Below are 285,334 nucleotides of genomic sequence, written 5' to 3' on the forward strand. Positions count from 1 at the left end.
TTGTGTGCCAGGGGCTTGTTGAATCCTCCTCTTTGTGTGTGTCCCATCCGTTGCTTGTAGGGTGGGTGGGGTGGTTTTGGGTTCTTTTTTTTGTGTCCCAGGGGCTTGTTGAATTGTCCTCTTTGTGTGTGTCCCGTCCGGTGCCTGTGGGGGGGGGGGGGGGGGTGGCTTGCAGGTGGGTGCGAGCGGCTTCTTTTTTTTGTGTGCTAGTTTCGTGTGCAATGGGTTTTGTGCGGCGCTGTGCGGCGCCTGCGTTTGACTCCTTTTTTTCTGTGCTCACTCCCTTTTTCTGTGGTCGCGTCCGCCTCTCGCGGAGCCTCATTTCTTGGTGCGCCTGCGCAGTACGTCTTTTTGCGGCTACGGCCCATGGCCGGATGTCCCTGCGTCCATCCGGTTTAGTATTCTCGGTTAGTAATATGGATATCATGACTTGTTATTGTTTTAACTCTGCAATGTCAGGTCATTCTTGTCATTGTACATTTTTTCCTTTCTAAGGGTATCATCTATACTAATAAAAGGCAAAGCCCTCACTGACTGACTGACTGACTGACTGACTCACTCATCACTAATTCTCCAACTTCCCGTGTAGGTGGAAGGCTGAAATTTGGCAGGCTCATTCCTTACAGCTTACTTACAAAAGTTAGGCAGGTTTCATTTCGAAATTCAAAGTGTAACGGTCATAACTGGAACCTCTTTTTTGTCCATATACTGTAATGGACTGCAGCTCGCTGGCCGTGGGAGGCGGAGTTGCGTATCGCGTCATCACGCCTCCCACATAATCACGTGAACTGACTGTGAACGCAGTACGTACCCAAAGAGCCCTAATGAAAACATTCATTACACAATTGAGAAGGCAGCGAAACAATAAGAAGCGAAGCACGGTGTAAACCGTAAGTTTAAATTAAGTTTATAGAAACGCTCCCGCTGCCGTTTGCAATACCATATTCGCGAGATACAAGTTTAATGAGAAGACACGAGGTATAAACGAGATTTGGATCACTTTGTAACGGAGTTAAAATTGCTGTAGCGAGAAACTTTGAATTGCCGGGTCTTAGCTAACATTAAATAAAGCCGTGGACATCGCAAAATCACACAAGAGAGCGGCTCACGTGAACTGACTGAACGCAGCAGGAGTGATCACTTCGCTACTGCGGAAACAAAGCACGGTGTAAACTGTAAGTTTAAATTAAGTTTATAGAAATGCTCCCGCTGCCGTTTGCAATACCATATTTGTGAGATACAAGTTTAATGAGAAAACGCGACGTATAAACGAGACTTTGGATGACTTTGTAACGGAGTTAAAATTGCTGTAGCGAGAAACTTTTAAGTGCCAGGTCTTAGCTAACATTAAATAAAGCCGTGGACATTGCAACATCATACAAGAGAGCGGCTCACGTGAACTGACTGAACGCAGCACATCGGAAACAAAGCACCGTGTAAACCTAAAGTTTAAATTAAGTTCATAGACCTACAAAAGGTTGCCATTGATTTGAGGCAAGATTGCTTTTCTCCTGTACAACTATACGTTGCATTCTCAAGAGTGTGCTTGCACAGCTTGGTCATATTACAACCGGAGTGCTGAACTGACAACGTGGTATACAAAGAGAACTATAACAATCGTAATATGTATATATATATATATATATACTAATAAAAGGTAAAGCCCTCACTGACTCACTCACTCACTGACTGACTGACTGACTGACTGACTGACTGACTCATCACTAATTGTCCAACTTCCCGTGTAGGTGGAAGGCTGAAATTTGGCAGGCTCATTCCTTACAGCTTACTTACAAAAGTTAGGCAGGTTTCATTTCGAAATTCTACGCGTAATGGTCATAACTGGAACCTCTTTTTTGTCCATATACTGTAATGGAGGAGGGGGAGTCACGTATCGCGTCATCACGCCTCCTACGTAATCACGTGAACTGAAAACAAGGAAGAGATTTACAGCACGACTCAAACGTGGGAACGAAGGTAAATGACGTTAATTGTTGAGTGTCTTTTAATACTGTGTAAGCATACATGTTAACACATGTGCAATTAAACGTGTGCATTTACGGGGTGATTTCTCAGGCTTAAAAGCTCGCATTTTATTAAAAAGGTAAATGCAAACTGTTTTCATTTTAAAGGGCACAAACCACGTTGGATTTCAGCCGTTAAACGCGCAAAAACGTCGGTACACCAGATAAATAAGCACAACATATTATCAGTTGTATTGTATGCTTACAATACATATATAAATGTGTTAATTGTTAACTAATAGTATGGGATGGTGTTTTTCGACTCGTGCCTTGATTTAAACGATTCCATGTCTTAGTGGGTTTGCGTAGCTTATTGTCAATATCTTTACACCTGTTTTTAAGACTTATTGACTGAAACGGGCTTTCACAAAAAAAGTTAGGGCTTTGCTACAGGATACACCCTCCACAAGTTAAGGAAGTAAAAATAAAGGTATATATTTCTGTTTTATTTAAACCTTTTAAGTTCGTATGCATAGCCCCATTTGGCTGTTTTAGTTTTTTTTTTCTTTCTTCAGTAATATTTAATCTCATTAAAGAAAAACAACATATGCATTTTACTTTTTTTGTATCTCTTTAGTAATATTTTAGTGTAAAAGGATAACCAGTATTTAAACCTTTTATGTTACTTTATAATGTTATTTTACACAATGTTGAAAAATTAATAAGAAAGCTACATATTTTGGCAGCTGCTGCTTTAATTTTCAATGAAATGAAAAAAGCTCTCCAAGAGAAAACCTCAATGAAGAAGAAACAGTTTGCACTATCTAAAAAGGAGAAACCCTCATTGATAAAGGTTTGCTGCAGATGACTTAACTGAAAATAAATGAATAGTTCCTATGTGTATAATACATATTTATCTATTTGACTTATGCCTTTATTCCATCAACTTGCAACATCTGAGGTACAATTTGTTACATTACTTTTGTTTTTTGCAGCACAGGCAAGTGAAGTGACTTCCTCAGGGTCACACAGTGGTGTCAGTACCAGGATTTGAACTGACAAGCTCCAGGTTTGCTGAAATATTACTGAAGAAAGAAAAAAAATGAAAACGGGCAAATGGGGCTATGCATACAAATGTCCATCCATCCATTATCCAACCCACTATATCCTAAATACAGGAGCCAATCCCTGCCAACACAGGGCACAAGGCAGGAAACAAACCCCGGGCAAGGTGCCAGCCCACACACACCCACACACCACAGACAATTTAGAATCGCCAATGCACCTAACCTGCATGTCTTTGGACTGTGAGAGGAAACCGGAGAACCCGGAGGAAACCCAGACAGACACGGGGAGAACATTCAAACTCCACGCAGGGAAGCGAACCTGGGTCTCCTAACTGGCACCTTTCACTGCGCCACCATACCGCCCGCATACAAACTTAAAAGGTTTAAATAAAACAGAAATATATACCTTTATTTTTACTTCCTTAACTTGTGGAGGGTGTATCCTGTAGCAAAGCCCTAACTTTTTTCATGAAAGCCCCTTTCAGTCAATAAGCCTTAAAAACAGGTGTAAAGCTAAACTTGCAGCACCGCTATTCAATTACACTTGCCTAACGCCTCTCCTAAGGGGAGATACTGTGGGATCTGGGCATCCATCAAAGCACCAATCACAGGCCCAATTAGAAAGCGGGAAGCTGTGATTTGTCGTCTCCCTCCCATGTAACAATCACAGCCCATGTTACAACGCACTATGTATGTATGTGTATATGTATATATGTGTATGTGTGTGTGTATGTATGTGTGTATATGTATGTGTATATATATGTTGATATGTGTGTATATATATATATGTGGATGTGTATATGTATATATATATGTATATATATGTATATGTAGATATGTGTATATATAGATATGTATATATATGTATATATGTATATGTATATATATGTTTACATAACCTCTTTAACACACTACTTCTCCGCTGTGAAGCGCGGGTATTTTGCTAGTATATGATATATGAAGCAGGAGGATCGCAGGAATCATGGGGTAGAAGAGTCGGATTGGCTGGCCCAGCACTGTTCAGCCGTGGAATGGCCAATTGGAGTAGGCAGCTTGATGGCTGAGGTCTCCAGGACTCTAAACAAATCTAAATCATATTATGTGATATCATCTATTGTTAAATTCTGCTCCGTACTTGTAATATTTTTATTTTTATACTGTATTGAGGATTTGTTCTGTTCTGTGTATTGTATTGAGCCCCTTCTTTTTGACACCCACTGCACACCCAACCTACCTGGAAAGGGGTCTCTCTTTGTACTGCCTTTCCCAAGGTTTCTTCCATTTTTTCCCTTCAAGGGTTTTTTGGGAGTTTTTCCTTGTCTTCTTAGAGAGTCAAGACTGGGGGACTGTCAAGAGGCAGGGCCTGTTAAAGCCCATTGAGGCACTTCTTGTGTTATTTTGGGCTATACAAAAATAAATTGTATTGTATTGTATTGTATGAAGCCTAAAATGGATGAGTGATTTTCTGTCCTTCACTTTTTTCTCTTTAGTTTCTTTTCTATGTATTTTACTAAACTAAATAATGCGCAATGAATACACACAGGTGTCAATGGAAACATGCTAGATGGAGAACTTTGTCATTCGCATCTTATTGATAACTAGGGGGCTCCGCCCCCTGCTCGCTTCGCTCGCCAACCCCTGGCGTTGGGGCATGACAAAGAGTGAGATGTATGAATTAGATATAGAATAGTGTGCAGGTGTGGATGATGCATATAGAAAGCCAAAAATACAGTGTTTGGCACAGAGTAATGGTTTAGTGGAATATTTCTTTGTACACAACATTAGTAGTAAAGATGGTGTCCTGTCCTTGAATGAGTCTTCCTTGGCATGAAGCATTTATAACTTTAACGTCAGATGAACGTCGAACACGTGAGAAGGCAACATAAAGTTGTCCATGTCCAAAAACGGGCTCAGAGAGGTAGATGCCAACCTTGTCCATGGTTTGTCCTTGTGATTTGTTGATGGTCATGGCAAATGCAGGTTTAATGGGGAACTGTCTGCGTTTCAATGTAAAAGGTAATTCTAGGTCAGAACTCGTAAGGTCAATTCTAGGAATGAGAACAGTATTGTTAGCATGTGATCCTGTAACTGTATTGGTGAGGGTACAATGTTCTAGTTGTAATAACCAATTGTTATATTCAGGATCTTGAAATTGCATGTTTTGTACCAAGTGTATGTTTAGAAAGCAAAGCCAGTTGTTCGCGTAACATTTTTTGTTCCGCGGTTTTAGAAGCGCGCCGAGGTTAATTTTTTTGTTTGATGCGGGTTCGTGTTTGTGGTCCCGTTACTCGAGCCGTCTAGTTTTGTATCCGTGATCGTGAATTGATGACTTGTTTGATCTTTATCGTGAGGAATATGGATAAGTAATAAGTAGGATCTAAGTCACTTTTAATATGCGGACTGTTCGTTTCTTCGTATTATCACCAATCAGGTCTCGCGCCTGTATATGTATTGGAATTCGGTCTCGTGTTGTTTATATGACGTCGTCGCGTATTTTAAGGTGGACTGAATAGTAGCTGAGCGCACGGTATGTGGAGCAATAGCTAAGCACTGTCTAAAATCTACTCCTAATAAAAGTACCTTTACTCCAAATGGAATATTACTATTCATCAACGCAATGCCAATTGTCTGCGTATTTTAAGGTGGACTGAACAATAGCTGAGCGGATTTTAAGTGGAGTAATAGTTAAGCACTGTCTAAAATCTCCTCCTAATAAAAGTACCTTTCTCGCAAAGGGAATATTCTTATTCATCAACGTTTGTAGAAGTTTATCAATGGTGTTGAGTAAGTGACTGGATGCCATTGTACATTCATCTATAATTAATAGTGTGGCAAGATGGATGTCACGAGCATTGTTACTGTGAATTGTCATAGTGGATACCGATGTTTCTGTGATTGGGACCGGTATTTGGAATAAGGAGTGACATGTGTTTTTGGAGCCGAGACATTTTTTCTTCCGCGGTTTCATAAGCGCTTTGTAGGTGCCGACGTGATTTGTGCATATTTGCGTTCTTGATTTGTTTCAGGGTGCACTGTTCCAATGCGATGTAATATTTGTCCACATACGCGAAAGCAGTATGGGTCATTGCCTTTTGGTGACATGATATTTACTCCGGTAGATGCAAAATCAAATGAAGTATTGTAGGATGTAATGCAGATGAGCCGCCGTGTATTTTTTTTTTCATGCGGGTTCGTGTGTTTGGTTCCGTTATCCGAGCCGAATCGTTTTGTACCCGTGAGCGTGTATTCATGACTTGTTTGTTCCTCAGCATGCAAAATATGGATAAGTAATAAGGAGGATCGCACTCACTGTTAATATGGAGCCTTTTCTGCAGTTGAACGGTTAATAGTGCTTTATTGTAAGGAGATCCGCCTATGCTGCCTAGTATGAAGGTGTTGAGATGACGTATGTTTAATATGGACGGTTCCTTTAGAAATGGGGCTTTGGGTGTCACTTCTTATTGATGTTAGTGTGTTTGTGGGTCTGATTCGTCGTTGTTGTGAACGTTTCATGTGCCATGTCTCGTCTCTAATGGGCCTGGCGTGGCGGTCACGGCTTCTTTTTTTTGTTGCGTTAGGAGCTTGTTAAATCCTCCTGTTTGTGTGGGTCCCGTTTCGTGTGCATTGTGATTCGTGCGGCGCCGTGTGCTTTTTCGGTGTCTGAGCGGGAGGGGGTGGATTGGTGGTGCGCGAGCTTCTTCTTTCTTTTTGTGTGCCAGGGGCTTGTTGAATCCTCCTCTTTGTGTGTGTCCCGTCCGTTGCTTGTAGGGTGTGTGGGGTGGTTTTGGGTTCTTTTTTTTGTGTCCCAGGGGCTTGTTGAATTGTCCTCCTTGTGTGTGTCCCGTCCGGGGCCGTGTCGGGGGGGGGGGGGGGGGGTATGGGTGGCTTGCAGGTGGGCGCGAGCGGCTTCTTTTTTTTGTGTGCTAGTTTCGTGTGCAATGGGTTTTGTGCGGCGCTGTGCGTCGCCTGCGTTTGACTCCTTTTTTTCTGTGCTCACTCCCTTTTTCTGTGGTCGCGTCCGCCTCTCGCGGAGCCTCATTTCTTGGTGCGCCTGCGCAGTACGTCTTTTTGCGGCTACGGCCCATGGCCGGATGTCCCTGCGTCCATCCGGTTTAGCATTCTCGGTTAGTAATATGGATAAGGAGCCGTTAAAAACAGTGAATGTAGCTGTTTAATACTGAAATTAAGGGTTCAAAATCTTAACAAGCAGGACAGAAAAATAAAATTGAAAAATTGGCACTTGGGCAATAAGTACTTTATCAGCAGGAATTGATTCCTTAAACAAATGGGGTTGGAACAAAAACCTGCAGTCACTGTGGCCCTCCAAGACTGAGGTTGCTTACCACTGTTTTACAGCGATCAAAAAAGGAAACACGGATATCATGAAAAGAAAAAAAAAACATACAGGACAACAGCTTTGATTAGTTGCACCCATGATATTAAAATTTGGATGATGCATCATCTGCTCAGACTTAATAGTGCCAAGTGTGAAGTTCTCCTTGTAGGCTCTAAGGCTACACTTTCAAAATTTATAAATGATAACATGAGTATCGATGATGCATCTATTCCTTTATGCCCTCAAGTTTTTAACAGCACTCTATCTTTTCAATTTCACATTATCACTGCATCCCATGCTGTATTTTATCACTGTCATAATATCTCAAAACTTCATTCCTCATTGTCCTACTCTGCGGCACAGACACTAATTGATGCATTTGTCACTTCACAGCTTGGCTATTATAATGCTTTATTATCTTATATCTCGGCTAAACTCCTAAACAAGCTGCAGTTAGCTCAAATTCTACTGCAAACATGCTGAGCCAAACTAAGGCTCATAGTCACATTACACATATTCTACACAAACTTCATTGGCTTCCAGTTAAGTTCTGTGTTGATTTTTAGATTCTTTGTTTTCAGCACTGGCTCCTGCTTATTTAAAACATCTTCTTAAAGATAATATACCAGCCTGCTCAAAGAGCTCTTCTACTTCTGACCTTCTTCTTGTTCCTTCAGTCTGCTTATCTTTTATGGGAGGGTGGGCTTTTAGTTACACTGCTCCTCAGCCTTGGAACTCCCCATCTCATTATATTCTTTTTCTTTACTTAAAAAAAACCAATTTAAACTCACCTTTTCAGAGCCATTTATTTTATCCTTCTAAATTGTTCAGTTTTTATAGTATGTTTTGTACTCATTTATGGTTTTGTCTTGTAATTGTTCTTGAGTGTCTAGAAATGTAGAATTGTTATTAACATTATAACAAAGCAACATATCAAGAATTAAGAAAACTCAGACAGAAATAGAAATAAATGGCAATTTACTTGTAAATGATGATTTTTAACATTAGATTTGGTAAGTATGAAACATATTAGTAATATCATTATTATTGTTATTGTGATATTGGTGCTTGGTTGGCGCCGACCCGACACAGACTAAATAAACAAAAGATTTATTTTTTACTTGACCAGTGGGGCACATCTTCCCCGTGAACCCCACAGGTACAACACAGTCCTCAAAACACACACAAAGAAAAATCACCCCAAATCACACCCTTTGTCTTCCACTCCTCCCAGGGCAGCTTTGTCGTCCTCCTCCTCCCAACTCTGGCACCCTGAGTAGTGTCTACAGGCTCCTCTTATAGCCCACCCGGAAGTGCTGCAGGTGCTCGTTGAGCTACTTCTGGCTGCACTTCCAGATGTGGCTGTGCTCCCGCCCAGACGGGCTCGTTAAGCCATGCAGCTCTATGCAGCTCCCCCTGGCAGAGGCCACAGAGCCCAACCAAGATGAGCTCAGGTGTTTAATGAAAGTGGCCCTGACGCAACCCAGGGGGCTGCCAACAAAGGTTCCGAGGGATGTAGCATGGCTCCCATGGCTGCTCTCCCGGATCTAGTGACAAAGGGGCCTCTGCCACATTATATCTGCTTTGATGTTTGCCCCCCCTCCCCCCTCCTCGTGTTGTGATTTATCTCACAAGTGATCAAGGTGTTGTGAAGCCTTCTGAAACAGCCAGGAATGAAGGCCAGAATTCCACAAATACCAAGAGGAGGGACACCAAATGGCAACCTAACTACTACTTGAGTGGGTGATTTCAACCCTCAAGTCACGTTGCCTGTTTGTTTGTTTGGCAATCACGCAAAAGCAACTAAACTTCATTATCACCAAATTTTGCAAGTAGGTTGTTGTCAGCCCAACCTAAAACTAACTAAAACTGGGCTACATGGCATTTCAAAAATGTAACTGAGAAGAAGCAGCCCAAAAACTGTGCAGTATTTTGAAACATCTGAGTTGAAGTTCATGCACCGTAGAATGCCCAGGATGGGGTGGGCAGCCATTTGAATGAAGACACCAGGATTGTGTTGACCATGGACCTAGAGGTTTATTTTCTCCGGGAATGATTCTGACTTGAGTTTATGTTTTCCTTTCCACCAATGTCAACTGGTCAAAGTTCAATTTATTAATTGACAGTGTCAGTGCCATATGGGTTGGATGGGCCTCCCATCCAGGTGAGAGGAAGGAACCAGACCCAGGAGAGATAGCCGGAAGGGATGTACAGCCAGGACACTAGATGGCAGAAGCCCACCGTATTGGTGCCCATTTTGGACTCAGCAGGGAATGCTGGGAGATGTAGTCCGGCAACACATCCCTGCTGTGGACCATGGGTGCTGCAGGGAGATGAGTTCCCTAATAAGTGGGACTTCCATATGACCTGGAAGTACTTCCATCGGGCAGTGGCCCTGGCACCGGAAGTATTCCTGGTCCTTAAAAAAAGGGGCCGCACTCCCTTATCCAGGCGAGTTGGAGCTGGGAGGATGTAGAGCAACACTTGACTGGAGGAGGACAGTACGGTAAGAAGAAGAGGGGTATTGTGGAGAGAGAGAACCTGTATTTGTATGCTTTTTTTGTTACTTTGTGGAAGTGTGATGAATAAATACCCCTTTATTTGAACCTGGAACTCTTTGTGTGTTTGTGTTCGGAGTTTGGGGCTCGCTGATGCCCTTGTCCTATCACAACAGATAGGGCTCCATTTATCATCAGTTTCAAACTACTTTGTGTCTTTATGTATTAATTATGTGATTAGTAAAGTTTGTATTTGCATTTTACATAAATACTTGTCACAGTACTCTGTGCCTAGACTCAGTGACAAGTGCTATACAAAAATAAATTGAATTGAATACTGATGATAGAAGCTCAAATCTAGTTCCATTGAGAAACATGGATATAATGGGGTGAGGGTGGGTGGGGGGGGGACCAAAACCACATTATCATGCCAAAAGGATTCAGCCAATGGTGATCTATTTGGTGGATTCTTTAGGTTTGCCATTGCACAGAGTGAAGGCTATACTCCCTGTCAGTGGCTGAATGGAAATGATGGTTGTGGGTGTGGTGTGAAGGAAAACCAAAACAAACATCGTGGATCACTTAAAAACAGTGAAAACAGCTCTGTATACATAAAACTATAAATTTTGTATTTACATTATTGTTAATGCAATTTAAAATGTAGCCTTCCTGGAGTTTCAAGAGTTTTACTTAGGAATCGTAATGGGAGGGCCAACACCACAAAAAACACACATTTCTCCAAAACACCAGGTTGGATATTCATGAAATTTTGTATGTATGTTTCTAAACATAGAGAATTTGTATAGTTTCAAAAGTTTCATTTTGAAAAGTGCTTCAATAAAGGGAACAACACAAAAATTAGTAGTTTTGCCAGGCTTATATCCCATATCAAGGATTCAATTATTTAGTTCATTAAAGTGGGATTCAACCACTCTTAGAGAAAGCACACTAAACCAGAAAATATAAGGAAGTAGAATTCATGGTCCCAATCCATCAAGGAGTTACTGCAATTATATAATCCAATCATACACAAAAAGAACAGTTACTCGATTCATGATAGTTATTAGAGAGGTAGTGTAGATAATAAATGAAACTCAAGCATTTCAGCCAGCAATGTGTGGAAGTATAATTTTAGGGTAACATAGCATTCATCTTAAAGAAATAGCATAAAGGGATAAATGTGGGGAACCAAATAAAGGTCAAGTGAACAACAAAATGTACACTGAAATATAAGAATTGGTTTAGGAAAAATACTGAGATGGTCAAGTAAATAAAGAATGTACCAGAAGAAAGGTTGATGTAATATATAAAATGTACTGAAGGATGACTAAGAGATGACTAAGAAATCAGCAGATGTCCTATAAATGAGAATGGACAGTTGTTATATGCACAGAAATTTCAAGGGTGGTATCTCATCTCAAAAGGTAAAAGAAGGCCCAGAATATAATATAATAGACTTTTATTCTATATAAATCATTTCAGTGTAAACCAACAAACCAACCAGAGTAAAATGTATGCATTGATTGACAACGTATGTAAATTCAGCAGTTTATAAAATGAACCTTTATTCTTTGTTTCTCTGACCATTCTGATCATTCTGACCATGCTGTAACGGACTGCTTTTGAAGAATGTTCCTTCCAAGGCATTTTGCTGAGGAGTAATTAAAAGATACAATGAACAGCTTTTTCTCCTGCCTGATTACTGAATTGTCCTATTAGAGGATGTTTCTTTCTTTAATAAGATGTTAAATTTTGACCACAAGGGTCAACATTTAAAAACATAGTATTTGTTTTCTTACCTTAACCCATTATACAAAGTATACCCCGGCAACACCAGGTTCAATACAATTTTAAAAAACACAATTAGAAGGAGCTCCCCAGGTAAAATATGGTTATAACGTAAATCAACAAAGAAAGCATCACAAGAAAAATGAGAGTTCAGGATAAACAAATACATTTTTGTTAAAATTTCAAAGATGCCACTTGTCAGTTCAAGTTACTGTAGAGTATGGTGGAGCCATTACCATCCAGGGACTATTGGCATTTGGAAATTAAGCATCTAAAATTGAAGAAGAGCATCTTCAATCAAGATTTAAGCATTAAGAATTAAAAAGTTAGTTCCAGATGTACTTCAAATAAAGCTCATTGTGTCCTCTTTAAAATAAAAACTGCAGAAGAATAATCAGAAGCCACACATGAAAACAAAGAGATTGTATGACTTTCAAGAAATGCATTAAAGCATTTACAGACAGCCCAGCTTTATGTTCTAAGCTTTAACTTTATTTTATATGATATTGCGGCAGCTTAAAATAATTGTGCACAGAAGACAAGCAGTTTAATATTACATGCAGCAAAAACTGAAGATAAACAATGTTCTTGGTTTGAATTTGCAGTCAATTAAAAATGATAATAAGACAAAAACCTATTTTTACTGTAGGTTCTTTTAAAAATGTAACAAAGTGAACTCTGCCAAAAATCTATATATTCTTTATTTTGCATTAACAAATGTACTGTGTGATTTTGTGTTTGGCAACGAGACAACAGGATTCATTCATTTCATTAGTAATCCAGTTCAAATGCTTCAAGCTATAGTACCTAGTACCTTTCAGTTATTGAGTTTCTTATAAAAAGCGAACAATCAATACTCTGACAAACAAGCGTCTTCTACAATGTGCTGTTTTCCCTGACATGAACAAATGAAGCATAAATAATATACGTATTAGAACAATGATTCTTCTTTACATCAAATAAATCTTAACCGTAAATTATGAGATGTTATTTAGTTCAGATGTTATTTGTCTTCTTTGAATGAATACTCCATATAGCTTTCACGTATGTTTTTTCAATATACAGTTTTCAGACAGAAATTAGCTTTTCATTTGATGTTTAGGTGAACTATAGAAATTTCTTAAAAACTATGTTCAAAGACAATTGGAAAAGGCTAATGTTTTAAACACTATAACTAATAAACAGTGTAGCATAGATACACAGATTCATGCTGATTTCTCCCACCTCTATGGATTCCCGGTTACACTGTGTGTCTTGTGTGCCCATTTTCCTCCAGTTTCACACCTTTTCCCCTGCATGCTGATTCATCCCTTTTATTCCCAATATTTGTACTTTTTGAAATTAAGGACTCTAAAGTGGTATAATGCATTATGTATGTGTGGGTGTAGGTGTGAGCTTAGGTACTCTGATTAATATTCATGGCTTAAATCTTATGACTCCTTAATTGAAAAACCAAGTATGGAAAATGTATAGATGGACATAGGATTAACAGATGGGTAGTTTTATGTATTTTACTGTATTTTACACCTTCACAAACAAGGAGTATAAGTGAGGACTTGAGTTTAAAGCAGTGTTGGGGCAATAGACAAGATCCTAGTTAAAGTAGGTCTGCACCAGGTTTCTTCTTTAAGTCCTTACTTCTTTTGTCTGGTTATGGATATGTTGACTCATGGGATAAAAGACCACACCCCCTGGTGCATGCTTTTTACTGATGACATCATGTTCTGTAATACCAGAAAAGAGGAAGTGGAGAGGAAGCTGGAAGAATGGAGAAGGTCTTTGGAAGATAAAGGATTGGAGATAAACAGGAAGAAGACAGTTTTAATGATGATAGGGATTCAGAAGTTAGCCTGCAGGGAGGGCTATTAAAAAAACTGATTATCTTAAATATCTAGGATCAGTGGAAGCCCAAGATGGAAAATTAGATGCAAAGATAACTCATAGAATGCAGTGTGGATGGAACAATTGGAAGAAGGTATCTGGAGTATTGTGTGATCAAAGAATTAAGGCGAAGGTTAAAGGTGAGGGTTTTAAGACAGTGGTAAGATCAGTGATGAGGTATGAAGCTGAAGCATGGGCAATAAAGGGAGCGCAGAAGAAGACATTAGATGTGGCAGAAATAAGAATGATGAGAGGGGTTTGTGGAGTTACAAAATAGATAGATAGATAGATAGCTAGATAGCTAGATAGCTAGATAGATAGATAGATAGATAGATAGACAGACAGACAGACAGATAGATAGATACTTTATTAATCCCAATGGGAAATAGGACAGAAGAGACCATCAGAAGTACAACAAAAGCAGGAGAGATATCTAGGAAAGTACAGTTAGGTAGGCTGAAGTGGTATGGACATGTGATGAGGAGAGTCAATGAATAATGTGGGCAAAAGAGTGATGGGAATGCAAGCACAGGGGAATAGTAAGTGAGGAAGACCAAAGCAGAGGTCGAAGGATAAAGTAAAAGAAGATCTGAAGGAAAAGGGCTTGACTTGCGAAGAAGTGCAGGACCGAGCTGTTTGGAGAAGGTTGATCAACCACATCACCCCCACATAGAAGTGAGAAAAGATGAAGAGAAAGAAGAAACAAACAGAGGGTATATAAATTCTGTCTTTCAAGATAATGAAGATACATTTCCTATTAGTACACAATCAGATGCAAGAGAACATAGACAATAATGATTTTGATTGTTGTGCCAGAAACATAGGAAAGATTGTAGTTGAAATGTGATTTATAGAAAGTTTTCTAGCCTTTTATATGGTGAAAAAATAAAATCAGATGTTAAAAGAAGTGTCACATAAAAAATAGAGATCTAGAAGGCAAGAAAATGTGTTTTGCTCTCTGCTTTGCAATTAATTAGCAACATTCCTTTATGATCTATTTGAGTTTATTACAGGTTTCATGAATTCTGATTTGCATACACTCAGATCACTGAATGAGGCTAAGTACTTTCTTAAGGTGAATTGTGGTTAATGGGGGAGGCAAACTACTTTTGGACCATCACAACACTGTCCTCAGATGCTTTAAGAAATGGAATAGTGTTTAATTAAATGTCCAGTGTCAGAAAATAGTCTGAAAGTGACTACAGCATAGAATCAAGTTTCTCATTAATTATCTGTTTCTTTTAGTGGGTGAACTAACTACAAAGAGTAGAATCACATGGTCTTCAGCTCTCCAGCAGCTGCTCTAAATACTGCACATTCTTATAATGTGATGCTTGATAATCTTTTCAGTTGTGGTCAATACAAAGTCTAATTATCTTTTAATGCAGTAAGATTATATAAATGTAACAATTCTTGCTGGTTCTGTTTTTTTGTAATTTGTCACTTGCTTGCTCAGCACAATTAGTACTTGACTGGGACTTTTTCTTCCATAATATCTGCACCAATCAGTGTGTCATTGGGATCACAAATTAAATCATCCCTCTTCTCTCACTTTGCCCTAAAACTTTTTGATTTAATGACATTTTTTTCCTTCATAGCACTTAGTCTCTGTCTATTGAAATTTTTTGTGGTGCAAAGATAAATTGGTTTTTGCATAAAGTAAGTTCATTGTATAGTGTTTTAAATCGTGCTAAAGGACATATGACTTTATGTTTTCATTGTGTCTGCTTTTCTTTAATTTGTTCAAACCAACCAAATGTTCTGCAACAGATGCTTTGTTACTAGTCCTTAATTATAATTGTCTGTTTGGCTGTTTCCATATATTATGAAAAATATAAGGAACCTACAGGGACTCCTTAAGTGAGCTGCTATAATGTAGCTTGGCATTGCAAAGATCATATCATTAAATAAAAAAATAAATCCAAGAATTAGATTTACACTGACCAGTTTGTACATACAGCTACCAGATGCCAAAATGGTCCCCCATTTTCCTCTCCTTGAACAGCCTAAATTCTCCCAGTTATGGACACAATAATATGTGCAAATTTTCAGGTAGGTATATAGAAACAAATTTTCAATATGTCTGCCATTGTTAGCAATTTAGTTAGTTCTAATTTATCCCACAGATATTCTGAACTGGAATTACAGCTGGACTGACATCTGGTCACTAGGGAGTGATTAAACTGACTTCATTTTAACGCTTTTGAACCCATTTCTGGACTCACATAGACTAATAAAATGGAACATTATGCCATTTGCAGATAGCAATGCCATCCCAATAAAAGGATTGGCAATGTTCATATACCTCATGGCATTCAAATTTTGTTTTGTCCTTATCCAGGGAATCAGTGTGTTCCATGAAAACACATGCCACTTCATTAAAATGTTGCAACCAGTAGATATCGTTGACACCTAACATGATGAATCCATCAACTTCTGAGATTTTAACATATATTGGTTCTTCTGGTATTGAAAATCTGGGATTAATCAGAACACTCTGTGATTTCTTCAGTTCTCCAGCCTCTAGTGTTCATATTGTTCACTGAAATCATAACCTTACTGTTTTTCATTAACAATGAAAACTAACATAGGGAGTATGTGAAGCAAACTTTGTCCTGGTATGGTAATTGAATCCATAATGTTTGAGCTATAAAACTGCATGCCACAATACTTACAAAGCAGGCATAGCATCAAGTTCTTCAGAAAACATATCGTTTGCAATAGTGTCAAAACAGTGATTAGAATGTGACTCAAGGTCTTCATAAACATTATCTACTAACATTCCGTACGTTACCTAGGACATCATCAATAGTATTTTTTCTTTTTGTGATGATGAAATTTCCGTAGCACAAACTTCAAATCTTATTGCATGTCAACCGAACAATCCCCATGCACTTTCACAGAAGCTTATGTGTAGCAGAGTTTAAAGATAAACTGTCACACACCCAATTTATTTCTTGCCTTTTATGCACAGCTGTGACATGTAGTATAAATGACCAATCATAGACAACTATACATCACTGTAAGACTCTTAACCTCAGCTATCCAATGATAATGAGCCTTTCACTGTATGTGGCTTGATGTAGGTGGGATCTTTGATAAAAGCAGGTTCACTCAGCTGTGACGCACTGCTCGCCTCAGCATATTCATGTGCAAATCACGCATTTCACTAATGAAAGAGAGCAGACTACATGGAAACATATGATTTATTTGAAAGAAAACATCCTTGTTTATGTAAAAATACCATTATTGCCTTTGATTGACTTGTGGGTTTATTGCAACATACAACAACAACTTTGAAATATGGCGGTGTCCCTTGTGCATTAGTCGTTACACCATTGCACTGCTGATGTCAGACATTGCTAAAACTAACCCACACTTTACAAAAACTGAGGATGGCAGCTAGGCACCAGGCTCAAAAAATGGTAGCCCCAGAAATGTAGGTAAGAATACAAACAATATATTAGTACAATAATTCATATTACACTAAAAAAAATTTGAAATGAAGCAGAAAAGGTACAGCAAACCATACTGTCAATATTTTCATGTGAAAAGACAAGATCTAACTAGGATTCTTAGCAAAGGAAATTTTGAAGGATACATACTTTAACATTAATAATACTAACGTGATTGTTCCTGACATTTTTATTTATCCAATGCCTAACTATGGAACAAAGCAAACAAAATGGGGTCAAAAGATAATGTAAAACATTATTTTTTTAAAGCCTTCAGATAAAAAAGGACTGCAGAAATGTATTACTTTAGTATGAAAACCACAGACAAGACACCCAGAAGTCTTTGTTCACTTTACAAAAAGAGGTTGCCGCACCCACCACACGGCAAACCACCCGGATTGAGATCTGAGTGCAGCTGTGCAACACCTCAGCAGCACACTGAAACAGTGTCAGTTTTTTTAAGGTGGCTGGACTGCCAACTCTGCCAGCAGTTTTAGGACCTGCCTGCAGGGCAGAATTAAGGTTGACGTCATACCCAGGACAGAGCAATTGCAGGTTAAGGGCCTTGCTCACTGGCCAAATGGAGTGGAATCACTTTTGGCATTTAGGGGATTCGAACAGGCAACCTTCAGATTGCCAGCACAGATTCTTAGACTCAGAGCCATAACTTCACCCACTTTACAAAAGAGCACAAAATTTTTAAAGGCACCTTAGTTATAACAACAGAGATGTAGGAAAGGGATAAATAGTAATAATAAAAATGCAAGCAATAATTTCAATGTTATACATATCAAAATAAAATATTATTATGTTCAGATTAATATCTATACACATGGATTTAAAAAAGGTAACAATGACATCTAGGTGGTAGTTTCTGTAATGGTACTTTAAGCTGTAAGTTTTTAGTCAAAGCCTAATTATATCAGTGATACCTCCATGCAGACTTGTTATTGTGTTGTTATTGTCTCAAGAATTTCATCTTTCAGGTGACACCATTTTCAGATCAAGAGAATAACCCTCATAACTAAAGCAGCTTGGAGGCATTGCTGACAAACATCAGGTCAGAAAAGGAAACTTATGCAGAAATAGATTTTAATACAATTCTCTAGATTTTCCCACAGCATTTGGTCTAGTAATGATGTTTTTCAGAAACATGGTAGCATTAATGAAAAGTTATTTTTCACCTAACTTTATTTACCCATAAGATTCAAACATACAGAATGTTTTTCAAAAAGGAAATGTGAATTGGGGCACCATAAATGACAGAAGACTCATTGAAATGTAAAGATGTAATCTATTAACCTTTTTACTAAATCTGTAGCTGTAGGTAACATTTTAAGTGGTTGATCTATTAGACGTTATAAATTAATTATGAAATCAAGAGATTTCTGAATGGACAATGACCACAGCAGAAAGACAGGACAACAGTTTTTTGCCTTATATCTATTAATTTGAACACACCTATGCTTTTTTTTTTTTTACCTATGACTCAGTGTCTTTATTGATTACAGACAATTTCAAAAGACCTATGCATACTTAGCTTCAAAGTTCTAGTGCTTATTGGGGGTCTGGCATTCACAAAATTTTGACCCCAGATTGCAAACTGTTTCATTAACAAAAACAATTCCCACTCTGGGAAACAACAAGGAATTACTTTTTTAGCAAGTCCTAGCTATAGAGTACTGAAACAATATCATTTTTCTCTGGAATCATAGGTCAATTCATACTGTCAATCTGACATACTAGGGCATCTTCTTGAATATTACTGTCACCAGCCCTGTATGAAATAAAAACATTAAAAAAAAATGAAAATGATGTCAACCTTGCTTTTCTGACATTTAACTGTTCAGCTGTCCACAGACATGAAATGTTATGTTCTATAAAGATCTTCTAAAATGTGTATTCACTTCAGAAATATATATTTTTTCACAATTTATTCCAAACTTCTTTTATCACAGTTTCTTTTTTGGAAAGGAAAGCCAAGGTATATGGATTGTGTTAGAATCGTGGTGTCTTCGTTACAAAACAATATTCAATCTATTAGATGTTGTGACCTTGTAGGAATGTTGCATTAACCAACACTCCAACCCTTTAAATGTTTTTCCATTCCCCAGTAAGAGGAAATGACTTTAATAATAACTTCAAGCTTAGTCATTGGGAGTAAATACAAAATATTTCACTTGAAATTTCCAAAGTCTCTTCCTTAATTACCAGAAAGCTCTGGAAGTCATAAGAAAATTATAGCCACTATAACTCGAATCTTCTTTTAATCTAGGTTCAAGGTATCCTGCTGAAAGTGAACTGCAAAGCAGTGCTCTCTGTGATCTTAATAACCTCCACCATGGTCCAGACTCTCGGTCCCTCTTGGGTGTTGCTTTGTTATGATGTTTCTCCATCTTCCCAGGAAGGGGAGAAGAAAACACACTGAGTTACCTGGAGTTCTGAAATTTTCTCCTGTGGTTTTTCAGAAAGATGTAGATGCAAATTATGAGAATGCTTCAGTTTAATTTACAGACTTGTAACAAGAGGCTCAGGTATCTTAAAATCAATGCTTATTTAAAAAAAAATTATTTCGGAAGTGGGTGAATTTACAAATGTTTTTGTGCTTTAGCTGCCAAGTGTAGGACAAACTGGGTATTACCCATTCTGCTAGGCTTTAGTGGCACAAAAGGCCTGTCAAGAAAGCAGATACACATCCAGATTCAGCCTCATAATGGCTTCTTTGACATTCATTGGCAGAGCTCTTGCCCTCATTTTGAACAATGGCAATTAGAGCCTCCAAAAGTAGTCTGTAGGTAGAAGCAAGCCTAGGCATCTTAGGTCTGCACTGATGAAACAATGAAACCCACCTGAGTAATCACAAACACCGGTGATGCCAATTGTTCAAAACATTATGGTGCCCCACATGGAGGAACCATGTAGAAAAAGGGTTGTCATTTCTACATGTTGTGACCAAAATGTATGCAAATACCCATAAGTGAAAGTCTGCAATGTGCACTTTAATCACGTCTGAATTGTTTGATTTGTAATTTTAAACCATGGAGCAGAGAGTTAAAGCAAGGAAAAATGTCCTAAACATTATGAAGGGCACTGCATGTTTATTATGATTATTATTTTGTGGAATAATTTAGAAAACTATCAATGCATAACATAACAAATACCAAAAACAACATTATGTAATACAGTACTGTTGTTTGATTTGTCAGTTGATAAAATGAGTACAGACATTCATAATGAGCAGAGAGTTTATTAAAAGCTGTTTCCATTCATCCACATAAATGAAAAAAAAAAGAAAATTATTAACACTTTGTAAGTTTAAATGTTATTGTTGACTGTGAATGGAACACTGACAGAGAAGAAAAGCTAATTCTTTGTGGAGGTCCGGAAGTGAAATCTTTAATGGGTCAGTTACCCACTCAATAATGCCCACACGAAATGGTCTTCCATCAATGGGCTGAACATGAATTCCTTACGTAATTCTGTTTTGGTGTGTTTAATTAAGCGTAAACCTAATAAGTTACCAGCTGCTTCAGTGTCAAAAAATACTTTCTTCTCTATTTGTCAATGGTTATCCTTTAATGGCATTATGGTTGTCAAATGTTTATTATTTTTCTGAGGTCCTAGTCGTTTATTCATTATCAGAACTGACTAATAAACCCTGGCTTGTTCTCTGAAGCTTAGTGCAACAATGACTGAAATGGGTCACTTCACCTCAAAACTTGCATGACCATTTCTAACTCTTCCCTTATCATTCATCCTTATTGACACACTCTGTGACCATCTGCATATGGCTCCCACATTAAATTAAATTATCTGAAGTTAGAGTTAAGATTCATTTGTTTGTTTTCCAAACCTGATAATTCCAATTCAGCAGCACAGAAGGTCACAGCCTATCCTAGCAGTACTGAGCCCAAGGAAGGATGGGGAGGTGAGGTGCTGTTTGGTCTTAGCAGGGCCATCTTAACAGAATTATAGGCCCCTAGGCAAAGCAGTGCCCTTGGGCCCCTACCTATACAACCACTCTTAGGAATAAAAATGTAAATTGTCGATAAAATGAAACATACATTTATTTTATTGGAACTTCCAACAAAATAAGTGTTTAAACATTAAAAAACATGATGTATGGCAAAGATTAATCAACAAGTCACAACATACATAGATTAGCATGGGGCCCCGGGCAATTGCCCAGCGTGCCCATATGTTAAGACGGCCCTGGGTCTTAGTAGCTGAGAGGAAAAGAGGCTAAGAGGAGAAGACAGAGAGAGAAAGAAAGAGAGAGAACAGAAAGACAATTGTCAGTGCTTCGTGGGCAAGCGCTTGAGCCCACCCAAATTACTTACAAGGGACTTGTGCCAGGACAGGCTGCGGAATTTATTCGGCTTGTTTGATTTATTTATTCATTAGTTCTCTGTATTAGTTGATAAATAGGTCTATCTTTTTCATATTTGAGCTCTTTGTATTTATTCTGTGGTTATTCTGTGTGGGATGTTTGTTGCTACTATAGTATCCCATCTATCAAATAGTTATAATGTCTATTACAAATGCATGTGTTTTGTAAAGGGTGCTTTCATAAATGTAGGAATACTGAAGATAAATCATATAGCAAGGTTTCAACTACATTGCATTCGTTTATTTGCCAGAATCAATTTGTTGCTTATGTGTTTATGATCACACTTAATTTTCTGTAGTTATAGCATATATTTTGTACATTTTTGAGGCAACTTAATCTTAAAACAAAAAACTTACCTAGCTGAATGTTGTCAAAATAAGAAAAACATTTTTTGATGATACTATCACTCTCTTCATGCAGATATCATATTCTGGTTTTCAATTCTACTAACTATTCATAATAACCATGTTACAGATCATCTGAATGCCTTAAAAATGTTATTAGAAGAATAGAAGGAATAATGTAAATACTGTACTGGTAATGTCTGATGTTAATTAAATTGATGACATTAGAATCTCACTTTTTTGCATTTTGTTAAAGTAAACCTCCTTAATTGTTTTGAGTGGTATTGGAAGACCTAAGTTGTCATTACTTAAATCAAAGACGGATTATATATGAGACAATAATTCCCATTTAACTATTTTATGTAATAGTTAGTAAAGGAAAACAATGCAAATAAGTACTGTATAATGCTATTTTTTTTGCCTTATTAGTTCCATAAAATATCAACCAACCACAGACTGAACTAAGCAGGATGAATGGACATATTTCCACAAAAGGCACAAATTGGGCTTCCATAAGCCATCCCTTGACCACAAACTGGACTAAGCAGGTCTTACAATGGCTGATATTCACAAAACAAAAAACAGCTAAATGATTAATAGATAAATGTTTTTAAATACACATTATTGTATATATACCCATCCATTTGAGTCTACCTTTCTCCATTAAATGGTCTGGTGGAGTTTGAGTCTGCTCATTTAGCCTCTGATGTAAGCTAGAAACTCTACATGGCTGGCAATCCATTTCAAGGCACACTAGCACAACGTCACACAATAACACTTTGAGGGCCAGTTTAGTGTTTTCAAATAAAAAGAGCAAGTCTTGGTCATAAAACCAGAGTGTGTAGACAAATCCCAACAGTGAGAAAACATCAATGACAGCGTCAGGAATATTCACAGAGAAGTGGCAACTACTGCATCAGACTGCAGCACCCTGCACATTACATACAGATATCCATATATTACTATGTACAGATATATTTTATTTAAAGCTATAATTCTGTATGTACCGTGTGAAAAATGCATATTAAAAAACAGTCATAGCTTTTTTATACTTCAGGATTAGCCACTGTATCTGTTCATATCATTAAATGTAATTATTCAAAATGTCTCTGTCTTCGCCATTAATTCTTCATGTTCTATAAAGTAGGAAGTTATTTCAAACAGAAGTGCTATAAAGATGAATGATTCTGATTAAACTTGTTATTTATAAACACAATCTTTCTGTCATTCAGTGGACTTCCTATTGTTGTTGTAAACATATTGTTGATGCCTCTTTTTTAGCATTTAACCAGCAAAAACGATGTGTGTAACTATTAATCATTTATTTAAATTTAATGTGTGAAAGAATGCTTGTTACGTCAATCATAAAAATCAAAAATTGCTCATTTAGTTAAACTGATTTTGGACTTTAAACAGTAAACAAAAGTCATTGGTTTCCATAACACTTCTTCATGCTGGACTCCAATTCTCAGCTTGTTTGAATTATAATGCTTTATGGCCAAAATGTATTCTGCATAACAACATTGAAAATAAAAAAATGCTTTGTAGAATAAAGACTAAGTTGTTATAATGAGAATGTGAAATGGAGAATGGTGGTTTGATTAGGTAGAAGAAAATGACAGTGATTGCTGATATTGTGATACCATCAGGGTTCACTAGTTCTTCCAAGATGAAAAGTTTTCAAATATAAATGTGCAAAGTTGTGAGACTTCAAAGGATTTACACAATTTAAGCATCCCAGAAAACGATTCGACCACTTTCGGAGTGAATGCTGTCTGTGTATTGGCTTGTGAACCATGGACAAGATATTTAAAAAAGAAATTAACATTCAATCCAAAGGAAACTCGGCACAGTTATTATCACACGGTATATACTCATATGTATATATGGAAAGTATTATGATGGATTTTTCCATTTTAGTGTACAAAACAAAATAAAAGTATGCACATTTTTTCCTTGAACAATCACACCTTAATATTGCTAATATTATGTGCTGTACACATCAGATATGTATTCTTAAGAGTGGGCAGTCATAGAAACTTTCATTTGGAAGAAAATTAACTAAGCAACACTCAAATAATTAGGATATATAGGCCAAGTTCTTGCAAATAATGACAACCTAAAATTAAAATAAAAATAAAAATTGCAAAGTACTAACCAAAATATTATCTACAAATGATGTTTGATAGATAGATAAGAAATTCAAATCTAAGAAAAACTTTTTTGCCTGACTCTGCAGGGCTCTCCAGATTCAAAGACATTACTCTCCTACTAGAAACACCTGCTGGGTATCCAAACCGCTAGTTTAGAGACCTGCTTTGAATTGAGAGTGTGTTTTAAGTGCTAACTAATTATTTAGAATACTGATACTTATAGGATCCTTTTATAAAAGTTTCAGAATGATAACAAGAAAATTCAAACCAAAATAGCTGTAAGCTAAATTAGCCTTTTTGCAGGCATGCTTGACTGGTCCCAGCTTGTTTACTACACAGGGACTGAGAGTCTTGCTAGGCTTCAAGCTGGCAGTCTGATTAGAGATGCATTGGCAGTCAGGCATGTGTATTTTAAGTGAGTTCTCCAATCATATTGACTTTTTTACCTGCAGAAACTGAAGTTGGTTTAAATCAAAACATCCTGTTCTATTACTCTTTACTTCAGCTACTAAAAGTCTAAGGTTATCATGATGTTTTTCTTAGAATAATATGTTTCATCTTCTGAGCTTAACTTTTCTTGAAAAAATGATGTCTAAACTGCATTTTTGAATATTTTACAGAATCTGCATACTGTAATGAGCAAAAAGAAGAGAAATACTTTACTGGAATATTTATTGATTTGTAAATACTTGTGATTTCTAAGACTGATATTGTTGACTTTCAACCTCCTAATGTTCTCAACAATGATATAATGCTTGGCTTTCTTCTAGTCTACAGTCAAAATTTTACTAAAATCCTGCATATATTAATGGATGAATGTCTTAATTTTAAGAAGCAAGTAAATGCCATTGCTCATACGAGTTTTTATCAGCTGCGATCTTTGGCTAGGGTTAAACACTTTTTATCCCACAGTAATTTGAAGGTCATTCATGCTTTTATATCCTCAAGACTTGATAACTTCAATTCCTTATATTATGAAATTAATTAGAGAGCCCTTTCTCAACTGCTGCTAGGTTTCTCACTGGTACTCTCAAACATGAGCTCATTTTGCCAGTATTGGCAGTTCTACACTGGCTCCCCATTCACTATCGAACTGATTTTAAAATTTTAAAGTTAGTTTATACGGCTCTTAATGGATGTGCTCCTGCCTACATTGTTAATATTAGTACCCTTTACTCCCTCCTGTGCCCTTAGATCTGCCAACCAGCTCTTGCTTTCCACTCCGTTAAGTTAAAACTTAGTTTGCACTAAGTTAAAGCTGTGGGGTGATTGATCTTCCGCCAGTGTTTCTCTGAAATTATGGAACAACTTACCTCTTAGCGTAAGAACATCACCATCTCTGACTATGTTTAAGAGTATGCTAAAAACTCATTTTTATTCAATGTCATTTTCGAGTTAGTTTTATTATGTTTATTGCTATTATTCTTTTGTAGAGCACTTTGGCTCAACGGTGGTTGTTTTAAAATATGGTATATAAATAAATTGACATTGACATTTCTTGACTCCAGCACAACCAAGTTAAAGTTCCCCACCATTAGGTCCATGGGGAATGCTCAAAAACCACATAAATACACCCTTTATGCAGAAACAAGTTTCAAATCTCTTCACCTTGTTGTGTATGTGTGCATGTGACATTAACACTTGCAATGGTTCCATTACACAGATGATATCTCATTATCTCTCCTCCATCACTCAGTGTTTCTCCTTACTCAATGTAAACTCTTTACTCCTTCCTTTTGCACATAGTGCTCCTATCAAAATCACCCACAGCAATACTGCATTGTTGCCCAAATGCTATGGAGCTGGACTAGAAATCCACTAGACTCTCTCCATACAGGATCAAATCCCAAAGACTGTGAACTATTCTACTATAGCTCAATGATAATAGCAATGGACAAATGTTGTTAGGTTTCATTTATGTTCAGGAAACTTAAGCACTAGTTACAACAAAACAACATAAAGGAAGTGTGAAACAGGATGAGGACTATCACTGGCTACAAGCAGGGTGTAAAACATGGAGGGGAAAGGAACAAGAGCAGAGCTAATGAACCAAACCAGTTCTTCAACAGCTTTGACTCATTCTTGTTAGTCCAGCTGTTCCTCAACAACTGCTAGCCTCTGTGTACAAGCTGAGGAGGTTCTGGAATCCCAACTGCCATCTGCACCCTGCACAACCTACAATGACATCATACCTGTGGTCGCCAGCCCCCCTCCACTCTGTGGATTGTGTATTTCTGCTGATCAAGTGAGGAGACAGCTGGGAAAACTCTGCATAAACAAGGCACCAGGGCTGGATGGAATCAGAGCTGGGGTGTTAAAACATGTGCCAACCAGTTCTGCAGGGTCCATCAGTACCTGTCCTCTCTTTCCCTTAAAATAGTAGGAGGTTCCCCAGCTGTGGTAAACATCCTTTGTGGTCCCAGCACCAAAGAAAGGGCATTCCTGTGATGCCAAGGATTTCATACAGTTGCTCTTACTTCATATATCATGAAGACCTTTGAGTGGCTGGCCTTAAAGCAGATATGACTCCTGGTTTCAGAACATCTGGATTCTCTGTTGTGTGCCTATCAGGCACATATAGGTATAGAGGATGCTCTCATCTGCATACTCCACAGAGCCTACTCTCACTTGGGCAAATCTGGTGCCACAGTCAAGATAATGTTCTTTGATTTTTAACACCATTCTGCCTCATCAACTAGGGAAAAAACATAAGGCTTTGAATCTTGATGCTTCCACAATCTCCTAAATCATGGAGTACCAGACCAGCAGAGAGCAATTTGTGAGGCTGAGGGATTGTGTGTCAGAAATGGTGGTGTGCAATACTAGAGGACATCAGGGAACTGTCCTGTCTCCTTTCCTATTTACCGTCTACACAACACACTTCCAGCACACGACTAGTGCTTCCTGTCTACAGAAATTTTCAAATGATAGGCCGAACTAATAATGGAGATGAGTCAGAGTACAGTAAAGTCATGGAGGACTTTGTCTTGTGGCGCAGGGACAACAACCAGCAACTCAACATCAGCAAGACAAAAGAACCAGTGGTGGACTTCTGATGTGCCAAGAAGCCTCTGAGACAAGTCACCATTCAGTGGTGCAGAGGTACAAGTACCTGGGGGTTCACATAAACAACAAACTGGACTGGTCTGACAACACAGTGGCTCTGTACAAAAAGGGTCAGAGAAGACTGTACTAACTGTGTACTAAGAGTCTGTACTAAGGAGACTCAGGTCCTTTGATGTGTTCAGAAAGCTGCAGGAAATGTTCTACCAGTCCATAATAGCCAGTGTGGTGTTCTACACTGTGGTCTCCTGAGGAAGCATCCTGAACAAACCTATCAGGAAAGCTTTCTCCATCACAGGATGAACCCTGGACACACTGGGAACTATTGTGGAAAAGAGGATGATGGCAAAATGGGATGCTATCATGAAAAATCTTGGAACACTTTTAGCCACAGTCTCATTCCACTTTGATGTGCTAAGAAGTGCCTCTGGGGCTCTTTCTGCCCACTACTATCAGGCAATTCAATGCTTTCACTCTATGTACATGTTAAGTTTATTTATTTATTTATTGATTGATTGGATGCATTATCTCTCCTGTGAGTCTGCATTCTTGTTTATATGTTTCTGATGCTGTATGCATTTAAATTTTTCCATGGATTAATAAAGTCTATGTAATCTAATCTCTATGGTTATTCATTATGTAATTAGTAATTTGAAAAGCTGTAATTGTATTTGTATCTGTAATTTGTTGCTGCACTCTGAGCCTGAAGTGTGAAGAGCACTATACAAAAATAAGCTGAATTCAACTGAATTGAATATTACAAACCAAACAGTTCTGTAAAGGAGTACAAAGCACAGGGGTGCCAACTCAATGTAAACTACATATTCCCTGGGAGTAAGTAACTTAGTCTCTTTCAGTTTTACAATACTGTACTGTATATGAACTTTTCACTTGTAACTGAAGATCTCTTATGATAAATATTATTTAAATAAATAGTGTATTGAGTATTTTTGTCAAAATCATTGCAATGAGCTTTTATACTGTTAGAGACTTACATTAACCAAAAGTGGTGTTCATTTACAGAGCAATATAAGGGTGAAATTTGCTACATTTCTATTCACACAGCAATTAAATGGGAAACAAGATGAATGTCTTGTAGAGCATCACTTTGATGCACATATAACGTAGATGCCTTTTGTAATTTTATCTGCGGAGGGTTGTAATCTGCTTGTATCAAGTGAAAAACAGCAGTTTCCTGGATTAAAATCCTGTGCTGTTCTGTGGACCTGTGTAGGTTTTTACTTGGGTACTTCCCTGCCTCCCCTAGTTTCTATCAGCTCTGAACATTTCTGTTCTTATATATATTAGATGTTTTGATTTTATTACAGTTATGATTGTTTCAATTTGATACCGTATTTCTGTTTCGCTTGTTCAGTAACCGCCCTGTACTGCTGGTGCATGGTTTTAATAGCCCTATCTCATGTATAAAGCTCACTATATGTGTGTGTGTGTGTTTGTTGTTTATACAGTTTTATAGGGTCCAATCTTTACAAAAATTTTGCACACATATCCCACTTTGTTAGGAAAAAAAACTAGACTATTTTGGACCGTAAAAGTTTGACCCTGGGAGTTCCTTTATCCTTTTTACTACAGTGAGTATTAAGGATATTGTCTTTTCCCAGATGTTGAGCCCTGAAATGAATACATTTATTTTACTAAATAATTTAATTTAATTAGAAGTTAGATACTTCTGCCTTTAAATGACTTATTCAGGCAACAATGGGTACTGCTGATAGTATTAAAGAAAAATTGATTAATCTCTGGACAAATACAGTATATTTTTTGTGAAATTTCTTTTATAAATGAAAACATTATTTATCTTTATTGTATTCATGTAACACAATTGATAACAATCCCATACTTTGTATAAACAGGCTCTTCACTAAACCACTGTAACAAGCTAACCGATGAAAGATTACTATAAAACATAACAAGAGGTTTGTGAAAGAACTTCACAAGTTTCTTTGTTATTTTTACTCAAATGGCAACCAGCACAGATTTCTTCCAGGGAACGTGTACTGTCCAGTTGAGGTGAATATTTATTGTTAATTTTTTACATTTACAGTAATCCCTCCTCCATCGCGGGGGTTGCGTTCCAGAGCCACCCGCGAAATAAGAAAATCCGCGAAGTAGAAACCATATGTTTATATGGTTATTTTTATATTGTCATGCTTGGGTCACAGATTTGCGCAGAAACACAGGAGGTTGTAGAGAGACAGGAACGTTATTCAAACACTGCAAACAAACATTTGTCTCTTTTTCAAAAGTTTAAACTGTGCTCCATGACAAGACAGAGATGACAGTTCCGTCTCACAATTAAAAGAATGCAAACATATCTTCCTCTTCAAAGGAGTGCGTGTCAGGAGCAGTGACTGTCACAGAGATAGAGAGAAAAGCAAACAAATCAATAGGGCTGTTTGGCTTTTAAATATGCGAAGCACCGCGGCACAAAGCTGTTGAAGGCGGCAGCTCACACCCCCTCCGTCAGGAGCAGACAAAGAGAGAGAGAGAGAGAGAGATAGAGAGAGACAGAGTTTGTTTTTCAATCAAAAATCAATACGTGCCCTTCAAGCTTTTAAGTATGCGAAGCACCGTGCAGCATGTCGTTTCAGGAAGCAACTGCACAAAAGATAGCAACGTGAAGATAATCTTTCAGCACTTTTAGACGAGCGTCCGTATCGTCTAGGTGTGCGAACAGCCCCCCTGCTCAATCCCCCTACGTCAGGATCAGAGAAAGTCAGCGCAAGAGAGAGAGAGAAGTAAGCTGGGTAGCTTCTCAGCCATCTGCCAATAGCGTCCCTTGTATGAAATCAACTGGGCAAACCAACTGAGGAAGCATGTACCAGAAATTAAAAGACCCATTGTCCGCAGAAATCCGCGAACCAGCAAAAAATCCGCAATATATATTTAAATATGCTTACATATAAAATCCGCGAAGGAGTGAAGCCGTGAAAGGCGAAGCGCGATATAGCGAGGGATTACTGTATACCAAACATACTGTCAGAGGGCATGGCACTGAACACGTGGTCACTGATTTCCACAATCTCTGTGAAAACCTAGGGTTGCTTAGAAAAGGTAAAAGAATACTCAAAATAATAAAATTACAAAAATGTGAAATCTTCCTCTTTCTATAAGGTGTTTGATGATATTACTGTACTCAGAGAGAAACTGCTTGTTATATTGTTCTGATTAGTATATTATCTGAAAAACTTTATAAGCAAAGTTTACTTTCTAGGGTCCAGCTAGGATCAATCATGCAGACAGACAGACACAAATTAGAGGTTATGCCTGCATTAACTACTTTTTTGAATAAATAATATTTTTGATCCATACAAGTAATCTATTTAGAAAAAAAGATATTAAACATTTTATATATTGAAATTCTCCTGCATAAATGATTTAATAGAGCAATATCTGTATCAATGCTAATTATTCTAATCAACATGATACTTGAGAACCATACTCCTGCCAAACACAATTTCTGCTTTTATCACAAATGATTATTGACTTAGTCTTGGATAACGTGAAACTGGGTCACTGGGTCATTAGTAACAAACAAAACAGCTCCTTTACTGACCTACTTTTTAAGATATTGTTTAATGACTTTAGCTGTTAGGGCTGTCCATGTGTACTAGTATCATTTTCTATGAATGCAATGTACTGTAGTTTTTATAATTTATTATAATATGCCTTATTGGCTTGAGAAAAATACATATAATCTGAACATAAATTATCTTTATGTTCCTTGCACTTTAAATGGACAAAAATGTTACAAAAGAAATAACATTATAAATTAAAAGCAGATCTAAATCTCACTCAAATGAAAATAGTATCATAAAAGTGACCTACTTCTTATCTTTCCAGTGACTAAAAGTCTAGAAGTCAGGGACTATTCTTTTCAATGACAGAAAAGCAGAATGTCAAAATGGAAGTATCAAGATGTGAGAGGGAAGTCAGAATACCCAGATACAATTCAATACAGATAGAAGGCCAACATAGGCCATGATGGGGATAAGAATTCTACCAAGGACTCTGGTGCTTAGAGGTAGTAGCAAAGACTGAAGAAAGGAAATAAACAATGTTAAAACATTGTGGAAAACAACAGCATGCAAACAATGACAATAAAATGAGTGTTTACTGTGCTCATGACTGCCAATAGTTAGACACATATCAAGCTTCTCAATAAAAGCTATAATCAGTCAGGGTTAGGTGGTGGCAATGGGATGGCTGTATAAAATCAACAACTGCATCACTGTAAAAATGTTAGAAACCATATAGACATGTAAGTCTGTTTTATAATCATCTAGGACAAATCATTGGTGAATACACATGGTCACCATAATGTATCATTACATATTTTGTCTCAGTATTTATGACAATATGATGATGCAGGTAATGAGGATAAGGAGATGAAAGCTGATCTTTAAATGAAAACAAAGCTGTTTTTTCTTTATTTATTCCCTTAAAAAATAAGCAAGAACTTGTAATCAAAGCCCTCACCTAAATCATGCAATAAGTTATTTGCGTCCACAATTTTCAAATGCTATAGAGGAGATGACGACACATAAACTCGGATGCCACACCCCTAACCAGACATTTTTTTTATGGTTACAAAACCACAAAATGGCAGCATCACTGATAAAATCAAAATTGCTAGTCAAATAAAAACAAAACAAAAATAACAAACATACTTGCAGAGATGAATAATGGCAAATATTCCAATTAATAAACAATCCATATAGTTCATAAATACCAAATGGAAAAAAAATATTTGAAGAAAATATGTTCTTAACAGGGTCTGGAATATTTGCAAGAGAGCTCTTTTGGAAAATTTTGCGAGACCTAGAGGAACAACACTGTGGAAGCAGCAAACACTGTGTTTCTTTATTTTCTAAAATGTAGAGAGATGTGGCTCCTTATGTAGATTAAACATAAATAATTTTTACTAATAGGTTGACAACTCGTGTGAGGTAGGATTCCTTTCACAAGATGACCCTTGGCCATTCAGAATCTACCCACAGCATCTGAATTTGCACAGGGCTACTATAGTCTAATCTTCCATGTGAGGGGCCATATTGAGGAGTGAGGCCTAATTTCCCCATGGGTCTAACAGTTACACAATTTATATGTGGAGAAACAGCAGGGATCATGCTGTTAATACCTTATCCAAAGATCTTGCCTATACATTGTTCTCCTTTGTTGCTTAATGAATCTTAGCCTGAAGAGGTCTATTAATTTTTAAATTTTAAAACGTCTCACTTAACACTAGAATTACCAAAGCCTATGAAAAAACTCATAAACCCGGCCCATCTTAAATCCATTCACACCTCTCCATCAGCGTCTTTTGTTTTGTAAATGTGTCAATAATCACAAGCAACAAGCAGCCTACTATCCCATCCTCCCACCGGTGAAGAAACGGCAAAAAGCTCTCCCAGCTCAAGCCTTATTTATCTGGGAGTGAGATACCAGGAGCTGTATAGTGTAAATAATATATCGTTATTAGGAATTCATGTATTTCACGTGTGTTCTGTGTCTACAAAACTCTATGTAAGTGTAGCATGACAGAAAAGTTGAACAAATACCTAAAAGACAAACTTTTTTCATGTTTTAGTTCTAACAACAAAATGTTGACATGAAGTGTACAATGTGTGAAGACTGAAGTTTGAATGTCAAATAAGCACTTTCACAAAAGGTACAAGTATAACAAAACAAGTGCGCTTTTATTCAAGCCTCTAACTGAAGAAAAAGAAATCAGGTTAGGGAACTTCATTGTTATGACTGCTTTGGTAGTACAGCGGTAAGAACTACTGACTTGTAATCAAGAGGTTGCAGGTTCGAGCCTTGCCATGTCAAAAAATAAACGTTTTGAGTAGTAAGCTGCTCTTATTGTTACTATTAAACAATAAGAACATACATTTGATTTGAGTCTGTAACAGCCGGTGTAAATGTACGGTACTACGGTAAAGGTTAGCGTTTTTTTTATTCAGTCTTATTCTCTCAGTTGCGTTCACGCTTGCCCAGATCCGACACTTAGTTTTCAAATAAATGCGTGCTATAACAGGTGAACTCAGATGAGGAAGAGGGTTCTACATTGGAGAAAGAGAACAGAAGACCTCCCCTCCCCGCAAGAAATGTCCACTCACATATAAGAACAACGCAGCTGCACCAGGTGTAAAGGCGAAAGATGGCACCGTTTGGATGCAGCAAGAGGTCCGGCGTCATCCTGCCAGTCAGTCTGCCCCACATCTGTCCTTCAAAGAAAAAGCACTGTTTACAGAGCTCGCTAAGGTATCGTGCAAAGTCTAGTTTGTGATTATGTTTTGTGATGGCCTTTATATAAAAACATTTATATGTTACTTATATAAAAGTCAGATCGAATGTTATTTACCTTGATTTATTTACGTATCTTCCTACAATGTAAAGTCACAAGTAAACTGCAGAGATTCCTGTGTTTGATTGACATGGGCATGCTCACATATTACATGTGTACTGAAGTGACTTAATGTGCAAGTGGAAGCTCCACACAACTGTTGTTATAGTTTTGCTTTTGTCCAGAAACAGTTTCATAAGCTTTATGACCTTAGTCTCGGAAAGTCTTTCTCCCGTGGGGTGACAGGGATGTTTGCATTTTGTGTGTAAGGTGGACTAGAAGGATAATACAAGTAGGAAGGGATACCTACATAAAGATAAGTACGTGTTAGCTAGAGTGGATGCATACAATGTTTTTTCCAAGTTGCTCGGGCCAATGTTCCAGTAGTTGACAGGGATGCCTATGCCTTGTCAAAAAGAAATAGAACATGGCCACAAAGGGTTGCAGGGTGTTTCAAGACTTCTTGATTAAAAGGGGGCAGAACCTTGTCCCAAGGTAAAAAATAGGACCATCCTGCCCTCTTATAGTTGGGCACTTCCATGAGGCCAGTCTCAGCCCTTGAAATAGAAGCACACACCCATGAACTAGAAAGAGTTGAACTGTATGGTTCTTTATAGATCTGGCTGTTTAAAAGCAACAGAAGATCTTGAAGTTCAGACACTACACATTGATACAGCCTGGTGTCCCTACAGTGAAAATTGAGTTTTTCTATCCCAGAATTAATTGTGGGGCATGGTCAGAAGTGACCTCAAGATAAGGATATACAAAAGCAGCCTTTTTATCAGGGCTTGGGAGTGGAGCTAGTGGGGTTATTAGGAACAAATACTCAACTGATAGGAGAGAGTCAGAGGGTGTGTGAACAGAAGTGTTTAATTGCGATAGTCTAGTGGACTAGTGAGCCAGGGACAGGGGAAAACCCCAGGAAGGATGGTCCAGGGAGAATGTACTTTGTTTAATTAGTACTCTCCCTCTGTTTATTACCTTTCTGAATTATTATTTGGACAATAACCAATTTTTATTACTTTGTCAAGTTTCATCTGTATTGGGAAGCTCCATGGATACTCCCATCTGTATACTATTTAATTATTCTGCAAGCCTTCATTTAAAATTGTGTTATTTCATGTTGTGTGGCTTGTTTAGGGGTTCAACTCACCACTGTAATAAGGTATGCAAAAGATTCAGACCTCTTCACATCATTGCTTGCCCTGATTTAATACTAAATCTTCTAAATTAGAATACTTAAAAACTAGAGCGTAGAAGGAGGGCAACAAAGCTGCAGGTCTTCCAAATTGTATGAACAGAGAGTGTTGAAAAAGTTTTAAAAAGCTATCTTTATAGTCCACTCAGATTTCTATTTTAGATTTATTGATAACAACAGTAATAAACCTCATGTACTGTTCAGAACAGTGGCTAATCTAACAAATGGTAATTCTGAACTGCAATGCAAAATACCTAGAGACATTAGCACTGCAGACTTTATGAATCTTCTTTAATGAGAAAATTGACAGTATATGATCTTAGGCTTACAGTGCAAACTTAATACTGGATTAGCAAACCCTGTTGTGTCTCGGACACACCACTTTAATAATTTTAATTTGGTAACAGAAAAGAAAGGCATAACTTTAATTTTCAAAATGAAACCCACTACTTGTTCTTTAGACTCATTCCCAAAAAAAAGTTAAAAAGCCAATGCATGTTCTGGCAGCAATCATTCTTAGTATATCAATAGTTCATTACTGAATAATGAAGTTCCTCATGCATGTGGGAAGCAAATATGTTAGAATTTAATACACAATGGGAGGTCTTAAAATTGAAAATGCAACTTATGAGAAGGATTTAGAAGTCATAGTGGACTTGTCACCATCAACTTGCAGACAGTGTTCAGAAGCCATTAAGAAGGATAACAGAATGTTAGGTTAAATGGCCCGATGTGTGGAGTACAAGTCCAAGGAGGTTATGCTGAAGCTTTATGCAGAAGTTATGCAGAAGCTTTATAACAAACTGGTGAAGTCTGGTTTCCAGGCTACAAAAAGGACATAGCAGCACTAGAAAAAGTCCAGAGAAGAGAAACTAGGCTGATTCCACTGCTATAGAGGATGAGTTATGAGGAAAGATTAAAAGAGCTGAGCCTTTTCAGTTTAAGCAAAGGGGCATTAAGAGGTGATAAAAATGAAGGGAATTAGTAAAGTGGATCAAGACTGGAACTTTAACATGAGCTCATCAAGAAAATGGGAACACTGTTGGAAAGTTCTTAAAGGTAAATTTTCCACAAACATTAATGAGTTTTTTTTTTCACACAGAGAACCACAGACACATGGAATAAGTTGCCAAGTAGTGCGGTAGACAGTAGGACTTAAGGGACCTTCAAATGTTATGCTGTACTTGTTATTTTGGAAGAATTAAGTAGATAGGGCTGATGAGTTTTGCTGGGCTGAATGGCCTGTTCCCATTCAGACTGTTCTAATGTTATCTAAAAGTGTCAGTTATCAGACCATTTCCTGTGCTTAATAATTTTAGACTCATTTCAAATTTACCCTTTTCCACAAAAATACATGAAAACACTCAGCTTCAATCTCACCTTACATAATTTATCATAAAGTAGAAGAGAAATTCCAGAATTCCATTTATAGAAATGGAACTTACCCGTGTTGTAAACAACATTGTAATATCCTCTAATGAAGGAACTTCCACAATAGTTATGTGGTTAGATTAAAGTGCAGGATCTGATGCCATTGACCATTTTAGTTTATTTTACTACACAGGCTGGGAAATTATATTGAGTTCACAGGCACTGTGCTTGCCTGGTTTAGTTCTTATTTATAAAAAAATTCCAGTATGTACACAAATGAACTGACAGTACTCCATCATTATTCTCAGAAGTTAAACATGGTGTCCTGCAAGGCTCAGTATTGTGTATAAAGCATTCAGTACTGTATAAAGCAGGGGTGTCGAACTCCGGGCCTGGAGGGCCGCAGTGGCTGCAGGTTTTCATTCTAACCCTTTTCCTAATCAGTGAGTAGTTTTCACTGCTAATTAACTCCTTTTCCCTTCATTTCAATAGCCCTGTTTTTAAGGATTCAGTCCTCTGAATTGATTTGTTTCTTCATTAAATGGCAGCCAAACAGAAATGAGACGTGAAACGAGCCAACAGATGACCAGCTAAACTGGGATTTCAAACTCCAACCAATTTCACTCCAACCAGTCTCTTAATGAGAAGCTGATTCTTGCTGTTAATTAGGCCCCTTATTTAATTCAATGGCTTGTTGCTGCTCTCATTCTGCCACAGCAGACATTTCCAAATCTGTTGATTTTTCTGTTTTTTCTGTCAAATGGTGGCTTGTTTGATGTCTCATTATTGTTTGGCTACTAATTAAGGAAAAAGAAACAATTAAGGGGCCTGAGTCAAGTTAATTAAAACTAAAGCAAAAGAATTTAATTAGCAGTAAAAGAGGCTCAATAATGAAGAAGATGGTTAGAATGAAAACATACAGCCACTGCGGCCCTCGAGGACCATAGTTCGACACCTGTGGTATAAAGCCTTAAATGACCAAGGCCCTGCTTACTGATCTGAAAGTATCACTGCTTACAAACCAGAATGCATTTTAATGCTGCTCTACTTAAGATTCCAAGAATTTAAAAAAATAACAGTGGGAGATCGAGCTTTTAGCTACAGAGCCCAGAGGCTGTGGAATGATTTGCCTGCTAATAGAAGAGATGCCCCTTCAGTGTTAGCTTTAAAATCTAGGCTGAAGAGTTACTACTTTAGCCTGACTACCGTTACTGATTACCTCTACATACTGCATCTCTGTTTGTTAGTCATTTGTACAGAAATATAAGTAATACAGTATTTATAAAACCTTTACTGACCCTCCTCTATTCTGTTTCTTTTCTCTGTATCTGAATGTACTGCTCTACTGCCAGGCTGCTCTCTGGCATATGGAAAAGCCATCTCAGTTAAAGGAGCATTGAAATCATCGGACAGGAAAATTCTCTCACTAGATTGGATGGCACAGCACAGACTCTACTACAGTATGCCCATGAGAGGATAGGTAGACTGTTGGCCACAGTTTCCAGGACTCTGACTTTGTTTTTGACCTTCTCTTTTACAATTTTCACCTCCTCTTTTGACAACGGGCCATAGTTCATGAATTGATTAATGGACAGATATTGTTGGCTTCCATCTCTGTTAATTAGTTTCTACTATGTTTTCTGTGTGTTCTAACAAATCTGTATCTTTATGTGTACTTATTTTGTATTTTGTAATTAGTATATGCTTGTAATTTACCTGAGAATTTGTTCACAGCCCTTGGCTTTTGCACTCATTGAAGAGCACTATACAAACATAAAAATAGCATTGTATTTTATTTTATAGACACTCCTACCTAGTCTTCATAAGGAGCTGGACTCAAATTAAAATAAACTACAACTAAATCATTATTAATTCCTCCAACAATATATATCTCCCTCAACTATATCCAAATGCAGAAATAAATATGTTGCATTTTGTGATTCATTCCTTTCTAAAATGAAGCTGATACTGTTAATGGACATTCTCCTGTTAATATTGTCCTGTAAAATACTTTTTGGATGGTCCTTACTGATGATATTCAGTTTCAGTATTTTATAAAGCACACAGGGTACTGAATACAATCATTAAAAAGATTGGAAGTTATTGTACTTACATATCTGAGGAGCTGAGGTGTTCAAAAAGCTCTTTGTAAATAACTTTTGGCAAATGTAAAGCATTTTTCCTGGAACAAAATCAATGTTTGTGAATGATCATAATAAAAATGTCTTAAATTTTTGCCTGGCATAGAGAGATAGAATCCTTTATTAAATATATGAAAATTAACAAAACAGGCATTTATCTGGGGCATGGACCACATTTAAACTCGATTGAAAAATAAGGCGCTCTTTTTTCACATTTAGCTATTTGTGTCATTTAAAATCAGAAGAATGGTGTGCACAATGTAATCCCTGAAAAGAAAACTATTTAAAAGAAAATGAGACTTAGTATGAATTGTAATGCATTTATCTAAGAAGGCATTTTATTTTATTTTATTTTTAGGTTTAAAATAAAAACATTCAATTCAGTTTAAATCAGCTAACGTAAGAAACAATTTAAATTGGCATCTCCAAAATGGCACAATAATTAAAACAACGTTAAGAGATGACCCAGATGTCTGTTTGTGTGTTTTACATGGAAAGATCTAAAGCTTCACTACAAAGTATATTGACCCACAAAATTCAATATGAATGTCAAACTGAAGTTATAAAGGAAATAGCTCAACTAATATAAAAAAAATGTGTGTAGCTGCAGCCAAAGAAAAAGATAAAACAATCCTTTGAGAATCAGAAAAATGATGTGCTCTAAAGGAAATAGTAAACTTTTATTGAATTGCTGTGCTTTAGAAGAAACATATGTCATTCTTTGGAAGAAATCAGCAAGGTTCATTTCTAACTGAAAAACAGGTTTCATTTTGAGATATTACATATTAAATCTGTCTTTTAGTTTGCCATTGCCTAAATGTTTCAATCATGCACTTGAATTAGTACTCACTACCAAAATGAATATGAAACTCATCCAAGAAAACATGAATCTTTTAAACTAGATTTGGACTTTGAATCTTTAACTAATTGTTTTGTTTTATTTTTAACAATTAAGTACATTGCCCAACATTCACACTGTTACAATTTATTTAAATTAGTGCTAGTTTTTTTGAGTCATATCTATAACTTAGTTTAGCTGCTAATTTAGGTTTTTGGCATCATGACAGTTTAACAGAAAGAGTTTCCATGACTAGTACCTAAAAGTCATTAAGCCTATTTGTTTTCTACTATTTTTTTAGCAAAGTGATGTAATTGTTTGACATGCTGGAAAAAAAGTAAAAATTATTTACATAATCATATCTTGTAGTGAAAGTTATGCATTTTTGTTCAGAAATTTTCTTTCTCCAAAAATTGTGTGTACATTTTTAAGCATAGTGGCAAGATTTAGAATAGATATGCAACTTTCCACTAGAGCCTAACTTTTTTCAGTCACATATTAATTTATATTCTGGAAGGTGTTGTCACAACTGATTAGATTTTTCCATAAGGGAATAAGATTTAAAAAGGTTGTTGATTAGTGTTTGTGAGTAAGCCTTCAATTTCTTTCAAAGGACAGGGAAAGAGAGAAGTCAGGACTTTACAATCGCTACAAATGAAAAAGAAAAAAATTGACTCATTCTCAGGGACAAAACAAGTTAAAACCAAAAAGTTCAAACATCAAAAAAAATTGCATAATAAACTAGTTTTCTCATACTAGAAAAGTGTCTTCTATTAGAAACATAATTTAGTCATTTTATGAACATGGGGCTACCTCTTAAATAAAATGGCCCCTATGACAAGACATGATGTACAGTAACAGCATCTCACTCTGAAATGGTTACACCTGATGACATCCACCAACACACAACCACATAATGCTAAGATAATAAAGCATTAAAAAAATGATTAAGGTTTACGATATACAGTAAACATGAATGATGTGTTACAAATATTAAGAGGTTCTTTTGTATTTATTACATAGGATTTATCTTCTTTTTGACAGTCTATTTATAAATAATTCACTACAACACAACACATATAGAAAGAATATCTAGGTAGCAAAGATGAAAGACAAAAGATTTAAACATCATTAAATAAAATGCCATATGGTCATAAGTCAGTTTGAAATGGTTTTTTTTCACTAATCCAAAAAAGCAAACTAAACTGTAAGTGATTGGAGCAATGATAAAATGTACAGTAAGTACCGTATTTTTCGCACCATAAGACGCACTTTTTTTTCCCCAAAAGAAGCTATTATTGCGTCATAGACCATGATGTGTATTAACGGACAAAAGTCGACATCCAGGGGTAGAGGGCGACAAAACTCACTGTTACGTTACAGGCATTCCCTCTATGCTTGGAGGAATGTTAGACTCATTGACTCGGCATCTAATCCTTGCGTGTGTGTAAGTTGCGAAATGTAAACAAAGGCAAGATGGCATCGACATCTCACGAGGGAGCGAAGCGAGTGCAGAAAACAAATGTTTTGCGCATTATCACTGAGTCTGACTTTTGTTGAGAGTGATCAGGAGATCGAACAAGAGAGTGAGGCCCCAGCTGAGTGCATTCATGCAGCCGACGCACCTATGGAAAGGTTCATGTGAGAGGAATACCCAGACATTGATCCATGGGAGCCAAACTGGCTACCGGACTTCACAAGACAGTATGTCTTGCTGTTGGACTCGACAGATTACCAGCCGCTGGACTACTTCAGGCTGTTTTTTCCTGAAGCTGCCTTTCAGCTACTGTCAGACGAGACAAACAGGTATGCAGAGCAATTTTTTGAATCAAGGGCTGTGCTTGCACCGCATTCTCGTTTTTCAAACTGGAAACCCACAACAAAACATGAGATGAAGGGCGTTGTGGCATTACAAATATAGATGGGACTAGACTGGCGATATAATTTCAGGGAGCATTGGTCCAAACGTGCGTGATGATAGGTACGTGCTCCTGCAAAGTGATTGTGAGCAACTGAGCTTCAGAAATTCTGACACTAGCGATGAGGAGTTCTTGGGGTTTCCATAAAACTAGAAGAGTGCTTGAACCTTAAAGTCTCTCCTTATTTGTTAATGACAGTGATGATGTTTCTTAATACCGCTGTTGAATTTACATGGTTGAAGTATTATTCTGCTATATTTTATTAAACATATTATTACACCATTTGGTTCAGAATATTTTTTTTCTTGTTTTCCTCCTCTAAACCTAGGTGCGTCTAATGGTCAGGTGCGTCTTATGGAGCAAAAAATACGGTAATCTTTTCAGATATAAGCCTTTAGTAGAAAGCCTTTAGCCTTTAGGAAATTATTATATCCATGACATCTCTTCTTTAGATCATAAATGTGACATCAACATGTGTGACCTGTGACATGTAAAATAAATGGAAATAATAATGAAGGCACCAAGCACTTTGAATGTTATTTATGATATCCTGAATCCTGGCATTATGAGTGACTTCAAACTGTCAATTATATAATCATACAATTTCAAAATTTGTGACAGTTTATGTGCCTCATCATCATAAAGTAACAAGCTTGTATACAGAATAGCCACCAAACAGTAAATAGTAAAAATTCAGATTGACTCCGGTCCTCTAAGGCTCTTGTACAAAAATATTATGAAAGGTATAAAGCCTCAAAAAGGGCATCTGGAGGCAGCAACTAAATTTGGTAGTAACCTGTTTACAGTAATGTCAGTTATACTTTAGGAATAAACACAAATCTTCATCAGGTAGTGTTTCATCTATAAAACTCATTTTTACTGCTGGCTATATGCAGAAAATTACTTGATTCTTGTGTATAGTTCTCTTTTCATTGTCTAAAGTTGTTTAACTCATGAGGGTTCCTAAACTCTTTCCATAATAATAATATATTGGGGCCAGAATATATTTTGTTTCAAATTAGGCACGGTGCCAGTATTGGGCCTAATCACACCCACTTTACTCACTGCCCACCTTGTTTTGTAATTTAGTTTATTATTTTTTTACAAACTAAATTGAAGTCTATATTGCATTAATTAAAGTCTATATTGCATACGTGCCTTTTAATATATACCTGACATGACTAAAATATTGTAAAGCACACCAAGATGGGAGAGACTAACATATACACACGATGACAAATGGCTGGGGCCCTTACCTGGCCGCGACACCTCTATAGTGGATGGACTCGGGGAGAGAGCATGCACAGGACACTACCTTCCCCAGAGCGCTAGATGGCAACCCCCCAGTATTAAAGCAGTGCCTCGGAATCCCACAGGGCTTCATGTGAGCTGGAGTTCGTGACAGTTCTGTTGGGTTCCGTGGGTGCTACAGGAGCTGTAGAGCTCTACTATGTCGGGGTTCCGCCACACTCGGGAGTACTTCCAGATCATGCTGATGGGCCATCTGAAGTGCTCTAGGGTGCAGCAAACGCCTCACTTCATTCAAAGAGCATGAGTCTGGAGGAAGAGGACAAAGCTTGCCAGCAGAAGTGGAGGCGGAGGAGACAGAGAGAGGAAGAGATAGAGAAAAGTTGACAAGTGCCATGTGTGTTGCTGTGCTTTTGTACTGTGCTTACTGTGTGGGAAACCTGGAAAGCATTTCTTACACCAAAATAAAAGGCATGTGTGTGAAAGAACTTGTGTCTGCTTCTGTGTGTTTCAGGTTTGGGGAGCTGCTGCGTACCCTGCAGACCACAACACTTACATGCAGCTTGTAGAAGGAACAGGTTGAGCCCTTAGACAACTATGTATATTTATTGTTTTACTTTACAACAGACAAACTATGAAAACTCCCACATGGTTACAGGCCAGAAATGCAACCAAAACAACAAATATGCACATAAGCACCACAATAAGCTGTGCCTTATCTTGACTTGTCTCCTTTTAAAACACACTGGGATGCTTGTGGGCCGTGCTTATGGGCAGCCAATTTATCACAGTCTTTTCTGCTGCTTGAATCTTTAGGGCCCCTGACTGAGAGCTCCAGTGCATCCAGTAGTTCCCACTCCTGCATCAGTTTCTTGGGTGGGTGTTCCTCTTAATGCAGACTGTCCCATTGTCAGACTGCCAGGTAACAAACAGAACTTCAAAGCATTCCAAAGTCTGAATTTGCATAGAAAATTTCAGTAAAGCTCCAGTGCCAAGCGAAAACAACATTGCTAGCAACGCTGTTACTGAGCGTGCTGAAAGGTGCACGAAAACTCAGTTGGCCAATGTTGAAAGTAGGAGTATTCTGAAGCTAGCTAGGCCCCTCCCTATCATTTTTATTTGATTTATATAAATCATCAATTGTCAATTATTTTACTGGCTCACTTCAAAGGGGGACCCCTTCCAGACCTCAGTTCAGACATCAATAAACCAAGCCACTCTAAACTTCAAGGAGAAGGACCTTAATTTAATGGTCAAAAGGCTGCAAAAAGGACATAGCAGTGCTATAAAATTTCTAGAGAAGAGCCACTAAGCTGTTTGCAGGGTTATAGGAGATAAATTATGAGGAAATATTAAAAGAGCTGAGCCTTTCCAGTTTAAGCAAAAGCAGATTAAGAGGTGACATGATTAAGTGTTTAAAATTAGGAATGGAATTACAACAGTGGATTGAGACCAAAGGGACACAGTTGCAAACTTATTTAGGATAAATTTTACACAAACATTAAAATGTTTTTAATTGTACAGAGAACCATAGACACATGAAATAAGTTACCAAGTAGTATGGTAGGCAGTATGACTTTATGGACCTTCAGAACTTGACTTGATGTTATTCTGGAAGAATTAAGTGGATAGGATTGGCGAGCTATGTTGGGCTGAATGGCCTGTTCTCATCTAGATTGTTCTAATGCTCTGTTCTAATGTCAGTAAAGCGAGATGCTCCATGTCCTTGCTCCCCATGTTGTTTGCCCACCCAGTTGTTTCCAGGCAAACCCAGTTTGAATTTTCTGGGTTCACTGGTGGTTGAAGGATTGGCCAAGGCCATAGATTTGTCTAATACAGATAAGCCACCAAATCAATTGCATAAAATCTCCATGTTCCATTTTAGACAGTAAGACGAGCAGCTTTGTGGACTATGTTTTAGAAGTTAAGGTGCATAGCTTGATTACAGCATATTAAAAGACGTGGTATTTTGCAAAATAGGCAGTATTGTTGGTTGATGCTTAAACTTTGGGAGGTGTGGTTTCAAAAGTACAATATGTATTAACTTGCTTACAGGATGGCTTCTTCTTTATTCCATTCTTGCTCTTTGGATGTGCACTCATTTGCTCTCTTTCTCCACCACAGATGTGAAAAGGGGCTGTAAAGTGGCTTGTGGCATGTAGCTGATTCTGTCTGTTTCTGTTTGGTTTTTAGCTCTTTGGCCTCAACTCAACTAGTGAAAAATGAATGTTGGTAGAGTTGTAGGGTTAACTTTGCTGAGCAAAATACAATTTACGCAATGCATTATAGAGTATGTCTGTACTGTATATAAAGACTATATAGTTAACAATAATAAAAACAACATTTGGCTTACTTGTGAAAAATGTAGACTCACCCTGTACTGAAATATTGGTGCCATTACTGCTTCAAATACATAAGCTGTGTAAGGGATCTACTGTTATTAGCCTCTTAACTGTTGTCTTGTCTTAAAGAACACCAGAATATATTGTTACCTAATAAAAATATTTATTGTCTATTAACCAGCCTTATCTATTTGAAAGACTTTGACTCAAGACAAAAGCTAATACTCAAGAGTCACATTTTCTTGCAAAATAAAAATATGACAAAATTATCTGAGACTAAAGCATAAGTAGGTTTAGATTAAGGTGAGAACTGCTTTTAGTAAAGCAGAAATAGTCTTCATGTAAACAAAAAAGAAAAGTCTACACATACAATTGATCTTTAACTGTAGCCAGTTAGAGTGCTATAGTAATAAACACGTTATTAACTAGTAAGAAATGCTGTCATGTTACTTGAATCAATTGTTTCAAGGAATATGGATCAAAGTAAAAAACATTTATTTATTGTTGATATATGTAGTTCAATATCACAACATTAAGAATATACAAAATAAGAAAAATAATAAATATAAAATTTCAGTATTGAACAAGATGTGAAATGTATACATTGTTTATTTAATTTTCTCAAATGAACATGTATAGGGAAATTCATCTCAAAAATTACCATTTTCTACGTTTCTTCAGCCATGTTATTCAAATCTATGTGAAAATTCCTATGGTGCATTAATTTTACTCAAGCTGTAATCAGTTATGGTCTGCTTCCTAATCCGAAAAGAAAATATAACTTGAAAAACTTCTCTGTTATACCAAAAAATATGCTATTACCCCAAAATCTCTTTAATAATTTCCCCAGTATATTACAAGACATCACACCACCCATCCTTTTCCCTCCATTTTTATTAGGTAATTTGTAATTTCCTCATCTTTCTGCCTCCAATGCTCCACAGGCCTCCATGTTTCTGTTAGATGAAAACATTGTGATTGAGGTATAAAGTAAACTACGTCAAACTGTTTGGGATTTCACAATTCATCACTTAAAAATGCAAAACCCTTATTCAGCATTTCTCCAAGTAAGAAAAAACAGACAGAATGATGAAAAAAATATATGTCAATTGTACTGACAGTACAAAGCAACATTCTATGATGAAACCAGTATCCAAATTTTGTTATGTCTACAGAGATTATTTTCTTTCAACCATTTATTTGTCTATATATTATTAAACTTGTTTATTCCCATTCAGGAAATCCAAGAACATCACAGACAGGAAGCTGAAGCCCCCATTGGGAGTCACCCTTTGAATTGAAAACCCATATTTCCCCTCATTCATTAGTCAAAAGTCCTTTTCTTCAATTAAAAACAAGTCAATCTCATGAGGCTTTGGTTTCATGCTTATGAAGTACGCTTTTTATTCCAAATGGAAGTATTTAAAAATATTTTAGTAAAAAAGTATGTGTTTTGCCTGTTTTGAACATAAAACTGGATAACTGGACATTTTTTACATCATTTGTCCTAGCATAGCATTGGCCAAAAATTACACAACTGACATACTGATGAGGTAAATACAGGTGCTGGTTATAAAATTAGAATATCATGACAAAGTTGATTTATTTCAGGAATTCCATTCAAAAAGTGAAACTTGTATATTAGATTCATTCATTACACACAGACTGATGTATTTCAAATGTTTATTTTTTTTAATGTTGATGATTATAACTGACTGATAACTGATTATAACTGAAAGTCACATGACTTCTCACATGAAGAATCTTGTGAGTTGTGATGCTGTCTTCTGCATAAGTGGTCTGCTGTGTGCTCTGACATACAGCCTTCCATATGTCTCCATGGTGTTTTTTCCTGTTGGCGTTGTAATCATCAAATATAAATCACCTGCAGACAACAAGGGACTGTAAATGGTCAGATATTAATTTTAGCAAACAGTTGAGAACGAGCTGCTTTGTGATTGTCTGTTTATATTTTTGAGACTGTTGCAAATGTGTGGGAAAGTTATCTATATATCACACAGTGGTTACTACTGACCTAGAATGCCACAGTCTTATTTGTGTGAAATTTGTGACCCACACGATTGAAAAATAAACTTATTTTTTGATATTTGCCATGTATGTACGACTTAATATAATACAATTAAGATGTACCTTTCTGTCATCAGTGTTGTTTGGAATATCGCGATTCTTGTCATGGGGAAAGTTTTTTTTTTTTTTTTCAATTTTGTCTCCAAGACAGGCAAAAAAGACAGTTAACACAATCTTTCGACAAAAACTTCAGACTGCTGCCATGGATCCTATACTTGCTTTGGACTGTGCCACTTTAAATGTTCCTGTAGCTCTGCACCAACAGAAAAGCAGTAGCAGTGGCTGGAGCATTGGTAGCAGCTGAGAAAGGATCATCTTTTTGTAATGCGATAGCAGGAACTTGCTTCTGTATGTAGGACACTCAAAGAAAAACAAAAATTGCCTTTCAGAGAACTGAGGCCCATCCTGCCACAGGGTATCAAGTGACAGGTGCAGACTTGTAAGCTGTTCATCAGACAGAAGATGAGTCCTTGCTTTACTCTGTAGAGTTTGTTGGAAGTCTGAAGTTTGTTTCTTTTATGTTTTCTTTCAGCAATGGAATACTTGGAAGTGGAGTGCAGTGGGGGCGGCACGGTGGCGCAGTGGGTAGCGCTGCTGCCTCGCAGTTGGGAGATCTGGGGACCCGGGTTCACTTCCCGGGTCCTCCCTGCGTGGAGTTTGCATGTTCTCCCTGTGTCTGCATGGGTTTCCTCCGGGCGCTCCGGTTTCCTCCCACAGTCCAAAGACATGCAGGTTAGGTGGATTGGCGATTCTAAATTGGCCCTAGTGTGTGCTTGGTGTGTGGGTGTGTTTGTGTGTGTCCTGCGGTGGGTTGGCACCCTGCCCAGGATTGGTTCCCTGCCTTGTGCCCTGTGTTGGCTGGGATTGGCTCCAGCAGACCCCCGTGACCCTGTGTTCGGATTCAGCGGGTTGGACAATGGATGGATGGATGGATGGAGTGCAGTGGAAGTTCCTGATTACTCAGTTGACTTGGTCTGGCTTTGACATCAAGCTTACCAATAGTTACTGGTCTCTTTTACCTTGTGTCATATGAATGACTAAATTAACCTATTCACAATTAGTCTATATTCAAGTAACAATTCTTGAGTTTAATTTTTCCTGCAAAAACATGTACTGAGTCAAATCACCCTTCTCCAACTTCGTTCCTCAAACCAGAAAATTCAGAAATACAGGTCTAGTTATGCTTTTGCTTGAATAGATACAAATTGTGTTCATAATAATAAAAATAATAATAATAACAGTTAAAAGCTAACATTAAATTTAGTTTTTTTACACTTTCTACACTTCTCCTAAAGTAAATATATTTTTTTCTTTTTAAAAGACAGATAACATTTTGAGTTCAAATACTTCATTTTGATGACTAATATTTAAAGATAAATCAAGTGTGACTAAGAAATGTTTTCTTAATTGAAACATACATAATGTGTTTTGGTGGGTTATTCTGATAAGCCACAGAAAACAACACAAAAAAAGGTACCAGAATACCATCTTGTTTTTGTAAAATATTTTCTGACTATTTTTAATATTAATAAAAAAGACAGTACTGTATATCTTTAATGACAGGCATAATCTTAACTAGTAGAAGAGCAAAATCGTAATTACATACTGTACATATACTTGTGGACTGATGGCTTATGTCCAATTTATGACAGGAAACTATTACACTGGTTACCTGTGTCATTCAGAATTGACTTTAAAATTCTGCTTATGGTTTATAAAGCTTTAAATAATCTCGCCCCGTCTTATATATCGGAATGTCTAACACCTTATATTCCAAATCGCAACCTCAGATCCTCAACTGAGTGTCTCCTTAGAATTCCAAGAGCAAAACTTAAAAGAAGTGGCGAGGCGGCCTTCTGCTGTTATGCACCTAAAATCTGGAATAGCCTGCCAGTAGGAATTCGCCAGGCTAATACAGTGGAGCACTTTAAAAAACTACTGAAAACACATTACTTTAACATGGCCTTCTCATAACTTCACTGTAATTTAATCCTGACACTCTGTATATCCAATTCATTATAATAACTATTCATTCAAAATTTGTACTAACCCCTACTCTCTCTTCTGTTTTCTTTTCCGGTGTCCTATTGGTGGTGGCTTGTGCCACCACCATCTACCCAAAGCACCATGATGTTCCAACAATGATGGATGGATTAAAAGCCAGAAGTCTGTATAACCATCAGCATCAAGTGACTCCGTGAGAACCCTAACTACAAAGAGGACTATTTCATTTATGTTAGGTAGAATGCCCAAAGGGGACTGGGCGGTCTCGTGGCCTGGAACCCCTACAGATTTTATTTTTTTCTCCAGCCTTCTGGAGTTTTTTTTTGTTTTTTCTGTCCACCCTGGCCATCGGACCTTACTCCTTTCTATGTTAACTAATGTTGTCTTATTTTAATTTCTTATTTGTCTTTTATTCTTCTTTTCTTCATTATGTAAAGCACTTTGAGCTACTTTTTGTATGAAAATGTGCTATATAAATAAATGTTGTTGTTGTTGTATTATGTCTGCAAAAGTGAAAGCATTGTCAAACACTGAAACATGGTGGTATTATCTTTCCTTTCAATTTACTTTTTTCAGCTCTATGTTTGTTAATCTTACATCTCTGAAAATTTAGCACACCTCTCTTCCACAGTCAGTGCTTTCGTTTAAATGATTCATCCTGTTTGCTGATGCCTTTGTGGTCTGCTTTAGCAAAAATAATTACATGATGGCTGCATAACATCTTAGATAAAATGTTTCTTGGTGTCAATCATTTAAAAAGGCATAAGGTCAATATGTAATGTATCTCTAGAATATCTGATTTATTTTATTTATAAGAATATCACAAGACAGTCATTTTGAAAAGTAAATCACTTATCTATTCATATTCTTTTTTTAGAAAGATTATATGTAAGCAATGTTGTGAATTAAACTACTGTGCTTCCTGACACATTTTATATGCTGTAAAAGTGTTCAAATTAGAGGCTGACCTAGAAATAAAAGTGTTTAGAGAAGTCCAAAAGACAAATTTGAGGAATTATTAAATCACAATCAAAGGGGGGTGAACAAATAGATTATTAATAACTGTAGACTCACTATTAGCAGACACGGGCAGCCATTAAAATATGATCCTTAGGTTGAATTCAGGACAATTTATGTAATTGCCCTAGTAAGTATGGGGACCATTTCATTTTTAAATTTTATTTATTAATTTTATTGTAATCATTCCATACAAATAGATCAATTTATAACAAAAAAAAAAAAAAATGAAGACAAATCAAACCCCACCCCTGAGAAAGAGAGCTTAGCCAAAGGAGAATTGCTTCGGGCTTTTTAATAAGGCAACAATAAACAAAAGAAAGGAAGAAATATATATAGGTAAATAAAAAATGGAGAAGGAAAATAAATGCGGTAAAAGTTATTTCTCTTATTCTAAAATAATATTGATTAGATCCTGCCAGGTTTTGAAAAAATTCTGTACAGATCCTCTAACTGAGAATTTGATTTTTTCCAATTTCAAATAATATAAAACATCGGTTTCCCACTGACTTATCAGAGGAGAGTTAGGATACTTCCAATTTAACAAACTAAGTCTGCGTGCCAATAGTGTAGTGAATGCAATCACCGTTTGCTTGTCCTTCTCCACTTCAAGTCCGTCTGGAAGAACACCGAACACAGCTGTTAATGGGTTAGGAGGGATTGTAACCCCAAGGCTGTCTGAAAGGCACTTAAACATTTTGGTCCAAAATGATGTTAGTTTGGTGCAGGCCCAAAACATGTGACCCAGTGAGGCTGGAGCTTGGTTGCAGCGTTTGCAGGTTGGATCTTGCCCTGGAAACATTTTGGACAGTTTTAAGTGAGACAAATGAGCTTGATATATAATTTTGAGTTGGATAATTCTATGCTTTGTGCATATGGAGCTCGAGTGAATTCTCTGCTTTGCTACCTTCCACTCCTTTTCTGATATATTGATTAAGAGAGCTTCTTCCCAATGTTCTCTTGGGTCTTTGAAAGGTAGGGACTCTAATAAGATTTTATATAATGCGGAAATGGTGTTTAATTCCTCGAAACTGAGCAGCATTTTTTCCAGCATGGTGGAGGATACGAGGTGAGGAAAATCGGGCAGTTTCTGTTTAACAAAAGTGAAAGAAATGTGCAGCTTGGAGGTTGAATTTGGAACGTAATTGTTCAAAAGATGCAAAAATGTTGTCTATATATAGACCTCTGAGCATTTTAATCCCAAAAATTTTTCCAGGTATTAAAAACTGGATATGTTTGCGAGGGTTGAAAGAGGTGGTTCTCTTGCAGAGGTGCCACGGATAAAAGATTTTCCATCTTAAAATTCTTCCTACATTGGTTCCATATTCTGAGTGAGTAAAGCACAATTGGGTTATTAGTATATTTGCGATAACTTGCATTTATTGGAGCGCAGAGCAGGGAATGAATATAAAGAAGTACTACAGGATTTTACTTCTATTGCGAGCCAAGCCTGTGTATGTTCATTTTTTGTGTCCATGTTTTTATGGCTTATATGTTTGCTGACCAATAATAAAACTGAAAATTAGGTAAAGCCATGCCACCTTCTGCCTGAGGTCTTTGTAGGGATACGTGGGTGTTTTGAGTTCCAAATGAATGAGGTTATTTTTGAATCTAATTGCTTAAAAATTATTTATTGATATATATTGGAATGTTTTGAAATAAAAAAAGAAGTTTAGGAAGGATATTCATCTTAACAACATTAATTCTTCCAGCTAGAGTAAGATTAAGGGTTGACCATCTATGCAAGTCTTGCTTAATTTTTTCCATACAGACGGCAAAATTTTGTTGATAAAGACCTTTATGTTTACTTGTGATATTTACCCCTAGGTATTTAAACTGATCTGCTATGGTAATAGGTAGGGTGTCCAATCTAATATTATATGCTTGTGAATTTACTGGAAAGAGTATACTTTTATTCAGATTAATTCTGAGACCGGATATCTTTTGAAATTCTGTTAGTGCTGTTAGAACTGCAGGCACAGTGATTTCTGGGTCTGATATATATAAAACCATGTCATCTGCATATAGAGAAATTTTCTGTTCCAGTCCTTCTCTGATAATCCCCTTTATCTGATAAGAATTTCGACAGTGAAGCGCCATTGGTTCAATGGCGATTGCAAACAGCAGTGGTGACAAGGGACATCCTTGTCTGGTACCACGTTCTAGCTTAAAGTAGTCTAAGCAAATTTTATTAATACAAACTGAAGCTTCTGGATTGGTTTACAGTAGTTTGATCCATGCACAAATATTCGAGCCAAACCCAAATTTCTCCAATGTAGTGAAAAGGTAGTTCCATTCAATTGTATCAAATGCTTTTTCTGCGTCTAATGATAGTAATATCTCTGGGGTGTTTGATTTTGCTGGTGAATATATAACATTAAACAAGTGTCGGAGATTGGAAGATAGGTTTCGGCCTTTAATAAATCCAGTTTGATCCTGTGATATTACCGAGGGCAGCACTTTCTCCAACCTTCTAGCTAGAATTTTTGAGAGTATCTTAACATCATTATTCAGGAGTGAAATTGGTCTGTATGATGCACATTGTAACAAGTCCTTATTTTGTTTAGGAAAGACAGTGATTAATGCTTGACGAAATGTTTGAGGTAGTATTTGATTGTCTCTAGCTTCTGTAAATGTTGCCAATAAGAGGGGAGCTAGCTGAGTGGAGAATTTCTTATAAAATTCTACGGGGTAACCATCAGGGCCTGCTGATTCCCGCTTTGAAGTGACTTTATAGCGTCTAGTAATTCTGTTAGCATTAGAGGTTTATCCAGTTCCTCAGCACTTAAAGCATCTATTTGTGGTATCTGTAATGTATCCAGAAATGCATTAGATTGTGTGTTGTCTTCTTTGAACTCAGTAGAATATAAGGATTTATAATAATCTCTAAATGCGTGCATTATATTTTTATGGTCAATGATTTCTTCTCCATTTGTGTTGGTGATTACTGGTATTGCATTGCGAACTTCTTGTTTGCGAATTTGTTGAGCTAAAAGCTTATTAGCTTTTTCTCCGTGTTCATAGCAATGATGTCTTGACTTATAAATAAGTTGTTCAGTTTCTTTAGTTGTTAAGATGTTAAGTTCTGTATGCAGGGCCTGCCTTTTTCCTGTGAAGAGCTTCACTTGGACGCCTGGCTTGTTCTTCGTCTATTCTAGTAATTTCGCTTCATAGCTCTGACGCTTTCTTGTTTTCTTAATTTATATCAAATAATATATCAAAGATATCAAATAATCTGTCCTCTTAAGAAGGCCTTTAGAGTTTCCCAGAGTATTCCTGCAGAAACCTCTGTGGGTGTGTTTGTCTCTAAGAAGAAGCTGATTTGTTTGGATATAAATTCTGTGCAGTTCTCGTCTGCCAATAGAAGAGGGTTAAGACGCCATCTGCGAGGTGAGTGTGAGGGGCTTAATGATTTTAGCTCCAAGACTAGAGGGGCATGGTCGGAGATAACAATTATGTCGTATTTGCACAATTTAATTGTAGGCAGGAAATTATTATCTATAAAAAAATAATCAATTCTTGAGTAGCTATAATGCACTGGTGAGTAGAACGAATATGTTCTTGAGTTTGGGTTAAGAAACCTCCAGGGGTCTGATAAGTTGTGGTCATTTAAAAACTGTGTAATTGTCTTTGCAGTGTTAGATGTCGTCCTCCCTGTCACAGGAGTCCTATCTAAGAGTGGATTTAAAACACAATTAATGTCCCCAGCCATTATAATTTTATGAGTGTTCACATTGGGAATGGATGCAAATAGATTTTGCATGAATTCCTTATCATCGACATTGGGTGCATAAACTTTTATCAAAATCATTTTACTGTTAAATAAGTTGCCCATGACCATCACATATCTCCCTTCAGGGTCCGATATTACATCTGATGCTACAAATGCAACTGTTCTGTGTATGAGAATTCCCACCCCTCTAGTTTTCTTTATAAAGTTAGCAATGGAACATTTGGCCAGTCCAGTCTTTTTGTAGTCTGAACTAATCCTTGCTTAGTAAGTGGGTCTCCTGTAAAAATACTATTTTAGCGTTTAAGCCTGTTAGGTGAGAGCATACTTTCTTTCTCTTTAATTCATGATTCAGGCCTTTAACATTCCAGCTCACAAAGTTAACTGTCCCATCATGGAGGCATTGATTCTGAGTTTTTAATGTCATTTTATAGTCTTAACTGGTAGTGAGGCAGTTTTAATCTTAATTTCATAAAATTCCCCATGAGTTATTGCATTTCAGCCTATTGTTGCATTGATATTTATAGTTATAAGGATTAGAAGAATAGATTAGATATAGCCTGCTCTCCTTCTCTCCCCCCTTTATCCCCCCACCCCCCCATTTTGCCTCCCCACTTGAGGCTTGATCCCACTTCGCGATGTCCCGGTCCTCTGACAAACAAAGAGACAGAGCACGTCCAAAACAAAACAAACCCCACCCCGCAGCGGCGTTAGAGAATTAAAACAAAGGGATATCTATTGCAGCTGAATTCTAAATACTACTTGCCGAAAATATAATCATTAAGTCTTTAAGCTTAAAATAATCTTCAGCAATTTTAAGATATTAAGATAATAAAAGAAAGAACCCTGAGAATGATTTTAAAAAGTAGTCTAGGATAAACATAGTAAATCCTAATGTAATAGTATAATGTAATATTATAAATAGAAATAGCAATAAACCAAGACTATGATGTTAAACAGTCTACTTTAAGGTAAAAAAAAAAACCAACCCTACTTTAATTACTTCCACACTCACGTCTATAACTGTAATTAAGACATAAACATATAATGTCCAAGTAAAGAAAAGGATGTATGATTATAATACCAGTCTCTTTAAAAATGGATCCGACAGCAGGTGATAGGTCCTTCCCATGTCTTGACAGAATACGGCTCCTTATTAACTTTCATAAAAGTGTCGGAAACAGCTTCTTTAGTTCCTTTTCAGCTTCCTCCTTGCTTGGAAATACATAATATTGGTTTTGAACTTCCACTTTCAGTTTGGCGGGATACAACAGGCTGTATTTGATATCGGCTTTCTGCAGCAACTTTTTAATGTTAAAGTAGGCTGCACGTTTTGCAGCTGTTAATGGTGAGAAGTTGGGGAAAATACGAATAAGATTATTTTCAAATATAATCTCTTGCTTGTGTCTCAGAAGTGCCATCACATCAAGCTTACATTGTAATCGCTCGAAGCGCACAATAAAAGACCTAGATTTAAAGGTGCTTGACCTGTATGTGCGATAAACAATGTCGAGTTTAAAATCATCTCCAATTATTTTAGAGAGTAATTCTACTGCAAATTTCACTGGGTTTGAGCTTTCTCGTTTCTCAGGTATACCCTCAATTCTTATATTGTTTCTTCCACACCTATCTTCCAGGGCTGCCAGTCTGTCTCCCGAGTTTTTTGCATTTGGAATTCGCAGCTGTAGCTTTTTCATTGGCGTTAGACGCCAATTGTTCCGCTGTTTCAGCTCGAGCCGTGAATGCCTGCTTAACGTCATCCAGCTGATCTGTAACGTCATTAATCTGGTCGGCAAGCATTTTCAGTTTGGATCTATTTTCTTCGATGTGTTCCTCTAATTTTTTCAACATGCCTTTAAAGTTCACATCAACACGTTGAAATAGACACATTTCCCGGTCTTTGTTATCCTTCTTAAGCTCAATGTTAGACTTCTTAAGCTCATTCTTGTTATCCCTTTTAAGCTCATTTATGGCCGTAGCCATGGCAGTGGCCAGTGTAGCGATCATCTCTTTCAGTTCAGTTTTCAGTTCGAACAGTTCATTTCAGATTTCGTGCTCCGTGAGTGGAAATGCAGCTCCTGTTACAGCAGGTGCTGCGGGCTCGCAATGAGTAGATGAGAGCACATCCTGCAGGGCCTTTTCTAGTCTCGAATCATCCTCAGAAATCAGTGATTCATCGCGACCTGTATCACTTGCACTTTCGCTCCCATTTTCACTCTCGACTGGAGACGATACAATGGAGCAGGGTCCCAGGAAATCTGTGCATTCATCTGCCTGTTCCAGGTCAGTCTCTGAGAGGCCATACCTTGCACTCGGGCCGGATGTCTGTCCAGACTTTGATGCAGCTTTAAGTTTCTTTTCCGGTTCTTTCTGACTTTTCTTCTTATTACTCATGCTTGTATATTGTAGTGGAAGTTCCTTGGTTGGGTTAAATATAGGATACCTCTAAATAATATGAAATGCGTGGGAAAATAAAGCCACTGCTAGCGGAGCTCTGCTTCAGACATCCATCTCCTATAATGCATGAGACCAACTGTCCAGTCCAGTAAGGGGGACCATTTCAATACACTGCCCTCTGTTCTCTACCAAGGCAAAGAGCCTAGTCTGCATTTGTCAATGGGCAGCAAAGCCCAAGCTGCTCCTTTCAGAGTTTCTTCCATCTCACACATTTAATTCATAATGTGACCTCCCAGGAGATTTCCAATATCATCCCAATTGCCTTGTCCCCTTCTATACTCTTAAATGAACGAAAATAAGTACAAAATCTATGATTGTCATTCTTCAGCAATTAGTGCTTACCTCCACTGACTTTTAGCCTCATATGTCATCATGTGGGTTCTTTGTTCAGTTGACTCACTCAGGCCCTTACCTTATTTTGTGCCACTTACTCTAACTGTACTCTTTTGCTTGGTATTGCTCAAATTGACATAACTCCCTACTTATTAGTTGATAATACATTTTCCTTGAACCACTTCCTTTTTCATCACTTCCTATTGACATCAAGAGCCTTGAATGCCTGGTGACACAGCAAAAACCTGATTCTAACAGACCACAGACATCCCATGTGTTGGTATAAAATTAAGCCATATGAAGATTTTAATGTTCAAAACTCACAATACTAAAAAAAAATGCAAATTAAAATGTGAATTGTGTGAACTAACATTGATTAACTTGCCAGTAGTAAGAACAAATAGAAAACATTTTGACTTCATTTAAACTTTCAAACTTTGGATTATTTAATCGCGTTTTAAACTTGCTCTGTGTATATTTTTAATGACTGATTTTTAATTCTGCATCTTTACTGACTTTTACCTTGTATCTTTTAGATCAGTGATATGCAACATATGATGCTATGTGTGGTGTGGCTGAATGCCTGCAAGAGGAGAAAAAGCACAAGATTTATGGTGGGCACGTGTGTCATACTCATATCACAGGATGACACTCATGAATGTACTTAGTACTGCATACAAGTGACATTCGCAGAAGACTATATACAATAATAATAATAATTCTTTACATTTATACAGCACTTTTCTCTCTACTCAAAGCACTTTGTGCTCCAAGCAAGGAGGACCCAGAACGTGAACCCATGATCTCCTAACTGCGAGGCAGCAGCACTACCATTGCAGCACCCCTTCACCGCCCAGCATGAAGAATGAGGTGGTGGGGAATTAGAAACAATTGTGCTTATGAGAAATCATTAATTTGGTGGTCACAACTGTTATTGGTTGCGTTGCTGCAGAAACTATATACTGTAATTGACTTTTTTTCTTACAGGAATGTTCTTTTGTGTTAAAAACAATATAGATAATTTCATTTATATTTATTTTATATAATTTTAAATGTATGCAAGTTTTTGAGGACAGGACTGACAGATGATGAGGAAACCAGCACGAGCAGTGCTGTAAAAAACCTGAAGATTGTGAAGAGGCAGTACAATGAAGAATACATTTGATGTGGATTTTCATGGTTTGGGGAAGTAACAGTTCCAAATCCATTATGCATTAATTTGCAGAGAACAACTTTCTAACGAAACAATAATGTTAAGTAAACTGATTCGCCATCTAATATCAAAACATTCCAGTTACACCAACAAGGACAAACAATATTTTTTGCAGATTTTAAATCAAAATCTAAAGTTGAGGAAATTTATGAGATCGTCCATCACAGTTTCTGAAAACGATTTGAAAAATTAATTGCATGTCAGAAAAAAAAAAGATATCATTGGTGAAACACTTATTAAACCAGCATGCAAGGAAATCGTTCAATTAATGCTTGGGCCTAATGAAGTTAAGGAAGTGAGCAAAGTTTCATTGTCAGCTGGTACTGTTAAAACATGTATTGATGATATGTCAAGTGTTATTGTGGAAACACTGATTACAAAATTGAAAACAGCTGAGACATTTTCACTACAAAATGAAGAATCAGTAGATATTAAAAAATTGAGCACAAGTAATAAGTATTGTATGTTTCATTAATGAGGACTCATCACTTAACAAACATTATTTATTTTGCAAAGAGCTTCAAGGACAGACTACCAGTGAGATATTTCGAGCAACAGATGATTTCTTCACAACTTATGGCACCCTATGGAGTAAATGTGTTAGTGTTTGGACAAATGCCACTGTGGCAATGATGGTTAATAAAAAGGGGTTTGTCTCATGTGTAAAATGACAAAATCCGACTGTACAAATTACACATTGTTGCATACATCGGGAAACATTGATGGCCAAAAACTTGCCAGAGGATCTATTGCAAACAATGAACAAATGGGTCAACATCATAAACATCATTAAAACAAGAGCCTTAAATTCACAGATTATTGTAATGCTCTGTGCGGAAATGAGATTTGAACATCAATCCTTATTGTTTTACAATGAAATACTTTGGCTGTTCTGAGGCAAAGTTCTGGCAAGTTTATTTGAGCTGTGCCACACGGTTAGTCAATTTCTTTTAGATCAAAACATGCCTGAACTACACCAGCTCTTCTAAGATAATCACTGGATGGCCAAACTTGCATATATGGCTAACATTCATGCACCTGAATGAACTCAATAAAAAAATGTAAAGTCAGAATGATAATGTATTGACATGCTTTGAAAAATTGAACGGATTCAAACAGAAGTTTGAACCTTGGCAAACAGAGTTACGATGAGGATAACTAAAAATATACTAAAGGACCAGCCAGATTATGATTGAAAACAAGCAGATCATATTGGATTATATTTAGCTCAACAACGTTTAACATTGCTACAACGGAAATTTGAGAAATATTTTTTCACAATTAATACAGAGCAATACAATTGGATTCAAAATCTTTTTGCAACTAAGGCCGAAAATTCTACAGAAGCACTGTCCCTTCATATCTGAGATAAATTTCTTCAAAAATTAAAACTCATGAAGTTCCATTGGATGTTTCTAGATTGTGGTTAAGGAAGAATATTCTTGGATTTCCAACAAGGCTACTGCAGTTCTTCTCCCATTTTCTACAACGCAGCTTTGCAAACAAAGTTTTTTAGCTTTAGTTTTAATAAAAAATGATAAGTGCTTGTGGTTGTGTTTGAAGGACCTTAACCAAGAAATTCAAGTTGCTCTGTCAAATATCAAGCCGAATATAAAACTATTGTGGTCATTAAAACAAGCACAGGTATAACATTAATTGTAGTTAAAAGTTAATATTAGTTAATGTAAGTTTTAAGATAATGTTATTAGCTGTGATGTTACATTTATCAAATAAAAATAAATTCATTTAATTTCTTTATATGCACTTTGTAACTCCTATATTAGGGTTAGGATTAGGGTAGGGGATAAGGCCATTAGTGGCAAGTGCTGGTACACCTAATTCCCAATTTAAAAATTTTATTTTATTCTGTTCTAATCCACCTCCCACTAAAATGAAACAGATTTTTCAATGAATAAAATGATTTAAACTAGATAAATAAATAGAAAAATTAATAATATTAATACCAGTAAAATCAATTTTAATAAAATGAATAATTTTATAAAATCAATAAAACCGCCTATAAAGCACTAACCCTTAATAAATTCAACACACCCTAAAATAATAAATAAATATATAGATAGCTACTAAAAAAATCACTTTTCATGTAATCCCAATGGGACCCAGGTATTTAACGCTGTTATCCATCTTCATTCTGCTTTGAGTCTCCTAGTTGTGTTCCATTGTGCCTGCTGCTCCAGACCAAACATAACTGGTTTATGCCCGTCTATCCTAAAGTGCTGATATAGTGCTGTTTCCTTCCTCTGATTGCTGATAAGTCTGAGGTGCTGAACAAACCGATCCCTTAACGTGTTTTTGGTTTCTCCTGTATAGGTTAAACCACAGGTAGAACACTGAATAACATAAATGCAGTTTTTAAAGTTGATCTGAAAATTTTGAAAGATGGGTTTATCCACCTTTGCCAGTTTATTATAAATATTCTTTTTTTCGAGCTGTTCTATTTTTTGGGGTTTTTTGATGGGCATTTGGCATGAACCAGAATGTCTGAGATTTTTGTTTCTCCTGTAAGCGGCAATAAGTTGGTATTGTCGAAGTTGAAATGAGAAAGCAGGACACTCATGACTGTCCTCATGTGATAAGAGTAAGTGATGACAACTGGAATTTTGTGTTTCTGGCCAGTGCTGGTTAAGTGCTCCACCCGTGGGACCTCAGTTTGCAAATGATCATCACCCCCCCCCCAGCTCCATCCACTTACCCGGAGTCCCACCACCATCAATCCCTTGTTCCTCTATCCTCTGGAGATTCTGTAATTCTTGTTCGTCCTGTGTTAAATTAATGTGTTTTCCACCCCCCTCCCTATTTGGGCTCCCTCTACATTCTAACCTTCCTAAACTAGTCTGACTTTCTCAATTGGGTGGGGTTAGCTGATTATTTACTTTATTATAGATAGGGATTAGAGTCTTAGTATTGGGGGTTGTCAATTGGTGGGCCATTAAGGTTAGGGTTGCTTTTTGTTTGTTCGTCCTGATAAAAAAACTCCCAGATTTGATTTTTCATGGATTGTAAAATTACTAAAGGGTTGTAAAAATTTTACCTCTGGGCCCCTTCCTCTAAGTTTTTAAGGTCAGGGTTGGGCTGGGATCATATCCCTCAGTATGATCTGATTTTAAATTTAAATTCAGATCTAACACGATCGTAGGGAGTAAATTCTGATTAAGGGTATCAAAAAATATCTGTCTGAATGAACTTGTAATATAATTATGATTACTTTCTAAAGGGGAATGTTTAGAAATTAATCCTATATTAGGGTTAGGGTTAGAAAAGTATTGTGAGAAAAGTTTTCAGAGCATTGTTTAAGATCATTCCTTTAGAATCTTTAAAAAATAGAATGGTCAAATACTTTTTGTAATTAATTTAACCTGGGGTAATTAGGAACTGAATGGACAGTCTGAGAAAGGCAAACACTTATTGATTATTTTTATAATCATTGTTAATTCAAAGTGACGTTACACTAGGTCTTAAAGTTTGGTGTGCATGCTGAGAAAAGAAGAGAAGAGCAGAGTAAGTAGGAAAAAAGCAAGGAGACCAGAGAAGAAGGAGAACCTAAGGAAACTAGCACAGACCACTGTGGACTGAACAACAATCTACATCAACACTGCACTCAGACTTGAAAAGACTCCTCTTTTATCACCTTTATTTTGTGAATAAGTATTTTTTTAATAAGACTCTTTTCAAATATACTGTATTTCCTACTTTTGCTACCATAGGTTTAACTGTGGTTTTGCTAATTTTGTTTTAAAATAAAATTAATGTTATACTGTTTGATTAGGTCAAGGTATGTTGTTAAGAGCACCAGAGGCCTCATGTATAACTCCTTGCATAGAATTCACACTAAAACATGGCCTACGGACAAAACTAGAAATATGCATACGTACAAAAAAATTTAGACAAAACAATCAGATGCATGAAACTATGTAGAATTCACACTAAAACATGGCCTATGGACAAAACTAGAAATATGCGTACATACAAAATAATTCAGACAAAAAAAATCAGATGCATGAAACTATGTGTAAGCAAAGTTCTACGCACTTTCCATTTATTAATCCAAATCAACGTGAAATTTAACACACATGCACAAGACTACAGTCCCACTCCAACTCCTCCCAGTATTTCATGTACTTGAATATACAAATTAATATAAATAGCTCCTTCCTTTGTGTTTTTGCCATTGTCCCCATCTTATATATCGGAATGTCTGATGTCTTATATTCCAAATCGTAACCTCAGATCCTCAACTGTGTGTCTCCTTAGAATTCCAAGAGCAAAACTTAAAAGAAGTGGTGAGGCGGCCTTCTGCTGTTATGCACCTAAAATCTGGAATAGCCTGCCAATAGGAATTCGCCAGGCTAATACAGTGGAGCACTTTAGAAAACTACTGAAAACACATTACTTTAACATGGCCTTCTCATAACTTCACTGTAATTTAAATCCTGATACTCTGTATATCCAATTCATTATAATAACTATTCATGGTGGCTCTAAAATCTGTACTAACCACTACTTTCTCTTCTGTTTCCTTTTCCGGTGTCCTTTTGGTAGTGGCTTGCGCCACCACCATCTACTTAAAGAACCATGATGTTCCAACAATGATGGATGGATTAAAAGCCAGAAGTCTGTATGACCATCAGCATCAAGTGACTCCGTGAGAACCCTAACTACAAAGAGAACTATTTCATTTATGTTAGGTAGAATGTCCAGAGGGGACTGGGTGGTCTCGTGGCCTGGAACCCCTACAGATTTTATTTTGTTCTCCAGCGTTCTGGAGTTTTTTTTTGTTTTTTCTGTCCACCCTGGCCATCAGACCTTACTCCTATTCTATGTTAACTAATGTTGTCTTATTTTAATTTCTTATTTTGTCTTTTATTTTTCTTTTCTTGATTATGTAAAGCGCTTTGAGCTACTTTTTGTATGAAAATGTGCTATATAAATAAATGTTGTTGTTGTTCTAAATACACACTCTCTTCTAATTCTTCCATTTTCGATGTCTTCTAAGAAGGCTAAAGCAGACATGGTAGTTGGAATAGTTTGGTCATTATGTGCCCCATTATATTGTTACAGATTGATTAATTTCAAGTTCCTGAAATATGTAAACGATATGCAGTTAATTTTGGTATATTTGAAAAAGCATACATAATGAATGTAAATCTAAAAAAGAAAGTGAAACCACACAGAAACAGTAGCACTGCTTTGGTGCTGAGTGCCGCATAGAAGTGGGCATACACTCCATTTTTATAGGTACACACCATTTATACATGAGGCCCCTGGTGTGGGTGATATGCCATATCACCATATTAAACAAACGTATGGTCATCTTGTGCAGAGCTAGTAAGCCTCTTTGCCTGTGGCAGCTGTCCATGTGCAGGTAAGGCTGTACATGAGGAATGCTAAAATTATTAATGCCTATAAATAATATAGTTAACAGTAACTATAGCTTAGGCAATTAAAATAATGAACACGTGAATTTCCATGATAATATATTCACTTTATAATAATACGAGCATCTGGTATGGGTGATTGCCATATTCCCACAGGGGTTAGCAGCTGGTGTCAGACACCTCCAATTAAAGGCCAAGCAGTGAGCGGGCACCTGCTTTGGCTATTGGCACAGGTATAGGTTAACCATTTGGGCTGCTTGTGCTGTGTTAGTAAGTTGCTTTGCTTAAAGCAGCTCTCCACATGGAGATAAAGCTGTATACCTGTGATGCTATAAAGCAGCAGTATTAAGGCAAAAGTTTACAACAACACTACCCATAGCTAAGTAAAGCTCAGGAGTTCTTACTTCCTGTAATCCCAGTTCTAGCCATCTTCACCATTGGCAATAGGTGAATTTCTGGGCATAAGCAAGCTAAGAGACCACTTAGGTCTCTACAGCCAGTTGGGACCCCCCAAATCACACACAGAATAAGGATGAATTGGGATAGGGGCCCAAAATGTATTTAATGCTTAGAGCTCACAATAACTAGAAAAGGCCCTGCCAGAAAGATTGGGTTTACAAAGCAAGTCCAAGTTTTGTCCAGGGTTGAAGATACCAATATTGCTCCAAGATACTGGGACATACAAATAAGAGTACGTTACAATGCCCAAGTTTCTATTTAGACAGAAAGTGTAGCTATGTGAGGTAGGAAGAGGAAGAAACAACTACTTAGCCTGTGTGTCACAAAATTACACAAACAAGTTAAATTACTGAGTCATTGCCATTTTTTTCTCTTTTTAACATTCTCTTTGGTAGCATAGACTTAATAATAATTTTTAACATTTATATAGCGCTTTTCTCACTATCAAAGCACTTTCTGCTCTGATTCTTTCATAATGACAATAGAAGCCAATGCAACCCTGGCACTGACATTTTTACTGGAGCATTTCTTATTTAACCACTAACTGTTGGAGAGCTTTTGCAAATTATAATTAAATTTGGGGATTCGTCACCTTATCTAGAATGTAATTTCCACATGTCTGAGGTCACTCATTTTTAATTGTCTGATGTCTTCTTGTTACTGCTTAGGTTTCCTCATAAAATGGTCAGATGAGTATTCATCTTTTTTCTGAGAGAGAATGAATGAGAGGTGGAAATTCTTTGAGGCCAAATTTAAAAAAAAAAAAAACGAAGACTGATTGAAAACAGAGAACAGGGCAAGGCTTGTTCTGCAGAGAATGAAAATAAGAACAGAAAATATAAAAACAAATTAAATTCAAATGAAAAATCGTGAGAAATTCGTTTTTGTTTTATTACAGGGTTTTCCTTTTACAAAGTTCAGAAGATTCCAGAGTATGAGGTTCGACATTAAAGAGCATGGTTGCCAATGACATTACAGACCGCATGCATAGACACAGCACACAAAAAGGACGAGCAGAAATATGCCACCTAAATGGTAAAATGTCACAAACTGCATGACAGAGAGCATGACAAGGTCTTGATGACATTTTATGACATTCTATAGAAAAGAAATAAAACAAATGATGAACAACAATCACATAGATTATAGAAAGAGAATGGCTGCCAGATAAAGGCCAAATCATATTTAATATCAAAATTTAAAGTTAAGTAATATCCTATACAAAGCTTTCTCACTGAACAAATGAGAATCCTAAGGAAGGCTGGAGTTGTCACAGAAAGGCTCAATGGTAACACTTTAGTTTAGGTACTGCAAAATTGCATCTATTGTGTAACAAGACCCTAACATACACTTCTCTGTGTATTCATAACACTTACAAAGCATCAGTAAAGTGTTTATTCATCTCTCTAATGTCACCTACTAACAAAACTTCACTTTGCAGTGGTCTGAGGTGGCTTAAGTGAGACACATTTCTCTTGGTATTTCATATTTAGTAGAAGACCTGTGAATCCTTCATATTAATGAGTCATTTTACCATCATGTCAATATGCCACACTGCACAGAGATAACTAACAGATCTACTAATATTTTATAAGTGTTATGAAGACCAAAAGAAACCTTTGTTAAGGCTTGCTTTGCTTAAGGAAACAGTGCTTGCTTTCTGTCTATAACACGTCTTTTACAATTTACATCTTGGCAGTTTTTTTTTTGGAAAACCGTTTTTGATTTTAATCTAATACTTAGGTAATTAAGTCACATACTATGGAGATCCTTTTTAACTACAGTGGTCATGGCCCTGTTGCTGTCTCCTCACACTGGCTTTTGGAGGGTACATCTGTTATGGAAAAAACTTTCCTCTGTTTTCAAAGAAGTCATTCAAGGAGACCAGATGAGAATACAAAACAATTCTTTATTTGCACATCGATATGCATGTATGCCCATGTATAGCCCATGGAGTGAGCAATTAATTAAACAATGCGTACTGCTTTCATGCTTCTCTGTTACATTACCCCATCTAATATGTCACGTCATCTGACTCTTAGTATGCATAATATGCAGAACTTTATTATTCCATCCAATCAACAAGTCCCACCAGTATTTTCAGACTCCTGTAGACTCTTCCATTTACCTGAAATGCCATCTCGTTGAAAGGGGAATGCTACAGATTTTTTTATTGACTTAGTGCCACTTCATAGGAGGCGTCATTTGGCTTTCCCATTAGTTTACCCTCGTTTTCGAGTGGGGTGTTCGTTACTTATTTACCTCTTTTTTTAATTAAAATTTTATTGATTTTATTATAATCACTCCATACAAATAGATCAATTTTTACAAAAAATAGGATTGAAAACAAAGCAACCCCCACCCTTGAGAAAGAGAGCACGGCCAACGGAGTAAAACTTAAAGCTAGTAAAAATAAATAAATTGATGAGTTTAATAGGCGGAATAAAGATAAATGGAGTAGAAAAAGAAATGGGAAGAGAATCTACTTCCTCAGAGCTTTAAGAGCTTATTGTAAAATATTATTGATTAGATCCTGCCAGGTTTTGAAAAAGTTCTGCACAGATCCTCTAACTGAGAATTACATTTTTTCCAATTTCAAATAATATAAAGCATCAGTTACCCACTGACTTAAAAGAGGAGAGTTAGGATTCTTCCAGTTTAGCAAAATAAGTCTGCGTGCCAATAGTGTAGTGAAGGCAATCACAGTTTGTTTGTCCTTCTCCACTTTAAACCCATCTGGAAGGACACCAAACACAGCTGTTAGTGGGTTAGGAGGGATTGTGACACCAAGGCTGTCCGAAAGACACTTAAAAATTTTGGTCCAGAATGATGTTAATTTGGTGTAGACCCAAAATATGTGACCCAGTGAGGCTGGAACTTGATTGCAGCGTTCATAGGTTGGATCTTGCCCTGGAAACATTTTGGACAGTTTTAAGCGAGACAGATGTGCTCGATATATAATTTTGAGTTGAATAAGTGTATGCTTTGCGCATATGGAGCTTGAGTGGATTCTCTGCATTGCTACATTCCACTCCTTTTCTGATATGTTGAGTGAGAGATCCTTTTTCCCATTGTCCTCTTGGATCTTTGAAAGGGAGGGACTGTAAAATAATTTTATATACTGCAGAAATGCTGTCTGAGTCCTGGAAACTGAGCAATATTTTTTCCAGCATAGAGGAAGGTGTGAGATGAGGAAAATCAGGCAGGTTCTGTTTAACAATTTGAAGATAGTGAAAGAAATGTGTTGTGGAAAGTTAAATTTGGAATGTAATTGTTCCTAGGATGCAAAGATGTTGTCTATATAAAGATTTCTAAGCAATTTAATCCCAAGTGTTTTCAAGATATTAAAAACTGCATATGTTTGCGAGGGTTGAAAAAGATGGTTGTCATGCAGAGGTGCCACAGATAAAAGATTCTCCATCTTAAAATTCTTTCTACATTTGTTCCGTTTTCTGAGTGAGTGAAGTATTTACCTCATTTTAACCTTGAGAAATCAAGCTGATGGTTTCTCTAAAATGAAAACTGACCTCATGTGCTCAAGCTTTAAGCCACGTTTACTTAACCGTTTAGTTACCTTCAGTCCTTTTCCTTATGTTTTAATAATTAATTGTTACAACTTCATTTAAGTATATACTTGTAATGATTGTAAAGATTATATATTAACTAAAAATTCCATACTTCCTTGAGCCCATCTAACTCATGCTGACCCATAAGATGCCATCTTATACCTGAATGGCTAATTGAGTAACACATTGAAATATTATTGAGTTGTGTATGCACGGCTTTTATTATATACACTGTAACTAGCTGACGTAGCAGTGGTTGGATGATATTCACAAGTAATGTGTCATTAACTAAAACTAGACATACTTTGATTGCTTTGATATTTTTTGAAGCTCTTTGTAAAAACCGGGTCATGTGCAGTTCCTCTTGATGTTCATGCCTATTTCACTTTCATCTTTTAACTTGTTTAACTTGTTTTCAAACAAAAAGTGTGGCACAGGACTTTTTTTTTGATAATATACGTTGTTTCAAAGTCTGTTGCAGAGATTGACAACAAGTAACCAGATATGGACAACAACAATCTCGTATTGCTGTAATTACAGTATTAAAGATTGTGCTCAAAAGCACCAATGTTGAATCTAGGATGTGTTAAAAATAATTGGACATTTATGTTTATGCCCTGCATTACTGATAACTATTTTTTGTGCCAGGGGCAAACTTCAAGCTAGTGAATACAGATGTTATCCTGCCAGTCAACTACATGCTCTCTACTATCATGAAGCTGTAGTCATCCATCTCCATGTCCTATCATGCATAAAAGAAAGGTTAGTTCTTTTACAATCAGTGTGACTGTGAATAGCAATCATTGATATCCCAGATGGTCTCATGCTGCCTGAGGCACTTAGAGTTAAGAGCCAGAAGAATTACAAAGAGCTGTCATGGATGTATGCATTATGAACGCAGATAGCAGAAATGGCTACCTGTTTTTAAGCAACATATTCTGCTTCTAGTAGAGAATGGCTTTTTATGTTTTGAGAAAGAAGGAGGGGGAAGCTATTTTCATCATATGTCAAAAATGTTCAGCTTCCAAGCAACTCTGGGTTTGATGCAGTGCTTCTATTAAAGTATAGCTCATTTGATGACATTTGATTACAGTCAGCACAGTCATATATCAGAATATGCACTTTTATTCAATTTTAGGTCAAATATATATTTTTTATTATCTATATATCTACATAGTTTTTAACTGGCATTTTAAAACATCACTTATACAATTTTACCAAAAATAAATACTGGCTGACTTCCCATAAACCATATGAAAATTGATTGAACAAAAAACGGATGAAAATAAATGTTAAATAATAATGTTTGAATTTTTGTTGCAACTGAATTTTAATGTCACATCCACCACAGTGTTCATTACATCCACATACATTTCAACACCCTTTGAGATGCATGGTGACCTAAAAAACGTTATTTTCAAAGGCTGGCCTGCTTTAGTCATCCAGTGGGTTTCAGTAGTCTATATGAATAACTTCTATATCCATTTGGACTATTGTGATTATGGTATCATCAGGCTCTTTGCTACCAACAATGATTTTCTGCAGAATTAAGTTACATACAGTTTATATCCACAACAGAGTCTTGCTTTAAAGTGTGCATGTGTCCGAGTAATGTAAAAGTCAATGCAACAGTAGAAATAGAGGGTGAACACAATATATAAATGAAACACAAATAAAGAAAGTGGGACATAGGAATTGTATCAGAAAATATCATTGACAACTTGATAGAAGCCAGCTTTAAGACTCAGCAAGGTTAATTTTCACATGCTTATGGACAACTTAAGAAAATGAGTTCTTTTTCAGTCACTCTTGGAGATGACCTCATCAGACCTTCATCTAACGCAAGCAATCTTGGTTTCATTTTTGATTCCTCCCTTTCTTATTCCACTTACATAAACCACATTAATAAACCTTCTTACTTTCGCTTCTGTAACATATCCTGTGTTCACTCTTTCTTCTCTTTTTCTAATGCTGAGAAACTTGTCCTTGCTTTTATGACATCCCAGATCAATTGCTGTAACTCCCTACTGGCAGGTGCCCCTTCTAATCTTGTATCACATCTTCAGTTAATTCAAAACTCTGCTACAAGAGTCCTTACTAAAACCAGCAACAGCGAACACATAACACCCAGCCTGCTTTGCCTTCACTGGCTCTCTGTGTCTTACAGGATAGAATATAAATTCTATTAATAACCTAAAAAGCTTTAAATGGCCTTGCACTGGACTACATCAGTGACCTTTTCCATCACTATGCTCCTGTTCGCCCACTAAGGTCCTCTGATTCTGGCAAACTTGTTGTGCCCCACATTAACCTGCACTCTATGGGTGACAGGGCCTTCAGCTGTATAGCGCCCAGACTTTGGAATGTCCTCCTGAAATGAATTAGATCAGCTGACTCCATTCATTCTTTAAAAAACAACTTAAAACTTATCTGTTCAAGAAGACTTTTAAATTAACCTGACATTCTACCACTTCTTTCAGTTTACCTCTCTGTCCAGATGCTCAGGATAATTTGCATGCATGGGCGTGCGTGTGTGTGTGTATGTTATGTCACAAATTTTATTATTTGTTCATGATTTCTTTTAGTATTGAATTTAGTATTTTACTCTGGTTTATTTTTTTCTTACATGTATTCTAGTTATTGCTTTGCATATTCTCCATTTATCTGTTCTAGTGTTCTATGCAAAAAATTATTTGTATCCAATGTTATATATATCCTGCTGTTCTTCCTGTGACTCTGTGAAGTGCTTTGAGCATGGGAAAGGCACTATATAAATAAAATGTATTATTATTATTATGCTCTATTAAATAGTGTGTCTGATAAGTCATTTGGATATCACAACACAGACTCTAGCCAACAAAGCACAAATGTGTCAAAGAATGAATCATGGAGACATTTACTTGTAAACTAATTAGTTCATCATTCAGTTTATTGAAAATGCAACAGTATTCTTTCAGATATAATAATCAGTTATTTTAAAAGGTTGTATCTGGTACTGGCCATTGCTCTTCATAGAAATGGATGTTATTGAATCCTGAGTCATATAATTGCATTTTATTAAAAAATGAACAGAAAAAGTAAGGTACCATTTTATCTAAGAAAAGTAAATTTATTGAAAGCCTTTCCAAATGCTGTAAATGATTAACTTATTATGTATTCATTCATACTACTCAACTATAAAGGCATAAATAAGTATTTCATAAGATAACATTTTGAAAAAAGTGTACAATCCTCTTCAAGTTGCACTGAACAGAGATATTCTCAACAGCATCAGATACAAAGCAAGAGCCAACCCTGAAGGAAGTGCTGGTTTATGTGCAGGACCCACTCATGCACCCGCTTACATAGGGTCAATTAGGCAAAAGTGTGACCCACAACTACCCTAACATGCATGTATTTGACACGTGGGAGGAAGACAGCATTTCTCTACATTTTTGGTGTTGCTGTCCACTTGTTCACATGTGTCTCCACAACCCACCAGGGGAGTCCCACTTGGTGATTCAAGCGTGATCATTAGAGCAAGGGAATCAAGTGCACTCATCAGGGAGGCGATGGATCACTGCACAGCCCCTAGCGACTGACTTCCATTATAAAAAATAGCAACTCACAACCCAGTGGCTTAGAAACACTGTTAAAAAAGACAAAAAGTTAAAATGTTGTAAACCTTTATTAAAGGAACTGTATAGTACAATTAATATTTCTATCAAAAATATATATATATTTAGATATTTTGTATAACTTTGGTATATTAATCCTTAGGCAAAGTACTACCAAAATGAATTCTGTGAATTTACTTTAGTCATGCTTAAATAAAAACATTTCACAAGAATCTAAGTTATGCCTTGACCCTGCTTTTATAATTTTTTCACATCTGTTTTAGATTTTTAAACATCTTTCATAATGAAGTGTTTGTTACCTTTCTTGTGCAATAAACTATTAGATTTTGCATCTGATGTTGTGTAGTAATGTCAATACCAAACTTGCCACAGATATGACTAATATTTTTGTAATAATAATCTATTCTTTTATTTGCTTTTTGTAAGAGTATAAATGTGCAAAGCAAACATGAGAAAAAAAGGTTTTGTTTTTCTCTGAATTTTAAAACCTAAAGAAAACAGACTTCAAATAAAGTGTGACTATTAAAAAAGACACAGTTTTCATTTTACAGCAACAAATGAATTAAAGATATATTAGAATTCCTCATACTGATTAATTTTAGACATTCATTAAGGAGCTTGAGTTTGAAGAAATGAACTAATAATTAAAATTCTTCAAAAGGTAAAAGCTATATGGGACTCAACAATCAGAAAAACAATAAGGAGATAGGAAGCTTTTGCACCCTGTCACTTTGCATAAGTATTTTAAGAAAAACTGTGAGAGACAGAGGTTTGCTTACATGTACAGTATATGTATTAATAGATAAATGAATGACAGTAGTGATAACTGCAGTAATTCTGGAGTGTCTTCAAGCAGAACATTAATTGACTTTGTGAACACATAAAAAGTAACCTCACCAGGAAAACTGGATTTAAATGACAATAATAATAAAAATTAGTAGATTTCCAAAGATATTTGCTTTTTGTTCAGAAATTACCAGTTTTAGAACATATATGGGAAATGTACTGTATGTACTATATGGACGAATCAAGAAGCAATGTTGATTTTATTCTCAGTGGCTTATAGAGGGAATCTTTTTTAAAATTTGGGTTCATACTTACGCTTTGAAACTCAAATTGTCATAAACCAATGTGGAAACAAGTGATGAACTACCAGAATTTCATCATTATTTATCCAATTATGACTGCCATATGAATGAGAAACGTTAAACTTTTATAAGTGTCAAAAATACTCTGAACACAAGTATCAAGAATAATTTGATTCTAACTCAGGAGCAGCCATTCCTTTGCACTGATCTACAGTGCCCGATAGCACTGAAGCTAAAAAAAAAATTCAACAAACCAGTCCTACTCTTATAATTGGTTATAATTGTATTGGAGTACAATGTACTTAATAATAATAATAATAATAATAATAATAATGCATTTTTTTAATAGGCGCCTTTCTTAACACTCAAGGTCTCCTTACAATGAAATTAAACAACATTAATAAAATATAAGTAAGTAAGTATAGTCTTTGTGTGAAAAGTAGAGGAGATTGTAATAAATATTTATTGAATGGTTAGGCAGCTATTCTAGTAGTTAGAAGATGGTGAGGAGACTAGAGATGTAAATCTGCTAAATATATTACCCTTGTTTCTTTGTGATTTATAGGAGATCAGATATTATGTAATAGTAGATATATTAACTGTTAAACTTACTGTTTATATTGTCCTTTATTGTGAATATTTTAACATTTTGTGGGGTCCAAGTTATTTTCAAATTCCATAAAAAAATAAGGATTTTTTCAGCAACTCCAATAACTGCTTCTTGTCCTCAGTAACATGGCATAACACAAAGCTGGAACTTTATTCAGTGGCCACCCTTACTACAATAGCAACAACAACATTTATTTATATAGCAAATTTTCATAGAACAATGTAGCTCAAAGTGCTTTACAAGACGACAAAGAAAAAGTTACAAGAAAAGAAAAACAATATAAGGCAGTAATATTAAAGAATAGGTAACAACAAAACAAGGTATGGTCAAATGGCTGGGAGGAAAGAAAAAACAAATAAAAAAACTCTACTTTGGCTGGAGTAAAAACAAAATCTACAAGGGTTCCAAAGCCAAATGACCATCCAGCCCTCACGGGGCAGACTAACATAAATATTCCTAAATCAGTCCTCTTAGAAACACAGATGAGACACCCACACTCGTTCCATCATCTCAGGAGGCTGCATGGTGCCTTGATCATGTGGTGGTGGCACAGAAGAAGAAATACAGATTTTTACAATGAAAAATTGTACCATTGTTATACTGAGCACAGCAAAGAGAGCAGAATTGAAAGAGTGATAAGGTTTACTTTTCTTTTAGTAATACTAAGTATGTGTTGGCCGATTTCTCAGTACAGAGTGCAAGGTATGCAGTTTGTCCATTTTAGCTGAATCAGGAAAGGTAATTAATATGTTTCTCACCACATTAGATAGATAGATCGATCGATCGATCTTTATTTGTTACATGTGAACTCTAAAAACATAAACAGTTACAGTATTTTCCTGCATTTAAAAATAAACATTCCATACCTAATGGACATTGTTGAATGGTTTGTTGGTTTCCAAAATACATTTGACAGGTGATGATTTTACAAAGGCAAAAAGTACACAAACATGTTATCAAAAGCACCAACAATAATTTCTAATGTGAACTGACTTCATTATGGCTGTAAGGCTATTTCTGCCACCATGAATTGAACAAGGGGTTAGAAAAAAAATACATAATTACTAATAATAATAATTATTACTAATAATGTTATGCATTTACATGCATACATTGTGTTTTGTCAGACAAGTGTGTTTAGGGGGCTTCTTCAGTGTGCTGAATCAAACTGTAATACCATTCCAATATATGAGGTGGCATTGCCAGTAATGTTTTCTTCTTTTTTGCCTTTAGACATGAGGACATCGACTAGAAGACTCCCTCCCAGATGCTCTATCCTTCCAACATGGTTAGTATATAAAATCCTGCAATGCAAGAAATTATCATTCAGAACATGATCAATGACTGTGCTGTTGTGCGCAAAGGCCTGACTGAAGAAGTCACACTTGTTTTATCTTCTTTGTTTTAATTTATTTTGGCCCGGCCAGCCACACAATTAAATAGTGTTCAATGTAATATGCCCTAAATCTTTATCTTGTCCTATTCTCTTATATTACAGTGTATATACATTTTTAAAAAGAAAAGAAAAACAAATAAATGGCATTAACTTCCACATACCCACAGCTTCATGGATTAATAATTTTCCATGGCCAACAATATAGGAAATGTCAATTATTTCCACAACACCCAATTACTGGGCGAGCGCATAGTCAGGAACATAAAATCAGTTTTATCCCATTTGTGGAGAATGGCTCTGTGAATATGCTACACACATGAAAATGGAATTTGAGCTTGAATTTGTTCTTGTGTTTTCTAATAGTGGTTCAAACAGGCTTAACTAAAAATATTTCTGTATAAGATATGCTTTCATTTCTTTAAATTGTTCTTACCTTAATTGATTTAGGAGCTGGATTTAGGGATGTTGGACCATCTAGCCTCATTACATTTGTCAAAATTGTTCTCTGACTGAACTCTTACCTCTCACGCAGTACTGTATTTTACCTACAGTATCTTTATCCTGACATCTAAAAATTCAACAATTATATCATGAAGGTATTTCCACTAAAGTTCAGAGATCATACATATAGTTCAGTGGATGCAATTTTAGACTGAACAAAATGCATAAATGTACCTAATGCAGAATTGTTGTCTTAGAAGCTCACATTATTAAGCTTGTCTAGTCATTGCTGAAAGCACAATTAAACTTAATGCTTTGTGCAGTCAAAGAGTAAATGTCTGCATGAGGTACTTCAGTTAAAGAGATCATTATGAGGTACATAATGTGATAACTAATGCAATATTTATATTTCCACCTCACCAATACCACACAAAAGCGTGCCCTTTCTCATCTTCTGTTTGTCTGCCACTCTCAGCTGTTTTGTCAGGAAAGAATGTCCTCTGGATTCTATGAGATTCTCTGCACACTTTGCCCTAAAAAGACAAGGCATGGTTACCAGCTTTGAGTACTATAACCTTATTCTTGGCAAAATTTTGTTATATATAATATGGTGTTCTTATGGTCTGCAGTCTCCTGGAATATCAGCCTGAGTACAAAAGAAGCACAATGCCTGAACAAACTTATCAAGAAAGCCTGTTACACCACAGGGCAAACCAGGACACATTGGAAGCTATTGTGGAAAAGAGGATGATGGCAAAATAGGATGCCATCAAACATAATCCCCTCCATCCCCTGACCCCTCTAAGAAGTGCCCCCTTGTGCACTTTTAGCCACAATCTCATTCCATCACAGTGTGCTGGGGAGTACTATAAGCCCCTCAGAAAAAATCAGAAAAGATCTTTGCTATCAGGTAATTCAATACTTTCACCCAGTGTACTAGTTAAGTTTATTTTAATTGATTCATTTATCAATTGATTGAATGGATATATTATCTGTCCTATGAGTCTATATTCTTATAAGTTTCTGCTTCTGTATGCATTTGAAATTCCCCATGGGATTAATAACGTTTATCTAATCCAATCTAATGTGCAATATAAAATCAGATAGTGTCAAACAAATTAGACCAATGTACTTATTGAACTGAAGGAACAACGCGAAAAATAAAACAGAATTTTTAATGAAGTGCTCCTGCAAGGAACTGGAAAAAGACCAAAACAAACAGATTGCTTTGTTTTAGGCTTCAGTGATTTATAGAATCATTGTACAATGCTTGAACACAGGTCATTCAGAATTACTTTTTCTCTTCTACTCCACCTTGCTTGCCCTGCGTCATTCAAGCCAAACACCTTGTAAATGAAATCTTCCTCTGATTTGGCTTTCTCATCCCCAGCGAAGAGGTACACTTGTTTTTTAGAACAACGTGGCTCAGGCCTGACAAGAACAACGTGTCTTTGTAGTTTTTTGTGAGTGGTTTTATAGATAAAGAAAAAATTTATTGGGATGAAGCTTCACAAGCTGTTTGCTGTTGTTACATTTTGTTTGAGCAAAGAGCTGTTTTGATTTCCAAGCAAATAAAGTACAAAACCATTAACCACTCCCCAAAACTTACACTACAACAATGTTTACAATGAAGAAAAAAAGCAACACTGACAAATAACAAAAAACAAGGAAAGGATATCGGTGACATTGAAAATGAACAAATAGGGAGACTAAAAGAAGGTAAAGTAAAGAAGAGAATTGGCTGGAGTAAAGAAACATATATACCAAACTTTCAAAAAGTACTAAAAAGACCAAAAAAAACTTAAAAAATAGCAACTAATGCAGAAACCAACTGAATAAGCCAACAATCAGAATATCACAACTAAGTTAAATATATACAGGGAGATTCACTCAAAAGAGGCCCTGAATATTCTGTAATAACTCCCGCTAGGACGAAGCAATCAGAACAAAACAACGTGCAATGTGCTCTTCAGTATATGGAGCTTCGAACAAACCAGGATGCTCCTGTGTCGGAGCGATGAGGTAGGTGCCGGACAGCCGTCATGACATTTAACCTCCGTTTGCAACTTCTGGGATGGTGGTGTACAGTATTGAGCAGCATGTCTTCATAGTGCGAACCTATTGGGTCACCAATTCGATTAAGCGATGTCAGAATCAACTGGATGTTCGTGAGTTAATGGAGGATTACTTCCAGCAAGATGGAGCAACGTGTCACACATCGGCAAGGAGCATGGAAGAAATTAAGCCATTCTTCGGCAACAGGGTGATTTCAAAGAGGCTTTGGCCACCACGGTCACCGGATCTGACACCACCAGACTTCATCCTTTGGGTTATGGTCAACGGAAAAGTCTATCAGAACAATCCTCGCACTGTGAAAGATTTGAAGGAAAACAACCAACATGAAATTGCTGCAGTTCCCCCCGAGTCGCTTGCCAGGTTCAGGAACATGGAGTGCTGCGTTGAAATGTGTCTGGCAGAAAACGGAAACCACTTCCAGCATTACATGTGATGCAATCGATTACACATACGTCAAGGTACAGATTGCTTCATACTAACGGGAGTTACAGTACAACTGAATATTCGGGGCTTCTTTCGAATGAATCTCCCTGTATGTGCTTATTGAATTACTAAGAATCTACTCAGGAAGCCAACTGCAATGCCATAGCAAAAAGCTGAGGTGAGGGCACTTCATAAATCTCCCCCTGGTGAATGCTATTATGAACTGAGGCCTCCATGATTGCAAAATGAGTTTAAGGCCTCCAAAGTGTCTCACTGCAAACACAGTGAGCAAGAATAAACATTACCCTGGAAGAGTTTTTGCTTCCATGTCTCTTAGAAAGCAGTCGAAGACAGCAGGTACTAGAGACTGTGTTGCAATCCAGTGGGTCTGCTGTGAGCTGCAATAAAATATTCTTTTATAGATTTATTTTAGAGTTAAAAAAAATTAAGTCATGCCTTGTTTTGAACCTATTTCAAAACATACCGTAACCTAAGAAATTACTAAAGATACAACTTCATTTCAGGGAATTTATGAAGGTTACAGAGGGTAGAAAAGTGTCACTGTGGAGTTTGTATAAAAGGTCTTTCAGTGACTACTGAATACCTTCATAAAGCTAACATGTTCAAAATATTTTGCGTATCATTCAATACTGTAACTCTCCACAAAGAAGATATGTCACAGGATGTAAGCAGTGTAGGAAATGTAGATGACTTTTGTGCCATCTGAGGACTGAAAGTGAGTGTAGACGCAATTTTGTCACACATTTTAGATGAACTAATGGTTGGCTATTTAGCCTTCTTGTGTGTTATACTGAATAAACCAACGGGCATGTACTCCTTTACTAATTGATAAAACATTTATGTTGACATGATTTAAAATGCATGAATGGATAGAAGAAACAAATGAATGACTGGAGAAAAACCATTTTAACCATTATAATGGGTAACATCTCCAGTTTGTTTGACCCACAGCTATCCTTGCTAATTATATTTTGTACCACTAGGGACAAACCTTTGGTATTCATGCTTTACAGATCGTGATGGACAAAAATGGCAAAAGTAATACAACAACGCTCATTCTGTACCCTGACGTGCACTGTCTGAATTTAAGGTTTATGGACCTTTGATTTCATATGTTTGATTTCTATGCATGTCAGTGTGATAGTTGGCAGGTTGTATAGCTGAATGACATGGTTATTTTTTTTTGTCAATTTTTGTTTAATTATCTTTTCTCTTTTGTTCATATGCAGGCAAGCTGCCAAAGTTTCCAGAAACTCAAGTTGGAAAACCACATCACAATGTGATGGATGCAACCATTTTGTGCCACCTAATTCATTGTTATTATTGCTGTGTTTCCATAATTTTTTTCTCTAAGCTTTGCAAAATGTTTGATGTACCACCTAATTTTTTACTTTAATTTTAAAACACATGGAACTTAAGTATACTTATCGCATTTCTGTTTGAGCCTCGTTATATTTATTTATCATGTTGCTCAGAATTTCACTGCATTGAATTTTGCCATGTTGTAACTGTCAATGCTATTTTGACCACCTGATAGTATGACATGATAGTGGGTGCCCACATCAATTAACCTATACACTAGTTTTATATTAAATGCAAGTGATATCAAAGTAAAGCAGAATATGTGTAAAAATAAAAGAAAAATATTTTAAAAATAAAAGTTTTTTTAACTGATTCCCCTAGCACAATCTAACATTACGTTCATCATACAGGACTAGAGTAAAATATCCATGGCAATAAAAACAAACAGTATAACAATAATAGAATAAAAGCTGACAAGCTAAAAAGAACAAAACAATTATTAGGTCAACAGCATAAAGAAATTAGGCCTTACCTTTTTTTTTTTTGTTTTTTCTATCTCAAGGCAGAGTAGTTAAAAAGTAAGGCCTGTTCTGGTGGTAGATTATTTTGCCAAGCTTGTTAGTGCGTCAACCGACTGTTCGGTAGCAAACCTGTGCAGCTGGGTTTTCCCCCCTTATGATTTGCACCCTGGGTGAATGCCTAATTCTCTTTAATGGTGGTGCCAGCCCTGGGTAAGGCCTATTTCTAGGCTGACTAGTGAAGGTCCTGGTCTAGTTTGTGGGTCTTTTTTGGAGGCTTTCCATTCTTTTTGTGATGTTTATGTTCCCTTGTCACAACATATTAAATATTGAATACTATCAATTGTAAGGTTCACTATTATTTTCAAGATGATCTAGAAGTACAAGGAACTACCACATTTATGTACCTGATGCATACTGATGCTGTCGGCTCTCTGATTAAATGCCATTCTTGTATTCCTGAGTGGATAAATAGTAATTTCCTCAAGTTAAATGAGAAAAAACAGCCATTAATAAAAATGGAAATAATGACAGTCTTAGTAGACTTAGTAAACTTGATCTGTTACCAATTCAAGGTGAAAGTAAAGAATTTAGGTATAGCCATGGACTCGCCTAAACTATAAATTGCACATTACAGTAATCCCTCCTCCATCGCGGGGGTTGCGTTCCAGAGCCACCCGCGAAATAAGAAAATCTGTGAAGTAGAAACCATATGTTTATATGGTTATTTTTATATTGTCATGCTTGGGTCACAGATTTGCGCAGAAACACAGGAGGTTGTAGAGAGACAGGAACATTATTCAAACATTGCAAACAAACATTTGTCTCTTTTTCAAAAGTTTAAACTGTGCTCCATGACAAGACAGAGATGACAGTTCCGTCTCACAATTAAAAGAATGCAAACATATCTTCCTCTTCAACGGAGTGCGCGTCAGAGAGAGAAAAACAAACAAATCAATAGGGATGTTTTTTCTTTTAAGTATGTGAAGCACCGCCGGTACAAAGCTGTTGAAGGCGGCAGCTCACACCCCCTCTGTCAGCAGCAGGGAGAGAGAGAGAGAGAGAGAAAAACAAAGTCAAAAATCAATACGTGCCCTTTGAGCTTTTAAGTATGCGAAGCACCGTGCTTCAGGAAGCAGCTGCACACAGAAGGTAGCAACGTGAAGATAATCTTTCAGCATTTTTAGACAAGCGTCCCTATCGTCTTGGTGTGCGAACAGCCCCCCTGCTCACACCCCCCTACGTCAGCGCAAGAGAGAGAGAAAGTAAGTTGGGTAGCTTCTCAGCCATCTGCCAATAGCGTCCCTTGTATGAAATCAACTGGGCAAACCAACTGAGGAAGCATGTACCAGAAATTAAAAGACCCATTGTCCTCAGAAATCCGCAAACCAGCAAAAAATCCGCGATATATATTTAAATATGCTTACATATAAAATCCGCGATAGAGTGAAGCCGCGAAAGGCAAAGCGCGATATAGCGAGGGATCACTGTAATCAGATTACTAGCACTGCATTCATTTAAGTTCACTGCACAAGTTAGATTTCTTATAACATTGCAAGATGCTAATACCATGGAACATTTTAAAAATCATCTAAATATGCAACTTTTTTAGATTTGCTTTTTTATAATAGCATGTTGATTTGAATTGTAATGGATTATATACCTGTATGCATATAAATATATTCTTCATTAATTTTCTGTCATTATTAATCTCTACTTTTCTTTGCTTTCTTTGCCTGCTTTCTGTGGTGGTTTTGAGTTATCTCCACCTGATGAAAGTACTGTTCGGCTATCTGTGATGTTCAAATGAAAATAGATAGATACTCCAGCTGTTGAAGAGACCCGCTGCATTGAATCTTCTGGGATGAAGCTTTAAAAACAATTGGAACTACTCAATTACATTTATGTTAGGTAGAATAGCTCAGTGGAAGTTGGGAAGTATTTTGGCCTTTGGACCCCAGCAGATGTACTTTCCTTCTCCAGCATCTCACGACAGGAGTTTTATTTTGTTTTTGTTTTGTTTTTTATGTTCTCCCTGGCCATCTGATCACAGCATCAGACTTTACATAACAGACTTAAAAATGAAGGACTGCTATATCTATGACTTGTATATCTGTGTTATGTAAGTACATATTAATTTACTCTTATTTAGTAATTTTGGCATGCCATTTATTCATTCCTATTTTTACATAATTAATGTTATTGTTGTTATCACATCCAATTTTTAGAACATTTCTTACTTTGTCCCTTAGCATTCATAGTCAGTACATAATAGCGTATTTGGAGTTAGTCCATTCTTTGTAGTAGAAATGTAACAGGTGTCATATTGGTTTTCTGGAGACAAATCAGTTTTTAGTTATTTATGAGCTAGCATTTGTAGTCTTATTTGATCAAATTTCTAGTTAGATCTTCTCTCATTGTCATTAAACAGCTCATCAAGCAAAGCATTTCATGTACTAGAACAGAAACTTTAGATGTCCAGTGTTAACTCAGCTCTCTCTTCACCTGTTGTGAGATATTTCAGTATCAGATGATGTAAAGTTTATACATTTTTATATATATTTTGATCGAAGCATTTGATGATAAACCAAGTCTAGCATACTATTCAAACAAATTCTACCTTTAACCTATTATTTATCTTCTAGCCATTGCCCTAAAAGCACTTTCCTTTCAATGTAAATTGTTTCTGTAAATAAAACCACACACCATCAGCATTTACTGTACTGAACTAAATGTTTTTGTAAGTCACCTTAGCTACTCAGTTAGAAATCCTAAACATATCACTTTTACTCTTCTGTAATTTTCTTAGACACTTCCTATAAATATAGCTTAATTATCTTGTCTTGTTTCCAAGCAGCCTCTTTGTTCAAATCCGGTACTGCAGTCAATAGGTCAATGATCTTAAATGTGTACAGAATAAGTAATTGCATTATTGCATAATTGTGTGCTGCGAGGGACATAAGCTTCAAAAACATTCTTTTGGATATCAATAGTCCTGGCTCTAACCAAGGTCCACCTTGACCAAAATAAACATCAATCGAAGGAGGCAAATGCTAAGGTACTCTTTTTTCATCCAAATATTACCCCTCAACTACTTTTGTCTAAGATAATTGAATGTGACATCTAAATTGTTAAAGGCTTAATAAACCACAATTAAATGAGTCATAACTTTTAATATTGCCCATAATTGCTCCTCCAGCCCTATCCTCACCATAGGAGCAGCAATACCTTGGCCTTAAGCACTCAGTAATATCAGGTTGTTGTCCTGGCCACAAAAACATTTCTGTCAGGAATTCAAATGTGTAAGTACTTCTCTGGGACAGTTCTTCTCTGTTAACCATAAAGAGGAAATATCCACCCTGCCGCATTTCTTCCCTATAATGTCTTTGAAAAGAAAATAATAAATAAAAATTTCATCAATCAAAGTTTTTTTTTTTATATAAATGTATTCCTGACATGCTTATAATCAGAAACTGCTTATAAGTTAAAAATAAGTCCTGTCTCATGTACACATCACCTCTGCTTTAATAGCAGGGTAACAAAGTGAACAAGGAACTGCAAAATTAGGACTGATTCTATTTGTAATCCTATAAAACATTCATTAAAAATGTCCCTCATGACTAGAAAACTAACATACAAAAGATAATAAGCTCAAAATAATTCTAATGCAGTTAATCTAATAAATCTTAGTTCTTAAAAAAACATCCAATGCAACAAAGGCCTGAATAATCCTGAAATGATTCCAGGAACATACTATTTAATTCATTTGCCTTAAAGCAGTTGCCAACACAGTTGCCATTTCTCAACCAGCTGGAATGAAACAAACTGTTCACACTGGAGATTGTGGTCGAAATTTAACATCTTATTAAAGAAAGAAACATCTTCTAACAGGACAAATTAGTAATCAGACAGGAGAAAAGCTGTCCATGGCATCTTTTAATTACTCCTCGGCAAAATACTTTGGCGGGAGCATTCTTCAAAAGCACTCTGTTACAGCCTGGTCAGAATGATCAAAATGGTCAGAAAAACAAAGGACAGAGGTTCATTTTATAAACTGTTGAATTTACATACAGTGTCAATCAATGCAAACCTCCAAAAAAAGACAGTTGTTTAGCCACTAGGAGTGAGATGCCCATAGTAGTTTCTGTCTTCTTCCTGACATCTCTGCATTTCAATTTTTTTTCTGACCATTTCAATAGTTTCTAGGACCCCTTGCTGTTTACAGCACAGGATTACACAGCTAGTTTGTAATCTATTACTAGTGAAAACATTACATCTTGCCTGAAGAAGGGGCCTGAGTTGCCTCAAAAGCTTGCATATTGTAATCTTTTTAGTTACAGTAGCCAATAAAAGGTGTCATTTTGCTTGGCTTTTCTCTACATTCATAATGGCTAACACTGTACAACACCCTAGTACTAGTGAAAACAATATAGACTATTATAAAAATAATATAGGTTGAATGCATGTAATATTGAGTTATGCAGTTGAATTCATTTAATATATTACTCTTTATTATTATATAATACACATACAGATACTGCCTTGACTTTATCAAAATGGGAACGGGCTTTCTGTTTATTCATTATTTGTGCAAATCATTTCTGAGTTCTTTGTAGTACAGTACATGAGGACAGGAGCACACCAGGGTTGATCCTAGAAGGTTGTGAAGTGCAGCTTTATTTTCTTGTGCATTATATTACTATGAACAACTTTGCACTTCTTTAGTGTTAAGAGGTTCACTAACAAATTAAGAGCAATGGGGATGAATGGGATAATAAATGTGATATACTATTAATTCTTGTAATTTTCAATATTTAGTATAGCGTTTAATGTTTTACCATTTTTTAACAAACAAATCAGAATAATCTAATGATTGTGTAACTGGCAACAATGGTTTAGAGGTTTCTTTAAACTCTCTCTATATATTGTAAGGTTTCTAAATTCTTTTGGGACTCCCCCCAATGGGACAACACACCGAAGAGCAAAGAACTGTATAAAACAGTTTATGCATTGCCAGGGCAACCACAAGCTCCCAGCGCTGCAGCGGCTCGCTGTGAAACCAAATCCAAGCTAACCATTGCCACGCTATAAGTGCTTGTCGTCGATGGGTGATGCAAGGAGCATTATAAATGCCCTGAACAGTATTACTTGGCCACTAACCTGGCCATGACCCTGCCTGATTGCTGTGTTTGTGTACAGGAGAGTGGTAGATCCTGCTACAATAAATAACGTTGCTGTTCCTGTTTCATGCTGAATAAAGCTAGATTTGCTAAAGTACTGAGACTCAGCCTAGTGTTTTGGGGTGCAAGATAGTGACTTACAAGTCACAATATATATATAGAATATGGCATCACACTAATCTCCCTTTATTTAATATTAGGTTGTAGTTGAAGACCAAGAATTATTCAGTCTCAAAGATTTGCAATAATAAAAGAAATCAGTTAACAGTACTCCTGTAGTTAATAATTATTTAGGGGTCCACATTTCTTTGTAATAAGTAAAGCCATAAATCTTCTTGTCTAATTAGCTGCCCTCCCATTTGTGGCATTCTACAGTTATGTCATCTATATAACGCTGTCCTTGTACATTACCCAAAACAAAGCATAAATAAGTAAACCTTATTTTGTTTCGGAACAGAGTAATTTATTGACAAAGCTTAGAAAGCACCATGTTTCTAGTAGAAGCAGAAACCATCTGCAGTAGGTTGAATAAACACTGTGAGAGGTTGGATATAAAATCTCCTGCTGAACACTTTCAAGCACTGAGGCATTCCCATTCATCATAGAACAAACATCCATCCATCCATCCATCCATTTTCCAACCCGCTGAATCCGAACAGGGTCACGGGGGTCTGCCGGAGCCAATCCCAGCCAACACAGGGCACAAGGCAGGGAACCAATCCCGGGCAGGGTGCCAACCCACCGCAGGACACACACAAACACACCCACACACCAAGCACACACTAGGGCCAATTTAGAATCGCCAATCCACCTAACCTGCATGTCTTTGGATTGTGGGAGAAAATCGGAGCGCCCGGAGGAAACCCACGCAGACACGGGGAGAACATGCAAACTCCACGCAGGGAGGACCCGGGAATCGAACCCAGGTCCCCAGGTCTCCCAACTGCGAGGCAGCAGCGCTACCCACTGCGCCACCGTGCCACCCCATAGAACAAACAACAACCGTTAACTCTTTCAGTAAAACTAGAACAAAAAGAGACATGGTCTGAACTACAGATAGACAAAATAGAAAAGCATCTAAACTATCAAATAGTGAAAATCTGTCTTCTGAGAATAATTATACATAAAAGAAAACCGTAATATATTTTCTATGGCCTCGCAGTTAGGAGACCCGGGTTCGCTTCCCGGGTCCTCCCTGCGTGGAGTTTGCATGTTCTCCCCGTGTCTGCGTGGGTTTCCTCCGGGCGCTCCGGTTTCCTCCCACAGTCCAAAGACATGCAGGTTAGGTGGATTGGTGATTCTAAATTGGCCCTAGTGTGTGCTTGGTGTGTGGGTGTGTTTGTGTGTGTCCTGCGGTGGGTTGGCACCCTGCCCGGGATTGTTTCCTGCCTTGTGCCCTGTGTTGGCTGGGATTGGCTCCAGCAGACCCCCGTGACCCTGTGTTCGGATTCAGCAGGTTAGGAAATGGATGGATGGGTGGATATTTTCTATGTCATTATAAGTAAGAAATAAATTCTAGGCTGTTTTAATAAAGCAATTACTGAAATTAAAGCTTTACTTTTCTTCAGATAAAATAGAAATGGCCTGATTTGAGTTGTAAATGTATTTGGTTGAAAAACAGAGGTGGCGTAGCTAGTAGAAATAAAAACACATTTGATGGATTGAATGGTCTCCTCTCATTTCTAACATTTTTATGTTATTATTGTTAAAAGGCAGTTAGCATGAAAACTAAAATAAATGTTTTTGTTTCTTAAAAAAAGAATTGTCTGATTATTTCCTGTAGTAAAGAGGGCACAGTGAGGGTTACAGCTGATCTTGAGTTAATGAATATGAATTCCTTTAAATATTGTCACAATGAGTGACTGTTCTGACCAGTAGATAGAAAAAGAATGCCACAGTCATCCCATGTGTATTATCATGGGGTGAGTGTATGGATTGGCCTACTCTCATGCACCCTAAGCACCACATATGCACATACTTAGAAAGATTTGGTTATACTCTCACTTAAGCTCTGATTATGCCTGATTACTATCACTCCTCAGTACTCCACTTAGGGACTTACTAGCCTAGGCTTGAGCAGACCAAACGGCTGTCCATATGTGTCTCCGCGACATTGGAAGTTGATAAACTTTGATTACTGTGTATACTCGCGTTTTAAGTTCTCCCACAGATAAGTCAGGGCTTGATTTTACCGTATAATTTCCAGTATTTTATAATGTTGGTTGTATAAGTCGAAAGAGGAAAACTCACTCTATTGGTCCAAGAGATTATAATATGCTAACACCCACCTGAGAGACTAACCATGGAGCACATTGCCTTTTTTTTCTATGTATTATGCCTATGTGACCACACGGTAATACCCAAACTATTCCAAAGCGATGTTTGCACTGTTTTGTGTTTTTGTATCTCACAACCTCATACACCTTTATCGTAAGAGCATCCCTTATCTATGATGGAGTGTTCGATCAGAAGAAAATATGAAGCTGGTTTTAAATTAAATGTTGTTGAAGTGGCGAAAGAAACTGGTAACTGTGCTGCTGCAACAAAATTCAATGTGTCTCAGAAACTGGTGTGAGATTGGAGGAAGCAAGAAGATGTAAAAAAAAAATAAGTGTCACATTTTTGAACGGGCGTATAAGTTGGGGTCTGAGTTTATCATTGAATTTTCATGTTTCAAGACCTGACTTATACACACGTATATAGAGTACTGCTACCTACTGTAGATGTTACTCCCTATTGGAGGTGTCCCTCCTCAGCCACTAAACCTGTAAGAAAGCAGTGCCTATCTGCACCCACCAGATGCCCTGTATTAACCTCTAACAGTCAAGATGTACAGAAAACGTATAGAACTTTAAAACAGGGCAATATTCATTAAAATAGGAATAATAGCACTAAAACAAATAATGGCAGCATACAATATATCTGAAAATAAATGACAATGAATAATAGCAAAATCTGGATGTAAAGCCCTAAATACACTCTTTTTCCAAAATAATAAAATGTAAACAATATTTTTCATAACGATATGGAAGCTGAAGTGTAACATCAAAAGAAGCATCTTTAAAAGGGAGAGAGAATAGAAGAGAGAAAGACCTTGTCTTTCAACTGGCTCATCTTGACTCAGAGATCAAGCTAGTGCATGATATCTTCAAAGTTCTCTCTGTCTCTTTCTCTGAGCACCACATGAGGTTTCAGACCTAGTGATGGTTGCTTACTACTCTGCTAATGGACAACTTCTGCATTAATCATAAAAAATATGTGCAAGCACCTTATCTTGTCAGCTTTATTTACTTATACTGAGTTCAGTGCCCATGGAAAAGATATGTCCCACCAGGGGCCTCATGCATAACACTGTGCGTAGAATTCACACTAAAACATGGCATACGGACAAAAGCGTAAATGTTCGTACCCACAAAAAAATCCAGATGCATAAATCTGTGCGTTCGCCAACTTCCACGTTCTTCCGCTACATAAGTCCTGGTCATTAAAGTCATTTTGTCATTAAAGTAGAACATCATAAACTTCATGTTAAAATCGTTTAATTTACTAGTTTCTCAAATACCATCGTAAATAAAATAGCACGTTAAATGATTTGTTTTGTATGTGTTCTTCTATGTGCTCTATGTGTGCGAATCACTGCGTGCTTTATAAATGGGCTTTCTCTTCCTCCAACAGGACACAGAATCCATTACATTCATGATATTACAGCTCTCTAAATAATTTAAATACTGAGATGAATACTTGATATCCTGCGGTGGGTTGGCACCCTGCCTGGGATTGGTTTCTGCCTTGTGCCCTGTGTTGGCTGGGATTGGCTTCAGCAGACCCCCGTGACCCTGTGTTCGGATTCAGCGGGTTGGAAACTGGATGGATGGATACTTGATATCATTTTCATGATGATAGGAATTAAAGCATGTATTAAACATGGGAACATGGTGGCGCAATGATAGTGACGAGCTGGCGCCTCGTCCAGAGATTGTTCTTGCCTCACGCAAGATCCTTGCTGCACCATGCACTACCTTCAATGAAATAATTTATTGCAGCAGTACTGTCTCTTTCAAATGTACTAACCTCCTATTCCTGTCCTTCCTTTTCTTTCTCCAAGTACCCAATCGCCACACAATCAGCTCTGTAATAGATGTTAAGCCATCTGTAAGCTTAGAACACCGATTCTTCAAAACATTTAAGGAAAATTTAAATATCTTCGTAGTACATGTTTAATTATTCTATCCATCTATCCTTCCAGTGTTGCACCAGACCAAGCAAGAATACAGTGCGAGGCAGGAACAATCCCTGAATGGGCGCCAGCTCGTCGCTAATGCTGCGACACCGTGTCCTCACATGTTTAATTATTAAAAATATAGATTATTTAAATGATGTTAACATTTTATCTGTATAATGTAATAAACATGTTTTGCTGCATTTCATCTTAAAATGATATCGTCATCATATGTAAATACGCGCTAAAGTGACTCAGGTTGTGCAATATTATAACTGTATCACAAGTTTACAGTGAAGTAATTGTACTTATAAGTACAAACAGTTTTATAAGGAGCACTTGATGGACTGGTTGATCGCATTTATAGTTCTTGGGATGAAACTGTTTCTGAATCACGAGATCAGTACAAAAAAGGCTCTGAAGCGTTTGCCGTATGGGAGCAGTTCAAATAGGCAGCATGGCTGAGGCAGCGTGTGCTAGATGCTGTATATATCGATAATTCTCTTTCCGATTAGCTTCTGTAGAGTTGTGATTCCACAATCAGATACAGTGATACAAGTACTCTGAGTGGTGCAGTGAGAGTAATATGGAAAAAGATGATCTGCTGTGGCAACCCCTAACGGGAGCAGCTGGAAGAAGAAGAAGGAGAAGGTGCAGTGAGAGTAACAACGCTAAAGCAGCTATGGTATTTGGAATAGTTTGTCCATTCCATGGACCATTATATTGTTACAGGTTAAACATAATCAGATGCTTTAAACTAATAAACAATATGCGGTTAATTTCAAGCGTATATGATAAAGCCGCATCAGGGATGTGGATCTAAAAAAGAAAGGGAAACAACACTGGAAGAAAAGCACTGCTTTGACGCTGGGTGCTGCCAGTTTGCAAAACCGAGCGGAGAACTTGCGTACACCATGGTTTGAGCTAGCATGAAAATGTGCATGGCTTTACACCAAGTTTAGGTTTTATACATCGCGATTTGAGGGTGGAAACGGGCGTATGCAACATTTTTGTACGTATCCACTGTTTATACATGAGGCCCCAGGTGTTTGAGTCATAAATTGTTTGGTCATTCTTGTCTAAGGTTATTCTGTGAGTTATATAAAAAATGTAGACAAATACATAGAAGTATAAATATTAAATCAAAGTTGTTTTAATAATCTTTACTGTTGTTTTGGATCAATCCCTATTGATGCCTATTATCCATCCATCCATTTTCCAACCCGCTGAATCTGAACACAGGGTCACGGGGGTCTGCTGGAGCCAATCCCAGCCAACACAGGGCACAAGGCAGGAACCAATCCCAGGCAGGGTACCAACCCACCGCAGGACACACACACACACACGCACACACCAAGCACACACTAGGGCCAATTTAGAATCGCCAGTCCACCTAACCTGAATGTCTTTGGACTGTGGGAGGAAACCGGAGTGCCCGGAGGAAACCCACACAGACACGAGGAGAACATGCAAACTCCACGCAGGGAGGACCCGGGAAGCGAACCCGGGTGATGCCTATTATATATTATATATCAGTAATATTCTTACCTTCATTCTCTATAAAAACATGAGATCAGTAACATTAAACAACTCAGGGAAATATTAAAAAATGATCATTTTTTTGGTTGGAATATTCCTTTAATAATATTTGGGGGGGGGGGGGTAAAAAATTGAAGATCGTTGCAATAGAAATAATCAGATTTTTATTAAAAAATGTTTGAGAAATGCATGTTTTAAGATGGAGTATTCCTTTAAGGTCCTTTAAGGGTTCAGCTTGTAAATGGATCCATTTTTTTTCATTGGATTCTTTCCAATTCTTTCTTTGGATGGTTTGCCAATTTTTATTATTTATTTCTTTAAGCAGAAAATGTAATTCATATAACACAGTTTTATTTTTATTACACAACAAATTACTATAAAACACCACTTATTTTTATTAATCAAGTATATTAATTATAACTAGATTTCAATGTTATTTACATTTAACTAATAAAATTCTTGCAGTCTGCCATTACATCTCAGAAGCCTAATCTACAGCTCAGACAGTTACAAACTGTCCATTAACCATATCTTACCTCATTCCAGCATTGGGTTGTGAATTTGAATCAAAAGCTCTTGTGCCATTGTTGTCCAGCTGAAACTCAAGAAACATTTATTCATAGGTTCTTCTGGATGTCCCAGCCGAGGTTCTTTGGTGAGTAATATCTGAATGCTTTTCCAACTTTTTGGGACACAAAACCTCTTTCAGTAAAGTCCCCTTAGTTAACTTGTACTGGATCTGTCAACCTTGCCCTTAACCCATTTGGAAAAAAAAATCTTTGTCTTGGAAAGTGTGGCAGCAAAAAAATATATCTGCCTCCCAGTGGAAGACTCCAGATACAGCATGGTCTTCTTTACTATGAGGAAAAACAAGTTTTTAAACCTACTCTTCTTAGAACTATCAGCAGCAAGGATTAATAAAGCATCAAACCTTAATATTTCCAAATGGCAAAATATGATCAAGATAACTGAAAAACTATTTTTAAAACTAACTCAAGTTAAATAATTCCAAGTTGGCTGCATGGTGACGACTATCTTTCTCTAGTATCCCTTTTGTTACTAAAAATCACTTCCTAGTTAAAATATTAGGCAAATGTTTCTTTTATATAGGGCTTGCTAGGATTGGTGTATTGTTGGGTTCCTGCTTTTAAAGTACACCTTATTTCTTTTTTGTTTGATGTAGAATCTTTCTTATTGTGTTATCTGTTTCAAACTGTAACTTAATTACTGAATTGTATTTTTCATTTGTGAATAGATATTGTCACACACGTGCGCATGGGAGGCAGCTAAAGGGCTTGAGTCAGGGCAATTCCGAATCTGAATCTGAGTGCACTGACTCTTTTTCTCGCTTTCCTGCAGACCATTCACGGGAAGTTCCGCCTGGCCCCGTTGACGTCACTTCTGGGTCTGGACCTATAGAGGAAGGCCTTGCTGGCTCCGGCCCCCTTCATGTCACGTCCGGGCTTAAGCCTATGGCTGAAGACTTTTCTGATCCCGGCCCCTTTGACATCACTTCCTACCCTGACCTTTAAAAGCCTCCACCTTCTCCCTATTCTCTCAGTTCTGTTTTGGACTCCAGTTTGTGCACATCAGTGCTGTCATTTATTTGCAATTTGCAGCCAGGAAAATAATATACAGGTGGCTGCTCCAAACCTTGCTATGGCTCTTTGTAGAGTTTGTGACAACATTTTATGAAAAAACACAATGCCCCATTTCAGGACCAAGGGGAACTAGAGACAGTTTTGACAGTTTTTGTTGCAAGGCAGGAAACCTGGACAGGGTGCCAGCCCATCACAGAACAAACCCACACTCACTCATAACAAGTAAATGTAAGGTCAAGTCACATTACTGGACTTTTTCAATGATTTTCAGTCACAGCCTTCAATTACATAATCTTAGAGAGTTGAAGGCAGTTAACAGGCTTGTGTGACATCCATTTATGTAATGTTACACACACAGCAATTCACTCCAACTTGTTCACAAATTGCTCCAACAAAATTAAACAAGCTTGATTTTATCTTTAGTCGTAGTGCTGAGCTCGGTGTGCATGACAGCTTACAACCAATGAAACATTATCCCGAAGTGCAATGAATATAATGCAGTGACAAGGGATAAGGAAAGCGAGTGTTTTGGAATTTACAAAAAGAAGAGAGACTTGTCTGTCCAATGTCTTGTGTTTAACATACCACGATAGATTGGAAAATATTAAAAAGGGGTCAAAATTGCTGCTGAACTCTCCATACATGTTAACCCTTTGCACAACACCTGGTTTGTCAGGCAACATGCTACTGGTTGACATAAAAATGGGCGAGCAGGACTGTGCTAGAAAGTTAGCAAACAATCACTAACTTGGTTATTTTCAGTCATGTAAATTGACATGGTCTGGCAGTGGGATCAGCAACTGCATTGCGCAAGTCTGACATACAAAATAACTAGAAGTCACATAATATGACATCAGCTTCAGATTTACCAATCACATACATATTTTTACAACATATGAGGAAAAGTGAGCAGATATGGGTGAACATGAATATTGCACATAGACTGAGACAAGAATAGAATTTATTTAGCATATTGTTTCTTTATATAATTATTTTTTGGTTTTGTTAATAAAAATAATTGTCTTTAGTTTATTGTTGGTGTACAGGTTATTTCACATTGTGTATCTTTACACTCACTGGCTGCTTCTCCAATATTAACTGATTGCTGAAAAAATCTAAATAATTTATTTTACTATTGGTACATCTCTCACAGACTCAAGTGTTCTGTTAGTCTTCAGTTAACCTAGTCTCTGAAAAACATGTCCCACATGTGTTTTAAAATCCTTAAACCAGAATCTATTTTTATTTCTACTTGAGGCATTCCATGTATTTCTTCTTTTGTTAAAAAACTGTAGTGAATTATGAATTCTGCTAATTTGCTGTTTCCATTACATTTTCAATTATTTTTCTTTCATATCTCTAAGGCTTTAAAAATTTGTTTCATTATTTTAAATGGGAGTTGCTCAGAAAGAGTTTTTTTTTCTTTTCCTTGTAACATTAATGGTAATATTTGTTTCAGTTTCTATACTAAAATTTGAAATACCTGTTTAGAACTCGGGTTTCAGTTTCCAGTATTACTTTTTATCTTATGTGTTCAATATTTGTAAAATCTTCAGCAAAAATAATCTTTTAATTTAGTCTGTGTTTTCATTGTTCTTGTTAGAGGGGGTATATTTATTTTATTTATGAATTAGAGTATCCCAGATAACGACTTGATCTTTCAATAAAATTACAAGCCTTTTTTTAGGTTTTCCACCTTTCTAAAAAAAAAAAAGCTTTTATTCTGGTTTCCATTTATTTTTACAACACATGAGGGGACCTGACCTGGGGAAATAACTCAGTTACCCAGGTTCCATTGCAGTGAAGATGCTTAGGCCAGACATGGTCCATATGTCTGAAACAGCAGGACCATGTAGCTCTGTTGGAGTTGATAATTCTTTTGAACAGTGCTTCCCAAACCTGGTCCTGGGCACCACCTGTGGCTACAGGTTTTTCTTCCAACCAGATTCACAATAGGTGACAATAATTAATCTCATTTAGTTAGCTGGGGCTTCATGTATAAACGGTGCGTATGCACAAAAATGTTGCGAAAACCCGTTTCCACGCTCAAATTGTGATGTATAAAACCTAATCTTGGTGTAAAGCCATGCACATTTTCACGGTAGCTAAATGCTTGGCGTACACAAGTTCTCCGCTCAGTTTTGCAAACTGGCGGCACCCAGCGTCAAAGCAGTGCTACTGTTCCAGTGTGGTTTCCCTTTCTTTTTAGATCCACATCCCTGACCTGGCTTTATCAAATACACTGAAATTAACTGCATATTGTTTATTAGTTTAAGACATCTGATTGTAATTAACCTGTAACAATATAATGGTCCATGGAATGGCCAAACTATTCCAAATACCATAGCTGCTTTAACGTTGTTACTATCAGTGCAAGTATTTATCCCACTGTATCTGAGTGTGGAATCACAGTTCTACAGCAGCTGATTGGAAAGAGAATTGTCGAAAAAAGCATCGAGCACACGCTGCCTCAACCATGCGCAGTCTATTGAACTGCTCTCATATGACAAACGCTTCAGAGCCTTTCCTGTATGGACCTCGTGGTTCAGAAACCGTTTCATCCCAAGAATTATAAACGCACTCAATCAGTCCATCAAGTGCTCCTGGTAGAACTGTTTGTACTTAGAAGTACAATTACCTCACTGTAAACTTGTAATACAGTTATAATATTGCACAATCTGAGCCACTTTATAAAGCGCGTATTTACATATGATGACGATATCATTTTTAAGATGAAATGCAGCAAAATATGTTTATTACATTATACAGATAAAATGTTAACATCATTTAAATAATCTATATTGTTAATAATTTAACATGTGAGGAACATGGCAGACAGCGGTAGCAATGAGCTGGTGCCCCGTTCAGGGATTGTTCCTGCCTCTCTCTGTATGCTTGCTGGGACTGGCGCGACCGTGGATAGAATAATTAAACATTGTGACAAATAGAGGCTCTGTCGACCTCTTGAATCCTCAGACCAGACGTCAGACACCAGATAAAAGTCCAATAATAATATTTATTATTATAAATAAGTGCACAAAGTACCCTTCTCTCCACAATACTCAATAAATCAATAATCACTACAATAAACAATACTCAATCCTCCACTCCCAGACGCTTAGCCACCCTGCCTCCCAATTCAGCTCGCCGTCTGGGATCTCCCACAATCCTTTTATAGACCGTGACCTGGAAGTGTTTCTGTCCCTCAGTCCATGTGACTTTCTATCACTTCCAGGTCAGGTAAAAACTTCTTTTCTTCATCAGCCCGGAAGCACTTTATTTCTTTCAACCATGTGACTAGGATTTACTTCCGGGCTGTATGGAAAATAAACTTGTCTGTGTCTCCCTGCAGCGTCCCCTGGCGGCCCCGACGTTATCCAGCAGGGCTGTATATTAAAACTCTATAGTCCATGATGCGGCCTGGGGGTATTGGCCGGGATGAATGGCCGGCCATATCCCACAACATGTACTACGAAGATATTTCAATGTTTCTTAAATGTTTTGAAGAATCTGCGTTCTCAGCTTACAGATGGCTTTACATCTATTACAGAGCTGATTGTGTGGCGATTGGGTATCTGGAGAAAGAAAAGGAAGGACAGGAATCGGGTGTTAGTACATTTGAAAGAGACAGTACTGCTACAATAAATTATTTCATCAAAGTTTGTGCAAACATCTTGCATGAGGCAGGAACAATCTCTGGACAGGGCACCAGCTCGTCACTATCACTGTGCCATCGTGTTCCCATGTTTAATAACGTGCTTTAATTCCTATCTCTCTATTATAAAAAAAAATTATAAAAAAAATCCTGGGAGAGAATGACTAGGGAGACGAGACGTGAAGATCACGGAAGACACTTAAAAGACCCGCAAGACAAAAGAGATTGGCCAAGGAGCATCTCGCACAGACCTTAAACATGAGACTTTGTGCCAAAAGATTGACTCAGGGCCGTCTCGCGGGGACATAGAACATGAGATTCTTGCAAGACATGCCCTATTTAAAACCAATATCAAATAAGACCACGGGCAGCAAAACACTCAGTCGTGTCAAGGCTTTGAGCACACACAGATCCAGGGCTCTCAGCGCATATAAAGTGTATAAGAACAATACGTTATAGATGAAATGTCGACCACTAAGCGAAGAAGAAAGAGCAGTGCAGAGAAAAAAGACTCAAAATCGTTGGAGAGAAAAAAATGAAAAAAGGAAAAGAATAATTAGGTGCAAATTCAGAAAATAAGGAAAGTAATAATCAGTCCGGAACAAGTGGAATTGAAAAAAAGCACGTCCAATCGGGCTCAGAATTAAAAGACAAAGTATTACTTCATAAAGACGTTCAAAAATGTTGGTGCTATACATGTAGAGCAGGTTAGAGATTATGAAAGCAGTGGAGTTCGAAAGGCTCAAAAAAAATGATGGCACGATACACATGCAGAGAAAGATAAAGCATATGAAAGCAAGAAAATTCGATAGTATTGTAGTGTCCCTTCCAGGCTGAAGCCTTTTTTTTTTTGGAGTGACTGTTAGGTTTGATTGAGGGAGGGCAGAGTACAGCACGGAAGACTGACAGCGGGGTATTGATTGATGCGGTAAGGGGGGGGGGGTGTTTGGGGTTACGAAGTCGGCGTTCTTTTTCTTGATTGTTCAAGTAAAATCTTTTGTGAGACTTTACTATGTCTGTCTGTTTTTTTATTTACTTCTCTTTTCGAGCCAGACGCAAAGGTCACTACAGTATCAAAAAAAGATAGTAAAGATCGCATTAGCACAAACAAGAGGAAATTATTACTCAAAAAAAGGGAAAATAATCATCACGGACCAGGTGTAATTGAAAAAATAGCAGGACAAAGCGAGGTCAGAAATAGAAGACAAAGAGTAGAAAACAAAGTAAAACGTCATAAAGAGATTAAAAACAAACACATGCAGAGCAGGTTAGAGATAATGAAAACAGTGGAATTCAAAAGACTCAAAAAAAAATGTAGGTGCGAAACACATGCAGAGCAAGATACAGAATATGAAAGCAGAAAAAAACGACAGTGTCAAAAAAAAGAAAGTAAACATCGCATTAGTGCAAAAAAATAGAAATTATTACTCGGAGAAATAACTAAAAGGCGAATAGAGATCAAACCCTAAGTCACAGAATTTCAAAAACGGGATTTACCTCACATGCATTTATTGGTTACTTTGCAAAAAAAAAATTATTGCTGATGTACGTAGATCATTTTGTCTGTGCTGAAATTCCAAACAGAGAAACCTATCCTGAATTATGGTACAAAGTCATTAAACACATGTCTCACGGACCTCATTTAAAAGATTCAGCATGTTGGGACTCTAAAGATTCCAAATACTGTCTTTAAACAAATTCTGAAATAAAAGTGAAACTAATGAAATAGCAACAAATCTGCATTTTTTGTGCGTACGCACATTTCCGCTTTTGTCCGTACACCATGTTTTAGTGTGAATTATACACACGCGTTATGCATTTCTTGCAGATATAGCCCTCATTGAAGATTGACTCCTCCAAGCCATCCTCTAAAAAGTCCAACATCCAACAGGATTTGCATTGCACTGACCTCATTATTAAAATTTGAGTTTTGATTATAAAACTGCTCAACTTTCTTTTTTTAATTAAAATTCAATTATTTAACTTAATGGTAAAACAGAAAAAAAAATTAAACCAAAAAATTATATAGCCCTAACTTTTTGCACGAAAGCCCCTTTCAGTCAATAAGCCTTAAAAACAGGTATAAAGATATTGACAACAAGCAACGCAAACCCACCAAGACATGGAATCGTTTAAATCAAGGCGCTGTGCTACCTTATTCCAGATTGGTCCTAAAGCGTTCGTATTTTTCAAAGCAGTTCTGGTTTCCATCTGCATCTGTAGCTGAGTTGAAAAACACCATCCCATACTATTAGTTAACGATTAACACATTTCTATATGTATTGTAAGCATACAATACAACTGATAATACGTTGCGCTTATTTATCTGGTGTACCGACATTTTTGCGTGGTTTATGCCCTTCAGAATGAAAAAAGTTTGCATGTACCTTTTTAATAAAAGGCGAGCTTTTAAGCCTGAAAAATCACACCGTAAATGCACACGTTTAATTGCACATGTGTTAATATGTATGCTTACACAATATTAAAAGACACTCAACAATTAACGTCATTTACCTTCGTTCCCACGTTTGAGTCGTGCTGTAAATTCTTACTGTGAAATATAATTGACAAATAATTTGGTGAATGAACTTGTGAAGAAGGTGGAGCTGAAGTATTACGTCACTTCAGTAACGAAAATGTCGATGAGGGGGCGGGGGGAGTGTGAGGTTTGATGGAGAGCTGAAGGCGGATGATGGAGATAGGAGGGTGGATGGCGGAAAACGGACAGCGGAGAACTGAGAGCGGACGGTGGTGGAAGGAGGGAGGAGAGAGGAGAGAGGAGGGAGGAGGGGTGACTGGGGATTCCTCGCAGGGAGGAGGAATATTTTGTCGAAGGTAGTAGGAAGGATGGAGTTTTTTCGGAGGGAGGAGGATGTCCTAAAATGGATACTGTACTGGCATACATCTGTCACAGCTTAACACTAGCTGCCTGCTTATGTACCCCTGAGACCTACTGTTTACAGTCTTGAAGCCAGCAGCTGCCCATTTTTTCCACTAAGGAATCATTGTTTCTGTTACTTACTATGATACCAGTTATTTACTTACAGAGATGCCGATATATGCTACAGCTGCTTACTGCCCTGCCTTGCCAATGCTAGTTTCAATACAAATAACAAGTACAAGTAACAAGTAACTGTTCTAAATGCTCCCCCAAAAATTCAACTGCTTTTCTTCCCATGCGGGTGAAAAAAAAAAAAAGCAAAAAACCCTTCTTATGGGAAAAAAAGCTTAAAAAATTCCTGCACACATCTTATTAAGGCAACGAAAACATACGTTTTTAGGATTACAATGTATTTATTAATTAACTCACAACACAGAACACGAAAACTCTCAGCTGATTCTCCTTTGTTTGCAAGCAACAGGCCAGCATGTCCGTGAATATATCAACTTTCTGTACGGTAAGCAGTTACTGTGGACACAAAATACATCTCTTGTAATTAAAAAATTGGAATTAATTCCAAAAGGTTTTGTCTAGAGCATACTTTTGTTTTTTATTTTTAATGAATAGTATTCACTTATAATTATTACATAATTTTGGGAGTGAAGGGTTGCCACAAGGATGCCCGTCCTTATTAAAACACCTGAAAGAACAATCTAATAATTTCTAAAAAAAAATGTGAAGCTTTAAATATTTTTAAGTTTGCACCAAATAAGCATTGCTGTTCTTATGAGAGAAAATAATTGTAGAATATGTCAATGTACCTTATATAGTTAATTCAAACTGCATATTGTAAACATAAATATTAACAAAAAATAATCTCTGTATGGCTGTCTTGTTTGGATGAATTATATAAAGATAGGCAAAGTTCAAATTAGTTTGCATTTTGTAACAAACTAGCATCTCTTGATATTTAAATTTGGAGTTTTTTTTTAGTTTGTTGATGTATTTTTAATGCATAAATAAAATAATTTTGTTTTGTGTATACTGTACATTTTTCAGCCACAAATTTGCCTTACATTTTAAAATATAAGGCCAACTAATCTTGTTTTTGGATGGAGAAGTAGTTGTTTAAAGAGCACTTTTGTAAGCCTTCCACCTTCTACACTTAATTAGTGCTGTTGATGTGGTGAGCGACACCTTTATGCTGCTTTTACTCTTCCTAATTTAACTATTAACACCTAAGCAACAAAATGCTTTGGGTATAGTAAACAACTAAAATATATGACCTTTCTGTCCTACCATAAGTAAATTATTGAAGACTGTTTAAAGTATGATTCTAGGTGTCAGGTTTCACAGCTATTGTGTGATAATACTGTATATGATTTTTTGTATTACTTTTATTTTTACAATATTTTTGTCTAGTATATAGAAATCCTACAGTGTTCCAGTGAGACACACCATGCCACATCATCTCTTATGTCAGTCACTGAATTCTGTTCTATTCAAGATCCCAGTTGGTCTACTTGTAGTTTCTCTGAGAAGTACCTCTATTGCCTGGCAATACAATTGAAAAGGGCAGGCAGAGCTAAGCAGTGTAGCAGAAGTGTATTCATTTTCCCTTTTCTGTACAATGAAACACACAGTGCACCAATGAAGATTGGATAGATCTGAAATCTTATACAGAATTGTGCTTCATTATCACATCTCCTATTTACTTAGTGTTTTTTAGTTTGAACTTTACTATTCAAAGTCTTTGTTATTAAATGTGGCCTTAAAATGAAAATAAAAATAAAAATTCTCAGCAGAAGGAATTGAAAATTTAAAAAGATTCTTCATTAAATGATGAAATGTGGAAAAATAACTACTTCCAAAAAAGTGCTCATATTAGCACATGAGAACAACAGTTAATGATAAAAAGAAGATTAGAGAATATTGCAAGAATATTGCAAAAAAATGAGTGAGTCAACCCAACCAAATACTTTCATTATTTAAACAAAAAAGAATAACTGAGGAAGTCTAATGTATTTAGAACAGTAAGATAGAAAAAATTTAAAATGAAAATGTGAATACCTTCAATTTATATTTGTTCTGAAGGTTTCACTTTTGCTTAAGTTGTATATGTCTGGTGAGACTGGTGTAGAACTTCAGTTGCTGTATGCACAGTTCTCCAGTCTTAGTCATTGTAGCTTTTAACTCCTTCATAGTTTTCACATGTCTCTTGGTGGCCTACCCCACTAACCTTACAATTATACAATACAATTTATTTTTGTATAGTCCAAAATCACGGAGTGCTGCAATGGGCTTTAACAGGCCCTGTTTTTTGACAGTGCCCCAACCTCGACTCCCCCAAAAAAAACCCTTGAAGGGAAAAAATAGAAGAAATCTTGGGAAAGGCAATTCAGAGAGAGATCCCTTTCCAGGTAGGTTGGGCATGCAGTGGGTGTTGGAAAATGGGGGTAAATAAAATGCAATACCCAGAACAGAACACAAGTAATCCTCAATGCAACACAAAAGTACATTAAAAGTAGTACAAGAACAGAATAAAATGCAAGGGTAGATTATATCACATAACAGGATTATGATTTGTTCAGAGTCCTGGAGACCTTGGCCATCAAGCTGCCTCCCCCTACTGGCCTTTCCACAACTGAGTCAGTGTTGGGTCGGCCAGTCTGATGAAAGGACCCTTCTAAGGTTTAAGGTTTAAGGTTTAAGGTTTCTTTTTTTAGTCATGTTTACACAAGAAAACATGAAATTTGCCTTCTCAGTTGCAACTAATAACAGACAGAATTAAATAAAACAGACAAATAGAAACAAGAAAGGTTAAGGTAAGGCAGTTAGATAATACATATTTACACCAAAAAAAAGGTTACAGGATATATATCAAAACCTTAATCATTATCTCCGATATTTCTTATTGAAAAGTCGTATGGCACTAGGAAGAAAGGAGTTTCTGGAGCGATTTGTGTGGGTTTTCAAAACGACTATCCTTCCTGATTTACTGAACTTTAGTTCTACATGTAATGGATGTCTGTGATCAGTTGAGATGATTTCCAGTTTCTTTAACACTGCCCTGTGACACACACTAGTCAAATCATCTACATCAGCCCCAATAACTTTAGCTGCATACTTTGTAATCTGCTGGAGCTTTTTTGAGTTTTGGTTTGTCAGACTATTAAACCAGACAATGAAACAAAGTGATCACAGACTGGATCATACTGCGATAGAAGGACAACATGAGGTCCTTGTCTACTTTAAATAGTTTGAGTTTATGGAGGAGAAATAAGTGCTGGTTGCATTTAGAAAATAATTTTTTTGTATTTGTATTCCAGTTAAGATTGTTATCTAGGTAAGTTCCTAAGTATTTATGTTCAGTCACTATTTCTACCTCCTCTTCCAGAACTACAATAGGTGAACATACAGATTTCTGTCTCTTAAAATCAAATATCATTTCTTTGGTCTTTTTTACATTCAGAGTGAGAAAGTTTTTATTGCATCAGTTTACCATACAGTCCACTTGATTTAGATAGTGGCTTTCATCCTCCCCAGATATGCATCCTATGATCATGGTGTCATCCGCGTACTTGATAATGGAGCAGTGGTCATTGTTCTGTCTCAGGTCACTTGTGTACAGAGTAAACAGTATTGGTGATACGACACACCCCTGCGGACTTCCTGTGTTTGAATGAATGACTATTGAAAAAGTGTCCTGTACTTTAACTGTCTGTGAACGGTTTAAAAGAAAGTTCTGAATCCATAGTGTAATAAATGGGTTTACATTCATACTGTTCAATTTCCCAATCAGTAAATGAGGATGTATAGTATTGAACGCTGAAGAAAAATCCAAAAATAGTGCTCTGACATATGAACCAGGCTGATCAAGAAAGGTATAGATTTGATTTATGATAACAAGCAGAGCATCTTCCTTCTACCCGATGATTCCAGTGCTCCTCCATCACAGACGTTTTTCCTTAGGCAGGCCAACAACTTTTTATTAGGGCAGTGGCACCAAGTGTCGCCTTTGAGTACCAAGAAGAGAAACAGAATAGGTGAGTCTTAGTAACAACTTATCACTGTCCTATTACTTATGTTTTAGTGCTAATGACTAACAACAGAGATGCAGTCTGTATAGTTAATCAGCAGTTCCAGTCTGGGTATGCTAAACTGAGGTTGTGTCAAAAGCTGTGCTTAAGTGTCAGAGGATATCAGAATGCCATTTACAACACACATTAGTGCTGTTTCTGTACTATGACCAGTATGGAAACCAGACTGGAATTTCTCAAATGAATTGTGATACATAAGGTGTGACTGAAGCTAACTGGTGGCTACTTTTCAAGTATTTTAAGGAGTAAGGTTAAATTTGTTATTGGTCTATAATTATTAAGTATATGTGGGTCTATATCTGACTTTTTAAGTATTGGTTTGATGATTGACACTTTTAGGGCATCAGGTACTGTGCCATGCAATAATGAACTATTGATAATGCTAAGAATATGATGCTGAAAAAACATACATTGCACTTTTTACTAGTCTTGTTGGCACTGGATCTAGGGAAATAGTAGGTTTCATTTTAGAAATTAAAGTTAAGACTTCTTGTTATGTTACAGGATTCAAATTTCTATAGTGTGTACACCTTGAATGAATGGTGTGACAGAGTTTGCCAAGCCAGTATGCAGATTGCACTGTGATGCTGAGATCTTGGATCTTATATTTTAAATTTTCTCATTAAAGAAGTTCATAAAGTTTGCACTGCTAGGGTCTGTTGGTATTTTGAACTGTAGATCTGAAATCCCACTTGTTAAATTAACTACTGTTCTAAACAGTACACAAGGATTATTATTATTGTTATCTATTATTTCAGAATAAAACAAGCTCTAAGTGAGCTTTAAAGAGAGTTTTTATATTTTTAACATTCTGTCTCCTTCTTACACGGTCACTCACTTTTTATGGATGGCCTGTTCTACGTGCTTTTCAATCATCTTTTCACTCAGTTGTTTGGAGTGTTCTTTTGTCTTCATTGTGTAGGTTTGGCCACAATACTGACTCACAAGTTGGACCGTCCAGAAAAGGTACATTTATATTACAATCAACTGAAATCCCCTGACTACACACAGATTATCTTCAGCACCAGTAAAGTCACTTTCAGGTCACCATCCTCTGACCCTATACTTTTCGCTCTGGCCTCTTCTTAAAGGGTTACACCACCATCTTACTCCAGTCTGCATTTTGACTGGTCTGAAGTCTGAAAGGACATTGCTTGTTGTTTTTCCCTATTTGTTATTTTGTCATCAGTAATGCAGGGTTCACATTCAAAGAACTCTTCATATTCTCCTTGTGTTTTTCTTACAGTGGCATAGTCGGAAGATGAGACATGCTAGGATACGTAAAAAGAAGAATTTTACTATTGATCCCAATGACCTCAGTATGTCTGGTGTCATGTGTCATGGGCTTGAGTAGCAAGTATCAAATGCCATTGCAGGATGACAATTGAACTAGAGTAGGGTTAGGAACAGTTTATATTTTTTATGTTTTTATTTTTTAGTAATTAATAAAAATATTATTTTTTAGTAATTATTAAAAAGGATTTCCTTATGGACAGCTAATTGACAGTGTTGTAGGTGCCAACCCGACACAGACTGACACCAGAGGCACGAATAAAACTCAAGAAACTTTTATTCTTCTTCACCTGTGGGGCACATCTTCCCTGTGACCCACAAGCACAATGCAGTCCCAAGCACACCAAACAAAACCCACACAGTACTTCTTTGCACCACCACTCCTCACGGCAAGTGTAGTCCTCCTCCTCTCGACTCAAGCTCCTTGAGTGGTGGCTGCTGGCCCCTTATATAGTCCAGTTTTTGGAGTTAATTTTGGAGTGCTGCTAGTAATATACTACATATTCAGGTTATGTTTATCTTCAAGCCAGCTTACTGATGATGAGTGTGCATGACAGTGAATATGTACTGTGATCCTCTGCTCTTCCTATCAAAACCACCAAGATGGAAACAGTATGTTGGGTTAACCCTGGTGTGCGCGTGTGTGCATCAGTGTTGGCCCAGTAATGAACTGGTGTCCTGTCAAGAGCTGGTTCCTGCCTTGTGCCCAGTGTTGTAGTGGTTGAATCTGGTTCACCAACAATCTTGAATTAGATTAAATAGGCTTAAGGTTATTATGTTATGTTATACACTTTTTACCACTTTTAAAATAGTCTATTGTTTTATAGTCTAATGTTTTGGAACTACAGACTGGGATATCCTGCAGGGATCTCATAGTGAGAACATTGAGGAAGTTGTTGACTGCACTACTGACTACATCAACTTCTGTATGGACATTGTAGTTCCAGTAAGAACAGTACGCTGCTATGCTAACAACAAGCCATGGATTACAAGTGACATCAAGGGCCTTTTGAACCAGAAGAAAAGGGCTTTTAAAGACGGTGATCAGCATGAGCTCAAGCACGTGCAGAAGGAACTCCGAGTCCAGCTCAGGGCGGCGAAGGAGCAGTACAGGAGAAAGCTGGAGCAGAAGTTGCAGAATAACAGCATGAAGGAAGTGTGGGATGGGATGAAGATCATCACTGGCTGCATCTCGAAGCGGGGTACCACCATCGAGAGAGACGTGAAGAGAGCAAACCAAATGAACAACTTCTTTAACAGGTTTGACCACCCTAACCCACTCTCACACTCACCTCGGAGTATTGCACCCTCCACACATCCTTCTGCTGATACCAGCATAGGAAAGACATCCCCACCCATAATTACAACAGCGCAAGTGAGCAGAGAGCTGAGGAGACTTTGTGCCAGCAAAGCAGCGGGTCCAGATGGAGTATCGCCACGACTGCTGAAGGTCTGTGCATCGGAGCTGGGGGGTCCTCTACAGCGCATCTTCAACCTGAGCCTGGAACAGGGGAGAGTCCCGAGGCTTTGGAAAACATCTTGTATCACCCCAGTCCCAAAGGTATCACGTCCTAGTGAGCTGAATGACTTTCGGCCTGTTGCTCTGACATCACATGTGATGAAGACCATGGAGAGGCTGCTGCTTCACCACCTTAGGCCACAGGTTCAACACGCCCTTGACCCTCTGCAGTTTGCATATCAGGAGAAGGTGGGAGCAGAGGATGCCATCATCTATATGCTACACCGATCCCTCTCCCACTTGGACAGAGGCAGTGGTGCTGTAAGAATTATGTTTCTAGACTTCTCTAGCGCCTTCAACACAATCCAACCTCTGCTCCTTAGGGACAAGCTGACAGAGATGGGATTAGATTCATACCTAGTGGCATGGATCGTGGACTATCTTAAAGACAGACCTCAGTATGTACGTCTTGGGAACTGCACGTCTGACATTGTGGCCAGCAACACAGGAGCGCCACAGGGGACTGTACTTTCTCCGGTCCTGTTCAGCCTATATACATCGGACTTCCAATACAACTCGGAGTCCTGCCATGTGCAAAAGTTCGCTGATGACACTGCTATCGTGGGCTGCATCAGGAATGGGCTGGAGGAGGAGTATAGGGACCTAATCAATGACTTTGTTAAATGGTGCGACTCAAACCACCTACACCTGAACACCAGCAAAACCAAAGAGCTGGTGGTGGATTTTAGGAGGCCCAGACCCCTCATAGACCCAGTGATCATCAAAGGTGACTGTGTGCAGATGGTGCAGACCTATAAATATCTGGGAGTGCAGCTGGATGATAAATTAGACTGGACTACCAATACTGATGCGCTGTGCAAGAAAGGACAGAGCCGGTTATACTACCTTAGAAGGCTGGCGTCCTTCAACATCTGCAATAAGATGCTGCAGATGTTCTATCAAACAGTTGTGGCGAGCGCCCCTCTTCTACGCAGTGGTGTGCTGGGGAGGCAGCATTAAGAGGAAAGACGCCTCACGCTGGACAAACTGGTGAGGAAGGCAAGCTCTATTGTTGGCATGGAGCTGGACAGTTTAACATCTGTGGCAGAGCGAAGGGCGCTCAGCAGGCTCCTATCAATTATGGAGAATCCACTGCATCCACTTAATAGTATCATCTCCAGACAGAAGAGCAGCTTCAGCGACAGACTGCTGTCACTGTCCTGCTCCACTGACAGATTGAGGAGATCGTTCCTCCCCCAAACTATGCGACTGTTTAATTCCATCCGGGGGGGTAAACGTTAACATTTAACATTATATATAGTTATTGTCTGTTTTTCACCTGCATTATTATCATTCTTTAATATTATTTATTGTATCAGTATGCTGCTGCTGAAGAATGTGAATTTCCCATTGGGATTAATAAAGTATCTATCTATCTATCTATCTATCTGTCTATCTATCTATCTATCTATTGATTTACTCAGTTGCTCTGCACCTGCCGTTATTTGTCCCCTTTAACTGAGTGAAAAAAGAAATGTAATTCCTAAATATGTTGAGATAAATGTTCTTCTGATTGTACTGATTACATTTTTACATCTCTTTAGTCCATGAAAAATTGAATTAGAGCACTGGAAAATTCTTGATAAACAATGAAAAGGATTATTTTAATTAGACCAATGTATCCATCTATTTCAGAATCCACTTATTCCATTACATGATCATCAGAAGCCAGAACCTCTCCTGGATGTACTGTGTACAAGGTAGAAATCAGACCTGCATGCCAACATCCATCTTTGCTCATATTAGGTCAATTTAGAGAAACCAATTGACATAAGGATCTTTGAAATAAGGAAGCTAACTACAACACCCAGGTAAAAGTCCTTATGGACATGTTGTGATGATTCCAACTCCACAGATAGTTTCTAAACAAAGAAATGGCCCTGAGTTCCTGAAGCTGTAAGACAACAGTGATATCTTCTGCATTGCTGTGCCTCCATGGTAACAACACAAATCATTTTTAAGTATTGACCCACTACAGAAAATCTGTTGTGCCTACATCAATAAATCTTTCCCTGGGGCCAAGAACAAAAAACATGAACCATGTGTGCTCTGTATTATACATTAGAGGGCTGACTATGGCCTCTGTGACAAGGATCAAAAATGCTTATCTTGCTTTAGAGTCACTCTGCACCTAACCAATTCCATAAATGAAACCCACAATCTTGCAGGGAATGAAAAATGTGTGACTGTTGACCTACTCTTAGTTATTGCAGTGGGTTGCAATCTCTCTTTTTGTAGGCATGCTCTTATCACTGATCATGTTATAGAAAGCCTCAGATTTCTGTTGCAATTATACTCTTGTTTCATTGTTAACCCCCTTCCATAAAGCCATGGGCCTTGTCTTATTCGATCTCTGCTCATTGATCCAACCACACACTCAAAACCTGTAGCTGAGGATCCAAACAGTTGACAACCAAACAGAAAGTGGACAATGAGACCCACGTGTATCCAGACATAACTTCTCTGGGTATCAAGCCTCCCACCTGAAAAGAAAAAGAAAAGAAAACAATGTAAAGATTTTATGCTTTAGAATCACTAAGTATTTTTCATAACTGAAAAATATCTTTAAATGGTACCACTTGTTACAATCTATGTTGTAAGTCAATATATGAGTAAAGGTTAATGCATTAGTCAACACACAGACACACCGAAACTTTGCTTTTCACAAATCTCCCCACAATTTTATGTCACTTTTAAGGATTTCAAACAACGGATGGTATCAGACTGTCTTGGATACCAAATTAATCTGAGGATTTCAGTCTTCTACCCACGCCTCTACAAGAAAGGTGCTATATGAAAATACAATAAATTAAAATGAAATTTGCCCACATGCTCAAGATTCTGCATCGATCAGTAAACTTTGATTTTCAGTAAACTTCCTGAACCTCCACTTACACAATAGGAGCCAGAACTTAAGCATCCACAGCAGAGAAAAACAAAACAAAAGAAGAAGAACAAAGCACAAAAATAATATTAATAATTACAATATGGGATACATAGAAAGAAATTAATTAATGTAATTAATAAATGCATATTGAAATAGTTTGAAAACAGCAACAGACGATAAGATACTGTTGATATCTGTGCTTAAGGATCAGGTACACAAAAAAAATAAATATGAGTAACTACTCAAAAAATACCAGGGGGAAGAGGTGGGTGTTCAAATGCGATGTGCACATTAGTAGAAATGGAGCCTACAAGTAAATTAGTGTTTCCCAAAAACCTGATAAATATGTCATAAAAGCCGGTAATGTATACATGTTTATGTTTGATAGTTTCATTTTTTGTTGACAGTAAATTGACTCCAACCTACTATGATATTCATTGGAAATCAACAGTGCATATAATCACAAAAAGTAAACTGTTTAAAACAAGCTGCCCATAATTAAAACGGAAATTACTATACTGTATTTAAGTGAATAGATGGATAACAAAAATTTAAAATGCATTTTTAAATGTATACACAAGTCAAATCTCGTTATAGCGAATACCGAAGCAATGAAATTTTCTGAATAATGAATATTTTTTGTTGGGCCGAACAAACGTTTGCACATATCATGCTTAGCGAATTTTGTTTTAACGAAATGTAAATTTCAGTATAATTAACTTTTTTTTTTTTTTTTTACCAAAAATGGCCACTGAAGATAATAATAAGATTCAACAAATACTTAATACCACGCCTACACTTTCACTGAGTCAAGAACTCTGCAACAGCATGTCTCTTTCTTGTTAGACCAAAAGAAAGAGACAGTGTGTTGTGAAATATAATGTGTATATATATATATATACAGTGATCCCTCGCTATATCGCGCTTCGCCTTTCACGGCTTCACTCCATCGCGGATTTTCTATGTAAGCATATTTAAATATATATCGCGGATTTTTTGCTGGTTCGCGGATTTCTGCGGACAATGGGTCTTTTAATTTCTGGTACATGCTTCCTCAGTTGGTTTGCCCAGTTGATTTCATACAAGGGACGCTATTGGCAGATGGCTGAGAAGCTACCCAACTTACTTTTCTCTCTCTGTCTCTCTCTCTTGCGCTGACTTTCTCTGATCCTGACGTATGGGGATTGAGCAGGGAGGCTGTTCGCACACCTAGACGATACGGACACTCGTCTAAAATGCTGAAAGATTATCTTCACCTTGGCTACCTTCTGTGCAGCTGCTTCGTGAAGCGACATGCTGCCCTGTGCTTCGCATACTTAAAAGCACGAAGGGCACGTATTGATTTTTTTATCTGTCTCTCTCTCTCTCTCTCTCTCTCTCTCTGCTCCTGACGGAGGGGGTGTGAGCTGCCGCCTTCAACAGCTTTGTGCCGCGGTGCTTCGCATACTTAAAAGCAAACAGCCCAATTGATTTGTTTGCTCCTTTGAAGAGGAAGATATGTTTGCATTCTTTTAATTGTGAGACTGAACTGTCATCTCTGTCTTGTCATGGAGCACAGTTTAAACTTTTGAAAAAGAGACAAATGTTTGTTTGCAGTGTTTGAATAACGTTCCTGTCTCTCTACAACCTCCTGTGTTTCTGCGCAAATTTGTGACCCAAGCATGACAGTATAAAAATAACCATATAAACATATGGTTTCTACTTCGCAGATTTTCTTATTTCGCGGGTGGCTCTGGAACGCAACCCCCGCGATGGAGGGAGGGATTACTGTATAACCTTTATTTAAGAAAATGGTTTATTATGACAACTTTGTTATTGATCACCCATCTGGACCTTGAAAGAATGTGTTCGTCCACAAGGAAAGGCTGTTGCTGACAAGGTCAGATTTTTTTTTTGAAAGCAGGTCCAGATATGCTTGTCCCGCTGCTCTTTGTTGCTACAGCACTGGAGTGGATCATAATCTAGGCCTCCATAGGAATCGCTGAGTTCTCTTTTCAGCACAGTGGAGTCTGCAGTGCTGCTTCATCTGCTGTTGGTGTCCATAGCACTGTTTCTATTTGTTGTAGTTGGTTGTTGTTTTCTGCACACCTGTTAGAAGTGCTATGTCTTTTTTTTTGCATAGTGGCCAGAAATCTCACCAGCACACTCCAGAATCTTACCATAACATTTCTTTGTCTGACTGAAACAGTTCCAAATTCTGTGACAGTCAATACATTCATCCTCAAAGTAGAATCTCTTGGCAGTGGATGTATTGCTGAAGGTAATGTACATGTATGTATGTACTGTATTAAAATGATAACCATTGTGTCAGAATATTTTGATTATAAATGAGATCAATGGTATGTTGTAGTTTCGTGAGTATTTCTGTGTAAGTCAAATAGTTGACTCTTCAAATTCTATGTAAAATATGAAAGGAAAAAAAATCTATTTGATGACAATATAAAAATAACCATATAAACATATGGTTTCTACTTCGCGGATTTTCTTATTTCGCGGGTGGCTCTGGAACGCAACCCCCGCGATGGAGGAGGGATTACTGTATATATATATATAGGCCTATATATATATATATATAATATATATATATATTCAACACACCTTAAACTAGATTTTTAAAGGTAGTTAATAACTATTTCCAGTTACAGTTTCGGTAATTATTTTGTCAGTTTATCAAGACTAAGCGTGCAATTACTTATTCACGCGGTGCACTGGGTTTTGACAGATAAATATAAAAATGTATTATGCGTTCGCTCTGGTTCTTCTTCTTCTTCAGATATTAAGTGATCTGATCTGGTAACATGTCATTGAGAAATATCTGTTTCACAGCTCCTGATGACTGGGTTAAAATCCAAACCTGTTGCTTTCCTGCGTGCGTGGTTTCTGTTACATTCAAAGGCAAGTGTGTTATGTTTCTTCTCTGCCTAAAATTTGTCCACTGTAAATGTTTGCGTTTGTGTGCGTGAACGTGTCCTGGAATACGCTATCGCACCTCCGGGGATTGGTCCCTGCCTTCTTTCCAAAGATGGTGCTGAAAAAAACCAAAAAAAAAACTGGCGCCTCATTATAATTAAATTGGATCAAGCATTTGCAATGACCACTTTAGTGTTTAACTTGTATATTAAAATGTTTTTTTTAATTTTTAATATATCCTGAGGAATTCAATGTTCCCAGATTCATGCCAAGTTTATCGCTTGTTTTCGGCTTCACATTGCTGACAGACACCTCTCCACTGCCATCTGCTGGGAATTTCACAAACGTTCTCCAGACACATGCCGCACGTATGACCTTGAACAACAAGTACGACTTGTCACAATTGATATTCCGATCATACAAAGCGGTCAGGTTTCGCAGCAACTTTCCAATGGAGTCAAATTCAGGTTACTTTCCTGCACTTTCCAGGAAAATAAAACGGACCAACATTATACCGATTTTTTTTTCTCTATTTGAAACTTAAACTCACTGCTGCTCTGATACACTCGTGCTCGTCTAGCGAAATAACAGACTGTCACTGTGTAGACAACGATCGTACTCGGCTAGGTCTTTAAAGTGGATAAACCAAAGACATCGTAGAATAAAACTGGAAAGATACTGAAGCGTAATAGAATTCATTCAGCATTCTTTGGGACAAGTATATCTTCATTAGTCATTAGTCGTGTGTGCGTGTCCTGTGCGTGTGATGTTTGGAACCGCATTTACAACCCGGACTCTCTTCATTATAAAATGTGGCTACAACATGAACGTGATAGACGCAATCAAGATGTTAAAACACTTCAGTTACTTCAGTAGCGGCTGAGACATTCTTATTCGCCCGCTTATTTGCCTGCAATTTCATTCGCACACTTAATTGCCGATGTTTCTGTGACAACCTAATAAAAACATTCCGAAAGCAAACTCATGAATCCCACCTCGTGGTGTACAAATAGCTTTACACATCCAAATCTACAGTGTAAAACAAAATAATTAATATATCCGGTATTAACTGTCCGCTAAACATGCGACATTAGGTTCCAAATATTTTTAAATAATAGTAATATTTGCCTCATATGAATGTGCAGTCGTCGCGTGTGTAGTGGGGTGGTGGTTTACGGTTTAATGTCAAACAGACACAAGATAAATCACTGTATAAACACCATATTTAATTAAATCACCATATTTGTCTAGTTAACGCATTTGCTTTATTAATGTGTTAAACCTGCTTCGTTCCAAGCATCCACTACCTCATATTCGAACGCTCGTTTATAATCGTCGATTAACCTGCAAGTTTTCCAGGAATGCTGGAGGAAACTCACGCGCACCCGGGTAGCATAGCCTACAATGTTTGAGCGAAGGCAGACTTTAGGAACTGTTAGGCTGCAGCGCCGACCCCCATGCCTCTTTATTTATGAACGGACAGAACACAACTAGCACAAAAAGTGTCTGCACTAAAGTTTACTTTCCTAGTGCAGGAATCACAAATGAAGAAAAAACATTGTTTATCCAATTAAACAGATTGATATATGAGCGAAAGTATAATGGGATTATTTAAATGTTCTGTAAATAATTACACGTTCTTGTTTCAAGTTATTAAGTCAAACTAGGCACGATAAGAAACTGGAAAAATTACAAAATATTTGAAAATGTGGACGACTATACTTTATCCGTTTCTTTAATCGCCGCCACCCTCTATACTCCCACCTCCCGATACACAACTGTCCTTCGTCCCACTTCTTTCATTTCTGAATGAAGCAGTCATTGTAGTGTCACTACTTTTCCCCCCACCACACGTCCGATTTAGCTGAAGCTGTAACCCAATGAATAAATCAGCTATTGGGCTGCTCAAGTTAAACTGCTGTCAGTCATCTGAGCGCTTGTTCACCTCCAGCTACTGACTGGTTATGCAAACAAGATTTACAGAAAAAAAGTGGGCATGTGAGTACCTACGCCTGGTGAGCCAACCGATCGATAGCGGATATTAAACAGACTGGCGTGATAGATTTCTCATATCAGGGCGTTATTCTTACAAGTCGTTCGCTCCCGTAGGTCTTCGGATGGAAGTGCTACAACTACTGTCTGAAAAAAGAAAAAGAAGAGGACGAAGCGCGACCACTGTCGGCGCTGCAGACCCGTGTTGTGAGTGGCTCCCACCGTGTAGTACTTTCATGAGCCACGGAGGTTTTCGCGATGCTCTACAATGTTTCAGCGTTTGGGAACTTCACGGAGCAGGGGGGCGTCTCTCGACCAGCTTGGGCAGTGACGGCGCTAGCCAGCGTGCTGATCTTTACCACTGTAGTGGACATCCTGGGCAATCTGTTGGTCATTTTGTCTGTACTTAAGAACAGAAAACTACGGAATGCAGGTCAGTGACTGATACGTGGAATGTCTTAGTGGTCAGTTTCAAGTTTGAAACTCTGCTTGGACCAAGAGGATTTTTCAGATGCAATTCATAGTGGTGATTTGTATCAGAGTCAATATTTAAAGGTTGTGTGTAAAGTTTAGATAAGTTATTATTATTATTATTATTATCGTCATCATCATCTACCTTTGGATGCTTCCTTTTTTTCTATTCAGTATTTTGTTTTTTATTAGAGGAGAAATAGAAACAATACTTTTGTTTAATTTCATTTGTGATACCATAAATTGATTTTTAAATAAGTATCATTATAAGATATTGAGTAATATATCAGCTTCTTTTGAATACAATATCAAATTTAACTATACGAATTTATCGGGCAAGTAAATTAAAGTAGCAGAAGAACTTCCTGCACAAAGGTAAATAGAATGTCACCGCAATCGGATACTGAGCGCGGATTTCTAAACTACCGAGTTTAAGATTTATTATAGTTACCGAGTTTAAAGTCCTATCCTTATTGTTCGTTTCCGATCTTTAAAAAAGAGCATGCTTTACGGGAATACCGAATCGTCCTGTTTGATCTACCAATGAAAAGATCAGCTGAAGCACTTAAGAACTCTCACAAAGCAAAATGCCGAGTCTGCGCAGAATGAAGTGGCGCTTTTCTCAGCTAGAGGGTAACTCATTTCAAAGCGAACGGGAGTTGCTGTCACAAGAGATGTGTGTGGTATCTCTTTCGGTTAACGCTCCTCTAAAAGCTTAACTGCAATATAACATTTTTACAAGACGATCACGGTAAATAGAAGGAGGTACCTGGATAATGTAACAAGGGGAATATTATAACACTGAGACATGGTACACAGTTGAACAGTTAAAGTATAACAGCACTAACTGCCTTAAACCTGGCTTTCAATTGCCAGATATTCTTGAATTGAGCAGGAAAACCGTCAGCAAAAATGAAAAATCCTTTCAATGTAATGTAAATGTTCCAGGGAATTATTTCACTGAATATTAAATTAGGGTTTTTTTTGGCGCTGCCTCCTATAAAGAAATTTTTGCAAGACACATTATCTTAATCCTCTTCAAAAGATATTAAGTGTGGATACACAAGTTACTAACAAGAGTTAACACAACGTACAGTATAAAAAGTCTTTTAAGTGCCACTAGAGTGGATATAACGGGGCTGTGACAGCATGCACTAAAAGGTAGCCTACAGATCGATATAAAATGTAAAACGCAACAAACCAAGAATGAATGTGTTACCTTTTAATTGTGTACCTTAAATTAAAATATACGTGCACATTACATGTGCATTTTTAGATTTCGACTATCAAGTAGTTAGTTTTAGATGGAATCCGTTTATGCAATATGTGTGCATTCCCCAGATTTCAAGTCTCGGGTCTCTTATAAAGACGAAAGTCTAATATTTTTGTATTGACTGTAAATAAGAAGAATATAATCATGCTGCTTAAAGGAAAGTTGGTCCAAACTGAGGATAAACCCATCGGAAATCGTGAAGGACTTCCGTCTAAAAGAGTAGCTTTAGGCAAAACTCGTCCGCAGTGAGAATTACACGCTATTGGTCGACCGATTTCTTAGTGTGGGTTGCATAACGCGTCACAACAGACCGTGTTTTGTTTTTGGCGGTAGAACATTGCACTGGAGATCTTGTGACTGAATATGGGGTTGCATGAGATAAAAGTTGTTTTGTGTTGTCTAGTCTTTGGCGTGGGCGTTTGTGTTAATAAAAAGTATCTCACTGAAAGGCAGGGTCAGCTGAAAAAGCAAGAGAGTACTATATACTGCCTTAGATAGTATCTATCTATCTATCTATCTATCTATCTATCTATCTATCTATCTATCTATCTATCTATCTATCTATCTATCTATCTATCTATCTATCTATCTATCTATCTATCACTGTTTTGCATAGGAAGTTTTAAAGGCAACGCTCTCTGAATTTCTGTAGTTCTATCTGTAGTATACTGTTGTAAAAATGTAAAAAGTGAACACTTTCCACATGGCGTATTTGTAGTATTCTACATGTTTTTTCTTAGCATATTTTTATTATTCTGTACATTTTCAGAACTGACACAAAATCAAAGTCGCATAGGAAGTCTGAAAGGCAACGCTCTCTGAATTTCTGTAGTTCTATCTGTAGTATACTGTTGTAAAAATGTAAAAAGTGAACACTTTCCGCATGGCGTATTTGTAGTATTCTACATTGTTTTTTCTTAGCATATTTTTTATTATTCTGTACATTTTAAGAACTGACACAAAATCAAAGTCATGTATTATGCCACATGATGTTTTTTGCATTACACTCAAAAAATTAAATTTCAGGTAGTGTAACCAGATTGTGGAAGCGTTTTGAAAATATCATGTAAATTCCCATCACAAAATTTCACTTCAAGATTGCAGTGATTCTTATACAGTGTCTGGACTAAAGAGTGTAAGGAACATAGTAATGTCTTATTTGTGAAATATAAATATCCACAAGTTAAGATTTAAGTCTGTACATTTTTATTCTTGACAAACGTATAAATAGGAGATATATTGAAGAAAGTTTTTAAATGATGCCTTAATATTTAATGACAATAAACAGTAAGCAAAATTAGTTCTCAGAGCAGACCTCTCATGTTGTCCTCATTAATAATCAGAACAGTATAATATTTTAACTCCCCTAAACCAATTTAGAATCATATGGAAATATTAAAAATTATAGTGACTGTCATTATACTTTGCAGCTGTGTAGTGCTTAGCAAGGAATTAAAGCCATGTAGTTCTTTAGTAGTTTAGGAGTCTGTCTTATAAATTTGCTAACATTCATGATGAGTTACATGGCTACATACTGCTTCCCACAAAGCCCAATATTTGTGACAGACTCAAACAAAGGTAACTGTAGAGGAGACCTTAACTCCGTTGTTCTCACTGAAAGTCTGCATTTTTATTTCTCAACATACAGAAATAAAAGTGATTTAATCATGAAATGTCATCAGTGAGAAAAAATCTAATTTTTTTCAGGGAAAAACTCCAAACATAAAGTATGAGTGTTGCTTCACTTTACTGTACTTTGCCCCTCATTAGCCAATGTGTTATATTAAATAATAGTGTAGGTACCATCAATATGATTTACAAGGTGTTATGTTTACATGCATTATTACTTCAGAAAACTGGGTTAGAATCCCAGGTTTGACTGGACTTTGTATATATATATTATATATATATATATATTAAATATATATATATATATATATATATATATTGTGACAGATAGAGGCTTTGTCCACCTCTTGAACCCTCAGGTACCACTCTGAACACCAGGTAAAAGTATAGTATTTATTTTACTAATATATCGTGCACAAAGCACTCTCCACACCACACTCATAAACACAATACTTCTCTCTATAAATCAATACCTCCTCGCCCAGACACTTCGCCACCCTACCTCCCAGCTCAGCTCAGTGTACTGGGCTTCCCACAGTCCTTTTATATCCCCTGACCCGGAAGTGGTTCCTGGCCAAACCCACGTCCATTTCCTTCCAGGTCAGGGTAAACTGTCCTCTTCACCCCGGGAGTACGTTGTTTCTTCCGGTCACGTGATGATGACGCACTCCCGGGTTATAGGGCACACAAGAGCCCACTAGCCCCCCTACAGCGACTCCCGGTGGCCCCCAAGGTATCAAGCAGGGCTGTGTATATAAACTACAAAGTCCATGAGGCCCTGCTGGAACTCGGGGCACCATCATGCTGTCCGGAGGGCTCCTCCTAGCGGCCTGGGGGGTGGCGACCGGAGTCTGTAGCCGGTCGTCCATCACAATATATATATATATATATATATATATATATTTGGTTTTCTTTTGAGCATTGTGAAGATGTATCTGCTAAGTTAATTGGTAAGTCATTATGAGTGCCAAAATGATTGTGAGTGCCTATTTATTGTATGCCCTGATATATACTGATGTACTTTCCAAGACCGGTTTCTGGGTTGTGACTGATTATGCCATAGGAACTCCTATCCAGACAAAACCCTAAACCTGGATTAAGCCAGTTTAGTAAATGGGAGAATAATGTAATATAAACTTATAATAAACTGAGCAAGCTGTAAAAATGAATAGATGTACACACATTTTTTTTACGGTTATTCAAATATGTGGTGCTAAATATGTGTGTCAATGTTAATTTGTCTATAGCAATACCTATGACTGGTTTCTGTGTGGCACTCATTGCTGCTAGGATTAGTTTTATTTCCTTGTCACTTTGGCCATTGGTAGATATGTTGAATCTGATAAACATATATTGCTTAGTTATAATTTGCTTGCTATATTTGTTAGATACTTTGTTAATACAGAGGGATCCATAAAACACAGCTCTCTAACCACATGGTCATAAACTTTATACATTTATAAGGTTACTCACCATTTTCTTAACTAAAATAGTATTAGCAAGCAGGTACAGCTTTTATTCTAGAAGAAAAGTAAATTAACTGGCAAAAAATAAATGAGTCAATTATCCTTTAAATTATAAGGAATGAGTCATTCAAAAAATTTTTTTTTCATGAAAAAGTTTTGACTTTTTTACTTGTGCGGAACAAACAGATATCGTCTGGCACAGCCTGTTAATACAGTTGCTTCTGTAGTATTTGGCATGAGGTTCTTCATACATATTCTGGTTCCATTACACTATTTAATTACTTCAAGAACATGCAGTAGTACTAAAAATCATGTTGTGGGATGGCATATCATGTTGTTCCAAAGAGCTGAGAGTCTCCGCTGATTATAATATAGCTTGCTGGGTATCAATAACAGTGTCAACCCCCTTGTATGTTATGGCATCTCCGGGCAGCTGACTTTGTATTTGGACTACTAATGCTGACATTTTTAGATCCCAGAACTGTTTCTTCGCAGTGTTATTTATGGTTTATTCAGTTGTAAATGTTTGGAAAAAAACTGTCTTTTCCGATTGTTGACATGAATGGATGCCTGTGCAAGAATCAGAAGACAATTAAATCAGATTAGTTTTTGGATTAATAGGAAATTTGGTCTTGGAGATCAGCCATGTCTGTAATATTGAATCACAAAGAATATATTGTTATATGAAATACTACTGTTTATTTCTTAAAGTATACCTTCCAGTTTAATCAAACTCATAACATATTGGTGTGTGGTATGTGTGCTGTTTACAAACCAAATTTTATTGTCACATTTAATTGTGCACACAGTGCAAATTGTAGTAAAATGCTTAGTTACAGAAGTTCAAGCAAAATCTAAATACTGTATTGTGGAAAAAACAAATCCATACACATATATGAATTTCTGGCTTCGATACAGTAATAGAGCTGCTACTGCCAATAGCAGGTTTGAAGGGGTTAGTAAGATGGTCAGCCCTGCACAGATGTGCCACAGTTTTACATTTAAATACAGCAGGTCCAACTTGGTTTGTCCAAAAACGGAACATGCCAATAAAAGTTTATTTGTGTCAATGTTCCCATGCTCGAAGTTACCAACATTCTAGGGTCAGAATGATTAATTCTTTAGAGTGTTGGAAACAGAGTGAATAGTTTTTATTGCTGAGGTAATAAACATGCATCAAGATGTTACCATTTATCACCCTACACAGTAATGTGGATTAATTCATTCAGTATTTCAATGTTTGGATAGCACATTTTAATTATAATGTGCTGACTTTTTTACCATTACTCATTCACATAAACGTCCAGTTCCCTTCTTTTCCACTTCATCTGATCGTATCAGATGAAGCCCATCCAGCATTAAAATATTTTCTGGAATAAAAAGTTTATGCCGGTTCTCCGCAATACAAAAATGCCACAGTATCTGTGTGATAAAGCAGATTTAGGGGTCTGTGGCAATGTGCAGGTTTTTTTTAGTGCGCTCAGGTTTGGGGTGTTTGGGGTATAGGTGTACGTGTTAGTGTAGCCAAGTGACCCTGTGGTGTTGATGAAGAGATTGGCTGGATATGCAAGCACATGCAGATGCATACAGCTTAGAAGATTTCCTCATTAGTGCTCTGGAGGCTTGGGTACACAGTCACTTTAAACAGTAAGACATCAAATCCTCTTGCTGTTTTCTTTCTTTATCTTTGTTCTTCACTGCCACTAGTCCATCCCACAGCCTCCACCATTTGTAATAGCAGCTGGCATACTCCTCTTGAACCCAGGACACAGATAGACATAAGCCAAGGATTGCTCAACTTGCCATGACTCAGCATGATATGTAAAGTTCATCCAGCTTATTTAAAAGAGATCAAACACTCCATGTTTGTAGAGACAAGCCAGTTGTGAATTTTTTCTACCTTGCTTTTATCCTCACACTGGGTCTTTGGCCTTTTCATCTTTTGATGAACTGGTCCTTCAATAAGGTTAATGTAATAGAGCTCCTTAGGCGCTGGGTATCGTAGAGCTACCAGATGAGTAGGAGAATACTTAATATATGCCAGTTTACGTTCCTCAAAGTCTCTTACATTCTCAGATGTTATCAATGTAAGGTAGCTTTCATATCCTTTCAATCCTATTTGTTTACCCAGTGACATCTCTCAGGTTTGCAGCTTATCAAAAAGGCAGTTGAGACAGGCTGACACACAGATCTGGGTAAGTAATGGCAGCAGCATATCTTCAATTTAAAAATACATTTAAAAATTAGTAGTAACAAGCCAGAGTCCAATATAAATAAATTAACTAATCGATCTTTATAAAAAAATGGTTTACAGATGGCTGCCTATGTGGCATCCAGAACTAAAAAGAGACACTTTCTGATGAATTGTGAGACCATCTGTACATCTTTCTGTCTGTGTCTGGAGTGTGATTGTTGGAGTTCCCAGGTGTCCTGTGTTACTTGTGATGTCATAAAAATTAAACTTTCAAAGTTTAGTCCTCTGCAGTGGGTTGGCACCCTGCCCAGGATTGGTTCCCTGCCTTGTGCCCTGTGTTGGCTGGGATTGGCTCCAGCAGACCCCCGTGACCCTGTGTTCGGATTCAGCGGGTTGGAATATGGATGGATGGATGGAAGTTTAGTCCTGATAGCTCAAATGCTGTAGGAATATGACAGGAACAAATAGGCAAAGATATAACCAAGTTCATATACAGTATATAGATGGGAGCCTATTTATGGTCAGCTGACCAGTTGTCCTTGTCAGTTAGTGTGCTAGAGCACTTAGCCGCCTTTTCTATGGCCGCCTTTTCTATGATTTATTAACCAAAGTAAACTTCTTGACATAGAAGAGAGTCCAAATCCACTGCTGGATAGACAGATAGGAAGAATTGTAAAGTTCATGTACATATTCTTTTTTTCAGGATTCAGTTTACTAGCTATTATGTTATTTATTTATCAAAGAATCAATTTGAACTAGTCATGCAATATAACATCCTTTATTCTGTCAGGCTCTATCTTCTCCTTAATCTGTCTCCAATTCTAATTGTCTTTTTTAAAAATTATACTGAAGATGAGGCAGTATCTGAGTAGTCTTTGCTCAAACAAATAGAATACAACTACCTCCCATACTTTTAATGATACTTTAAATACATTCTGACATAATAAGCAATACAAAAATATTATCAAAGAATACAATTTCGTAGTGTTTGTGTTTGTTTTAGACAGCTGTTATGCATTATGGTGTATTACTATTGTTTATTGTTTTACACTGGTAAAATAAAAATTTGAATGCCTTACAGTTGGTTATTCTCAAGACTTTGTTCTGTGAACATCCATGCAGAACAGAATGGATGCACACTACATAATTCCTTCAAGACCACCAGTAGGTTTAAATGTGCTTTCAAAACCAGACAGCTTGCATTCAATGGCATTGTCAACAAGCAAGAAGTTGAAAATGTTTTTTTATTTATGGTTAGGTCAGGAGGACACTAAAGCATTTAGAACTGACAGTCACTAGGGAACCTTTAAAAAACAAAATGCACAACATGCCTCTTTCCTGTGGCGTCTTTTAACATAACATATTTAGTTTTGTTCCTTATTTTAAATGTTCTGTTTCATTTTACTAATTGTTATGGAGTAGCTGTAGTAAAAGTTGTGGACTAAAAAGAACCTGCTTCATGAAAACAGAAACCGTCTGAGAAAACACATCTTCGTCTGCATGTGATGCTCTAAGCTGGAAAAATGTAAAGCAGTTCAGAACAAATACAGTTATGCTCTTAGCAGATGAAAGCAAATTTCTTGATATACTATAAATAACATAACATAATATTAGGAAATCCATCCATTCATCCACCTGCATATAATAAAATATACCTTCTTTATGGTATCAAATTGTGAATTTCCCCTTCGGATTAATAAAGTATCTATCTATCTATCTATCTATCTATCTATCTATCTATCTATCTATCTATCTATCTATCTATCTATCTATCTATCTATCTATCTATCTATCTATCTATCTATCTATCTATGGGATATGCAAATTTTTATTTACTATTACCATCAATTTTAATGCTTTGAGATTTTTTTGTCATTGAGTCACACAATATAATGGTTGCTTATTAGAAAATTCTTTTCTTCAGTTACAAGATATTTAAAAAATATTAAAAATGTAATTTTGCTAACACACATTTGTAGAAGCAATACTTTATTTGTATAAATTACAGGTTGAAGTCTTCTTAGCTTTGTCTATATATTCTTTGTACACCTTGATTTGGGAAATTCTGATCATTCTTAGTTGTAAATTTGATGAAGCGGAAGGAGTGTCACCAAACACAAACTTCAAGGTACCTTCAAAACAATCCAGGGCAGTGTGAATGGGTATGCTTTTGGTTGCTGTGCAATTACAATGCATATGTTGGCCACAGTTTAAGTAATTCTGAACAGTGAGCAAGATCTTTTCAAGAATTTACTTATACAGTATGTCCTTCACATCCCTTGATTTATAAATACTGCAGTCCCGCCAGTAAAAAGCATTACCATAGCGTGATATTGCCAATAATAAAGATGATATAAGGGGTGGTGTTACACGGGTTAGGAGTCATGCCGAGCTTGTTTAAAGCAGAGCTCTCTGTATTCAGGATGAAGAGTCCGGTGTTTGTTTCTTCAGCCTATGCAATCAATTGATGTATTCTTTTCTGAATCTGACATGTCTTATTACAAATTTGTGATACAAGGTCATTAATCTCACATGCACAGATTACAGTGAAATTCTTTCTTACGTATACTAATTCACATTCATCATGATGCCACTCTCTGGCGCCATCTTAGAAAATAACTACCATACTTCAAAACTTTTGTCTGCAATCACTGAAAAATCTCAGAGCACATTTTTCACAACTTTGTTATCTGACTGTTAGGGGATTAGCATTACTGTTTTCCTGTTCTGTGGAGGTTCCTGTAGAAAATTTTAAAGTATTTACTTTCTTATTCCAGTCTTGAACTGGAGTCTAGACAGGCATTCTCGATCCCCTTTTCATCACCTCCAGAGAACATTTCTCAGACAGCATAGCAAGCAGAAGTCAAAGAAGAAATCCACAGTCTGGACTGGTAAATTCCTAATTATTTTTGGAAATGAGATAAAAATAAACTAAAACAGTTAAACTCCACATTCCCTTTTCCCAATTGCTCTAATTAAAGAATACTGTTCAATTATGTGCAGTCTTGGGATTTACATTATTTAGAAAAGAAATTTGTATTTCACTTCATCTCAGGCTAACAGTTTTTTTTTCAAAAGTTACAATTATCTTAAAATACATCTATTATTACCTCTCAACTTTTATTCTTAAAGCTAAACAGTTTCTATATTTATATCCCAGCTATTTTTCTTTAACCACATACATTTCTACCTTTTGCTTCAGAATTTAACAAGTGCCTGGAATGTTTCATTTGAGCATCAAATTATAGAAAATAAATCTAAACCCTATTATCAGCTATAGAGGACATGCAGGTGATGGGTGTAACAGAACAAGATGCAGAGGACAGAAAGATATGGAAGAAGATAATCTGCTGTGGCAATCCCTAACGGGAGCAGCTGACAGAAGAAGAAGAAGAAGTCATTCAAACATTAACATTGCAATTCACATTTAAGATATTCAAATTACTTTTGAACAAGGAGTGATGGGAAAAGAAATCAACATCTCATACTGTATCAAATTCTTTATAATTTAAAATCTTGTTTTTATTAAAAAAAATGCTCTAATGGTAGTTAGAGCATCACACCATTACATACAGTACTTTAAAGAAAATATTTTGATATATAAAATTTAGCTATGCTTAATAATATTGATTTCTTTTACCAGTAACCTCTTGTTAAGGTTATAGTCCATGCATGCTTTTTTCGTTGATGTCATCCCAAGATGCGTATTGCAGCTTCTCCAGAGTGATGATCTGCAGAAAAAGCACAGTCTACTCTTTTTGTTAGTTAACCGCACCTTTTGTACAGCATATCTTAAAATAGAAAACTACCTGGAATGGAAGCCACTGCTCATCACCAGCTTTCTTGCTATCCTAGAGAATAGAGTTTTTTTTTTTTGTTTTTTTGTTTTTACTAAAAGAACATTCTTCCATTTGAGTATGGCCAGTACTCAAAGGAAAAAGGCACACACATTTATACTAAATCTGGAAACATTTCATTGGACCTAATCATATTCACTTTTTAAGTTTAAATTTAAAACATATTTATGTACACTACACCTTTGTCCATTTCCTCATCATTTAAAACAACACCACATATTTTCACACAATGTCTTTAACCAAACATATTCCCAAACTCACTTAAATTCCTTCAAATATACTTCACTCACGGAGATCTTTAACATTGCACAACATACTCAAACTGACTTAAACTGTCTTTAACACATTATAGTTACTTAAGTTTTATTACTATTATTATTTAGCATCTACTATTTAAAGTATTGACACATTCTTTTTGTCTCATTGCTTACATTTGTTTTACTGGGGCAACAATGCCAACAACTGTGCTCATGGAAAGCATTTAAAACAATGTCCATATCTTCACACACACACACACATATACCAGGAGCATTTTATCCTTGAAAAAAATTGTCTCCTTTATATTTTATAATTCACTGCACAATTTTTTTGAAAGGTCTTGCTTCCTGAAAAGTTTTTGCTGATTGTGACAGGTACCTACTGGGTATGCACAAATATAGTTTTAATTTTACTGCATCACGTAGGAACTCTGAGAAATAGACATTTATATGTTTACTGACAACGTATTTAGTCACGTTTATGTTTCACATAAGCTATTAAATTCAACAGAATTAAAAGTGTTTTGCTCCTGATTTTCTTTTGTATTCAATGTCTGGTGCATCAAGTTGCAGTGTCAAACAGTAGTCAGCAAGCATTGACGGATTGCAGTTGCCCTGGTATCGTTTCTCCATCGTAGCAATGTCCTGGTGAAACCTTTCACCGTGTTCGTCACTGACAGCACCGAGATTTGCGGAGAAGAAGTCCAAGTGTGAGTGGAGGAAATGAATCTTGAGTGACATGTTGCACTTCATTCTCTTGTATGCTTTGAGAAGTTTGTCTACCAGCTGAATGTACTTTGGGGCTCTGTAATTGCCCAGAAAATTGTCAACAATGTCTTTGAAGGCTTTCCAGGCAATTTTTTCTGGCCCAACTAATAGATCTTCAAACTGCTTGCCACTCATAACATGTCTGATTTGGGGGCCAACAAAAATGCCCTCTTTGATCTTGGTGTCAGTTATTCTTGGGAACATCTGTCTTAAATAACGAAAACATTTGCCTTCCTTGTTCAGTGCGTGACGAAATTCTTCATGAGTCTCAGTTTTATGTGAAGAGGAGGCAAAAATATCTTTGCCGGGTCAACAAGGGATTCACGTGCCACATTTTTCTGTCCTGGAACTAACTTTTTATGGAGTGGCCATTTCTGCCGAAAATAGTGTGACTCTTTAGCACAGCTGTCCCATTCACAGATGAAACAACAGTAATTTGAATAGCAGAGCTGCAGTCCTAGTAACAGAGCAACAACTTTAAGATCTCCACAGATATTCCAGTTGTACCTGCTATACTGGACGTGCTTCAACACCAGTTCCATATTCTCATATGTTTCTTTCATGTGTGCTGCATAGCCAACAGGTACTGAAGGATAAACATTGCCATTGTGTAGCAGAACAGCTTTCAGGCTTAACATTGACGAATCAATGAAGGGATGCCACTCTTCCGGGTTGTGATCACAACCCAAGGCCGAGAACAATCCTTCAGTGTCACAACAGAAACAGAGACTGTCAACTTGTGCAAAAAATTTGGTTATATCATGATGTCGGCCTCGAAAAACACAGAAATTTTCGTACCTGGTGACAGCAAACACCATTCCTGCAGACTCAAACCCAGCAGCTCAGCTTTTGTTTTTGACAGACCCAAACTCTGACCAAATCATTCAATTTAAACTGTGTTTTCAGATGTGGATCACCTGATGAGCACGGTTTAAAATCTGGGTCAATGTCACTGTCAGTACCCTGCATTGCAGTTTCTTCATCTGGTTCGTCTAAGGTCCAGTCCTTTGGTGGTTTCGGAATTGGAAGACTGTCGGCATGTGGCACGGGTCTCATTGCTGAAGGCAGATTAGGATATTCAATTGACTTCTTGTTTTTGGCAGAGAAACCAGACACATTAATCAAACAGAAGTAACAGTCCGTCACATGGTCTTTCTGTACTCGCCATATCATCGGAACAGCAAACGGCATTGTCTTTCGAGCTCCTCTGAGCCAGGCTCTCAGACTGACAGCACATGTCGCACAGCAAATGTGAGGCACCCATTCCTTATCTTGATCACCAATTTCAAAATACAGATGATAAGCTTTCTTCATAAGAGCAGTCATCCAACGTCTCTGAGGCGTAAGTGTATATTCGCCACAGATATAGCAGAATGTATCGCGGCTGTTACGACATTGACGAGACATATCACCTGACACTAGAACGTCTATAGCATCAAGCTTACTTACTGTTATATATTGCTACAGATACTATACTTTACTACACTGATACTATACATACACACTGACTATCTATATTAACCAAATGAGCAGGTTTGGTGTATGCAAGCCACCTTTATAGCATGCTGAGACAGCGTCAAGCTCGTTCAGACTTGCTCAGGCATGCCCAGGATGTCAACTTCCACAGAACGGCTTCCAACCTGGCCTGATTCCATGCCTGGACATGCACAGGCTGCAGAAACCATTGTTAAGTCACTTACGGGAGCGAAAATGTTTGGATACAAATATAAGAAAAATTATGACAAAACTGAAATGGTACGTGATGGGTAAATTTTGATGTGATATTCGTGATCAGCACCCAAAAATCTATAAGACACATCCAACAGTGTTCAAGAAGCAAAAACTTTGTTGTGCAGTGAAAGAGCATTTTTCCCTAAGACTTGATCAGGGTCTGAAGGAAAGATGTTTTATACATATAAACATTTTTATAAGCAAAGTGGAGATATTTTCATTTTATCAAATCTCTCTATTATAAAAAGAAATCCTGTCCTGGAAAGCAAATGCAAGGCTACGATACATGATCATCTTGGAAGACATTTTAAAGACCCAGGAGACCAAGGAGACTTGCCACGGTGCGTCTCGCGGGGACCATAAACATGAGACTTGGTGCCAAGAGATTGTCCCAGGGCCGTAGCAAAAAGGGCAGCGGCTGTGCAGGCTTTAAAAAGATCAAAGGGCAGCGCGACAGCAGCTTAAATTCCCCCCCCCACCCCCCGAACGCGAGCAGCGTTATACATCCTGCAAGAAAGAATTCAACCACGCCCGGGGCCAGAAATAAAAGACAGGTATTGCTTTGCTTTTACAACGTCACGCGAGACCAGGCAGTGAGCCATCATTTAAAACAAGTCAACAGACCTCTAATCTAGCAGTTGTTGGATTGCTTTTGGCAGGCAAGCATCATGTGCTCGGAGCTCTTAAATCAATGACATGCGACAAGCAGAAGAGGCAGCTAGCAAGCAGCAAAAAGACAGCAGATGATCCAAAGGCATATCCTTAGTGTACATTCAGCGACACCACCCTTCACAACATGAGCAGCATTATACGTCTGGCAAGAAAGAGATGTAACCACGCGCGGGGCAGGAAATAAACAAGTATTGTTTTTACAGAGGTTTTTAAAGTAAAAGTGAAAATAATGCATATGTAACATTTCCCAAGAAAATAACAATCTATTTAAATTGTAGATTGCCTGCCTAAGGTAAAGTCATCCCTGATGAATGGGGACGTGGGAATGAGGGGTTCCTTTCATCGGACTACTTCAGATGTGGAATGGCAAAATGGGGGAGGCAGCTTGATGAATGAGGTCTCCAGGACTTAAAACAAATCCGAATCATATTATGTGATATCATCTAATGTGAAATTCTACTCCGTACTTCTAGAATGTTTATTTTTATACTGTATTGAGGATTTATTCTGTTCTATGTATTGTACTGTATTGTATTGACCCCCTTCTTTTTGACACCCACTGCATGCCCAACCTACCTGGAAATGGGTCTCTCTTTGAACTGCCTTTCCCAAGGTTTCCTCCATTTTTTCCCTACAAGTGTTTTTTTTTGGAGGTTTTTCTGATCTTCTTAGGGGGTCAAGGATGGGGGGCTGTCAAGAGGCAGGGCCTGTTAAAGCCCATTGTGGCACTTCTTGTGTGATTTTGGGCTATACAAAAAAAAAATTGTATTGTATTGTATATCCGGTAAACCAAACACGGGGGTTGGCGAGCAAAGCAAACAGGGGGCAGAGCCCCCCTAGTATTACACATTTTCAAAACTCACATTTTAACCCAAATTAACTCAGAGTTCTGGAACTTTATCAGATATTTCTAAATTTGTGTGCACAATATATTTTACTTTAAACATTCAGTTTAATACAAGTACAGTGGAACCTCGGGTCACGACCGTAATTCATTCCAAAACTCTGGTCGTAAGCTGATTTGGTTGTGACCCAAAGTAATTTCCCCCATAGGATTGTATGTAAATACAATTAATCCATTCCAGACTGTACGAACTGTATGTAAATATATTTTTTTAAAGATTTTTAAGCACAAAAATAGTTAATTATACCATAGAATGCACAGCGTAATAGTAAACTAAATGTAAAAACATTGAATTTCAACATTGAGAAAACCTTGAACAGAGAAAAGTAACATTGCAAGAGTTCACGCTATAGCCTTACGAACTGCTTGCTGTAAAGGGAAAAACATGAACATTTGAAAAATCTGTAATTTAATAAACAACCAAGAAAGGTAACATTGCAACAATGCATGCTACGAACCGATCGCTGTAAACACTTTTTTTAAGAGTTTTAAGCAAAGGGAAAAACATGAACATTTGAAAAATCCGTAATTTAATAAACAACCAAGAAAGGTAACACTACGAACCGATCGCTGAAAACAGAAGTGAAGCAGAGGTTAAAATCCAATATAAAAAAGTCTTCATTAAATACAGTCTCTTTAAAAACAAGCCCAGTGCATTGTTTAACTGCCTTCTCGGCCTTACGCAGCCAGCCCTCTCTGTCTCGCTGTCTCGCTCTCTCTCTCTCTCGCGCTCTCTCTCTCACACTCTCTCTCTCGCTCGCTTGCTCTCTCTCTCTCGCTGCACAAGGAATGCACAGGGAGAGACTGAACACGTGTGGAAATCATCTGCGCGTACAAACCAGATGGGAAACTGGCTTGTTTGTCACCTGAGTGTGTGGTCGTGAACACATGCAAAAGTTTGGCAAACTTTTTGGTCGTAACCCAATTTGTACGTGGTCCGAGATGTTCGTGACCCGAGGTTCCACTGTACAAATATGTCCCATTCACACATTTCTTAGGTACAGAACAACATTTTTAGACACACGTAACAATTCTTTCAACACGTCATCCCATGCACACATTTCTTTAAATGCGCTGCGCATCAAGACATCTTATATTCTTACACACACTATGCATGGCACGAAACAAAACAAAAATATGTACTCATTTACCTTCACAGAACATACAAACTCTACATAAACCTTCCATATTCCTTGTTCTTACTAGTTAACATTTTCTACATACTGCGTAGCATAAATTGATTACTCTTCAGTTATTATACATTTACCTAATTCTACCTTTAGCCCTATCTTCCTGTGGGACTCTATCTCCCACTGGTTGCAACCTTATTACCTCAGGGAGGACTTTAACCTCCTTTCTTTTTTACTGAGGCGGGGAACGCTGTCCCCTTTGTTACGTGCCGGGGACTTGAACCCAGGACTTCTCTATCCATTACTGTCTACTGAGACCTATTGCCAAACCCAGTGAGAGATCTGGGCAACTCCCCCAGACAATAGTGGATCACTTCCTCTGGACGGCAACCTAAAACAATCTGCCACGCAACGAGGGGTGATCTCGGCATGATTCTTTACTCATCTGCAATCTCCGATGCTTCCCGGTGAGTCCCTGGGATGACATATGCTCTCTCTAGGGGGCAAAAGGCACTCATTTAATTCTTTCTACATTCTCTTAACACAACAACACTAAAAACTAACCCTAACTCAAAATGCAAAACACTCCTGTTCTAACGGCATTGATGTCTAACCAAGCACTTTATCCCCAAAAGAACGAATGAACATACCTCCTCTCGTATCGTTTCAGGTCCGACGATTGCATCCTCCGGAGAGGAGTCCCGCACAGATGGGAACAAGCCTGTTCCAATTTTGCATCGTCTGCTTCACATCTTTTGAGATTCTGCTGGGAGTTCCCTCTGGGGTACGGATTACCCCATGTTGGGCACCAAAATGTGATTGAAATTTAACATCTTATTAAAGAAAGAAACGTCCTCTAACAGGACAATTCAGTAATAGGGCAGGAGAAAAGCTGTTCATTGTATCTCCTCGGCAAAATGCCTTGGAAGGAACATTCTTTAAAAGCAGTCCATTACAGCATGGTCTGAATGATCAGAATGGTCAGAGAAACAAAGAATAGAGGTTCATTTTATAAACTGTTGAATTTACATACAGTGTCAATTAATGCCTACATTTTTACTCTGGTTGGTTCATTGGTTTACACCCAAATGATTTATATAAAATAAAAGTCTATTATATTATATTCTGGTTCTTCTTATACCTTTTGAGATGAGACACCACCCTTGAAATTTCTGTGCATATAACAACTGTCCATTCTCATTTATAGGACATCTGCTGATTTCTTAGTCATCTCTTAGTCATCCTTCAGTACATTTTGTATATTACATCAACCTTTCTTCTGGTACATTCTTTATTTACTTGACCATCTCAGTATCTTATATTTCAGTGTACATTTTGTTGTTCACTTGACCTTTATTTGGTTTCCCATATTTACTAACCCTTTATGCTATTTCTTTAAGATGGATGCTATGTTACCCTAAAATTATTCTTCCACAGTGCACATTGACTAAAAATGTATATTTTTCTCCTGCATTGGAAATTAATTCATAGCACAATATTTGATGTTGTGGTTTCAATTGTCTAAGTTAACTATAGTTAACAAACAATAAACCACTTGTTATTCATGTTATTCATATTTACTAATACACAGGAGCTAGCTTTTACAAAGTCAGCACTGCAGAATAGTCCTTTCAGATTCTGACTCAAAGATCACTATTGTTATAGCACATTTCTCAGAAACCTTTACCTTTGGGCACTTTACAAAACACACACAAATACAATTTAAAACAACCAGATGACTTGATAAACCTTGGGCACATAAACACAGGAGATAATACATAAAAGCAGCATGATTACAAATATTCATCCATTCATCTATTTTATGAACATACTGTATTTAATTCAAATTTAGGATTACATGGAACTTAGTATTTAAGCTTTTGTTTAATGTAAGGCTTCTGAATCTAGAAAGACATTTTTTTACACGTTCACAAGTTGTACTATCATTCATTTTTTCATATTTAGTTCATTCTTTATTTCTGGCCCAAGAGAAATAGAGTGCAAGTCTATTCATGGCACACTTAAACTAATCTGCAAGTCTTTGGGTTGTAGACGAAAAGCAGGGAAAACCCCAAGGCAGATGTATACTCTGTCAAGGCAGTGACTTGGTCAGAATTGAAACTCACTGTTTTGGGACTGTGAGGCAGCAACACTATATCATGAAACGGTTTGGTTTGGCTGAGCAATACAATTGAAATAGAGCTAAAGATACAAAGATCAAACCTTACAGGTCCTGGCTGTCCAATATTTTAGATTCTCCCAAAAGACATTTGCATTCATTTTTTGATGTTTTTGAATTCATGACTACAATATAGGATTTGGCCCTGGCTACATGTTCCTTTTATTTTTGGCTATCAAACTTACCTGCACCACTTCCTGACTACAATTTTTGAGACAATTCCTGAGCACTACTTGCTTAACTTTCTGTATTTCTGGTTCTGACTATTGGCTTGAAATTGTTGACTTGCCAACATCTCCTGATTCCAGTTCACTCAGGACCGCTGCCACCTTGTGCAGTCTGTACAGAATGAGCATGTGGACATTACTGTATTACACTTCATAGTACAAAAAAAATACAGTCGTCCTTTAAAGGACAAATAAAAATTGATAAGAAGATGAGGGAAGAAAGACAAAAGCAATCAAAAAGAAAAGACTTAAAAAAAGAAAGCCAGCCCGAGTAAATTTTCAAAATGCCATCAATCCATCCATCCTCTTCCGCTTATCCAAGGTCAGGTTGCGGGAGCAGCAGCTTGAGCAGAGATACCCAGACTTCCCTCTCCCTGGCCACTTCTTCTAGCTCTTCTGGGAGAATCCCGAGGTGTTCCCAGGCCAGCCAGGACACATAGTCCCTCCAGCGTGTCCTGGGTCTTCCCCGGGGCCTCCTCCTGGTTGGACGTGCCCGGAACACCTCACCAGGGAGGCGTCCAGGAGGCATCCTGATCAGATGCCCGAGCCACCTCATCTGACTCCTCTCAATGCGGAGGAGCAGCGGCTCTATTCTGAGCCCCTCCCGGATGACTGAGCTTTTCACCCTGTCTTTAAGGGAGAGCCCAGACACCCTGCAGAGGAAACTCATTTCAGCCGCTTGTATTCGTGATCTCGTTCTTTCAGTCACTCCAGGCGCTCGCCATCGAGCCCCACCTCCAGGCCTGGCTCCAGAGGGGGGCCCCGGTGACCCGCGTCCGGGCGAGGGAAAACGCCGTCCAAATTTTTTATTCATCATAGGAGGTTATGTTGAACCGCACTTTGTCTCATCCCTCTCCTAGGACCAGTTTGCCTTGGGTGGCCCTACCAGGAGCATAAAGCCCCGGACAACAGAGCTCCTAGGATCATTGGGACACGCAAACCCCTCCACCACGATAAGGTGGCGGTTCAATGTTTCAAAATGCTAAAGTCAAAAATACAAAAAAGGCTCAAAACTTCAAATAAAGCATGCACAAGCTGGGTTCCCAATACAGCATGCATGTTACACGACACACACATTTGCCAGCTGGCCTGAAATTTCAATTCTACAATAATTAAAATGGCTTTGGTGGAGAATGCAAGAAAATCCTAATCCAAAAAAAAGAAGAATTAATCAGGACAGGCATTTGTTGAGTATCTTGGACATCACTCTATATTACAGAGCAAATTTCAGTTCAATGACTTAAAAATTAGACTTGTAGGTAATAAAACTAGAACACAGTTGCTGTGGGCAACCACCTCTGTAAATGACCAAAGTAGTTGCATTAAGATGAATCTGTGGGATTAGTATCTTGGAATAAATAAATGACGAGAGGAGACTTTATAGCTTGGGACAAGACTTGATTTTTTCAGAGAGATACTTTCACATCTCGTGAGACAAGACTTTGTGCCAAGAGATTTAACCTGGCCCGGGACTGCCCGGGAAATAAAAGACAAAAAGTAGATGACAAAGTAGAACGTCATAAAGAATTCAAAAACATTGGCGTGATACACATGCAGAGCAGGTTAGAGATAATGAAAGTACTAAAATTCTAAAGTCTCAAAAAAATGATAGTAAAGATCACATTAGCACAAACAAATGGAAATCATTATGGGAACAGTGAAAATAAGATCAAATATATTGTTCTGATTTAAACTTTAATTAAGTCAGAGACTTGTAGATCGTCTAATTCGTACTGCCATCAGGGAAAAATAGTGTTTTAGTGTTTTAAAAGATTTGTTGTTTGAGACAGTGAAATCCACATATGCGAGTGGCAAAGATGCAAAGTGGCTGGCACGAGTACAGGCCAGGGGGGTTGGCGAACAAAGCGAGCAGGGGGCCCTCTAGTAAATTAATGAAAAACAGCAATAGATTGTTTGATTACTTACTTTGATTACATATTTACTGACAGAAGAAATATCTATAACTGAGCTTATATCTAGAATTTACAGTTCCACCCAGTGTGCAGTACTCTTGAGACACAAGGTAACCTCAGAATGGTAGTACGTTTGCAGTGGATTTGGAGTCCTTGAATGTTCATCAAATGAATGCATATATCTTTACCTTCTTCAGATATTAAATAAAACCCCATGTCAGGTAACAAAATACATAATAGCAAAATTTTCATAATGTACAACTGTGACAGAAAAGCATCCTCCACCTTTAGAGGGTTGTAGACGCAGTGACACTAATGGACAGCAGTGTTAAATATATCTAATTGTTAATATTATGTCAACAAAATACAGGGTAGTTTTTAAAAGTGTGCCAAAATCAATTATAAGTAAGAATTATACAATGCTGGGGATTTTAATGGGCAATATTATTACTGATCCTCTGTATCATCAATTGCCTTTTAATGTACTCATCAACATGCAACTACTGTATAATTAAATGCAAGTTTTTAGAAATCTAGGCCAAGGAAAGTGGAGCTTTATGGATGCTTAGATGAAATGTCAATTTTTGATAATGGCAAAAAGTAGCTTTCCTACATTTGCATTTTTTATCCTTTATGATGAGCATGTGTCTGATTTAATATTCATGCAGTAGAAACTCAGTGATTGAGTATTTGATTGATACATTCATTTTCTTATTGGCTTTCCAAAACAAGCAAGTTGCGAAAATCTTTATATGCTATTTACACCTCTATTTTTAAAAATATACCTCATGGTGCACCTTATAAAATAAAATTGTTTACAGTATTTGAAATTCTGTTTCTGGAAATATGCAGATTATTAAATGTGGGTGAGGAGGAAAAAGCATTTCAATCATTATTTTATTTGGCAACATTAAGAGTGGGCAGTATAAAATCAAAATTTTGCTTTGAAAATATTTATACTGTAATGCACCAATAAGAAATGAAAGCAGACAGTGCTGTAAAGCCACGAACAGCAGCGAACCATAAAGAGCAAACCTTGTTTGTAGGGATGTGGCTACCTTGTAAGACAGTCAGTTGTTTCTTAGCTCTAAATTCAGACCTCCTGGGTTTCTCAAGACCCCCTTTCGTGCCACTGTTTAAGTAGATGAACACTTCACTTCAAGCGGACAGAAATCCCTAAGTACCTGGTGGTACTTGCTTGAATTTTCCAATTGTGCTGTGCAAGAGTACCTTCATTGTGCACTGCACTTGCAAGACCAGTTTGCTGAATAATTTCAAACTTAAGTCTGTTACTCATTCCCTTTCAAAGTCTATCCACTGTCAGCCTATGCCCAAGGTGCAGGTCTAGTTTTTATGAATTTATACAGTATCTCTTTAGATATGAAATCAGGACCTACTGTAGCTATGAAATCAGGATACAGCTTAAACATTTAGCCTCTTTAGGTTGTGTTTTGTATGATTATCACTATTGGTGAGTGATAAGAAGAGAGTTAAAGGAAATTCTCTAAAACAGTATTCAGATAGGACAGGTTAGTAACACTAAGTTCAACATCACCAAAGCAGACCACTGAAATTAATCCTGTTACAGCACAATAAAAGTGATGATCAACAGCACAAGAGAACAGGATGTTGTAATTTATATCAGAACTTGCCATGCTTCCTGTCAAAGACATGTAGTATGATCATTAAAAAATATTTTCTATCTCTTGCCCTACGTGTACCTTCAGTGCCTTTCTGTTGTAACTGTGTTTCCGAACCTCTCTTTACTGGTGCTGCAACTCTTTGACATTATTTTCAAGGCACTGAGTTGGATCAGTAAATAAGATGCCATCCTAACTCCAGCACAGCAGAATAAATCCTTTATTCAAAGAGAGTTAATGAAAGACAGGTGTTTTCCTTTTTGCATTCTTAACCATCGTCCAGTCAGACAAGCACAGCCTCAGTCACTGACACATTTAAGTGCCTTTTTCCAATCATCTTCCCCAAGGTAGTCACCTGCTGTCTCTTTTTTCCGATTGTCAACACTGTAAGATTCATTCAATGCTTTATTGGCCTTTCTGTCATACACATAAAAAAGACACATATTTTCTTTACAAACGTGTTAATTATTAAAGATAACAGTAAAGTGACAAAAATGAGAAAAAATAAAAGATGGGTCTATTTATTAAAAGAACCCTAGGCATCATTGTGAGGAGGTACCTTGTCTCACATTACTTGGGCCTATCAGCCTACTATAGCCACACTGATATGCATTACAATGTGACCAAATGTAATGGAGAATACTGGCAATGTACACCTTTGTTTGTGTTATAAATCAACTGTACATTGAAACAATCCTTTGCCAAAGCATACAGTATCTATATCTTAATACATAATTCGCCTGCCTCCTCACTCACTCACTCACTCACTCACGTCTGTCCGAAGCCGAATGCGCAGTCACCTTCTGCTCATATCCGAAGCCGAATGCACAGTTGCCTTCTGCGCAGCTGCCTGAAAAACCTTACGAGACCGACATCCAACCCCAACATCACGGAAGGCGGCGGATTTACGGCCGCAAAAATTCAAAGAGAAAGGTGACTTCGATTAAAGCTCTAGAGGCCTGAAAGGCAGATTTCGACTACAGCTCAAGACCTAATTACGCATTCTTATTCAATTACGCATTCATTCAATACACCTATATCAGGTTTGTGGTGCTTATACTTATTACTATTCCATATTGTACTGGAACATTCATCATTCAATATTATACTATAGGCCTGGAAAATTCATCAACTAACAGTACAAGCCTGTACAGTAATGAGTAAAGCGGACTACAATCATTACAAAACAACTTCTTCGTTACTTATCATTTGGTCTTCATACACTGCTGACACAAACTTGTGCCCATTTCATCTTACATTGTCGAAACGGGCTCTTTGTCTAGTAACATAATATTTCAGACAATGATTTTTATTGATTAATAAAAAAAACAACACTATAACTTCTATACACTTATTCTCACTAAATGTTTCATATTTATACAAGCAATGAACAGGGGTAATATCTATAAAAATCATGTATTTTAGATTAAGTTAAAACAGTTTCAAAATATATGAAAAAACAAACTGAGAAACATTTGCCTTTAGGAAATACCAAAAAACTTATGAGCTGCCATTTAGGACAGAATGCATTTGTAACAGTAGGCACTCTCAAAGTCACAAAACAATACATTTATAATACTGTGGTGGATGGCCGGGGCCCATGCCCAGCCAGGACGCCCCTTCTGTATATGTTCTGGGGGAGCAAGCATGGGCTACCCAATTCCTTTCCCAGGACGCTAGATGGCAACCCCACTGGGTTGCAACGGTGCCTCCTGCAGGGCTTCATGGGAGTTGGAGTTTGGTGCAGCTCTGTTGGGATCCACAGGTGCCACCAGAGGGTGCTGCAGCAGGAGCTGCTGAACCCCTTATGGGCAGTGTTTTCACCACACCTGGAAATGCAGCCGGAAAAGGCAATCAAGCACCTGGAGCACTTCCGGGTGCCTTATAAAAGGAGCCAGTAGTCACCACTCAAGGAGCCAGAGTCAGGAGGAGGGAGACAAAGCTGCCAGGCAGGAGTGGAGGATTCTTTGAAAGAAGATTTGTGTTTGTGCTTTGTGTTTGTGGGGACTGTGTTGTGTCTGTGGGTATGGGGAAGACGTAGCCCACAGACAAAGAAAATAAATAATTATTTGTTTTATTACGTGTGCCTCCGTTGTCAGTCTGTGTCAGGTCGGCGCTCATATAGTGTCTTATCATAATACACATTGTGTAGTTATACCATACTGCCAACAAGAAAACCTCATAAAGGGATCATTTTCCTTCAGACCATCCAATGTGTTTTACCTAATTATGTACATTAAATATCCCAACACCGCACTTTGTGCGAGAGAAACTGGACAAACCCTGCACCAAAGAATGAATTTACACACATTTCACATTAAGCATGGCAACAGGGATGTTCCTGTAGAAAATCATTTCATTTCAGCAGTAATGGACTCTGTGAGAAGGATTTTAAAATCACAGTGTTTATGGGAAACTTCAAGACACAACAAGAGCGAAAGGAATGGGAAGTTAAACTGATGCTAAAATATAAAACATTACGAAATGGTTTAAATAGAGACAAAGAGTTTCATGACCAGATGTGAGGACTGTTTACACCTCTCTGAGTGACCCAGACAGCTTAACTACAGATCGACATTGTATGGAAAACTCATCAAAATCTTCAAAAGACTTTGTTGGACAGTTATCAAAAGATCTTGACTATACATTGTTCTCCTCTACTTCTAAAATTCAGCAGCTAAATGAATCTTAGGCTAGAAAGATCTGTTAATTTTTTACAATGAAGGTGACCCACTTAGATGTTTTTCAATGCTGTCTCTGTCCTAATGTCTATATAAACACAGGGAACTCCAGTTTTGTATTACAAACTGCCTGAAGAAAGGGCCTGACTTGCCTCGAAAGCTTAAATATTGTAATCTTTTTAGTTAGCCAATAAAAGGTGTCATTTTGTTAGACTTCTAATTGGATCCACAATGGCTATCATGGTACAACACCCTACCACTACAGCATAGTCCACACAAATTCACAACTTCCTTGTTATACTCAGTTCAATAAAAGTTTCCTTTTACATATACAGTATGTGTATTTAGCATGGGATTCATGAGTAGTGATGAATATAATGCATGACACTGAGAAATTATCTTGCATAACAATGGGAAAAATTAAAAATGATGTCTCTTTAAAATGGAAACCATAAATGTTGGCATTTCAGTATATAATTTAAGAGGCACACGTGTGCATTTCCATGTTGAGTTAAGAACTAAGTAAGCCTTGGTATTTCATTTGAATTGCGCATGTCAGCTTAGTGTTTTACACTGCATTCGTTGAGTTACATTTGAACCGCCCATGCCAGCTTAGTGCTTTGTCACACACTTGATGTTTTATTTGAATTGTGCATGTCTGCTTTGTTCTTTGAACCATCTTCATTGAGCTTCATTTGAACTGCTCATGGTAGTTTAGTGCATGTCACCCTAGGGCTTCGAACCACATTCATTGAGCTTCAAACCCTATACTGAGGTTTCATTTGAACTGCGTATGTCACTACTGGGTTTCAAAAACTTGACATATCAAGCAAAAATCAATAATTGTGGATCATCAATAAATTTTAAATGTTTGTCCTGGAGGTTACTTAGTGCAGGGTAGTAGAACTATAAATTGCAAATGCCAGATTTCAGCATAATGCTGCAAAAAATAACTTTAGCAATATGAATCATTGCTCACCATAATACTCTCTTTTCATAAACATTCACTGTTTGTCTCTTATCATTATTGTCACTGTTATTATTATTAATATTATTATTGATAAAGATATATCAAATGTAAATGTACATCTTGTTTCATGCGTATAAGAAAAACTAAAGACTGACGATTTCAGTTATTGTTATGTCTAACAACACAAGCAATAGGTAGATTTCAGGTTCAGGGAGTCTGAATTATTAAATATTAAATTAATCAAGTAGAATTTGTGCTTACTTTGATAATGAACAGAGAAACACAGTAAATGTGTTAGTGACCGGGATTGTGCTTATGTAACTGGAAAATGAGTCAAGACAGACTGGAGAACTACAGTAATCCCTCGTTATATCGCGCTTCGCCTTTCGCGGCTTCACTCCATCGCGGATTCTATATGTAAGCATATTTAAATATATATCGCGGATTTTTCGCTGCTTCGCGGGTTTCTGCGGACAATGGGTCTTTTAATTTCTGGTACATGCTTCCTCAGTTGGTTTGCCCAGTTGATTTCATACAAGGGACGCTATTGGCAGATGGCTGAGAAGCTACCCAGCTTACTTTTCTCTTTCTCTTGCGCTGACTTTCTCTGATCCTGACGTAGGGGGATTGAGCAGGGGGGCTGTTCGCACACCTAGACGATACGGACGCTCGTCTAAAAATGCTGAAAGATTATCTTCACGTTGCTATCTTTTGTGCAGCTGCTTCCTGTAACGACATGCTGCACGGTGCTTCGCATACTTAAAAGCTCGAAGGGCACGTATTGATTTTTGCTTGCTTGTTTTTCTCTGTCTCTCTCTGTCTTTCTGTGCTTTTGACGGAGGGGGTGTGAGCTGCCGCCTTCAACAGCTTTGTGCCGCGGTGCTTCGCATACTTAAAAGCCAAACAGCCCTATTGATTTTCCTCTGCCTTTATGACAGTCTCTGCTCCTGACTCCTTTGAAGAGGAAGATATGTTTGCATTGTTTTAATTGTGAGACGGAACTGTCATCTCTGTCTTGTCATGGAGCACAGTTTAAACTTTTGAAAAAGAGACAAATGTTTGTTTGCAGTGTTTGAATAACATTCCTGTCTCTCTACAACCTCCTGTGTTTCTGCGCAAATTTGTGACCCAAGCATGACAGTATAAAAATAACCATATAAACATATGGTTTCTACTTCGCAGATTTTCTTATTTCGCGGGTGGCTCTGGAACGCAACCCCCGCGATGGAGGAGGGATTACTGTATAACCTTTATTTAAGAAAATGGTTTATTATGACAACTTTGTTATTGATCACCCATCTGGACCTTGAAAGAATGTGTTCGTCCACAAGGAAAGGCTGTTGCTGACAAGGTCAGATTTTTTTTTTGAAAGCAGGTCCAGATATGCTTGTCCCGCTGCTCTTTGTTGCTACAGCACTGGAGTGGATCATAATCTAGGCCTCCATAGGAATCGCTGAGTTCTCTTTTCAGCACAGTGGAGTCTGCAGTGCTGCTTCATCTGCTGTTGGTGTCCATAGCACTGTTTCTATTTGTTGTAGTTGGTTGTTGTTTTCTGCACACCTGTTAGAAGTGCTATGTCTTTTTTTTTGCATAGTGGCCAGAAATCTCACCAGCACACTCCAGAATCTTACCATAACATTTCTTTGTCTGACTGAAACAGTTCCAAATTCTGTGACAGTCAATACATTCATCCTCAAAGTAGAATCTCTTGGCAGTGGATGTATTGCTGAAGGTAATGTACATGTATGTATGTACTGTATTAAAATGATAACCATTGTGTCAGAATATTTTGATTATAAATGAGATCAATGGTATGTTGTAGTTTCGTGAGTATTTCTGTGTAAGTCAAATAGTTGACTCTTCAAATTCTATGTAAAATATGAAAGGAAAAAAAATCTATTTGAAGCATGATAAACTACTTTCAGTGAGCAAGAGGCTGTACAAAGAGGAGGAATGAACAAGCACATGCATGATATGTGACCTTTGGGTGTTTGATATGTCACTTTGTTTTATTTTCTCAATTTGCCAAATACAGTACATGACCATTGCTCCCACTGTCTTTTTTTTACACCTGCCACCACATTTACCAAAACTGTGCCCCTGTCATTCTGAAGGTCTTCAAAGAAAAGCTCAGCCATGTATTAACTTGAGTTGTCTGCCTGATTTTTTTCTGTTGCATGCTACTGCTGCTTTTATAGCATTAGTTTCTTTTTTTTACATTTTTCTACTTCTACAAGATGACTTGTTCTCATTAGTACATTTAAGCTCTCACGTAAACAACTTTCCTATCACAAATCTCTGATGTAAATTTATCAATTATTATTCCATTACAGTGTTGTGGGATTCTATTGGGAATCTATTCTGGCAGCATTCGATACAAATTGGGAAACAGCCTTAGATGGGATGCCAGTCTATTGCAGGCTGTGTAGCACACACACATACACGCACACACACACGCACACACACACATAATCACTCATATCAGACCAATATAGATTTGCCAAATAATCTGACACACATCTCTGTCACAGGTGTCTGGTCACACTTATAGGTAATCTAACTTAGACACCCTTAAATATCCGACTACGCCACCCAGTTTTATTAAGAGACTGGGAACTCCTGAAATTTACCAATAATAGCACACAGGTTTCTTTAAATTGGGCGGTGAGTAAACACACAATGAAAAACACAACAGTAATTTCAGAAAAAGGCAACAGTAAGTTCTATTGTACAAGACAATATAAGGTACATTAAAAAGATAAACGAACATAACAGAACCTAAACATATCAGGAATTAATTTCCTTTTTTTTAAAAGGAAAATACACAGTCCACACTCTAAAAGTCCATAAAAACACGAATTGGAGGATACAACCTTTAGTGATGCAGAGTCCAGTTTGGGCACTGTGTTACCCCAACACTTAATTGTTCATGGATGCACTCTGTTCCCCGGCAGAAGTTGTGTCAAAATGTTGACTCCCTGTCAGCGTCTCTTCGTTGTCCCTTTTTCTTCCACTCTGGGCTCCTTTTGTTGCTGGGACCTAGGCACGCCTCATTTCTCGTCTGTCAGCTTTACTGGGTCCTTTCATGCAGATTCCCTCTCTCGCTGAACCCACATCTGGCGTCTCTTTGTGGAGCTGTCTCTTCCTCCCTGGAAGTGTTGCCGTCCTTGTGCCTCACGTTGTGCCAGCCAGGTACCCTTGTCTTCCTGCGAGCCCCTGTGCCCTGTTCGAGTGTCTTGGCAGCGTTTCCTGTGGACTCTCCCTTTTTTACCTTCTGCTGGCCAGCAGTTTATATTTACTTCACCCCTCTGTTGTCAGTCCTGGACAAACAGTTTAATCAATGGCACATCTAAATTGCCTGGGTTTAACAATTAATAAAAACACAAGTTAACAAAATGTATGGTTACCAAACATTAATAAGTACAGATATGCTGATTAGGAACCAATATTTCCAAGCCAGGTAAATAGAGACATTCTACCAAGGCCAGACTTCAAAGCAGTGACTCCCTTGCAGGACAGCAAATACCAATAATAAGTACAGACATGCTGATTAGAAACCAATATTTCCAAGCCAGGTAAATACAGGCATTCTTCTAAGGCCAAACTTCAAAACAGTGACTCCCTTGCAGGACAGCAAATACCATTAATAAGTACAGATATGCTGATTAGGAACCAATATTTCCAAGCCAGGTAAATACAAACATTCTCTAAGGCCAAACTTCAAAGCAGTGATTCCCTTGCAGGACAGCAAATACCATTAATAAGTACAGATAGCCTTTTAACTTCTCACCCCCAGTCCCAACAGTGGGTGCTTAATGGAACCACCCAGTGCACAAAAAAAATGTAAAAGTGTCCCCCTCTGACATCTCTTTGAGACTGAATTTGACTAAACTGTTGTTCTTGAGTACTGAAGGAAAAGCATGGAAATATGACATTCTCTGGTTGCTGTGAAGCTGCTGTGTTAGCCACCCCACAACTATACCACTCATTAGAATGTTAGCCTTAAAGAAATTATGAAGCACAAGAAAGATTCGCTTTAAGAGGGTACTGTTACACTCACCAGCCTGTCTGAGTTTAATAACAAAATATTTGCTTTACTAAGGTGAAGGGCCAGTTTATTCCAGACTATCGCTATTCTCTTTATGTAGCAAACTGTGATTTACAGTCAATGTAAGTCCTAGTATTAGACATTCAGGCCTGCTCCAATAAGTCGATAAGGGAGTGAGCTAATGGGCCATTCAACCTTTTATATAAAAGAATTAATGAACTTCAAATTTTAACTAAAACAATATAAGGAACTTTGATTAAGTCCCCATGCACTTTGTTAAAACATATCCATACAAGAGAAGAAATATTTCACATTCAAACATAGCTTCTAGAACTTTAAGTGATTCAGTTAAACTGTAGAATTTCAAAGTGTTTGCTAACTCATGCTAAATGCACTGAATGCAAGACTTTCATGTGTAGAATCAAATGTAATTTTAGAAAAAGTGGAAACTATTTTTACTATTCCTTTTGGAAGCTGAGTTTGTTAGCTAAAGGAAAATACAGTAAAAATGTTCCTAAACCTGGCTTGCAAAGAGTGTTTGTTTTTCATTATCCTCCCCATTGGTAAGGCTGAAGTTAACAAGAGTACAATGATGTCAGCTGCTTGAAAAGAAACTAAATAGTAACAGTTAACCAGCGCTGCATTATCTATTAATATTCAGGGAAAAGATAAGTAAGTGATATACAGTATGTTGACCTGAATATGCTTTTAGGTGTTAACAGCACTTCTCTCTTCCCCCATGGAAATCAAACTTTATCCATTTCTAATGTACAGCTTGTGAACATTTTCTTTTGTTCCATAATGATATTTTTATGGCTAAGAAGATGCACTTGTTCCTGCCTTCTGCCATTCTTTTGTCACTTAAGTCCTATCCATTATTTACCTTACAGTGATTAAACTCATTAGCATTACATTTTTTCTCCAAAAAAACATGTAAAAAGCGTTGCATTTTTTGGCTTGAAAAATGACATTTTTATTATATATCATCTGTCTACTGTAAAATGAGCAAAAAACTAAAACCGACCAAAAGTATAAAAACGATATAAATAATAATAATATTGAATAACAATAATATGAACAGCAAACACAGCACATGTGAGAATGACGTGAGCACCACTTTTGGATTCACCAGAATCATTTTTGGTTTCACTGACCGTTTTAATTTCAATGCCTGAAGACAGATTCACTTCGTCATCAGTGCTGATGAGAAGCGTTTCTTATAAGACGCCATTATGAAGCTAGGGCCTAATGCTTGACACTAATGCCTTTGGCACTTTCACAGCCCAAGTAATTCTTGGGTGTTACACGAGACGTGTCTATATCATTGCCCAAGTGACACATGAGACTAACGGATTTAGCACTGTTTTTACAGCCTGCTCCGGTCTAATGCTGAGGAGGAAGTTAATTAAATGCATTTATGACAAATAAGATAACATTGCATATTTCTGAGTTTTGCTGTAACAGAAATCAAGCCTCACTTATAACTTTATTACTGGTTATTTTCATCCAAGGTCTTTATGATGGCATCAGATGACACTTTTTGCATGATCTTCCAATTGTTGTTCAGCTCCACTTGGCTGAATTTCAGAAAAAACACAATTGCTAGTTTAGGAACTACTTATAAGAGTAGCATTCTCAATCAGCGAGTTTACATGTGCTTTAATAACCCAGTTATGCACAGAAACCCTGTTTCAAAAATTCAATATATGCCTTTACTCTGATTAGAGAAACTCTGATATTGGTCTCTGAGAAATCAGGGTGACACACTTAGATTTCTCACCGAATAACCCGGTTATGTGGTCATGTAAACCCTTAACTGGGTTACACTTAAGAATGTTGTAGTCTGTTAGCCTGTGCATGTGTTAACTTACCATATGCTTTCAGCAGCCATGGGTAGAAAATGGTTGATGTGTCCACAAAGATAAATTTCCTCAGGCCACTGCTCAGGCACTCACATTATTCCTTTTCCTGGCTGAAATAATCTGTCTCAATATTGCAAAACATCTTTAAATTTATGTTGAAGAGCTGAATGTACAGTGTAAGCACAATTTTGGCAGTGGTGTTGGAAGTAACACTTTAAAAGTAACATGCATGCATTAATAACTGTTATGTTATTAATGACATAGCGAGTTGGAATTCAGGTGACATAGTCTCAGAGTAGTTAACCCTGCTGCTTAACAGCTCCTGAGTCCTGAGTACATCCTGAAGTGAGACTGCATGCTAGATTGCATGTTCACCCGGTTTATCCATGGGTTGTCCTCCACATGCTCCATTTTTCCTTCCCACATCACTAAGACAAGTATGCTGGCTGATTGAGAGATTCTAAATTGGCACTGTGTGAGGGTATTTATGATGTGCTGGCACCCTGTTCAAGTTTGCTGTTTACCTTGCACTCAATTCTACAGGGCTAGGTAGCTCCTCGCAAGCATGAACTGGATAAGTAGTTTTGAAAATGGATGAGCTGAGAGTTAGTATCTCATGTATTAGCAGTTTTGAGGAGAGTACTCACTTTGACTACTGTGCCAGGTAGATTGTTTTTAGCTTTATTAGAACATCATATACTGTTTTAAGATTACTTGCTTGGGGTATAAAGTTGGAATGGACTTAAAGAACTATAAATAAAAAATGCTGTAGTTTGAAACAACAAATACATGAATGAATGGTGATAGTGAAACCAGCTTTCCCTAATGGCTTCACATCAGTAACTACTAGTAACCCCACGATTCGCCAGCGAATCGGAAATCCTAGAATGGCAATCAGTTTCTGTGCCATCCGATATGTGGATGGATGACATATCATGGAGGGCGGGTGCGTCTGGGGAAATGTCATTTAATCCAATAAGCATATCTGTACTAAAGAGGTTTCGTTTTGTGGAGACGTGAGTCTGTTGCCTTCGCTGACACTGACTGCTTGAACAGGTTGTGTTGTTTGGGGGCCACCTACTGACTCTGGGAAGCCGCTGCGTTTGACTGTGGGGCGAGCGCCACAGCGCAATATGCGCCTCGGTGGGAAGCCGCTGTGTGAAGACATATCATGGAAGGTATATGCGGTGGTGTGGGTGGTCGCGTCCGAGTGGCTGTACAACCTGGCGTGCACGCTTTACCCCAGGTGTAGTTTACAGGTCGTAGTCTCGTTTCTGTGTTTTCTTTGTTTTGAGCCGTGACTCCTTTTGCAAGCGCGTTGTAGGCGCGTGCATTGTCACAGTTGGTTTGAGCCATGACTCCTTTCGCAAGGACCTCTGGGGTTTCTGTACTGTAATACAAACATTGAATCCTCTCGTTTCTTTTTTTGCTCTGTGGCAGGCAGCAGTGCGTGTGCGCCTCGATGTGCCCAGCGCCCAGCGCCCTGCGTCCATATCCGGTTTACAAACATTGGTTAGTAAGATGGATTTCCTAGTCTATATCCAGAGTTGTCAGAAATGGCTTCAGAATCACATGACCTTATAATGGTATAAGAAGGTTTGTTAAATCCATCAATGAGCCAACATCTGAGATTTGTGATAAGGAAATCACAAATGTTGAGAAGACATCTTGTAGAAGACAAAATAAAAAAAAAAAAACAAACAAAACACAATGCCTTACATTGACTGCAACTCCATACTCTAATTCTATGGAAAATTAGGCCATTTATTTAAACAGGATGTAACAATCTAGTCTGCTTGAATTGACCTGACAGCTTGGAGTGTATACTTCTAAAAAAAAAAAAAACTAAATGTAGGTTGAGGTTAATTTTGCTGGAAGGAATAGAGATAACTGCATGGAAAACAAACAGGTTTTCATTGCACTATTGATTACAAGTCACCTACAGTAAGGATGTATGCGTCAGGTTGTGAACATTTCAGCTCTCAGTTTTCCAAATATGTTTATTCCATTACAATGTGATGTGAAATGGAAGCTTGTCACATCAGCATCTGGTACATGGCAGGAACCAACAATAGGAGATTGAGAGAAGATAGTCATGCATGCAGCAACACTACACAGCATATATTTTGAGTCACTGGTTAACTTAAGTACAAAAATACAGCTCAAGCAAATGAGAGTGCCATAAACAAAGAGAGAACCAGCAATCTTCCATACACAGAGTATCCAGGCTCACTTTCTAACTCACATTCATGGAAATATGAGGAAGCGCTATTTGTTGTGAACTTTGAAATATAATTTTTTTAATAACTACTTTCATAAGACTTAATGCATGTCATAATACAGCATTCTCAAGCCTTCATAATCCATTTCAGCAGCACAGATGTCCACAATTTATCATGGCAACATTGGACACGAGAAGAATGAGCCCAGCCCACTGTTGGAACTACTTTTCCAAACTTCCAATTGATCTTCCAAAATTCCCAATTGATCTTCACTGGGGATATACAAGAAAAAACGGACTGAAAAATGCCTGCAGAAACAATGGGATAATGTGCAAATGTGACATGACAAGTCAATGACCAAGCGTGAGATTCAAACCCAGGCTGTTCAATACTGCCCCAACCACTCCATTGCTATGCTGAAAGTGGTAGATGTACAAATTTCAAATTCTGTCATCCATTATGTGCATACTCATTTGCCACAGAAGGCTTGTGTGTAGTAGCGATATGAAAGATTCTTCTCCAAACAGAAGCACAGTACTAAATTAGAAACTACAACAGAGCTCCACTGTCATTTCTTGAAACATTTATAGTAAATCCAGGAGAGTAGCAGGAACACTAACACCAGTTTGGGTGAACCAAAATAAATATTTTTTATTTTGTATTTTTGACCTGCTCTTTTTGTGCATAGTGTGATTATGTCAATGAAATGCATTGCTGATTAAACATTTAGAGGCTCTCAGGGTTCTTGGCTTGTTTAGTAGAGACAAGTAACAACAGCAGGTCAGTGTGATGAGTTGAAGTCTTGTGTTGCTCTATGTAGTTTTAGGATGCACCATAGCTGGTATAAGCATTGGTGTGGATGGACTGGCATCTCAATGGGTTTCAATTCCCTACCCAACTGGGTATCCGTAATGAAAGGATGTGGATGGACAGGCATCCTGTCCAGAATGGTTGCTGGTATGTTTTCCAATCTGGAGGCCATAATTGAAGGGCAGAGATTCCCTGGGCTATGTATTCTACCTGCACACAGGTTGGCAGCATCCCTCTAGTAGAACTCCCATTTGTAACCCCGCAGGGCATATTGGGAGCTGTTGTCCTGGGGTTTAGGTACTGGGTACTACCATGGGAGCTGCAGGTGAATGCTGTCCCTACTTTGAGAGGCTTCCACCTGGCCCAGAGGTGCTCTTGATATGCAATGCTTTGACCCTGGAATTTCTCCTGGGTCCGGCATTAAAGATGCCACCTTATCTGCACTGGGGAGTCAGAGTTGGGGGGCAGGGGGCAAAACTCAACTGGAGAAACATTAGGAGGTATTGTGGACTGGAAACTGAAGGAGGTATTGTGAATAAAAAAACATTTATTTGCACCTGGGCCTGTCTTTGTGGGGTTTAGTGCTTGGTGATGTCCCCTGGAGGTCACACTGGATGCAGTATTTATTAGACTGTAAATATCACAGATAAATTAAAATTTTAATGGACTGTCAACGTACAGTTATTTATAATAAAAAAACAAATATGTAGTTACACGTTTCAGCAATATCTGTAGAACATAAAAGGCTTAACAGATTTTTTTATTCTTTTTGTACATCTGAATTGACATCACCTCCTCATGCACATGCAGTATTCTTTTATGCTTCCAAGACCACAAGCTGTCAGATGAGTGGACCTTCCTAACAAAGTCAGCCTTAGTAACATTAGTAAAGCAGGCCTTTAGAAATTGGAATTAAAATTGGCCTGTCTGCATGTTTTTTTTTCATTAAGATGTCTGGCATTGGCATGAGATAGTATTATTGGGTCCCCTTGAGATGGCAGTGACTGAAGCAAAGTAAAAAAGTCCTTTGTAATCCAATAATGTCACGTTGCACTACAGCAAAAGGTTATTTACTGCACTAGTAAATCAGGTGTTAATTTTTTTCAGGCCGTTGTATATGTGGGACACTCGAGCTGAGTCCCTTATTTGGCACTTCCAACAAATGGAAAACAACAGCTGCACACATATCTGTACCCCTGGCCCAATGCCCCTGTGCATACCGTAAAGCTTTTAAGGTTAGAAGGTGCACTTTGGGCATGGCTATGGCCTTGAATCTTCAAGTGAACCTTTTATCGTATTCAGTTATTCAGCACTGTCCAAGAGGACTGCTTGGGTAGGCATTTTCAATCAAGGAACGAGTGAGAGTTTAATGGCTGTTTCTAATTGGTCTGCGGTCAAGAAAGAAAGCAGCAACATGGAAACATTTTGAGACTGCTGAACTAGCAAATTAAAGGTTGCACATATTTATCAAAATGGTTATGATAAAAAAAGGAAAAAATGACTTGCAATAGAGGTTGACTATTCATTTGTCATATAAATTCAATTTTTGTTTTAATGTATAGTATATGTATTTCAACAAATCAGGCCATCAGCTTTACAGCCTCAAGAGTGAGTTTACATCATGGCCCAGACCCTGCCATGGTGGAGTTTGTGTTTCTATCTGTGTTTGTATGGGTCTTTCCTCCAGAGATTTGCAGTTGCCATAGACCTGCATGGTAGTTTTGTCACCTGGAATGAGGGGGCGGAGGGGGGGGGGGGGGGGGGGGGCATGTGAGTGTGTGCTTTTGTGATAGATTGATGCTGCCTCCATAATTGGATCCCTCTTTACCCCAATAGCTTTGCAGTAGACACTAGCTCCCTTCCACCTTGAAATAGATAGGTGGTGTAGAAAAATGGATGGATGGATAATTGTAACAAGGATGCATTCAGACAACTGTTTCACCCTAAACAGCTACAGAGTAAGGAATAAATATAGGGACAGCTGAGGGTACACAATATAAGGGAGCGAACAATGGGCACCTGCGCCTCTGAGTTTCTCAATTATTTCTGTTTCTTTTGTCTTATGTTTCATAATATTCAGGTTTACTTTCTGAGGAGCATTTGCACCATGCTGGTTAGTCACGGCTTGTGTAGTATCAGTCTGTATGAAGCAGGGTGTCAATTTGAGGCTTAACAAAAGTGCCAGTATTAGCAGATTAAAAATTAAGTTTATTTTGCACAAACACATATCAATCTATTCATTTTCTTAACCCACTCCGAGACCATCAAAGAGTCATGGGAATGTGGAACCTCTCTGTGAGCTCTAGATGCAAGGTGGGATGCAACTGTCTGTTAGACACCAATGAATAAATGAGCTTTATACAAAGCTGGTTTCATATTTAAATGCTATAATATTTATTATGTTTTAGAAAAATGCCTTTTGTTCTGCTACTGCTCATGTCAGTTGCTTATGTTATAGATGGACAATTTCATATTTCTATCAAGGGCAGTACAGTGATGCAGTGATCACCATTGCTGCTTCATGAATACCAAATTGTGGACATTGTCCACATGGAGATTCAGTGTCATCCTTGTGTCTATATGGGTTTTCTTTTAGGTTCTGTGCTCTGGTTTTCCAAAATATGTTCTTTTTTATCATGAAAGTGTCCACGAAAAGCACTTTAGCCTCATAAGATTCTTTTTCATTGATGGACAAGTTAATCCTGGAAATGCCTAAATAATGTTTCTGAATTAACCCACCTTGTTTTACATGTACACTCTACAACACTTACATGTGGAATCTTTAACAAGGGTAGGCTACACTTTTGAGATCTGTTCTCAGTTTTTCACCCTTGGGAGGATTTAACAGTGAACCTCTGAGTACCATAACAGTGGCAGGCTGAACACTGCTGGGATTTTATTACCAGTTTTTCACTACTGCAATATCTGAACTTCTGAATACCATGACAATGGCTGGAACCAGACTTACACTCAGTTTCCTTTCACTGCCCTGTTCCTAACAGGGACTGACCACTCTGAATGGATTTTACACTAAATACCCTAACAAAAGCCAGTAGCCTGCTCCTGCCCAGATCACAGACCACCATTTGCACTCAGTTTGCTACCTCTGAAAGGATTTAATCTGAAATATTACTGAACCTTTTTACACTTATGACCTGTGTTAGGGTTCTACATTACCTGGATAAGTGTCCCAATCCCTCATCCTCCAGAATCTCCAGCCCTCCAGTGGTTGCTAATGCCAGCAAACAACAAGGTGCTTTCAATGAGATACAACCCAAATTTTATTTCAATTTAAACTTATGTTTATTTGCAGAGAGACAAGATATATACTAGAAAGTCATAATACTGGAAGTCATAATAGAATAAAACATAGCTTCAAATCAATGTCCATTTGTAAATCAAAAAAGATGTCTGTGTAAATTGAGTCTTTTCTTCTTAATCCAGCTAAGGTGTTCTTGTAATGTGCATGCCATTTCACTGCCTTTTTCTCCTCTTAACAATAGGCCCCATTGGTGCTTATGTTCATTATGTAGGTGGCACTGTTACTTCTTGGTGCTTATTTTCATTTTGTAGTTGGCACTGTTACTTTTGTCCGTTGACAGCATGATGTTTCATACCATCTTCAAAACTGTCTCACTCGCATATCTCCTAAGCCCTCTCTCTCATTCATACCAAACAGTAGTTGCATAATTTGAAATTGGACAACTAATAATTTCTAGTGGTCTTGTTACTTTTTAGTGAAACTGTTTTTAGTTAAATATGACAACAGGCTGAGAGCAAAGTCCCAAACACCTATTTCACATCTTCTTACCAGCATACACATTCTGGTTAGATTATCTGAATTTAAATCGTATACAATCTATTAGTTCTAACAATATATTAGTATTTACTTTTACATTTGCATTGCATTAAGTCATTGTCATGTGTTATCTTCTATCCAAAAGGGCACCTGTCTGCTAAACTCCTGTTTAAATACACACAATCAAAAATAATGTTAGCGTTCACAGTTTATTCTCTTACAAGTTGTACCAAGAATACTTAACAAACTATAAAATTTTTTCACACCAATACTTGTGCATTAAGTAAATTGGTGGTTATAATAAGGCCTATTTAAGTTTAGTGCAGTCTATGGTGTGGACAGGTGGAAGGACACTTGTAGGATTCAAGGAAGTTTTTTTAATATTATTAAAAAAAAATAGGCATTTGATGGCATAAAAAGTAACAAAAGCAACAAAAACAAAAGGCATTCTTCTCAGCTCTGGTAGTCCAACAGCTCAGTAGAGTGAGTCTTTCCCGGGAGCTCTGTTCTGGCTGCAGTTCGAGTCCACATTGAGACAACTCACTGTGGGAAATCTGGTCTTTTATAGTGATCCAATGGGAAGGGCAGAGTCAGTTGCCTCCATGAGACGATACCGTAAGTGACAGCGTCCTATCTCATCATGGGGTGCTATTGCTTACCTCAGGTAAGCCCAGAAGGTAATCCTTTGACACGCATGCATGACAATGAGCGGTTTGGCACCCTTTTTAAGGTTAGTCCCTGTCTTGCTCCCAATGTGGTCAATACAGTCCTCTGTCCATTGTGATCTTTAAGTAGGATTGAGGATATTATATTCAAATGATAATATGCTACCTGCAAGACTAATATACCAAGAAAAAAGCAAAAAGGTTTATTGTATGAAAACATATTTGTTTTCTGACATGTCATCTTTTTTTATTTCTTCTGGTATTATTATAAGCTTCAAGCTTTGCACAAAGCTACTAATTTCTACCTCAGATTAAAGGATTTGCACATATTGAGCAAGAAAATCATCCATCTACTGAGTTTTAGATTGAAGGTAATGTTATTTGTGGGTGCTCTTCCCCAAGCATGCCTTTGTTTGCACAGTCGCTGATTATGTGCCTCTGTGTTGTGCCCTTCACTGCTATAACATGATTTTCTAAATTTCCTTGACATTTACTTATCTGGGGGAACACACAGACGTATCAGTAGGACTGCAGGAACTTGGCAGTGTGGGCTTGGAATGGAGCTTTAAATTACAAAGGTGGCAGATTCAGTCCTACATTCTGACTGCTTGTCCCTGAGCTACAGTATGAAACCTAAATTCCAGTAACAGAAGTACATAAATATCTGTGGTGGCACTGAATGAGCAACGTGCTATAAGGTGAAAAGGTGATCAGTTCAAGGTAAGGTTTTAGATAACTTCATTTGTTTTTTACCTTGACATGGAAATCTTCAGTCTGTTAAACTGAAGTTCAGTAGATTTCCATGTAGTGTCTCCAAGCAATCCTTTGCTAATCAGCACAAGCACATGATACATACTACCAATTATGTGGCTAATTACAATGCATTTGTAAAGTAGTATGGACAATCAGAGAAGGGCAAATTGGTTTAACCTGTGCATCACTTGAGAAACTGAGCAGTACAAGCATTCCTTTGGAAAAAAAAAAAAACAGATCATCCAAATTGAAGTTCCAAATGTCAGCAACCTGTCCATTCACTGTCCACTTAATTTCACAAGTATTTACTGTAGTCTTTCAACCTGTAAAAAAATGTCTGTTGTCATTGCCACAGCTAAAAGTTCATACAATTTATTTTTTGAGTCATTTCCATACGCATACTGTCTAGACTTCTGGAAATATTCCTGTTTATCAAAAAGTATGTTCAGTCCATCCATCCATTCATTGAGAATCAAGCCCTCTTAAAGCACCATGAAATCTAAATGCATTTAAACTGGATTTTAAAATTCTACTCTCAGACATGAAACCTGTTGTAACTGATCCAGTCATATGCATTCATTCAGAGTAGCTGTTTTCAAATTCAGGGCATTGAACAAATAATACATACACAGTGGCCTTGGCGAGATTATACATTTGCATTGTAAACATACATTTGAGGAATTGTCTCAGAGAATGGGCAGCATGGTTGCACAGGAATTGTAACTGCCATCTCACAGCACTAAAAAGCTGTGTTTGCATTCCAGTCAGGTCAATGTCAGTACTGAGTTTACATTTTGTCCTTCTGTGCATCTGGATTTTCTCTGGCAGATGTATGAGTTCAGATAATTCTGAACTTAAATTTTCCTCAATGTGAGTGAATTTTACTTGATTATATTCTGTATGTGTCCTCTCCCTTGGACTTATGCCCTGTTCAGAGTTGTTTCCCATTTTATACCTAATACTGTCAAAATGGGTAGTAGCACCAACCTCAGGTTTGAGAACGTCCATACGTTTGAGAATACATCCAGCAGTGTGATGAGCTATCCTGTATTGTCTCAGTCCAACACGCTGTAGATTCCAGAAGCCATAACCAATGCCCATACCGACATGGACACACAAAAAAGAGGATTCTGCGCTGCAGCCCAGATTCAAATGGAAGAGGCCTACGGAGGCCCCACAGGTCCATAAAGATAGAACGGAAGGCGCAGGCGTCACCGCCATAATGTGAGTGGCACTACTGCGGAGTGAAGGCGCAGGCGTCACCGCCATATTGTGAGTGGCACTACTGCGGAGTGAACTTAGGAATAATGTGCTGCTTTGAATTGTACAAACTGCTGAACGCTTTACACAAAATTCAAACACAATACAGTTCAATGATACAAACACGAGCCCGCCTGGATAAGATCAATGAACGCAGGCTCCTACAACGCGCGTCTGACACTGCGGAAGCAAAGCAGGCACAGCTCCAAAATGAACGAGCTCGACTAATGTATTTCAGGATACCCAACGCCGGGGGTAGGCGAGCGAAGCGAGCAGGGGGCGGAGCCCCCTTGTCATCAATAAACACCAGTGACCCACTTCCATTGGCAGTCACGCATGCCCATACCGTAACACTGCCTCCATGATGTTTCACAGATGATGTGGTATGATACAGATCATGAGCTATTTCTTCTCTTCTCCTTATTCTCCTTGTGCTTCTGCTATCTTTTGGATGGGTTTGTTTTATTTTCTTTGCCTAATGATGGTCTGTTTTTACTTGCATGGACAGCATTTTGGACCTCATATTGAGAGGTCATAGCAACAACTTCCGAATGCAAATTCCACACTCCACTGGCTATGAAACAGCTTGTCAATCAATTGTTCAAATACTTTGAGTCCCTGTAAATGGGGCTGTAAGTTGGGATAACAATGGTGGTCATTCCATCCATCCATCCATTTTCCAACCCGCTGAATCAGAACACAGGGTCACGGGGGTCTGCTGGAGCCAATCCCAGCCAACACAGGGCACAAGGCAGGAAACAATCCTGGGCAGGGTGCCAACCCACCGCAGGTGGTCATTCCTAAATGGCTCATATGATAATTTTGTTAAACTCTTTAATTTAATTCTGAAAGCCTGAACTTCAACCATGTAATTATTTCTTCATTTCAAATCCATTGTGGTGGCGTATAGAGCCAGAATTACGAACATTGTTTCACTGTTCAAATACTTATGGGCCTAACTGTATTTGGCTCAGATGTTTTAAATGGTAAATCTGTATGGCAGTGGTTCTCAAACTGTGGGGCGGGCCCCCCTAGGGGGTCGCGAAGTAACAAAAAGGGGGGTGCGAAGATGTGAAAAAAGAAAACAAAAATCGAAAATATGAAAAATACATCTATTGAAACCATTACAAATTAACTTAAACTGCATTCTGATACTAGAAAAATAAATATAGAGTTAGATAAATGTCAATAAAAGTTAAGTAGATATAATTAAATATGCATCTATGATATATCATTAATTAAAAAAGAACAAATTGGTATTAGTGGGCTCCTTTCAAAAAAACGTTAGGGGGGCGCGATTAAAACTGTTATGAAAACTCAGGTCGCAAATACTTAAAGGTTGAGAAATGCTGCTGTATGGTAACCTGCATAGTAAGACTGATTACTGAAATAAGGAGAAATAAAAGAAGATTTTTTAAAAATACAAAAAGATGACAGTACATAGAGATAGTTTCTGCCTTAACGTATTGTTGCAGGGATAGGTGCCCCCCTGGACTCTGTGGCAATGTAAAGGAACACAGTCAGTGAGTCGGTCATTTTCTAACCCACTTAGTCCTGAACAGGCTCGTGGGTGTCTGCTGGAGCCTATCCCAGCTTGCACAGGGTGCAAGGCAGAAATAAACCGGAACAGGGTGCCAGTCCATCGCAGCATAAAGGAAAATAAATGTTCAGAAATTTGAGCAATGGATGGGTTTGAGCAATTTTCAAATTACCTTCATTCCCCTACTTCCAGGCAATTTACAGTACCTGGTTAAATACAGATAAAATTCATAGCCTGTAAACAGGTCACTGTGACTAAGTAATCTTGTAAATATAGGAAAAAGTGATAATTAAGTTCAGATGAAATGAAAATTGATGTCTTTCAACCCGAATGTAATAAAGATATGAGAAAGGTGAGCAAATAAGTGGATGTTGTAGAATAATCTGAATATTCCAAGTTTGCCTGATTAGAACAGAACAAAAATTAAGATAATGCAAAGGAACAGAAGGGGTTACTAGGAAAATGGAAATAAAAATGAAAGGCTATCAGGGAATAAAAAAACAGGACATATACTAAACTTTCGAAGGATGCTGTAAAACAGTAAAAAATCATTTCATTTTTTGTGTTTATTCTTTGATGGACATCATATGAAACCTACTTAGGGACAGAATAGGACAGATTTTTGCCCATTGTTCTCTTTGCAGGCAAACTTGGACATATTGGATTTCTCATGATCACTGCTCGTAAGAGAATTGTAATGTTTTTAAAATTGTCAAGCTGTTATCCTCTTCTGTCTTCAATTTCCCTAGTGGTTATGTCATTATATTACCTTTATGTTTACATTGCAAGATCTACAAAAGGGACGTTTAGTGTTAAGGAAAGCTCAAGACTGTTTAATTTTGCCATTACTGTACTTTCACACTATTATGTGCTATTATGCTTTTCATATTCATGTAATTACAGAGCACATCTCATAGGCCTTCCATTGCTTGGCACTTCTTTGTCATCCCTTGACCAGTACTCTTCATGGCCACATCACTCATATCTTTCTGACTTCAGTAATGACTTTGATAAGTGTGGTGGGGTTGTGACGCTGCTGTACTACAGCTGCAGGAAACTGGCTTCTAATCCTAATCTCAGTTACATGTCCGTGTGGAGTGTGCGTATTCTTCCTAAGTACAAATTATTTCCAGTTTTTTTTAACCCCCATATTCTGAATATGTGTTTTTTTAAGTTAATTGGCATCTGTAAATTGCCTCAGTTTAGTTGTGAGAGTGTATTGTGCCCTTCAAAGCATTGTGAGTCCAGCATTACACCCAACAGCTACCAGGATAGACTCTGGCTTTCCTGTGAGCTTATAATTGAATTAAGCAGCTTTCATAATGCATAAATAGATGGATGATATTAATACCGGTATTTTGTTTTTCAAGTCTCTTAATCCTGGATATTACTTTCTATCTAAATTAGTAAGGATCTGAGTGAGACGTATCTTACAATAAATTAAAATATTTTCATACTGATATAGTATTTCAGTAATGTTTTTCCAATGCTTGTATTAAATATGAGCTTTATGGAAATCTATTTATGAAAAGCTTATCATCACATTCTGGCACATTCCAACCACCAGTCATATTTACATACAGTTAATTCCCAAGTGTCTTCTCCTCACATGTTAGCCACCTGTTGTTCTAATTCCTGTACAAAGAATCACCATTCACAGATAGCTTTTCTCCACTCCATAGACACTTTCTTGCCAACTGCATGAGCTGTTCTGATGTGCAGTAGCCATAAACAGTAACTGCACTAACGCAGTTCTTCCTCCAGGCACTTACCTTTCCTCTTCTGTTTTCTTTTTTTGGCTGATAAATTATAATTTGCTAATTATGTTTTTTTTTTGTCCTGAGTAGAAACAAAAAGCCACCGCTATACAGTTTATAATAGCATTTTAGTTCATGAAGAAATATAAATGAGGTGTGATTAAGATAATTTAACTATAAGGAACATTTTTAATGTAGAACTTTTCATATACATAATGTCACATAATTATTCTTTCCGAATAATACACAAAAGGAAAGAGTACTGAATTGTTCCACCTAATAGAATTTTTCTGATTAAACTCATTCTTAAGAGTTTATTGATACCATTTCTTCACTAATTTATAAAACTACCATAACATAAAATTGTAAAGATGCATGGCTTTCACTTTGCAAAGGTTGTACATATGTGATATTACTTGCAAAATGAATTGTGAGAAATTGAAGACTAGAGAATGATAGGTACAGAATGATAGAGAAACATTCTGCTATCCATTTTCTCTCATTTTCATGGACCTTAAGGACAATTAAACCAGTTTAGTGACACGAAAAATGAGTATTCTACAACACAAAGAGTCTGTATATGATACTGCATAAAGAGATCGTGCCTGACCAGCCTTTGTTAGGTTTCACTGTCCACTGTTTTGTGTATATTTTGTATTTTTCGTAATTTTTTATTTAATGTTGTTTGCCTGTAGATCTTCCATTATCCCAGGGATCCAAAATTTCTACCAAGAACTTACATTATGGATGTGGCCACTTAATGCAAGTGGCAAGGTCATGAGGTCATCATGTGATATAATATACAAGTAGTCATGTGGTAAATGTTTTCCTCATTACAGTATAAAAGCAGCCCTATGTTATGTTAGCTCTTTTGATCTTTTTAGAAAAGCAAGATTCAGTCATTTTGATTCTAAGTTTTCATTAAATAATAATAACACATTTTATTTATACAGCACCTTCCCCATGCTCAAATCACTTCAAGAAACTCAAAATGAACAACAAGAACATAGCAGAAAAATGATCAGATACACAGCACTGGATACAAAATAACCTACTGTATTATAAAACACTGCTGTCTCTGTGTGTGCGTGCGCATGTGTGTGTGTTCCCTGCAAGCAGTCTGATTGGTCAGTTTTGCCTTGTTCTGATTGATCATTTTGGCTTTGATGGCTCAGTGGTAAGGATGATGACACAATACACAGAGGATGTGTTTGGGGTTCAAAATTCTATTTCAACGATGAATGAGCAAATAACATACTGAGCATTGTGGGGTCGCAAAACACTAACGAGACAAAATTCAATTTGCCTCCAAAAATGGGAAGTATTGATAAGAATATGAATGATCTGAATTTTAAATTCTGTGATATGAACATCCATAGTCTGATAATTGGTTATTTTTGTTGGTTATCTTTGACATCTCACTGACTCTAGATTGTGAAAATGTATCTGTTTTCAAAAATGCATTCTGCATTGCTAATTTAGCAATTTCATTTTGCAAATCTGGACATTGCATTTTTTCCCTGCATTCTTCTTTGCAAAACCGCTCAAGTTCTGTCCGGTTGCACATAGATTTTCACTTTTTCAAGTCAAGACACTCTAGGATATTAACATTGTTGCTTCCCTGTATTTTGCTTCATTTATTTTACCCTCTGCTCTCACAAGCCTTGCAGGGCCTGTTACAGAGAGGAGAAGCATCTCCACAGCATAAGGCTGCCACCACCATGCTTCACTGTAGGCATGGTGTGTTTTTAATAATGTACAGTGTTTGGCTTATGCCAAACACGGTGTTTAGCCTAATGGCAAAATAAAGCTTAATTTTGGTCTCATCATACCACAGGATCTTCTTCTAGTTGACTTTAGAGTCTGCCATGTGCCCTCTATCAAGCTCTAGAAGAGATATCATTTGCATTTTTTTAACAGTGGTGTCCTCTTTGCTACTCTCCCATAAAGCAGTGACTGGTGAAGTGATAGTTGTTGTATGCAGGGTCTCTCCAATTTCAGCTTGCAACACTCTTCAGAATGATCAGAGGTATTTTGGCCCCCTCTTTACTCTTCTTCTTGCACGATCACTCAGTTTTTGTGGATTGCCTATTCCATGCAGAATTACAGCTGTGCAATACTCTTTCCATTTCTTAATGAATGGTTTACCTCCACTCCAAGGAATATTGAATATGAATATTTGGATATTTTCTTGTCTGCATCTCCCGACTTGTGCTTCAGTTGATTGTAGTATAAATGTACCTTATTTGGTTCAACCTATGGTGAGTCAGTATGGTGGCCTAACCTACACAATAAAGACAAAAGAACAATCCAAGCAACTTGTGAAAAGGTAATTGAAAAGCAAAAATAATTATGTTCATTCTAAAACATAGTGAATATTTAGGAGTGTCATATCAAAAGTAGTGAATATGCATGCTTCATCTTTGTATTTATAATTAATTTACACCAGTTTGCAGAAATATGTTTTTCTGGTGATCAGTGTGAAAAAGCCAAATTAACTTCAGTGTGATTCAGTGTTGTATAACAATAAAATCTGAAAACTGCCAAGGGAGTGAATACTGTAGGCACTGTATACATGAGCGCTTCATGTTTTTATTTTTTGACTTAGCATATGCAATATTTAGATTTACTATTTACTAATTTATTTGTAGGTTAAAAAATAGATGGTGAAGGGAATTGTCTCTTGTGAACATGATTGGAACTATTATACAATGGGATGGTGACAAAATGAATTTGTGACAAAATTTGAATCATGCTGCTCAGGGGAAGATACATATCACACAATGGTTAAAGTTCATAATTTTAGAATAGAAAATATCTACATTTACATTTACTTGTTTGGCTGACTCCTTTATCCAAGGCAACTTACAACATTTATGATACAACCAGTTATGGTGCACTGCATGATAACGTGCAGTGAATACACTTGACTTGGGCATTCACAGTTTTCATACTCTTTCTCTGTATGTTTAGCATTCATTTGCTCAGAGGTTGATGTGCTTGCTGCTTCCTGAGCTGCTCTTCTTTTCTCAAACCCTAGCGGCCCGCTTCTTCTCTTCTTTCGTCTGCATCTTTTCGCGTTAAAACTAATTAAGTCAGTGTTTGTGTTGCAATTACTTAGTATGTTTTCTTTCATTTTTCACTTAAGCTGGCACTTAAGTCTTCAATCTGTCTCAAGAATGATTTAAGATATGAAGAGGTAGGGGAAGTGACGGCGAAGGTGGTAGGGATGAGAACGGCGTGCGTATGCATGTGCCACATGCACCCTGCTGGCTGGTGCCAAGAGTTGATTCTATTCTAAAATAAAACAAAATAAAAATAAAAAGAGGAATAACCTTGGAGGTCAATCATCACCCTGAAAGCGAATAGTACGTAGATGTCACGTAGTATATGTGAACCAAATCTCGGGTCAATAGGTCAAATGGTTTGCGAGCTACAAGTGATTTAAAATCATGGACAGACAAACAAACAGCCATGGTAGCGTATTATATATAAAGATTGGTTACATTTCTTTTGGTTTTCCATTTGGAGCACAAGCAGGTCAAGGGACTTGCTCAGGATCACACAGCATCAGTAGGGGGATTTGAGCCCACAGCCTCAGAGTTTGAAGTCCAGAGCCTTAACCCCTACAAAACACTCATAATAATTTTAAGATGTTGACAGATCTTCACAAGACACAGCAAAAATATTCCTCAGTGATTATAGAAATTTGCGTTTTCTTCAAAGTGTGGAGAAAAGGGTAACACTTATGTTGATGGCATGCCGACTTTCTTGTGCAAGAATCCATCATAAGAAATGCAGTCCATTAGAAAAAATCATTTCTTCTTGATTTCTCTTCTTTTATTTATGCAAACCTAACTAAACTTCAGGCTAACACAAAAAGGTATTATTAATATCATAAGCAGACAGGCACACTTCATTATTTTTACTCAGTGGCCCAAAGAATTATTTCTTATGTCTACAGGCATTTCAGGGCAAAACAGCCATCTGGGCTTTACTGCCTTGACTAATATACCTACTGTGGAAGCAGACAATTCTTCCATTCTCACATACTGTGATATACACTCACATGCTGTTTATAGTCTGCCTCGTATTATAGCTGGAAATTGTGATGATGTTGTGGGAACAAAGATGCTAATTGACAATTTGCATAAAATGCAAATACGGCTGAAAAAAGGCATAATGAGACAAGTGGAAACTTCAACTGGAAAATATACTAAAGAGAAAGCAGTGAAACCATATAATAAAAGTGTACCCTCAAGGCACATTCCTTGCAAGATTCACCTACTTTCTGAACCTGTCTGTTCCATTTTCGGGGTTATACTGGCAGCACTGAGAACAAAGCAATGATGAGCCTGTGAACTGTGAACTTGTCCACACACCTACACAGGGTCAAGAGGTAGTTGATCCTTAACTTAACATGGACAGCTTTGTGATATGGTAGGAAAACCTGCACAGACACGCTGAAAGTAACTGGGCTGAGATTTGATCCTGTGTCCCAGAGCTATCATGACAAATGCCTAACCCCTGCACCAAGTTTCTTTCATTTTTTTTATAAAATTACTAGGGGGCTTTGCCCCATGGCGCTCACGTATGTGGTTTTCACTTTCACCAAACAACAAATCTTTTAATTCTTGTGGATATGCCTCTTCATTGGGAAGAAACACTACTTTTCCCTGAAGGCAACACAAATTAGATGATCTACAAGTCTCCGACTTAAAGTTTAAATCCGAACATTATATTAAATCTCTTTTTTCTGTTCTGTTATTTCACAGAGTAATAATTTCCTTTGTTTGTGTTAATGCGATGTTTACTATCATTTTTTTGAGACTTTCGAATTTTAGTACTTTCATTATCTCTAACGTGCTCTGCATGTGTATCGTGCCAATGTTTTTGAATTCTTTACGATGTTCTACTTTGTCATTTACTCTTGGTGTGGTGTGGTTAAATCTCTTGGCACAAAGTCTCGTCTCGCGGGACATGAAAGTATCTTTCTGAAAAATTCACGTCTTGTCTCGGGCTAAAAAGTCTTGTCTCGTCCCAAGATTTTTTTATTATAATAGAGAGATTTCCTTAATACCACTTAACACATGCACTTACATAGATGCATACTCAAAGAATATTATTGCAGTTTATAGAATGCATAAACTTTACGTCTTAAAGATGGAAGCCTCATGTATGCCAAGTTCATCATGAGATTATCTTGGCATAGTGAAAATGTAACTCTTAGCTAAGAAATATTAAGGCAAATGGAAGGACAGAACATCTGTTCTCTAAGGCAGAGCAGCACCTGGAAAAGGATGAAGAACTTGCGTATGTAGCAAGGAATGTGAGGTGAGGCAGTAGTTGTGCAGCAAGTCTTCAAAGAGCTCCTTTAAAATATATGGGATACTAGTATATTGTAAGATGCACAGGAAAAGAATTCTGGGAGAAGGGCAGGCTTCGTTATGAAGTGTATCCCACAGGTGCTAGGATGACCTCACCAAAATCATTTGTAACCTACCCATAGTTCTCAACATGACAGCTGAAACAATCTCTGTCTATACTAGTGTTTTCATCATTTACAAAAGTATGTCCATGCGAAAACAGCTGAAAGCACACATGACCTATACGTTCGTTTTGTGCAAATGCCAAAAAATCCTTGAGGGGGTTATAACAGCGCCAGTGACAGGAGTAATCACAACACTAGAACCCAGTGAATTATTTGTCTTTTGCACAAGTAAACAACTATAAAAAATGTAATTTACATGCATATAGGTAAGCAACACAACAAGTGCCATGGAAAGCAACTCTTCTGTGCTTGCTATTTTAGAATATGTGTTTCTTACATGGAGGGTAATGAATCAGGGATTGAGACATTGTAATGAGCAGGATCCAGCCAAGGAAGGGTTACATAATAAGCATGAACAAATCAGAATGTAATTAGAGTGTCGTTTTCGCCCTATTCACATTCCAATGCCGAGCCAGCATTTTTAGGAGAATACAGCTCTAGAGAGCATTTTCAAAAGTCTTTGGAGACCAACATCTGTATTTTTAAATGAAAGCATAACAATGTGAATGGAGAGTAAGCAGCCTGTACGCCATCTACTGTGTAATGCCATTTTAGAACTCACTTATTCTACCCAGGGTCATGGGACCTTGATGATTATGCAGGCAGTATTGGGGATTTGGAAGGAACTAACCCTGAACAGAGCAGCAATGTTAAATTGTTAAATGTAAACATATTACATATATAATAGTATGCATAATGAAAGTGTTTTTTTTTAAGTTAAAAAATTTCAATTCTTTTTGAGAAATCCTTATGTGGGCTTTCTTGTTACTGCAGGGATATTTCATAAGTGATAAATAGGCTGAAATTATTCCTTGGTGTATTTTGTTTTTGTCACATATAGCTATGCATTTAATAATAATCTTTAAATAACATACAGTCTCCATGATGATTAAGATGACCATTCCTAAACAGATAATTCAAAAGGTTATTTTCTACCCAAAATAGGATATTTCTATTGGATGAATTGTGATAAGTGTTGTGGCTGACAACTGGAAGAACCACAAGAGGGTCAATGCCTCCCCTGGGCCACGAAAGGGTGGCCGCCCTGGTCTGCATGGGGGCCACGGGAGCAGAGCTGGGAACAGAGCATGGGAGCAGAGCGCCAGGGGGCGCCCGGAATGTTTGTGGAGCCCTGGAGTACAGCACTTCTGCCACAACTGGAAGTGCTGCCGGAAGTAATTCCAGGTAAACCCGGAGTGCTTCCGGGTGCTCATACGGCATTTCTGCCACACCAGGATGTGCCATCAGAAGACTATCAGGAAGCACCTGGAGCACATCTGGGGTAATATAAAAGGGGCCGCCTCACTCCATTAGAGGAGACAGAGTCGGGAGGAGTAAAACGGAGCTTGTGTGAAGAGGAGTGAAGGGCGGCAGAAGAAACAAAGAGAAGGAAAAAGACTGTGAGCTGGATAGTGATTTGTGCACTGTATTGGTTGGGAAGGTGCTGACGGAAATAAACGTGTGTGTTTTTGGACATTTGGTGTCTGTCTGTCTGTGTCCCAGGGTTCATCTTCCACAGTGTTTATAACTAACTCTGAAATTGATATAATTGACTTAGTGCAAGATTTTGCTTTTATTCATAGTGATACATAACCACAATGCAAAGACATAAACATTGGCTTAAAGATACACAAGGCCTGTTACAATAACGACATAAATGTTTACCACAGTGTAGCCCTTTCCAACCAGTATCCTGACCCTCTGTTCAACTAACACAGTGAAGATGAAATCTGGTTATATCCACAGTGGCCAATGATGGTCTGAAAGTAGTCTGATTAGTATTGAATGTATCAGATATAAGCCCTCTTGTTGCTGATATCATTAATCACTCTCTCCAGAGCGGCATAGTCCCAATGGCCTTGAAAACTGCGAAAATTAGAACTCATTTAAAAAAATCCTCTTTGGATCCTGAAGTGATAGTAAACTACCGTCCGATCTCCAACCTTCCATTTTTGTCTAAGGTTTTGGAAAACTTTGTTTTGGTTGAGCTTCAGGATCACCTCAAAAAATTCAATCTGTTTGAAAAATTTCAATCTGGTTTCCGAACTTCTCACAGTACAGAGACAGCCCTGGTCAGAGTCACCAATGACCTCCTGATGGCTGCTGATCAGGGCTCTCCATCACTCCTTATCCTCCTGGACCTCACAGCTGCATTTGATATGGTAGATCATAATATTCTCCTTCATCATCTTCACTATATAATTGGACTTTCTGGCATTGCCTTGGAGTGGTTCGAGTCCTATCTTACAGATAGGGCTGAGTATGTGGCCTTGGGGGATGCTAAATCTCTTACCCACACTGTCACATGTAGGGTCCCACAAGGATCAGTCCTTAGGCCGGCCCTTTTTAATATCTATATGCTACCCCTGGGTCACATCATCCGCAAGCATGGAGTTTCATTCCATTGCTATACCAATGATACGCAGCTCTATGTGATAACTGGATTCGACTTCTCTTACACCTCCATCAACCCTTTCCTCTTGCTTGGATGAGATTGAGGCCTGGATGTCCAAGAACTTCCTCAAGCTGAACAGCACCAAAACTGAAGCTCTTTTAATTGGCACCCCCCCATCAACTTAATTACTCAGTAAATTGTATTTCCTTTTCTGACCGTACCATTACCCTCTACCCTTCTGTTACAAATCTGGGTGTCAAGTTAGACTACCATCTGCCATTTGATACACATGTCCATCACCTTTGTAAAATTGCATTCCTTCATCTCCAAAACATAGCCAAACTCCGTCCCTACCTCTCCCTCTGTGATGCTGAAAAGCTGGTTCATGCCTTTGTCTCATCCAGGCTGGATTATAGTAATTCACTCCTCATTGGGATCCCCAGCAAGAGCCTTCAACAGCTACAACAAATTCAAAATAGTGCTGCAAGAATCCTGATGAAGGTGCGGAAATATGAACACATTTCACCAATCCTTTGGTCACTTCATTGGCTCCCTATCCATCTCCGTATCGAATACAAACTCTGTTTGTTCACTCACCAGTGTATCCATGGAAATGCTCCACAATATCTTAAGGAACTCCTTATACTGCAATCCACTGCAAGAAACTTCCGTTTTGCAAATACCTACTGCCTTCGCACCCCTGTGACCAAACTTCATACAATGGGAGACCGAGCCTTTGCAGCCGCTGCTCCACGGCTCTAGAATGCCCTACCAGAGAGCCTAAGAACACAGCAGGTTGTGGGCTGTTTTAAAAAACAGCTAAAGACTTTTCTATTTAGGAAAGCTTATTAACAAGAATGTTATAATTATTGTTGTTTTATCTCTGTTTTTATCTCACTTTGCCTTTATTTAAACTTTTTATGTAGCACTTTGAGATTTACTACTAATGTAAAGTGCCCTATAAATAAAATACATTATTATTATTATTATTATTATTATTATTATTATTGGTTCCTGTTAACTTTAATGCTTTGTTGATTATTCAACATTAAAATTCAGCAGTTCCATGAATTTATTCAATAATGTTTCCGTATTTATAAGTCAATTGAAAAATGTAAAGTTACTTTACAATAACTAAAGGAATACAGTGTAAGGAATCTATGCTTTGCATTATATGGCTACTTCAAAGAGACAACAAGGACATGCATCACCCTTTCAGACAGTCTACTTGCTTGCTTCAAGAGCCATGTAAGAAAATTAGAGCTGTTTAGGGAGAGCAAGAGCTGTTTACTGCCACATCACAGACCGAGAGTATTGATTAGTGAAGTGTCTTGAACACAGTTTATGTTTACTTAATTCATCTAAAGTATTCCCACAATGGATGGTAATTCTATATTCATTTGAGTTGTGTATTAAGAGGTGAAAGAGAACACTTGTTAAGCCTATTGCAGTGCAGTAAAATGTAAAAATGACCTCTTCAGATCAGAATTGGTTTTATTGGAAACCTGAAGACCCTGTGGTTTTCTGTGGTTATTTGAAAACCACTGATTACTAATATATACCATTTTAAGAGTACAAGCCCATATGTTTGTTCGTATAGGTGACCGAAAGGATCAAGTGAATTTCTAGTATCATTATGTATCAGAAGAGAGTGTGTATGGCTGAGCATGTAGAGATTTAACTGCTTGTTTACTGACTTTACAGTATGTATGTGAAATAGAAACACACATATGTACTAAGCACTGTGTGTGAAGTTTAAGTCCCAGATGGGATGCAGCAGAGCCATATGTTTCTGAGCAACATTTAATTTAGTCCTTCATGTGACATACAGTAGCTATTCACAGTTTGAACTAAATAAACGAAATACCAATTTAAATGGTTTTGAATCTATGCAGTGGGTGGCTAGGTAGGCACTGGAATTTAAGAGGAGGTAAGAGGAGGCACTGTTTACCAAGGACTGGGGCTGTATCATTTGTTGATGTGCCAATAACATACCTTCTCCAGGAAAAGTTAATGGAATACTCAGCAGTGAGAGTATTCACACTCCGCAGAAAACCCAATCTCATTGAAGGAGGCCTCTGCTATGTATTATGATGGCTGGCTGACCTAAGGATTACCTTGTTCTCCAAACAGGCACTGAAGATTAGGAGTGCAGAGATGCCTAGGAGCAGCGTCTGTACATGGAGTTTTAGAAGGAAAGCAGCAGGCGTTCTAGAGAGAAATTCTGAGTCTGGAAGTATTTTCCTAGATATGTGACTTAACAATTTCTTCCATCAACCCTATAATTATGCTTGCAGTTGGGACTCAAGGTAAAGTTTCAACTAATTAGACTAAGAGAAGCCAGAAAGAAAGACGTGGAGAGAAGGATGCACATTTTGAAAATGGAGTGTACAGTATGTGCAAAGGTGGGGGTTAAATGGACCTGCCACTCCACCTGTCAGACAGAGGTTTGGACTAGTATAGGTAGACCCAGAGAGGATTCAGGTTCTGCTTTGCTTTTGCTTTCTGATATATTTAACCATCCACCTTTGTACTGTACATTACTTCATTTGTTTTATTTTTTTAACATTTTTTTTTCTTTTTATACATTGGCAAACTTCAAGAATGGCTCAAGTGAACCTCTGATCATCTATGACTGTTTATCACTTTCCTAACTCAAACCAATGTTATCGGGGTTTGTTTGTTGATGGCAGAACAGCAAAGTAAGAAATAACTGGTATTCATAGTACTTTCCCGTTACAGTTAGATGGGTGAATTGCTTACTTTTTCCAACATGCTGTGGAGTTTCAGCTCGACTACAGACAGACATAGTGCTCCAATGTCTAGAACACACACATTTATTTTGTTTTTCTTCTTTACAGCACACACACAGTGCCCAAATCCCCAACAATGCTCACTATAATTTTCTTTTCTTTTCTTTTCTTTCTCCTTCTCTTCTGCCACCTCTACTCCTCTCGCACAAGCTCTGTCCTCTGCCTCCTGACTCCGGCTCCTCGAATGGAGTGAGGCGGCCCCTTTTATAATGCCCTGGATATGTTCTAGGTGCTCCGTGATGACCTTCCTGCAGCACTTCCTGGTGTGGTGGAAGTGCTGCAGTCCAAGGCTCCGTAGTCATCCAGGTGCCCCCTGGCAGTGGCCATGGGCCCTAACGGGGTTGAGCTTCTAAGCTCCGATCCCGTTTCCCTGATGCAAACCAGGGCAGCTGCCCTCTCATTTCCCAGGGGAGGTATTGTCCCTCTACCGGTCCTTCCATCTTCCAGGCATCCCAGCTGGACAGGATCCCCAGCTGTCCACCACAATGCATATCTTTATATATATAGATATACTAGACAAAGAGCCCGTTTCGACAACGTAAGATGAAACGGGCACGAGTTTGTGTCAGCAGTGTATGAAGAACAAATGATAAGTAACGAAGATGTTGTTTTGTAATGATTGTAGTCCGCTTTACTCATTACTGTACAGGCTTGTAGTGTTAGTTGATGAATTTTCCAGGCCTATAGTATAATATTGAATGATGAATGTTCCAGTACAATATGGAATAGTAATTATTATAAGCACCCCAAACCTGATACAGGTGTATTGAATGAATGCGTAATTGAATCAGAATGCATAATTAGGCCTCGAGCTGTAGTCGAAATCGCCTTTCAGGCCTCTAGAGCTTTAATCGAAGTCGCCTTTCTCTTTGAATTTTTGCGACCGTAAATCCGCCGCCTGCCGCGATGTTGGGGTTAGATGTTGGTCTCGTAAGGTTTTTCTGGCAGCTGCGCAGAAGGCGACTGCGCATTCGGCTTCGGACATGCACAGAAGGCAACTGCACATTCGGCTTCGGATGGACATGAGTGAGGAGGCAGGCGAATTATGTATTAAGATATATATATATATATATATATATATATATATAAAATCCAACATCTGTCTGTCTGTCTGTCTGTCCACTTTCCACGAGAGAAGTATTTAACGGATTTAAATCTGGTTTTTTTTGTATAATTTGCTTCAACCTTCCGGTTGATTTTGCAACTTCTCTCATCGCCCTAAGTATCATAATTCGCTTGCGGCAGTGATTTATTCGCACTAATCCAAGACAGAGGCAGCGGTACAAGGAGAAGGGGAAGCATGATGTCAGGAGTGGGGAGCCTTACTCATGCGCCAGCCTCCATTTGAATCAGTTTGAAAACCTCTGGCCATGTTTTGGAGCGTACCTTGCCTCTGCTTAGCTAGCGATACCTGTATGTTTACTGTTTTTAAAGTTTGTCCTGTTTCACTACTATGCGGGTGGAGCCGTGGGGGACAGCTAGTAGATGATAAATTCACAAAAATTGCTATCATGCATAGACTTCTTGAGTGGCAGGTGTGAGAACCTACCATCTTATCCATGACAATTAACTACTATGCAGGTGGCGCCGTGGGGGACAGCTAGTAGATGATAAATTCACAAAAATTGCTATCATGCATAGACTTTTTGAGTGGCAGGTGTGAGAACCTACCATCTTATCCATGACAATTAACCCTTTCAGCATTTCAAATTATGAAGTGATTATTGGAGAAGTGATAGGAGGAGAACCAATATGTGCATAAACTCAACAGTGTGGGGATTTATATGACAAGTGGAATAACAGATTGGTGTTTGAAGAGCAACACAGGTGCCGCCATGATCTAAAATGGGGAGCATGTCAATCAGAAAAAGAACATATTGGATTGGTGGTACCTACCAGTGACTTGAATTCACCAGCATTTCAAGGCAACAGCTATAGCTCTAATGAAGGAGATCAATTTCAATTATGAGCTTAGCCACCTAATAATATTTTATCCAAAAAATGTTCTCTCTCATTATGTTTTATTTTTTTTACTTAATCACATGTTTAACCAAGCTAGTTCAATGATGTTCAGCACAACACTGTGAATGTGACTGCTGCACAACTTCTTAGATGCTCAAACTACAAAGACTTCTGTTTTCCATATAAGTCTTTAATGCGTGACACATGTGAAGGTAATGTGTAAAAACTGTCAAACCTCGATGAATAATCTGTCTGAGCTCTTTATTTCCATCTGCATTTACTGTACAGTTCTGTAGTTTGGTGTGATTCATTTTGTAATAAATAACGGTAGTTAATGTTTTAGATTTTACTACGTTCACTGACATAAGTTGAATTGTTCATTCATAATTTACAGTCTACTGCAGATTTTGCTGCCTCATCATAGCTTATAACGCCGACATCATTCATGTTTTTCTTTTAAGTGATAAGTCAAGCACTTGTTTGAATTTAAGTTTGCCCCCACTAAGTTTACAGGCATTAACAATTTTGTCCTTTGAACCATCTGGGAAAGTTTTAAATCAAAAACATCCATGTTACATTTTATCTTTCTCAGCAATTGTTAATGGAATAGATTAGATTAGGCATTCTCAAACTTTAAGTCATGGTCCCACCAAAATGCTGTATCATCTGGTCAGGACCCCAACTAATATAAACCCAATGTGATGAAGTAGAGCATGATCTTAGATCTTGGTTACTACTAGCAATAATGTTACTGCATGACTTTGTATAAAGGTAGACCTGTTAATGAATGTAAATGCTTCAGTCATCTGACACATGTGTTTAAACGTCTGTCATATGATATCTCTAGGCCTGGGATATTCATTCCTTTTTTGCCGTGGCACCTCCAGGAATTTGAATATTTTGAAGTATCCCTATTTTCTTTCATTGTTAAATTGTTAAGTACTGAACTTTAACTAGGCACAAATACAATTGAGATTTCTTAACTCCTAACCTTGCCCCTAATATTGCATGTAGGGATTTTAACAAGTGATTAATTAATTATTGCTTAAAGTAAGAACAGCAGCATGGTTTAATTGAGGGATAAAAATTAGAAAAACAAAAGTTTCCATATTTTTTATTTTACAAAACTTATACAGTTACATATGAGTCCAGATCAAAAAAAAGCAGACAAACACTCAAGTTACATATAACTCTAGGTAAGAAAAAAGTCAATTGTGATGGTTGTGTATCTTTATGTTTTATATGGTAATGTTTGGCTATGAAGAGTTCCACTTTTGAAACCTTTTAGAAAAAGTTCTGCTTCTAACTTCAAACTATTCTTGTATTTATTTTTAAAGGAAGAATGAAGGTAGAAAACTAGAAACTCAGCAGAAACTGAGACTTGCTTTATTTGACCACTGCTAAGCTGTTCTTGAAACTGTTGTGCTGGGAGGCGTCTATCACGCAAGCTGGTGATCCTCAGAAACTTGTCTTCTGATTGGGTTGTGATTTTGGGTCTGCCAGATCTCATCCTATCAGAGTTTCTCCTAGTTTTAAATTGCCTTTGGATTGAGTAGGACGTCGTACTCACTGACACTTCAATTTTTTTTTTTTTTACAATTTCAATAAATGAGCCTGCAATGTTTCGGCAAATGTTGAGGATACCTCATCCTTGTGAGAGATATGGGGGCTTTCTAGACTGAATAAGTTTCTGAAATACCTGATGACTAACATTGCTTTATCATTCTTTCAAGAACTGCTATACAAGCATCTAAATTAGTACAGAATTACCAACCAACAAACTGTCCGTGAATAACATTTGTAACACAATGGGCTTATAAAAATAAAATCAATTGTGTAATTTTATTTGGATTTGTAACCAATTAAATTCCCTTTCAGGATTCCCTCTACAAAAAAAAAACAATGTCTAATAAGCATATGAGTAAGTGAAGAAAAAATGGGGCCAGGCTTTAGCTGGATGGGCCCAGACCCCTCCACATCTACTAATAGCTTTGTCCTGGTGCTGACCACAGGGACTCTATACATTAGTTGGAGGTGCATACAAGGTGTGAAGGTTTGATCTTAAAAAGAATGAGATGGCCAGAATAGTGTTGGCACAGTTGGGAAGTCAGATTCGATTTAAAAAGAAACACTCTCTTATAAAGTATGTACAGTGATAAAGGGGCAAGATATCACACTGAGTGGAAAATTCAACCAAAGGGTCAAAAGCATTGAATAAACAAGAAATAAAAGAAGGTGCCAAGGAATTCTGGCTAAGGGACAAAAGTTTGCTTAAGTACAGCGATTAAAATAGCATTCAATGTTTTTACTCCTTGCTATGGCAGACGTGATTATGAGAGAACAGAGGACCATGAGAAACAGGAAATTCTGTAGTAAATGTGAGAAGAGATACTAATCCCTTTTCATATAAAATATATAACTTTTCACTGTCTACTCAGTTGTAAACAGAGACATACAGCAAGGACACTGCTCTCCCCATTCAGTGTATTAATAAAAACAATGTCCCCCACCACCACCACTGAGCCGAAAAGTATACAAGGACTTATGTGGAGCTACACACTCAAGTGGAGATCCCTTAAAGGAGACATGCATGAAGGAACAAGGAGATGATGACAAAACTGACTTTAGCGTTTTGGTGTATAGGTGATCCACAGTTTGGCACCTACCCAGTGGTAACTGTGTGGTAGTACGGCTTGGAGTCAGTAACTGTCTTGTACCTCCATTAAAATAATAGTAGCAGAGAAGAGTGATAAGATAATACAGGAGATGTACTGGTAATACCATATAATTGTTTGGGAACAATTACAGTATACATACGGGGGCTTTTATTTAAAAAAAAGGAACATAGCTGAGATGCAAAGTATGGATGAACATTAAACTAGCCTCTGAAAAGTGATATTTTTAAAGCCCACCACTGTGACAATGGTTTTTGGATGCTTTTGACCCCACCATGAATACATGCATTGATGTTTTATTCAAACGTTGAAAGGGATGGCCAGCTTTTAAGAAATTACCAGAGCAAGGACATAACCAGGTTGACACAGAGTAGGTTAACACTCCCAGAAAACCTCCAGGCAAGTAAGAGAGACACACTGGCATCAGGAACAGTTCTGTATACACCATCATGGGAGTGCAGGATAGGATTGCCTGGCAGCAGTATGTTTTGAGTGTTTGCTGCATGCCAGAGAAAAGTATTAGGTAGGGGAGCCAATACAAATGTGACAGAAAAATTACCTAGATGAAAGCATGCAAAGCTGGTTCAGAATGCTAAGAACCGGGCAGCCAAGCATTGGGCCTGACCTTTCCTAGTATAAGACAAGGCCAGTGAGGAAATACCAACATCTGATGGCCACTAAATGGCACACAGTCGCTCAATGTCTACCTTTTTCACACCAGGTAGACATTAAGGTTTATAGACAGAGTTGTAGTTTCTCTGGAACAAATGGAAATCAACACCAGACCTCTAGGTTTTGCATAGGGCTGATCTAAATCTACCCAGAGGAATATGAAGTGCAGAATTTGGGGGAAAGTGGGTAAACAATTAGCAAGTGGCAGGAAGAAAGTGAGAGGATGCCTGAGGAGTGGAGAAGAAGTGTACTGGTGCCTATATTTAAGAATATGAGGGATGTGCAGAACTGTAGTAATTACAGGGGAATAAAATTGATGAGCCACAGCATGAAGTTATGGGAAAGAGTAGTGGAAGCTAGGTTAAGAAGTGAGGTGATGATTCGTGAGCAGCAGTATGGTTTCATGCAAAGAAAGAGCACCACAGATGCCATGCTTGCTCTGAGAGTGTTGATGGAGAAGTATAGAGAAGGCCAGAAGGAGTTGCATTGCGTCTTTGTGGACTTGGAGAAAGCATATGACAGGGTGCCTCGAGAGGAGCTGTAGTATTGTATGAGAAAGTCGGGAGTGGCAGAGAAGTATGTAAGAGTTGTACAGGATATGTACTAGGGAAGTGTGACAGTGGTGAGGTCTGTGGTAGGAGTGACGGATGCATTCAAGGTGGAGGTGGGATTACATCAGGGATCAGCTCTGAGTCCTTTCTTATTTGCAATGGTGATGGACAGGTTGACAGACGAGATTAGACAGGAGTCACCGTGGACTATGATGTTTGCTGATGACATTGTGATCTGTAGCGATAGTAGGGAGCAGGTTGAGGAGACCCTGGAGAGGTAGAGATATGCTCTAGAGAGGAGAGGAATGAAGGTCAGTAAGAACAAGACAGAATACATGTGTGTAAATGAGAGGGAGGTCAGTGGAATGGTGAGGATGCAAGGAGTAGAGTTGGCGAAGGTGGATGAGTTTAAATACTTGGGATCAACAGTACAGAGTAATGGGGATTGTGGAAGAGAGGTGAAAAAAAGAGTGCAGGCAGGGTGGAATGGGTGGAGAAGAGTGTCAGGAGTAATTTGTGACAGACGGATTTCAGCAAGAGTGAAAGGGAAGGTCTACAGGACGGTAGTGAGACCAGCTATGTTATATGGGTTGGAGACGGCGGTACTGACCAGAAAGCAGGAGACAGAGCTGGAGGTAGCAGAGTTAAAGGTGCTAAGAGGATGGACAGGATTAGAAACAAGTACATTAGAGGGTCATCTCAGGTTGGACGGTTGGGAGACAAAGTCAGAGAGGCGAGATTGTGTTGGTTTGGACATGTGCAGAGGAGAGATGCTGGGTATATTGGGAGAAGGATGCTAAGGATAGAGCTGCCAGGCAAGAGAAAAACAGGAAGGTCTAAGAGAAGGTTTATGGATGTGGTGAGAGAGGACATGCAGGTGATGGGTGTAACAGAACAAGATGCAGAGGACAGAAAGATATGGAAGAAGATGATCCGCTGTGGCGACCCCTAACGGGAGCAGCCAAAAGAAGAAGAAGAAGAAGGAGGAAAGACCAGGGTCTGAAGAGACCAAGAGAAAGATGGGTGGTTGGAATGGCAATTAACCTTATTATAGTACTGTGGGTTCAAGTGAATGGGCCACCTCACCTCAGAGATAGCCCAGAGGCGCAACAGGCTTAGTTATTTTACTGTTCTTTATTTGAACTTTGATTTGTTGTGTCTCTCTGCTTGTGGTATTTCGGCTTTATAAAAAAGCATGGTTTTGTATGTTTTGCCTCGTTGGTGTATTTCAGTATACAGAGGCTGCCACAAGAGACCCTTTCTATCACAAAAGGTAAAGAAAGACTGTTTCTTTGGGATTGCCGATTTCATGAGACCACTCTAAATCACTAATCACTTTATCCAACCCACACAGACACACTCAAGCATAGCTCTACATAGCACAGAAGACTTTACTTGCTACTATAATTATCTGCCATTCAGTGCTGAAAGAAATCTGTGCAATTATTTGTGCTTTTGAGAAGAGGCTTTAATACTCTAATCAAGATCTTTCTGTAGAAGCTCCCAAGAGAATTGAGATTTGCACACCAAGAGTGCTCCAGGATGCTCTCAGCCTTACTGCATTTGACGGCAGAAAGAGCAAATAAGAAAAGGAGAAGGCCATACATGCATAAGCTTATTAGCTCCTCTGAGTTTGTGGGAAGGCTGGCAGTTTATCTTTAATGGTGTACAGTATGTAAGGCCTTCTGGAAGGTGAAGGAAGTAGTTCTGATGTTTGATAAGGCCCTGATAAATAAGAACAGAGCATTAACAACAGATCCACTTAGGGAAAAAAATCAAGGTTCCTCCTAGCAGCAGCCTCTGCCAGTTCATTGCAGCCTTTGTCTGGCACTAGGGCAGAGCATCAGGGATTAAACATTGCAACAAGAATGTTTCACTATTGTGAATTCCATTGGCACAGCTTATGAACTCATCTGGCTCTGCTGATAGAGCTGACAGGTTTTAACTGGCAGGTGGAGGGTAGAATTTAAGATTAAAGAAAAATATTGTTTCTGTTCAATTGCATGGCTGAATGCAAAATATGTTCAGGGGTATTGCCCAGAGTGTGGAAATGTCCTTTCTGAGTTTAAAAATAATTCTATGTATAAAAGCAAAGCTGTTTTTTGTAGTCTTTCCAGGGCCATTTAAAATTCAAATAAACATTTGGAAAAGATGAAAAAAAGTAAAATAGTGTCATTAACAGATAAACATACATGTGATCTTGTTTAATAAATAGTTTAATAAATATTGAAAAGTCTAAATTACTCCACTTTGAATGGTTTTATTGTTTTTAGAAACATTTGCTAATTGTTACCATGTCAACATGCTATTTCTTAAGGAACTCTGTATACAACATTGTTTTTAATTGTATCACACAATATATACAAAAATATCACTGAAACTTGTTGAGATCTTTGAAATGTTAGGGATGCTCTGTTGTTCAAGACCTCTCTGGGGTTTGGTTTATTTTTCTAGTTGAAAGGAATATTTGTGTTCCTACTGAACAAATTAAGAACTAATGAATTATAAAGCATACTGAAAGAGAAAAGGCCAAGTCATGGCTTGTTGCTTTCTGTTGAGAATGGTTGGGATAGTAGGACAGTAAAAGCTAAAAATATTAGGCATGTTCAGTAGTCTCTGTCACACTGTTGGCATTGTACAGTTTTTCGATATTAGTGTTTTTGTACTTATTAGTGACCTGAGGTGTCTGGGATGTTGTAGCCAGAAGATAATGTAAAGGACCTCTTTCAGGCAGGTGAAATGACACAGAGGGACAAGTGGCAAACAAAGTATGTATAAATACCAGTGCTCAAAGGGCAATAGGTAGAAAAAAGACATTTTAGGCTGAGAAACAGGCACTATAAAAATATTTATGTTACACTTCCACCAATGTTATGCTTTAACTAGCAAACATGTAGTCCTCTGGTCCTCAAATAAACATGCTTCATAAAGTGAAAACTGAACATTTCCATTTTGGCCACACATTCAGAGAGAAAACATTCTGCCCCACAGTTATTGTTACTGACAATCTAACTTTGGAAATTACTGCTTGTCAATCAAACATGGATTTAAGGATGTAAAAGTAATGTTTGCATAGGAATGGAAGTTGTGAGTATTTGATGATCTCCTCGTTTGTTGACATACTTTTCATTGTCATCGTCATTCTTGAATTCTGCATTGTGGACCATGCGTGGCATATTATTATTCAGCTGGCTCTATATTCAGTCTGACCTCTCATCATTCTTTGCTACTGAAGTGCTTTCTGTGTTTATCTTATTGCTCAGGACATGTAGTCTCTGGTGCTATCTTTCAGGTCATCACAGTGTGTAGCACAGATAAGAGCACATACCAGTTTGTGCAGGCATTTGTCAGTCTTGGCCTCACATGCATTCTGTTTTCTGTACTTGACACTCAGCAGATGGTGCTGCTGTTCTTTTTCTTCTTCATATGTGTCCTTAACAATGTGCTTCATGCTTAGAAGATGTCGCTTTAATTTTTCTTTCTGGCATGTCACCCTCTCAAGCAGTTACTTGTAGAAAGATGCAAACCACAATACCTTCACTTAGCTTGGTGTTTCCCCAATGTTTTGCCTCATCAGGTGCCTATTCTGTCATAAGCTTTTGATTAAGAGCAAAATGGAGGTTTTAGCCCCAGTGACTTGCAAGTAACTGTGTAATGGACAGACACAACCTTTAGCCTTTTATATACAGTGGAACCTCGGTTCACGACCATAATTCGTTCCAAAACTCTGGTCGTAAACCGAGTTGGTCATGAACCGAAGCAATTTCTCCCATAGGATTGTATGTAAATACAATTAATCCGTTCCAGACTGTACGAACTGTATGTATATATATATATATATATATATATATATATATATATATATATATATATATATATTTTAGTTTTTAAGCACAAATATAGTTAATTATACCATAGAATGCACAGCGTAATGGTAAACTAAATGTAAAAACATTGAATAACACTGAGAAAAACTTGAACAACAGAGAAAACTAACACTGCAATAGTTCGCGGTATAGTGTTAGGAACTGCTCGCTAAAAACACTTTTTTTAATGAGTTTTAAGTACAGGGGAAAAAATAAACATTTGAAAAATCCGTAATTTAATAAACCACCAAGAAAAGTAACATTGCAACAATGCAGGCTACAAACCGATCACTGTAAATAGAACTGAAAACAAAAGCAAGCCTTCTCTACCTTATGCGTCCCTCACTCGCTCTCTCTCGCGCCTGTGTGTGTGTGCGTGCGTCTCTCTCTTGCAAGCCTGGAGTGCCTGTGTGTGTGTCTCTCTAGCGCTCCTGTGTGTGTGCGCGCCTCTCTCTCCCGCGCATGTGTGTGTGTGCGTGCGTCTCTCTTTTGCGAGCCTGGAGCGCCTGTGTGTGTGCGCACCTCTCTCGCGCGTGCTCCCGTGTGTGTGCGTGGCTCTCTCTGTCTCACGCTGCCTGTGTGTGTGCCTCTGTCTCTCGTGCTGCCTCTCGCTCGCGCTGCCTCTGTGTGTGTGTGTGCGTGTGTGTGTGTGTGTGTGTGTGTGTGTGTGTGTGTCGCGCTCTCTCGCTCTCTCTCTCACGCTGCACAGGAAATGCACAGGGAGAGACTGAACATGTACAAACCGAAAGGGAACCTGGCTTGTTCGTATACCGAGCGTGTGGTCGTGAACCGAGGCAAAAGTTTGGCAAACTTTTTGGTCGTAAACCGAGTTGTACATGTACCGAGACGTTCGTGAACCGAGGTTCCACTGTATATAGAAGATTAGCTTATAGTCTTCCTTGTTATCTATTTTAAGTTAATTTCAGATGTATTTTCTCTCTGATATATCTCATGATGGTTTCAAGTGCAACATGCTGTATACAAGGACTGATTGATTGCTGCTTTACAGTTCATTGTGTAGTCTTCTTCAAGGCTTCCTGGCGTAATCTAAAGATATACTGTTAGATGGGTTGGTGGAACCACCATTAGAAAAGCATTCATGTACATACCCATGGTCACACTCAGCTAGAGCCAATTTTGAATCTCTACTTAACCATTCAAATATGGGGAGACTGTGTCAATTCCACAGAAGGAATCAAATGGGGAAGCTGGATCATTTGCAGGAATGCTTATCACTATGCTGCGACGCCACTATCTGTAGTCATCTGCAACATTGTTAAACAGTTTTTTTTCATAGAGAGAAACTTTAAAACTGTCTTGTATCTTCAGATAAAAGAATTGTACTTGTAGCATTTTCAAAACCCCTTAATCAATACAAGGTTATGAGTAGCCAGGGGGCCTATCTCAGAAGTTTTGGGTGCAAGACATGAGTCAAACCATGGATGGGGTTGCAGTTTGTTACAGGCCTCAAACTGTAACATATAATGCATAATTCACAATTTTTATGCTTTGGCTCCCCTGACTATGAAACGGATTAAGGCACCAATTGTTAGGGACTGTGGGTGTATGATTGATCATTGTCATTTGTATGCCCTTTAACAAAGCAGCTACATGCAATCATACAGCAGGGGCTAACTTGCATATTTAGTAAATTCCTTATGCTTATAAAAAACATTATGCAGTGGTCAGCCTTGCACAGGAAAGGTTACTAATTTTAAAGGGATGACCAGGAGAGGAAATGTAAGACAACTAGACAATTAAAAACCAAAAATCAACTTTATCTTTCGTCACAGCAAAAATACTAATGAAACAATTGAAGGAAAGGAATAGAAGACAAAAGTCAAGAATCAAGAATTCTAAATAGCAATATTAATATAAACATGAAGATTGTTTTATCTTTGAACATCTGCAGACTTGGATAGTGATGTAGCTGATTTCTTATAGCATAGTTGATGATGTCAATTACGTAACTTCTGGGATTGTGTTCTGTATTAACTGTCACCACATCATGATGATGACAACACAAAATGGTGACCAACCCCTGAAAATGGTCATGAAAATGATACAAAGTAATTTCCAATAGCTGAAAAACAACCTTTTATTGAGACCTTAAAAAAAACCCATAATAGGAAATAATCAAGTAAGGGACAACTCTAAGTAAGTGTACAGAAACTATCAACAGACAAAATCATAAACACACAGTAAGTTCTGCAAAACTATTTTTTATGTTAGTAATTGCTTGTAACATTCTCAAACACCTTACAGTATACATGTGTTTAAATGAGAGGGAGATCAGTGGAATGGGTGAGGATGCAAGGAGTAGAGTTAGCGAAGGGTGGATGAGTTTAAATACTTGGATCAACAGTAACACATTAATGGGGGATTGTGGAAAAGAGAGTGCAGACAGGGTGGGCATGGGTGGAGAAGAGTGTCAGGAGTGATTTGTGACAGACGGATATCAGCAAGATGAATGGGAAGGTCTACAGGACGGTAGTGAGACCAGCTATGTTATATGGGTTGGAGACAGTGGCACTAACAGAAAGCAGGAGACAGAGCTGGAGGTAGCAGAGTTAAAGATGCTAAGATTTGCATTGGGTGTGATGAGGATGGATAGGATTAGAAATGAGTACATTAGAGGGTCAGCTCAAAGGTTGGACAGTTTGGAGACAAAGTCAGAGAGGAGAGATTGCGTTGGTTTGGACATGTGCAGAGGAGAGATGCTGGGTATATTGGGGAGAAGGATGTTAAGGATAGAGCTGCCAGGTAAGAGGAAAAACAGGAAGGCCTAAGAGGAGGTTTATGGAAGTGGTGTGAGATGACATGCAGGCGCTAGGTGTCAAAGAGCAAGATGTAGAGGACAGGAAGATATGGAAAAAGATCATCCGCTGTGACAACCCCTAGCGGGAGCAGCTGAAAGTACAAGAAGAAGATCTCAAATACCTTAATCCAATTCAGTATCAATGTGAAACGGGAGCCCACCCCAAAAACTTTGGGTGTAAGACAGGAGTCATCCCTGGATGGGGTGGTAGTCCATCACAGGACTCAACTTTTAAACATTTAAACACAACTTTGAGCTGTCATGTTCTGGCTCTCATGACCGTGAAACTGGATCAAGCCAGTTCGTAAGTAGATGACAGAGTAACTCTGGACATTTTTTAGAACAATATAATTACATATGGTCTATTACCAGTAAACACAGTATTGTACTTTCTACTGAAGAGTCTTGTTGATATAGACTTTTCTTTTTTTCTCAGCACAAGGATCCTGTAAAGCAATGTGGTTTGGCCCAGGCATTCATTATGAATATACTTCTGATGAAGACCTCTTCATTTTTCACTGTTCTACGATATCTGTGATGCAAAGCCTCATGAATCCTTGCACAATCAGTGCATTAAATTTCCCAGGAATATGCACAGGTATGTTTTCTCACTGGAGAACCCTGTCTACAATGGTGAGCCTGTCATCTTGACATTATATGCTGTCGATGGCATGAGCACATTTCTTGGTATTGGGGTGTAAGTTACTGGAAGCTATTCAATGTGTTTGTGCTGTGAAGCACTTTTAGAAGAAGAAAGGAAAAACAATTGTTTAAGTAAAATGAACATTTCTGCACGTGGCCTACTGTCATCAATAGAGTATATATTGGTGGTATCATAAGTGTAATCCATCTTCCAAGTAAAAATGTTGCCAATACAGTGATACAAATTCTTGTCACTCCCATTACGGGGCGGAGTGGTGGCTCTGAGGCTAAGGAGCTGCGCTGGTATCCGAAGGTTGCCGTTTCGAATCCCCGTCACTGCCAAAAAGGCCACTGCTCTGCTGGGCCCTTGAGCAAGGCCCTTAACCTGTAATTGCTCCAGGGGCGCTGTACAATGGCTGACCCTGCACTCTGACCCCAAGGGGTATTGCGAAAACTAACCAAATTCCTAATACAAGAAATTGTATAAGGCGAAATAAAGAACAAAAAAAAAAAAAAAAAAAAAAAAAAGGCTTGAGGATTCTATATCAGTTTCAATATAGTGTAACTTCAGTAGGCCTCTCTGCTCTGTTAGCCATAACCTCTCCAGGGTGATAAAGCAATGCATCACACATTAACATAAAAGTTATTTTTGTCATCAAAGGACTCCATTTGAATTTGTTAATTGTTTTGCATTGTGGTGAAGGCGTTTCTGTGGTTTTCGAGTACTTTCAGTATGCTTCTGCCAACACTAACACAAATTCAGTTTTGTCAATGTAAAAAGAAGCAGCCAGAACTTGAGATGACAGCTGACAAGAGAAAGGTACGTTCTTAGCTATGACATGGTTTCATGCTGTGAGGCAATGGACATGACTTCTGTCTTCTCCTGAGACTTGTGTTACTTATTTTTGTCAATAATTTGTGCACAACAATGTGCACTTTTGTTTTCAAAATGCATGTGCTTCCCCCTTTCTGGTTTCCAAGTCCAAATTCTTTATGCCTAAAGAGCATTTTCTGCAGGTAATCTATGAGATTGCCGATTATTTTGCATTGTGTTATCATGAGGATACATGAGGTATCCTGTAGTACCAAAATGAAGAAAAAGAACAATAAAAAAAGCTAGATAAATAAGAGAAAGTGCTAAGATGTTGTGATTGAGTGGCTGCCACAACGTTAACAGTTTTTTTAAACTTCCATTCTGCAGGTGAGCTTGCACTAATTTTGCTGAAAGAGTGTTAACACCAGGGATTTTCAGTAAACAGATGCCTCTGCACTTTACTTACTTTTGTTATCCTGCAGCACCTCCTTTTGTTAAAGCGGCAGTAGATGCCTCATCAAAGAACAACATATTGTGCTTGTTTTTTTTATTATCCAGGAGACCCTGCAATGGTTCTCCTGTTTCTGCCAGCAGGGCCACAGAGCCTATACAGAAACAATAAAATGTAATGCAGACTGTAATTGTACATAGCCTTTCACTCACTGTTTCCTATGTTTTTTTGCCATATTAAGCATTTTGCTGTAAAGCCAGTGGTCACATTACGTGACTTCTAATAGGCAGGGATGTCAGAACTTGATCTTCGTCACAATAGGATGTCAGATTATACATCTAGATATCACAAGGCATGTCAAAGTTCTTGGGTCACTAGTGTTGCATTTCTTGCGAGGTGGCACACCTTTTAGTGGTTTGAGACAATAGACAAAATAGTGGTGGTCTTTCTGTAACTATTACATATGACTCTTGGGTTATGTCAGTTACATTTAGCAGATGTGTTTTCATTTGCGGATCTGGAAGGGTGATCTTCAATCATCCTCTAATTTCAAAAGAGATCAAGAAAGTAAAGATACTGAGGTTTTATTAATATGAAAGCTTACTGAACAAGGAGCATATAATGTATAAACATAGGAAAACAATAGAAGATATTATGCCCCACAGGGCCTCCTTATTCTCCAAATGTTCCTGCCAATCTATTTCTTTTAAATATTCCATACATTGTTCCAGGGCGGCACGGTGGTACAGTGGGTAGCGCTGTTGCCTCGCAGTTAGGAGACCCGGGTTCGCTTCCTGGGTCCTCCCTGCGTGGAGTTTGCATGTTCTCCCCGTGTCTGCGTGGGTTTCCTCCCACAGTCCAAAGACATGCAGGTTAGGTGGATTGGCGATTCTAAATTGGCTCTAGTGTGTGCTTGGTGTGTTTATGTGTGTCCTGCGGTGGGTTGGCACCCTGCCTGGGATTGGTTCCTGCCCTGTGTTGGCTGGGATTGGCTCCAGCAGACCCCTGTGACCCTGTGTTCGGATTCAGCGGGTTGGAAAATGGATGGATGGATACATTGTTCCACTGCTCACTTTCCTTTAAGACACTAACAAATACCTTTTTCTACCTTTCTTCCTACTGTGAGTTAAGAGTTTGCCAAAAGCTCACCTCCCAACTTCAGGCTCAGTGGTGGTGTAGCCAGAAGTGCTTTCAGGAGCCATTTATTGCTCTCAGAGGTGCTTGGGAAACTTTACATAAAGTAATGGGAGTTCCATTCCTTGAACTGGGATCCTTAATTCCATAAAATTGAATATTTGCTGGTGCCTTCCTTTGATCACTCAAGTTATCACCATCAATGTTTGAAGTGGAAAAAAAAGAAGTGGAGGTACTCAAGTTTGCTACCCAAATAGAGATGGATGGATGTGCAGACTGGGCTATATACACTTTATGGAGTTTATGTTTGAAATCCTTGGGGGCCAAAATGTCTCCCCTCAAAGATTCCCATAATTCAGGTTACATGCAATTAAGGCACACAGACTGTTGGGGGATAAGAGCAGGTCTTCCTTGCTACATTACTATCAGGTTAAACAACGGAGCACCAAGCCCGCCGAAACACTGATTACTCTGTGTTTCAATTACAAATTTTAGATTTGCTGTAAGTGGCATCATGTGCTTTGTACTGGTGCATGTAACCTCTCTTTCAGTCAGTAGCTGAGATTAATATTCTTATGTTTACCCTACTTTTTAGTTAAACTCCATGCACTGCTAGAGTCTCTCATATGGGTCCTGAGTTTGTGCTTCGTGTGTTGCATGACTATTTTCCATAAACTAAACTAGCGTCAGAGTCCTAAGTTTTCAGTTATTTGATATAGCATTATGTTTATTATTTCGCAGTGAACATTGTTTTTATTTTTGCTTTGCTACCCTTCTTGTTTTGTACACAGTTGTGACACTTTTCTCCATTTATACAGCAGTCATTGGCAATATATAGTGTTTAGCTATAATATAGTAGTCTATCTGAATGTTTGGCTCAAATGTGCTTTGTTGTGTACATAGTCCCTTTCTGTCATAATTCTTATGTTTCCACTGTTATATATCCATCCATTATTCAACCCACTATATCCTAACTACAGGGTCAAGGGGGTCTGCAGGAGCCAAACCCAGCCAAACACAGGGTGCAAGGCAAGGAAACAAACCCCGGGCAGGGTGCCAGCCCACTGCAGGGTGCACACACACACACAAACACACACACACACATACACCAAGCACACACACACACACACATACACCAAGAACACACTAGGGACAATTTAGAATCCACCAATACACTTAACCTGCATGTCTTTGGACTGTGGAGGAAACCAGAGTACCCCGAGGAAACTCACGCAGACACAGGGAGAACATGCAAACTCCACGCAGGGAGGAACCCGGGAAGTGAACCCAGGTCTCCTAACTGCGAGGCAGCAGCGCTAACCCACTGCGCCACCGTGCCACCCCACTGTTATATATTTAATGGCAATTTCCAAAGCTCACTCTAAATAAATTCCCATCCTGAAAGCAACCATCCTCACCGTCTGCTTCCACAATTGCATACTGCGCACCAAGAAGTTGTTCAAAGTGGCAATGCTTAGAAATTTTAAACAATCCTGAAATGCTCACTTTTCATTAGTAATTATGTGACTGGAAAGATGAATAATCCCAAATGATTAAAAATAACCAGGTTTGCACCCAAATGGTTTTGCAATTTTCAAAATCTAAGTAATATAATCTGACTGTCTTTGCGTCAGTAGGTTTGGTAGCAGGCCATAACACTGAACAACAACAACATTTATTTATATAGCACATTTTCATACAAATAATGTAGCTCCAAAGTGCTTTACATGATGAAGAAAGAGAAAAAAGACAAAATAATAAGAATTAAAATTAGGGAACACTAATTAACATAGAATAAAAGTAAGGTCCGATGGCCAGGGAGGACAGAAAAAACAAAAAAAACTCCAGATGGCTGGAGAAAAAAATAAAATCTGCAGGGGTTCCAGGCCACGAGACCGACCCAGCCCCCTCTAGGCATGCTACCTAACATAATGTCCTCAATCAGTCCTCATGGTATTCAGGGTTCTCATGGAAAAATTTGATGATGATGGTCATGTGGACTTCTGGCCTTTAATCCATCAATGTAGAGACATCACGGTGCTTTGATTAGGTGGTGGTTTGCGCAGCATCGCCACCACAGAAATCCAGAAAAAGAACAGAAGAGAGAGTAGGGGGTTAGTATGGATTTTGGAGTTACCATGAATAATAATGATAAATAATTGAATATAATAATAATAATTTTTTGCATTTATATAGTGCTTTTCCTCACTACTAAGCGCTTAGCAATTGCAGGTTAAGGGCCTTGCTCAAGGGCCCAACAGAGCAGAGTCCCTTTTGGCATTTTTTATGGGATTTGAACCAGCAACCTTCTGATTGCCAGTGTAGATACCTAGCCTCAGAGCCACCACTCAGAGCATCAGGATTAAACTAAGATGAAGTTATGAGAAAGCCATGTTAAAGTAATTGTTTTCAGCAGTTTTTAAAAGTGTTTCCACTGTATTAGCCTGGCAAATTCCTACTGGCATGCTATTCCAGATTTTAGGTGCATAACAGCAGAAGGCCGCTTCACCACTTCTTTTAAGTTTAGCTCTTGGAATTCTAAGTAGACATTCATTTGAAGATCTAAGGTTACGATTTGGAGTGTAAGACATTCCGAAATATATGATGGAGTGAGATTATTAAGGCTTTGTAAACCATAAGCAGTATTTTAAAGTCAATCCTGAATGACACAGGTAACCAGTGTAGTGACATCAAAACTGGAGAGATGTACTCGAATTTTCTTTTCCTAGTTAAGATTTTAGCAGCTGCATTCTGCACTCATTGCAATCGATTAATGTCTTTTTTGGGTAGTCCTGAGAGGAGTGCGTTACAGTAACTAGCCGACTGAAAACAAAAGCATGAACTAATTTCTCAGCATCTTGCAATGTTATAAGAGGTCTAACTTTTGGTATATTTCTTAAGTGTAAAAATGCTGCCCTAGTAATCTGATCTAATATGTGGTTTAAAATTCAGGTCAGAGTCAATAGTTACCCCTAAATTCTTTACCTCTGTCTTGACTTTTAATCCTAATGCATCAAGTTTATTTCTAATAACCTCATTATATCCATTATTGCTAACCACTAAAATTTCTGTTACTGAATAAACCAATAACCTTGTTTATTTCCCCAACACCATTTGCTCACAATGAAACATGTTTTTCAATGTATTTCAACTGATCTAGGTTAATATTTTCATTAGTTCTTTGACATTTTTCATCCGATTCTTGCTCACCATATTTTAACCTGTATTTTTACTTACGCATTTGCCCTTTGCGTCTGCAGCTTCTGAGTGTTCACTTAATGCTGGCTCATTTCCTTTGAATTTTGTCATTCCCCAAGTTAATCCTTATTACCATTTTTCCATATTTGTGTCTATAATTAAGACAACCGCAGACAATATTATGACAGACAATTTGCATTTCAAATGAAGTGTACCTAAATAAATCTCCTTGGAATACTTATAATGCAAATAAGTGCCTAACTAGCAAGAGGTTGCAAGAGTAAGGACACTATCTAACCTCAAGGACCAACACAAACTAATAGAGCTGATGTGAAACACAATGATTGCCTTCTTCTTATCACCATGTTCTTTCCAGTCACACTATCTGAAGTACATAGTTATGACTTTTCCATACTGTGAATATGTGAATGTAGGATACATATCAATATAATGGCTAGTTAAAAAGAAAAATGAATGAAGATAAATGAAAAACTCATGAAACCTGAGTTGTAAGCTTAAATAAATTTCAAAGAACATTGCCTAATCTTGATTATGGTTGCATTTACAGAAAATATATCTGAGATTCTCACATGCTATCTCACTGTTCAATAATCCATAACTGTCTGTGATCAGTAATTCGGACATCACAGGTAATATGATAATTTGTAAAAGTGTCCAGTCCTCAGACTAGTCTGATGTGCTCTTTTAAATATCTTTTTTATGATTTTTAAGAAAAATGTGATTTTGGCACATCAAAATATACAGATGGAGTAATATTCATGGTGCATTCAGGAATTAATTAGCTGATTTTACAGTGGGAGCATTTAAACTTTTTAGTTACTTCAGATAGTCAGTTACCCACATTTTTGTTTATTAAATATTTTTGTAATAATGTGCCATATTCAAAAATAACAGTGATATTAGAATGTAATTGCATGTGTTAATCACACTACATTAAATACATGATAATAACAACACTTTGTAATATCATCGCCTAAATAGGCTTGTGGTGGCTCAATAGCTTTCATAGAGAGCAGATTCCAATTCAAGTGAAGTAAAAAATGGCATTGATTAATGTCCTATTGCTACTTGTTGGTTCTGGAGAGTCTATGACTAATTGTAGTTTGCATTTCTTAAATATAACATTGTTGGGAGATATACCCAAAGGGTTTAAAATCTGTTTTAAGTCTCAAAGTGAAAATGCTGGCTGCTTCTGACCAGTATGTGTAAAATTATTAGTTAGGTGGAAAAGTGGCAGGCCACCCAGGGCAGAGATTGATGGACCAGAAGATGAAATGTAAGTCTGAAGTGTGGCAAGTCAAAAACCAACAAATAAAGCCTATCCTTCTTCAAAACTAGAATGTAAATCAAAGTCATAAAAACAGAATCTGCTGGTTTGTTTGCCAGAAAAACCTACTACTATAGTATACAAAAAACTTTCAGAGTGTGCCCATAGACTTGGACAGTGAGCCATTGCTGTACCGACCTAATATATGGTCGTATTGATGACATCACATGATGCAACTTCTGTGACACACCCCCTAGCAACAGGATGTTGCATCATGACAACAGAAGAACAAAATGGAGTTTTGGTAAACATCAAAATATAAAAGATAACAAAATTAACAAGGGTAAAACAAAATTACAAAAAAAAATATGATGAATAAGGATTCTGTATAAATTCAAAACTACCGAAAACAAATATGTGAGCTCACAGAAAAAAATTGGTAAAGCTCAAAAAACACATTTTTAAAACTCCTGTATCATAACAAGACCATGATGAAGAGCAGATCTGGAGCTTTGGCAATAAATTATAGTGTGTGAAGACCAGTCCGGCCAAAAGTCCAAAACCACACACTTTTATTTTGCCTTTCCCAGCACACAGTGCACAAACCAGCAACAATAAGCTTACAGTCCTTATCTTTTCTACTCTTTTCCTTTCTTTTTGTCTCTTTTCTGCTGCCTCCACTCCTCTCTCGCAAGCCCTGTCCTCTGCCTCCAGACTCTGCCTCTCAGATTGGAGTTGGCGGCCCCTTTTATGTTGCACCTGGATGTGCTCCAGGTGCTCCTTGATGATCTTTCTGCAGCACTTCCTGGTGTGTTGCGGAAGTGCTGCATGGGCCAGATTCACTTCCGGCAGCACTTCCTGGTGTGGCAGAAGTGCTGCAGTCCATGGCTCCAGGATTATTCAGGTGCCCCCTGGCGGTGGCCACGGGCCCCAACAAGGTTGAGCTTCCAAGCTCCAAATCCCGTGGCCCCAATGCAAACCAGGGGGGCTGGTGTCCCGGGGGAGGTATTGCTTCTCTCCCAGTCCTTCCATCCTCCAGGTGTCCTGGCTGGGCAAAAGCCCCAGCCATCTGCCACAAGTGTCAGAGAAATACTAAATTAGTATAATGTGCAGATAATGCAGCCGTGAGTTGTTTCCTGTGTGCTTACAGTGTAACTTTCTTCTTACATTTATTTCTAGATTAATGATACAGTGATCCCCCGCCTATCGCGGAAATTACGTTCCAGACCCATCAGCGATAAGGTGAAAATCCATGATCTAGAAAGACCATATAAATAAACATTTTTTTTTATAGTTTAAGCCTTAAAATACCCCTCCCACATGCTTTAAACACATGTAAACTTATTAAAACACACTTTGTAAACACATATGATATGTGGATGTCGAGCTAAGGATATGAATAAGATCTCTCTATTATAAAAAAAAATCTTGGCAGGGATACGAGGCTTGATCTTCTCAGAAAACAATTTGACATTCCGCGAGACACATTTTAACGTCACACAAGACAAGGCAGTGAGACAGAAGGACAGCTGCTGTACAGGCTTTTAAATAATCAACGCGCAGAACGACAATCAGAACAGGCATCTTGGCAGAAGCAGCAGCACAAAACCACTAGCTAATCTGTCCACTTCTCCTTAGCGTGCATTCAGCCCTCCCCCCAATCCTTTGATAACACGAGCGGGAGAGACGCGAAGTGGTAGGAGTGTAGCATGTCTCCAGTGGATTGGGCGCTTAGATAGATAGATAGATAGATAGATAGATAGATAGATAGATAGATAGATAGATAGATAGATAGATAGATAGATAGATAGATACTTTATTAATCCCAAGGGGAAATTCATATTTGGGGGGGCTGGTTTGAGCGATGCAATCGAGACCACATCATCTTGGACAGAGACTTTTACGACACACAAGACTAGACATTACAACCTTAGGAAGAAAAACCCGTGAGATGGTGACCTTTGCACGTCATGCCCTACTTTAAATTTAAAACAAGTTCACTGACATCTAACCTAGCAGTTGTAGGAATGCTATTGGCAAACAAACTTCAGGTGCTTCCAACTCTTAAAACAACGACAAGCAGAACATGCAGCTTGCCTGCAGATGATCAAAGCACTTCTTTCTTAGCGTGCGTTCAGCCCTCACACACCCCCCCCCCTTACTCCTCCTCCTTCAGAATGCGAGCGGCAGAGACATGGGAAAGAGATATAACCACGCCGGGGGCAGGAAATAAAGGACAAATATTGTTTTTACAAAAGTTTTTAAATAAAAATGAAAATAATGCATATGTAACAATTCCCATGAAAATAATAATCTCTTTAAATTGTTTATCTGGTAAACCAAACCCGGGTGTGGTCAAGCGAAGCGAGCAGGGGGTGGAGCCCCCTAGTAATAATAATAATATTAATAAATCCGCGATGTAGCGAGGGCATGATAACTGAACCGCGATATAGCAGGGGATTACTGTATTTGCTTTTTTGACTTTAATGGTTAACTTACCTCAAGCAGCAGGAGAAGTGAGCTGGAGCAATTTGAGTGCCTGTGCCTCTTTCCCTAACTTGTATTTGAAATCTGCTTTTCCGCCAGGAGATACTGTCGAACAAGTAAAAGAGGAATATATGCAAAATAGAGAAGTTGAAGTGACCTCTCTCAAGGTTAATTTGAAAATAAAAACTAATAAGTAATTAAAGTTGCACAGAATATTGCCGTGGTTTAAGACAAATGACTTAACTAATTTACCAATACTTTTCAACAGGAAGTTTTGAATTTTTAAAGTTTGTACATTGTGGTCTATTCATGATATCTCACTGAAACCTGAACTTAATTAGTAAATAAATGTGCAAAATTAAAATAAGCACAGTCCACTGGGAGCTCAGTTATTTCATGCAGACACACAGACAGACAGACACTTATTGAATGCAATAATTGTTTATGCATTTATCTACTGAGTGTTGTATATTTATAATGCAGCTTTATATCAGGTGAGAGAGTTACTATACAAACAACAATCAAAATATATTTAAGCATTTTTAGCATCCTGGTAACTGAGTAGTAATAGGTATTAATTGTCAAAGTTCACACAAACCATGATGTTTTTCCAGTTTGTTATCTCCATGTCCATTATCTAAACCCACTTATCCAGAACAGGGTCACAGGGCAGCTTGAGCCTATCTCAGTAAACACTGGGGACAAGGCAGGATCAATCCTTGGGCATGGTGCCGGCCCATTGAAGACTTAACACAGACATGCATCAGGGGCCGATTTAGCATTATCATTCCACCTAACCTGCATGTGTTTGAACTGTGGAAGGAATACAAGTGAACACAAGAAAAACAGTCAAACTCCACACTTTGGTGTACCAGGGACTTAAAACCCGGTCTTCTTGTTGCAAGGCACAAGCTCTACCAATGTGCCACTATGGCACCCATTTTTCAGCCTCTTTATCAGCAACATCTACCAAACCTTTAAATTTGATGGGGAAAAGTAGTACAGTAGTATAAAAAATTTAACAGTCATGGGTTGGTTATGTTTCAGCATATTTGTACATGGCAACCTAGGACATGTTGCTAAGTCATTGGGAACTCTAGACTGACCGAGTGTGAGTAAGCATGAGTGTGGACATGGGTGTGCTCTGCAATAACAGACTGGCATCCCACCAACTGCTTGTTCCAGCCTCGCTGACATGAGACCAAGGAAAAAGTGTGAATTAAAAATGGGGTACATATATCGGTCCATTTACATATTTGTCTGTTGCTTTATATGCTGTGACCTGCAGGGGGTGCTCCATCTCCCCAAGCCCGACCACAGACAAATGCAGGCACAAGTTCAGCACAACACACACGTTTTATGTTGCTGTGGGAAACTCTTCCCAAATGTTTCTCACTTGTAAGCACAACACAAAGCACAATAAAGCACCACAGAGCAATGCCTTTCTCTTCCTCTCATTATCCTCATCTCTCTCTCTCCTTCCACCTCCACTCCTCCTCCAGCAAGCTTTGCCTCCAGCAAGCTTCCTCTCGACTCTGGCTCCTGGAGCAGTGTCAGCCGACTTATTTTATGTAATCCCTGAGAGTACTTCCTGTGTCCCGTAGGACTGGTCTGGAAGCACTTAAGGGTAAAGTGGGAGTCCCTGCAGCATCCCCTTGCAGCACCCCCAGAACCCAACAGGGCTGAGGCAATAAACTCCAATTTCCAACGTGCCCTGTGGAAATGAGTGGTGATGCAGCAAACTTGGGGGTCAGCCCAAGATAACGCCTTGTGCATGTTCTCTCCCCAGTCCTTCCACCGCGGAGGCTACCCGGCTGGACAAGGGTCATAATGCATTATTGCAATTGTACACGTGCTTATTTCCTTGCAAAACTCTATTAAAGCCACTAATTTGAAAGTATAAATCTATCCTCTTGGCTCATTCTTTGTCTCCTGGCAAGTCATTTAACCTTCAATTCTCCAAACTTAGGAAATACTGTACTGAACTTCCATAAAAACTATATTGTGATGTTTATAATAATAATAATACATTTTATTTATTTGTAGGCGCCTTTCTAAACACTCAAGGACACCGAACAATAGACAAAACACAGATTATAAACAAAAGTAAAATACAAAAGTTAAAATCTGACAGAGCAATTGTAATGAAAGAGAAAAAGCAGTCTTAAACAAATGAGTTTTAAGTTTAGATTTGAAAAGTGAAAATTATTCAATATTTCTAAGCTCAGGTGGTAGTGAGTCACAAAGCTGGGGAGCAGAGCAACTGAATGCTCTACTCCCCATAGTGGTAAGACGGACGAAGGGGACAGTCAAGCAGATTGAGGAAGAGGATCTAAGGGTAAGGGAGGGAATGGCAACATGGAGGAGGTCAGACAGATATGGAGGGGCAAGGTTGTGGATAGCCTTAAAAGTTAGTAGGAGAATTTTTAATTGAATTCGGAACTGAACTGGAAGCCAATGAAACTGCTGCAAAACGGGAGTGATATGGTGAATAGATGGGGTTCTAGTAATGATGTGGGCAGCTGAATTCTGGACCAGTTGAAGCTTATAAAGAGATTTGCGAGAAAGACCAAAGAAAAGGGAATTGCAATAATCCAGACGAGAAGTGACAAGGCTATGAACAAGGATAACAGTGGTGTGGGGAGTGAGGGAGAGGCAAATACGATTAATGTTACGCAAGTGGAAATATGCAGACTGGGAGGTGTTACTGATGTGGGACTGAAAGGATAAAGTACTGTCAAGGATGACACCGAGACTCTTAACCTGTGGGGAAGGGAAGACAGAGGAATTATCAATAATAAATGAAAAGTGATCAGTTTTGGATAATTTTGATTTTGTACCAATGAGGAGAACCTCAGTTTTGTCACTGTTTAAGAAAATTTGAAGAAAACCAGGATTTGATTTCTGCTATGCAGTCAGTACGTGAGGAGGGTGGAAAGGAAGCAGTAGGTTTGCTAGTGAGATACAGCTGGGTGTCATCAGCATAACAGTGGAAGCTAATGTTATATTTACAAAAGATATTGCCAAGGGGAAGGAGGTAAATAATGAAAAGAAGGAGCCCCAGGACACAGCCCTGGGGCATACCTGAAGTAACAGCGGTGGGTTGGGATGTGAAAGTTTTAAACTGAACAAACTGAGTGCGGCCTGAGAGGTAGGATCTGAACCAATCTAGTGGAGTGTGGGTAATGCCAATCGAAGATAATCTATTGAGAAGAGTAGTGTGACAAATAGTGTCAAAGGCTGCACTCAGATCAAGGAGGATGAGAATAGTAATTAAACCAGAATCAGCTGCCATAAGGAGGTCATTAGGAATTTTTATAAGTGCCGTTTCTGTACTGTGGAGGGGACGAAAACCAGACTGGAACTGTTCATACAGATTATTTTGCGATAAATGAGAATGAAGTTTAATAGCCACTATTTTTTCAAGAATTTTGGAAATGAAGAGTAGATTAGAAATAGGACGGAAATTACTGAAATTAGTCGGATCGGCACCAGGTTTTTTCAGTATTGGGGTTAATGCAGCAGTTTTAAAAGATGAAGGAACAGTACCAGTAGTGAGAGAAGAGTGGATTATAGCAGAGATAAGGGGGACCAGAGAGGGGAGGCAGGCTTTGACCAGACCTGTAGGGAGGGGGTCCAGCTGACAGGTGGATGGCTTAGACTTACAGACAAGATCTGAGATTTCTGAAAAAGTAGGAAGCTGAAAAGAGGAAAATGTGTGAATTGGTGGGTGAAATTCAAATGAAGTACTGGAGGAATCCGTACAGAGAGACTGATGAATCTTCTGGATTTTTTCATTAAAAAAGGACATAAGGGAATTGCAAAATTCAGCTGAGTAAAGGTGAGAAAGTAAAGAATCCGGGGGTTGTGTGATATTATTAAGTAGTGAAAACAACGACTTGGTGTTTCCTTCATTGGAAGAAATAATGAGAGTATAATAGTTAGATTTAGTTTGGGCAATACAGTCCTTGTAATAAATTATATGGTTTTTGTACATCTCTTTGTGAACAAAGAGTCCAGTTTTTTTATATAACCATTCAAGTTGCCGGCCTTTGGCTTTCAAAAGCCGAAGTTCAGGCATGAACCAGGGAGAAGAAAAGGAGAAAGAAACAGATCTAGTTTTGAATGGAGTGACAGAGTTAAGAATACCATTAAGTCCAGTGATATAGTTTGAGACCAGTTCTTCAGGAGTGGATAAATTATCAATGTCCATAAGAGAAAAGCCAAGCAAAATGACACCTTTTATTGGCTAACTAAATAGATTACAATATGCAAGCTTTTGAGGCAACTCAGGCCCCTTCTTCAGGCAAGATGTAATTACATCTTGGCATGATTACATCTTGCCTGAAGAAGGGGCCTGAGTTGCCTCGAAAGCTTGCATATTGTAATCTTTTTAGTAATCCAATAAAAGGTGTCATTTTGCTTGGCTTTTCTCTACATTCATAATGGCTAACACTGTACAACACCCTAGTACTACAATGTCCATAAGGGAATCAATACTAGAGGAAAAAGAATCTAAGTTAATATTCTTAATATTACAGAAAGACATGAGACGGGAAAGCTTAGTGTTGGAAAGTGCAAGTTTAACATTGAATGAAATAAGAAAGTGATCAGTTATGGGGAGTTCATCCGCAGTACAATCAAGTGTGGTAACTCCAGAACAGCAAATCAAGTCTAAGATACAGTATGTCCTTTGGAATGAGTGGGAGGCAGGATGTAAAGTCTCTAGTAATACGGACATTGATATTATCCATATGTAAATTGAAATCCCCCAGAAGTATTATGTTTGATGAAACAGTAGATAAGTGTGCAAGGAAAACAGCAAAGTCGTTCAGAAAGTCATTGTTTGGTTTAGGGGGCCAGTAAACAGTTGCAATAATAGTAGCAATGGGTCCATTTAACTGACATACATGAGATTCAAAAGAACTGAAGGCAGGAACAGACAACGGCAAGACTTTCCATTTCTCACGATACATTAACGCGAGACCTCCACCTCGGCCAGAGCCACGGGGTTGAGAGATGTAAACAAACCCCGGGGGAGTGGATTCGTTAAGTTGAGAAAAGTCATGGGGTTGTTGCCATGTCTCAGGTAGACAGAAAAAGTCAAACTTACGATCAGTGAGGAGATCGTGGATGAAAGGCCCCTTGCTCGTGAGTGAGCGGATGTTCAGCAGACCGAAGTTAACAACGGCGTTATCGCATTTAGCAATGGTGTTAGCCGACTGGGCTAGGTTAGCTAACACACTGTGGTCAGCGACTCTGCCTAAATTTCGTGGAGGTCGACGATAACCGGACCAGATGGAGTTTATTATTTTCGAACTGTCAGTTTGGATACTCTGGCGGGATCCATGGTGGATGTACAGCATCTCCAACGGGGGAGGAATACGATGTCTGGGTGGAGATACTGTATAGACCAGTCAGCGGAGGCTCAGACAAGTGAAAGCGGAGTTGGAGTAACTCGGCAGCTGAGTACTGAAGCAGGCCCAACGCAGGTTGGATAGCGAGCGACAGGAGGTACCAAACAAACACGAACCAAATAAATAAATATCCTATCGGTCCATGGGTTAAGCGAAGACGCAGACAACTCGGATGTCCAGAGAACAAAGCCAGGAAAGTCTCAAGGCAGGGATAGGCCGAAAAATAGTCCATACACAGCCAAATCAGCAGTCAAGCTAGAAATCAGTCTAGCTTTAAATGATTGAAAAATAAAACCCAGCCAATAAATCTGCCAGAAATGAAAATGAAAACAGCTGCTTAGTCCATTAGATTGTAAGTTAATCGTAAAAAGTTAAAAAAGAAAAAAAAGTTAAAAAAGTTACCGGAGAGCAGCAGCGATCCAGTCATGCCAGCGTTCGCTCAACCGGAAACATTGAGTGTTTACAACGAGAAGTGATACATGGAATAAAGACTGATTGATTAACTAATGATGAGATTGTACTGGGATGGCATTAAAGGAAATTGCTTGGAGTCTGATAAAAAAGCTGTATTCCTGCTTCATAGAATCTGAGATACATAAAGGTTGCTCTCTCGTTGATCTTTAACATGCAGTTAGTACTGAAGTCATATCAGTTTATACACAGAGGTAATGTGGATTTAATGGAATAAAGGTCTGTCTAATAATGATGAAAGATCAGGGGGAAGCATCACTGAACAATCACAAGCTGTGCCTACCAGAATACTAATTAATAGGCACTCAGCAACAGGTAACTTTAACACTGTGCAGAAAATATTTCAATTTTCATTACTGCTGATGCTTGGTGTTCCAATTTAAACAAACAAATATACAGTAGTATGATATCACAAATAACAATATTTATAATAAGTTATTTTGGAGATGTTCCCTATGTGATTCTAAAATTGGATTAAGAGAATTTAAGAAACAGATAGATGGACATTAAATAGAAACACATTGAGGCACCCTTATCTCCCTTAAATTGGATTGAATGGGTTCAGGAAATGGATGATTAGGGATGAGTATTATGTAAAAACTTATTTACATGTCCATCTGATGCTATAATCCAGTTAAGTTTGCTAAGACAGTTCCTCCAAAGTTGCCATGCCATTTTCTAACCTGCTTAATCAAGACCAGGATTGCAGTGGGTGCTGGAGCCTTTCCCAGTTAGCATAGGGTGCAAGGCAGGAACAAACCCTGGACAGGGATGCAGTCCATTACTGAGTGTACACACACACTCTTGCACACTAATCACACACTGGGGCCACGGAGTTGCCAGCTCATCTATCCTGCGTGTCTTTGGGCAGTGGGAGGAAACCTGCAGAGACACAGGGAGAACATACAAACTATATGCAGGGATGACCAGGAACTGAATCCTGGTCTCTTTACTGTGAGGCAGCAGCAGTTCTACTGTACCACTGTACTATCCCCTCCTAATTCATTTGTATAATATTTATTTTTATGACTTCTTACAGGTATTGCCTTTCTGTGTTTCTTTTAACGGTGCTGTCATTTTATAGATTTTGGTCATTATGATGCCACAGCCATATGGCATACAGTATTTGCTTGGACCCCATTACATCATAGTGGCCCTGATGTAAAAGATGCTAGTGTATATCTTACAGCAATCAGAGTTTGCAAGACACTTGGTGCTTTGAGCAACCAAACAAAGTTCTTATGAAAAAAAATGGTTTTGATCTTTGTTTTAATATCAGGTTTGGTTTAGTGATTCTAGTGAAAGATAAAATTACTTCCATATATTGAACACTGCACAATTTCCTGATTACTGCAACAACAATAACAATTTATTTCTTGTATAGCCCAGAAAACACACATGGAATGCCTCAGTGGACTTCAACAGGCCCTGTTTTTGACAGACTCTGTGCCTTCTAAAGAGACAAGAAAGGCCCCCAAAAATTATTAACTTATTTAGCAAATCCCTAAAGAAAGACCTTTCAGTAAATGTCTGGTGCTGAAAGAGTTATTTAATCGTGTGGATTTTCCATTCTGTCCACATGGCCATTACAGAGAGAATGGCTAAACTGTACACACATACATTTATGAGACAGGGAATTGAACCCCATCTCTGGAGCTTTAAGTCAGTAGTGGCCACCACTGAGTATCTGTGCAGTCTTGTAATTAACTTTTGCTGCATAATATTAATGTGACATAAACACATACCTGGGCTGATACAGAAAAGTCAGAGGTAAGTTCAGTTTTGGAAAATGCTCCATACTGTACAAGTGATTGAGTGAAGTTGTTACACTGCATGATGGATGTCTGCAATTTCTTTGATTCCAAAGTTACATGGAATATGTGTTTTGACATATTCTGATACTCTTTATTTGCTTGATGGGCTGTAATTATTATAGATTTTTGGGTGTAGCTGAAAATGCTACTACATTTCAGCAATTTGGCTACAAAAATCTCAAAATTTACCTGTCAATCCCATGAACAAGAGGATGAAAGCACAATGACGGACTTAATGTTATACCTAGAATTTTGCACATTAAATCTGAAAGATTGAATGCCTTCTCCTAGGTTTCAGAAGTGAGCTACAAACCCCCTGTACCAAGGGGAAAGGTGTGATAACTCAGTATATTTTATTCTCTATTGGTAACAGGAAAATACAGCAAATTCATACTAAAATTAACACTAAATAGAAAATCTTCAAAATTATGTACCATTTCTCTCAGCCTAAAAATACAAAAAAATGTTTGGAAATGGGAATGTATATGTTTTTGCAGAACCAAAGAACTGTGTAGGAGCTGACTCATGAGCTGTCTAGGTGCTTTTGGTCCTAGAGGAAAGAAATTCCAGATAAGTTCAAACAAACTGTCATGGCATCTTGATAGCAAACTGCCTTCTGCCTCTACATGTTGGTGCAAATTTTAAAATGGTCCTTCAGTTTGGCCCATATTCTAACCTGAAATAATATCTAAATTAATTTTTAAGCCGTTTTAAATGGTGATGGACTGTGGTCAGCTATAACTTATCCTGGCAGTAATTAATATAAGACTTGGCTGGTTATCACTGGGTGTTTTGAACTCATAATCTTAAAATGTACAGGTCATTATAGAAGGTGTCCTTCAGATCTGGTGCAGATGCGATGATTTCATAAACTTTAAATGTAATTTTACAGCGATTAACCCTCAAGAGGTATACCACACTGAAAGAAGGATCCTTGTGGAGGAAAATAGCTGATGAGTCCATAGCATTTTAAGTGGCATACATTAATATTGTTAAAGAACATTTCTCCTGAAATGGGAAAAAGAGGCAGAGAGAGAGATGAAAAGAAAGACAGGGATGATTAGGAGGAGTGGCAGCCTTATTACTAGTGTCATTATTACAAGTGCTCTCACAGCTTTATTTTCAGAGCTATGGAAATTTTTGAAACATATTCTGAGCTGCACAAAGTGACTAATTCTTGTAAATACTTTGAATTTGTCTCGTCTTTTATGCTAATAACATCTTGGATTAGAATTTGATACTGAGAAAGTAGTTTTATTCTTTATCCAGAATTAAATTCCAGGCTGTGTGCTCTTCATTGTCATGCAATTCATCCATCCATTCATTCATCTTCAAAAATCGCTTATTGGGAGCAGGGTAGCAAGCAGCCTGAGGTCTATCCCACTCAGTATTGAGCCCAAGGCAGGAACAACACCTGACCAAGATACCAGCCCATCACAAGGTGAACACACTCTCATTCACGCACATACTATTGTCAGTATGTGTATGCGAGTATATATGCCAATATACTTTATATGAATGCATTTTTGAAAGCAGAACAGAAAAAAATGTGTATATGAAAAAGTTATTGGGAGGATATTATTGATGAAATGTGTCAATGTAAATAGAAAAAGATGATCAGACATTAAAGTTTTAAAAGGGCAGTCCAAATGAATTGCACAACAACTATCAAATATGCTAGTTGTCATTCGCAGAGTAGCTGAAGTGGCTCAGTTGTCTGTACTAAGTGAGGTCTTGCTACAAGAACTGTGGGATGGCAATAACACATTCTGGCCATTAAAGGTATGTAGTGTCTCGACCATCAGGTGCACAAAACAGAAGAATAATATATAATTATATAAGATTTTATCAGAAATGGGGGCAAGTTACTGGAAATAGTCCATGGTGTCTGACAGGCCCTATGATAAGCCAGAAAATAGGAAGATAAGCAGCAGATTTAGATTTTCCTAAATAAAACAGAAGACCCCCAAACAGAGGTCTAAGGTTTGCTTGAATAGTGTTTCAAATTGTCATCAGACATCTACCATGTAAGTATGATGGTCAGTTTGGGTCTTTGGAAATAACAGAAGATCAATATCACTAAAAATGAAATATGTATGCATATGTGTCACCAAATGTAATTGGCAGCATGTGTGTGACGATGCGGGTTCTGCTCCATGCTCCCATCCGCTGTTCGGGAGCCCTTGAACCCTACACCGTCGGTAATGTTACGGATGAGCTAGACAATGAGGCAACAACACAGCAAGGGGATGGTACAAAGTGCAAAGGTGCTTTTATTTAAAATCAATCAAAACACAGGTGTTCAAAATAAAGAGTGAGTGCAGTGCATTCAAAAGTCATTGAATAAATAATCCGTAAAAGAAATGTGGAGGTTTAAAAAACAAAAGAAAAACAATCCTTTAAAAACGAGGTTAAAACGTTGCTGGAAGCTGTCCTTTAAACCAATGACAAGCCTGGTGCTTCTTTTACACTAGCGTCTCTCCTGCTTCTCCCATTTGGGCCCTGCAGCAGGCGAGAAGCTCTCTCTGCAGCTGACCTTCTCAGTGCCTGCTACTACTGTCAGTCGCTTTACCGATCCTTGGCTCTGGTCGGCTCCTCCTGACAGTGACTTGGGATTCCCCAGCGACCAAGGCTCCCACGCTGGGGACACCACGTCCCAAGTCTCGACTCCCGCTGCCTTCCGCGGCCTTATGCGGAGAGTCACCTGCCTTCCAGTCACTGCCGTCCTTCAAAGTAATCTCTACTGTAGCAACCACATCTACTACTCCCTCGGGTGTCGGCCAAACACCCAGGCTGCCTGCTCAGCTACCGCGAGCCTGCTCTCGCTTGCTTGTTCTCCCGCACCAACTTTCTCTCTCTCAATACTGCTTCCTGCTTTTCTTCTACAACCTCCGTTCTCTTCTCTTTTTTTTCCCTTTCCTTTAACCGTCTCGGGCTTCTCTTTATAATGGACGTGGCAGCTGTGGCAATCAACAGTTCCCGGGAACAATTACGGAGCGGACCATCCCTCACCTGTGCACTTAGGTGAGAAACGTCAGCAGCATGAATCCACCCGGGAACCGCTTCAGCCACACTACCATACCCCCTTGCTATGCCACGAGCGCGGTGATCATTTATTTAAAAGTGGCTTTTGCTAAGAGAGCTGTGGACCCACTATACCACAAGGCAATGTAAAATTGTTCTTATGTTCTAATTATTTTTTAACTGTGATTTTTCTACCAACACATAATGACTCAAATATCAAATTGAGATCTCACATATAGTGTTATCTCTATTTTTCCAATCTCTGTGTCTCATTAATGCTCTCTTAAGCACAAGATATTTTTGGGCTAGGTTTGAAGATAAAAAAAATGACAAAGGAACATAGGATATATCAGCAACTGTGGAGCAGGTACAGAATTTGTCAAGCTCTAAGTCTAAAATTATAAAGTAAGGCCTAAGAACACTATTGGGGTATCACTTATCTCCCTACAGTTTCAAGGAATTGGCCCAAAGTTGCCACTGCTAACAAGTTGCCTTTTAAATTACATGAATACAGAAGCAGAAGTCACATAATGAGCAATAAAATATACTTGTAAGTTTATCTTTTCATGAAAACTCACAACCTCATCCTGTTTGGTTTAAAATCTAATACTTAGGATAAAAAACAGATACTTAAATGGGAACTTTCCTGGTTCATTAATCTGAAAATGTTTTATTCTACAGCTATTGATTAAAAATTGTTATTCCCTTCACTTCAATTACTAAATTTCACATTAGGTACTAATCAACATACTTCAGACAATAATACCACAAAAAGATAAGAGATAGGTGAATCTGGATATTGGATGAGAGGTCGGGGTATTTCAAATTTCCCCTATACACAAAAGTAGAAGTTAAAATGGATGAAAACATACAATCCGAAAGATTCAAATCAATGACGCACAATTCTTATTTAACAAACTGTAAAAAGCACTATTTTTTCCCAGTACAAAGTTAAAGACTTATAGCCTTGATGCCACCAACTCAGAGGTGACTAGTTACCTTAAAGTAAAAAGGAATTACAGTAGTCTAAGGTTAAGGTAATTTTTATAGGATAGGAAGTAACAAGAGAAAGTGGGAAGACAAAATAAGAATGGTAGGGCGTGGCCTGGATTTGTGGAAAGAAAGAATTTTGACTTTTATGGTTAAGGACTTATTAGCGAAAATGGAGATACTGTCTTCATGTGTGTATTTAGGGACTTTCTTCCATTGCCTTGTTATTTGGGAGTAAAGGTTAAAACAATGGTGTTTCATTTTGTGTGATGATGCAGGTATGAGAGGATAAAAAGATTTGATAATAGAAGAGCGTGAGGAAAATGTAGGTAGAAATATCATAGACTTTCAACTGAAGATGGTCTGGGTTTTTTATATTCTTTGTTCAAGTTTTTTTATTTTTCCTTTGTACATAAATTCCAATATTTTGTGCCTCTGTGGTTCATATTAGTGATGAAGCCTCTGACAGTTTGAACGAATTTGATACCAAAGACAGAGGAGAGACCAGAAGGTTATGAATATGCAGCAAAATTGAAAAAGAAATACAGAAAATTTGCAGATTTTGCTTTGTGCTGCAAACAGAAGAATCTGTAAAAGGCAATTAGGCGTACAATGGAGGAGGGGTAGAGTTTGAAAATAAAATTTGAAACCAAAAGGTATGGAATATACTTTAAAGAACTTAAACTGAATGATTGTTTGGGGAGATTATGTGTGAGGGAGAGGAGGTTTAGACACAGGTTTGTCACAGACGAGGAAGTGTCCGAGACTAGACTGTGCCCGGGTGGAGACAAGTAGACATGTGCTTTGGGGCTGCAGCTGAGCACAAGAAGTGTGAGCTGAAATAGAAGGATTATTGGAAAAAGTTAAAGATTTGGTTGTTTTGTCTTTGAGAACATTTTTAGAGTTGAGTCTCTAGTAGGGAATGATAGAAGCTTGAGGAAAGCCACTTTGATATGGCATATTAGTCTGGCAAAGAAAAGGATATGGGATGGCGGGGGTATTCTGATAAAGCGAAATGTGACCAGAGATGTGCAGTTGGTACAAAAGAGTTTGAAAAAGATTCCAGAAGGGAAAGTGAAGAGAAATATTGAGAAATGGGGTTTTGCAGGTGCTAAGGAGAGATGGAAGGCTTTATGGATATTAGGGAAATATTGGGAAATAGAGCAATTACTGTGAATTGTTCTTTAATCAAAGATAAATGAATGTAAAATGGATGTTGGTCAAATATTTTGAACAGAAGAAAATATGAGAATATAAATGTTTTTCAAAAAGAATGTTTTTGTTATATTGTGTAATGGATCTGATAATGCTATAACAAGAATTGCAAATTGTGAGTGAAAATATAGTTAGTGTGAGCTCTGAACATGAAAAAGTTGCATTTGTGCATTGTATTTTATACTGTGTAAATACAATTTGCATTTATGTACATACAGTACATATATACTGTATATATATATAAAAGCATATACATGTGTATATATATATATATATACAGTATATATATATATACTGTATATATATATATATATATATATATATATATATACAGTATATATGTACTGTATATACATATATGCAAATTGCAAATATGCAAATACATATATATATATAACATCAGCCACGGTGCCTTCAGTTGTGAGAAGCAGATCATAGAATGGTTGAAAATAGTTTACTGTCAAATAATGCAAAGAGTACGCGACACATGTTTCCCCCTTATTCTTGGCTCATCAGGCGTACACACTCACTGCACTCGCTTACGGTAATCGAACCTCGGATGTCAGCACTAGAGGGGCTTCGCAGCAGTGAAGTATTGCTTTTAAATTTTAATTAAGAAGAAAAGAAAACCTTTTTAAATTAAATCTTAAAGAGAGGTGTAAAGATATTGACAATAAGCTACGCAAACCCACCAAGACATGCAATCGTTTAAATCAAGGAGTCGAAAAACACCATCCCATAAAATTAGTTAACGATTAACACATTTCTATATGTATTGTAAGCATACAATACAACTGATAATATGTTGCGCTTATTTATCTGGTGTACCGACATTTTTGCGCGTTTAATGGCTGAAATCTTTTTTTTTTTTTTTTATATTTTTATTTTATTAATTTTCATTGTAATCATTCCATACAAACAGATCAATTTTAACGGCTGAAATCTAACGTGGTTTGTGCCCTTCAGAATGAAAACAGTTTGCATTTTCCTTTTTAATAAAAGGCGAGCTTTTAAGCCTGAGAAATCACCCTGTAAATGCACACGTTTAATTGCACATGTGAAATCTAACGTGGTTTGTGCCCTTCAGAATGAAAACAGTTTGCATTTTCCTTTTTAATAAAAGGCGAGCTTTTAAGCCTGAGAAATCACCCCGTAAATGCACACGTTTAATTGCACATGTGTTAATATGTATGCTTACACAGTATTAAAAGACACTCAACAATTACACAGTATTAAAAGACACTCAACAATTAACGTCATTTACCTTCGTTCCCGCGTTTGACTCGTGCTGTAAATCTCTTCCTTGTTTTCAGTTCACGTGATTGCGTAGGAGGCGTAATGCGTGATGACGTGATACGTGACTCCGCCTCCTCCATTAGAGTATATGGACAAAAAACAGGTTCCAGTTATGACCATTACACGTAGAATTTCGAAATGAAACCTGCCTAACGTTTGTAAGTAAGCTGTAAGGAATGAGCCTGCCAAATTTCAGCCTTCTACCTACACGGGAAGTTGGAGAATTAGTGATGAGTGAGTGAGTCAGTCAGTCAGTGAGTCAGTCAGTGAGGGCTTTGCCTTTTATTAGTATAGATATATTTATATATATACACACACATATTTATATATGCAAAATGGGTGAAAAGGAGGTAAGTTTTATGGTCTTTTTTGTACTATATAACAAGGACAATGAATCTCTTGGGACATCAGACATAGGGTACAAATTAATCTGTGACAAGTTTCATCTATTTTCAAAGAATGTTTTCTGTCTTCTTTTTTATTTTAGAAAACCATTCTGTTGAACTGACTTGCTCATAATGTGCCATTTTTATAGTTTCTTTAAATTTAGCATTTCACCATTTTTGGAGTATGGTTTGTGTACCACAAAAACAAAAAAAGAGCAGAATTGTGATAAATTATGATTTACTAGAAGAAACAAAAAGTGCTAATTTCTTTTTTTGTTTTTATACAAAATGAAATTCACAAATTGGCTTTGTCTGACACTGCAGCAACTACATTTTTAATAGATGCTCCTTTATAGTATTCATTTTTAAAGTAAGCAGTTACTTATTGTCCGCTGATTAAAACTAACTTATATAAACTGTACAAATCAAAACACTTTTTCAGAGAAATAATAACTTCTACAGTATAGCCCCTCTTCATACAGCCAAAACAGCTCTGACCCATCGAGGCATGGATTCCACAAGACCAATTAAGGTGTCCTCTGGTAATTGGTACCAAGACTTTAGTAGCAGATCCTTTAAGCCATGTAAGTTGCAAGATGGGGCCTCAATGGATCGGACTAGTTTTTCCAGCCCATCCCACAGATGATCAATTGAATTGAGATCTGGGGAATTTGGAGGACAGGTCAACTCTTTGCATGTACCTTAAACTATTCCTAAAAAAATTTTGTAGTGTGGCAAGGTGCATTATGCTGCTGAAAGAGGACACTGCCATCAGGGAATATGATTGTCATGAAGGGGTATGTGTGGTCTGCCAACAGTCTTTAGGTAAATGGTACATGTCAAAGTAACATCTACATGAAGGCCAGGACCCAAGGTTTCCCAGCATAACATTGCTCAGTGCATCTTCCTATAGTGTATTCTGATAATATCTTATCCCCAGGTAAATGAAGCACATGCACCAAGATATTTACATGATCTAAAATAAACATGATTCATCAGACCAGGCCACCTTCTACCATTGCTCTTTGGTCCAGCTCAGACACTCACATCCCCATTGTAGGCACATTTGGCAGTGCACAGGAGTCAACATGGGCAGTATGTCTGGTCTGTGTCTACACAGAAAGCTGTTATGCACTATGTGTTCTGACACCTTTTACTCATGGCCAGTTTTAAGTTTTCTAGCAATTTGTGTTACACTAGCTCTTCTGTGGGACTAGACCAGACAGAGGCTAGCCTTTCCTCACCATTCGCATCAATGAGTCTTGGGCACCTATGACCCTGTCTCCAGTTCACCAATTGTCCTACCTTTGACCACTTTTGTTAGGTACCAACCTCTGCATACTGTTCACTTGCTGCCTAATATATTCCAACCCCTTGCCAGGAGCCATTGTAACAAGATAATCAATGTTATTCACTTTGGCGCTCAATGTTTTTAATGTTGAGGCTGATCGGTGTATAGGATTAATTTCTTAGCAAAGTGGTGCAAAACTGCTGAATAGAGAACTGCTGATATCATTTTACAGTCAAAAGATGAATAGGAAACTGCCAAGCTGCGTTAGGTTGAATGACTATTTGTTTGAAATTTCTCTTACAGTATGTAGATTCTTATTCATGCATGAAAAGAGACTAATGAATCATATTTCTGAAGCCACATAAGTGTTGTATTCATTTTATAACTAATGAAATTCAAGGTCATCTATTATGTCCATATATGTTACAAATACTCACCTCTATAAATAATTTTACTGCATGCAGAAAATTATGTTGGGCGGTGTTTGCTATGAAGTGTCTAGAGCAAAACTGAATTATCTTGCACAGTTGATAAATATTTCTATTTTATCCAAAATTACAAAGAACAAAAAGACATCGGTACTAATGATCCTAAAGGCACCAAAAACTCAGAGGAATAAACATGAATAAGTTTATATGTGACCAGAATAGTGCCATTCAAAACTGAATTATCCTACACAGTTGGTAAATATTTCCATTTTATCCAAACTTGCGAAGAACAAAAAGACATCAGTACTAATGATCCTGAAGGCACCAAAAACTCAGAGGAATAAACAGGAATAAGTTTATATGTGGCGAGAATAGTGACCTGTTTTATAGATCTGCTGTCTCACGGCTCTATCGATAATTTGTGTAAATTGTGAACATTGATCATCTTTAACTTCTTCAGGTCCCCTCATTTCTTCCTGCGTTTGACAGATATGCATGTTAAGTTAAATTACAAAGCTAAATTAATGTGGGGGTGTATGTAACGAGAGACTAGTGTCCCATCTAAACTTGTTTAGAGTTACTAGGATAGCATTGTTTCCTCATGATGCTGTAAGGGAAAATTCACTAAAAGGATGGCTGTTTACATTTGTCAGAGCTCAGACATTTTAAGCCTTAATTTTATGTTGTTTACTTGTGCTGTCTCCAGAATACAAATACTGTGTCTTCCAAAATCATTAAATCAATGTGTTCTCTTCACAGTTTTAAATGACAATCTACTATACTCACACACAAACCTATTTTTGTCTTTGATTTATTTGTGTATTAAAATGCTTTCTAATCATATGCATTGAAATAAATTAATTCTATTTAATTTTCTTTTCATATTGCATGTCTGCTAGTGGCCTCACCTCAGCTGCTAAACCTGGCATTGACTCAAAGAAATCCGAGTTTTTATGAATTCATTTACTCTGCAATAGGAGATGGCAGCAGGGTATTAGTCATCAAACATCAGGCTTTGCACCAACTTAAAACATGTGCTGGGGATGAGATCTACTTTGTCTCTATCTGTGTGAGTGACTATCTGGTCTGCTCAACTCCTAGACTACCAGGCCTTCTCATTTTGCATACCTTTATAGTTCTCCATGCTCCCTTTCTATCTCTAAACACCATTCTTTCCTGTTAGCTGAAGTTATTTTTACTCTTCCTATTCTGAACACATGTAAGAATTAAGTGTGATTTGCAGTGACTAATACATGTTTCTGTTGTTCAGAGAGACTGAGCTTGAGTTATTATTAAATTTATAATTTCTGTTTTTCTAAACGATTGTGAATTGATTTTCCAAACTAGAAACAGCAAAAGCAAAATTCACAGTGTGAGAACAAATACAAGAAATGGTGTAAACAGGGAAACATGAAGTATAATTGATGTGACCAGTGGAGAAGTTTTGCTTGTTATCTTTCACAGTGTCCAAATTCATTCAGCCAAATGACTAAGATGTTTACTAAAATGTTGTTTTTATTGTAAAGTATATTTCTATCCTAGGTTAATGAAATTAATTTTCTGATAGTAAGTGTTATGAACAGATCTTCCAGTAGGTGGAGGTAATGAATCAATCTAGGCATCAGCATTTGAGCTAAATAACACAGCATTATAAATCAATTAATCCGTTCTCAATTATTCTGAATAATTCTTTACACCATTTAGTTTTTATTTCTACCTACTAAAATGAACCTGCTAGCTCAATGAAGTGGGAATGGTTTAAAGTTTAAACAACATCAGCTTTTTAAAGTACATAATGCACATTATCTTATTATCTTCATAGAGGTTTCTGTAAATGTTATACCACAAGACTTGGGGACTAGTTTTATGAAGAGGTGATGTTTCTTTTCTTTTTTTTGTTTTGAATTTCTGTAAAATCTGCCAGTTCCAGACCTAAATATCAGCATTGTGTCAACTACTTGCTGTAAGAAGCTTTTCTTTTAATTCCCCCTGACTCTTGTCCATGTTACATAACATGTTCTGTTTTGTTTCTGAATTGTTTGGGAATTACATAATAAAAGATTAACAAGTTATACACAAATTTTCAAGTAACAGAAAGTTGCAACTAGGTGGTTCATCCACATCCATAGTTATATTTATTTTAGTTGTTAAATTAGGTCAAGAATAGACAAGTTAGTTCATTTTGTGAGCCTAGACCATTTGTATACATTACATAGTATGGGAAAAGATTATTAGGAATGTTTAAAGGAAAAAAAAATGTCATGACCTCTCACAGTGACTTGCTTTTTACCAGCATATATAGTATTAGAAGTTGCTTATAACAAAGACAAATGTTCCAATATCCTTTGTGGCCCTTTTCTGATTTTACTGCAAACTGAGTACTGCTCTAGCATTTACAAGGTAATTTTTGCCACTTATGCAGACTTGCACCTGCCATGTATGACTCAAAAAGAATAGAGAGGGTGCATCCTTTTACGTTTGACTGCTTGTCACATATATAGAGTTGCACATCCAGCTTTGAGGAATGAATACAAAGGTTGTTCCTTTTCAGAGTTGAAAATTGCAATAGCAAACCATGAAAATAAATGTGTAATGCCCTTGGCTTACTCAGCAGAGAAACTAGCTTTGGATAGGACGCTAGTCTACTATCAGGCAAACTAATATCACACACTGGTATGCATTCATACAAGTCCACAGCAAACTCGGTCCATTTGAAACATTAAATAAAGGGACTCACTTTTGCTTTATTTTTATTCATTCCCACAGATGTATCATTCACCTGCACATTTTTTATTTGGCATTACCACTGGCTTACAGGTATTTCTGAGCTACTACCTGTCATTCCAGTGTGATATAACCCTCTTGATGAAGTCTAGGTGATTTATAGCGAGCAATTCAGCACTCATCTGTGAAATGTGTCAGTAGAAATTGAATACTTTAGGGTCTGGTTGACAAGACTTCCTGATACATGTTGACTAAAATGCACTGACATAAGCTGTCCAATTATTAAAGGCTTTCTTTGTTTTCAGTGCAAGCAGGCACTAAAATAGTCTTTAATTGTATGAAAGCTGTCAGATCTTAATGAGGGTATACTTAAAGGTCTCTAAATTTTCAAACTAGTCCTATGTGTTTGCACACCTTCATATAAAGTCATAAAAAGTGACTCTATTTGTTTAAAATGGTGCCACGTGCACTATGATCGAAAGACCCTACACATACACGACTGACATACAACAGGTAACAATCACAAGTGACCTGTCAGATTTGCACATGAATTGCACCCTTTATAAAAATCCAACTTGCACAGGCCTAGGTTCCAATATGGATAACCAAGGGCCAAATGTATAAACGGTGCGTATGCTCAAAAAATGTTGCTTACGCCCGTTTCCACGCTCACATTGCGATGTATAAAGACTAAACTTGGTGTAAAGCCATGCACATTCTCAACGTAGCACAATCCATCGCGTACACACATTTTCCGCTCAGTTTTGCAAAAGCAGTCCTAATATTCCTGTGTAGTTTCTGTTTCTTTTTTAGATTATCATCCCCGATGCAGCTTTATCAATTACAATGAAATTAACTGCATATCGTTTATAAATTTAAGGCATCTGATTGTAATCAGCCCGTAACAATATAGTGGTTAATGGAATGTCCAAACTATTCCAAATACCATTGCTGCTTTAGCATTGTCTCAGTGCACCACTCAGAGTATTTTAACCCACTGTATCTGAGTATGGAATCACAGCTGTACAGCAGCTGATCAGAAAGCTCTATGGCTGACTGTGTTGAGAATGCAGAGGATTATCGGGATACAACATCTAACCCTGAAGAACATTTGTAATACACGCTGCCTCAGCCATGCACACAGTCTATTTGAGCTTCCCCCATCCGGCAAATGCTTCAGGGCCTTTCTTTGTATGGACCTTGAGGTTCAGAAACAATTTCATCCCAAGAGCTATAAACACACTCAATCAGTCCATCTATCCCAGTAGAACTATTTATACTTGTAAGTACATTTACCTCACTGTAAACTTGCACAACAGTTTTAATATTGCACAACCTGAGGCACTTTATGGACCATTTGCACTATATGTATATAGATATATTACACTTATGCTTTCATATACACTATTTTAATTGTTTTTAGTCATATTATTATTATTATTGTTATGTTGTTATTTTATAGGAAAATAGAAACCTGAAGGATTTAAATAATGAATCTCATTGTACCATACAATAACAATAAAGGAATTCCATTCAATTCAATAGAAGAGAGTGCGTATTTACAGATAATGACGACTGGCTTCTAAGTCGATTTAAATTTCCAAGAGCTATCTTCTTGGAACTCTTGATATCATTTGTAAGATGAAATGCATTAAGGTGTATATTACATAATACAGATACATTTTTAACTTTATTTAAATAATGTATACTGTGAATAATTAAATGTGTGGGCACGGTGGTACAGCGGTGATGAGCTGGCACCCATTCAGAGATTGTTCCTGTCTCATGCTGTATGCTTGCTGGGACTGGCACAACCCTAGATGGATAGATGGATGGAATAATTAAACATGTACTATGAAGATATTTCAATGTTCCTTAAAAGTTTGTGGAATCTGTGTTCTAAGCTTACAGATGGCTTTGCATTTATTACAGAGCTTATTGTGTGGTGATTGGTGATATGGAGAAAGAAAAAGAAGGACAGGAATTGGGGGTTGGTATGTTTGAAAGAGACAGTAATGCTGCATTAAATTATTTCATCGAAGGTCACGCACGTCCCAGCAAGCATCTTGCGGGAGGAAGGAACAATCCTTGGACGGGGCGCCAGCGCATTGCTACCACTGTGCCACCTTGCCCCGATTTTTAGTACATGCTTTAATGCATTTCATCATGAAAATGATATCCAGTATACATCTTAGTATTTAAATTGTTCAGAAAGCTGTAATATCATGAATGTAATCAGGGCCGGATTTATATGAAAAGAGGCCCTAGGCTATTCCACTTATGAGGCCCTTTCACCTTCCATTTTTAAGTTTGTAAATTACATGAGAGATAATAAAATTTTGCTAACAATTTGAATGTAGGCCCCTCTTGATCTTGAGGCCCTAGGCTGAAGCCTAGTTAGCCTATAGGAAAATCCGGCCCTGAATGTAATGGATTCTGTGTCCTGTTGCATAAGAGAAAGCCCATTTAGGAAGCATGTAGTGATTCACACACATAGAGCACATTGAAGAACACATAGAATACAAAGCATTTAACATGCTACTTTAGTTACGATGGGATTTAGGAATCTCTGGTAAATTAAACATTGATTTCAAGATTAAGATTATGACGTTCTACTTTAATGACAAAAAAACTATGAGATTAAAGTGAACATCACTGTTTCCCTATTTTTTTTTTCTCTGTACCCTAATATGCCTCCCTATGACACTTAGACAGTGGGCTACGACTTGCCTTTTCATAGCGACTTTAATAGCTGATCACTACTTTTTTATTTCGGGCACTGTGCAGCTTTCTGAACTCGAACTTTCGAGTTTCTCCACTACTCTGTATCATTTGATCAGCTTCCTTTCGTTGTTTATACCACTTCTTAAGCCAATTAATAGAACGATTTTCCTTTCCTCCACTTCGCATTCGCTATATTCTTTTTTTCATGTGCTTTTGCCATTGTCTTTTAACCAAATGGTACCACTCTGCCTATGCTAAAACATCTATACTAAAATTATTAAACTTTAAACTGATTAAACGTAAATTTATACTTAAAACATCTGTTCAGTTCTTGTCATTTGATTACACATAATGCACATGCTTAACTTCTTCCTCACTAGCTGTCAATAGACAATACAGAACACACATGCACTATGATGCCAACAGTTGCATGCAATATCTTTGAGAAATAACACATATAGTTTTTATATACATAGAGTCAGGAGTAAGCTACTCTGTCATTCAGTATATGTCAGCTTTAGGGGTACACCCATGGAAATGTCAAAACTCAACCCACAACAGCTATTGACAGCAAAGACGTAAACAAAAAATATATGCTTATCTCAAAACATTAGTATAGGCTGACCATCACTAATCCAGCATTGTTGGGACCTGTGGAGTACTGGATTAGTGAATTTGCTGGATCACTTGGGGTTAGAATCGCACATGCAGTGTGATTGTAAAGGTTCTTTGCATTGGAGTATATTTTCAAGAGAAGTCAGTCTCATCGGCATTGTAGACCTGCTTAGGTTTTTATCAGAAACTAACTTGCCGATCTTATCAACAAATGCAGCAGCTGCTCTCTCGTTTGCTGATAGTTTTTTGCCACATACTGGAAGGAACTTTAAGCCATGTCACTGCTTGAAATGCTGATGCTAACTTTCAATATAATCATACTTGGAATCTAGACTTAGATCTTCATGAAAAATTTTAGATTGTTCCTTCAGCAAATCCCCAAACAGCTCAACACCATCACTTATGCAGATCTTAAACAATGTTATCAGCATTTTATCCTGTTCTGAACTTTTTCTGTCTTTCCTCATTTTCTGTATGCCCGTTTCTTTAATCCACTATTAGCAAATAACAGGAGCAATTTTTCTTTATGTTTGTTTATGTCATATACTGTCAAATATCGAGTGTATAATTCACACAAGCTTCTCTCAGTCACACTACTGTTGTGCTTTTCAGAAGATGACCTTTATCTCTTATGGACAATGTGCTATGTTTGAACTTTACACCAAAGCCGTTCCTTTATGCATTGGAACAATGGCTGGGGCTAAATGTGAGCAGGTTATAGTAATAAATACAGAAAGGTTAGTAGGAATGGCTTGCCAGTGTTTAGGACTTCAAGCCAACAGCTGACACTGCAACCAACACTACCAAAACAGTAGCGAGAGGTCATTGCGCCAAGCCAGGAAATTTGAAATTACGCTTACTGAAATGATGTCCAAACTAGCATTATATTCAGATTACCAGTAGCCAGATTAGTGATGGTTGACCTGTATCCAGAATCAGTGTTAAAATTGATTTTTTTTCCCAGTTTGCCACAAGCATCACAGAAATGTGGAATGTGCTTTTTTATCAAAATCTTTGCTGTTTGTTTTCAGATTTGGACCCTTCAGTTCCATTTCAAAGTGCAAGAGCAGGTTAGGTATTTTTAAAAATGTATTAAAAATGCTTCACTTTAGAGTACAATTGTATGTGACAAATTGATATATACAATCATTGTGTAGAAATAATATTGATTTGAAAAATACCAAACTTATCCTTTAATGATAAGAACTTTTAATAAAAGAAGAAGTTAGCATATGTAGCATTTATCATAGTGAAGCCATTGAAAGGTGCTTTAATTCAATTCTAACTTGCACTGCACTCTTCAATGTAGATTAGTTCAGAGCTATTAGGCAGATTTACAAATACAAAGGAATAACAGAAAAGAACATAACCATTTAAATGTACATTAAAAAAAGTGCATAAACATTTGCCTACATAAAAATACATAGCTAATGAATGTAATAGAAAACATACAAATAAATGCACATATATGCTGAATACAATAAACATTATGCTGCCTGAAGATAGAAAGGAAAGCAAATACTACTAGATATAATATTGTAACTAGTGCCCAGTATGGTTATGTGAGCTGCAGAATGAAAAACAGAGTCTACTATTATTTAATCCTATGCTAAGCCAAAGGGGCATCCAGCCTGTCAGTGAACAATATTATAAATCCATGTTAATAGGTTGTGACAAAATAAAAAAAAGAAAAGAAAAGGCATTATTACATGGCAACCTTTAATTCACATATTTATTAACAATGTTAAATATTAGCACAGTTGGAACAGTTTTGCACTAAACTGTCAATAACAACAGCTTAGAAGAAAATTACTCTGCTAATACCCTAAATGGTTCCATTTTAAGTCAGTTAATACTGCAGTGAACAGCCCCATTTTGCTTAAAATAGAATGGAGTGGTGAGCACTCTAGTACAGTTTTCTTCTGTTAACCATATTCTGTAAATACATATTCAGCATCATTGACAATTTGGGGGATGGTAGTTCAATATAAAATTAACATATTTCTTTTTTTAATATTTTTATTTTATTAATTTTCATTGTAATCTTTCCATACAAACAGATCAATTTATAACCCAACAAATTTGAAAACAAATCAAACCCCACCCCTGAGAAGGAGAGCTTAGCTAAAGGAAAATTTCTTTAAGCTTTTTAATAAGGCAACATTAGACAAAAGAAGGGGAGAAGTAAGTATCTATATAAATAAGAGATGGAGAAGGGAGTTAAATGCAATAATAGTTAATTCTCTTATTCTAAAATAATATTGATTAAATCCTGCCCAGTTCTGAAAAAATTTTGTACAGATCCTCTAACTGAAAATTTGATTTTTTCCAATTTCAAATAATATAACACATCGGTTTCCCACTGACTTATAAGAGGAGAATTAGGATTCTTCCAATTTAACAAAATAAGTCTGCGTGCCAAGAGTGTAGTGAATGCAATCACCATTTGCTTGTCCTTCTCCAATTCAAGTCCATCTGGAAGGACACCAAACACAGCTGTTAGTGGGTTAGGAGGGATTGTGATACTGAGGCTGTCTGAGAGGCACTTAAAAATTTTTGTCCAAAATGATGTTAGTTTGGTGCAGGCCCAGAACATGTGACCCAGTGAGGCAGGAGATTGGTTGCAGCGCTCGCAGGTCGGATCCTGGCCTGGAAACATTTTGGACAGTTTTAAGCGAGACAGATGAGCTCGATATATAATTTTTAGTTGAATAATTCTATGCTTTGCTACCTTCCACTCCTTTTCTGATATATTGATTAAGAGATCTTCTTCCCAATGTCCTCTTGGATCTTTGAAAGGTAGGGACTCTAATAAGATTTTATATATTACGGAAATAGTGTTTGATTCCTCGGAATTGAGCAGTATTTTTTCCAGCATTGTGGAGGGTGCAAGGTGGGGGAAATCGGGCAATTTCTGTTTAACAAAATTTCTAATTTGAAGATAGTAAAAGAAATGTGTAGCTGGGAGGTTAAATTTTGAACGTAATTGTTCAAAAGATGTAAATATGTTGTCTATATAAAGATCTCTGAGCATTTTAATCCCAAAACTTTTCCAGGTATTAAAAACTGGATATACTTGCGAAGGTTGAAAGAGGTGGTTCCCTTGCAGAGGTGCCACTGATAAAAGATTTTCCATCTTAAAATGCTTCCTAATTTGGTTCCATATTCTGAGTGAGTAAAGCACAATTGGGTTATTAGTATATTTGCGATAACTTTCATTTATTGGAGAGCAGAGCAGGGAATATAAAGAAGTACTACAGGATTTTACTTCTATTGCAGACCAAGCCTGTGTATGTTTATTTATTTGTGTCCAGGTTTTTATGGCTTGAATGTTTGCTGCCCAGTAATAAAACTGAAAATTAGGTAAAGCCATGCCACCTTCTGCCTGAGGTCTTTGTAGGGTCGCTCTTCGGATACGTGGGTGTTTTGAGTTCCAAATGAATGAGGTTATTATTGAATCTAACTGTTTAAAAAACGATTTATTGATATATATTGAAATGTTTTGAAATAAAAAGAGAAGTTTAGGAAGGATATTCATCTTAACAATGTTAATTCTTCCGGCTAGAGTGAGATGAAGGGTTGACCATCTATGCAAGTCTTGCTTAATTTTTTCCATACAGACGCCAAAATTTTGTTGATAAAGAGCTTTATGTTTACTTGTGATATTTACCCCTAGGTATTTAAACTGATCTGCTATGGTAAAAGGTAGGGTGTCTAATTTAATATTATATGCTTGTGAGTTCACTGGAAAGAGTATACTTTTATTCAGATTAATTCTAAGACCAGATATCTTTTGAAATTCTGTTAGTGCTGTTAAAACAGCAGGGACAGTGTTTTCTGGGTCCGATATATATAAGACCATATCATCTGCATATAGAGAAATTTTCTGTTCCAGTCCTTCTCTGACAATCCCCTTTATCTGATAAGAATTTCGGCAGTGAACCGCCAGTGGTTCAATAGCGATTGCAAACAACAGTGGCGACAAGGGACATCCTTGTCTGGTACCACGTTCTAGTTTAAAGTAGTCTGAGCAAATTTTATTAATACAAACTGAAGCTTCTGGACTGGTATACAGTAGTTTAATCCAAGCACAAATATTCGGGCCAAACCTAAATTTCTCCAATGCAGTGAAAAGGTAATTCCATTCGATCATGTCAAATGCCTTTTCTGCGTCTAATGATAGTAATATCTCTGGGTTGTTTGATTTTGCTGGTGAATATATAACATTAAACAAGCGTCGGAGATTTGAAGATAGATGTCGGCCTTTAATAAATCCAGTTTGATCTTGTGATATTACCGAGGGCAGCACTTTCTCCATCCTTCTAGCTAGGATTTTTGAGAGTATCTTAACATCATTATTCAGGAGTGAAATTGGTCTATATGATGCACATTGTAACAAGTCCTTATTTTGTTTAGGAAAGACGGTGATTAATGCTTGTCGAAATGTTTGAGGTAGTATTTGGTGGTCTTTAGCTTCTGTAAATGTTACCAATAAGAGTGGAGCTAGCTGAGTGGAGAATTTCTTATAAAACTCTACGGGGTAACCATCAGGGCCTGATGATTTCCGCTTTGTAGTGACTTTATAGCGTCTAGTAATTCTGTTAGCGTTAGAGGTTTATCTAGTTCCTCAGCACTTAAAGCATCTATTTGTGGTATTTGTGAATTATCCAGAAATGCATTAGATTGCGTGTTGTCTTCTTTGGGCTCAGTGGAATATAAAGACTTATAGTAATCTCTAAATGTGTGCATTATTTTATTATGGTCGATGATTTCTTCTCCATTCTTGTTGGTGATTACTGGTATTGCATTGTGAACTTCTTGTTTATGAATTTGTTGAGCTAAAAGCTTATTAGCTTTTTCTCCGTGTTCATAGTAATGCTGTCTAGACTTATAAATAAGTTGTTCAGTTTCTTTAGTTGTTAAGATGTTAAGTTCTGTATGCAGGGCCTGCCTTTTCCTGTGAAGAGCTTCACTTGGACGCCTGGCTTGTTCTTCATCTATTCTAGTAATTTCATTTCTTAGCTCTGACACTTTCTTGGTTTCTAATTTATTTCTATGGGAAAGATATGAAATAATCTGGCCTCTTAAGAAGGCCTTTAGAGTTTCCCAGAGTGTTCCTGCAGAAACCTCTGTGGACGTGTTTGTCTCTAGGAAGAAGCTGATTTGTTTGGATATAAATTCTGTGCAGTTCTCGTCTGCCAATAAAAGAGGGTTAAGACGCCATCTGCGAGGTAAGTACGAGGGGCTTATTGATTTTAGCTCCAAGACTAGAGGGGCATGGTCAGAGATAACAATTGTGTCATATTTGCATGATTTAATTGTAGGCAGGAAATTATTATCTATAAAAAAATAATCAATTCTTGAGTAGCTATAATGCACTGGTGGGTAGAACGAATATGTTCTTGAGTTTGGGTTAAGAAACCTCCAGGGGTCTGATAAGTTGTGATCATTTAAAAACTGTGTAATTATCTTTGCAGTATTAGATGTCGTCCCCCCTGTCACAGGAGTCCTATCTAAGAGTGGATTTAAAACACAATTAAAGTCCCCAGCCATTATAATTTTATGAGTGTTCACATTGGGAATGGATGCAAATAGATTTTGCATGAATTCCTTATCATCAACATTGGGTGCATAAACATTTATCAAAATCATTTTACTGTTATATAAGTTGCCCATGACCATCACATATCTCCCTTCAGGGTCCGACACTACCTCTGATGCTACAAATGGAACTGTTCTATGTATGAGAATTCCCACCCCTCTAGTTTTCTTTATAAAGCTAGAATGGAACATTTGGCCAGTCCAGTCTTTTTGTAATCTGAACTGATCCTTGGTTAGTAAGTGGGTCTCCTGTAGAAATACTATTTTAGCGTTTAAGCCTGTTAGGTGAGAGCATACTTTCTTTCTCTTTAATTCGTGATTCAGGCCTTTAACATTCCAGCTCACAAAGTTAACTGTCCCATCATGGAGACATTGATTCTGAGTTTTTAATGTCATTTTATAGTTTTAATTGGTAATATGGCAGTTTTAATCTTAGTTTCAAGATTCCCCATGAGTTGTTGCATGTTAGCCTGTTGTTGCATTGATATTTATAATTATAAGGATTATAAGAATAGATTAGATATAACCTGCTCTCCTTCTCTCCCCCCTTTATCCTCCCACCCCCCCCATTTTCCTCCCCACATGAGGCTAGACCCCACTTCGCGATGTTCCAGTCCTCTGACATACGAAGAGACAGAGCACGTCCAAAACAAAACAAACCCCACCCTGCAGCGGCGTTACAGAATTAAAACAGAGATATCTTTTACAGTTAAATCCTTAATACTATTTGCCGAAAATGTTCTCATTAACAATATTTAAGCTTGAAATAATCTTCAACGCTTTTAAGTTAAGATATTAAGATTGAAAAAAAAAAAAAAAAAACCAACCCTGGGAGTGATTTTAAAAACTAGTCCAGGATAAACCTGGTAATTCATACTGTAATAGTATAATGGTAATTGTATAAATAGTAGAACAAGCATTAAACCAAGGGTATGAAGTTAAACAGTCTACTTTAAGGTATAGTAAATTAAAAAAAATATAAACATATAACATATAAAGTCCAGATAAAAACAAAATAAAAAAAAAAAAAGAAAATAAGAGATGTATAATTATAATACCAGTCTCTTTAAACATGTATCCAGCGATCAGATCATAGGTCTTTCCCGTGCCTTGATAGAATACGGCTCTTTAATTTTAATTAACTTTCAAAAAAAGTGTCGGAAACAGCTTCTTTAATTCTTTTTCAGCTTCTTCTTTGCTGAAGAAAATATAATGTCCATCTTGAACTTCCACTTTCAGTTTGGCAGGATACAAGAGGCTGTATTTGATATCGGCTTCCCGTAGCATCCTTTTAATGTCGTTGTAGGATCTGCGTTTTGCAGCTGTTGATGGTGAGAAGTCGGGAAAAATACGAATAAGATTATTTTCGAATATAATCTCTTGCTTGTGTCTGAGAAGTGCCATCACATCAAGCTTACATCTTAGTCGTTCGAAGCGGACAATAAAAGACCTAGGTTTAAAGGCGCTTGGTATCTTTGTGCGATAAGCCGTGGCTATCTCATTGTCGAGTTTAAAGTCATCTCCAATTATTTTAGACAGTAATTCTACTGCAAATTTCACTGGGCTTGAGCTTTCTCGTTTCTCAGGTATACCCTCAATTCTTATATTATTTCTTCTGCACCCATCCTCCAGGGCTGCAAGTCTGTCTCCAAGTTTTTTGTATTCCGAGTTCGCAGCTGTGGCTTTTTCATCGGCGTTAGATGCCATTTGTTCCGCTGTTTCCACTCGAGCCGTGAGTCCCTGCTTAACGTCTTCCAGCTGATCTGAAACGTCATTAATATGATCATCAAGCCTTTTCAGTTTGGAGTTAGTTTCTTCAATGTGTTCCACTAATTTCTCCAACATGCCTTTAAAGTTCACGTCGAAACGTTTAAATAGACGTGTTTCCTTATCTTTGTTATCCTTCTTGAGCTCAGTGGCCACCTTCTTAAGATCATTTGTGTTATCTTTCTTAAGCTCATTCATGGCCGTAACCATGGCAGTGGCCAGTGTAGTGATCATCTCTTTCTGTGTAGCGATCTGTGTAGCGATCATCTCTTTCAGTTCGGACAGTTCGCTTCTGCTTTTGTGCTCCGCAAGTGAAAATGCAGCTCCTGTTACAGGCTCGCGATGAGTAGATGAGAGCACGTCCTGCAGAGCCCTTTCTAGTCTCGAATGATCCTCAGAAATCGGAGATCCCTCGCGACCTGTATCACTTGCGCCTTCGCTCCCATTTTCACTCTCGACTGGAGATGATACAATGGAGCGGGGTCCCAGGGATTCTGCGCACTCTTCTGCCTGTTCCAGGTCAGTCTCCGTGATGCCATACCTTACACTTGCACTCAGGCCGGAAGTCTGTCCGGACTTTGATGCAGCTTTAAGTTTCTTTTCCGGTTCTTTCTGACTTTTCTTCTTGTTACTCATGCTTGTATATTGTAGTGGAAGTTCCTTGGTCGGGTTAAATACAGGATACCTCTAAATAATATGAAATACGTGGGAAAATAAAGCCGCTGCTAGCGGAGCTCTGCTTCAGACGTCCATCTCCTATAAACGGACGAAACCAAAACTTTTAACATATTTCTTCATTAGTACCTCACTTATTAAAAGTGTTAACCCCTTTGGAATTTTTCACGTCTTAATGTTATACAACATTGAATCACAATGGATTTAATTTGGCTTTTTCGACACTAATCAACATAAAAAAGACTATTTGGTGTCAAAGTGAAAACATATATCTACAAAATAATCAAAATTAATTACAAATATATAAAAAGCCTCAAAATAACTGATCACATAAATATTTACCCCTTTTTAATTTAAATCATCACTGGTTTAGCTAACTGTTTCAGTGGTTAGATACTTTGTTCAATGGTAATCACCTGTCTGTAGTCAAGAGGTTCAGCCAATTGGCCCTAGTGTGTACATGTGGTGTGTATTTGTGTGTTCACTCTGTGATGGACGGGTGTTCTGTCCAGGAATTGTTCTTACCCTGCACCCTATACTTGCTAAGAGAGGCTCCAGCTTCTCTATGGCCCTATTCAGTATAAAATGGGTTTAGAAGATGGATGGATGGATGGATAGATGTAGTATAAATGTACCTCATCTGGAATGTCCAACTTCTAGTCAGTATCATGGCCTAACCTACACAATGAAGTCCAAAGAACACAAGAAAATATCACTGAATATCCAATGGTGTCTAGTTAAGTCAGTCATTAAGAAGTGGGAAGAGTATGGAGAAGCTGTAAATCTGCCTAGAGTGGACCCTCCACAAAAATAGTGATTCTGCAGGAAGTAGTCTAGTGAGGGTGGCCATCAAGAGACCTGTGATGGCTCTGAAGGAGTTACAAGCTTTTGCACATTTTGCCAAGTCTCAAATGTGAGACTTTGAAATTAGCTGGAAGAAGGTTCTGTGGTTTGATGGGTTGAAAATTAAGATTTATGGCCATAAGCCAAACATTGCACATTAACAAAAGCACACTATTCTCACCATGGGGCATCATGGCTCATGGTAGCAGCATCATGTTGTGGGGAAGCTCCTCTGCAGCAGGCCCCTATAAGGCATGTGAGGGTAGAGAGTCAAACAAATGCAGTAAAATACTGGGACATCCTGGAGTAAAACAAGATGTGGTCTGTCAAAAAAACCTGCACATTGGGAATTTTTTTTTTCCAGCAACTCCAAGCATAAACATAAACCTACATGGGAATGACTTAAAAACAACTATGTTAAAGTCCTGAAGTGGCCGAGTCAGAGTCCAGATCTCAATCCAAATGAGAAGTTTTGGCTGGTCTTGAAAAAGGCAGTTCATTCACAATCCCTATACATCCTGTCAAAGCTTGAACAGTTTTGCAAAAAAAAAAAATGGGGAGAACCTACAGTGTCCAGATGTGCTAGCAGAGATCAGTGCACACAGACTCAAGGCTGTCATGGTTGCAAAGGTGCATCTACTAAATACTTTTTTAAAGAGGGTGAGTGCTTAACTGGTTAGTTTGACATTAAAGAGTCTTTTGCTGTTGATTAATATGTAAGAAAAAAAAATAATTGTGATTCAATGTTGTGAAACAATAAAATGTGAAAACTTGCAAGGGGTGAATATTTTTTAGAGGCACCAAACTTTTCTATAATATGAATTAATTTATCTCTTTATCTCTGCTCTACATGCTTAACACTCTCAAATGTAAAAATATATTTTTACTCATACACACCTTATTATGTGCATTTTATATGTAACAGCTGCAGTCCCTTTAAAATTATTAGTCTGTTTTTTTATGTTACAGCTTGTTATCCAACTGAGTGTGGACCTAACCTAACCTGGCAAGGAATTTAACAAAACTATTGCAGCACATTTCCACAAAACACTCTTTGGCATCCCTGCTCAAAAGAAGCACTATTACTTTAGACAGTGATATAAAATCTTTGCTAAATGTAACAGCATGTAGGTAACTCACAAAGTCAATACAGTAGATTCACTATTTTAAACAAAATTAGGAGGTTCATGAGACCAGTAAAACACGATTTTAAGGAAATTCTTGTAAACATTTAGATATACAGTATGTGTATTCTTGAATTAATTTAAAAATAAAATGTGGCCTGATTTTCATTGAAGGTTTAATAATAAATATATTAATCTACTTAAACAAAGAAACTGTGGAGCCTACTTGTCACTGGTGAGGAACTGGAATGGGAGACACTCTCACTCTTGCTCTAGTTATCCTTTCTGAGATGAGAGAGGTGGGACACAGACATGGATTCATGATATTAAAGCCACTGCTGTTGCTCCAAAGGAAATTTCTGTCAGCCAGCATCAGATATGCCCGCTAACCCTGTGATGTGGTCCACCTGCACAGCAGCTCTCTCTCGCTCTCAGACTTCTTGTCTGAGACATGGAAAGATTTGTGTCAGCTTGGAGATCTCAGGTTATTGCATTTGCAGCATAAACAAAAAGATATTTTATTAAAAGAAATAGGTTAAAAGCTTCCCTCTGGTGGTGTAAGTAAGAATTGGTCACCAGTTCAACCTGCATCCGTTGTTTGTTTTTTTTAACCCTGGATGGCCGAAAAGGATAGAACCAGAGGTGGAGTTGGAGGTGGGCGGAAGCATTGACAATTTTTTTCCACTTGAATCCCTTAGTACACCCCCTGTTCCCTTTAAATTTAATCTAGGTAAAAGACTCACCAGTCCTTTGTGTGAGACAGTGTTAATCAAACAAACCCCACGTATCAGCCTGTAGATAGTTTGTCCATTCCTTTCAGCAGAAATTAGGATATTTTATGTGAGCTTTACAGGATTATTTTTGGGTAGTGTTGTAACATTCCGATTCACATATGGTTGGGAGTCTATCATAACATTTTTAGCCATTCTGTTATTGATTTTCTTTTGTGTTTATGAATGTTCTCACATTGCAGTTCTGTTAAAATTTATTTCACTTAAATTTCCTGTAATAAATTGTTCTCTAAAATCATTTTGCTCCTTCCAGTTCAGGATTCTTTGGAGTTCAGTGTTATTATTTTTGTTTTGTTTACACCAAAAAATTCATTTTCTTGTCATATTTCCATTTATTATTCCACTCATAGCCTTCACAGTCATCTGGATGGTCTGTGGGAAAGTGATGATGCAACAAACCACTATGTTAATTCTGATTTATTTTGTCTTTTTTCTCTTTCTTCATCATGTAAAGCACTTTGAGCTGCATTATTTGTATAAAAATGTGCTATATAAATAAATGTTGTTGTTGCTGTTGTATGTTTTATGTGACTGTTTCATAGAGAACACATTGGAAGGGGTTGCTCAAAAACAGGGATCTGGCATGACTATAAATATATACTGGGGCAGGGGCAGAGATAGGAATTGAAACATGGAGTTAAAAAGTGTATGCTATAGTCAGTAGACTGCAATTCCTGTGGAAGAAATGTTTTTTGGACAGAAGCTATTTTGTCTATGGCATCCTACAATGAACACCACTCTTCCTCCCTGTTTTCAAGAGGACTGTAGTCATTATCCTGCAGTTGAAAGGGTTAAGAAATCGTTTCTAAACACTTTGGTCTACATCAGGTCTTTTTAAAGCAGACAGTGTACAAAATGTTTGAAAGTTCATTACTTTTCTTATTTTTTTAATTTATGTGAGTCCTCTGGGACTTAAAACATCATCTGGAATCCATATTTGTATGGGCCACGTATGTACTTTATGGCCATTTCATGGAAAACATTGAAGTCTACATTACAATTCTTAGACACATCATGGGTAAGATGACTAAGCTTGGTGTTTTTGCAAATCAGACAAAACAGTCCAGTTGCTCTTCTCTTAAGTTTGCTTTTCAGTTCAGCCACTACCCTAAATACTGAAATTATATTGAATAAATTGGCTTCCAGTGTTTCACTAGTGTATGAGAACAATTTCAGAATGTGATTGTAGAATGAGAAATAGATCTGTGATGACTCATAGAACATTTGCTTAATCTCCAATGCACTTCGACAATGCCCTGTGTAAAAAGGCACTATATAAGTGCCCAACCCAACACAGATTCACACTGGAGGCACGTATAAAATAAAAAGACTTATTTTTCTTCACCTGTGGGGCACGTCTTCCCCGTAATCCCCACAGGCACAACACAGTCCCAAGTGTGCAAGCACCAGCAAACACACCACACACTTTCTTTTCCTTTCTCTTCCACCACCACTCCTCCAAGCTTTGTCCTCCTCCTCCCAACTCTGGCCATCGAGTGGTGGTTGCTGGCCCCTTTTATAGTTCACCCGGAAGTGCTCCAGATGCTTGATTGCCGAGTTCCGGCTGCACTTCTGGGTGTGGTGAAAACACTGCCCACAATGGCTCAGGAGTTCCAGCTGCAGCCCCCCTGGCCAACAGGGCTGCCCCCAACTCCAATTCCCTTGGAACCCTGCGGTAAACCGAGGCACCGCTCCAACCCGGGGGGGGGGGGGGGGGGGGGGGGCGGCAATTTTAGCGTCCAGGGGGAAGTATTGCACTGTTCATGGCTGCTCCCTCTGAGCATATAACGAAGGGGCATCCCAGCCGGTTTTGGACCCCAGCCGTACACCACACCTGGGACACTCTTCCTCAACTAGACTTCAGAGTTAACTTTTTAAGTCTTCCCAGCATGAAAGTATTCTGTATATACAGTAGATGGGGAAAAACAAAAGAGTCATCTAGTCACAACATGCTGCAACAGATTGTAATTATTCCACAAATCACAGAATTCCTTTAGTTTTGCTGTTCTTTTTTTCTGAAATGCTAAAATGGTTTCATGCTTTGAGCACAATATTTTCAACATCAACATCCAGTTTTCCTGTGGCAAATCTTGTTGCATTGTGCACAAATATGGGCCAGGCAGTTCGCAGCAATAATATTCTTTTGAGCTAGTTTCAGTTTTTGATGAATACTGCTGTGTTTTCCATAGTTAGATTAGATTAGATTAGATAGAACTTTAGAATATTCCAAAGAAGGAAATTTGGCTTTCAGAAAAGCACGATAGATAGATAGATAGATAGATAGATAGATAGATAGATAGATAGATAGATAGATAGATGCATACATACATACATACATACATACATACATACAATGGTCTCACTATAATGACAGAAAAGGAAGAAAGTTAAAAACAAAAAGAAAACGTCTGACATGTCAGTCACATTCACAGTGAGACATTATGCAGACGTATTGTTGCTGCTATAAATGAGCCCCAGGCGTGTTTCTTGATGCACTTCTGCTGAATGATTCTTTGGCTAAAAGTCCTCACTATGTTTGAGTATAATACATTACTTGCATTATCAGCACTGTCAGCATTGCCAGTAGACACCTTACTCTAATCTAGTAAATCACACAAGTTATGAGCAGTGACGGGGGCAATCGTCCTGCTTAAGCTCCCTTCTTCAGATTAAAAGAACACAGAGCCTACCTCTTCAATCAGGCTCAGAGGCTGGGAAACACTGGCCTGGGCAGATGCAGTCAAGTCAAAGCTCGGTTTTGAATGTTCTAAACATCGTGCGACAATAATGTTACGCAGTAAAGGGGAGCTGATCCTTCAGAGTGTGCTAGTCTTTATTTGGTGTACTGTTTAACAGAGTGTCAGCGCACAGCTAACAGAGTGTTAGTGTGCACCTGCTGGTGGCAGCCTTCTGAGTGTCCATTAAATCATCACCAATAGCTGCCTCAGTCTGGGAGACTGTAGCAGCAGTGGTTAACACCTCATTAGCATCATGCCACTCCTTCAAAAGATTAACATGTAAGTCCTGAATGGGCTTTCACTGGCCTGTTATCCTAACCTTATAATTCAAAAGGCTCATCCGTTCCTCTACTAGAAGCTTATGTAGGTCAGACGGGATCAGAACAAGTACTCTATTGCTTTTTTTGAATTCACTGAGTTTTCCAATCATAATTACATTTCTGTGTCTCCTATTCACATTTTTGATGCTCCACAGCAATAGAGAACAATTTAGAAATTTGTTCCTGCAGTGAAACAAACAGATCAACTAATTTCAAACTGAGTTTCAGCGGCTCATTCATTCTTCAAGAATAATATCAAACACAACTCTTAGCCTTACAAACAGTACTTCAAATGCACTTAAGCCAGTACAAGCTTGAGGGGATTCACAAACAGCAAACATGAGAAAGGGCCACACAGTGTCTCAGGGTGTCGGGTCATCAAGAGCCACATGCCTAATCGTCTGCTTTAAAGTCTTGTTAAATTGTTCAGTCAGGTCATTTGTCAGAGGATGGTAAACAGTGCTGCTCAATTTTTTAATTACCAGGTTCTTACACAGCTATTTCATTACCCTGGAAGTAAAGGGCATATTCTGGTCAGTTAAAATTTTGTGTGGTATTCCTATACGAGTAAAAGCCTCAGACAGAGCCTTTGACAATAGCCTGAGAGTTAGCTTTCTGCAATGCTGCCACTTTGGGATATCTTGTTGCATAATCAATCATCACAAGTATATACTGATAACTATTCTTACTCTTGGGAAGTGGAGCAACAATATCCAAGCCAAGTCTCTCGAAAGGGATGTCCAAAATAGACATTGGTGAAATGGGAGCTCTAAAGAGTCTGTGAGAGGAGACAACTTGGCAGTCAGAGCAGAACTGTTCCACATCTCTACCCATACTCAGCCAGTAAAAATGTTTTGAAATGCAATGCCTTGTCTTCTCCACGCTGACATGATTGCCCAAGATATGTATGTAAGTAATTTTCTACACTCTCTCCCTATGATCTCCCACCCCCTATCCAATCAGAAATTACCCAATACAGGAAGCCATTCCTGACTAAAAAATGAGGAGTTTTGAAACTAGGAGCCTCGCGCTATTTATAGTAGTAATCCTCCACAAGACATGCTTGTTTAATCGCAAAATCTAAGCTGCTGTCAGCTTGTTGCAAGTGCACAAACAACATCTGTGTGCCAGCCTGAACCAGCAGTTCCATCTGAGGAGGCTGAAGCTGTAAGTGCCTGTTACGAACAACCTGAAAGCTCTTCCAGAAAATCAGGTGAGGGATCGCTTTCCTGATTCAGTTTCCAAGCCAACCAACTCTGTCAGCAACAAGCCCCTCCCTTTCTACTAAAGAAAGAGGTACTTTTCAGGCTGCCAAGACTTGCGGGAACAGGGCATTCCTCTTTCCAGCTAAGAGAGGCCAGGGGGAGGAGTCCAATACAACTGTCCATACTAAGGTTCCTTCCCTTATATTTCAGAGGAAGCAGTACAGTCTCATACTCCTTAACATCCTCAAGAACACAGCGAATGTTCGCTCACTCTGTGCTGGTGCAAGGAATCTCATGGAGCTAGTTGCATCAGACCACAGAGAAATCACTACCAGGGTTCAGAAGGGCAGGGATCTTGAACCCAGCCAAGCCAATAGAGACCCTAATGTTATCTTCTTTCAAGGATTTAGAGAGGACCTTAGAGCAACACACCTTGCCAAATCGATCTCCATGGACTGAGCAGATGAGAGGCGACACTCCCTTGCCAGATGTTCAGATTGGTCACAGCGAAAGCACCTGTGTTTGGTCCCAGCTGCAGAATTTCCTCAACAGCGTCTTCTGCCCGGGGTGCCAGCCTAGGGTTCCCCACCTGTGATATCAGCAACTCCAGCGGCCTGGGCTTGAACTTGAGTGACCGGAGAGGGTATTGGCACCGTTTGTTGTTCTGTGGTAAGGAGAGGACAAGCCAGAGGCTGGGGCTGAGGAAAATAGCTACAATGAGTGACCATTGGACAGTTGGACAGGAACAGGAACCAGACTATGGTAACCCCTCTGCCTCCAAGTGGCTTGTGCCCCTTCCAATCTGCAGGCCAAATACAACAGTGAGTTGACATCACTCTAGAGCATTTCATCACAGAGATCATTGGCTATCCCAGACAACAATGAGTAAATAGTGAGCTTTTCTAAGATGCGTTCAAAGGAGTCTCCACGGAACCAGCTTTGGATATGGTTCAGCAAGTCCTGCACCTGCCCTCAGATAGGGCAATATGGATCGATCTGCCAAAGCCAGAATTTACACCCCTTAGCCAGGGAGCTAATAGCAGTACGAGGAAGAATTTGCAGCTTCAGGAAATCATAATCATCAAGTCTCTCAAGAGGGAGGTTTCACATCCCTGGTCAAAAAAGATGCCACGATGGCAGTCTAGTCTTGCTTGTCCCAACGCATCGACATGGCAGTGTATTCAAAGTAAATGAGGAAACACTCAGGGTTTTCCGAAGGAGCCATCTTCACGGGCACATCCCTGAGATGGGTAGGGGCTGGAGCACTCGCAGGCACGTCCTCTGGTCAGGTGGAGGGGGATAATGCTGGAGTTGAATGTGCTGAGGCTATTGAGTATCCATCTGTGCAACACCCCACTTCTGGCACCACTTCTCAAGCTTTGGTCACAGAATTGCATGAGAGACAGGAATGTGAAACCAGGTTTCCAAAGAAAAATAAAAATTGTTGAGAAGGCAGGAACAGTCTCAAGACTTTATTCAAAATAGGAGTTTTTCTTCAGCATACAAGCACGCAAGTTGCGAGCAGCGATGTGGACAGTTATTCTGATTTTGCTACCCTCTTCAAGATTAAAAGAACACAAAACCTTTTTCCTCAAGCAGGCTCAGTGGCTGCGAAACACCGGCTAGGGTAGACGTAGTCTAGAGAAGCAAGGACAGCAGAGAGAGCAAAAGGCAGGTCAGAGCTATGTTTTAAATGTTGTGGAACAATCATATTACACAGTAAGTGTGGAGCTGAACTTACAGACTGAAAGTTGAGTATGCTGCTTTCGCATTGGTTTAAAGTTTAACAGAGTGTCAGCACACAGCTGCCAATGATGGGCGGGAGGAATATGCAGCAGATGTGCTATTCACTCTAATGATGAATAGTCAGCGACACTGGTCATAATATATTGTAAACTTAAATAAGGCCAAAAAAGAAATAATTTAAATTGATGTGTGCAGTGGGTTAGTATTGCTTCTCATTATGGAATAATAATTGAGTACATTATGATGAACTTTTTGATGAAACAGAAAGTATTTACGACATTATTAGCCCATTTGAAACAATTCCTGCTGGAATATTCTGTAGACTCATAGACTTAAATTAAAATAACAAAATAAAATGAACTGCCCATGCTTTTAGTGTTTCCCAGTAGTGTATTAGAAGTTTGCTATAAATTTTTATGAGTGGTTCCAGACCTGGATGTCAAAAATTAAACTTTTTTTTCTATGGATATACTGTGTAAAGGAAAAGCTATTGCAATGCAAAAATGAAGATGTCAAGGAAATTGCTACATTTTTGATCAGACCCTCTGTATATAAATTTAAGTTTTAATATAGACAGGCCTTTAAGCTACACAGAGCATATGAAATTCCTGTTCAGTTAACATCTGCAAAATAATATTAAATCAAGACCTTGAGGTCTCCAACAGATACCACTTTCAGCTACATAACCATGTGTCTCCATTTTTGATGTCACAATTTACATGAAATGTGTTTGAACTTTTCTCTAATCAGGTTTTCACCTTTTACTATATATGCTTGTTAAAGGCATATTTGAAAAATCATAGCTTGCATCCATACAGAATGTTAAATACTTCTATCATGTCTTATTTTTGTGCCAGTTTGTGTAGGCTGTAAAAGTTTCTACTCTTTCAGTCTTTACTCTTAACTCATAGACTGCAGCCCTGGAATAGTCTAATTAAATTGTTCTGATGCAATGTTCATGTTTTTTGGTTTAATCCATCTAATGTGTTTTGCTCACGTATCTTCTCTCATTATCTTAAGCAACATGGCTACAAAAAGATTGTGAATGAGTTGGGTATGCCCAAAAAGATAGAAAGGGCATTACTTTTAATATAAAGCTTGATGTGATAAAGCAAAAGTAAACAACCTTATTAAACAGTATTAAATTAAAGGAAAATGTCTAATTAGTGACTAATGTTACTATTAAAATAATTCTGTCAATTTCTATATACTTTGGTGCTTATTTGGGCGCAAATGAGGTAATTGTCTCGATCCAGGGAATGCTTTAACATTTTCCAATTTAAATTATGTATAATTGTATGTTCATGGTCCAAAAATATAAAGGAGTCTTGAGGAATGTATTAGCTTTACATGAGTCTCATGGAACGCATTCTCTTCTTGTGCAAGTCACTAATTCAGTTTTTTCTTTCCCCAAAACTGATAAACCCTGTTCCTAACAAATGTTTTAAGACAGAGGTTCCCAAAGTGTGTGTCATGGGTCGCAGTAAAGAGCTGGGGTGTCAGAGTTTGCAACAGGATTTCTAAAATAAAAAAAAAATGCCTTATAAAATAAAGCAAAAAATGCCTCTGGGGCAAATGTTGACTTTTGTCGTCAGGAGTAGTTGAGGGTGGATGTCGACATGGGTGATAATCAACTATAACCATAAAAAAAAAAGTCATTGTTATGGTAAAGGTAATGAAGAGTAAACAATGGCAAAAATAGCTACTACATCTGACAAGAGAGCGAAGCAAATGTGCAAAGCAAAATAATCAGTGGACGACATTTTGTGTGTTATTAGCTGAAATGGACTCTGAATTGTTGGACACTGATTTTGGTGCAAGTGATCTGGAGATCGAGATCAAAAACGAAAGTGAGGTACCAGCATCAGCTGATCGCTCCCCAGTTGATCATGGTGCTGAACAGGTTTGTGTAGCTGACGCACCTACAGGTGAGGGACAAACCAGGTGGTTGTCGCACTGTGACCGCCGCTGCTGCCAACACCCCTACCTCCACCGCTGCCAGAGTTGAAAATATCTAAGGATTCATCTATCCATAATGAGACGTATTTGTACTTCTTAATATTTTCAAGAACTTCTGTTTGAATATATTCTGCCATATCACCTATTCTTCTTTGGATCATATTTTTGGAGAGAGGTATTGTTTTCAGCTTGACAGCTTCTTTTTCACCAACTATTATTTGTACCATATCAACAAGCTGTTGGGAAAATCAGATTTTCGTCAATTGTATGTGGCTTACGGGCTTTTACAATGTAAAATGCAATTCGATAACTTAGTAATAATGCTTTTTCATTACTGGTGGTTACTAAAGTAAACACGGCTTGCTGCTTGTGGAAGTAAATTAGCTTTCTTTTCAAAGAATTCCACAGGCTTGTCTTTTTTGTCTGGGTGTTTGGTATTTAAATGTTGAAGTAGCTTTGATGGCTTCATACTTTCTTTTAACAGCATTTGTTGACAAACTACACAATGGAGTTTATTGGAAATAACAGTAAAACCATATTTGAGATATATTCATCACTGTAAAATCTATTTTTCTTTTTATTCTTGTCACATAGAAGGATCCAATGATCTTTAACAAAATGGGCATAGCTTGTACTTAAGTTTGAATATCCGATATTATACATGTCACTCACCAGCACAGTGCATAGCTTGGAAATAATGCCTCATTGTGCTTCACTGCTTATATAAATAAAGCTGAACTGAAATTTCCAGAAGACTCCAGTGCCATCAAGCAACGATGCAGCAACACTTAGCACACACTTTCTTGAATGTGGTGGAAAATCCAGGAAACAAAAAAGAACAAAGGCAAATTTTGCAACTGGGTAACTAATGGCACCAGTACTTCAATTATTTGATAACTATTTTACCACCAGTCAGCTGCTGTTTGTTTATGAATGGGATAGAGTACCATAGTGGGGGGTCGAAAACAATATTCTCGCCCAAAAGCAGGTCATACTTTAAAAAAGTTTGGGAACCACCATTATCAGAAATGCATTAAATAAGAAATCAGACAGGCATTTATTATATTGATTTTGTATGAGTTGTAAGTCATAAATACTTCTATTTAAATCAACTGTAGAAATAGAAAAATATATATTTTAACTAGCTGTTTTACCCGGTTTTATCCAGAAAAGTTTGCAATACAAAAGATATCAGTTGTAATGCTGTCGTTTAATTGGCGGTATTAGAAGTACTCTATGTAAGTAAATGCTTTTCTGTATACAATATTTGTAGTGTTTTTTTTTGTAGTGGTTAGGGATTTGAATGTTATATTTCAATCTCTGAGGTTCTGGGTTCAAATCCTGCTACTGACACTTCATCTGCTTCTTCTAGATGAGGGGTCTCCAACCTTTTTTCCCCTGAGAGCTACTTTTACAAAATGAAAATGGCCGAGAGCTACTCATGTTTTCTAAAGTTTATACTCATAGCTTATTTTAACCCACACAAACTGAATAAGCTTGTTTTGCCTTAACATTTACAAAATGTTGGTGTCCACAACTCAAATTTTGCATTAAAACATCACAAAACATATTTAGTTCACCTGCAAGTGCATTTTGTATATCTGTATGCATTTTCTAGTGTATCTCAAACTATTGAATTAAAACATGAATGCTATCAAAACAAAACAATGCAATTCCAAATACACAGATATGACTTATTCATTTGTCATTTTGTTACATGTCACTGTTTCACTTCACAAGAGTATTCACATGTCCAGTTGCATGTGTGATGTGTTTTTTTAGTTAGTTAGATGACTGGCACTGCATGGAGTCCACAAGAGAGGTGTATAGTGGAGTGTAGCCACTTAGGTTCACTCTTATGGAGTCATTAAATGTTCATCTGTCAGTCTTGTTCTGAACTTTGATTTCATGACATTCATGTCAGAAAACGCAGACACTCAAAGGTATGTAGACCCAAACAAAGCAGACCTTTTCAGAGCTGCTTGGTGAAGATTCTTATAGTTATCTGGCTCTACTAAGCTCCAGAAATGCTGAGAATGCTGTTGAGACTTTAACTGCACATTATTTTGAAAGTTTACTAACATATAATATATAAAATCCAATGTCTGTCTGTCTGTTCGCTTTTCACGAGAGAACTACATAACAGATTTAGATCGGGTATTTTTCTATAATTTGCTTGAACATTTTGGTTGATTTTGTGACTTCTCTCATTTCGCTATGTGTCATTGTTCACTCGCAGTACCGATTTATTTGCGCAAATCCAAGAGACACGCAGCAGGCCAAAGGGAGGGCCTTCCTCACTCACTCGCCAGCTTCAGGGCGTGTTCCTTAACTCCGCTTAGCTAGCGAACAAGAGAACAATTGAATTCAACTTTGTTTGATATTTAAAATAAAGTGTTACTTTGGTCTTGATGAGTTTGAGTCCGGATATTCTCTTAAGTGTATGCCACATTGAAAAGATAGATTGCAATTCAGATTGTGGATCGTGATATGATTTTTTGGAAAGATCGCCCACCTCTAATTTGACTAATCAAGTTTTCAAATTTATGTGGGATTCATTAACCCTTTGGTGAGCTACTTGGAAAGGGATTGCAAAGTACCAGTAGCTCACGAACAACATGTTGGAGACCCCTGTTAATAGACTAACTGGAAAAACAAAAGAAATGCAACCAATTATATCCAGTAAGTTGTCTTGGATAAAGTCATCAGTCAAATAATAATAATATTATTAGGTCACTTGTGCTGCTATAAATTGAGGAAAACATTCCAGCATTGGATTAACAGTGATCGGCTTTTGTCGATGGTCATTGGATAACCCAATTTTTCAGGAATGTGTATTCTTCTGAATCTGTTTCCTTTGGAGTTTTGCAAAAGTTGACCCTTGATCAGGGGCTATATTGTATACAATGACCAAGAATGTGTATGTCTGGGGCTCAAAGATCAGGGACTGGGCACCAAGCCCTCCCTCCTGACACTGCTGATGCAGGCATAGAGTAAAAGTCTGTGGATGTATTTAAGGTGGTACTGCTACCACCTCATCATCCTGATTTCAAAGCCCATCGACCTTGTGGAGGTTGCAGGTTTCCCTCAAGTCTACATCGGTTTTTACTCCTTTTACATTATCACAAACTCAAACACATGCTGGCTTGGTGTTTATAAATTAGTCTTGTGCAAATGCGGCTGTGTGCATGAGTAGACCCTGTGGTAGACAGGCATCTTGTACGGCTTTATTGCTGTTGGGATTGTTTCTGACCTTCCACAACCATGAACTGGATTAAGAAGATTGTTATAAAGTTAGTTCATCTTGAATTTTTTCTGACTTTTCATGTTCATTTTGGGTTTTGAAGTATGCAGGTTCTTATTTTTATAATGTTTTTTAGATTAAAAATGTATTTAATGCAATTAAAATGTTTTCATATCATTTTCTGTTTCATGAGTGTGGTCATTTTGTGGAGTGTTTTCCACAATGTCAGTATATGTAATGAACTTCCATAAATAGGATATTACAAGCTAATGGCCTGTTCTTGTGAAAGTATTTTTGTGCCCACTGATGTTTGTTTTTTTAAATTTCCTGCAGCCACTGTAGTAGCCTGTCAGCAATCTATGTAAAGGATCAAAATTCTGACCTCTGATCTTTCCCCATGAGCATGCTGTATTTGATTCCTTAAGCCATATTACCTGAAAAATTTTACTTGAATAAACCCATGCAATAAACAGCATTTTGTGAAGTGTATTCAGATCCTGCATAACGTATGCAATGTGATAATCTAGCACACATATGTGGTGATTATAAACAATGTAGGTCAAAGTGATGTGCTTAATTTTATATTCCAGTTTTTTTAACTTCTTTGAAAAAAGGGTCAATTACACCACTTTAGAGTTAATGTAATTGAATTCTTTGAAACAACACAGTTTGCACATACATAAATAGAAATGGTTTGAACTTTTAGCCAACAATCTATATGCAAATACTAAATGGGAATGAAAAAATAAATTGTGTGATCTGCTACATAAATTAAAATAACAGCTGCTTGCATCAGCTAATCAAAGTTATCAGACTTCAATTGCCTTACTCTTTGTAATGGAGCTCTCATTTTTGGCAGGTACTACTACTAAAACAAATTGAAGGGAAGGGCAAATTTTGAAAAGTCTAGAATACTATACATACTGTATTTGTCAGTGATCTCTGGAAAAATGTAAAAGCATGGACATGGTTACATTTTATCATTTATACATCCAGCAATTTTCTATTATAGGTTTTGAGAAGATCGAACTTTTCACTGGTTATGTGAAACCTAAATATTATGCATGTACATGGGACATTTGAATTCTAATATAAAAAATGTTGTAATAGTTTCTCAGTTTTAAGCATTTTAACATTCTGTATATCTAAAAATGGATAAGATCACTGCCATCATTTTGAGCTCACTAATTGTTATTAATTTCTAAAATGATGCATTAGGCATCCATATGGTCCATATGACTTGATTCAAATGCCAGAGTGGCCATTATGTTTGTGGAATCTACATATTTAACTTGTATCTCTGTGTTTTTTCCCTCTGTGGGTATTCTACTTTTCCTTACACATTACAAAGTAATTAAACTGCCCATGATGGACTGATACCCTATCTAGGAGTGGATTTTCTCAGTCAAGGAATTTACTTATGAATCGGAAAATAGGCATCTTGAGGAGGATAGACAGCATCTAATGCAGGGCAAATAACCAGTGCAGGGCAGGATGCCAATCCATCATCAAGTATACTTATTCATTTGAGTCCAAGAGGTGCTTATGGGAGCCTAAAAAAAACCCAGAAAAATGCACAAAAATACACAAAATGTGCATACTCCACAAAGCTGGTGCTCAGGCTGTGATTTCACACAGGACTTTTCTGTCATGAGACAACAGCAGTGACTACTGCACCCAATTAATATTCAGCATTTTTCTCAACAACGAAATCAGCTAAACCTAATAAGAATTTAGGTTGATTAGCTTGTAATATGGTTAAGGATATTCACCTTCGTTGTTTGGGCACTGTACTGATTTGTTCTGTACTTTGCCTTCTGTTTATTTTCTTATTTGGTGATCAGTTTGTATTAATGTAATCAAAAATAGTCATTGTGTAACAGAAAGAAATTATTACGCCAATTACAATTGGCACCAGTCACCCATTGTTCCCACTCCAAGTTCACTACCATACTTCCAGGAATTGTTACAATGCTAACTTACAACACCATCATACCCAACTAAACCAACCGTTACATCACATATTTTTGTGAATAAATGGTTCGACCGGGTAAGCAGCAAAATCCCACTTGAATGGTCTGACGGAATGCTTCACTAATTTGTGATACAGACAGCTGTAGATAAAATAAATGGTATACTGAGGACAGCTGTAATGCCCCATGTGCCTACTGCCTTTGCATTGCCCTCTTCCCAGAGCATCAATACTCTCAACAGAGGAATGAGCCAGGGTAACACAGTAAACAAACGTGAGACTTACTTGTCAAAATCTGTAACTGTTTAACAGTGCAATTAAAAACTATTCAATAAATAATGCAATAAATAATCCATCAAACCATGTCATCAAAAACCAATAAAGTGCTGGGGTGTTTAAAATCCTCAACCCAATAAATAAGTTAAAATCCAAATCAGACAGGTAAAATTACTATATTTCTTCCTTGGCACACTTTCTCTGTCCTTGTTGGAACTTAGGAGGTACCTGTTAACCTGGAGCTGCCACCTCTGTCAGTCTCCACAGTTCCGAGTGTGCCGTGCCATCTCCTGGATTATGCCATGTCAGGACTCCTTTCCTTGGCCTGCCCCTGTGGCCTCTCTCACCCTCCAACCAGCCCCACTTTCAGTTTCATCAGCTGCCAAGAGTGCAGCCTCCTTTCAGTGCTACTCCAGCCCTCTATCCTGATCCCCATAAACTCATTAACTAACTAACTCACTAATGCACAGCTCCCGCCCAGCAATCATCATTTACCACTGGCAAAAGCCAGCATGTGTGTGCCCCAACATCTACCTCAAAGTGATTATTTTAGGAGTGTTCCATTTTTAGAAGTTCAGCAGGTAGTTCATGGGTCACCAGGAAGCCTTGCTTTGTTGCTAGTGACCATCACAATGATTTGCATCATGAAGACTTACTTATGAATTCCAGCACAGCACCATTAATTCTTTGTCAGACATTACACATTTAAACTGTGAACAAATGCTGGTTTAGTGATTTAGGTTTTCTGGTAACGATTCATAGCATTCCAAGTCTCGGTCCAAGTGACACACCTGAATCTTTCCTGCCATGCGTTTAGAACAGAGTGCATCAGTCTAAGAATCCTTTCTGTATAAATCTGTAGAGCGAAAAAAACAACCCTTAGCCCAGTAAGTTGGAGGAGAGTTTAGGGTATCATATAATTTATTAAGCCGTTTTCTATGAGCAATTTTGAGAATGGCTAGGCAATACTGACATGACAAAGGAATATTTAATCACAAATTAATTTAGAAGAGGAGGAGGAGAATATGTCACTCCCCAAAATATATGAACATTAGTAGGTACATAAAATTTAAATGTAATAAACTGGGAAGTGTGGTTGTGTGGTGCAAGGTTAACCCTATGCCAATTAATCTGATAGCCTGTTGAATTTGAAAAGGTCTAAAACATATGTGAGATATTTAGGAGCATTACCTAAATACAGAATGACATCATCAGGATAAAGAGAGAGACTCTGTGGCTTTTATTATGTAGCAAAATATTTGTAATCATCTTACATGTACAAAGAGCCTCTTTCAGTGCCTCCTGTGATAAATTAAAGGAGACAGGAGATCACTGCCAGGATCCCTTCTCAGTAAGAAATGGGAGAAAGAGATGTTTGAATACCATGTAGAATACTGCTGAGGGAATGGAGTACAACATTTTAATCATGCCCACAAATACCACGCCAAACCCCTTCCTGTCTGTAACCTGTCAGAGTATTGAACAGTTTAGCAATTAATGGCATTACGGCATGTAGTGAGAGCTATGGTGCAGGCTGAGGAAATGAGAAGGCCCTATCAATGGAACAGATAAAACCAGTTTAATTTGATTGGATGAGTTTATCAGTTAGAAACTGTATTTAGTGAGCTAAAAGTTTAGCAAAGAGATTAGCATCTGATTTAATTAAGGATACTTCTGTGGGTAGAGTCCTTACCTTGTTTTAACAGGAAATTGATAGTCACTGTATTAAGTCTGAAATTTAGGGAGAGGAAATGGCTTTATTCAGTATTTGAGAGAAAGAAAAAAAAAGAGATCTGTTTCCAAAAAGCTGATATGAGTTCTGGCAGAATGCCATCAAGCCCAGAAGCATTACTTTTATTCATTGCAGCAATGCGTTAACCAGAAAACCATTGAGGAGGAAGCTGACATTATCTTCTGCTACAATAAATAAACATAAGGCAAACCACACAAGATAAAGCCTAGCTCTTTTATTGTGGAATATGTGGGGCTTACATGGTTAATTATGGATTGTCCTACTCTTGTGAACCCTAAGTTTAATACATTCGCATACACACACACTCCACAGTACTCCAAATACGAGGGGGCTGATATACCTTACTTATGGCCACTTACAAAGGTGGATTACACCTTCCAGTGCTGCTCACTATTGACAGTGTCTCTTCTCAGCTGCTGTGTAGGAAATAAGACATAATCTTCCCATACCAGGTGATCTATTTTTAATTCTTTTTAAAGAAAGTATGGTTTTAAAGCAAATCAAAATTTATTGTGATATAATATAGCACAAATCAATGAATAATGTAAAAATATAAATGAATAGTAGTATATGAGTAGTAAAACCTGTATGTAAAGCCGCTATGGCCACCCAAAGGCTTTATATCAGGCACATTAAAAATATGCTTTCTATAAGGATGTTATAACTGAAGAGATGCAGAAGGATTTGCATTTGTGCAATGAATTGTTCTGGAAAGTGGTTTTTTGAACTTCAAAAATCTAGCTGGCACTGGACGGTGTCTCTCTGGGTCAACTTTATAAATCACTGAAGTGAGTCTTCTACACTGGGACAAAAAAATTTAATTAAATTATCGTATAAAACATAGAAACAAATGAGGTAAAGATCATCTCTATTTTTTAGAAGGAAACCAGAAAAATATTTATTGCAAGGCGTATCAAAATTTATACTGATTTTAGCCAGGGTGTTTTGGTCGCAGAAGTTGCGTTCCACAGCTGTATAACACTGGGGGCCAAAACTGGGTGTTTAGTCTTATGTTTTTTTCATTCAAAACATGTATTGGAGTGCATTTTTCTTCTTTTCACATAGGACAAAATAATCACAGTACCTCTGATGTCCAATTTATCACCCTTAATGAAAATGCGAAGGTTCTTAAGTACGATGGTCTACCTGTCATTTTTAATATTTACACTTAAAATTAAACTTGTCTCTCAGTGCATATATTGTAAATAGCAATTGGAATTACTGAAGTTGTTATTGCTGGACTATGCCAGTGTGATATTTACTATGAATCTTTTCACCTAAATTGAAAACTTCCATAATCACGTTGAAGAGTAAAGCTGGAGGTTCAAGGAAATGTGTGTGGTTTATTTTTATACCTTCTATGTGGAAATGAAGCATGTTTTAAATAATAGTACCTGCATCATAGTAAGTAAAACAATGTATTGGAATAACAATTACTATCATATATAATGGATGTGTATTATAATTAAAAATGCTAACTTGTAATTTCTTTCCAATATTGCATTGTCATCACAAGGCCTGGAGCATGGATAAGTTAGCAAAACTGAGAAATTGCAAATTAATCACCCCCATTAACGATCATCAACACAAGGCAGACAGCATGCCATATGTCTGATGTCTTCACCAGGGTAACAAGTAGTAAAAAGCAAATATACATGTGTAAACTGGTAGCAGCACACATATATTCGTTCACTTGTTGTGTGCAAGCATGTTGAACAAGATGCATTTTGGGAAATGGTTTTCATAGCAACCCTAGTAAATGAATGAGTAACTTCGGGACTTCTTGCCAAATGAACGGGTTTCCTAGAAGTGAAAGCATGTCCTTATTCTGAATTTGTATGTCTGCATTTCGAGTCTTAATTTTGGCATTACTCATTGCCTATAGTTTATAGCTCCCATATGAGTTTATAATCCTCTTAGAAATATGTATGTAGTATTTTCGCATCTTTTACAAAACATTTTCATTAATTCATTTTTTTTTATCTCCTGCAGGTAATGTGTTTGTAGTTAACCTGGCTTTTGCAGATCTTGTGGTGGCATTTTATCCGTACCCTCTTGTGCTGTTTGCCATGTTAAATGATGGATGGTCCTTGGGAGAAATTCACTGTAAAGTAAGCGGGTTCCTAATGGGCCTCAGTGTGATGGGCTCTATCTTCAACATCACTGGCATAGCAATAAACAGGTACTGCTACATCTGCCACAGCTTTACCTATGACAAACTATACAGCTACAGGAACACCCTGATCTTTGTTGTTCTTATCTGGGCATTCACAGTAATTGCCATTGTGCCAAATCTTTTTGTTGGATCACTTCAGTATGACCCTCGCATCTACTCTTGTACATTTACACAGACAGTAAGCTCTTCATATACAATAACAGTTGTTGTGATCCATTTCATTTTGCCAATAATGGTGGTGACTTTCTGCTACCTGAGGATATGGATCTTGGTACTACAGGTGCGGCGAAGAGTAAAAACTGATATCAGGCCCAGGCTGAAGCCCAGTGATCTGAAAAACTTTGTGACCATGTTTGTTGTGTTTGTGCTTTTTGCCATTTGCTGGGCCCCTTTGAACTTCATCGGCCTGGCAGTGGCCATCAATCCAAAGGATGTAGCTCCAAAAATCCCTGAATGGCTCTTTGTTGTCAGCTACTTTATGGCGTATTTTAATAGTTGCCTTAATGCAATAATTTATGGACTTCTCAATCAGAACTTCAGAAAGGAATATAAACGAATCATCATGTCTTTGTGGATGCCAAGATTTTTTTTCCAGGACACATCTAAAGGAGGAACAGAAGCTATAAAAAGCAAACCTTCTCCAGCATTGAACAACAATGATCACATGAAAACGGACACATTGTGATGAAGCAATAAAATAATCAAATTAAAGCCTAAAGCTATGATCAAATTAAATTATTTATCTAATTTTATATGTATTTTGTATTCATTGGAGTGCCATATGTATGATATGTAATCTAGTGTATTTATCATATCCTTATACACACCTCAGGTTGCCTACAATACTGACCTTGTAGCAATACACTTATATTTAAATTTTTTTTTTTAATTTTGAAGAAAAAAGTTTACTGAAATTGAAATAAATTCTCTACATCTATAGTATGTTGTCAGTTTGTTCTTTATTCTTGACAAAAGTGATAGCACTCCCAAATGTAGGTGAAAATTACAGAGTTAATATCAACTGTTTCTTAACCATACAGTGCATTTTAGAACAAAGAGACACTTAAATATAATATTTAAGTGAAAATAGTAGTACCTCACTGTTTCTCTATATTATGTTATATACAGTATATATATGCTCTGTTTGGTTTAACACATATAGTTTAAAGTAAAATGTGATCAGATCTTCAATAATATAATAATCAATAAATGTTTCTTCAAGTGAACCAAAACAACAAACAGTAATTTAATTTCTTCATTAAAGAAAATTAAAGTGATTGACCTCTTTAGTAAATGATTATGTCACCTTCAGTAGCACTAACTGCAAGCAAATATTTTTTACAGTTATTAATGAGTAACATAATGTTCTCTATGGATATTTTTACTAGTCCACATTATAGTAGTACTTCAGCACAGTAACATTTGCTGTTTTTTTGAGGAAGACATTTTTTAAGGTCTTTACATAGAATATAAATAGGATTTGGCTCTTAGTGTTCTGCCATTTGAAAATGTCCTGGTCAAAAGGCAAACAAGAAAATGGACCAATAAAAATAATAATAACAATGACATTTATTTGTATAGCAGATTTTAATGCAAAAGATATAGCTCATAGTGCTTTACAAGAAGTTAAATAAGAAAGTTACATTTACAAAGAATAAATAAATAACCATAAATTAATAATATAAATTACATCCATCCATTATCCAACCTGCTATATCCTAACTACAGGGTCACGGGGTCTGCTGGAGCCAATCCCAGCCAACACAGGGCACAAGGCAGGAAACAAACCCTGGGCAGGGCGCCAGTCCACCGCAGGGCACACACTAGGGACAATTTAGGATTGGCAATGCACCTAACCTGCATTTCTTTGGACTGTGGGAGAAAACCGGAGTACCCAGAGAAAACCCACGCAGACACGGGGAGAACATGAAAATTCCACACAGGGAGGACCCGGGAAGCGAATCCAGGTCTCCTTACTGCGAGGCAGCAGTGCTACCACTGCGCCATTGTACCGCCCAATATAAATTACATAGTACAGATAAACAAGTAGGTAACAGAAATGGTCTTTAAGTACTGATTAAATTGCCAAGCCCGCTTTTAAGTCTGTATTGATTATAACCATAAGTCTGATGCTATGGTAAGATGGCCAAGCAGGACAAAACAAAAGAAATTAGAGTGAAAAAAAGTAATTTGTAACACGCAATCATCCAAACCCAGAAAAACAATAAATTCAAAATAAACAATATCAAAACTATATCCAAAATGCTAACTAGGAATCACAGTCAAAAACTAAGTAAAATGCCCTAAACTGACTGTTAACTAAAAACCCTGAGTTTTGTCATGATATCCACAAACTTGGGAGCCTGAAGAAATGCACAACCATTTTAAATAGTATCAGACCAATGACATTGTGCACTGAATCTTAGGTACAATGAGGCATGCATGCCAACAGCTACAAAATAAAAAATGGCAGTGTACGTAGAAACGTCACAGAAATTACGCTAAAAATAATGGTGATGGTTCCAATTAAAATGGTTCCAAATCTATTTTGAATTGAGCTCTTCATGCTCAAATACTCCTAAATCATAAGACTTTGATTAGACCATTCCAATTTATTTCTCTGACCATTTTTAAGTAAAAATAAGTGATAAAAATAAGTGTTTCGTTATGGCTCATCTGTACTTCAGATGAAACAATCAGTAACATATAGGAGAATTTAAGGTTGTTTCAATAATGATACAGAAAGTCATACAAATTCTAGTACAGCATGACTTCCCCACACCAGGGGCCTCACGCGTAACAGCATGCGTAGAATCCACACTAAAACATGGTGTAAGGACAAAAGTGGAAATGTGTGTACGCACAAAAAATCCAGATGCATAAATGTGTGCGTTCGCCAACTTCCACATTCTTCCGCTCCATAAATCCCGGTCAATGTGAAAAGTAACGCATGTGCATGCGCCTGCTGCCCCACCCAAACTCCTCCCAGAATTACACCTCTTTGAATATGCAAATCAATATAAATAGCCCTTAAGCTCAGCGTTCTGTGAAAAGGCAATGGCAAAAGCACAGGGTAAAATAGAAGAATTTCAGCGAATACCAAGTGGAGGCAAGGAAAAATGTACTATTTTTTGTTTTAAACAGTGGTATAAAGAACAAAAGGAAGTTGACTGAGTGACATAGAGTGTTGGACAAACTCGAAAGCTCCGGTTAACAAAGTTGCGCAATGCATGAAATAAAAAAGAAGTTGTCAGATATCAAAGTCGCCATGAAAAGGCGAGTCGTAGCCCACCATCTGAGTGTCATATGAAAGCTTATTAGGGTACGGAGAAAAGAAAAAAAATAGGAACACGGTGAGAAAAAAGCTTGAAATGTCAACTTTAATCTCAAAATTTCCAATGTAATCACATAGTTTATTTTGTCATTAAAGTAGAACATCATAAACTTAATCTTTAAATCATTTAATTTACTAGTTTCTCAAATATCATTGCAACTAAAGTAGCACATTAAATGCTTTGTATTGTATTTGATCTTCTATGTGCTCTATGTGTGTGAATCACTACGTGCTTCTTAAACGGGCTTTCTCTTCCTCCGACTGGACATAGAATCCATTACATTCGTGATATTACAGCTCTCTGAATAATTAAAATACTGAGATGTAGACTTGATATCACTTTCATGATGATAGAAGTTAAAGCATGTTATTAAACATGGGAACACGGTGGCGCAGTGAGAGTAACGAGTTGGTACCCTGTCATAAGATTTTTCCTGCCTCCCGCAAGATGCTTGCTGCGCCATGCGTGACCTTCAATGAAATAATTTATTGAGGCAGTACTGTCTCTTTCAAACGTACTAACCTCCAATTCCTGTCCTTCCTTTCTTTCTCCAAGTAACCAATTGCCACACAATCATCTCTGTAATAGATGTTAAGCCAATTGTAAGCTTAGAATACCGATTCTTCAAAACTTTTCAGGAACATTGAAATATCTTCATAGTACATGTTTAATTATTCCATCCATCTATCCTTCCAGTGTTGCGCCAGCCCCAGCAAGAATACAGCATGAGGCAGGAACAATCTCTGAATGGGTGCCAGCTCATCACTAGTGCTGCGACACCGTGTCCTCACATGTTTAATTATTAACAATATAGATTATTTAAATAATGTTCACATTTTAAATACGCGCTTTATAAAGTGGCTCAGGATGTACAATATTATAACTGTATCGCAAATTTACAGTGAGGTAATTGTACTAATAAGTACAAACAGTTCTACAAGGAGAATGTGATGAACTGATTAAGTGCATTTATAGTTCTTGGGATGAAACTGTTTCTGAACCACAAGGTCAGTACAGGAAAGGCTCTGAAGCGTTTGCTGTAAGAGAGCAGTTCAATAGACAGCATGGCTGAGGCAGCATGCACTTGATGCTGTATACTGATAATCTCTTTCCAATCAGCTGCTGTAGAGCTGTGATTCTCCACTCAGATACAGTGATATAAATACTCTGAGTGGTGCAGTGAGAGTAATATGGAAAAAGATGATCCGCTGTGGCAACCCCTAATGGGAGCAGCTGAAAGAAGAAGAAGGTGCAGTGAGAGTAACAACGCTAAAGCAGCTATGGTATTTGGAATAGTTTGGCCATTCCGTGGACCATTATATTGTTACAGGTTAATTACAATCAAATGCCTTAAACTAATAAACAATATGCAGTTAATTTCAGTGTATTTATAAAGCTGCATCAGGGATGTGCATCTAAAAAAGAAAGGGAAACTACACTTGAACAATAGCGCTGCTTTGACGCTGGGTGCCGCCAGTTTACAAAACCAAGCGGAGAACTTACGTACACCAGGGTTTGAGCTACCGTGAAAATGTGCGTGGCTTTACACCATGTTTAGGTTTTACAGCCTACATTGCGATTTGAGCGTGGAAATGGGCTTAAGCAACATTTTTGTGCGTATGCACTGTTTATACATGAGACCCCAGGAGATTACCACCACTGACCATGAGCGTGAATCTTTTACAGTCTAATACGGGACTGATTTTTTTGATGAAAAATCAAACCATATTGAAAACCATTACAATATAATGCCCATTTCACTACAAAAAACATCAAAGTGGTCATATCCTACTCTTCATCCCCAAAACTGTGCAATAGGTGGTGCAATTCAACCAGTGCTGTTTAGTAGCACCATTTCTGGAAGAACCTGAAATGGTGCTTTCATCTAGAAGTCTAAAAATACAAGTCAGTTTTGAGATTATCTACAAACTTCTGAGTGATGTGTTTTTGGTAAATCTACATAATCTTTTCACAGTTCAGCATCTGGAGTGAAATATACTTTGGTTTTCAAAGATATATCAGTGTTCACATCACTGAGGATCTCACCTGGCCCAAGTACATCAACACCTTGGTAAAGAAGGCATGGCAATGTCTGTATCACCTCAGGAACTGCAGGGATTTCAGGCTTCCCTGCCAAACACTAAACAACTTCTATACATCCACCACTGAAAGTTTCCTGACAGGATGTATCACCTCCTGGCTTGGGAACAACACACAGCAGGACTGCAAGGCTCCGCAGAGAGTGGTGTGGTCAGCTAAATGCATCACAGGGTGTACACTCACTAACCTTCAAGACATGTACACCAAGTGATGATGAAGGAGGGCAAGGAAAACTATCTGTGACAACACACTTTCCAACAACAGCCTCTTTCCTGTACTGCAGTCAGGTAAACACTACCTCTGCCTAAAGTCCACTTCAGGAAGACTGAGGAGGAGCTTTTTTTCCATAGTCCATCTGCAAGTAAAATAATTAGAGTGTCTGAAAAGCATGATTCCCTAATATTAACTGTCTCACATTAAGTTATTTAGGTTAAATCATCTGTTTAGTTCTTCTTCTTCTTATTATTAATTTGTTATTATTTATTGTTTTATAATTCTATTAATGGTTTTTGAATTTATAAAATGCACTAGCCAAGGCACATGTCAAAGGGAGGCAATGAAATACATATATAATACAATGTACCTATTTCCTCAGTATCTACATGTGTGCAAACCTCTCTTCACTGGTAACCCCCCTCTATCGATCACATTCTTGTATAGCCTGCTTCTCAGACTCTCACTTTCATGGTGCAATTCTTGCCTTCTGTCCATTTTTATACATGCCATTTTTAAAGGCGACTCTCCCTCAGGATGTGTGCCTTACACTTGCACTTCCCCTTTCAATCGCATCACCAAAGCCAAACCAACCAATCACACCAAAGCCAAACTGACCAATCAGAGTGACCTGAGGGACTTGCCACTTAGACCTTGGTGTTTTCTTATATACTGTAGTAGATGTATTGTTATTGTTGCTTAATGAACTTGATTTAGTGGCTGAAAAAATAAGCATGTAGGTTCATAATCTACACAAACTGGTTAGAAAGCTGTCAACAAATAATGGTGTGTGCCTACAGAAGGGGTTACTCAGAGTTTAACTGTAACTTATAACTGTCATTCATTGAAATTACATGTTTCTTTCAGGTTTCTGCACTGTGGATTTAGAATTAACCAGGTTTGAAAGTAAGAAAATCTGTGTATTAATATGCCAAGTTTGTTCAGATGAACACATTTATTTTTTTTCGAATTCAATAGTATTTTGCTATTTATTTTTTTTTAAAACTGCAAGCAATTTGTATTTAACAGGCACAAGTTCCAGTGACACTGAATGTGTGCCTTCTCAGTAAGGTTCATTACTTACTCCAAAGACTGATTTATTGCAAATCAACTTGACTATTTAAAATTATTTAGCTAGAGAACATTACAGTTACATCATAGAAAAATAATACTGTTTTTGTGAGCTAAAATTCTTGAATAGAACTCATGTTAAATAAACACTGTGGAAGAATAAAGCCCATTCGCAGAGCTGGGTCAGAATCCTCAGTGTGAATTCAACAAGTGAGAACTGAGAAAAGTAATTAAACATGTTTGAAATGACACAAAATGAACCTTAAAATTAGTTGACAGCTATAAAAGTCTGCATTCGCTTATTGGTTATAGTATTTTCTTCTGTTTGCTCAAGCTAATTTATGTAACAACAACAACAACAACATTTATTTATATAGCACATTTTCATACAAAAAGTAGCTCAAAGTGCTTTACATAATGAAGAAAAGAAAAATAAAAGACAAAATACAAAATTAAAATAAGATAACATTAGTTAACATAGAAAAGGAGTAAGGTCCGATGGCCAGGGTGGACAGAAAAAACAAAAAGAAAACTCCAGATGGCTGGAGAAAAAAATAAAATCTGTAGGGGTTCCAGGCCACGAGACTACCCAGTCCCCCCTGGGCATAACTGTGGGTAACACAGTTATACTCATCTTTAATTCTTATGTACCATACTTAAAGCCATCTGGGGCAGTACAGCAATAAGGACAGTCATCAGAGAGTTATATCATAATCTTTGGACTATTTCTAAATGTTGTTTAAAGAGTTATCTTGGAAAGGATTTTGCTGTTTTGAAAATAACGATATAACGATTAACTCCACTAAGTATTAATGACTAAATAAAGCAGTCTACTTACTACAAAAGCATTGTTAGACAAGAAAAAAGTACACAGTTAAACAAGAATATTGTCTCATTATTTGCATGTTACAGAGCAGATCTACGCAAAGGACAAACGCACATTTCCATTACAATCAATCTCCCATTTTAGATAAACTGGTGATCAAACTGATCCAAGTAACTATAGACCAGTAAGTTTAACATGCATCAAAAGTACAGTTATTGAGGAATTATACAGAAATAAATGTATAACAAATGTTAAGAACAGGTATATTAGTTAAAAGTTAGCATGGGCTCAGATGAGATATATTATGCTTCACTAATATGATTTTATGACAGTATATGACCAATAAGGTGTATATGATATTTTTAATCTTGAAATGTTGTGATCAAACTTAATCAATATCAAAACATGTCCTTTATTTTAAAATGAATCATTTAATGGAGCATTAAACAATGCTCACTGCAGTGAATATAATCTGTGCTAATTAATGCATTCTTTGCCTCTCATTGGATCTCCATTCAAACTTGATATGAAGAAATGGATGAAGCAATATACAGTTAGGTTCATAAATACTTGGACAGAGACAACTTTTTTCTAATTTTAGTTCTGTACATTACCACAATGAATTTTAAATGAAACAACTCAGATGCAGTTGAAGTGCAGACTTTCAGCTTTAATTCTGTGCGGTGAACAAAACGATTGCATAAAAATGCGAGGCAACTAAAGCATTTATTTAACACAATCCCTTCATTTCAGGGGCTCAAAAGTAATTGGACAAATTAAATAACTGGAAATAAAATGTTCATTTCTAATACTTGGTTGAAAACCCTTTGCTGGCAATGACAGCCTGAAGTCTTGAACTCATGGACATCACCAGATGCTGGGTTTCCTCCTTTTTAATGCTCTGCCAGTCCTTTACTGCAGCGGCTTTCAGTTGCTGTTTGTTTGTGGGCCTTTCTGTCCGAAGTTAAGTCTTCAACAAGTGAAATGCATGCTCAGTTGGGTTAAGATCAGGTGACTGACTTGGCCATTCAAGAAGTTTCTACTTCTTTGCTTTAATAAACTCCTAGGTTGCTTTGGCTGTATGTTTTGGGTCATTGTCCATCTATATCATGAAATGCCACCCAATCAATTTGACTGCATTTAGCTGGATTTGAGCAGAAAGTATGTCTCTGATCACCTCAGAATTCATTCGGCTGCTTCTGTCCTGTGTCACATCATCAATAAACACTAGTGTCCCAGTGCCACTGGCAGCCATGCACGCCCAAGCCATCACACTGCCTCCAACGTGTATTACAGATGATGTGGTATGCTTTGGATAATGAGCTGTTCCACACCTTCTTCATACTTTTTTCTTGCCATCATTCTGGTAGAGGTTGATCTTGGTTTCATCTGTCCAAAGAATGTTTTTCCAGAACTGTGCTGGCTTGTTTAGATGTTCTTTAGCAAAGTCCAATCTAGCCTTTCTATTCTTGAGGCTTATGAGTGGCTTGCACCTTGTAGTGCACCCTCTGTATTTACTTTCATGCAGTCTTCTCTTTATGGTAGATTTGTATATCGATACGCCTACCCCATGGAGAGTGTTGTTCACTTGGTTGGCTGTTGTGAAGGGGTTTCTCTTCACCATGGAAATGATTCTGCGATCATCCACCACTGTTGTCTTCCATGGACGTCCAGGTCTTTTTGCGTTGCTGAGTTCACCAGTGCTTGCTTTCTTTCTCAGGATGTACCAAACTGTAGATTTTGCCACTCGTAATATTGTAGCAATTTCTCGGATGGGTTTTTTCTGTTTTCGCAGCTTAAGGATGGCTTCTTTCACGTGCATGGAGAGCTCCTTTGACCGCATGTTGTCTGTTCACAGCAAAATCTTCCACATGCAAGCACCACACCTCAAATCAACTCCAGGCTTTTTATCTGCTTAATTGATAATGACATAACGACGGACTTGCCCACACCTGCCCATGACATAGCCTTTGAGCCAATTGTCCAATTACTTTTGAGCCCCTGAAATGAAGGGATTGTGTTAAAAAAAATGCTTTAGTTGCCTCACATTTTTATGTAATCGTTTTGTTCACCCCACTGAATTAAAGCTAAATGTCTGCACTTCAACTGCATCTGAGTTGTTTCATTTAAAATTCATTGTGGTAATGTACAGAACCAAAATTAGAAAAAAGTTGTCTCTGTCCAAATATTTATGGACCTAACTGTAAACCCCTAACAGTTATTGGCCCCAAGAGAGCACAGTTTAAAAATGTTGCCTAATGGAGGCTAATGCTTATAAAGCTTTAGGATAGTGGTTTTTAACAAATGTGATAGAGAACAATCAATTTCCTGATTATCCGAAACCGACAAAGAAGCATCTTAACACTAGAATTACCAGAGCCTACGAAAAAACTCGTGATCCGTTCCCACCTTAAATCGCTTCTCACCTCTCCATCAGCATCTTTTGTCCTGTAAATATGTGGATAAGCAGCAAACAGCAAGCAGCCTACTATCACATCCCCCCACCCCGCACAGTTTTGTCAGCTCAAGTCTGTTTAACTGCGTGTCATTTGCTTAGAGTATAGAGTGAGAAGTCAAGCAAAATGACACCTTTTATAAATACTATATCGTTATTTGAAACACTTGCATTTCATGTGTGTTCCGTGTCTACAACGATCAATGTAAACACATCGTTAAAACAGAAACGTTTTTCATGTTTTAGTAGTAATTGACAAAATGTAGACATGAAGTGTATAATGTGTGAAGCCTCAATTTCAAATATCAAATAAGCACTTTCACAAAAGATACAAGTATAACAGAACAAATGCGCTTTTTTTTCAAAAGCATACATTTGATTTGAGTCTGTAACAGATGGTGTAAATGTATGGTACTTGTAAAGGTTAACATTTTTTTTATTCAGTTTTATTCTCTCAGTTGCGTTCATGCTCGCCCTGATCTGACACTGCTGTTTTCAAATAAAGACGCGCTATAATAGAGGTGAACTCAAATCGGAGAAAGAGAACAGAAGCCAACGTATCGTGCAAACTCATGTTTGTGATTATGTTTTGTGATGGTCTTTACATAAGAAGCATTTATATGTTACTTATATAAAAGCCAGATCGAATGTTACTTATCTTGATTTATTTACTTATCTTCCTATCTTCCAGCCACAAGTACACTGCAGACCTTCCTCTGTTTGATTGACAAGGGCATGCTCACAAGTTACACTTGTAATGCCACGAAAAATACCTGCTGACACTTTAGTACGCGAGCAATGGTACGAGAATGCAGTTAGACTTTTTTTGGGCACATACACCACGCTATTGTTTAGATCTGGACGGTGTAGCATTGGCGAGCTCTGTAAGCCGTGATGTTTCTTTGAAGGACAGGTGATTGGCAGGATGACACCGGACTTTGTCCTTTATCCAAACAGTGCCATCTTTTGCCTTTACGCCTGGTGCAGCTCCGTTGTCCTTATATGTGAGTGAACGTTTCTTGTGGGGAGGGCTTCTGTTCTCTTTCTCCGATCCGAGTTCACCTCTGTTATAGCGCGTCTTTATTTGAAAACAGCAGTGTCAGATCGGGGTGAGTATGAACACAACTGAGATAATAACACTGAATAAAAAAACGCTAACTTTGACAAGCACTGTAAATTTACAGCGGTTGTTACAGATGCAAATCAAATGTATGTTGTTATTGTATAATATTAACAATAATAGCAGCTATCTACTCAAAACGGTAAACTTGAGAAGCTGCCAGCATCGAACCCAGAAGCTCTTGATTGGGAGTCAGCAGTTCTTAGCATTGCACCACGCAAGCTGTCGCATCAACCGCCGACTGTAACCTGCTTTCTTTTTTCTTCGGTTATATTCTTGAATAAATGTGCACTTGTTTTGTTATACTTGTACTTTTTGTGAAAGTGTTTATTTGATATTTGGACTTCAGGCTTCACACCTTATACACATGTCATAAAAACGGTCCTTGGGTGTGTTTGGGTGTCTTTTTTCTTCGGTTAAAGCCCTTCATGGGTTAGCCCTTCATTATCTGTCGGAGCTGCTGCTTCCTTACACTCCTGCCCGTGCATTACGATTATCGGACGCTAAGTTACTCACTGTACCTAAATACAGGTTAGTAACTATGGGTGGCAGAGCTTTCAGAGTGATAGCCCCTAAAGTTTGGAATTCTCTCCCTCTCAGCCTTCGGAAGGAAAAATCTATTATTAATTTCAAACTTCTGTTAAAAACACATCTTTTCAATGAGTATTATTCTTTTTCATGTATGTAATTTCTACTGTCTTGTTAATGTGTGTATTGAATTGTAAAGCGTCTTTGAGTGTATGAAAGGTGCTACATAAATAAAACATTATTATTATTATTATTATAATATCTGGAGTCACATCAGGTGGCACACTGCGACCAATATTCAGAAGATCTTCCCATGTATATGTTATATGGCTATGCATGGTGACAACGAATTTAATATAAAAACACAGACAAAGACAGAGCACCAAACCACCATGACTGCCATCCATATATATATAATCCAACATCTGTCTGTTTGTCTGTCCGCTTTTCACAAAAGAACTACTTAACAGATTTAGATTGGGTTTTTTCTATAATTTGCTTGAACATTCTGATTTTGTGACCTTTCTCATCACGCGAAGTATCATAGTTTGCTTGTGGTACCAATTTATTTGTGTGAATGCGAGAGAGACGCAGCGGGCCAAGGGTAGGGGAGCAATGCCCTCGTCACTCAGGCACCAGCCTTGGAGCGTATCTTACATCTGCTTAGCTAGTGAATGAGAGAACTATTCAATGAATTTAGATGCATGGGACAGCTAGTATATATATTGTCACACACGCGTGCACTTACGAGCCTGGAGGTGAATGAAATATCGCAAGACAAGGGGTTGATATACGGTACTAGCGCTTCTCTCTCTCTCTCTCATTAGACAAAAAGAAGAAATATAAAGTACCTTCCGTACTTCCAGGTTCCCAAGATGGTGTCCAACCGTCACTTCCTCCTCTGACTCCCAAGAACCATGTCACTTCCGGCACCCTCACCATGATGTTACTTCGGGCGCCTTCAACTTGATGTCACTACCGGTTCTACCCCGATATCCTCACTTCCGGCACCACATCACTTCTATATATATATATATATATATATATATATATATATATATATATATATATATATATATTGTGAGATATGCCCGGACACCACCAGACTGAGACCACATCTTTATAAAAAACACGTTTATTTAGCAAGGTCCTGCACAGCACACAGTGCTCCCAGCACCAATCACCCCTACTACGGGCCTTTCTCACACTGTCTGTGGGCCGCCTTTTCCTCTCTCCACGGGAGCTTTGTCCTGCTCCAACTCCCAACTCTAGCTCCCAGACTGTAGGAAGGCGGCTCCTTTTATGTTCACTCGGACGTGCCCCAGGTGCTTGATGATGCTCTTCTGGCAGCACTTCCTGGTGTGGCAGAAGTGCTGCTCTTGCACCCGGAAGCACTCCGGGTGTTCCTAGAAGGCTCTTCTTCCATCTTCCCGGGTGTGATGGAAGTGAATGTTTCCCGGGCTCCATGAGGCTTGGGGCACCCCCTGGCGGTGGCCACAAGCCCCAACGGGCTTGAGCCTCCTTGCTCCTCTCCCGAGGTCCTCTCCAGATCCACGTCAGTTGCCCCCTTGTGGCCCGGAGGACGTAAACGCCACCTCCCGGTCCTTCCAGGCGTCCCGGGTGTGTCTGTCCCCCAGCCTCCTGTGACAATATATATATATATATATACTAGCAAAATACCAGCGCTTCGCAGCGGAGAAGTAGTGTGTTAAAGAGGTTCTGAAAAAGTAAAGGAAACATTTTAAAAATAACGTAACATGATTGTCAATGTAATTGTGTTGTCATTGTTATGACTGTTGCTGTCATATATATATACACACACATATACACATATATCTATATATATAAAAATGGAATGGGTGGGTCGTCGGGTGGGCCTTTTTTTCATTCCGTTGAAAGACACGCCCTACTCACTGGACAGTTAAAAACACCAATCAAACTAACGATGACATCAAGTATTACCCAATCAAAAGTAGGAAAGGAGGCATCTTCATAAAATGCGTGTGGGATGATTTGCATGAGACGCTGCTTTAAAAAAAAAATGATAAAAAAAATACGGGATAAATCCCGTCCAGTATTGATTCAAAACGGGACGCGCAATTTCATTCTCAAACGCGGCACGATTCCGTATTTTAAAGGACGGGTGGCAACCCTACAGTGCCAGGTAACCACCCATACAATCACATTGTGATTCAGACTAGGAATGCAATGAATGTAATTACCCCGATCTACATACAAGGCGAAAGTGTTGCAACATTCAAAGATGATGGTTTGGGATAAGTACACCATACAACATAAAAGAGCTTATGAAGCCTTGAACCGAAAAAAGCAACATCTCAGAGATCGTAAAAAAAAAATAGGAGCTAATGTCGTTTTACTCGCTGTAGATTTTAGTCAAACATTACCAGTTATTTCACGAGGGAGACCAGCACATCAACTCAACGCGTGTTTAAAATCCATGCTTCTCCCACGCTCGGTTATATGTCGCGTGTTCTCGGGTAGGTGCACCAAAAAATGTATACATTTAAGCATGTAATGGGCAAACAAAAAATGAGGTATACCCGAAGGCACAGCAGTAGTACTTAATGTAACTTTACTTCTTAAATGTTAATGTTTTACTGTTTAATAATTTATACGCTTCTTATATGTTGTTCAAATTCTTTTATCAAAATACCACTGACAGCGCAATGCACGATAACATCGAGTGAATACACCATACACATCCGCCCACGGCTGCCCTGCTGTGCGCAGATAGGACTTGATTGTACAATAAAATAAAATAAAGATAAAAAGACTAAAACAATCATCACCCATAAAGCGGATAGTAGACGTGACGTACTATATGTGTACCACATTTCAAGTGTATAGGTGCAACGGTTTGCGAGCTACAGGTCATTTAAAATCCTGGACAGACACACAAATTGCCACGGTAGCAAATTACAGAAGATGATTTTACTGTTTAATAATTTATATTTATATGAAATGTGCTTCTTATATATTACTTCATATTCTCATATGATAATGATGTTAATGTTGTTTATATTGATTTCTGTTATTGTAAGTGCATGTATGTGTGTATATGTATGTATGTATGTATGTATGTGTGTGTGTGTGTATATATATATATATATATAATATATGTATATATATATGATATATCTGTATATGTGTGTGTATATATATATATATATATATATATATATATATATATATATATATATATATATATATATATAATATATGTGTATATGTGTGTGTGTATATATATATATAATATATGTGTATATGTGTGTGTGTGTATATATATATATAATATATGTGTATATGTGTGTGTGTGTATATATATATATATATATAATATATGTGTATATGTGTGTGTGTATATGTGTGTGTGTATATATATATATATATATATATATATATATATATATATATATATATATATATATATATATATATGTGTATATATGTGTGTGTATATATATATATATAATGTGTATATATGTGTGTGTATATATATATATATATATAATATGTGTATATATGTGTGTGTGTGTGTATATAATATATGTGTATATATATAGTATATGTGTGTGTATATATATAATATATGTGTATATGTGTGTGTGTATATATATAAAACGAGCTGTATATACCCGCCGTTGCCCGGGGCAGAAGTAACCTAATCGGTCAAACACTTACATATATACCAAAGTAAACCTAATCGGTCAAACAGTTACATATATAAAAAAACCGAACCTAATCGGACAAACAGCTAATCTATATACATAAGCAAACCTAATTGGTCAAACAGTTACATAAATACAAAAGCAAACCTAATCGATCAAACAGCTTCATATATACAGAAGCGAACCTAATTGGTCAAACAGTTATGCATGTGCAGAATGATTTTACAAACATTATGCGTGTTAACAATCATTAAAAAGAAAAGATTGAGGAACTGTTCTTCTATATGTGATGAAGCCACTAATCAGACAGATTTTTTTCAGGACCCAGCTGTTTCATAACTAAACTACTGCCACCCCAAAGTAATGCCTAATACTGGTTTTTGGGGTAGCTGTGGAATAAAAAGGGTGTTTTTTAGTCAGTAAGAATCTGAAGGGTGCCTATGTAAGGTTTTACATCCTTCCCGTATGGAAAAAAAAACATACTAAACTTTTTTTTCATCATTACACATAATCTCAGTCAAATGGAAGTACGCATTCTCAATTTATTTTTATCTAATTTTTACTTTTTCACAAAGCCATCCCATGCCAATTTGTATGAATAAACTTTTGCTAGAGAGTTAGCAAAAGTTTATTCATGCACATATTTTAATACGGATAATCTATCTCTAATCAAGGTTCTCATTTTCATTCTAATTTAAAATAATAATAGATACTCATTTTTTTCTTCTGTTTTAGAAAAACCAATCTATGCCACCTACGTCTTCGTCAAGTCAGCTTCATCCAGCTTCATCACATATAGAAGAAGAGTTCCTCGATCTTTTCTTTTTAATGATTGTTAACACGCATAATCTTTGTAAAATTATTCTGCACATGCATAACTGTTTGACCAATTAGGTTCGCTTCTGTATATATGAAGCTGTTTCATCGATTAGGTTTGCTTTTGTATTTATGTAACTGTTTGACCAATTAGGTTTGCTTATGTATATAGATTAGCTGTTTGTCCGATTAGGTTCGCTTCTGTATATATGAAGCTGTTTGTCCGATTAGGTTCGTTTTTTTTATATATGTAACTGTTTGACCGATTAGGTTTACTTTGGTATATATGTAAGTGTTTGACCGATTAGGTTACTTCTGCCCTGGGCAACGCCGGGTATATACAGCTCGTATATATATATATATATAGCAAAATACCCGCGCTTCGCAGCGGAGAAGTAGTGTGTTAAAGAGGTTATGAAAAAAAAAGGAAACATTTTAAAAATAACGTAACATGATTGTCAATGTAATTGTGTTGTCATTGTTATAACTGTTGCTGTCTTTTATATATATATATATAAAATATACATATACATATACATATACATATATATACATATCTACATATACACATGTACATATATATACACACACATACATAAACACACACATAAGACTTACTGAGTGAAACGGGCTTTCATTGACAATCATGTTACGTTATTTTTAAAATGTTTCCTTTTTTTTTCATAACCTCTTTAACACACTACTTCTCCGCTGCGAAGCGCGGGTATTTTGCTAGTATATATATATATATATACACATATACACACATACATGCAGTTTTAATAACACAGAAATCAATATAAACATTAACATCATTATCATATGAGAATATGAAGTAATATATAAGAAGCACATTTCATATAAATATAAATTATTAAACAGTAAAATCTTCTTCTGTAATTTGCTACCGTGGCAATTTGTGTGTCTGTCCAGGATTTTAAATGACCTGTAGCTCGCAAACCGTTGCACCTATACACTTGAAATGTGGTACACATATAGTACGTCACGTCTACTATCCGCTTTATGGGTGATGATTGTTTTAGTCTTTTTATCTTTATTTTATTTTATTGTACAATCAAGTCCTATCTGCGCACAGCAGGGCAGCCGTGGGCGGATGTGTATGGTGTATTCACTCGATGTTATCGTGCATTGCGCTGTCAGTGGTATTTTGATAAAAGAATTTGAACAACATATAAGAAGCGTATAAATTATTAAACAGTAAAACATTAACATTTAAGAAGTAAAGTTACATTAAGTACTACTGCTGTGCCTTCGGGTATACCTCATTTTTTGTTTGCCCATTACATGCTTAAATGTATACATTTTTTGGTGCACCTACCCGAGAACACGCGACATATAACCGAGCGTGGGAGAAGCATGGATTTTAAACACGCGTTGAGTTGATGTGCTGGTCTCCCTCGTGAAATAACTGGTAATGTTTGACTAAAATCTACAGCGAGTAAAACGACATTAGCTCCTATTTTTTTTTTACGATCTCTGAGATGTTGCTTTTTTCGGTTCAAGGCTTCATAAGCTCTTTTATGTTGTATGGTGTACTTATCCCAAACCATCATCTTTGAATGTTGCAACACTTTCGCCTTGTATGTAGATCGGGGTAATTACATTCATTGCATTCCTAGTCTGAATCACAATGTGATTGTATGGGTGGTTACCTGGCACTGTAGGGTTGCCACCCGTCCTTTAAAATACGGAATCGTGCCGCGTTTGAGAATGAAATTGCGCGTCCCGTTTTGAATCAATACTGGACGGGATTTATCCCGTATTTTTTTTATCATTTTTTTTTTAAAGCAGCGTCTCATGCAAATCATCCCACACGCATTTTATGAAGATGCCTCCTTTCCTACTTTTGATTGGGTAATACTTGATGTCATCGTTAGTTTGATTGGTGTTTTTAACTGTCCAGTGAGTAGGGCGTGTCTTTCAACGGAATGAAAAAAAGGCCCACCCGACGACCCACCCATTCCATTTTTATATATATAGATATATGTGTATATGTGTGTGTATATATATATGACAGCAACAGTCATAACAATGACAACACAATTACATTGACAATCATGTTACGTTATTTTTAAAATGTTTCCTTTACTTTTTCAGAACCTCTTTAACACACTACTTCTCCGCTGCGAAGCGCTGGTATTTTGCTAGTATATATATATATATATATTGTCACAGGAGGCTGGGGGACAGACACACCCGGGATGCCTGGAAGGACCGGGAGGTGGCGTTTACGTCCTCCGGGCCACAAGGGGGCAACCGACCGTGGGAGAAGCATGGATTTTAAACACGCGTTGAGTTCATCTGCTGGTCTCCCTCGTGGAATAACTGGTAATGTTTGACTAAAATCTACAGCGAGTAAAACGACATTACCTCCTATTTTTTTTTTTACGATCTCTGAGATCTTGCTTTTTTCGGTTCAAGGCTTCATAAGCTCTTTTATGTTCCATGGTGTACTTATCCCAAACCATCATCTTTGAATGTTGCAAGACTTTCGCCTTGTATGTAGATCGGGGTAATTACATTCATTGCATTCCTAGTCTGAATCACAATCTGATTGTATGGGTGGTTACCTGGCAGGTAACGGTTATGCTTGATCATCAAGTCGTCTAACATCCGCTACGTGCCCTCTTTTAATTGCGAGAAGCAGATATATATAGCCAAATTCTCGCGCTTCGTTGCGGCGAAGTACTGCTTTTAATTTGTTATTAAGAAGAAAAGAAAACCTTTTTTAAACGGATCGAAAATATACCAATAACAATTTGTTAAGGATCTGTTTTTTTGTGAAGCTCCTTTTTCACAGTTGTCGCGCTACGGCATGTGTTTCGTTTATTTGACAGTATGTAGATCGTGGTAATTACATTCATGGCATTCGTTTTCTGAATCACAATCTGATTGTATGGGTGGTTACCTGCCAGGTCACGCTTGTGGTTTGTCAGCAAGTCGCCTTACGTCCGCCACGTGCCCTCTTTCTGTTCCCAGAAGCAGATCATAGAATGGTTTTAATAGTTTACTTTCAAATAATGCAACGAGTATGCGACATGTGTTTCTCCCTAATTCTGGGCTCATCAGGCGTACACATTCACTGCATCCCCTCTCGGGAATCGAATCTCTATCGTCAGCACCAGAGGTGAAGCCCCTAACGTTGCGCTACGGCGTGTGGTTCGTTTATACCTCGTGTCTTCTCATTAAACTTTTATCTCGCGAATATGTTATTGCAATCCGCAGCGGGAGCGTTTCTATAAACTTAATTTAAACTTACGTTTTACACCGTGCTTTGTTTCCCTTATGAAGATGCTTGTATGGTTCACTCGCTCGCTTCTTATTGTTTCGCTCCCTTCTCAATTGTTTAATGAATTTTTTGTTCTTCGCTGTTTGCGGCGCCAGAGTTGAAGCCCCTAACGTTGCGGTCAGCAAGTCGGCTAACATCCGCCATGTGCCGTCTTTCAGTTGCGAGAAGCAGATCATAGAATGTTTTTAATAGTTTACTTTCAAATAATGCAAAGAGTATGCGACACGTGTTTCTCCCTAATTCTGGACTCATCAGGCGTACACACTCACTGCATCTGCTCTTGGGAATCGAATCTCGAACAGCAGCACCAGAGGTGAAGCCCCTAATGTTGCGCTACGGCGTGTGGTTCGTTTATACCTCGTGTCTTCTCATTAAACTTTTATCTCGCGAATATGTTATTGCAATCCGCAGCGGGAGCGTTTCTATAAACTTAATTTAAACTTACGTTTTACACCGTGCTTTTTTCCCTTATGAAGATGCTTGTATGCTTCACTCGCTCGCTTCTTATTGTTTCGCTCCCTTCTCAATTGTTTAATGAATTTTTTGCTCTCCGCTGTTTGCGGCTCATCCTTCATTTCTCCCTACTGCATTCTTTTATCTCGCGAATATGTTATTGCAATCCGCAGCGGGAGCGTTTCTATAAACTTAATTTAAACTTATGTTTTACACTGTGCTTTGTTTCCCTTATGAAGATGCTTGTATGCTTTACTCGCTCCCTTCTTATTGTTTCGCTCCCTTCTCAATTGTTTAATGAATTTTTTGTTCTTTGCTGTTTGCGACTCCTCCTTCATTTCTCCCTACTGCGTTCACAGTCTTTTCACGTGATTACGTGGGAGGCGTGATGACGTGACACTCAACTCCTCCTCCCACGGCCATCGAGCTGCCGTCCATTACAGTATATTGTGAAAAAAGAGGTTCCAGTTATGACCATTACGCGTAGAATTTCGAAATGAAACCTGCCTAACTTTTGTAAGTAAGCTGTAAGGAATCAGCCTGCCAAATTTCAGCCTTCCTCCTACACGGGAAGTTGCAGAATTAGTGATGAGTCAGTCAGTCAGTCAGTCAGTCAGTCAGTGAGTCAGTGAGGGCTTTGCCTTTTATTAATTAGTATAGATATATATACGAATGTGAAGGTCTATGATACAGTTTGCATATTTGTTGCAAGAAACCCACAAATAATAAAACCTTTAGACTCCTACCAGGAATCATCATCAGAGGACCATGATTAGACATACAGGAATCCAAGGCAATATATAGCTAATAAGGAGGTGAGGGTATTGATGAGATGGGGTTTGGAGGGTGTTGATCATAAAGTCTTATCTATATGTGTATGTTTTTCTTTTCAAGCCTTCATTTTTTGGGTTCTAGTCCAAATGTCTGTTAATGGTGTTTTCATTAGATAGTGAAGTTTCAGTCAGTTCCCTGTCAATTTTAGTGTTAGCCTTTAAATTTACTTGCACTGAGTCCCATTTAAATGTGTGTCTGGTCGAATTTGTATGTGTAAATCAGAGGCCGTGGGTCCTTTCTTCTGACTTGCGCGATGTTCCTGTATACGTGTGGCGAGTGTTTTTGATGTTAATGCCATGTATACAGCTGGACATGAATCATATGGTATGCTGTAAACCGCGTTTCGTGTCTTTGTTGCTGATTTCTTGCTTTTAGCATTAAAAAGGACTGTGTGCAGCGTGTTTGTAGGCTTGAGCACTACTTTGATGCCTTATCTGGACAGGATACATGCTGTAACTTCTGATTCCCCATGAAGATAAGTAACTGTGTGCCAGGTGGGATGGAGGGTCAAATTGGATTCGATTGTTTGCTAGGGACTCTGGCGTCTCCTTTGTAAGCATTGTCTGATGAATGTCTTTAGGTAGCCATTTGATGTAAACAGTTAGAAAAGATACCATAGCCTTTCCTGCATTTATGAGTTACTCCACATATAGATTCAGCTAGTTTAGTTAAATGAGATGTAAACAGATTCTGTGTGAGAATCATGTCAGCTCAGGAGTACCTTATTCAGGTGGTAGAGCAGCATCCATTTCTCCTACTCCAGCACTCATACTCCTGCTCCAAGTGCTTGCAGTTACAAATAAATATACTTTTGACTTGTAAATACATTTTTCTATGGCCTTACAGACAATTTTCTTTTTTTTAAATATTTACATAGTCAGAAATACATTATTAACTTGCGTTCATATAGAAATGTGAAATTATTCTAGTTTGTGTTATGAATATTTAAAAGTTGCTGAGAAATACATTTGAAATGTGAGACAAGGCCAAAACAAAATGTTAAAAAAGTAAACTGACAGCTTCTAAAAATCTGCAAAGCATTACTCAGGCATGGTGCATAGAAAGTTAATCTTATCAGAAAATCCAACACATAGAAAGGCAGTATTAGTCATTGGATCAGAAAATGATTTATAAACAGGGAAATGGGAAAGGATCCATTGCTTTAGCTGCAACTACCAGAGTTTCAGCTTAAGCTGAAAAGGTATAACTGTGTGGTACATCTCGGTAATGACCTGGTTGCCTCCCTGTAGCCACGTATTGTAGAGTACTGAGATGTTCAGGTAAGTCACACAATAATCCAAAATCAAAAAGCCAATTTTCATCTGATAGATTTGTTGCAACTTTTCAATTATTGCTCATGAAAAGTGCAAGCTCATCCAAAATCTCAAAAAGTTGCCTCAGTCCTGTTCCCCAAACTGTCCAGCATACATCTGTTATGGTAAGGCATGTCTTGTGGTCAGTGTCCGAGAGGTCTGTCAAAAATTTGTAAAATCCATAATGGTTCATGCTGTAATTACGTTAACAGCTTATATTACTGTATTTGTGATGTGATCCTTTTTGACCCCCTTCCCACAAAGTGCCTGTTGGTGAATAATGCAATGGCATCTTGTCAGCAACCAGTGGATTTCTCCTCCAGTAACTTCTGTTTCTTTCGCCCGACAAGTTTGGATCTATAACCTTCCATTACATGTAGCCCATCTGTTGTAATCTATGCTAATTTACTCCAAGTCAAATTCATTTCACTCACACATTCCTCCATTTTAGCATATAGGTCCCTGTCTGTTGTGCTTCCATATCCAGAAGTTCTTGAATGACTGAGAGATCTGGATTTATGCCCCAAATAAAAACTGATAATTTCACTGTGTCATCAGCCGCAATGGAAAGGAAATTATTTTTTTTTTGCTTGAGCAGACAGCTGTGTTTTAACATTTTTGTAACCTTCTAGACCTCTCTGCCACAGTAGTTTTGGTCACGCTGAGATTTGAGAATACATTAATGCTTTTTGGACAGATGATCTCTCTAAACTTTGAGAATGAAAAAAGCCTCTGAAACTGTCCTGAATATGTTATTAATCCTGTCTGAAAAATTGGCCTTTACTGCTGCATCCTGTTCACTTTTAGCCTGTGTATGAATCATCTGCTGGATGTGAAAAGCATTTTAGGTTGTTTTGCTTTAGTGGTTTCACCCTTACTGTATGACTCAAACATAATAGTTTTGCTTAATAATGGTCCTGTAAATTACACTCTTTTAGCACTGCCACCTTCTTTTTAGAGATGAGACACAAGGGTACCTCTTCACTTATAACAAATACATATTCTATCTCCTATCATTTTTTTTAAATTGTTTTCCTACTCTGTCAGGTATTCTTTTCCTTGACATTTTCTTTAACAGGTTAGGAAGCTTGATTGTATTCTTGTGAAAATAAAAATTGTTGGATCAGATTATGCATTGACAATAATTATGAACTGAGAAATGAAAGTCATGCTAGAATGTGTTAATTCATTTTGTTAACCTGATACAGCTATACACATTGCACTCTAAACTAAACTACAAGAAAAATGTGTCATATCTAGACAATCTCTCTTGAATCATGGAATAGCAGTAAATATCAAGGATATTCTTGATAATTATGTAAAGAAATACTTCTACATTTAACTTTTGGAGCCTGCATTTGAGATTGACCTAGAGAAAAAATAAAAAAACAAGGTAGAGATGAAGATTAGGAACAAATGTTCTTTATAGAATCAAGGATGTACTGGAATGACTACTAGTAAAACAGTGAAGGAAGTAAAAACGTGTGTTTAAAGCAGCTAGATTGTTAGACTAATGCTTGTAAATAGTATCCAAGTAAAATGATACAAAGAGTACCCTCACATTCTGTCTATCTTTGTCACTATGTTTTAACATTGAACTACTATTGACTTTGGCAACCTTATACTTTGGCAACCTTATACTTATTTATAACCTTTGAAAGTTGTTGTACCTCACCATCTCTCCAGACAAAGTAGTTTACTATGTTTGTTCCTCCCTCTTTCAGCATTTCAGTTTCTAAACATGTAACAATCTTGGCTGTTAAATGCATGTGCAATAGGAAGGAGTTACACATTTTCAGAATTTCAAAGTGGATGACAAGCTTTTAGAATTTTTACAATTAAAAATGGCAATTTTAAATATATCTGTGTTTGTGTGGACTAAGCCTTAAAACATTGTAAAGAGGAGACAAGATATCAAAGAGTTGGGGCACCACCCTGGTGACCCTGTATAATTAGAGTAGTTAGGAACACAAAAGACACACAACAAGTTGCAGATGCGCCTTTTCAGACGAGAGCTCAATGTAGAACTAAGATGAAAAAGGCCAAACATCCGGTCATATGAGCTCCAGGCAGTTAGGTGGTTTAGAGGCAGGTCTAGGAGGGCGGATTACAGATGTGACGTCAGTGGTGGGATGGCCGTCAGTCTTCCATTCTGCTTCTGAGTTTAAACAACCAGGTTGGATTTTCACTCAATGATGTTGCTTGATTACGTCATCTTGTGTATTACAGATTAAGAAGAAAGGGAGCTGTGCTGAGAGACAATTTCAGAAATATTTGAACGTTATGATCTGATTAGAAAGTTCTATAGCCAATGTAAGTTGTCAAAGCAGCTAACAATATTTTCCCAACACTAATGTATATCCATTTTCTTCTCTGGAATGGATTTGGAGTAAATTGCTGCAGAAAAATATAATTTATATAATGCCATAACCCTTCCCCAATCACTTACTCTATTTAGAAAAAGTTCAGTCTCTAAATTGTTGAAAACTTTAAAGCACCAGCAGAAGAAACATGGGGATCTATGTTGTTGCTTCTCCTTCATCACAATGCATATGCAGCTCATTCATTACACATAAGTTGAATGTGTATGTGAATGCTTAGGCCACTTCTGGATTGTGCAATGTAAATGTCATAGACACTGGATTAGATTTCTTCACCATTTCAAATTCACCACAAAGACCTGGTAGTTTAAATGCATCTTATGTCACTTTTCTTCCATGTCATAAATTAACAACCACACAGGCTTTGCTTCTCTTGGAATGATAGTAATTATGGCAGATTTACTGTTCAGAAGTGAATTCTGTTTCTGCATGTATTCTGTTTAAATTTAGTGCCACACTTGTGAAATCAATATGCTTTCTAATAGTTCTGAAGATACCGCTTTATCCTTCTCTTCTCACCTTGTCACATGTTGCCTTGGCATGCAATTGGATATACATTTTTGGGTGTTTACATTTTTACACCTAAGGACAGACAAGCTTCTTTTCCTCTCTCTCACTTTCCCACCTGTTAAACCAATTTCAGGGGACCACTAATAATCTTACGGCTCTCTTTTGTCTACTAATGAGCTCTTGTTTACTCGCAGCATCCACATTGTACGGGATGCTAACTTCACTTGCTCCAAGACGCGCATACCCATGTGGCCGAGAAAATAATGGCTTATCAGAGCACCTCATCTCCTCGCTGCACTTCATCCTCTGCCCATAGGTAATTGTGTTTTCTTCATAACTACTTACATAATAATAACAATCGGACTATAGATATCCTTCAACCCCTCAATTTACTTCAAGTGACATAACCTGTCACAATAACTGATCAGCAAAATGCTAATTGTTTAATTTAGTTATTTTTCAAATCTTAAAGAAGAGCAGTTTCAATCCTTACAAAATTATGGATTCTAAATACACCTTATTTTACAGGTTATGTAAATTACTAAGAATGCACAGACTCACAGTCCTCAAGCCACTAATAATTATTGGCAATTAGTGAAGGTGTGAAGAATACCAAAACCAAGAAGAGTAAGAGCTTCTAGACATCTTTGGAAGACTTTTCATAAGAGGTATGAAATTGTTTCTTTAATATTATTCATTTTCAAGTTGTCCTTTGTCACAAGGTCTGTGGTCTTTACATGTGATGTTGTCTATGTTAATTAATTTTCTGCATTTTATAATTTGCTAATTCATTCATTTATGTTTTAGTATGTTTATACAGTATATGTAGTTTTTGTTTTTATGTTTGTTGAACATTTCAGCCCTCTGAGGCATTCCTGTTAAAAGTAAAAATCAAATTTACCAATATAGATTATTCAACCACTGTTCAGAAGTATATTTAGGGCATTCTGTGCTTTACAGGTTGATATAAAAATCTTGGCAACTATTAGTAAAACTCCAAATCTTCTCCCTTTTGTTCAGCCACAAGACTTTAAAGGCTTAGGTGTAAATCAATTAGATGAATTATTTAGTTAGTTGCGTTATTTGTCAAACCTCTCAAGGAAAATAGCATTTTTACTTTTGCTTGGTCTCAGTAAAGCAAGCAACATTAAATGAAAGAAAATAAAAGAATATGTGCTTTATGGACACATTTTTTTATTACAACTCCAACTAGTATTGAATAAAATTTCTATTATTCAGGAGTCCTTCAGTATTAATTTGAATGTTGTTGCACACAGCAGTGGCTGGGATTAAAATACTGTAGTTAAAGAATATCTTGTTAGGATCTTATTAAAATTATGTCCTGTATCTTTTGTGCATTTTAATCTATTATTCATATTTCTAATTTTGTTACTTACTTCATTATTTACATTAGTTTTGTGATATCATTGCTCCTAAAGTTGGATACTGGTTGTTCTAGGCTGGAGCAATTTGCATCATTTATCAAATACATTGCCATGATGTTCATTGTTGGTCATATAAACTGACAGCGACAAGGCACAAGATGTCATTCTGCCGCCATTAAATAAGATGGTATTGTTCACATACTTGTAACAGAATTTTGGGTCAAAGACAAAGAAAACCTTAGCATTGGTTAAAGACTAAAACACATCCAGTAGTAGAGCAATTAGGAATTCATTTCAGAACCAATTTATTTGTTTTTTAACGTCTTCAAGTCTGGTTATATTTTGGTATCTTGGTTTTGTTACTTTGGCTTCCCAGCCATGGCATTTCTGCGTTACAGCAAGAGAGGTATGGTGTCCACCTGTACAAGTCATTACTTACAGCTCACCTTTGGTTTGCTTTGAAAATTTCACGACTCAGACATGGTGAAAGAATTTCACTTTAGGACAGATTTTTTTTTTTTGTGATCAAATTTTTATTAAAATCAAAATGAGATAACAAAACACATCTAATGGAACTCACAACAATAATTCAGAACAATACCTATAAATTATAGAAAGAAACACCACCCCTATGGCTTCCAACTCCATCAGCGTACCCAACTGTATAAAAACAAGGCAAAAGGGAAGGGCAGAGATGTAAGAGTGGTCTCAAGTGGGTGCAGATCTTTGTGGAGACAAAAGAAACTGAAAAATAAGGAAATTGACTCATCGAGCAAGGGTCATCCAGGTTGTCCAGGCCTCCCCCAAACAAGTGGCAGCTGACCACTTGTTCACCGTGGCACTGGACAACATCTTAATGTAAGGTACATATTGCCCCAGAAGTAAAGCCAAGTCAAATGTCTTTATTGTCATACTGTCCATACACAGTATTGTAGCATACAGAAGAACTAAACTGTAAAATAATAATGTTCAGTGATTAAGTGAAAAATAATCTAGGTACTTCTGTCAGGAGACACATGTGTTATCTGCAGTTTTACCTAATACGTTTTGTCTTTGTTGGAAAAATAGGAGAGACAGAGAGAGAAAGCAGAGGGAGATACAGGAGCAGATGAATATGAGGTAGGAGAGGAATAGGCCAAGATAGAATCTTAGAGGAACGTGAAGCAGCACAGGACTAAAAAACATGAGATGGAGACATTTCCAAAACATGTGACTAAGGGTACTGGCAATGTTATAGGTGCAAAGTTTACACAAAGGATAGGAAGCTAGTCCAGTGACAGAATGTTTCTAAGGGCTAAAACACAAACTTATAAGAATTTAAACTAAATATGTTGGTGTGGTTAATTTTAATAGGATACTAATACAGTGGGTTTGGGAGTAGGTTATACCAACTGTACAACAGATAAAGAGTAAACACCTAGTGATAAAATTCAGTTTTTGGAAATTATACACCTTCCTTAGGCATGTCCTCAACCAGGACTGAACGTCTGATGATGACTCTTTGAAACCAAGAGAGGACAACTTTAACCTCAGTCTGGGTGGAGCAGGGTGTTAGGGGAGTATGGTACTGACACATATTTAGTAGGGAATAATGTTTATTTTAATAACTGACAAGCAACCATTACCAAGCAAGAATGTAGCAACAAAAAAGTGAATACCAGAGGTTAAGGCAGTCCTAAACCACCTCAATACTTCATGATATGGTGATATGTTGAACCAGGGTGAAGATCTCAGTACTAAGGTATTTTAATAAAGTTGCTATCAGGATGAAAAGAGAGGAAAAGCAGCCTCTTCCCTATTTGTGGACAAGAACAGATCTGGACCAGTTCATTTGGTACCTGGGTAGAATATCAAAAGATTTAAGAGATTAAAATCATGTGGTAGATCACTTTGGACATCACCTATGAAAAAGTAGCATGTATTCAGTATACATGAAACTCTTGTATAGGATATTATGTACGGTTATTGTGAGATCTGGTCGGGGGGTGAAATGGAAAGAGAAGGCAACCTTATCTGGCTACTTTACACGTGAAGAAATTTTGAGAAATATTTGAGTTTGGAGGAAACGGTTTAAACCATACTGATAAGCTCTGTCCCAAACTCCAAATCTTCTATACAGTAGCTAGCCTTAGAAATACCTGGTTTATCCAGTTAAAACAATTCTCTGCATCAGTTGGAAAAGGAGTAATATAACAGGATAAATTTGGAGCAGAGTCAATAATGTATGAGTATTATCAGAAGTCTATTATCAGAACATAAAATTGGGAGAACTCTCTCTGGTGAGGGTGTACCAGTTTATGAATGATTTCAGGAGTCAATAGTTAAAGCATTCAGTGGGCCTATTGCATTGTTTGAGAAGAAATGTTACCAAATGTTTCTTATGTGAAGGGATCGTTTTACTAGCTGAGATAGCAGAATTAAACATTTGAAATAACAGTTCAGGCATCTAAATCCATAATGTAGGAAAGAATTCTAGTAGTAGACCACTGTCATCCAGAGTTGTTCCAAAACTCATGAAATTCAAAGCATCCTTAATCTCTGAGATAGGCAATAAGAGAGAGAGCGCAAGGAAGAGATTGCAGAGTGTAAAATAGAGGATTCCTCATTCGAAATGCTGAAGGGAGCCAGTTTGCTATAAAGGCCTCAATCAATATATTTTATAGTCAGTAATAGGGGTATTAGAGCTATTTGGGAATAGCTTGGGCTGTAACTCCATGAAAGAGCCATTGTTACTGTTAGTGGGGAGCCATGATGTTTTATTGATTGCACAAATCGTAGCAAAAAAACAGCATTACTAAAGCCTTGGTGCTAGCAGCTTACTGGACTTAGCACTAGACCACATAATGATGGGCCCTTGTTCAGTTGATCCTGGGGTCTAAATCCATTCTGGTGGGTATGATTAATGACTCAAGCATTATGGCTACCATACTAGGACACATTTTTTGCAAGGAACTGAGGGTAGATTCTAATTGAAGTATTTTAAGACATCTTCAGTAAGACAAGTTACTTGCAAAACCTGGCATGAAGTTACAAATTGCACTCTTGATAGATAACCTGTTAACATAAACACATTTTCATATACGTAGAAGAATTTCAGATACAGTATCTTAAAAATTATATTATGATCTCTTGAAAACAACCAAAATATACTGTATTTTGAGATAGCATGATTTGCATAGGAAGTGATTTTATGTTATCTACAAATATCAGCAATATTTTGAAATGATTTTTTGTTATTCCAAGATATCATGAAATGTAATGAAGATAAAAAGAGTAAAACATTTTTAAAAGAACATGATATATTTACCAAACATATATTAAAATAAGCAAAATATCAGTGTTGGAGTACCTCACCTAGGAATGCACAAAAAGTTCAATAACCCTGAATAAAAAAAGAATAAAAATTTTTATTATTGATTACATTTACCTCCATGTAAATATGACACTCTGAAGCATTTATAATAAGGTTCAAATTTATCCTCCTCCTCTCTATCCCCATTATGGTGACTTTCAGATAAAAAGGTGAAACCTGAGTGTCTTGCCTAAACATCTCATTTAAATTGTTTAAAAAAAATTAAATACACTTGAAATATATAGTTCTCCATTGTTCCTCCAACAAATTAACAAAGTTTGAGCAAAACTGACTGTATGAATGGATGAAAGCCTTAAAATCCTGATATGTTCAGATATTTGTAATTGGTGCCAAAGTGTTAACCCTGTGAGCTAAATAGTTAGAAAAGTGTTCATTTTTATATATAAACAGATAATTTCTCTCTTTAACTTTTTAATTATATTATGTAAGTCACTTGCATGCAATTAACATTTTAGGAAGTAACACACCAAAATCTGAAATTGTGTTAAAGGAAGAAGAATTTTTTGGGTAGTACATGAAGTGAAAGAAATTGAAATCTTACAAATTTTTGAGGTGTGAACCCAGCTAGACCCAGGGAAAGCTGTGTTTGGACAAGACTAAATGAAATACCTACACAGTGAAAACTCAAGAATAGTGACAGTAGTTTATTAACAACACTTGAGAAAACCCTTACTTCTCTAAGGTTATACCATTACAACTCAGTCAATCAGTCAGTCAGTCATTATCCAACCCACTGTATCCTAACTACAGGGTCACGGGGGTCTGCTGGAGCCAATCCCAGCCAGCAGAGGGCGCAAGGCAGAAACAAACCCTGGACAGGGTGCCAGCCCACTGCAGGGCACACACACCCACACACCAAGCACACACTAGGGACAATTTAGGATCGCCAATGCACCTAACCTGCACGTCTTTGGACTGTGGGAGGAAACCGGAGCACCTGGAGGAAACCCACGCAGACATGAAGAGAACATGCAAACTCCACGCAGGGAGGACCCGGGAAGCGAACCCAGGTCTCCTTACTGCGAGGCAGCAGCGCTACCACTGCGCCACCATGCCGCCCCCATTACAACTCAAAACAACAATATATTTTACTCATTTGCATATTCATTAGCACAATTTCTGTATTTAGGTTAAATAATTCTGGAATAGAAGATTCCAAAGCTTACTAATAACACATTCATTTAATCCAATTCATGGTCATAGGGGGCTGGAGACTACCTCCCCCTATTCCAAAAATGTATCAATCAATCAATCATTCTAAGAGAGAAAACAAACTTTGGCAACTAAAATTCCCAGTAAAGCAAGCATTCTTATGTGTGTGAAAGTGGTAGTGAAGTGGACTGATTTGTAATGTTTTCCATATGTATCATTATCCAAGTGGAAATGTTAAAAGTAATGCAGATATTGTAGAATTAAATTGTATAATACAAATGTGTTTGTATATTACAGCCATAATCTTATGCTTTTGCAAACTTAGTTTTAACCATTCTAGATATTCCATAAAGACAGCATTAAAACCAGCAAGCTGTTTAGTAAGCAAAAGTCCTGTTATTTTTATTTTATTTTTGAACTTTTTCCACAGGGATGTATATGACCACAGCATTGGCCAAAATCAATTTGCATATTCTTTTCCCCTTCCAGATAGTTAGAAAAGAAATGCTGAATTATTGCTAAAAAGTGTCAACATGTCAGCAGTATGCTGAGTGGGTCAATAAATTTTTTATGAACTGAGAAAAAAATATTGCATTTTAGCATATCACAAAAACTTACAATGAGAGAGCAGCATGTAAAAATTCAGACGCATCCATTTCTTCATATCAGTAATCAATTTAATGAAGTTTAGTCAAAAAGATGCAAACACCCTTAGTAAGTGGTTGAAATGCTGAACTGCAGTTTTCATCATGAACATTGTAATATTTATATCACACCATCAAGTGTTTTTAAAAAATCATTTTAGTGTATTAAAATATAATGGATTAGCAATTCTATCCAACCGAACCGGGTTGAAATATAAGTAATCAATAAAGACTTCAGCATTAACATTTGCCATGTACCATGCAATCAAAATGTCTCTGTTACATGCCATTTGGATAGGAATCATGGAAGCAGTGTTAGTTTGTGATGTGTCATCTATTGGAATGACAAATGCAATGCATTTTATTACGGTACTAAAAACGTTTGTGATGCAATCTCTTTTTGAACGACAAAGAAATAGCAACTGGATGGACACGTAGATAGACACAGACAATTCTCTATTTATTAAAATGGATTTTGCAAGCTATATTTTATGAAAATTTAAACTTACAATGATGTCTTTTTTCAATAAGTATACTGTATATGCATGATACATATATTGCAAGACATTTTCTATGAATAATGCATATTTTATTACATGTTGTACTTTTATTTTTACACATATAAATCAACATAAATGATGCTTCTGTTTTGTCAGAGTTTCAATCTGTAGCAATCTGCCTCTTGTTATTTTGTTTGTCTGTATCTGTATTACTAATGACTCTGCGATGGACTGGTGCCCCAGCTAATGTTCCTGCCTTATGCCTAATGCTTGCTGGGACAGTCTCCAGCTTCTCTGTGACCCTGCTCTTAAAAGGTGGGTTGGGTAGATGGATGTTTACAATGTACAAGAAACCCTTCACCAAAGCATTTTTTGAATCAATTTGGAGTATGCGCTCTTGGTGGACTGTCATCTCAGACCGCCATTCCCAAAGCTGTGGAATGGTCTGCTTGCTACTTTTAGAGCTACCCTTTAAATACTGGCTGAAGACTCACTACTTCAGTTTAGCACACCCTGACTAGAGATGCTTATTAGCTATGCAGACTGCATGTATGTTGTTAGTCATTAATACTAAAATATAAGTAATACAATATTTTTAAACTACCGTATTCTGTTTCTCTTCTCAGTATCTTCATGTGGCACTTGGAGCCTATTGATCTACTGCCAAGTTGCTTGCCTTCCAATGGAAAATACATCTCAGATTAAATTCCTTTCATCAACTTAGCCAGCCCAGCACTGACTCAGCTGTAGAATAGCCAGGGAAGAGGAGGCTAGTTGGATGAAGTCTCCAAGACTTGTTAACTGATGGACAGATGTTTTTTATTTATGTTAATTAGTTTTTACTTTGTTTTTGATGTATTTTAAGAAAATCTGTATCCTTGCATGTAATAGCAAATAATAGTGAGTGGTATTATCTATTCTTGCATTTTGCCTTGACAGTTGTGGTGGTCAATGCCTGCACTTAGTGAGGAGTGCTATGCAAGAAGAAACTAGTTAATACTATTGTATTTGTATTTCTGAGGTGGCAATGATAAATTTGGCCATCTTGCTCTGTAAAGAGGATTACTTGTTCTGTTTTGTGTGTTGTATTTACCACATTTTTGACACCCATTGCACCCAGTTTTTTCTTGTCTTCTTAAAGAATCAAGGCTGGGGGTCTGTTAAAAAGCAGGGCCTGTTAAAGCCCATTGAGGCATTTCTTGTGTGATTTTGGGCTATACAAAAAATAAACAGTTATTATCTCTAAATTGAAGGTTTTATCACCATATGAATCTAATATGAAAAGATTTTAAAAGCAATTATGTTCCTTGTTATGAACCAAAGAATTGAAAATGTTTTTGGGCAATGTTACATATTTTAAAAATATTAACTTCTATAGTTCATATCAAAATGATGTTTGTTTAAACATCTGGATAGTGTTTTTATTATTATGTTTGTTACTTTTAATTACAGCAGCATTAAGACTGTCAAATCTCTATTAAACTGTACCTGGAGGTTACTACTAGATTTCTTGAACTTATATTGAAGACTAATATGCAAGTCTGATTTCAACTTTAAAATAATTCTTCTTACATATGTTGTATTTCTGTTATAATCCATGGGCTCTTTTCATGCCAGGACTTTTATTTATCAAATAAAATTTTTTGTGGTTACGTAAATGAACACGAATCAATTTTTGAATGCTATTCATTCACTATTGTTCACACCCATTTTTAATTTGTTTTTTATTTCTTTGACATCTTCTAAAACATTTTGAGCTACATCCTGTGCATGAAACTGTGCAATATAAATAAATGTTGCTGTTGTTAAATATATGTTATATTTCATAAGATAAGACTATTCTTGAAGAATAGGAGGAGGATGATTATGCAAGTTCAGAATGTTCACTTGTGCCATGGCAAGATGAGAACTTTACAGACTGCCAAATCTTCGGCACCACTTACACCTCCTCCTGCATCCTAGGCTGCTACACAACTAGACCATTCCTTTGACTTGTGCAGTTTTCAGTGGTATCTTTTCTGACAGTCACTTGGTTCTTTTGTTGTTGCTAAACCTTCAGTCATAGTGAGTCACTTCCTTGTGTTGCCAGAGTAGCACATTTATAACTGTGTATGTGTTGGAGTACAAAGGAGAAATGTAAATGCACATTGGTAGTGGGCAGTGGATTTTAAAAGCAGTAACAGCCTCCCTCTTACACTTAACACTGTGTGTCTTGTTATGTTCACTACTGGTGTGCCCAGTGGGAAGAGACTGTTGCTGATGTTGGGTTTTAGGTCTATTAAATATTAAAATTAGAAAACATCACCACATTGTTATAGCTTCATGTAAGATCTTGAATTTCATGTTGCATTACCAGGGGAAGTGTTAAACCACAGCATGAATCTGGCTTTGAGCTCAGAATACCATAACCAGGTACACAGTCTTTCTAAAGACATTTCAGGGAGTTACGATTTCAGAGAAGTTAAAAGAGAAAATTATATTAGGGGTATATAAGGGTGATAGCATGGGTTAAAAATGAATAGGTACATGTTTAAGAGGGTGGCTTCAAAAGGAATAAACTAATAAGCAATGTTTAAATTGTAGCAGCTTTATATTAAAATGAATGAATTACTGTATTCACTGTTGACCTATTTATGAGATAAAAACTTGTTTATTTTATTGTGTTAATTATCTTAAATGTGGCTGAAAAAGCCTGTTTCCTTTTATTTCATCAATTTATGGGAATTTATATCAACGAATTGTTCATATACCATCTGTGCAAATGAAAAATTCTTGTAATTGCCTTTAACTAAGCCTTGATGTTGAGAAATAGCAACGGCAGATCAAGAGGATATTTGCTGGAAAATGAGGTGACCCAGTTGCATGTTAGAATATTACCCATGAGAAGGATGAATGTGAAGATTATGTAAAATTCTTAAGGTCTATTATGGGATTGCTGGATCTAGGTACAAGGAAAAATAGTATGGTATCATCTATTAATTTATGCCTTTATACTGCTGTTCTTATTCAGATTCTTTGTAAATTATGTTTGTCTTTATGTCTGTTGGCTATGCATTAGAACGTATTCACTTACACAGCATAAAAATTATTTTCATGTTTAAGCAAATCATATGTGTGTGTGTTTGTGCTTTTTTCTAAAGGGGAGTTCCAGAAATTCAAAATAAAACTGCAGTAAGGTAGCACTGTGGTTAATGCTGGTGCATCATGGTCCCAGCATACTGGGTTCAGTTGTTGCTTGTATAGAGTTTGCATGTTTCTGCTGCATTTGTGTGGGTTCTACTACTGTCTTACCAATATCCATGATTCTTTCCAGCTCCTGAACTCTGAACTGTATTAACACTAGAATTACCAGAGCCTACAAAAAAACTCGTAGATCCGTCCCACCTTAAATCGCTTCCCACCTCTCCACCAGCCTCTTTTATCCTGTAAATGTGTTGAGAAGCAGCAAGCAGCCTGCTATCACATCCCCCACCGCCGCACAGGTTTCTCAGCTCAAGTCTGTTTACTTGCGTGTCAGTTGCTTGGAGTTGAATAGTCAATAGTGAGAAGTCAAGGAAAATTACACCTTTTATAAATACTATATCGTTATTTGGAACACATGCATTTCATGTGTGTTCCGTGTCTACAACAATCTATGTAAACAAATTGTTAAAACAGAAACGTGAATTCCAAATATCAAATAAACACTTTCACAAATAGTACAAATATAACAGAACAAGTGCGCTTCTATTCAAGAATATAACTGCAGAAAAAGAACCCGCATTAGGGTGCGACATTGACACGCATTTACTATGACCACTTCCGTGGTGCAACGGTATCAACTGTTGACTGGTAATCAAATCTTCACGGGTTCGATCCCAGATGAGTCCGTTTTGAGAACTGAGCTGCTCTTAATCTTACTATTTTAGAATAAAAGCATACATTTGATTTCCATCTGTAACAGCCAGTGTAAATTTATGATACTTGTAAAGGTTAGCTTTGTTTTTTTTTTTTTTTATTCAGTTTTATTCTCTCAGTCGCGATTTATGGTGGGACAGATCTACGAGTTTTTTCGTAGGCTCTGGTAATTCTAGTGTTAAAGGGTTACTCCACCCAAAATGACACGTTTTACACATTGGCCTAAAGTGATGGAAGAGAAAATTTTTTGTCTTATATTTTCATAGAGAACAGAGATAAACTTTCTGATAGAATGGGCTTTTATAGAGACAAATGCTAGACCACAAAACACAATATAAAAACATCCATAAAAAAATCTCACATTACTCGTGTAATATTACAATAACTGCAAAAAGTGTCAGAGCCAAATCATAAACCAAAGATCACAGTCAAAAGGCAAAGCTTATATTCAATAACCAGTAATATAAATATCAAGTAAAGTGAGCAGATATATTTGGTCCAATGTCAGATACAGAACAGCAGTCAAGGTGACCTTTTAACCCTTCAACCATCACCCTCAATGTCATAACCCTAGAAGTCACATCACTAGCAACCAGAATCTGCATCATAATGGCTGAAACCACAAAATGGCTACCACAGGAGTCTTAAAACAAAATAGTGTCTAAAAAGACATTAAATAAAAGCCCATTTCTAAATGAAGGTTCTAATTAAAACATAACCATACAGCAAAATTCATTTATATCCTCAGATGAGCCTAGAACATTTTCAAAAGAAATTCTATTCATAATGAAGCCCATCCTCCACCATCTAGGGCTTAGTCTCCGAACATAGCCATCGGGCTTGTTAGAGAATTGTTTATGAAACCTAGTAAGTAAATCAGATACATGAATGTTGCTGGAAGGGCCCAGGAACAGTCCTCTGGTCCATGTCCTTTCCAATGGACAAATATACTCAATCCCTTTACCCCCGGCATTGAGAATTTAAAATGTCACTGAGGGAGTTCTTATTCTTATTAGAATACGGACTATAAACACACAGGTTTTAACATGGAAACATGAAATGCAAAATACATCTTAAAGTGGGCTGGAAGTAGGTCCCACTCACCTTCTGATAATTTAAGGAAATATATATAACATTTTCTAATTTACAAAGATTGGCTGATATCACGAGTTCCCAGCCATGCTTCTTCTCCAACCTTGTTTACTGGAACGTACCTCCTTTTACAGCCTACAAAAACACATAGCAATTATGAGATTCAATCTAACCGGCCTACATGTACTCTTCAAAATGTTGAGATGTTCAGTTCTGCTTGGTACTGAAAATGAAATTAATGAAAAATCCAGAAAACAGTGACTAAAACCATGAAACAACTCAAACAGAGACATTTTATATTGTGGGAGGTGGCCCTGACACAGACAGGCAGATACCGATGGTTCAATCACCAACACACATTTATTCATTATTTACTAACAACAACAACAATAACATTTATTTATATAGCACGTTTTCATACAAATAATGTAGCTCAAAGTGCTTTACATGATGAAGAAAAGAGAAAAAAAGACAAAGTAAGAATTAAAATAAGACAACACTAATTAAGATAGAATAAGAGTAAGGTCCGATGGCCAGGGAGGACAGAAAAAACAAAAAAACTCCAGATGACTGGAGAAAAAAAAATCTGCAAGAGTTCCAGACCATGAGACCGCCCAGCCCCCTCTGGGCATTCTACCTAACATAAATGAACAGTCCTCTTTGTATTTTAGGGTTCTCATGGAAGGACTTGATGATGATGGTCATGTAGACTTCTGGCTTTTAATCCATCAATGTAGAAACATCATGGTGCTTTGATTAGGTGGTGGTGGCGCAGGTCGCCACCACAGAAAACCAGGAAAAGAAACAGAATAGAGAGTAGGGGTTAGTACGGATTTTAGAGCCACAATGAATACTTATGATAGTTAATTGAATATACAGAGCATCAGGATTAAACTAAATTGAAGTTATGAGAAAGCCATGTTAAAATAATGTGTTTTTAGCAGTTTTTTAAAGTGCACTGTCCACTGTATTAGCCTGGTGAATTCCTATTGGCAAGCTATTCCAGATTTTAGGTGCATAACAGCAGAAGGCCGTCTCACCACTTCTTATAAGTTTAGCTCTTGGAATTCTAAGCAGACACTCATTTGAGGATCTAAGGTTACGATTTGGAATATAAGGTGTTAGACATTCTGATATATAAAATGGAGTGAGATTATTTAAGGCTTTGTAAACCATAAGAAGTATTTTAAAGTCAATTCTGATTGACACAGGTAATCAGTGTAGTGACATCAAAACTGCAGAAATGTGCTCGGATTTTCTTTTCCTAGTTAGGATTCTAGCAGCTGCATTCTGCACTAATTGCAAACGATTTATGTCTTTTTTGGGTAGTCCCGAGAGGAGTGCGTTACAGTAATCTAGTCGACTGAAAACCAAAGTATGAACTAATTTCTCAGCATCTTTCAATGATATAAGAGGTCTAACTTTTGCCATGTTTCTTAAATGAAAAAATGCTGTCCTAGTGATCTGATTAAAGATGCAATTTAAAATTCAGGTTACAGTCAACAGTTACCCCTAAATTCTTTACCTCCATCTTGACTTTTAATCCTAATGCTTCAAGTTTGTTTCTAATAACCTCATTATATCCATTATTGCCAATCACTAAAATTTCTGTTTTTATTTAGCTTGAGAAAATTACTATTCATCCATTTAGAAACACAAGTAAGACACTGTGTTAGTGAAACAACAGAGTCAGGGTCATCAGGTGCTATTGATAAATACAGCTGCGTGTCATCAGCATAGCTGTGGTAGCTCACGTTATGCCCCGAGATAATCTGACTTAATGGAAGCATGTAGATTGAGAAGAGCAGCGGACCCAGGATAGAGCCTTGTGGAACACCATATAGGATATCATGTGTCTTTGAGTTGTAATTACAACAACTAACAAAGAATTTTTTACCTGCAAGGTAGGATTCAAACCAATTTAAGACACTGCCAGAGAGGCCCACCCATTGACTAAGGCGATTTCTAAGAATATTGTGATCGATGTTGTCAAATGCGACACAGATCTAAGAGGATGAGAACAGATAAATGGCCTCTGTCTGCATTTACCCGCAAGTCATTTACTACTTTAACGAGTGCAGTTTCTGTACTGTGATTTGTTCTAAAACCCGACTGAAACTTATCAAGAATAGCATGTTTATTGAGGTGGTCATCTAGCTGCATAATGACTGTTTTCTCTAAAATTTTACTTAAGAAAGGCAGGTTCGAAATCGGTCTAAAATTTTCAAAAGCAGAGGAGTCAAGATTATTTTTCTTGAGCAGGGGTTTAACTACAGCAGTCTTAAGACAGTCTGGGAAGACCCTCGTATCTAATGACGAGTTTACAATGTCAAGAATACTATCAATTAGCACGCCCGATACTTCTTTGAAAAAACTTGTTGGTATTGGGTCAAGGATGCAGGTGGAGGGTCTCAGTTGAGAAATTATTTTATGTAAATCAGGTAAATCTATCCTGGTGAAAGAATTTAATTTGTTTATAACGGAGTACTGGGGCTTAAGAGGATCTGCAGTATTGGGGAGATATACTATATTATTTCTAATATCATTCATTTTTTGATTAAAAAATACAGCAATAGCCTCACAAGTTTCACTGGAAGTATTTTGGAGGCATTCCTTTGAGTTACCTGGGTTTAGCAGACGATCAATCATAGAGAGTAAGATTCTGGGATTACTAGCATTGTTATTTATAATCTTAGAGAAATAGCAGCGCCTCTCAAGACGGACTGTGTTATTGTATTCTGTTATATTAACCTTCAATATCTCACAGTGGATAGTTAGTTTAGTTTTTCTCCATTTACACTCAGCTCTACGGTATGTTCTCTTTGAATCAGATACTCTTTGGGTCTTCCATGGTATAACAATGCTAGAAGATTTTTTAACTGTCTTTTCAGGCACAACTATGTCAACAGCAGCTCTCACCTTAGTATTAAATTTTTCTACCTTACTATTTACATTATCCTCGCTATTGTAGTTATAGCACTATAAACGGACTGGAAGCTTAGAATGTTTGTAAATTTTAAAGCTGCTGATGAATCAAAGAAGTGTTTTTTTACAATATGCTTCTCATGAATGTTTTCTATCAATATTTCTGTATTAAATAGTAAAAGAAAATGTTCTGATAGACCAATATCAATGATCTGCTTTACATCAATTTTTAGTCCTTTGGTAATTACTAAGTCTAACGTATGACCTGCTTTATGTGTAGACTGATGTATAGGCTACTCCTGTACCAATCACTCACAGTCCAGGCTCTTCACAATGCCTCTCTTCGTGACCTACTCCACTCTTCTCCTCCGAGCTCCGTCTTCTTCCACCCAACTCCAGCCATCAAATGGAGTGAGGCAGCCCCTTTTATCTTCACCCGGACGTGCTCCAGGTGCCTTCCAATAAAATTCTGCTGGCACTCCCTGGTGTGGCGGAAGTGCCAACTGTGTACCCGGAAGCACTCCAGGTGTTCCTGGTCTTCGTCCCCCCAGCACTTCCGGGTATGGCGGAAGTGCTGAGGACCAGGGCTCTCCAGGCATTTGGGTGCCCCCTGGCGGTGACCACGGGATAAGGGTCCCTATAGGGTTGAGCTTCCATGCTCCTTTCCCATGGCCCCCATAGCCACCAGGGTGGTCGCCCCCTCGTGGTCCAGATGAGGCGTAATCCCTCCTTTGTTCCTTCCGGGGGTCCTGGCTGGGTACTGCCCCATGCCACTCGCCACAATATGTTGAGTGATAAAGAATGTTAGGCAGTTAAGTCACTCCAATTTTCCTGACTTGAATTGCTTAAACTTCTGAGGAATTTCACAAGATCTTGACCCACCCTTTACATTTCCCTATTGGCTTGAGGATGATATCCTGAGATCAAGTTTACTGTACATCCCATTTAATCACAGAACATCCTCCAAAACCTAGAAATAAAATGAGAGCCTCAATCTGATATTGGTGAGAAAGATTTGCGCTTATTCATTAGCCGAAAGGAGTTTCTTAAGAGGAATGAAATATGCATAGTCGGAAAAACAATTGACAAGTAGACAAAAAGTCGTGTGACCTTTATAAGGAGGTAGATCAATGATAAAGCCCATCGAGAACAACTCCCATGGACGTGAAGGGCAAGGAATAGGTTCAAGGAACCCACATTGAAACCCAGAGAGGATTTTGCCCTTCAGCAAACCTCACATGCTGAAACATGCTCCCTGATGACTTTTTGCAGTTTTTGTTGTTTTTATAATACCTCTTGAGGTTATCTAGAATCTGTGACCACTTCCAGGTAGATAAACATGTTGGACACATGAGCCCAGTCTAATCCCTTACTACACAGGTTTGGAGGAACATAATAAATACACGTTGTATTTATTTCAGTTGGAGGTTTCGTAGACTGGGTTTACTGAATCAGGGATTCTAAATTGTCTGATGGACAGCTGTGACAGTAACTCTTAAAACTTCTTCTAGGGTAATATTGCATTTGGGATCAGATTAAACTTCGTCAAGTACATAAATACAGGATAGAGCATTAGCTTTGCCATTTCTTATACCAGATCTATAAGAAATTGCAAAATTGGAACAACTAAAGAATAAAGCCCAGTGGGTTTGACATGCATTTAGACGTTTTGCTGACTTCAAATACATTCAATTCTTAGGGTCAGAGTAGATTACAATCGGATACTCGACACCATCTAGCTAATGCCTTCATTCCTCTAAAATTAGCTTAATTGCAAAAAGCTCAAGGTAGCCTACATAATAGTTCTGCTCTGCAGAAGACAGTTTTCTAAAAAAAAAGACACATTTGTATCAAAAAATTATTCTGATAGAACAGCTCCATTACGGGATGCATTGACTTCAAGAATGAATTGATATGAGGGGTTTAAATATCTCAAAATGGAGGCTGTGGTGAGTAAAGACTTAAACTTGTCAAAAGGATCTTGTGCTTCAACAATCCATAGTTTGTTTCTTAGATTTCTTTGTCAGAGAAGTGATGGCAGAGTTGTCAGAATTGACACTCCTAATAAACCTTCTGTAATAATCTGCATGCCCTATGAAATGTTGCACCTGTTTCACACACTCTGGTATTTTCCAATTTAAAATCAATATTTTTGTTTGATTCATTGGCTAATCCCTTTGGTGTGATTTTATAGCCTAGGAACAACTTAATCAGTGTCAAACTCACATTTCTCTAATTTTACAAACATGTGGTTAGGCTCTCAGACATTTTAGTACCTCATGAACATATTCAACTTGAGTTTGTGAATCTTTAGAAAAATGTCATCAATATAAACAAACACATAGTGCCCAAGAACATCGTTAAATATATATCGACAAATGACTGAAACACCTATTAAATTGAGTTTTCCATTCATCTCCTTTCCTTGTTATAATCAAATTATATGTACTTTGTTAATGCAGGTTAGAAAAAAATGGTGAAACCTGTCACTTGATATTGAAGTGATGAGATAAGCACAATAAGTGAAAGGGATTAGTTCTTCTTTACTCTAATTTGGTTTAGCTCGCAGTAGTCAATGCATGGTCTCAACCATCCATCACTTTTTCTCGATGAAGGAAAAACCCAACCCTACAGGAGCAATGAATGCTTTCTGCAAATTTTCTTTAATATAAACACCTCCATAGCTTGACTTCCTGGATGGGTTAATGGATAGATTTTACCCTTGGGAAGGGGTGTATTAGGTACGATGCAGGGGTAATTCTTGTGAAAGACTTATTCTAAAAACATAGGAATATTCTGATTTTCACTTTGGCAGGATGTTAATTTGAGCACAAAAAATAGGGATATGTAACTGAATATTAAGATACTCCTCATTGCATTTCATACACCAATTCTTATTTCCTTTGTTTTGCCAATCTATTACAAGATTATGTTTATGTCAACAAGGAAGACCCAAATTAACCTAAGAGATGGAGGGCAGAATAACAAAAAAGGTCACTATCTCTTTGTGAAATATCCCCACTTATAAATGTATAACTGGAGGTTTGTAATCCAGGGACCCTTTGCTGATCGATTTCCCATTAACTGAAGCGACCCTCAGTTTAATTTTTAAAGTCATTGGACTGACTCACAAATCCTTTAACAATGAGGCACTAATAAAATTATTTGTTAATCCACAAGAGCAAATACCTCAATGTTGCTCACTAATGATGGGACCATTAATAATTTCTAACAGAAATGTTGGTTACCTAAACTTACTCTTCCAATACTAAATGAGAGATTCAACTACCCCATCCCATGTTTTCCTATGAATTCATTTACTCTCTAAGTTGTCTACTTTGCTTTCTAGTAACACACTTTGTTTCAAGAAATTTTCCCCCTTTCGCTTTATATGCATTTGTTTCTTTTGCTAAAAAAAATGATTGAACACCTTTTTTTACAAAGGCCCGTGTGATTTCTGCAACTTCCTCTCACAGAACATCAGTTTAATTCTTTTAAATAAAAAAATGCCTGTTCTTTCTCAGAGTCACTCATGGTGAGCTGAGGTTATGTACTAACTGCAAAAACGAAAGTCAGTTCAGAAAATAGGAGTGAAGCACAGGAGATAGAATAGGCATAGCTAGGGTCAAAACCAAACGTCAAAAAGAGAGAATACTTGAGCCAAAAATCAGAGTCCAAGAGCAGAGCTTATATTTAAAAAACAGTAATCAAAATACCAAGGAAATTGAGCTGCTAGACTTGGTCCAAATTCAATTTTTTTTTTTTAAAAAAAAGGTGACCTTTTAACCCTTCACCAATTATGCTTGATGTCATGACCTTAGAGACCACACCCCTAGCAACTAGGATCTAAATCATTATGACTGAAACCACAAAATGGCCACCACAGTAGTCTTAAAACAAAATGGTGTCTGAAAACATGTTAGATAAAAGTCAATTTCTATGTGAAGGTCCTAATTAAGAAAATAACCATATAATTAAATTCCTTGACTGTATGACACTCAGAAATTACACTAGAAGTCTCAGAAAAGACTGGAAAATTTTCAAAAGAAACTCTATCTATAACAAACATAATCCACACACAAGTCATCCAGTCATATGTTCAAACCTGGAAAACTGCGTGCATTTTTTGTTAAAATATTGGTACATAAAGACTTCTGGAAAATAAAAGCAGTGCATGCAGTGGAAATGCATAGTCACAAGAACAAGCTTTGGAATTGATGACAGTACAGTTGACCAATGAATCTAGTTCAGTACATAGATTAATGTTGTACATTTATATACCATTTACAGACAGAATGAGTGAAGAATGCTGCTTTATTTTGCATGATGATACAATTTTAGAGATTTTCAGTAGTTTAACTGCACTACTTCACAGCAGCATTGAATCTTTGAAGGGGCAAGTGGGTCTGAATCTACAACACATATCAGTGGCAATCTTTTTCCACTTGTAGGACTTTGCTTGCAAACTGTTTAGACTTTCACTTATGTTATTAAACTGTATTTTCTGAATGTCATGTGTATTTTTCAGGCTGACAAGGTCAAAGTTAAATCACAAAGCCAGTCCAAGATAGGAAGAACACTTTTATTGACACATACGTGGAGCCTCTCAGTACATGGAAAGATATGACAGAAGTCACTCAATATGGTAAAAATATAATCAATTTGTAAAAATCATATTAATCAGCAAGAATTAATGTTCACAACATCCACACAGCAAAACTCCTTTTGGTGGTAAAATACTCAAGAACCGAAGATAATTATCACAACTTAAAAAACATTTCATTATTTTGCAAAAGTGTTGTGTTATCTTATAAAGATACTGCCATGCTTACTGCCTGAATCATTGTGTACGTGTCTGCTTCAATTGTCTAGTTTCTATCTCTGCAAACAGTGTAAATCAAGTGACAAGAGCTGTACAGAATTTTTACCAGCAAC

The 285,334-nt window shown here is 37.6% G+C and overlaps 1 protein-coding gene across 1 annotated transcript; it reads left to right on the forward strand.

Annotated features, from left to right (window-relative positions):
- The first annotated feature begins 111,658 nt into the window (after positions 1-111,658).
- mtnr1bb (melatonin receptor 1Bb) lies at positions 111,659-241,404 on the forward strand. Its single transcript, XM_028801167.2, has 2 exons — positions 111,659-112,330; positions 240,294-241,404. The coding sequence occupies exons 1-2, from the start codon at positions 112,156-112,158 to the stop codon at positions 241,160-241,162; spliced, it is 1,044 nt and encodes a 347-aa protein (XP_028657000.2). The 5' UTR covers positions 111,659-112,155; the 3' UTR covers positions 241,163-241,404.
- The last annotated feature ends 43,930 nt before the right edge of the window (positions 241,405-285,334 follow it).

This window comes from Erpetoichthys calabaricus, chromosome 4 (genome assembly GCF_900747795.2).
Source record: "Erpetoichthys calabaricus chromosome 4, fErpCal1.3, whole genome shotgun sequence".
Lineage (NCBI taxonomy): Eukaryota > Metazoa > Chordata > Cladistia > Polypteriformes > Polypteridae > Erpetoichthys > Erpetoichthys calabaricus.

Excerpts from the sequence above, each read along its gene's own strand:
- mtnr1bb (XM_028801167.2), top strand. The coding sequence starts at position 112,156 with ATGCTCTACAATGTTTCAGCGTTTGGGAACTTCACGGAGCAGGGGGGC. Across the intron at positions 112,331-240,293 it reads CAGAAAACTACGGAATGCAG|GTAATGTGTTTGTAGTTAAC; the intron begins GTCAGTGACTGA and ends TATCTCCTGCAG.